Source organism: Pleurodeles waltl, chromosome 7 (assembly GCF_031143425.1).
Source record: "Pleurodeles waltl isolate 20211129_DDA chromosome 7, aPleWal1.hap1.20221129, whole genome shotgun sequence".
NCBI lineage: Eukaryota > Metazoa > Chordata > Amphibia > Caudata > Salamandridae > Pleurodeles > Pleurodeles waltl.
Genome location: NC_090446.1, coordinates 691375816 through 691664173, shown reverse-complemented (window position 1 = coordinate 691664173; position 288358 = coordinate 691375816). Strand labels below are relative to the sequence as shown.

General features: G+C 44.8%; 1 long non-coding RNA gene across 1 annotated transcript; it reads right to left on the bottom strand.

The window, feature by feature from the left end:
- Positions 1-94081: 94081 nt before the first annotated feature.
- Positions 94082-271059, bottom strand: LOC138247304 (uncharacterized). Its single transcript, XR_011194423.1, has 3 exons — positions 270904-271059; positions 105523-105601; positions 94082-94389 (listed from the first exon to the last, which is right to left on the bottom strand). It is a non-coding gene; the product is annotated as an uncharacterized lncRNA (long non-coding RNA).
- Positions 271060-288358: the final 17299 nt, after the last annotated feature.

Here is a 288358-nt window from a genome sequence, read left to right as displayed (position 1 = left end):
TAATAAACACTGGAAAGAATGCATACATTGGAAGGGTTGAATTTACTAGTTTAACTCAAGTCTAACAAACATTGGGGAAAGTGCATACACTGGACGATGGAAGAACAAACTAAATATTGTAACTCCGGCCTAACAAGAATTGGGGAAATTTAAATAATTGGCATGATCAGATTCACATTTCAAACTCCAGTGTAAAAAAGTATTGTGAAAAATGCACACTTTGGGGGCAGGGGGCAGAACTACTACTCTAGCTCCAGTATAACAAGCATTATGAAAAGTGTATACTTGAGGGTGAGGTCATAATTACTATTCTTACTGCAGTCTAACAACCATTTGACAAACTGCAAATATTAGGGGTATCATGTGTACTATGCAAGCTCTAATGTAACAAAAAATGTGATTTAAGAAAGCTCAAATATTAGGAAGTTAAATTTACTATTCTAACTACAATGGAACAAAAATAGCTAATATACATTCATTAGGAGGGTCAGATTTGTTACTGTAAATGCAGTCTAATAAACACTCTGTAAAGTCCATCCATTGAGGAAGTCAAATATACTATTCTAACTCACGTGTGGACACCCTCTTGGTTGATGAGTTCACTATACAAATCAAAATAATATAACAAAACATAGCAGCCTAACAATCATTGGGGAAAGTATGCACATTTGGGGGCAAATTCAGCTCTCAAAAATAAACTTATTTTGTGAACATAAATAAATATTTAAAAAACACTGCATATATTAAAGTCTAAGTAAAAAATTAAAAAGCAAAAAAGATTACAAACATAACAGAACTACACAAAAGCATTGCTTAGTTTTATAAATAATAATACTTGAACAGCATCCCTCAACCACCTCCTCCACATAATACAGTAACAAGTAATAAACTCTTATAAAAAAAGATATAATTTAACATTTTTTTTTATTTAAAGGACTTCCCACTCATTCCCCAGTATACTCCACATACTAAGAGAAACAAGTAACAATAATTCATATACACTTTAAAATAATTAACAGTATCCCCCACTTACCACCCTGACATAGACATAACACACAACCATAAAAATATAATAAAATATGTCATGTTTTCTTCAAATATGTATATAATTATAATTTAACTATGTTTAAAATAAAAAGCTAAGCCATCATGCTCCCATTGTACTGTATAAACTAAAAACAATTATACCTTATTAGAAGATATTTAAAAAAATCAAACATTAAACTTTCAAACCAGTAAGCACGTAATAATACACATTACACACTTTAACAACTAATAATTCACACAAAAATCCCAATGGAAAACACTATGGCGGTCATTCTGACCGCGGCGGGCGGCGGTCACCGCCCGCCATGCGGTTACCGCTGAATGACCGCCCCGCGGTCAAAAGACCGCGGCGGCCATTCCAACTTTCCCGCTGGGCTGGCGGGCGACCGCCAAAAGGCCGCCTGCCAGCCCAGCGGGAAAGCCCCTGCAACGAGGAAGCCGGCTCCGAATGGAGGCGGCGGAGTTGCAGGGGTGCGACGGGTGCAGTGGCACCCGTCGCGATTTTCACTGTCTGCTAAGCAGACAGTGAAAATCTGTATGGGGCCCTGTGAGGGGGCCCCTGCACTGCCCATGCCAGTGGCATGGGCAGTGCAGGGGCCCCCAGGGGCCCCACGACACCCGTTCCCGCCATCCTGGTTCTGGCGGTGAAGACCGCCAGAAACAGGCTGGCGGGAAGGGGGTCGGAATCCCCATGGCGGCTCTGCATGAAGGGTTCCCTGGGCCAGGGGAAAACCGGCGGGAAACCGCCGGTTCCCCTTTTCTGACCGTGGCTTTACCGCCGCGGTCAGAATAGCCCAGGAAGCACCGCCAGCCTGTTGGCGGTGCTTCCGCTGCCCTCCGCCCTGGCGGTCATGGACCGCCAGGGTCGGAATGACCCCCTATATCCATAGTGAATTACTTAAAATAATAGTTTCCAAAAATATATACAAATAATTTTTTCAAAGATATTAAGTATAATTAAACATGTAGCAAATTTTAAAATTAGCACCCATAACATATTATTGAATTATTATCAATAAAGCCCACAATCTGAAACTAAAATGTATTAATTAATTTTAACCCCTTCGCTGGCTTCATTTTCCTCCTCAGGTGCCAGGCCTTTTTTTGGCTATTTGGGGCAGTTTGCGCTTAGGCCCTCATGACTTTTTGTCCAAAAAAGCTACCAACGCCAAATTTGCGTCTTTTTTTCCCAAGATCCTAGGGATCCTAGAGGTACCCACAGTTTGTGTGTTCCCCTGAAGGAGACCAAACAATTTGCCAAAATACAGCAAAAATGTAGTTTTAAAAAAAAATAATTGGAAAAAAGGGCTGCAGAAGAAGGTGTGTGTTTTTTCCCCTGAAAATGACATCAACAAAGGGTTTGTGGTGCTAAAATCACCATCTTCCCAGCTTTTGGGAACAGGCAGAGTTGAATCAGAAACCCACATTTTGGCATTTTAATGGGACATACCCCATTTGTTCTATTTTTTGTGCTTTTAGCGTCCATCCAGTTAGTGACAGAAATGGGTGTGAAAAAAAATGCTAGCTCCTGGAAAGCTACATATTTCTCAAAAGTAAATACAATTTTGAATTCACCAAGGGGTAATTTGTGTACACCATACAAGGTTTTCCTACAGAAAATAACAGCTGAAATAAAAAATATTGAAATTAAGGTGAAAAAAACAGCAATTTTTCTCCACGTTTTACTCTGTAACTTTTTCCTGCGATGTTAGATTTTTGAAAGCAATATACTGTTATGTCTACTGGACTCTTCTGGTTGCGGGGATATATAAGGCTGGTAGGTTCATCAAGAACCCTAGGTACCCAGAGCCAATAAAAGAGCTACACCTTGCAAGAGGTTTTCATTGTATACCGGGTGTACAGCAATTAATTTCCTGAAATATAAAGAGTAAAAAATAGGTATAAAGAAAACCTTTGTATTTCCAAAATGGGCACAAGCTAAGGTGTTGAGAAGCAGTGGTTATTCGCACATCTCTGAATTCCGGGGTCCCCATATTAGCAGGTGAATTACAGTTTTTTTTTACACACTGCCTAACATTTGGAAGGAACAAATGTTGAGAAAGACAAGGGGAAATAACACTTATTCTTCTATTCTGTTTTCCCCCAAGTCTCCCGATAAAAATGGTACCTCACTTGTGTGGTTAGGCCTACTGCCTGTGGCAGGAAACGCAACATGGACACATCACATGTTTGCATTGAAATCTGACATGTTTTTTGCAAAGTGCCTACCTGTGGATTTTGGCCTCTAGCTCAGCCGGCACCTGGGGAAACCTACCAAACCCATGCATTTTTTAAAAGTAGATACCTAGGGGAATCCAGGATGGGTGGCTTGTGGGGCTCTCAACAGGTTCTGTTACCCAGAATCCTTTGCAAACCTCAGAAGTTGGCAAAAAAACACTTTTTTCCTCACATTTCAGTGCTGCAAAGTTCTGGAATCTGAGGGGAGCCACAAACTTTCTTCTACCCAGTGTTCCCCCAGGTCTCCCGATAAAAATGGTACCTCACTTGTGTGGGTAGGCCTACTGCACGCAACAAGAAATGCCCCAACACACTATGTGGACCCCTCAAAATTATCAAATACAAAACTACCTGTTTTTGGTGGGGGACATCTGAGTTTTTGGTCCTGGGCTCAGCAGCCATCTAGGGAAACCTACCAAACCCAAACATTTCTGAAAACTAGGCACCCAAGGGAATCCAGGAAGGTGTGACTTGTGGGGATCCCCTAGTGTTTTCTTACCCAGAATCCTCACCAAACCTCAAATTTAGCTAAGAAATGACATTTTCCCCACATTTCTGTGTGAAATCACTGCACCAGCACAAATTTCTTATCATCCAATGTTTCCCTCAGTCTCCCGGTAAAAATGATACCTCACTTGTGTAAGTGGGACAAGTGCCTGTGACAGGGAAGAGCCAAAAACATGTCAAAAATGAGGGGAAAACAAAGCGGGCCCAAAAAGGCAGTTTGGAAAAGAAAGTCGCTTTTTAGGCTGACAAGTGGGGCTGATTTTTTATCGGTATAGATGCGACAATGCTAAGTGGTAGGAATTTTGTGCATTCCTGCAGATTCCAGAAGATTCCAACACTAAAATGTGGGAATAAAGTGTGATTTCCAGCAAAGTTGGAGGTTTACAGGGCATTGTGGGTAAGAAAATGGTGTGGGGTGCATGTGAAGCACACCATCCTGGACTCACCCAGATGTTTAGTTTTCAGATGTGTCTAGGTTTTGTGGATTTTTCTACATGGCAGAGTCCCAAAGTCCAAAAAGTGCAGCCCTCACCTTTCCAAGTGGGATGATTTTGAGAGTTGGACAAGCTCTCATAGCCCAAATATAAAACCAAAACCCAAAATAATCAAATGCCCTCTTGCTTGCCGTGACATAAGATGTTTTAGTGTGTGGGGAAGAGCTGAAAGACTGTTACCCCATCAAGTTGGGGTGAGGGCATAACCATGCCCATACTGGTTGGTAGCCACCACCCCACTATTTTTCTTTTTATTCCCTGGCATCTAGTAGGCTTTCTGCGCTCCCGGGGAGTGGATCGGGGGCAACTACCCCATTTACCTACCGGTGGGCAGAACAACTTTGGCCCCATTTATTTGGGGGTGGGGGTATGGGCGTACCCCCACCCTCTTTTTTTTAATTTTTTATCTTCCTTGGTCTCTGGTGGGCTTTCTGCCCTCATTGGGGGCGGATAGGCCTTTCAAAAATAGGCGGCAGATATGGCCAACAATAATGTGCCCTCATGGGGAGTGACCCTTGCCCAAGGGGCTGCCCCCCCAAACAAAACACACACATACACACACACACCAATCCCTAGTGCCTAAGTGGTTTCTACCCCCCCGGGGGCAGATCAACCTAATAGAAATAGGCCCATCTGCCCCTAAGGTGGGCAGAAATGGCCTAAAATAAATTCCCCCCCCCCCCGGGAATGACCCTTGCCTGAGGGGTCGCTCCCCTTGCATGAAATTGGCTAGAAAAAAATCCCTGATGCCTAGTGGTTTCTGCCTCCTTGCAGAAATGACCTCAAATAAAGTTGTCCCCCAGGGGAATGACCCTTGCCTAAGGGGTCGCTCCCTTTCCGTGAAGTTGACACAAAAGAATGACAGTCCCTGGTGTCTAGTGCTTTCTGCCCCCCTTGGGGGCAGATTGGCCTAATAAAAATAGGCCTATCTGGCCCCAAGAGGGGCAGAAATGGCTTCACATTATTTGTCCCCCCAGTGAAATGACTGTTTCCTAAGGGGTTGCTCCCCACATCTAAAAAGAATAATGATCCATGGTGCCCAGAGGTTTCTGCCCCCTCTAGGGGCAGATTGGACTAAATACAATAGGCCGATCTGCCCCTAAGGGGTGAAGAAATGGCCTAAAACATATTTGTCCCCCCAGAGGAGCGACCCTTGCCTGAGGGGTCGCTCCCCTTGTGTGAAATTGACCAAAAACTAAATCCCTGGTGTCTCATGGTTTCTGCCCCCTTGGGGCAGATTGGCCTAATAAAAATAGGTTGATCTGCCCCCAGGGGGGGCAGAAATGCCTTAAAGTTAATTTTGCCCCCAGGGGAGCGACCCTTGCCTAAGGGGTCGCTTTCCACATCTAAAAAACATAAAAGAAACAAAATAATAATCCCTGGTGTCTAGCGGTTTCGGCCCCTCCTGGTGGCAGATTAATTAGAAAAGGCCGATCTGCCCCCGGGGGGGGCAAAAATGGCTGTAAAATAATTTGTCCCCCTGGGGAGCAGCCCTTGCCCAAAGCCGCTCCCCTTATTACAATAATTTAAAAAAAAACTCCCTGGTGTCTAGTGGGCATCTCTGCTGCCCGATCGCATCATGATCGGGTAGAAGAAATGCTGAGAGAGACATCAAAGGAAAGGAAAGGCCTTTCCTTTCTTTTGATGCCTCTCTTGCCCCCTCCGTGTGATCGGAGGAGAAATGCTAAAGCATTTCCTCTTCAATCCGTGCTGGAAGCTGAGTTTCCAACGCGGTGGGGGCAGCCTCTAATGAGGTCAGCACGCGAACTGGCGCTGATGTCATCAGACGCCATGACATTCCCCTTCCATCCTTGCCCAGGGGAGTTGGGCGCTTGGCCATGCTCCCCCGAGGGCCCATAGCAGGACATAACAGTTACGTCTTCGGCACTGAGGGGTTAGAATATAAAAAACATGTAATAGAGAAACATAATAACTTTATTTTAAACTATGATATTGTAAAAATTAGAAAAGTTATGTACTTACCTTCAATAATTTTGTCTATGATATTTTTGTAGTCCTGGGGCCTGATTCACAAAGGTAAACTTATACTTTTGGTCTAAGTTCAGACCAAAGGGCTAAGTTTACAACTTTTTGGTATTCACAAGGGTAAATCACTCGTAGGATCTTTACGTCCGCACTCGGGGTGGATCATCCGCATTCCGCATTGTAATTACATGCACCTGCACATTATTAATGCCACCTGTAACACTGCACCAAAAAACAGATAAAAGCAGTCCACAAGCAAGGTTCGGGTTTATCTACGACAACAATGTGCCTGCCTTCTCTGCATTTACAGAAGCCATGATACCTACAAGGAGGAAGAAGAACTACACAGAGGGGAGAGCACCATGATCGTCCAAAATATTATCAGGAATTACAAGAGACTGATTAGTCTCCCACACTAACGCAGCAGTTCCGCACAGAAGGCAACCCTATGGCAGCAGTTGGCCACGGCGGTCACTGCATTGGGGGAAGACATACAGACAGTGACTGACATCAAAAAAAGAAGTGGCAGGATGAGAAGAGGAGGGTGACAGGGAAGTACACCAGGGTAGAGGTGGCCAGAGCTCTTCCTGATGTATCAACTGGAGCTCGCCTCCAACTCGCCCCACTTAAAAGGGACGTCCTCTCCACCATAGAGCCCTACCTGCCCCATGGGCTGCCTGTGAGTGATCATGTCAATGTGGTGCCAGGTAAAATGTGATGATACTAACAATGACACCAAATGAGCAATATCAGTGATACTCCACAAATGTGACCATGAATGTTGTCCTAAGTATGTGTAATGTTCATGGTGAGTCAAACACTCATGTGTCTCAGCCGGTCCATTGCACTACAAGTCCCAGAATCCGTTGTGATGGCAATAGCAACTTCCAATTCCCCAGTCTCGAACAGTGGTCCATCACTGCTGCCTCATCCACGTAACACTAGAAAATGGGAATAGGTAATGTCCCTCATTCACTTACTACTGCTTTTGGCATGTAGATGCAATGGATTACAAATATAACAGGTTCCACCTCTTCAAATAACTTGGTTGTGTCTGATGACCTTTCCCTTTTGTTGCCACATACAGCCAGAGTACAGTCACACACTGGAGCAAAGGTCCCTGCACCATCAGGGAGGCAACGTCACGGAGAACATCAACCTATGCCATCAGCAGAAACTGGTACATAAATATGGCTAGGAGAGGGCAATAACTCCTACTTTGTGTCCATCCCTTTGCCCTTGTACCCAGTGGTGATAAGGCCCTCGGATCACCAGTCATGGTGTTGGCATTGCATTTCTACCTCCGAATGCACAAGTGAGACCCATTTCACTAGTAGTGTTCAGAACACTACAAGTCCCAGGGTGCACCCTGCTTTGTGCATCCAATAGGCTCCAATGAGACATTGGCCTTATGACTACTGCAGCAATTGTTCAGATTGTGCACATGGTTACATGAGACCCATGATGGCACAGCTCAGACACCACTCACATCATTCTGACAGACACATGATGCAGCCCATGTACCTAGCAGTTGTCTGCTGCTCCAACTCCTCCAGCTAGGCATGGAGGGTCGGCCAGGCTGTCCTCAGGAAGCTACTGTACAGTGGCATAACGCAGAGCTGGTGCACGTGGGGCTGGGAGGACTGGCCCAATAGTTCCTGGGCCCTCATTCGGGCACAGCATTTCAGGTCCTCCCAGCACTTGCAGAATGTCCTTGCCCAGGGGTGGTACCCGCTCACTGCAAAGCAGCTCTGGGTAGTGTTGGCCTAGAGTTGGGTACATATTGCATTGCTCAGCTGGTTCTCAGGAACCCCATATACCTGAGGGTAATTGTCCAGCACCTCCTCATCTAAAATGTTAAATTCTAATTCACTGATGGGAGGTGCCCTCTCATCAACTCCCTCAGCCATGATGGGGGCAGTTAGGATATACAGAGGAGCAGGTTGTCAGAGGATGCTATCTGTAGGTGGGGATGACTCAGAATGACAATAAAATAGCTGCCTGCAACTTCCTGTCATGAACTTCCTTCCTTGTATTTCTTCTGTGTCATTTCCTGTACAGATTTACTGGGTTCTGGCCTGTCTTCAGATTCTACGCCTCGAGTGCGGATTATCCACACTTGACACGTGCTCTCCGCACTCAATTGTACTCCATGTATTCAGAGCATAGTCTCCGCATGCAGGGCATGGAAGCCATACTCGGTGACGTGGGGTAGACAAGGTCAAACAAGTGTGACATATACAGACAGGTGTTAAAAGGGCAGGAAGTTAAATGGAGGAATGGAAGAGTATATAGATACATATTACACTACACTAATGGCGAGCACAGTTTGGCCCTTTGCATTATGGTACTTGTGGTCAACATATGGCACTTACATCAAGTGTATCACCAAAGTAGGTGCAAGTAGTGGTGTTCATCCCTGGACACATAGGGCTAGCTTCACACAGGGCCAGAGTGGGCATGGGCATCCAAAGTAGCACGATCAAGTATGTCAGATCAGCCCCGATACAGAGACAGGAAATGCACATGTGTGGCTCATGCAGGAGTGCTACCTTGCTACTGGAGGCACATATCATGACACCAGTTCAGACTCAACACACACTGACTGTAGGAAGTTGGCTCTGTACACTATCTCAAAGTGAGAGATAGTGTGCACAGAGTCCAAGGGTTCCCCTTAGAGGTAAGATAGTGGCAAAATTAGATAATTCTAATGCTCTATTTTGTGGTAGTGTGGTTGAGCAATAGGCTTATCAGAGGGTAGTGTTAAGCATTTGTTGTACACACACAGGCAATAAATGAGGAACACACAGTCAAAGACTTAACTCCAGGCCAATAGTAATTACATAGAAAAATATATTTTCTTAACTTATTTTAAAACCACAAGTTCAAGATTTGAAGTAAATACATAAAATGCAAGGTACTCCACACAGGAAAGTTAGGAACCTTGAATTAGAGCAATAGCATACACAGTTTTAGTAAAAATGGCAATACGCTATTTTGAAAGTGGACACAGTGCAAAAATCAACAGTTCCTGTGGAGGTAAGTAATGGTTAGTTTGTCAGGTAAGTAAGACACTTACAAGTCTAAGTTCCTGGGCGTAGGCAGCCCACTGTTTGGGGTTCAAAGCAACCCCAAAGTTACCACATCAGCAGCACAGGGCCGGTCAGTTGCAGAGGTCAAAGAGGTGCCCAATACACATAGGTGCCCGAACAGGGGTGCTCCGGTTCCAGTCTGCCAGCAGGTAAGTTCTCCTCGTCCTCAGAGGGCAGACCAGGGGGGTTTTGTAGAGCACTGGGGGGACACAAGTAGGCACACAAAACACACTCTCAGTGGCACAGGGGCGGCCGGGTGCAGTGTGCAAAGCAGGTGTCGGGTTTTGTATAGGATTCAATGGAGGGACCCGGGGTCACTCTGGTGGTGCAGGCAAGGCACAGGGGGGCTTCTCGGGCCAACCACCAACTGGGCTAGGCAGAGGGTTGCCTGATGGTCACTCCTGCACTGAGGTTTGGTTCCTTCTGGTCCTGGGGGCTGTGGGTGCCGTGCTTGGTCCAGGCGTTGGCTTTCTTGTTACAGGCAGTTGCGGTCAGGGGGGGTGCCTCTAGATTCTCTCTGAATTCATCGCTGTGTGGGCCCAGGGGGGTCGTCTCAGGCTACTCGCGAGGTTGCAGTCACCTGGGAGTGCTCCTGGTAGTGTTGGTTCTCTGGAGCTCAAGTCGGGGGCGTCGGGTGCAGAGGGTGAAGTCTCACACTTCCGGTGGGAAGAGTGAAGTCTTTAGAAGAAAGTTGCAATAGTTGTTTCTGTTGTTGAGCAGAGCTGCTTCTAACAGGAGTTTCTTGGTCCTTTGGTTCAGTGCAGCCCTCTGAGGCTTCAGAGGTCGCTGGTCCCTGTTGGATGCGTCGCTGTTGCAGTTTTCTTCGAGTCAGGAGACAGGCTGGTAGGGCTGGTGCCAAAGCAGTTGTCGTCTCCGTCGACTCTGCAGGGCTTTCAGGTCAGCAGTCCTTCTTCTTGTTTCAGGTTACAGGAATCTGATTTCCTGGGTTCTGGGGTGCCCCTAAATACTCAATTTTGGGGGGTGTTTAGGTCTGGGGGCAGTAGCCAATGGCTACTGTCCTGGAGGGTGGCTACACCCTCTTTGTGTCTCCTCCCTGAGGGGAGAGGGGCACATCCCTAATCCTATTGGGGGAATCCTCCAAACTTAAGAAGAGAGAAGAAACAATGCATGCCGACACGAGCGGAGGAGGAATGACGCACGGTCTCGCTTGCGAGTGAGAAAATAACGCATCGCTGGCCTTTTTTTAACACACATTCGCCTGTGCGCCTTTATTTTGACGCTACCCAGGTACTTTTGTACAAAAACAGCGTTCTCACTGTTTTCTATGGATTAAGGGCCAGATGTATCAACCTCCTGGTTTGCATTTCTTAAACAGCGAATTTTAAGAAATCGCTATGTTAGAAATGCAAAATGAGATGTATCAAAATTGCGAGTCGGTAATAGCGATTTCTTAAAATTTGCAAACACAATTTGCAATTAGCAAATACCGAATCACAAATAAATAGCGATTTGGTATCTGAAAATCGCAAATTGCGAAAACGGCAAACCGGAACAGCCTGATGACATCACAACCAGGAAGTGAGTCAGCCCATGCTGTTTCCAGGAGCCACACCCACAGGAGCAGGCAGAGAGACACAGCCCAACACCAGGGAGCCATCTTTTTGAGCCTGCCAGGACCAAACTGCAACATGCCCAATGATGGGAATGTGAAGGACAAAGGAGACAGGAAGTGCAAGCTCAAGTTCAGTGAGCAGGAATTGGAGGTGCTCACTGAGGAGGTGGTCAGGAACCATGACAAACTATTTGGGAAGAACTCACTCCAGGTACCTGAAAGTGAGAAGAGGAAACTGTGGTCCGAAATCAAGACCAAACTATGCGCAGTGGGTGTTGCGCAGCGCTCACTTGAGGAGATACGCAAGCGATGGTATGACTTGCGTTCCTGTGCCAAATAGAGGGTAGCCAGGAGGCTAAAGGAGGCAAGGAGCACGGAGGAGGACCACCCACCCAGACTCCGTCCACACCAATGGAAGGCATGGTGGAGTCCACACTGCTACCTGAAGCTGCCAGTGGTGTCACTGACATTGACACCTCAGGGACACCCAGCACCAGCAAAGGTAAGGCCAGCAATGATGTGTATCCCCATATGTGCATGTACAAATGCCCCTTAGAAGATGGCTTCTAGTTAGATGCATTGTGATAAGTATGCCATGCCACATCTTATGTACAACGCAATTATGCCTTATGGAAGTGGTAGTCCACAACCCTAAAGTCAAAATACCACATAAATAGTAAGTTACTGTTCAGCCACATAGAGAAACAACACACACAATTCACAGTGATACAATGTCAGTGTACAATTATTACTATTGTGCAACTTCTTGTGATATATTCATAAATGACATGCTGCACTTTGTCGTTGCAGATGTCCCGGGCCCTGCTGCAGCAGAATTCGGAAATGTGAGGGATGTCGAAACACAGCCACAGTCTGACTCAAACACCAGTGAATCTTTCAGTATTGCACCAACTATAAGCAGGGCAAAGGTGTTACCTCTCCCAGAGTATAACCTGGACTCAGATGAAATGCCAGATGAAGTCCCCACACCGCCCGAGAGGCTAGATCCACAGGAAGACAGCAGTCCCTGTCCCAGCATCAGTCAACTGCCCTCAGGAGGTGGCACGAAGCAGGCAGACAGTGCACAGATGAAGGAGAAGGCCCATCAATCTTTAGCAGCTTTGAAACTTCCATGCTGAATGTGCAGCGCCTGCAATGCAAACACATGAGGCCAATGCACAGGCAGTTGGTGTCAATTGATCAGAACATGGGCGCAATGCACAGGCAGTTTGAGTCTCACAATGACAATATGGGAGTATGGCACAAGCAGATGGATGCACTCAATGAAAACATTGGATCAACGCACAAGCAGTTGTAGTCTCTGAATGAAGGACAGGAAACAGCAGCAGAAAATACAAAGGAGTTGACAAATGCCATTAGGGACCTCTGCACTGAGATTCAGCAGGAGCGTATCAGGTACCGTAGGCGTCATCACCAATTTATGGGCAGGTTTGATGGGTTCTGCAGATCGGTCAATCGGCTTGCTACCTCAGTTGCCTTGATTTCACGACGTCCTGTGGGCATACAGGTGGAGATGGCACATTGCAGTCCGGATGTTGTGCAGGGATTGGTGCAAATAACACAGTGCTACAAATAGCGAACTGGGTAGTGGGGATAGTGAGGAATTCTCTAGCCTCAGCTGTGTTACAGCCCCTGTGATGGATCCTAGGCATCACAGTACCAGACACAGTACTGCCTGTGAACCTGCTACAAGAGGTGCCAGTGAGGCCACTGAGCACTCATGTGGAGTGTGTAGACGTAGGAAGTAATGTACAGGGGTACAGGGGACTACCGTAACATGTAGCTATACAGTTACACTATGATGCTAATACTGTGACACTGTTAATCGCACGTTTGCCTATAGTTCATGGCTATGTCCTATTGACACATATGCTACCTGAATTCAAGGTAATACCGTTGCTAACTACAGAAATACAGAATATTGAGGTGGTGTTGTCATTACTTAGATCAGAAATGGTTGTGCGTGAAGTCAGCACATCTTTGCCTGCCCTCTGCTGCATTGCTCATGTCTACTGGGTGATGGGTGGTAAGGGATCACCATCTTCATCTGAGTCCAGCTCCATTGGTTCAACTGGTATGCCCCTTTCCGTTGCAATGTTGTGCTACTATGCACATGTAGCCACAATTGTGCATGTCTTCTCTGGGCTGTACTGTTATGCACCTCCACTCTTATGAATGCACCTGGAGCGGCTCTTCAGCAGTCCGAAGGTCCTCTCCACTACACTGCGGGATGCCCTGTGTGCAGCATTGTACCTCCCCTCTGCTGGCATTGCAGGGCTCAGGTAGGGCATCAGAATATAGGTCCGCACTGCGTAGGCACTGTCTCCTGGAATGAATAGAGAGTAAAATGAGTACTGTTGATATCTGACGTCACAAAAACATCAATGCAACAATTACTTTACCCAGTAGGTATCCATCGCCAAATTCACCAGCTAGCAGTCTTGTGTGAATCCAGCTGTGGTCGAAAGATGTACGAGTCATGTGTGCTACCTGGGTATCTGGCCACAAGATCAGTTCTGATGTTGGAGGCATTGCTAGTCACCTGTATGTTCATGGAATGATGGTTCTTACGGTTACGATACACATACTCAGTGGCTGATGGTGGAGAGATTGCTACGTGAGTCCTATCGATGGCACCTATGACATATGGGAATTGTGCAATATGATAGAAATTTATTTTCGTCTGTTGTAATTCCTGTAGGGTGTTGGAGAATCTTACGTGCTCTTGTATTTTGCTCAGCATGGCATTGAGAAATGCATTGAAGAAGCGTGAGAGAGCACTCTGTGATACCCCTCTTGCTGCTGCTATGACCCCTTGATAGCTCCCTGAGGCTAATAGGTGCAGGGAGCATAATACCTGCACATGGATGGGTATACCATTGGTCCTGTGTGTGGTGCGCTGCAATATGGGTTGTAGATCTGCTATCAGGTCAAGTATCATGGCTGAGCTTAACCTGTACTTATCATAGATTTCCTTCTCTGTCTGGTCAAAAAGGGTTATGCGCACTCTAAAAATGTGCTCCTCTCTCCTCTTCCCTCTCCTCAAACGTGCCAAGATCCTTATTCTCCTCGCCAACACGTAGAGTGCAGCCATTGTGGAAAAGAGGCTGAGTCATTCTCGACCTCTTTATATAGGTTGCACCTGGTTACCACCTGATTTCAATCTGTGGTAAATTGCATGTGCAAAAGGCCATTCTGCGAATATTCGCAAATTGCGAATTTTTGATGCATCGCATTGTGACATGGTTTTGCTTGTCGCAAACAGCGCATCACAATTTGCATCAGGATTTTGTGGATCGCTATTTGCAATTCGCAAATTTTTGTCGCAGTTTGCATCACGCAAATAGCAATTTGGTAAATCATGTTGCTATTTGCGATACGCTGTTTGCGACACGCAAAACCATGTCATATTCACAAAAATTAGCAAAAATTAGCAAATTTAGCGATTCCTTATTTTCACACCGCGAATGCCTTTCATACATCGTGGAAGGCATTTTTGCATTCGCAAACGAGCGAATTTTGCGATTCGCACCATTTGCGAATGCAAAAAAGTTTGATACATTTGGCCCTTTGACTCTTATTCTTTTTAAAACTTATAACTTGACTTGTGTATGTCAGATTTTTATCGTCTTGGTCTTGTTTTGTTTGGATAAATATTACCTATTTTTCTAAAACTGTGTTGTGTCATTTTGTAGTGTTTTCACTGAGTTACTGTGTCTGTTGGTACAAATACTTTACACAAGTTAAGCTTGCCTGCTCGTGCCGAGCTACCAAGGAGGTGAACGGGAGTTAACTGAGGGTGATTCTCCTTTACCCTGACTAGAGTGTGGGTGCTTGCTTGGACAGGGGGGTAACCCAACTGCCAACCAAAGACCCCATTTGCAACAAGGGTGTGTTTTATAGTGTGCTTTTTCGGTGCCGCGGGTGGCAATGTGTGTCTGCTGTATTGTTTTCAAATCCATCCAATGTGGTATTGTGTTTTACTTTGTTAATTGCGAACCGCTGTGGTTCGGACCAACATTGGCAGACCGCCATGACTGACACCTGCTGCAACTTTGTACCTATAATAGGTTCGGAGGTTGGTTGACGGGATGTCAGTGATCGTGGTCAGACCACCTATTTCCTGCCCTCCAAAGTACAGGCAGTGTTGGATTTTTGGCTGACTTTTTTGGTCCTGTTTGTGAGACTCGTAATATGGAGGTCTGTATGACCGCCAATATGGCGGTCTTCTGGCTGCCGCTGATATGGCGTTCTGGTCCTCCGACCACCAAACTCATAATGAGACCATATATGTACACCAGCAATATCCGTATTGCAGGAAGGGCAGCTCGAGTGTCTGCTGCCCTTTCTGTAACGTGGGGGGCACAGAGCCGGTGTACATTCATGGTGTGTTCCTGGGGCTCTTTGTAGAATACAGCCAATGGAGTTAATTCATTGTGTGCTGCAGGGTAGTGAGTCTCTGTACCTGAGATATGCCTAGATGTACCTTCGGAGCAGGGTGTGTGTGTTAGGATAACATTTCCTGCCCAAATGGTGGCAGACACTCCATGTCATATGTCTTGCAAGGTACCTGTAGGGTTGACAAGAGACAGTGACATGTCATCATAAGGGTACATGAGACCGGCATATGTGATGCATTTTCCATTACACTGAGTACTAAATGGTTTCACATTATGAATGTGACTAAGACCATTTGTGATCATGGAGCCCTTCCAATTTCCCACATTCATTCTTGATCTGCTGATCCAGGCCAGATGATCATAATGTATTCTGGCTCTTGTAGTCTCTGTCATTCCATTAGCGAAACAGGAACAAAAGTCCCAGTCTCCACTATGATTAACAACATTACTGGAGTGGCACATCCCATGAGCAGCTGCCAAACATGTCAGCTATGAGCATGGACTATCCATGTCTCTACACTGGTCAACTTGTTCCATGGCATACAATTGTCAGACATATGGTCTTGTCGCGTAGGTTCTCATCATCCTAATGAGAATACTGGATTTGGACGGCAGAATCACTTGTACTGCGAGGGACTGAGTCTAATCCCACACCATGTGACACCTGTCGGCCTAATCTGAGTTTGTTCCGGCTAACTAGCAGTGCCTCATCTCCATCCAAGAGCAGGAATGATTGGGGCAACCGGGCGCATGACATACATGACTCCTCAGGGGAATCGTGGTCACTGAGATCTCATCCATTTCTCTCAGTTACATTAGTCTCACATATGCAAGGACAATCAGAGGCAGAGTAAAGTTCAATAAGGTTTTATTGAAGTAACTGTATCTTAGATAATAATGCATGTATTGCAATAACTAGGAGGATGAAGCACAATAAGATTAGAATTGTGACAAGGAGAGAGAAACACAAGAATAATGCTACCATACTGTCACTAAGGTTTGTAGGGATAGTTCCCACGTAAGCTATGTTAGAGCACAGCATGTTAAGCCCTAATTCTGCCTTTCAGTTTCCCCCTGGGAAGATATCATCCCTCATACCTGAGCAAGAGGCCTGTAGTCTACAAAAGCCACTGTAGCGAATCAATCATCATACAGTTGCGGTCATCTGGTTGGAATCTCCCTCTAACGTACATGGATCAAAGCAGTGTTTTTATAATTAAACATCTGATGTTCCAAGAAAGGAGCTCCACGTAAGAATGTGGCTGGGAATATTGGAGACAAAGGGGGTCATTCTGACCTCGGCGGTAAAAGGCGCTTACCGCCGGTCAGAAGGCCGCCACAATACCGCTGCGGTCGCGGTAAACCGCCACGGTCATTCTGACCCTCAAGAGGCAAACCGCCATCCACAAAAGTCCGCCACACCAACGGCCAGCGTTAAACTGGCGAAGCCCAAACCTCCACCGTCACGCCAACAGAAATACGCCCATGCCATTACGACCCACGAATCCACGCGGCAGTCTTTCAACCGCGGTATTCCATTGGCGGTACACACCGCCGCGCTCAAAATACACATACAGCTCCAAAACACAGCCACATTGGACAATTTGAAATACACACACCTGAGACACATACACACAACACTCCCACACCCAATTAACTATAAAACACACACCCACAAACCCCTACGACCACAAATCAGAGACGAAGCCCAGAGAGAGACAGCACAGAATAGAGAACACCATCACACAGAGGCACACTACACCATCACCCACACAACAACCACGCACAAAACACCACACACCACTATACTCACCACACTCATCACCGCAAACACCACCCCACACCTCATCCACACCACCCCATGGCACCCCCAAGACACCCCAGGTTCTCAGACGCAGAACTCAGGGTCATGGTGGAGGAAATAGTTTGGGTAGAGCCCCAGCTCTTCGGGACACAGGTGCAGCACACCACCATTGCCAGGAAGATGGAGCTATGGCAAAGAATAGTGGACAGGGTCAACGCTGTGGGACAGCATCCACGAAATCGGGATGACATAAGGAAGCGTTGGAACGACCTACGGGGGAAGGTGCGTTCCATGGTATCCAGGCACAACATCGCGGTGCAGAAGACTGGCGGCGGACCCCCACCTCAACCCCCAGAATTTACAACATGGGAGGAACAGGTCTTGAACATCCTGCATCCTGAGGGCCTCGCAGGAGTATCTGGAGGAATGGACTCTGGTAAGTCTAATCTCAACTACTTCATCCCACCCACCCACCAGCATGCCAACTCATACCCCCACCCTCCCCCCCACCCCTATCACACATCCTCCTTGCTAATGTCTCACCATCACAACCCACCCATCCCAACACCAAACCCTGCATGCCGCCACAAACCATCGACACCCATCACCTAAGCATGCCCACTGCACATACCCATCTCCCCCACAAACCGCCGTCACAACAGCCCCCACAAAGGAATGCCAGCACTGGGGTACACGGGCACCCACCCATTACACGCTATGGCACACACAGAAGCAATAACCATACTCTTATACCCCTGCAGGACCCGAACGCCACCACACCGCCCAGGAGGGTCCAGAAATGTCCATCCCACCCCCAGAAGAGGCCCCCAGTGATGACAGCAGCTCTGTCTCCCTGGACCCAGATGACCAGCCTGGCCCATCGGGGACCTCGAGACAGTCGGTTCCCCTCAGACAGCCACAGGCCACAGCAGACCTACCCCCCTCTGGGAACACCAGCACAGCACCCACCCAGCGGGCCCATGCCTCTGTCTCCAGGACACGTCAATCAGCGGTGTGTCCACCACTACAGGGCACCCAGGTTAGCCCACCACCCCAACAACAACAGTGACCTGGGGGCAGTGGTAGTGGGCACACGGTCCAGGGGACAGAGGCCCAGGGAAACAGGGGAACTGGGAGGGCTGCTGTGCGACAGGGGGGGGACAGGCCCAGGGAACCCACTCTCCACGAGGCCCTCACCTCCATCATGGGAGCATACCACCACTCCCCGGAGACGATGGCGACGGTCCTGGCCAGGTTCCAGGAGATCCAGGTACTGCAGGAGGAACAGTTTATGGGGTTCAGGGAAGAACTGAGAAACATTAGTTCCGCAATGGGCACCATCGTTGTGGCTCTCAACCAGATTGTCACCACATTGCGGGACCATGTGGCACCACAAAGGGCCCCTGTCACTAGCATGGACCAGGAACAGGCTACCACCTCCGCCGGCACTAGTGGACAGGAGGCCCCGACACAAGAACAACCGGCCACCAGAACCCCACCTCCTGCAGAAGAAGAACCACCCCGCAAGCGGGGCCTGAGATCTAGGAAGAAGACAGAGTAGGATGCCAAGACCCCCGCCAGGAAAGGATACCCCCTGATGTCATCCCACTGTCCCACATTGTCACCCTGTCCAACCTTAAACTGCCCCTGCTCCACCTTCCACAGGCATATGGACAATGCACCTGTGAGACTGAGAATCTGGACTCTGCCATGGACATTCCTCCACCATCACCCATCACCGATTTTCAACCATGTCCCAAAATTGAGCACTTTAATAAACACACTTATTGCACACAAATAATCTGGAGTCTGCCTGTATTTTTGAAAATTTGTATTAGACATAAACGTGCCAAAATGACCAGTTACATTGTGAAGACAACATATCACTGTCACACAGCTGTAGTCCATGGGCAAACAAAGCAGAGGTCATGCAGTGGGGCCCACATCTCTGAAATTGGAAGGGAAAGTCACAACTCTGTTAGCATACACTGGGTGAAAAGGACAGACAGTAGAGAGGCAGGAGACTGTAAGTAAATGTAAAATGCCGGTGTTGATTCTTACCTGTGTGTTATTGAAAATACTGCTGTATCACTGTGTCCCTGTTGTCTGTGTCGTCCTCTTCGTCTTCCTCCTCTTCACTCTCCGCAGGCTCCACAGCTGCTACAACACCACCATCTAGACCATCCTCCTGCAGAAAAGGCACCTGGCGTCGCAAAGCCAGGTTGTGAAGCATACAGCAGGCCACGATGATCTGGCACACCTTCTTTGGAGAGTACATTAGGGATCCACCTGTCATATGCAGGCACCTAAACCTGGCCTTCAGGAGGCCGAAGGTCTGCTCGATCACCCTCCTAGTACGCCCATGTGCCTCATTGTACCGTTCCTCTGCCCTTGTCATGGGATTCCTCACTGGGGTCAGTAACCACAACAGGTTGGGGTAACCTGAGTCACCAATTAGCCACACACGGTCTCTCTGTAGTTGTTCCATCACATAAGGGATGCTGCTATTTCGCATGATGTACGCGTCATGCACTGACCCAGGGAACTTGGCATTTACATGGGAGATGTACTGGTCAGCCAAACAGACCACCTGGACATTCATGGAATGATAACTTTTTCTGTTCCTGTACACCTGTTCACTTTCTCTGGGGGGTACCAAAGCCACATGTGTCCCATCAATGGCACCAATGATGTTGGGAATATGTCCAAGGGCATAGAAATCACCCTTCACTGTAGGCAAATCCCCCACCTCAGGGAAAACGATGTATCTCCGCATGTGTTTGACCAGGGCAGACAACACTCTGGACAACACCTTTGAAAACATAGGCTGAGACATCTCTGATGAAATGGCCACTGTTGTTTGAAATGAGCCACTTGCCACAAAATGGAGTACTGACAGCACCTGCACTAGAGGGGGGATCCCTGTGGGTTGGCGGATGGGTGACATCAGGTCTGGCTCCAGCTGGGCACACAGTTCCTGTATAGTGGCTCGGTCAAGCCTGTATGTCAGAATGACATGTCGTTCCTCCATTGTCGACAGGTCCACCAGCGGTCTGTACACGGGAACATTCCTCCATCTCCTTGCAAGTCCCAGCGGACGGTGCCTAGGAAGGACAACAGCGAGCACAGAGTCAATCAACCCACAGGTACGTTCCCACAGCTTGCACAGTACACGATTCTCGATGCATTGAATGGCTTGTATGAGTGTTGATGCAAGGCCTAGGCATGTGTGACGCAGTAGAAATTAAGCCATGTGGGCCCTTGAAATGGCGGCTGCCTGACCTGTGAAGTGCGACAATGGGATGTGAGGTCAATGCGCTGGCGTGGCACACCGTGGCAGTAGGTGGTCAAAGACCGCGGCGCAAAGCCGCATTGGTTAACATTGAACCCTATGGGCTTCAGGAGCCAATGACGAAGTGCGCCGGCGGTCGCGGTACGCACCGCCGCGGACGTGACCGCCATTTTCTATCTGCTTAATCACTCGAGACCTGATCATCCACAGGAGAGGACCTATACTGCAAGTGCTGCTGTGACCTCGGTCGGGAAGATACAATGGCTGCTGCGATTGGGGAAAGGGCCCCTGCCTTCACTTCTGAAGAATAGGAGAAACTCGTGGATGGGGTCCTCCCCCAGTATGCGCTACTCTACGGTCCTCCAGACCAACAGGTAAGTACACTGGGAGCATGCTTTGGGGGCAATGCCTGTGTTGAGTCGGGTGGATGAAAGATGGTGGGGAGGGGAGCGATTGAGGCATGCATCAAACGACGGATGAGAGCATGTGCCACATGGCAAGGGTGGGGATGGGGGGCCACTCACATCGAGCATGCAGATTATGCAAAATTATGACAATGTTATTTCTCCCCCTGTACATGTGACATAGGTCAGCGCCCATCAGAAAATCGACATTTGGCGTGCCATCGCCAAGGACGTCCGGACCCTGGGGGTCCACAACAGACGGGGGACCCACTGCCGCAAGAGGTGGGAGGACATCCGCAGCGGGAGCAGGAAGACCGTGGAGGCTCTGCTGGGGATGGCCTCCCAACGTAGGAGGGGTGGCTCCCGTCAATTGACCCCCCTGATGTCCCGGATCCTGGCGGTGGCCTACCCCGATTTGGATGGGCGCGTGAGGACATCACAGCAGACACAAGGGGGTGAGTACAAGCACATTCTGCTGATTTAGCGCACATTGGAGGTGTCTGGGTGGGGGAGGAGGGCTGTGGGTATCCCTAGGCCAGGGCGATTTCCATAGGCTAGGCCCCTCCGCTAGGCATGGCCCTGTGCCCCCACCCCCACCCCCTCTGTAGGTTGCCTAGTACAGCTAATCCTGGCCCTGTGTCACCTATGTGTGGATTTGTCGTCCATAGGCTTGTAGGCCATGTCCCACGGATTGAGTAGTGTACCCCAAGTGCGCGGCGTAGTGCAGGGGGCTTCTGTGTCTGTCCTCTCCGCCAACGGTGTCGCCAATGCATGCACTCAACATGTCTTTATTTCTCCCCCCCCCTTTTTTGTTGGTCTTCCTGTTCATGTGTGCATTAGCATCATCAGGCGGAGGAGAAGTGGCATCGGAGCACGAGGGAGCTGCATCTCACATGGCCCTGGAGGGCCATGCAACCGACTCAGAGTTCACCAGTGAGACGGAGGGCGAGGGGAGCTCCACAGCGGGGACACGTGGTGACACCAGCGACACAGACACGTCCTCGGAAGGGAGCTCCCTTGTGGTGGCGGCAACATCCGTGCCCACTGCAACAACAGGTACAGCCGCCACCCAGCGCACCAGCTCCGCCCTCCCAGCAGCCCCTCACCGTTTGCCCCGTGCCCGCTCACCCAGGAAGGTGGGCATCTCCTTCGCCCCAGGCACCTCAGGCCCTGCCCCAGTTACCCCTGCTGCCCTCAGTGAGGAGGTCATTGATCTCCTCAGGACGCTAATTGTTGGGCAGTCTACCCTTTTGAATGCCATCCAGGGTGTAGAAAGGGAGGTGCACCGGAGTAATGCATACCTGGAGGGCATTCATTCGGGTCAGGCTGCCCATCAGCGATCGTTCAACGCTCTGGCCTCAGCACTGACGGCAGCCATTGTCCCTGTCTCCTGCCTCCCTCCTCCAACTTCCTCAACCCAGTCCCACTCCCCTGTTCCTCTGCCTATCCCAGACACACCTACAGACCAGCCTGCACACACCTCAACACCCAAGGCAAGCTCATCCAGACATAAGCACCACACATCACACAAGCATTCACCCAAGCAACATCCACATGCAGACATGCCAACAGCCACTGCCTCCTCTGTGTCCCCCTCCTCCTCGTCTCCCTCCTCCCTCCCATCACCAGCACACCCACCAGGACACTCCGCACACGTGCAGTCACCACCCCCACTGCCATTTACACGTCCACTGTATCCTCTCCCAGTGTGTCTGTCACCCCTCTTCCAAACCACACAAACGCAGGCAGCCACCCACCCAACACCCATCCACCTCACGACAGCCTCCAGCACAAGCACCTGCACCCAAAGACACCAGACCTGACTCACCTACAACCACATCCTCTTCCTCCACTCCCATACCCACTGCACCTACCCTTCCCACTGCTCCTAAAAAAAAAATCCTGTCCAAAATTTACCTCTTTCCATCACCTGACCCACCCCCTCCATCTCTTAAGAGTCGAATCAGCACCTCAGCCACCACATCCCCTGGACCTACAAGGACAATAGTCCAGGGATTTTGGAGTCCACCACCTTCAAGGGCAGCTACTTCGGCTAGCAGTAAAGGGACAGCCAGCCCACCCCCTGGTAAAAAATCTAAGAAAGGCAAGGCCCGGCGCGAGAGGCCAGAGACAGCAGGCTCCAATGGCACTACCCTGGCACCGTCAGGAAGTGGGGTGCCACCTGTCACACCGACAAAGGGAGGAAAGGGCCACAGAGGAGCAGGGAAGGGTAGCAAGGGCAGCACGCCCGACAAGTCCGGCAGCAGGCGAGCTGCCCAGGAGGGCCCCACCAGCCCCATTCCAGGTGTGAAGGAGGACACCCACGGGCCCGGGACGGCAGCACAGGAGGGCCCCGCAAGCGAGAAGACAGATGTGCACGAAGGGCCCGGCAGCCACATGTCGGGTGGCGAGTGAACTCCATCTCATGGCCGGATCTGGTGCCCTGGAGACACATGTCAAGAACCGCTGAACAGGGCCCTTCAAGACAAGCACCGCTGAACAGGGCCCTTCAAGATAGGCACCGCTGAACAGGGCCCTTCAAGACAGGCACCGCTGAACAGGGCCCTTCAAGACAGGCACCGCTGAACAGGACACCGCCGTGTCAAGAACCGCTGAACAGGGCCCTTCAAGTCAAGCACCGCTGAACAGGGCACCGCCGTGTCAAGAACCGCTGAACAGGGCCCTTCAAGACAGGCACAGCTGAACAGGGCCCTTCATCTCAAGCACTGCTCCGCTGGGCCCTTCATCTCGAGCACCACTCCGCTGGGCCCTTCATCTCGAGCACCGCTCCGCTGGGCCCTTCATCTCAAGCACCGCTCCGCTGGGCCCTTCATCTCAAGCACCGCTCCGCTGGGCCCTTCATCTCAAGCACCGCTGGCCCATTGGCAGAAGGGGCAGGGCCGGATCTGTGTCGGGCAGGGCTGCACGAAGCACTCTGGGCACCATGCCTCCTCCAGAACCAGTGGAGTCTGTAATCCACTTGATAGACTGTGGCTTTGCACTACCCAGGATGGTACAGTGGGCAATCCACCCCTGTAGAGACTTGTGAGACTGTGGCTTTGCACTCCCCAGGATGGAACAGTAGCCATGGAGGCCCCTCGTGGATCTGGCGTCGTGGACTCATCTGGCTGAGGTGCCCCCCCTTCCCCTCCCCCTGAGGTGCCTGTAGTTTTGATATCTGATGCCCCTGCAGTGTTCTCTCCAATGGATTCGGGTCTCCTGTGTGGGCTTTGCCCATGTGTTTCGGCCCATTGGCCCACGTACAATGGCTGATACCCAATTTGGACAAGACAATTTACATATGTGTATATAGTTATAGTTGTTTGTTATATTTATTTACTTAGCCGTACAATATACTTCAATTTTCATGATCATTTTATTTTGTTTTTGCATTCTTCCGGGGGGTTTGGAGGGTGTCACTCTGAGTTGTTGCTCTGCATTGATGTGTTTGTAGTTGTGGGTGAGGGTGAGGGTGGGTGTGTTGCATATGTGTGTACCCGTAATCTTTTCTCCTCCCCCCTCCCCTGTGTCGTAGGTGCAGTACTCACCGTTGTCTCCTGCGGCGGCGTTCGTGCTCCTGGTAGAGGAGCAGGTAGACAATAGCTGGTAGGATGTGTAATTCGGGTTCCATGCTGTCCAGATTCCTCGTGGAGTGTGTAGAGGTGAGCGTTTTCCGTTCGTACTGTCTGTTTCCGCCGTGTTTTTATCGGCGGGGCTACCGCCCCGGAAAAGGTGGCGGATTGGTGGTGTTGTGATAGGGTGGGCGGTACATTGTCTCCCGCCTGTCTGTTGGCGGTGACCGCCGCGCTGTTTGTTTGTCCCGCAGTGGCGGTCGGAGTGTTAAAGTGGCGGTCTCTATTGGCGGTTCCCGCCAGGGTCAGAATTCCATTTTTTTTACCGCCTGCCTGTCGGCGGTTTGGCCGCCGCCTTAACACCGACCGCCAGGGTTGGAATGACCCCCAAAGAGTACCACTTTTTCTGACAACCTATCTTACTGCAGCCTTGGTGAAAAGAACAGTGTGAAAGAAATGTCTTGTTTAAGAACGCAGTGCTGACCTAGGTGAAGAACAGCTGGATAGAAAAAATAAACAAGACTGCAAATGTGGCTAATGTTAAAATAATAAACCTAGATATATTCTATTCTGCTTCGTTTTTAAGTGCACAGCAACAGGCCTAGTATGCTAAAATAATGTGTATAAAATCATAGCTAAAATGGCTACACAACAGCCTCGCTGCCACATGATTTGCCACACATACAAGGGGCTTGGGTCACAAAGGGCCTTTGCCCTCGAGACAGAGGCCACACAGTTGTGGGTGAGTCACAGCACTTGGGGCAGGAACACTAGGCTGTGAACACTCATGGCAGCAATTTCCCCTTGGGTACAATGACACACCCTCTGATGTGGCACCTTCACCTCTGAGGGGAGAGGCACTTTGTGAAGCAGACCCCTATTGTTACACTGTCCTGGGAGGTCTGACACACACACATTTATTCCCCAGAGTCAATGAAGTCCTGAGAGACGTTCTCCACAGTAATCCCTGAGCACATAACATATTGCATGGCTAATCTTTAGACTCTTGGCAACAGCTGTTGTTTACAGACATAGGGGCTCATTCTGAGCCCGGCGGGCGGCGGGAGCCGCCCGCCTGGAGGGAGCCGCCAAATGGCCGCTCCGCGGTCGAAAGACCGCGGAGGCCATTCTGGCTTTCCCGCTGGGCTGGCGGGCGACCGCCAGAGGGCCGCCCGCCAGCCCAGCATGAAACCCCTCCCCACGAGGAAGCCGGCTCCGAATGGAGCCGGCGGAGTGGGTATGTGCGACGGGTGCAGTGGCACCCGTCGCGTATTTCAGTGTCTGCAGAGCAGACACTGAAATACAAAGTGGGGCCCTCTTACAGGGGCCCCTGCAGTGCCCATGCCATTGGCATGCGCACTGCAGGGGCCCCCAGGTGCCCCACAACACCCCTCACCGCCATCCTGTTCCTGGCGGTCGGAGCCGCCAGGAACAGGATGGCGGTGAGGGGGTCGGAATCCCCCATGGCGGCGCAGCAAGCTGCGCCGCCATGGGGGATTCCCAGGGCAGTGGAAAACCGGCGGGAGACCGCCGGTTTTCCTTGTCTGACCGAGGCCAAACCGCCGCGGTCAGAATGCCCTGCGGGGCACTGCCAGCCTGTTGGCGGTGCTCCCGCATCCCCGGCCCCGGCGGTCCTTGACCGCCGGGGTCGGAATGACCCCCATAATGTATGGCTAACGAAGTAGTCTCAGGATGGAATATATGGACAGAGTGTCAAACGTCAAACTATCATCATTGACAATAGACTGCAAACCACATGAAGGCCATGACTCAACATGTTGCTCAGGTGAAGAAAGTGTCAACCAGCTGGTCACACACCTACAAACCCTGCCCTCTGTTTTGTACAGTGGCCCGGTTGCCCAGATTCAGACCTAGATGAGGGTCCAGAGTTATGTGTAAGCCATGATTTAAAGCCATGTTGTGCAAAACACAACAGGCTACTGTAATCTTGTGCACAACTTGAGGTGAGTACAGCAGCACATCCCCTGAATGGTACTGACATCTGAATCTTAACTTCAGGGGATCAAAAGTGCGCTCAATGATGCCTCTTGTACACATGTTTGCTCTATTGTACCTCTGCTGAGGTACAGTGGTTGCGCATCTGTATGGTGTGAGGAGATGAGGAGAGAGTGCATATGCAGCATCACCTGAGGAGGGAAATGGAGTGATATTTGTAAATGCCCCTCTTGCATCAGTGCAGTACATGATGTATGAAATGGTATATACTGTGTCTGCTGGGAGCATGTATGTGGCATGAGAATTAGTGCAATCTATTGGTTGTGCATCTTAAAAAACAACAATACATGTCATACTTGTGTGGTGTTTGGTACTTACCCAGTGGCTACATGTTGCCAAGTTCTCCTACTGCCATCTGCCGGGCAAGAGGTGATCTGCGGAATACATAGCTATCATGGGTACTGCCTGGCAACACTGCATGCACATCAAGCACGTTGATTGAGTGCCAGTGGTGTCTGTTGCAGAAGATGTGTGCATTGTTGCAAGGTGGCTGAAGAGCCACATGAGTGCATCAATACCACCCTGCACACATCAGAAGCGGAATATGAGGTAGAAATCCCTAGCTACCCTTCTGGCCAGTGTATTAGGCATTTTGTGTGGCGATGTGCTCTCCTATTGATGCAGATCAGTACCTGATGCAGGCATTGGGACTGGGTTGCCTGGGAGATGCCCACAAGGTAACCAGAGACCCTCTGGGACAACATTGTAGAACAAAATGAAGAGCTGCTAGGATCTTGACATAGGCTGGGATGGCGTGGGAACAGCAGGTCACAGAGTCAATATCCTGCTCCCACTCACAAACCATCTCCAAGATTATAGTAGGAGGAAAACTGTATCTGGCAATGACATCTTGGCTGGACATCCCAAAGAGGTTGATCCTTTTTCTGAAGATCCTCTCTATTTTTCTCCTGCTCCTTCTCCTCAAATCCTGCTGTCACATAGCAAGGGCCAAACCAACAAACACATTCAGCCACATGATGAAAGGTCTGAAAAGGTTTGATTGTTGCAGCTCTGCTTTTGTGTGTGCAGCCAGGCTGGGATAGTTTGTGGACTGAGGAGTTTCAGTTGGAGCTGGTTGGGGGGATGGTTGGCACTGAAACAGGTGTGTTGGCATGAAGAGTTACTATCCTCCAGCCCCGAGTGCAATGATCTGCCCAGAGTGAGGATGATCCAGATCCTATTCACTGAGTGTGGATGATCCACCCCGATTGTGGACGTATAGATACTACTAGTAACTTACCTTTGTGAATCGCAAAAAGTCTAACGCCCAGATTAAAGAGGGCCTAGCGCCATTCTAACAACACTATAGCGCCATTTTTTGTACGCTAATGAGGCACTGAATGGCCAAAAACGATGCACCATATTTCCAAAGTGGTGCAATGCATGCATTGCGCCACTTTGTAACCCTTTGCGCCACATTATGCCTGGGCCAGGGAGTATGCGGACCGAAAAAAAGGAGCAAAGAAATCTAAGAGACTTCTTTGCATCATCTATTTTGCCACTTTTAACACCTGCTCTGAGCAGGCATTAAAAGGAGGTTCCCATTGGTTACAATGGGCCTCTGTGTGCTTTTCAGGATTAGTGTCAACATTTTGGACACTAATCCTGCAAATCACCAAACTTGCGTCAAAAACTCTGTTGCTAGTTCCCTAACTACCACCATCGTGCCCCTTATATTAAATTCAGAGCACACATGGAGGCATTAGGTGGGTGCTAAGGGGTGCAAGATAAGTGGTGCTGCCCTAGGGTCAGCACTACTTTTTAAAAATATGCCCCTAAGATTACCTTTGTAATTCAGGCGCTGATATTTTACCCATGATATTATTGTCAAAATACGTTTTTGAGTTAATGCTTAGGGGTGACCCAGAAATGCGATATCCAAGCAGACCACCTGCATGTTACACCTCCCCCTCATATGCTCTATCCTAATGGACAACATATCTATCTTGCCATCTATGATATTCAAGCTCTTCGGTTTATCCAGGAACAATTCTTTCACATATATTGCTTGCATCTTCTGTTGCATCCTGTTTTGATCGCATTGGTCCATGTTCAGTGTCTTTATTGACTGAACATGTCAATTTTCTGGATTCAAATCAATATTTCGACTACTTAGTGTCTCATTTTCGAATCTTTCCTTTTTTAACTCCATTCTTGATAAACTACTCCTTTTGATATTTGTTGTTTACTCTCTGGGTGTCCCTGTGTCTACAGATGTTGCCAAGCAGGGCAACAGAACACCAGCAGTGAGGTCCATGAGATCCATCTCTTAGAGCCCTTGATAGTGCACAACAACATATATGTAAGGTTTGTAGTTCATTAAGGTTAAGCCAAAGTATATTATTTCCTCTTGCAGACTGAAGAGTAGTGTGGACCACCTACTTTATCAGTAAATGCCTCACACAGAGGATATTGCAGTAGATTGCTTTGACTCACCAGCCTCCACAGACGAACCTCCTTTTCATCCAGTGCAGATACATTGCTTTCTTTTGGCCTAGTCCACTTGGCAGCCTGTCTACTTGGCTCCATTTTTTCACAATTGCTGCTGTGGTTAGCCTCGCAGCTTTAAGTCAACTCTCTGACTTAGGTAAGCCATTCACTCTCTCAGGTGCACATTGACCACATCACCAAATGCGATGATGGTCAATCTGTCTCCCCTGGAGAACCGTCTCTTTGCAAATGATCCTGGAGGGTATTATGGAGTAAACAAAATGATACAAGAATATTGTGCCAAAAATATGGTTAACTCAAAAATAATGTGGGACAGAATATAGAAGGTAAGACTATCATTTTTTAGGTATAAGATATCATTTTAAAAAATATATCTGTGTATAATATTTTTGCATTAAATATAGCTGTATAAAATATTGTTTTTTAATTACCTTAATTTATATTAGTTATTGTATAACTATAAGGTATCAGAGTTATTATAATATTTGTATTTTATTTTTTAGTATAGTTTTTCATTTTTAATGTGAAATTTACATTTTCTTAAATATAATTAGTAAATTTTAATTTAGTAGCTGGTTATTGGCTTTGTGGAGGATTAGTATCAGGACAGGAATTTATTTATAATATAAATTATTAGTCTTAAATTTTTAAGTTTTTATGTAAATTAAATTATCTGATAACTAGTTATGTAAATTATTCAATTGATTATTTGTTATTTTAGGTACTTTCTGTCTTTTTCAGTAATTATTAATTGCTAATCAGTTTATTTAATTACATTTCACAGATTAATCTTATACCTATTCATTTTTGGGGCTTGCTGAGTGGCAGCAGTGGCACAATGGAGGATTGGTGGGTGCCTATGCACTGGTTCAAAGTGCGCATATCTCTTTGGCCAGCCATCTTGCAATGGGCAGCCAGACATGAGCACTTTAAACCTCTCTATCCCAGCTGTAGACAGCTAGGTTAGAGAACGCACAGTCCTCCAGTGCTCTTGAGAGCGTTGTGAGAGACCGCTCCCTCCAGTCCTGGGGCTGCTTTCCTGCTGGTTACCAACATAAAAGCAGCACCAGGACTGGTTAGGGGTATTTTGCTGGAGCCTGGAGGAGACAGGGCAGAACAGGGACTGGAGCGACTACGCTGTGCAGCAAGCAAGGTAAATGGCTATTTCTTTTTTTATTTACTGTTGCCACTCACCTTGCATGCATGCAAAGTTCCACTTACCTCCCATTTCCTGCCCCCGACCCCCAGCTCTAAGTACTTGCCAATTGCCGCTGGTTGAAGTACCAGTTAATTTTGTATTGCATTTCTATAAGTTGAATTCCCAGGTTTATCTTCTAGTGGGCTTATAAGGTTCATTGTCGCTGCCTGTTCCGAGCTTGGATCAGTTTGAATGTGGCTGATTATAGACTCGTCATATCTGCACCTATTGCAATACATTTTTCTGCCCGGATAAGATCACTGAGCTCTGCTTCCTTAGTCATAGGGTGCATTACCAAATGGCAAATGACTAATGTGTATCTTGCCCAGTCTGTCCATCTCTGTTAACCTGAAATCACTTTATGAAAAACCTTATCTTAAACGCTTGCCACAACTCTGTTTCACAATTGCTTTCCCTTCAGTTCTACACTATTTACTTGGGCGTAGCATGTGTAAAATCACAATTAAAATGAATGAGAGTGAGTGGTGAAGGGTAGGAGCAGAGTACCTTCCTGATTGCCAGAAAGTGCGATGGTTCCAACATTGCTATAATTCTGTTGCTGATGAATAAATAACATGACATCTAGGTTTTAGGGAGCCTTAAGAGATTCCACAGTGCTTTTCCTGCATTCCCCGATCCACATCGACCCACTTCTTTCCAGAATCCAAGCCCATGCAGTAGCTCAAAATGCACAATTGGTAGCGTAATAACCTATTTGCATATTTGGGCATACAAGCCCCCTATTTGGAGCCATGGGCTTCGTCGCCCTCTGCATCCTTTATAAAGTATACCATTTTATTGTGAAAAGTCATCAATTCTGGAGTGCTGTGGCTACTGGTACTGAGATAGCTAGTAGCCTCTCTATGATATTCAGGCCCATATTTATACTTTTTTAGCGCCGTAATTGAGTCATTTTCTGATGCAAAAGCGGCGCAAACTTGCAAAATACAATTGTATTTTGTAAGTTTGCGCCGTTTTTGCGTCAAAAAGCGGCGCATATGGGGCGCTAGAAAAGTATAAATATGGGCCATTTTCAAAACATTTATCCCTCCATGCCATGAAAGGAAGACGCTGTTCTGGGTAAATTGGCTGCCAAAATAATAGTATTCTAGTTCTTTAGCTATATGACCATGTATTTGACAGAATGGTTGTTTGGAATCACAAGTTCTTATCAGGATTGAATGCTGATTTCAGTAGTTTAGATTAATATCAATCAATCAATCAATCAGGGTTTATAAAGGTTGGTAAATCACCATCAGGGTCTCCAGACGCTGGAGTTGCTGGGTGCTTCACGGTGCTCTTTTAATTTGAGCAGCCATGTCTTGAGTCCTTTTCTGAATTCCCAGAGCAATGTGACGTTCCTGAGGTGCAGGGCATGGTCGTTCCAGGCTTTGGCCGCCAGATGAGGGAAGGGGCATCCTCCGCTGTTGGTTCAATGGATCCAGGTGGTGTCTGCAAGTAAATATTAGGTGAATCGCAGGTGTCTGGTCGATTGAGTACGGTCATTCATTTGTTGATGTATGCTGGCCCATCGTTGTGCAGGGCTTTGTATGCATTGGTCAGCATCTTGAACTAGCATCTCTTCTGGATCAGAGACAGTTTAGCTTCTCGAGGAGCGGGGTAATGTGAGTCTGTCTGGAGAGGTCAAGGATGAGTTTGCAGCTGAGTGCTGTATTGCCTGTAGTCTCTTCAGGAGGAGTGCAGTGATTCCTACATAAACAGTGTTACCGTAGTCCAGACTGCTGGGGATGAGGGCTTGAGTGATGGTTCTTCTGGTGTTGATTGCGAGCCACCTCAAGATCTTACAAAGCATACACAGGGTGTGAAAGCTGGCTGACAAGACTACGTTTACTGGTTTCTGCATGGATAACTTTCTGTCCAAGATGATGCTGAGGTTGCAGGCGTGGTCTGTTGGGGTGCGGGAAGGGCTGAGTTCAGCAGGTCATCCTGTGTTGTTTCATGGCGATGTGTTGTTCCCAAAGATGATGACTTCCGTCTTGTCCTTGTTGAGGGTGAGACAGTTGTCCTTCATCCAGTGGATGACATTCATCATACATCTGTGGAAGATGGTTCTAGTGGTGGAGGGGTATTCTGACAGTGAGAGGATGATCTGGGTGTCATCTGTGTAGGAGCTGATGTTGAGTTCTTGCGATCTGAAGGTGTTGGCCAGAGGAGGTCATGCATGTGTTGAAGATTGTGGGGCTGAGGGATGATCCTTGTGGGATGCCACACATTATCTTCTTGGATTCCAGGGAGAATGATGGGAGATAGATTCTTCTGGGTTCTTCTGGTTAGGTATGAGGTGATCCATTTGAGAGTGTCTCCCTGGATTCCGATTTGGTGGAATCTGTTGATCAATATGTGGTGGGAGACCGTGTCAAAGTCGGCTGGCAGGTCGAGGAGGATGAGGGCTGCTGTTTCGCTGTGGTATAGAAGGGCCCTGATGTTGTTGGTGGGTGCAATGTGGGCTTTCTTGGTGCTGTGGTTGGCTCAGAATCCAGACTGAGAGGGCTCCAGGAGGTTGTAGTGTTCCAAGTATTTGGTGAGTTGCTGGTTGATTGTCTTTTTAAAATGACCGGCAGGGAAATGTGCTGGTAGTTCTTTGGATCTGCTGGATCAGTGGATGGTTTCTTCAGGAGAGCCTCTTTTCAACATGTTTCTAGGCCTCAGGGAAGGAGGCTGTGGTGATGGAGGCATTCTGGACTTTCTTGAGCTTGTCACCAAATGTCTTGCTACTGAGGTTGAAGATGTGTTGGGTGCCTGGGTCCGTTGGAGTGTCCGAGTCTACCCAGTTCACGATGGAGATTGTGGCTTGAATTGTGAGAGAGTCCCAACGGGTGAGCAAGTGTTCGGGGTTTGTGTTCCTGGATGTGGGTAGTCTAAGGCTGTCGGTGACAGGGTGTTGAGGTTTGAAGTTCTAGTAAATGACTGAAATCTTGTTGTGGAAAAGTCTGCCTGGGTGTGTCACGTACACTCATTATTCTAATGAGACTAATGGATTTTGAGCAGCAGAATCGCCTGCAGTGTGGGAGACTGAGCCTAACCCACTGCGGGTGACACCTGTCGCTCTAATCCGGGTTTTTGCTCCAGCTAACTAGCAGTGCCTCATCCCTACCACAGGATAGTGATGATTGGGCAGCCAAGTGCATGACATCCTAGGCTTCCCAGGGAAGTCGTGGTCACTCAGGTCGCATCCGGTTCTCTCATTTACAATTCAGTCTCATATATAAATGACAAACAGAAGCAGTATATGTTTCAATGATGAGTTTAATAAAACAACTGCATCTTAGATAGCAAAGTTTGATCTGCAATAACCAGGACGACACAACATGACAATATTAGAATTGTGATGAGAAGAGTGAAGCATAAAAACAATGCTATCATATGGTCATATTTGAGCACAGCACGTTAAGCTCTAATTCTGCCTTTCAGGTTCTCCTGGGAAGACATCAACCCCCATACTTGAGCAGAGGCCTGTGGTCTGCGTTATCATCTGTAGCGAAGCATTCAGCCATCAGCATACAGTTGTGGTTCCCTGGCTGGAATCTCCCTCTAACGTGTAAGCAAAGAGGAAGTGTTTATTTAATAACACAGCTGATGTTCTGAGAAAAAGTCCCTACGTAAGGATTTGTATTTTCTCTGAATGTTGGAGACTAAACGTCTACCACGTTCACTGGCAATGTACCTAATTGTAGCCTTGAATGAAGCACAGAGTGACCAAGAATGTCTTGTTTGAGAACAGAGTGCTGGCCTAGGCAAAAATAGTTAGATAGATGAAAATACAAGAAGACCGTAAAAATGGTTATTGTAATAATAATAATGCGAAGCTGAATAAAATATGTCTAGGTTAAAGTGCACAGCAGCCTAGTGTGTTAAAATAACGTGCATGGAGCTATAAACTGGCTGTCGGTGGAAAGTGGTTCAAAGCCAAAGCTAACATTTTATTGCTAAAAAGCTCAACCTAAGATATATATAAAAGCAAAATCAATTTGGACAAGTTAAAGGGACACACAAGCATCCTACGTGACAATTTAAAACATGAGCATGTGGCATATAACCGAATTTGAAGGGCATGTCAATTTAGAAAAGTTCCAAACCTGGTACGAGTCATGGAGAATAGGAGATCTTCCACTTCGGCCGATGTTAAAATCGAAAAGTCCTCGCCAAGAAGGATCAAGGAGCAGGTGTGGTCCGTAGCCCCAGTGTCAACCAAGGCGGCATCCCGTGGTGTGCCCATTGATGAGTTGTGAACAACTTCCTCCAGGAAGGGTAACTCATAAGTAGCTTCACGCAGTAAACTCAACCTCAATGCGCATGTCCGGTAATGAACCCTCAGTGAGAACATCAACAGATCAGCGTCTACTGCAGACAAGCGCTGCTGTGAAAGACAGATTTCCAGTGCATGTTCCAAAGAACACCAGAGGCATCGAAACACAGGCTGCACACAATGCAAAACAGCTGCACTGACGGGAACGCCGTCATTTCTCCTCGTTGTGGCGGGACAGCCATTGCGCATAAACAACAGCAACAGCAGGATGCCAGCCAATAAAGCCAATGTTATTGGAAATCCCCCAAAAATACTAGAGGAAATTGAGTGGATAGCTGGAGGTATCAAAGCGAATACAGAGGAGAAGGTGTGAATGAAACCAGAACCAACAGCTTTGAAAAAATTTGCAATTCCAGTTGTACTGGACGCATTGAATATTCGTCCCACGAGTTCACCAAAGTGTCTCGGAAAGTTTGCATTTAACTGGGACTGTATTTCTGCCGATGACCTTGCCACTTAAAGTACGTAGGTCTCACGTGCAGATGTAATGGCCCCATGCTTTTGAAACAGTAAAGCCTTGAGTCTGCTTAACTTGTCAAAATTCACGCTTGAAGTAGCAATGTGAGGTCAATATCAGCTACCTTCTTAATTTTAGTGGGGGGAAGTGTACGTTACAGCAGCATGTAACGACCTTAGAGAGCGAAACAACGTAAACTATTCCGGCCTACATGTCACAACTGTCTTCACCATTGAGGAGGATGTCGCTGCCGTTTTGAAAGCACCTGGAACGTAGGTCTAATCAAGGGGACTGGAACTACCTTCAGATAACAAGCCAAGTTTGCAGCAGAAGCGTTACACGCCCCATGCAAGGAGAGCTGTTTACAAACCATTGAATGGTTGACTGAAGTCTTGCATTCTCTACCGCTAAGAAAGACTTCTTTCATGCCATTGAAGCATTTGTACGAGAAGGGAAGCTTCCACACCTCATGGATGTAACTATCTCCCAGCTTTTCATATCTGCCTACCGGAATGTGTTTTAAACAGGAGGTGAATTGAAGTATTGAAATAGGCAGATTAATGGCCCCATCCATTAACCATTCAGCAGATGGTATTTCGGCCACAGTAAAAGGCAACTTTTCTAATTTCTCGATGTTAAGCATGGCATAAGTCGCTTCCTTCTTAGCCATTAGTTGTTGTTGTCATGTTAGATTAAAGGGAAAAAAAATTCCCTTGCACTGACATACTGCCAGGGAACGCGACCCGCCTTCAATGTTTGAAGTGTCCAACCCAACTGCATAATGGACCTGATCTGACTCAGTCCATGGTGTAAAGAAGACATAACTGATTGTGTAATGTCTATAGCAGAAGAGACGATATTATTTATGGTATATATCCGGTCAGACAAGGTGTTAATCCCATTATCCACAACAGCTAATGCCTTTTTTTGATTTTTCTGATCTATTTGCCTTAACCGGGCAGCAGCATCTTGTTGGGAAAGCTACCAAATTTCATTATATGCTGCATATAAGAAACGCTTCCTATGTGGAGTTCTGGGGCCTAACAGTAAGTCTTGTAAATCCGTAGTGTTAGACAGGAGACCGAGGTGTTCTCTAACCGTATCTTAACCATTGTTGGCACAATTTTCCCACACTATATGTTGTGACTATAACCGCATGTTCGGATGATAGATAGCGAGGGTCTGGCCTACTTGTCCTAAAGCCCCCGAAGAGTTAATAAAATGTTGATGACACCCATTGGTATCTATTGGCCACAATAACCACCTGCCGAGACATGTCAGTGATGCATTAAACGTACCATTCTGGACCCATTCATCAAGCTGATTTTCAGTTGCATTTGTATATTTTTGCCATTTATAAAACTTTGCGGGGGCAGGTATACTGGGCATGTTTAATTCCTTAATTTTAGCTAAGCCTAAACAACTTGTCTGTTGTACTGTTTCATTTAAAAAGATAATTTGAACAGGAATAAGGCATGCTCTAAACAGAGCTTCCTTTCCCTTAATTTGCCTATTTCTTGTTCCCCACACACTTTTCAGATCAATCGTTTTCAGCCAATATTCATAGCCTTCTATCGATAACCGTGAAACATAGGATTCTGAATATGTAAATTTCTATTGGTCATTAATATATGTATGTCCTTAGTAGTGGTACTTTAAAATAATATGACTCAGGATTTTTCACATTGTGCCCAGAAAAATAAGCAAACTTTTCAGAGTATATTTTGGAACTCCCCTGTGGCGGAGTCGGGCAATGTTCCCATTGTGTATAATTAAAAACAGTTCTGGGGCTGCTCGCTCTAAGTATGAAATGGTGCCCATAATAATTATAGCAAAACATATCACCATAACTTTCTTTAAATTGGTAAACATCTTCGTTTTCAAAGACAGTATAATGTTGCAATTCAGTCATAATAGAAACAACAGTTTTCACATCCCAATCATCAGACACAATGCCTGGTATTACTATGTCATTCATTGATAGTTTGAACACATACGGTATTTGAATAACTTCTGTGGGACCATATATATCAAACATTACTCTGTCCCAAACAATCCCATCAGGAATTAGTACTGCGGAAATTATCACAAAGGATAAGGCTCTTTGGACTTTATGTGATGAAAAATGTGGCTTTAAATCCTCCTCCACCAGTACAACTGTTGATCTTTCAGGAAGAAAGTGACCATGTATTAATAAGAAAAATGTGATGACAAAACCAATCCAAAGTAGAAAGGCTAAGACAGTCAAAGAGAGCCTTAGATAGTTCCATGGAAAGATAAAGTAAGTTTCTTTAAGCCAGTTTTTTAGCTTACATGCACTTGACAAGTCAGCTGTTGAAGAGGCGAATGAGTCAGAAAAGTAATTTTTGAAGTCGGCAAAATATCCAGAGGCAGTTCGTGCAAATGGCGGAGCCGTTGTCAGTGGTGGAGTTGGTGTTCCCAGTGGTGGCACACTATAGATAGCACCACACGTCTGTGTTGGAGTTGAGTCGACTTGGTCAAATATTTCTAAATTATTTGATGTTAGTGGAACTAATGCAAGATCATATTCCACCCTCCCCAAGCTCGGAGAGGTGTCGGTGTTGGTATAAATGACTTGTAGAGGAACTTCTTCGCCAGTAGTGAGAGGGATTCGGGAACTACTGGATGTTCCTCTTGGTCGGCTGTGCAGGATCGGCCACATGGTGTAGTTTGACATTGTCGATGGAGACAAAGCGATTTTCTTAGGGAACCGGCCAAAGGAGGTAGAATTACAGTTTTGGTATCGTGTATCCCTAGTACTGGGACTGGTGCTCGATAAGAAGGGCCAAATTATTTTTTTACAGCGACTTTCTCACGTACAAGATCCCCAACTTTGGGAATCCAGCCGGTAGATGTTACAGGCACAACCTTGATTCCTGTGGAGGCAGCACTGATAGAAGAATTATCATCACAGAACTGTTAAAATTCCTGGAAGACAGTGACACGTTCATTTATGTCAAAGGGTGTTTCTGCTGCCTCCACGCCAGGACCATCAAGATCCAGAACATACATTTGAGTTCCAAATAGGCACTCATATGAAGTACGACCCCCCCAGGGACCTTCTTGGCAGATTATTTAGTGCTCTCTGGGCTCCATATAGGTGGTTAAGCCAATTACGAACCGTACCTAGGACTCTGGCTGTTAAGGATTGCTTTAAATCATGGTTTAATTGCTCCACGACACTATTTCCCTCTGGATGAAATGGAGACGAGTACTAGAGCTGGACTCACAATGAAGCCATTGCGTCCCTGAATGCCCTTGAGGCAAAATGAGGCCCCTGGTCTGAATGGAAAGCCGCAACCGCATATGTACCGATAAAGACTCGCAAATCTTTAATAACAGTCCGAGCGTCAGCCGAGCGTTGTGGCCACACCCATACAAATCTGGAGCATGAATCAACAGCAACTAAAATATACTTGTATGCACTATCCGGTGTTAGGGGACCACAGATGTCCAAGTACACACATTGTAACGGTTTGTTTGAAATTAAGAGGGGTGTCTGCGGCGGGCGCTTGGCAGTGGAAACTTTAATTTGTTGGCAGATGTCACAACAAAGGACATACTGCTTGGTCTCTTTGTAGAGACCTGCCCACCAATAACGGGCCTGCAAGATCGTAATTGTAGCTGCCACACCAGCATGGGCAGATGCAACCCCCTCATGTGCTGCTTTAATCAACCATGGTCTTGTGTCTTTGTTGGGAATGTCCCCTACGCCTACACCTGGTATTCTAACTTCATCGTTCAGGCGATCTCCCATTCGGTAGGAATATTTATTAGGAAATCCTTTAGGATAAGGCTTACCATCAGCCGTAGGTGTCACGGCAGCCCAAATGTCTGCATCTGGTTTTGAACTCAAATGAGTCACTGCAGCTACAGCGGCCACAGCCACTGCTGACTTTGCGGCTTCATCAGCCAATGTATTTCCAGCAACGTGTATCCCAACACGCTGGTGTCCAAGTGTATGTACAAAGTGGACATTTGATAGCGTCTCTTTCAGATCTGCTACTTTCCCCCCACAGAAGTCTGTGTTTGATGGTGTTGCCTTTGGAATCTCTGAACCCATTCTGCCGCCAATATTGCAGGTATTCATTAAAGGACTGGACACAATAAATTGAATCACAAACAATCAGTGTAGGCTGTGCAGGATCCATGTGTTCCAGTGCCATCAACAGAGCTTTTAGTTCTGTAAACTGTGCTGTGCAATCCCTCAGGGTTTGCGTAAAGGTATGTAGAGGACAAAATGTATCGCCCTCCATGTAGCCACTTACGACTGCGCAAGCAGCAGAATATTGGTGTTTAGTACCAATTGCAGGTTGTGCTGTGCCATTGGTGTACATGACTCTATGATATTGTTCAATGGGCAATGTATTTGCTGGAAATGGGTATTCTATTTAGAATTGTAAAAATACTTGAGTTTGTAACTTTGGGTCAAAAATGTAGTCTACATCAGTGGCTGTCAGAGACGTAGCCATTTGTATCCAACGTGGATGTAATGCTTTTGAGTTTGGAATGCTAGCTTTTGTAACAGCCTCTAGGGCTGGGATCGGAGAAATTACAATAATGCGTTTTCCTTGGGCAAGAGGTCTTTCTTTAATGACAGCCATCTGCACAGCAGTGAGAATTTTCTCAGTGGGAGCAAAGCGTTGTTCTGCCGCCGAATATAAGTGTGATTTGTATGCAATCTGGACTGTCTCACCTTCATTGAATGTCACATAGGTGAAACCGATGGCCCCAGCTATTACTCTGATGACCAATGTGTTTTGCTGTCCCTTGTGTGTAAGCGTTGTCCTGCAAGCATGTCTCTTTGCAACTCTCGAAGAATGTGTGTATGTTCAATCGTCCAGAATTTACTTGAAAAATCGGGACCTAGTAGATAGTATAAAGGTTTTATGCGTGTAGCAAAATCTGGGATGTAAGTTCTGCCAAAATTTCGGAAACCCAATAGAGATTGGAGTTTTTTAATCGTACTTGGTGGTTGTTACTGTGCGCATTTCTCTAAGAATTGTGGCGCTAGGCTCTTTCCTTTACTTGACAGCTCACATCCTAGGAACAGGAAGCTGAGGAAGGCGATTTTTGTTTTTTGAAGTTGAATTTGTAGCCAAATTCAGCAAATCCGACAATAATGTGGGCTACCCATCTTTAGTGTTGTAGTAATTCATCATCCGTAAGATAGGTATCATCTACATAGGACAATGCTTCAGGGTCAATCTTGTGCACAATTGCAGTAACACGAGCTGCGAACAGTCCTGGGCTGTTCTTATACCCCTGAGGTAAACAAGAGATATTTTTTCTGGGAGCCTAGTGCACTGAAACTTGTTAAGTCTCTACTCTCAGGCGCTATGTTCTGGCAGAAAAAAACATTGGAATTGTCCAGTTTTGCTTTGTATTTTTTACACACTATATTGTTCATTAGTGCTGTGCTATGTGAGTTTTGGATAGCATAAGTGCATGTATGACTGTTTAAATGTCTGTAGTCTAAGACTATTCTATATGAATGGTCTTGCTTAGCTGCTGGGAATAATGGATTATTCATTGGCAAGACACAGGGTTTAATTACGCCCTGGTACTCTAATTGTGTGATTATTTCTCTCACCGGTGCTTTTGATTTGTGTTTATAGGATACTGTGGTTGCGGTTGAGGTTCATTTTTAATTGGAATTACATGGTAGGGGGATTCTTTCTCCCATCCTATGTGGTTTCTGTATAATGCGGGTGCTTGTGCCAAAGCCCATTCAATGGAATAGGATTCGGTGAGTTCCTCTGGAACAAGGGGCAAGAGGGAAGGTATAATAACATCTTCTCCATATGGGCAGGTACGGACAAATTCAGGTGGCCAATCTTGTTCAGCCAACAAGACATCATATATGTTTACTACGCGATCCCAAAAGATTGTGTCTATTATGCGCTCAATGTCTCCTTCTAACTGTAGCGTTACTTTATACACCCTATCAGTTGTGGAGACACGCATGTCCGCAGTCTCTACTTGTATAAAGTCATCAGTTGCTTTCACCTCCAGATGCTCTAGAAGATTCCGGTGAACTATTGTGACCTCTGCCGCACTGTCTAGCAGTGCTAGAGCCCATTTCTTGTTCTGCAAGAGGCCCCTCTTCCTGAGTGGCATGTCGGACTGTGACTGCTGCCACTTTTTTCTTTTTGAATTGTGGTTTCTGTTGGGTGGGTTTCTGCTCCTTTTTAACAGAAACCTCCGAAGAGCGCTGTGAATCATGTCTTGGTTTCACATACTCTGTCCTGCGCTCTGATCGCCCACCTCTCTCATTTCGTTTTTCCGATGAGTCCTGAAAGGAACGAGATTGGCGTGTATCAGTATATTGATGTCTATCAGGTGTTTTTATATTGTCTATGTTTCTGAGATTATATCTATTCTGCGGGGTCTCTGTACGCAGAGATTCTCCCCTCTCTTCTTTAGGAGTTTGTTGCTTTTTATCCCAGCGTCTCTTATTACCCTCAGATGCTTGCTTAGGGGACTCTTTACTCAATTTACCCTGAAATTGTGTTTTTTGTGGTCTGGCCCCTAGACTATCTCGACCAATATTTGAATAGGTCTCTACGATTATTTTAGGCAGCTCTTGTTCCTGATCCTGTTGCGGAACGTCACGGAACCGCATGCGCACTGCAAGCGCCACGGCTTCCCCTTTAAGATTACTTAAAATGATTGAGGATACTGCGGCAAAATTGCCCATCAATTGCATCCCTAAATCTAGGGCCGGGGCAGCCCGTATTCATCTTGAATTTGTTTCAACACCTCCGGTAAATTGGCAAGTGTCGGTGTACCATGTGCGGTTGTATAGAGCACGGCAAACACCGTGCCCCAGGTATTACAGTTATCTACTGTAGGGACCATCCCAAAGGGCAAGCACATTGTTAATATTCTATGTTTATCCTGAGGTCCCGTATGGGGAAATACTGCTTCCAGCGCATTAATCTTTTGTGCTAACCAAAACAGAGTTTCCTCTCGTTTGGCAGGTACTTTACCCATAATCGAATGTACAGCCACAGGATTTATACCTGGTGTTGCTGCATGTGGATGTGCTGGAGCAGCACGTGCTGGGTTTGTATTTAATATCTGCATTACAAATTGTACTAGTCGTCTATATATCGCTGTTAGTTCAGTATATAAACGACGAACCTCAGCTACCGCTAAATTTGCAACCGCAGGATGTGGTGTAAATGTGGCGAATAAAGGCCAAGTAGGACCGTCATTACATAGAGGACCTAACCTTATTGGTAACATTGTGTGGGGTAGGGCGCCATCAAGCCAATTATTATGTTCTTGATAAGATAGAGGTATTTCTAAATATGTGTATGCTCTGTATTGTCCAGGCGCATTTGCAGGTGTATTTTGGTGAAATGTATTTGTGTTCTCATCAACTGCTGGAAATGTGACCCAAGAATAAAAAAGTTCTGTTCTATATGCTCCATGGGCATCCACCACAAATGTGACTGAACCCCCCTGGGCCGTTAGGCCATTCACTAATAAATGTGTAGTTAGAGGTTGTCTCATATTAACCCCTATTTGTACCTGCTGTGAATTCGCCATTGTAGTGACACCATAAGTTCAGAGAAGACACATCAAAAATAGGGCTTTCCTTTTAAAGTTCAAGCTTGAACAACCTCCAGGCTGCAAATAGGATAACCTACGCAGCTGGGATGGAAATCCTCAGTACCACGGAAGTCTCTGTATACGGTGTTGAGGCGTCATTATATATAATAATGAGACAGAGATACTCTGGAGGACCCGAAAATTACAGCCTTGCCAAACGTTGGCGGCACCATGTCGCGTAGGCTCTCATTATTCTAATGAGACTACTGGATTTTGAGCAGCAAAATCGCGGTGTGGGAGACTGAGTCTAACCTACTGCGGGTGACACCTGTCGCTCTAATCTGGATTTTTGCTCCAGCTAACTAGCAGTGCCTCATCCCTACCACAGGATAGTGGTGATTGGGCAGCCAAGCGCATGATATACTAGGCTTCTCAGGGAAGTCGTGGTCACTCAAATTGCATCCGGTTTTCTCATTTACAATTCAGTCTCACATATAAATGACAAACAGAAGCAGAATATGTTTCAATGAGGAGTTTAATAAAACAACTGCATCTTAGATAGCAAAACGTGAGCTGCAGTAACCAGGATGACACAACATGACAATATTAGAATTGTGACGAGAAGAGTGAAGCATAAAAACAGCGCTATCATATTGTCACTATAATCAATGGACTATTTCCTATCTAGGTATAATTTGAGCACAGCATGTTAAGCTCTAATCCTGCCTTTTAGGTTCCCCTGGGAAGACATCAACCCCCATACCTGAGCAAAGGCCTGTGGTGTGCGTTAGCCTCTGTAGCGAAGCATTCAGCAATCTGCATACAGTTGTGGTTCCCTGGCTGGAATCTCCCTCTAACATGTAAGGGACGAGGAAGTGTTTATATAATAACACAGCTGATGTTCTGAGAAAATGTCCCTATGTAAGGATGTGTATTTTCTACCAATGTTGGCAACCTTCCCCGGCAATGTAACAAACTGCAGCCTTGAATGAAGCACAGAGTGATCAAGAATATCTTGTTTGAGAACAGAGTGCTGGCCTAGGCAAAAACAGTTAGATAGATGAAAATAAAACAAGACCGTAAAAATGGTTATTGTAATAATAATAATGCGAAGCTGAATAAAATATATCTAGGTTAAAGTGCACAGCGGCCTAGTGTGTTAAAATAACTTGCATGGAGCTATAACCAAAATGGCTACACAACAGGTGTCATACAGTTGTTGGGAGGTGGTGATGTCTTTCCCCGTCACTGCGGGGTTGGATAACTCCTTCACAGTGGTGAAGATCTCCTTGCTGTGGTTTGTGCTGGCGTCCATGCTGTCTGCTAGAGTGTTCTTCTTTGTTTCTCTCAGGAGGCGATGGTACCGGTTGAGTGCTGTTTTGAAAGTGGTATGGTCTTCTGTCTTTTCTCTAGTTCGCCACTTCCTTTCTAGTTGCTGGCAGTTATGTATGGAGGATTTCAGCGTCTGGCTGGTACTTTAGGTTTGGCTGGGTTGGCAGGGCCGACTGTATTGGCGAATTCCGTGATAGACTGAGAGAAGTTCTTTGCAGCATGTACTAGGTTGGGCGATGTGTCTGAGTGTTGGGAGTTGAGAGCATTGTTCCACTGGTCTTCTGATACCTTTTTCCATTTTCTGCAGTGTTGGTGGATCCTGAGATGGTGAAGTGGGTGCTGTAGTGGTCAGCCCAGGTGAGCTGTAAGCATGTGTCCTGTGATGTGAGTGGGGTAGTTGACAAGCTGTTGGAGGCCGATGTTGCTCATGCTTTCCAGGAGGCCAGTTGTGTCTGTGTCGTCGGGGTCATGGAGGAGGAAGTCAAGGTATCCTAGGAAGATATAGTGCTTAGGGTCAATAGCGATCAGGACAATGAGGTCAGGGATGTCTTTGCAGAAGCTGGAGTGTGGTAGCAGTGGTCTGCATGCGAAGGTGCCTCTGATGGTGCTTTTCCATCTATGCAAAGTTTGAAATTTAGATGCCCCATTATTAGGGTCAAGTCGTGCAGCGGAAGGTGTCCTTGAAGATGATGGCAATTCCAAATCTGTGTTTGTTGATTTGTTTCCGGTGTGTTATCTTGTAGCCTTCGGGTGTGGCGACAGTGATGTCTGGTATGACATCCAGGGTGAGGATGAGATCATGTCCCAGTTCTCTGTGTCATGTTTGTTGAGCGATCGATCGTGCATTGAGTAGAATGCACTGGAGTTGTGTGATCTTACTCGGAATGGTGTGAGCAGTTGTGTTTCCGGTGTCTCTGCCATTGTTGGTGACTTTGTTGTTGCAGATGAAGTGGCAGTGTTGGCAGGAGAACAGTCCTCTAGTGGTGTGTGAGTTATGCGGCAGCAGTTTTTGGTGTCAATGCACCCGAGGTCCAAGGCTCAGAGGTCTGCAGTGGTGTAGCTGCGCGGGGTGAAAGAACCAGGCTGGCGCTGGATGCGGTCCAGCCATGGACAGGCACAGAGGGCTTGCCTTCAGCATGGATGGGCAAAGAGTACTTGCCTTTGGCATGCCATTGGCATGCCCGCTGTGTGGCCATACTGTGGCTTCCATTAAGTAGGTCCTGGGAAGAGGGAGGGGTTCTGCGAGACGGTGAGTGAGGCTAGGCCAGAAGCAGTGAAATGGATGACAGACAGAAGCAGGACTTGAGGAAAAAAACAAGGAGAAGCAGTGAAAGTGGGGGACAAGCTAGGAGCAAGCAGTGAAAAACAAGGACAAATCAGGAGAAAACACTCAGAATATCTCGTGAAAGCTAGGAGAAAGTAGTAAAACATTAGGGAAAAGCAGGAGAAAGCACTCAGAAAAATGGGGGGAAAGGAAGGAGAAATCTTTGAAAATTGAGGGAAAAGCACAATAAGCACTCAGAAGACGGGAAAGGATGAGAAAGCAAAACAAAACAAGGGAAAAGCAAGACAAACTACTCAAAAAAAGAGAAAAGGAAGGAGAAAACAGTGGAAAAACAAGGGAAAACAGGAGAAGCGCTCAGAAAAATGGAGAAAGGAAGGAGAAAGCAGTAGAAAATGATGGAAAAGCACTCAGAAAACATGGCAGAGCAGTGTAGCAGTATGGGAGAGCTGGGCCTACGACCTGCTCATTGGGGTTGTGCTGTGGTCTCCATTAAGTTGTTCCCAGGATGAGCCAGGGTCACTCAGAGGCGGTGGGCAAGGGCTAGGTGAGAGGTGGGAAAATGGCCAGGAGTGGCAAATGAGGAAAACCAAGGAGAAGCAGTGAATGCAGGGGAAAGCAATGAGCAAGTAATGAATAATTAGGGAAAAGCTGGAGAAAGCACTCAGAAAATGGGGGAAAGGAAGGAGAAAGCAGTAAAAAGGAGGGAAAGCATGAGACTGTTTTGAATTTCTCATTTGGATGTCTAGCTTTAGTTTGCAGTTTGTGAACCAGAGCTCACAAACTGTGAACCCAACAATTAGAGAAATAAATTGATCTCATTGGATGATGAAGCATTTTCTTCGGACATTTGGTAGATGTTTAGGTTCACAAACCAGTGCTATTTGGCAGCAACAGGAGGATTTCTCTTATGGCTGCTATTACAGGGTGCTAGGTTTGTTCAGCAACTATTAAAGAAATGTAAACAGGGGCATTTCAAAAACCTGAATTAAAGCCTCAGCTTGAGAGCACACCATATGCAGTAAAGCCATTCCCACCCACATGCAGATACTATGCAGTTTGCATCTATTAACCTCTGGTAGCTGTTAGAGTGTGATTGCAGCTACTGGGTGTGTTTCTCAGAGTCCAGTGTCGCATATTTTCATGCATTCCTTGATTCTTTCTTAATGCAAATCAGTAATTACATATATTTCCCTAGGAATTAACAATAATTAAATACATCTAAGCTCCAGTTTATGGTATGACTATCTTTCCAAATGTCATTTGATGTGTAGATGGTGCATATGTGTCCAATATGCCCACCCTGCACCATTAAGTAGCTGTTCCGCGACTGAAAAAGTACTCATTCGATGAACATACAAGTGATGTGTGATGTGAAACATAAGATTATAGGTATAGTAGTGGGTTTTCCTAGGAGCACCTTTGATTCATTCAGATTCTTACACAGTGCCATCCATGCAAGGTTAGAAAGCAGTGAGTTTGAGGACACATACATTTTGGGTAATACCCCTCTGTTATCTTTTGTTATCTTTTGATTACAATCAAACACAGCACAACTGTAACTGTGATGTGTGAAAATATTACCATTCCAGGTGATAGTTCATATGCCATACGCCAATGGATAATGACTCCATATATGAACCTATAGATACGCAGTGAGCGTTGGTACAATGTAGCACATATGAAAAGCAGAAGTGTGATTGAGCACACATTTGGAACACTGAAAAGTAGATTCACATGCCTGTACAAGAGTGGTGGTGCCCTACAGTACTCTTCAGAAATCTGTTGCAAGATTGTTTCAATACATGCAGTTCTTCAGAGTGTGTCAACTTGCAGAGGTTTAACAGTTACTGCATCAGACTCTGAAACTGACGAGGAAGAACAGCTACCACCATGTCTGCAACATGATGCATTGGGAGCAGCAGAGGATTAAAGGCGCTGTGTTACCATAACTAAGAATTATTTTCCCAGGGGAGTGAATTATTTACAAAATATTACTGAATGAAACTCGAAGGTATTTTGTGCAAGTAAATTAATATGAATATGACATGATATGACATTGCATCATGTCACAAATAGTCTTGAAACAAAGTTTGACATGTGCACAGAAAGGCAGAATAATCAACACAAGCACAAGGATATCAGGCCATTGATTTGAGTTTGGTACGGCCAGAAGTGCTGGCACGCATATTTCTACCTCCAGCAGTGCAGCGCCTCATTCCAGGCACACTCATGGTGTCACTGACAGACATGCCACTGACACTAGAGTGCTCCACACTCTCTGAATGTACTACCTGACTGACACCTACTATCTGAGGGGTTTGTAATGTCTCCACAGCAGTTGTGATCTGTACCAGTTCATGAGCCACATCCTCGCTGTAGTTCCCTATTTTAACCTGGAGGTTGACAGTACGCCTTGACAACACAGATGTCATATGTGAAAGTCTGTTTATTGCTCTTGTCAGTCCACCAATGAGGGCAGACTGTTGATGTTCCCTATGTCTTTGTTGACCATGGTTGGCATTGATATCTATACGTAGGGTCTTTACAGCTTCTCTAAGATTATCAATCGCTGCATTCATGTTCTCTTGAGTATCAACTAGGTTTGTTGCAATGTTGTCTAATCCTGTTGCCAAACTTTTTTCAATATTAGTAAATTTATTATTATTCGCTCTGTTGTAGGCTCTGAACTTTAAGCATCAAAGCCTCCAAGTCACCTAACACTTGCACATTTTGTGAGATGTCACTGCTTTAAATGTTTGCAGGGGATGGATTCGTGGACACACCGTGAGTGTGACGTCTACGTCTGCCCCACGGTTCTCTTGGCCTGATTACAGGTTCCTAGCTCAGACTCTGAGTGCTTCGTGCATCCAATACATTGGATGACTGCGACTGTACATGAACTGTGGAGCTAGTTGGTGGCAATTGGGAGTTGTATCTTGACACTCATTGAGAAGTGGATCATCCTGTAGCATTGGGATAGCCCAGGGTTCTGCAAAGTCGGTACTAGAGAGCCGGGTCCATGCCAGATTTTTAGTATATCCACATTTAAAAACAAGATGTTTCAGAGATCTACATTTTTCTAAATGTGGATATGCTAAAAATCTGCCATGGACCCAGCTCTCCGGGACCAGCTTTGCAGAACCCTGGGATAGCCTAAGGCCCTCACCTTCTGCAACATCACTGAAAATGGAATCATAAATATTTACTGCACTGTGGCTGTGTAATATGCATTTCATTTTAATGTGTTGAAATAATGAACTCACAACAGACTACTGTGAATGTACTACATCACCCATGATGCACTCTTCATGTGCAAGGTTAATTTACTCACACTGGCTGTGTAGCCCATGTCGGATATGATTTTAGTGTTTCACATAAATATATTTACACAATTAGTTGCTATATATCATGTGTTTAAGCCATGATTGATACGCATTTGGTGTGTTTATTGGAATCTTGCACTGCACTTACCGTGACAGGTACCTGGAATCTCAGCTATGTCAATTGTGATGAAGCCTTCCACTGACAGTGGTTCCAACGTTATCTCCTCAAGCGCAGGGGGATGGAGGCAGTGGGGGTACCTCCCCCCAGTTAATCTGGCCTCAGTTTTCTGCGTTGCCACCTTCTCCATTGTCATTGACCTGAGGTCATACCATCTCTTCTGAATCTCCTTGACGGACCTCTTTGTGGCTTTCACTTTTGAGAATCTGCCACTGCAAGGGATGTTTTTCTAAACAATTCATCACGGTGAGACACACACACCTCTGTCAGTATCTCCACTTCCTTTTTAGAAAGCTTTCGTTTTCTTTTTCTGGCCCCACTCACCTTGTCTGTCTTTTCGTGACATTTTCACGTAATGGTGGATGGCAACCTTTCAGGGAGATTGAGAATGGATTCTCACATTCTCACACTCACTTCCACAGCACTCCTCCAATTTTCATTGGTGGGCTACTTCTGGATGTGAGGTCATCAAAGTAGGGCATATGTATCGTTCTCTATTTTGGAGCAGATTTGCTATTTATGTAATCGCCATTTGCGATACCCTAAAAAGCAATCCAAATGAATTCTGACTTGCTAATGCAACCCCGAATATTTTCTTACATTCAAAATAATGATTACCAGTTTGCGAGTTGCAAAACATTGCAATTAGGTAATGGCTATTCTGACATTTTATACATACGGCCCTTGGTTTCACAAACCCAGTTTCAAAGTTCGTAAAATCTGGAAAAAAAATACGTTTAAAACTTATCAACTTAAAAACTATGATTATAGGGGCTATGCCATTTAGCCTTATGCAGCCAACTACATGTGGATTACCCGCAGTGGTAGGGCACACATGATAGTTTTTCGTAGAGTCTAGCTGCATGGTAGACTAGTGGCCAATCTCTGCTGGGATCTTTGGCAGCTGGGAGGCTGGGAGGGCAGCCACAGGATGTGTGATGTCATGACCAGTGTATTTGTTGGACATGTTATGGTTTTGATGTTAAAGGAGAATTATAGTTTGCATAGTTAACTGATGAATTTCCGGGGACTTTTGATTTTATTTCATAACTCTAACTGTGATTTTTAAGAGAATTTCAAAGGATTGTTCAAGTAAACGTTTATGTGTTACTGTGTTAAAAACTAAAGAAATCATAACCTATCTTGAAAGACATTTTCTCAGTGAATAATTATATAAACATACCTATATATTGTACTGTATTGTATTGCATTGTAATTGCATTTACTTAGCACTTACTAGACCTATGGTAGATTAATGTTATGTAGCGTGTATAGTAATGCGCCATGTGTTGCATGGTGGTTATTACCATTCCTGTGTGTGGGAAGTAAGTCATGACTTATCCATATAAAACAGACCCTCGAGGAGCCAGTCATGAGGCCCCTTTCCTTCCTCAATACTGTTAATAAATATATGAAGCCCGTAAATTACATTTTTCAGTTTGTACCAATAAAACCTATGTTGCATTGTTTAACAATAGATATTTTAAGCTCTCCCATTTAGTGACTATTCAATACATTTCCTTTTTCTCTCCACTTATCCTGAGGCACCTTGAGACAGTATTGTTCATGGTCAGGCTCTGGCCTCCCCTGTCACGGGTACTGTTCTTCCCAGTGACAGCAACCATTTTTTGAGAGCGAGTCTGGCAGGAACAGACTAAACTTAAGGGTCCCCGTCTTGCACCTTTTTGAAGACATGAAGAGTGACTGTCAGACTGAGTAAAGGTTAGCCTGACAGCTACTCTTTATGTTCAGGTCAGACAGCCAGGTGCTATAGATGTCTGGATGCCTGAGCTGAACTTTGCTAGTATGAAGATTTCACAGCCCTGTGAATGTGATGCCCTTAGCCCGGCAAAGCACTTTGAATTCCTCCTTCTCATGATGAGGAGACATGTCATAGATAGACTTGGTCTTGGGCACTTCAGGTTTAAGCTCTGAAATGAGCAGTACCATGTGCCACTCAGTTACCCCATCACTCTACCTTACTACCTGACCCCATTCCACTCTGTGATGAGTAAGGGACTTCTGCCTCCTCCCTGCAACCCGAGAGCACCACTGAGGCCAGGTAAGTTTAAAAAAAAAAAATTATGCATGCATGTGTGTGTGTCTGTATAAATTTATGTTTATTAGTTTGTGCATGGCATGCTGTGAATGGATGTGTACATGCACATGTGCTTGTGAATGGTGGGTGGGTGTGAGTGAGTAAGCATGTAGATGGGTGAATGTAGGTTTGTATGTGTGTGCATGTGTGGCCCGCCAGTCTCCCCTGCCTGTTCAAACTACTGGCTGCCACTGGAGTCTGGTAAGATTTTACAGGCTTAATAGAATAGTGCTCTTACGTTTTGTTGGGAGGTGGGCAGGGAAATATTTAAATGAAAATATATTGATATGTGTCCTACCCACAAGTCTCCCCAAACCAATGGCATTCTTTTTTGTTATAGGAACATATTTATTTTCTTTGGGTTGTTAGAGGCAGGCTAGCTAACTATGATGTATAATTCACAAAGTCTTTACTGTCGCTGTTTCACAGCATTCAAGGAATGTAAAAAAAAAATATACAGTGTTCCAAAAATCAGTTCTGCCTACAAACCAGGTGCGTAGCTGCAACACGCAGCTTTGTGGATGTGACCCTGCTTCGGGATTTGGAAAGCAGGGTGGATGGTCTGTACTTAATGTGAGGCTATGAACCCTGACGTGCGGCAGCATCCTCTACCCCTCTCGTTCGCCCAGGGACTGTTTATCTTATTAGGAGGGGAGGCCCTTATATATTCATCAGTTTCAATCTCTAGCATGCTTCCTTCCCCTGCCCAGGGGTCTTCTGTCAACTCATAGCTATCTTTGAGGCCATTAGGGCTTCACCTTAACCACTACTTAATTTATAAAAAATATATAAGTGTTGTGCCTAACGTAATGCTCAAAAGGTCACTGAATCTTCACCTTCAACTGTCGCTGCCAGTGCTGCCAATTTCTTGTACCAACACTGCTTATTAAATATCATAATTCTTTGTATGGAATAATTTGTACTATTCCATGTCATGCACAGCTGCAACAAGAGCCTCAGTGCTTTGGTATTATTATTTTTTAACGTTCACTTTCATTGTCAAACACTCTGCTGATGTGCGCCACCATGTGGTGGATTGTGATAATAATGTGCCCCTATTAAGAAATACGTGCCAGTGCTGAGCACTAGCAAATAATGGTGCTAAATAAGCACTGACCCTAACTACACAACAGCCTCGCCTTGGTCAACACAGGCCACATGCCATGTTGAGGATGGGTTGAGTCAGGTACAGTTGCAACAGTGGAATACTGCTGCAGCCTGTGTATTTCCCAATTGAAAAGGATCCAATTCCAATGAAGTGGGAGCCATGCTGTCAGTCAACCCTTTCATTTGAGTCTTCCTCATATGAAATGGTTGACAGCATTTTTGAGGCAATGCTTATCATTTCTATTTGAAACCTATCTTACATAAGCAACACGTCTGCATTATCCACACAAAGTCTGAACAGGCCACATTGGATAGAATACTGCACACACATTCAAGCAGTTGAGATCGCACTATAGCTGGCTACCATCATACTCACAGCAGCACACATTCCTAATCACTTGCAAAATGCTAAAAACTGAAAGATACGATATACAAGTAAATTGCACCTTCATTGAACACAGCACACATGACATATAGTTAGCATCAGTACACTCATAACAGTCTCTACATCCCACCACACAGTATGCCACCACAAAACACATTCAGATAGAATGCTTCACATGCTTCCAAAACATCCCAATTGTGCCATTAACTGCTAATATGAGACCCAATATTGCTCACTGCCACCAAAATGCCATAAAAACATAAATCTACCTTTCAATCGGGATGCCCACCAAGGTTGAAGATGCATATTCATTTTGATACCCATACCAAATTCCAAAACCTTTCATCCACAACTTACAAATACACCACTGATAAGACATCAGGAGTAGATAAATAAGTCTCTTGTCTTCATTGGAAACTACAGTACTATTTATAAACTCAGGCTTAGCCTATTGAAAACACCGCAATGCCATTCCAGTGGCACATTATGCAGAACGCCAATCATTTGTATTACTTGTGCATGGCCGTTAGTACCCTTTTATATCACGGAATGCACAGAGGCCGTATCAGCCAATATGAATTATTGGAAATGTTCCATCGTTTGCATGTGGGAGGGCATCCACTCTTGTCAGATATATGAACCCATTAAAGAACATTGTCGTAGTTGGACTCTTGCTCTAAGCAAGACTGCTGGTTTAAGGATGACAGTACTTAAGTTTGTAGGTGACTGTGCCAGTCCTACAGCAAATCACAACTGTTGTCCCAACCCTTCCCGGCTCACAAGCAGTGCCTCACCAAAAACCCAAAACAGTAAAAGGTGATTTGTGGCAGTCTTTATGCATGGACTCAAGAGTATGACTTCTTAGGGAGCGTCGTGATTAAACGGAGATTACCCCTTTCTCACATTAATGACATGTCTCAATCACACACAGGCAATGAAGAAGATGCAGTAAAGTTTCAATAGGTTTTATTTTAGTAAAACTGCAATCTGCGATAAGTTGCATGGGCTGCAATGATTAAGATAATGAACAGTGCAAGACATAGAATGGTAAAGACAAGCATAATTAATGCATATTGCAGTATCAAGGAATAACATGAAGTGTGTGATATGTCCTAATACCCTAGCATGATAGGCCTAACCTCTAACCTAAAAGAGAGCTAGGTATGTTATACCTAATCTGCCAATGCCACGTCCATGAGAAGAGCCCCCAACCCTCGTTACCATGGAATGAAGTCTCTAGCTCAAACTCTGTGGGAACACGAAGACTGGGTCAGCGTCACGGTGACGTGCAGCATCGATAGCAGCTATGGCATCTGGTCGGAATCCCTCTGACTATCTGTTAAAGCGACGAGTATTTATACAGATCTACTTGGACCCCTGACGTAGGTTTGTTCCCAAACAATAGATAACAAGGAGTGCTTGGGACAGTAATTAATATAAACAATTCCCTCAAAAGCATGAAGAGGGAAAGTACCTAAATTGAACACTTACAGTTTGTTTGTCTTTGTCGCTTGATCTTGACGCCTTAGCGGGGTGACACTGATAACGCAAACTAAAACATGGGCCTAACTCAAAACAAGGCAGCCATCTTGAAAGATTTAATTAAATAAATGCGCTAAAGCAGAACAAGCTAAGTAGGGTAAAAGTCACTGGGTGATGGGGGCACATGTCTGCAAGCCACAGGCTAAGCTAACTCCTGTATCCCATTAAAACAAACTAGGATTCACTACAACATGCACCAGATCAACAGACCTCCTGAATGCGACTCAGAATGTGCACTACCCCACAAGTGGTGTACATTTTGCATTCCCTGAAGGGCAGTTAGGAGAGTACAGAGGACCCGAATGACTATTCCTGCCACTGCACCTTCACAAGGAAATACATGAGGCTCTGTAATAAAGTGTATCCATGTTGGCCGTCTTTGAATGCCATTTGTTATGTTTTAATATGCGTGATCAATGATTTCCGTCAAGGAGGCATGAATAACCGCTACAGCTAAAGTTGATTGAGATAAGCCAAATAAAAGAAAACCCATTCATAGATGCTTGCTGAGCATGTATGCATAGGCAGCCATCTTGGAAAGATTTTGAGCTTGCCACTTGGCAATTTAATGGCAGGCAGCAAAAAAGAAAAAATAACAAAGGACTGGGAGGAAAAATGTGCTGGGAAGACAAGCAAGAAATGGGTACGGAGGAGGCAGCGGAGGAAGTAGGGAGACCAGGGAAAAAAGAGAGAGAGAGAGAAAATAATCTCTCTCATGCACTCCAAACAAGGAAACTGACATCAGCAGTAGAAGGATACACCATCTCATTATAAAACTGGGAGACCGCAATGCTCCTGGGTGGACAAGCACAAGAATAGAGAGGAACGCTATTAAATCAGTACAGGGGAGTGTGACCATTAACAAAGCTATCTAATCATGAGCAAGGGCCTGACCAAAATCCCACGTTAAGTGTGTGACATGTATTGGAGGCAGCAATTCTTGCCAACAGACAGCTAAATCTGTCTGTAGCTGATACCTAAAAAAGTACAATATTTCTCACCCAGTCTCCAAGAACTATTACAATCTCAAAGGATGGATGTGAAGCTGTGCTGTGGCTGCTGTACCCCCACCAGTGTTGGCTTTGAGAGGGTTTCTGGAGAGGGTATAGCATGAAGAAGATTTAGGGAGGGCCAACTCTATCTCAAGGTTTTGTGGTAAATGCACATGCTCAAAGTACAAATCTGTGTTATGTGAAGGTTACACTGTAGACATGATGTCTAGTTTTTTGTGTGTGATTTGAATCAATAGCAAGTTAGCTCCATATAAATATACAAATCTGTTTAAGATAATCCAGTCTAACATAATCCAATCCAAGGTCCTGGCCTTAAAGCCTAGCAGCTACTAGCATTTGTTACTTGCAGCCTTGGCAAACAATCCTTTTTGTGACTTGAGATATGGCCACCTTGCTTTGATATGTGCTGTACAAGACACTACTACATATTTGAGGTTTTTAGCATCAATCCTAATGTTCATTTTACATACAGTATCATGGGCATGTGTTAAAGTCTGGAAAATGCCAATGTGGAATGATCATGTTGACCAGAATAAATGCTGGCATTGCAGATATTGTGCCAGATGAAGCGGAAGACCATAGTTCTCTTACGTTTCAACTTTTACAACTACTGTGATGTCTATTATTCCCATATGATACTTTGGGAAAAAACACATTTAATATGAAATTATTAGATGTCTATGGGCCCTGCCCTGTCAGGTCTTCTTATAGCATTTATCGTTCTGCCAGCATGGTTTGCCTATACTAGTTTGGTATCTTATGTGTCAAGCAATACCAAGGAATTGAACTTAACTTGAACAATTCACTGCATTGGCAATAACCATTATCCATAGAAAAGCAGGGCATATGTAGAATAGCACAAGCAAATAGGAAGGCGAGTACAGGCGAGTACAGGACAGAAAGGAAAGAAAAACAAGTATTGGCAAAGGAAATAGGTCTGGGGTTGGCTGCCAGCCTTTTGGCAATTCTTTTGTCATGGCTTATGAAAAAACCCTTTATTGTTCAGGAAGCTGCCAGGCTCTCATTTTTTTGTAATTGTCCTTATTGTCACTTTACAGGAAAAGACAGAATAAATGAAATACAACAACAATTCAACAGTGCACCATGATCACCATTACGTATAGGCAATATACAGTCCATGAAATGCTGTGACCGGGGGATTCCTGGCAGTGCTGTCCTGCTGTCCAGTCAGTTATATTACTATCTGAAAAACTGACTTTGACCCAGTCTGGGCCCCACATCCAACTGACATATGCTACTCCAAGTTAAGCCTTTGGTGAGGAGGGAGGGGGTGCTGAGCCCCACCTACTGCACACTATTACTCAGCATTCCCATCTTCCCGAGGGGACCCCGATTCCTCAGCAGGTGTCTCCCACTGGGTGACCTTGCCCTCCCATCCACTCTCTCCGATTGCTCCACCATCTCCCCTATATGTCTGTTGAGAAATGTGTATATATATATATATATATATATATATATATATATGTGTGTGTGTGTGTGTGTGTGTGTGTGTGTATATATATATATATATATATATATATATATATATATATATATATATATATATATATATATATATATATATATATATCCATATGTATGTAATACATAATTAGTCCCAATCCTCACATACACTGTCTCAACTCAATCAGCTGCTGACCACTTCTCTCTGAAGGAGCTGATAGCCAGCTCCTCTGCAGTGCTCTGTTCCACTTCTCAGAGGGGCATCCCTCTCCTTCACAAATCTATTCAGCTTTGAACTTAGGCTCACACACTGACCTCTCTGACACCTCCAACAGCTGTACATACAAATCATTCCGAGAACCCAGACCTTCCAGTCTCTAACCTACAATCCACAAGCAAGGTCATAGCTTCTTTTAGCTGGGTACACTTTATACCTATTTATTATGTTTTGCTTGTACAACACTTTCTATATGTTATATTTTGCTCATTCTCACATTTGCTACATTTCTATTTCCTATATATTGCCCATATTTGGCACAGGGCTTCTTTTGGTTTCTGCTGATGCTACATTTTATGCAATATAAAGAAGTCACACCCTGGCAGCTTGAAGAGAAGGGGTCTGAGAGCACCGTTGTGCACGCTGCCTTCTGCCTTGCTGGCCAGCAAGCCTTGATACCTACAAAATCATTTCATCTGTTCCTGGACAACTGCTGTGACTGGTGGTTTTCTTTTATCGCTCTGGGGAGGGTTGCAAAGGTTTTCCCCATCAATGTCCAGGTTGCATTCTGTGTTCTCATCAGTCCTGACCCTTTTCGGACTACACTGGGCCCTCATTAGATCTAAAAAAAAAAAAAAGAACTTTTAAAAACTGTGGAAAGGTAAAAGTGTTTTTCTGGTTTCAAAAGAGCACAAATTACCGTGGTATACCTGGTACTGAGCTACCTTGTGTGTGGATGTGCTCCTTGCTAAAGGGCATCATGCCATAGCTTTTAGTGAAGTCAGCCAATGGTAGAAGTGGGCTAACATTGCCCCTTGATGCGTGCTGGAGTAGATGTAAGAAACGTGACATGAATGACACAGGCACAGACAAATGGATGAAAACTGACTGAAACCCCCTATATGTATCATAATACATACTTTTAGTAAAATTAAAAGGTCTTGACTAACACAAACCTAAAAAAAGTTATTGATCAGGATTTGGCTGTGAGCAACACCTTTGAGAAGGAAGGGAAGAAAGAATGGAAGCAAGTAAGGAAGGAAAAAAGAAAGGAAGGAAGGCAGACAAAAGAAAAGAGGACATGCAAAAAAGGAAGGAAAGAGGGCAAAAATGGAAGGAAAGAAGGAAAAAAGGTAGGAAGGCAAAAGGGAATATATGAAAGCAAAAGGGAAGAAAGGAGGGAAGAAGGCAAAAAAGATATAAAGGAAAAAAGAAAGGGAGAAAGAAGGCAAAAAGGAAGATAGGAATGAAAGAAAGAAGGCAAAACAAATAAAAGAAGGAAAGAGAGAAGGAAAGAGCAAAACAAATGAAGGAAAAGAAAGAAGGCAAGAATTGAAAATGCAAAAAGGAAAGAAAAAAGAAAAGGCAAAAAAGAGAGAAAGAAGGAAAGAATTAAAGGTAAACGGGAAAGAAAGAAAGAGGAATGGGTGAAAGAATAAAGAGTGAAGGCAAAGAATAAAGAGATAGAAAGAAGGAAATATTGATAGAGCAAAAAAGAAAGAGAGTAAGAGGGAAAGAGGGAATGACAAAAAGGAGAAGGAAAAAAGAAAGGAAGAAAGAAGGGAAGGCAATTAAGAATGAAGGAAAGAAGGATAAAAGGAAAAAAGATGACAACAAAACAAAGAGGCAAAAAGGAAGGCAACACCTAAAAGAGAAGGAAAGTAAAAAGGAAAGAAGGAAAGAAAAAATGGAAGAAAGAAAGCAATGAAAGGAAATGGAAAGATAGAAAAAAAGATTGTTCACAGTACAAAATATCGATGATAAAACTCAAATTATACCACACCTATGTTTAAATGGCGGAAACAGGAGTCATGGTCAGCATGATGGTGCTGAATTCAGTGCCACCATGGCTGACCACGAGTCCAACCGCCGTCAGCCAGTCGGAAACATTGTTCCCGGTGGAGATGGCGGTCCCCTGGTGGTCCGACAGCCAGGGCCGTAATGTGGTGGTTGGGCTGCCTGAAGTGCGGCCATCCGACCGTCACCGCAAGTCTGGTGGTCTTTGGATCGCTAGACTCATAAGGAGGTCCAAAGTTTGGTTTTATTCCATAGCAAAGTTTATTAAAGAATCAAGTCCAGGACAACAATATGGTATGCTGTGAAATAGCAGCAGTCCACTTCAAAAGGAATGTACAGCAGCATTGAAATGAGGCAGGAACTGATGAAGCTGGAATGTGCCCTGTGCTCACTTCAAATGAGTTCCTCTATCAAATAAGGCTACACTGGCACGAAAGTGAACTACATTATGTGTGAATGTCCACCATGAGAAAGAGCAAAATGTAGTCACTCAAAGTGACTTTCACCAGAGTGTTAAGTAGGCTGACTGCCCCACTGCCCCATACTGTGTGCTGTAGCGGGCAGAAGCAAAATGTGATTGACACAACATTGGATTAATACAGACGGCTGAAAAGCCTTTAGGTAAGTATATCATACATAATGTTTTAGTAAAATCAAAAGGTCTTGGCTAATGCCAGAGCTAAACAGCATTTCAAGAAATGCAGTGTCAGTAATTCTTTGTGCCCAAAGCTCATAGGTAGCTTCTGCACAATGCAGAATACACAACCCTTGTTGACACTGACGCATGGCCTCATGCAAATGAGGGAATGTCTTTGTCTGTGTACCATACTACCGAAGCACACAAATCTTCAAAAAGGCCCTCAAGGAACGTACTATTTGTGCTCCATCTACTGTGCCACCAGGAAGTCATTTCAGATAGGGCATGGAGCATTCTAGGGACTACCTAGGAATGCTCACATAAGATTGAAATATAATGGGTGGTTTCCTTAGCCCGCCACCAAAGATTGAAATATAATTGGTGGTGTCATTAGCCCTCCACCAAAGGTAGGCTGTGATATTTGTAATGCATATATTAACTAGCAAGTTAATGAATGTGGCCTCTGCATCTAGTCATGGATGTCATTTAGGGGTCGCCAGGGGACAGAGCTGCGACCACTGGCTTGCCTCCTGTAAAACCTGTCATTGCCTTTGTGACCCCTGGCCTCAGAAGTGCCAAAGACAATGTCAGGAAAAGAAGGTAAACAGTGATTTTATATACATTGTTTACTTTCTGCAGCTCTGTCTGGGAACCATAACACTCAGCTCTTAACACTATAAAATAACTAAATATATAAGAGTAATATCCAGTACAAAAAATCCAAATAAAGGAAATAAAAAAATACATATTTTTTACCCGTTGCGTGTGTCGGACAGCCATGAGCAGTCCAATGCTGCTCATGTGTGTCTGATGGCTCCTGTCCGTCCACACACATGGTACTGGAAATCCCTCTGGTGCAGTAACTAGAGAGATTTTCTGCACAGAGCAACAGCCTCGGGAGCTGTGGGAGAGCTTCCCAGCTCCTGAGGCTGTTTTTTGTTTTCAGCCGAATGACGATTAGAGTGGATGGCACACTGTCATCATTTCACTGATTGAACCAATTGCCCTATTTCACTTTCAGTGCCTCGGTGCACAAGGGCTATCTCCGCCCAGAGCACCAAGGCAGACAAGAGAGTTATCTTTGGAAAGGGGAGAATCTCCCCCATGCAATGATATCCCTTCCTAGTGAATCCCTGCTTGGGGATTGCTGTAGGAGGGTGATCCCCAAGCAGATGTCGTCCCACTAAACACCAGGGAGGGGGGCGGCCCCTTGGGCAAGGGCTTTTGCCCCCTGCTTTAATTGTTTGGCTATAATCATTCTTTCTGCCCAGTACAGAAGGCAGAATTCGCAACAGACCCCAAACTGCTCCCCAGGGGGGCAAAAAGCCCAGTAGGCACCAGTGCTTTTTTTCATTCAGTGCTTTTTTTCATTCATCTAAGGGTGGGGGCTGCTGCCCAAAATGGGCATGCCAATGCCCCCACACCTTCCCAAAAAATCAGCACAGTCTTTCTGCCCTCCAAGGGGGAGGCTTTATTGCTTTGCAGAGAGGGTAATGATTGGATGAATATGTAATCTGAACTCTATTTTGACCAACTGGCAAGCACTATGAGAAACTTGCACTGCCGCCAGCCTCAACTCCAATTGTGGCCATTAAAAACACATGGAAGCAACTCAGTTCAAAGTAAGCATTAAACAAGACTGATATGTTACACCAAGAAAATTACAATAACACAACAATCTGGAAATATCTAACACTCTTAGGGAATGCAAGATTAAGTAAACATTTAAAATATAAAAAGGAACTGAATTGCTAACATGCCTTATAGTTTTTACCATTTACTCTTCATTAGTGGTTTTACCAGTAAACCTATGGCAAGCAGTCTGTGTCCGTGCATCTCACAATGGAGGTGCTGTGAGGACCAATGAAGGGCAAAGGACAGGTAAAAGGATAGGAGGCTTATGGCTCAGGTTGCCACAATGTAACTGTACATGCATTGGCAAACAGCCCATGTTTAAGACCCAAACTCTCCTGAGGCTTTATAATGTGTTTTTTACACAGATCACACAGTCTGCAGTCCTGCGCGCACAACATAGTTGTCACACATTGAACGTTCACGCCTGTTGAATTGCAGCCACCACAAATCTGCTTATAATGCAGCACTGACTTGACAGAAGATCCAGTCGCACTTGACCCCCCTCACCCACCAGGTGCCTCTCTCCTTTCTGATGGCAGTGCCTCTCCCCAAAAAATAAACTTTCAAGAGATGTGGAGAGGGGTCTCTGAAGACCTTTTATGGGTTCGGAGTGGTACCCCAAGCCCTTTAAAAAAGTGATCAACCCATCCCCAAATAAAAAAATAAAAAAACTCAATTTGAAATGAGTGGATTAGCTACTAGTCTCACATTCACCGCTCCAACGCAGGAGCACCCTATAATGCCCTTGAAGGAGTTTTATTTTAAAATATTTTTTGATGCTGGTGGTGCCACTTTTTTCATTAAGTGTTGTGGGGGACTTGCAGGAAACACAGCAGCCCCCCATCAACATTTTTTTTTAATGCAGTAAGTCCCTGGGTTATTGAGTCCCTGACCTCAGGAGAGCTTACCTTTATTTTAACTGCACTTCGAGCTTTAGCTGGGGTGTAGGGACCCCTTGTGGTCGGTTCCATGTCTGCGTTTTGTGACCTGAAAATGTTAAATAAGACTCAAAGACGTAAAAAAAAAAATGCGTTATTGAAAATATTTTGTGACAATCACCATTATTATTAAACATTGCAATGTTTGAATTCATAAATTATATATTTGATTATAGTTACCAGTGATGTGTTTTACAAAAACAATAAGCCCACTTTATATTTCTGATGTGCTAACCCCTTGATAAAGCCAATAGGCCCATATGTTATATTTTGGTATTCTGACCCTCTGATAAGGTCAGTAGGTGTGTCTTACTTTAAATGACACCCTTTACATTTGTCATATGCTATAATCGGCCATGTGAAGTGGCAAGGGTTGGGCGTAAGGTCTGGCAGCATCCAGACCCAGCTCCCAACAACACAAGGCGCTCGGTGATGGACGATTACTTTATGTTAAAAAAACATTGAAAAAATGGAAAAACAACATAAAGGGGATGACTAGGGATACCCTGAACCCTAGGCCTAGTGGTGAAGTCCCAGAGGGACACCACTTGGGGCCAACAACGTGTTTAAAAAATTTGCTGTAAATTGATGGAGAATCCACAAATCTGCCATAAAATTCAGGAAAGAAATACCCCTTGAGGTGGGCCCGGTCATGTGTAATTTAGGGGAGGGGTGCATGGCAGAGGGAGGGGAGTGCATGGCCCCCTCCGAAACCTCTAAGAGGCTCCAGGGACCCAATTCCCTGGGGATGATATTTTAAAGAGTGGGGGGCTGCTCTGCTCCCTTCCATTAGTCTAAAAAGACTTAGGGATTCCATATTCAGGGCCAACATGTTTAGAAAGGGGTTGGGGACCACACAATCCTCCTCACCAAGTCTTAAATAGCCCGAACCCTATCCCTCAGGGCCAAACTTAAGGTAAAAGAGAGAGAGGCCATGCATCTCCCCTCCCTGAGCCAGGGAAGGGCCCAGGGACCCCCACCCCTGAGGTCAGCTCACAGACTGTGTCCCAGGCTGCGCACCGTCGAGACACAGTAGATTCCTTGCCTGCATTAGTGCATGCAAGTAAACATATTTTTAATAACACCTGGTGGGAGCATTTTTAACTCTTCCACTGTGTAGGAACAATTGTGTATTGTCTACCTGCAGCAGCATAGGCAGGAAGGCATGTCTATTCTCAGCTGGTGGGAGATTTAAAAATTCTCCCACTGGGCAGAAGCAGACTCTTGCGTGCAGGGAAACTGATATTGTTCCTGCCTAGAGAGATAACCCACTGCTTCATCCGCACTGCTGGCTCCTGTAGCATACAGGTAGCCAGAGGGGGAAGCGCGGGTGCTGGGGCCACTTTGCAGCCCCAAATTAGTGGTCTGTGGCAGCCTGGGTGGGCACCTTGGTGCACACCTCTGGCCCCAGGGATTTGGCCACCGGGGCCCAAGGAAGCTTGAGGAGGAGGACCACGTGCCTCCTCCCGGTTACAATAGTATTCAGCCCCAGAGGATGGTGTCTCCATGGCCTGATATGGCTCTGGTAGTGGTGCCACACACCCCCTCCCCTAAAATAACTGTTTTTGGTCCTGGGGATGGGGTCCACAGAGCCTCTTAAGGCTTGGGGTGGGGGGCCATGTGCCCCTGATTGCTATTATTAGTGGTTGCGCCTGGGGTATTTGGTTCCTTGGGCCTCTAAGACTCAGGGGGCACGTGCCCCTCTCCCCATTCCTCCTCTATCATCAGTGGTTGGCCACGAGGGATGGGGATCCTGGTGTTCATTTTGGCTTGGGCTGGGGGGCACACACTCCCCAAACATTACCGTTTTTGGCAGTGGGGGTGGGGTCCCCTGGACATCTTAAGGGTCAAGGAGGGAACCACGTGACCCCCTTTGCTGTTATTATTCTTTAGGCCTAGAAGATGGCCCATTTGAGCTCAGGAAAGGGGACCACATGTCCCGTCCCCTAAAATTATTGTTTTTAGTCCATAGCCACTTAAGGCTTGGGCAGGGAGCCACGTGCCCCCTTTCCTATAGTTAATAAATGACCCCAGGGTTGGGGGTCTCTGAGGCCCATTTGGGCTTTAGGAGGGTGGCCCTCTTCACTATTATAAATATGTTTGGCTCCAGGAGGCTTGGGGAGGGGGGCTGTCTGCCTCCTCCCCTTTATGGCATTCAGCCCAGATCAATAACGTCCTGGGGCCTATTGAGATCTATTAAGGCACGGGAAGGGGGGGCTCCACAGCCCTCTTCTCTTTTTTATGGAATTTGGCCCCAGAGGATAGGGCTCCCGGGTCCTAAGAAGACTGGGGAGGGGTGCTGCTCAGCCACCCTCCCCTTTATGGCACTCAGCACCAGGGCGACAAGGTCCCTGGGGCCTATTTAGGCTTGGGGAGGATGGCTGTGCGGTCCCCTCCCCTTTTTATTGAAACTTTAATATGGTGGGTAGCCAACTTTATATTTTCACCAAAAATTGTACTGCCCTGCCTATCTGCTATTTATGGGGTCTCTTTGGGTGGCTCCAATATGAGAAGTGTACTTTTAACATGGGGATTGGTGTTTACTATTCTTTGACTTCGAAGTGAAAGGGGTTTTTAAAGTGAATTGTGTGACAATCTTGCATGGAGTGTGGAAGAAAATGCCATTCAGTGCCTTTTTTGCAACACACAACAGAATGTAAATTACCTGTAAATGAACTGTATGCATGCAGCAGTTATAAAACCAAAATAAAGCACGTTTTGTAATCCTCAAGTGTGCTGGAAAAAAGATTTTAATAGGATTAAAACAAAGCAAGGAACTTTACTGGGTGATGCATAAATGATAAATATTCATAGACATCCAATTTACACACATTATCATTTGTGTGCTATGTAGTTTTATCAGTAAAACTGTATGTCTGTGCAAATTTAGTGGCCATTCAAGGGAAAATATGCTGTCTGTAAATGACAATGTTTTGCCACACAATGCGTTAGTTACATTAACAAATAACCCCAAAAATGAATTAAAGGTAGGTGGGTCACAAAATATTGTTGCTCTAAAAATTGGATTCTGGTTCTAAAACATTTGGGAAGCACCGCTCTAGAGAAATAATTCAAAATCATGTTCTATAGTTTATAATATCTAATTTAATAGTGAAATCATTTTTGATAACTTTAGGTGAAAAGTCATTTTATAAAAATTTACATTGGTGTACCTAAGTCAGACTGGTTTAAAACTAGTTCAGCCACTCATCAGACCTCCAGAGGCCACTGCATATTTCTGGCTGAGATTGATGACTCTGCCTGCCAGGGGACAGCAGTATGGCCTCTAGACGCAGGAAGGCAGAATGGTTGTCAACAACTGCCCAGTAAGCAGGGATTAGTCATTTGGAATAGGAACAGGACAGCTGGAAGAACAAAGGACAACCTTAACACTTCTTCTTTTTACTTGCTGGCTCCGACCCCAACAGCAGAAAGAACTATTTCTGACCACGACAGAGGGGAGCCGATCTTAACATGGTTGTGGTCAGTGTCCAGCATTAGGTTTTCCTGAGGGATGTAGGGTTCAAGCATCTTGAATTTAGGTCTTTTGTGAATTTTTACTCTAAAATGAAGAAGAAGTGCGGCTAAGGGAGGGTGGACAAAGGGTGAGAACATAGACAGAACTGTGTAGGGAAAATTATACATTCACTGACTAGTGCACAGGGAAGGACACCTCACAGCACTTCTCAGAACATTTCTACTCCTTAGAAGACTATACCTGAAGAAGAAGAACTCCTGCTGGAAGAAGAGTACTAACATTCTCCAGACTATTGCTGGCACCCCGCTTTCTAGTCTTCATGTGGTTTGCCTCATGTTTGCCTGCTCCATGGCCACAAAAAGCAGAAGGACTCCTGACACCAAAGGGGTGCAGCAGACCCCAGCACACTGCACCCTACAAGACACCTGACCTGACTTGAGTCTAGAAGCTCGCTCTAGGGAAGAACCAGAAATAATTTTTCCAGTGGATTGAGAAAAGTAGAGCTCCAGGCCTTATTTAAAGTTTGGTGGATGAGGTGGTCTGTCAAAAGTTACTACTGTGAGTGCCATAGGGTATAGTGAGCTTGTAATATGGCAAAGAGGACCTCCACCATGTGTGTGGTGGAGTATCCCATCTGCCAAACTCTAAATATGGCCTTTAGTTATGTTTTCCTCCTCTGGAGAATTAGGTGCTAAGGATTGTCCATGGAGGCTAAACCTAAGGCAGCAAATAAAACAAGGTTCTTTCTGCTTGGAAAGTTTTGCCATGTTGAACACAAATTTACTGGGACTTCGTGTTTAAGGTATCTTGCCTCATGGAGCCATGCTCATCTAGAGCTTCCAGCCTTGTCCTAGGTTATGATTCAGAGACCCAAAAAAGTTAGCAAGTCTAAAGATAAAACCTTAGACCCAGGTGAAGTGGGAAAGTCATCCCAGTGACAAACTGAACTCTGGGCTTTAAAATCCTGCTGTGTCCTACTCAGAGCTTTTGGCACCAAAGACTACAGCCGGAGCTTGATGTGATGACTATGTATCTGACATTCAGTTACCCTATCTGGCCTCAACCTTGGACCTTGCCTCACTGAAGGACTTTGACTTCCATTTCAGGCCCAGATTTGCATAGACTTTGATTCAACTTTGCAATACTTTTTTAATGGATAGCGGATGTAAAGTATTGGGTTGGTATTTATAATCCAGCGCTAATCATGATTTGTGTTGGATTGTAGCCCAAAATAGCATAAAGCAGCACAATGTGCTCCTTGCGCTACTTTGCTTCAAAGGAAATTCCATGGATCGTGCATGGCCAGGGGTTTGCACCAAAATTCCATGCCTCCCTGCAGTCTACAGCACACATACAAAGATGAATGTGCCTTAAATCATAGTTTTTCTACAGATAGGGACCCCTTCTTGTACAAAATCTATGAAGACCACAACACAGACACCCTTGCGCTATGGCTCAAGGGTGCCTGCATTGGTGCATGGTAGTGAACTGCCACAGGGAAACAGCAGTACTGCATAATTTCTTCATAGATATGGCGCAGTTCTGCTCTCTCCTGCTCACCCAATGCAGCACAGCAACTTTGCGTGATATGCTGCGATGTGTGAACACTTTGTAAATCTGGGCCTAGGCATGAAGGTAAAAACTTTGAGCAGGATGAGCCACTTGCTGTATCTTACCTCCGCTCCATTGCGCCTATCATGTAAACTGTGAAAGGTTGTTATTCAACGCATTTCACTTTTTCTAGGTGCTGTTTGCTGGTTCCACATACATAGTTTTATTGCTTTGGTGTCTTATTGCTGATTAAATTGTTCTTTATTTTTCTAAATTGATTTGGGAATTTTATTGTGTGCTGTTCTTTACTTCTACGTTGTTGATAGTGCTTGACCTTGATAATCGTTTCTCTGAGAAATTTCCTGCTGCTTGTACCATGGCTATGGGTAATTGCCTGTGCATTTTGCCAAAACCTCCAGGGGCAGAGTTTCTCTGACTCTTCGGGTAGGACTCAAATGAAGGGTCTCACTCTTTCCAATTAATAACTAAGTATTTGAAACTTATGCTTCAAATTATTTAGCAGATTTTTAAATCAGATGCCACCTGATGTTCCAAGCATCTTCTGTGTTCGGAGTCTGAAACAAGTCCCAGAACATGGCAGAGGTCCTAAAACTCGGAATATTTGATACATGATTTTACCTAACGCTTGTGTATAGAGACAGAACGATCTAATTGGTTATTACTGGAGAATATTTCTAGGTCTCCACAGTCTTATTCTCGTTGTCATAATTCTTTTTGATGTGTTTTATTTCCTTTTTGTTGCTGGTTTTTTTTTCGAGACCCATTTCAATGTAATGGTTAAGGGGGGGGGGGGTTAAATATCGAACTCATGCCTTCATAAAATTCTTCTCCACTTCACACTGCAGGGAGCACCTCAGAGAGTTGGTACTAGGTTGCCTTAACCACTACAATGTGATCGTAGTCGTCGTCATCCAAAGATCCTTTCAAGGGCTTAAACACGGAGTTCTGTTGTGGGGGGTTCATAAACGAAGGGCATGATTTGCTCTGAACTCAGATCTGAGAGCGAACGAAACTACTTGCTGTTCACAAAGGTTTGGAAGAAATGAGTTCTCTAATTTGCCTATAATTACAATTTCTACACAGCAAGATGGTGTTTCACCGATTTTTCTCTAACGAATCCTCCCAACATCCAAAGCTGACTCCCTTTTTAGAATCACTTTTAGTGCGTTGAATTAAACCCCAAGAAAAAAGTAGCATTAAAAAAATCCTAAAGTAAATAAATAAATGATCAAGTACATTACATTAACATAATCTTTATTTGCAAGATTAGTTAAGGTCTTGGCAAAAGGAGAGGGAGGGAAAAAGGAAAGGAAACAATAGTACATAGGGGGTCATTACGACCCCGGCGGTCGGCGTTAATTTAGCGGTAAGTACCGCCAACAGTCTGGCGATACTTCCGTCCATATTATGATATTGGCGGGTTGGCTAAAGCCAACCCGCCAATGTACCACTCCGACCTCCACAGCGGTAACAGCTGCCGGCCCCGCGCCGCCATTGTTCCGCCTGTGGGATTATGACCCCACCTACCGCCATGGTTTCCATGGCATTCGTAACGTCACGAAAACCATGGCAGTAGGCCATATCAGTGGCAGGGAATTCCTTCCCTGTCACTGATAGGGGTCCCCCCCTTCCTCTCCAGTAATCCCCCACCCTCTAGCAATCCAGAACCCCCCACACCCACCCTGCATTCACCCCCCCCTTCACACACATACATGCATACACACACTCATTTCCACAGGGTTTACACGCATGCATACATCCATTCACTCACACATCTGCACACACTTTCAAACAGACACGCAGACACGCATTCACATAACACAACATACACGCACTCACACATCCATACATGCACACACGCATTCAACACACATCACACACCTGCATCCACGCACACACAAACATTCACACCCCCCACACACACACCACCACCTACGACCCTCCCCTGTCGGAGACCTGAATTACCTGGATCCAGGGGGGTTCTCTGGCAGGGGACAGGACTGGCCGCTGCTACAGCTAGCAGTGCGCACCAGCAGAACACCACCAGGCCGTATTATTGATCATAATAAGGCTGGCGGTGGTCTACTGGCGTGGTGCTGCTGGTGGCAGCAGCGCCACCTTACCGCCATCCGCCAGCATGGCCACAGACGGATTTCCGCCATTCTTGTGGTGGAAATCCGGCTGTGGTCACAATATGGCGGACGGCTGGTGGCCGCGGCGACGGTCTTTTGGCGGCCGTCACCCCGGCGGTACGCGTTTTTTACCACTGATGTCCAAATGAGGGCCATAATCTCTTCAAAATACATAATTGAGATCAATCCCTGAATTTCAACACATATACTTAGCACTTTAGATAAATCCGTTAAAACTATTGGGAGTATAAAATCCCTCTAAAGTGCTGTAAAATGTTAATCCATTAAGATTTAAGTACAGATGAAAAGAAAGCAGGCAAGAATACATAAACTCTTCAGAATGCATTATTAAAGTCAACCCCGCTGAATTTCAGCACACATACTTGACGCTTTACACAAATCCATTAAAGCTGCTGTGCTTATAGAATCTCTATAAAATGCTATAAGATTCAAATCAGTTAAGATATAAAATACAAGTGACTTTACTAAAATAGTACAGTTTGTATAGAAGAAATGGTTAAATCCTCATAATATACTAAAATGCTTTAAAAATCAATGTTACTAAAATTATTGGAAACACAATCCTTACTGATCATCTTCAACAGACTGTACCTTCATCATCGAGCCTTGGATGAACCAGAGAGAACTTATTAGAAGGGTCAAAGATAATGCATTACAGACAATTTTCTATAAGGGAATAAATGGGATCATCATAAAGTGTCAATCTATGAACTATAAAAATTGATTGACACTGAAATTATACTTTAAGAAACGTTTACTAGACCTTCTTTGTTGGATCGTGCCTAAACTGTATCTGCAACATCTAGTCTTGGATAGGCCAGAGGGAACTGATTTGAAGGTTCAAAGACAATACATTGCAAACAATTTTCTATAGGAAAATAAATGAGATCACCATAAAGCGTCAATTTGTTATGATCTATAAAACTTGATTGACACTAAAGTTATGGTTTAAGAGAAGTTTGCTGCACCTTATTAGTTAGATCGTGCCTACACAGTCATACAGAACTTCTTTGACAGACCTTACCTTCACTATCAAACCTTAGTGTATCCAAAAAAAGGAGTTGTAGGAAAATCATAAGCAGCCTGTTAGATATTTAGCATGCAGGGTTAAAAATGTCACCAGTCTACAGTTTATTTTCAGATTCGGAGGGATCAAGCACTTTCATTACTGTCGGCCAACAAGAGCGGACCCCACTCATAACAAAAACAGGTTTCAACAGTTGACAATGAGCTTTTCTTAGGGACAGAGACCCTAAGAGACCTCCAAACAAAGAATAACATCACATTTACCAGCCCCACTGTGGGTAGTCAAACCACCATGCTAATGATAAACAACCTTGCCACATCAGCTGAATCTGCAACCAAATAGTTCACAGACCTCTGTAAGGAACAAATAACTGCCCTCAAACAATTCGGAGAAGGGAGGCTACATTTTCAAGACTCGCGTCAGCTAAACCCAGACTAATAGGTCTGCCTCGGGTATCTATTGGATGACTTACGCTGGGTGCTTTTTTCATACATACAATGCCAGTGATGAACTATCAAATACATGTGATGTTGGAATTACACTGCTCCCGAAATCAAGTTCAGCCATGCGCCTGGTAAAGGTATTACTTTATTGAAACACGTGCTCCAATTAGCCTTTTTTAAACTAATCTTGAGGGGTCGAGGGACCATTTTGTAGTTGTCATAAAAATAATTGGAACTGCAAGTTGGCTGCTCTCAGAATTGCGTTAGGGCATCTCCGGACGGTGGTACATGGCACACAGAGGCTAGTACTGACCGCTTTGTACTGGTTCTGAGCCATTTCAACCATGAGTCATGGCATGTGTGCTATGTTTGCAGAAGAGTCCACTGGTAGCATACACCCTGTGCCGTCTTCATGGGCACAGGCAAAACCCACATTCCGATCAATTTTTGTCAAATACGTATCTCAGGGTTCAGTACATTTATGTGCATTTCTTGATGTGTATAGGACAACTATTTACTAGTACAGTTGAACAAGTCTAAATTGTCTGCATTTGTGCAACTTTAGGCCACTTTACAGTGCATGTATCAAGCCTATTCTGCAACAGTCAACTTACCTAGTAAAATACAAGAACCTTTCCACCTCAAAGTGCAGTTGTCTCTCCACTCAGCTCTTATACGGCTTCTCTTTAAAAAAAAAAAAAAAAAAAAAAAAAAAAAAACACTACACTAACTAGGTAGTTGCAATTGCATTTGTACAGTGTTTCATACCCCTTGACAGGTGCTGAAGAGCATTGTCAGATGTGTGCCATGCTACACCATCAAGGAGAGCTTGATTAGAATGATGTTGTATATAGTGTGGTCTATGTGGTGGGAAGCTTTTTGGCGTCATGTTTGAGTGACCAGAGTGGTGCTTTTATCATGTCTTGCGTTACAAACTTAAAGTGTAAGAGCGGGTAGTTGTTGTGCAGCAGGTGCCTTAATGTTGAGGTGGACCGACACTTATTCAACCCTAACCTCAACTTCAATTAACCCATTTCTCACACACAGAGGGCCCTGCTTATCGACAGTTATGCTACCACAACAACGCAGGTCACATAACATCACATAAAATCAGAATTGACAGATGAATGAAGTCTTAGTTCAAAGAGGCCGTTGTTCCATCGCCTCTCAGTTGGAATCCGAAAGTTCCTAACCCCTCAAAAACAAAAGGCCTACCAAATAATTAGACAGGAAATGTTACAGTTTGTCGCTTTGCATCGGCGTTGCTTCTTGCACATAACGAGGTCCTATGTATGTAAAGCCGTATTTAGTGAATTCTCAAAGCTCATTAAAACTGGCAACGCGCAATGACCGCGTGTCTCCAGTCCCCATGCCTCCGCTGCCCCAAACCACACTCCACAGCCCAACATCAACCAGGCCGCGTTATGAGGCGGGAGGGAGTGAAAATGTACTTGAACAAAGAATGCAATTGTATAAAATAGTTTTTTCAGTATGAAAGAAGGGATCTCGTACAAAGCTTCAAAGCAACTGGAGGAAATATGCGACTACCTCATTACAAAGGAGGTATTCAGCGACTCCAACAATGAATTGAGAAAAAAAGGACTGAAATGACAGCTTTTATGTCATTTGTTGGCGTTCCCTGAGAAGAACCCCAGTGTAATGTTATTTTTCATCATCTATATTGGATGACAATTTAGTTCTTACTTTATTTAAAGCATTTAGTAAAGCGCTGGCACAGCCTATAGGCACCTAGAGAGCCGTGGAGTATGAGAGGGGAGCTGGGGACACAAAACTAAAGCACAATTTCACAATAAGCAGTATTATGATAGCAAGAAATATAGAAACAAAAATAAAATGCCAGGAGGCGAAAATGGTGGAAACAATCCCAATGCCCAGAATTCCCCCATTATTTTCACGGTCAAAGAAAAACTGCCTTTCTGTAGGTTTGATGATTGGGCAATACTCAAGATATGGATGAGTTTTCTTGTACAGTGCACTGGGAAAACTCAGTCACCGTTTGGTGCTTGGGAGAATTTCTTGCGCAGATTTATTGGGATCTCACAAAATGAGTTGAGTGAGAGCACGGAAGGTTGACCACTATCATGATGGTCAGAACGTTACACACTCTGCACTAGTTTGAAGCAGGTCTGCATGGTGCGAGTAAAGGAGTTGTGAGCCAATGCTTCGCCAGCTATCGACTTTGTCAGCCCAGCTGCCTGCAAGATCTATTCCTACCAATGCTTTAAAGTATACAAAGAGTCGGCTTTCGCTTAGCCCAAAGACGAATTTTAGTTAACAAATCAAACATGGCATTTTTAAACTTGATCACTATATAGAGTAAGATTGAAACATATCATGACACATAGTTTGCATTGAAAATGTACACGTGTAACTGATTACATCCACTCTCAGGAAGCAGGAATCGAAAGCCAACGAGTATATGCAAAGGGTTATACAATACTTAATATGACATGATGATACTGATGAATTACATATATACAAAACTAGCAACAGGGAACTGGCTGACACACCATCCATGCTCGGAACACAAATGACCAAACTGGTCACAATCCATTAAAACATAAATCCATGAGCAACCCAGGGGTGACGCTAGAACGTCTAGGCTACCAGTAGGTCAGCCTTCTGCCCATCCAATCCCAAAACCACCTGAAACAGAAAAACATGGGAACCCCCTGAGGTAAGGATAGACAAACTGAATCACCTCCATGTCAACCCTCAGTCTAACTAGCCCATACTCACCTGAAACTCTCATGGAGAGAGTTGAAATATGTGGCTCTAGTTGCTATAATTACAATTACTTGACATTATTACCTCTTACAGCTGATCAAATGTATAACCATTAGGGGGTGAGGGTGGGTGGTTTTTCTTTGTCCCTGTGTCCGCCATCCTTGGGGAATTATGAGACAAATAGGTTGTCCCTGTGAAGGCAAAGGCTTACTTTTTGGCTGCCTGCACCCTGTTGATAACCCCATCCGGGTCTTGTAGCACTTGCTGAGCGTGAAGGGAAAAGTGCCATAAGGAAATCTGTGGGATAGTGGGGATACAAAGAAAGCATCCATGCCAATGGTGCAGCGCAGAATTGACTGTCACCCTTGACAAGACAGTGTTAATCTATATGTGACCATAACGAAATCATAATGCGAGGACTAACAGAAAACTAATGTAAAGTGGTGTACTAGAAGTTAATAATAAAGTGCATTCACTGTAGTGCAGGGTAAAATATATTGTGTGGTATAACCATATTAATTGAAATGTAATCATTGATTTTGATTTTATAAATATCCTCATGTTATTGGAGAATGGGTACCCTTGAAACGATAATGATTTTTTACAATATGTGTATTAACATTGTTGATTAATGTTGCTCCCTATCATATTCACTTACATGTGTTAACAGTTCTTTTCTGTTTTATATTAACTGTATCACAAAGCTTAAATAAGAAAGTAATTGACATTTTATAATGTAAAGGTCAACATGCATAGAACAAAGTGAATTAAATGTGTAAGTGAAGTATTGCTTCAGCATGATTCCACTAGGATTGAATTGTCTGAACGTCAGAAACTGTTTTTTTATTTCTGCTAACATGTCATTTCATTGCAGGTGTTTTCACGTGAAATGTTAGTTTGGGAAGAGATGTGCTATTGTCTTACTTATAGAAAGTCTGAGAAAGCAACCTTCGAGAAGGGACATGGAGAGACCAAGAATGCAAAGACTGCCACTATTCATACTTGTTGCAAAACTTGTACAGGAGACCAAGGACCACAATCTTCCCAGGACTGTCTTAGGGATGCTCCGCAATGCTGCAAAGTTTCACTGTTAGAAGAGAGAAGACAAAATCTGAAGTTGTGTGATAGAGGGATTTCCTAACTGAATTTGCAGCTTTAACAAGGACTTTCACTAATCAATGGTAGAGCAGATTCACTTGTACTTTTGAGAGGTACAGACCTTGGATTCCCCTTCATTTTCCCCATGCTTTGCTGAGTATCGCTTAGGCTAACACTTGATCTAAGAAGTCTCTTGACTGGGCATCTGAAATGCTGACACCTTCCACTTATTTTCCATTTCCACATTCTATTTTTTAAACCAATTTTGTCCTGCTTTTGCTTTTTACCTTCTGCCCTTTAGTTAAAACCCTTTTTACATTGATCTAGGTATGATAGGAGAAATCTGGACTGCCCATAGCTAATTTAGTTAGATGCTTTTAATTTGCATTAATTGGTAAACGTTTTTACCAGTGCTTATTCTCAGAGCATCAAATTTCTCCGTTGATTTCTGTATTGCGATTAATGAATGTTTGGTTTGTCTTCTGCTAACCCAACTTAACTTTTTCCACTATTTTGGCTACCCCATGGTGAAATTGCATCTTTACAAAATATTCTTGGGAATTAGTTACATTAACCTGCCTATTAATGTGTAATAAAACCCCTTAAGTTTATTGCTGACTTGGGCTCTCATTGTGTGACCAAATAGGTTACACTGTTTAACTAATGTTGATGGATTTTGCCCTAATTCCCTAGGTGTGCCCAATACACTGATCATAAGGGTTTGTCAACCTCAAAATTGAGTATACAGGAATGCTCCAACAATTCTAGCAGGAGAGTTATAGTTTGGTTCTCAGAGAGATGGAGATAGAAAAACTAGGGTGTCCCATTATGAAATTGCCCCAATCCAGCCCAAATTTCTAAACCCATGGTTCTTTTGGACAATTAATGGAGTTCCACTGTCATGTGAATGCAGCAGATGTGTGAGTATTAATAGGGTAGCTCTTTGCATTACTTATGCTTAATATTGTGCTGAAGTGAGGTGATTGTGAAGTGTTTTGCAGAGATTTTGAAGAGTTTGTGTGTAATTATGGTGCTTATTTCTAATAAGTTGAGTTGGTTATCTGGTCCATCGTGTCCCAAGATCCCAGGATACCATACAAGGGTAGAAGACACTTGCAGTTGTTGTTTTGACTGCTGTGTAAGCAGTACTATTCGTGAGACATTGTCGACAGTCCCATTAGTAAGAGACTTTATTTTGTGTGATTGTGAGAGGTTGGGATTAGTGAATCTGGAGTGCACGCAGAGGAACCATATCAATCCAGGTGAAATCCGCTGGTCGAGTTTTTATTTGAGGAGTAAATGTGAGAGTAGGTCAGAAAGTGAAGCTTTGATCTGCGTTTGAAGTGATTGAGTACCCCAAACCTTTAGAGGAGCAGACAAAGTTGTTGTTGAAAATTTGTATGCATTATTTTGCGTTTAGGTTTGAGTGAAAAGAGGCATTGCGAAAGACATTGTAAAGGAGGATGAGCTGCTGCAAGGAGTGAGATTGATGTCACATTGTGCCACGCTGGTATAGGTCAGTCGGTATGAAGCTGCCCTATTTTGGCAGACTATATCACAGAGAGTCATGCTGGTATTGGTTATGAATGCTGAGCAGAGGATTGTGGGTGTAGAATTGCTTCTTGCTTTTGAACGAAAAGTCAATTGTGAACTTCTGTAATTTGATTGAAAAATGAAAGTATTGAAAAGTTTAATGAAAGGTGATGCATTTATTCTGGTTAGAGAGGGAGTGGAGACTAAACCTGAAGGTACGCCAGGTCATTATGTAATGTCTTTCTGAATGTCTTTGGCTGGAACAATGGCATAAAGTCATAGAGACAGAGGATGCATTAGCATTTTAACACCATGGAACACATAATTTGAAAATTACTGAGAATTTGAGGGAAATTTTATATGAGATGAAACTGCCTCCTAGAAGAATCGTTCCCTGAAAAAACAAGAATACTGGAGTGGGATAGGGACACCAACCAACAAAGAAAAAACAAACCTCCACTTCCAGAACAAAGGTTCTAGAAATAGAGTACACAATCCATTACTGAGAACAAATGATGTAAGAGAAGCTAATGCAGATAAATACACACTTTGATATATCCTTAGTTTGTTATGTATAACTCATAGTAATCACAATCAGAACATGTATTATAATACAATTAATAAATAATTATTTGAAAAGCAAGACCCCATTCCCTAACATAAAAAATGTATACCTCTCAGCAAAAACAAGCATACCATTCACACACACGCATCACTCCATAAACATTTTTAGTGCCACTCCACCACAAAGGAAAAACACAGCAGATCAACAAAAAGGATAAGCACTGTATCCAATGAACATTCATAGATAAAAAAAAATATTGGAGAGAGAAATTTTCTTTTCTAAGTTCATTCACTTAGAGCCCATCCATATAGGATACAATAATATAATTAATTATGGAACATTCAGTACCATTCCTTTACAACTGCATTTATGTCTTCTCAGAGCCGAGAGAAAATATCTGGTGTGCCCCTATTATGGGAATGCCTGATTACAACAAATGTTTTACTTTGTACTGCAGTGAGAGGGAGGGATGAGCTCTGTCAGTGAGTGCTGACTCAGTAACACAGAAACACAAAATACTGTTGTGTATTTTTCAGTCACACTGGACCCAATGGCTTCAGCATTGCCTGGCTGTCTTTAAGCTGTTGCAGCAGTTGCTGCCAGCATAGAACAGTGCAAAAGTATTATTAGGGGTCATCCTTTTTTGTTACCCACTCTGTAGAGATTTTGTTGACCCACACAAAAACACAACACTTGACAAACAACAGACTGGCAAGGAATGAGCAGGCCATCTTGGCTGCTACCAATGTTAATTTGAAGTGCTGCATGACGTTAAACCTTGCTTTGCTATTTCCTTTTCCTGTAAATGAGAATGATGTTGATGATGAAATTGAGCATGACTGTCTAGATGTCACTAACTATGCCGCAAGACGAGACCTGACATTCAAGATACACCACTTTCTGAATCAGAGCATGGAATATTTGTTGAAGGCTCCTGCTTGGGAGACCATGAAGGAAATCTGAGAGCTGCCTATGCAGTCTGTACTGTCTCAGGTGTGGTCTAAGCCTCCTGGCTTCAAGGAGTTTTTTCCACACAAGTGGCTGAATTGATTACCCTTACAAGAGCATATTGTGTTTCAGACCAGCTGAAAGTGACCATTTGCACAAAAAAACAGTATTGATTTGGTGTAGTTCATGATTTCGAACAGTTGTGGTCCCAGAGAGGGATTATGACCTCCTCTGGCTTGCCAATCAGGAGGACTGAGGAAGTATATACCTTGTTAAAAGCATTACAGTTTCCTGCCCAGATTGCGGTTGTCAAGTGCTCAGTACACCGCAAGGGAAATGACCTTGTCACAGCTGGCAATGATTATGTGGATGAAGTAGCCAGATACTGTGCTTTGAACTCATGTGCATTTAACAGAAAGTATCTGAATGGGGCCACAGATGACACAAATTACAATCTCTTGTTAACCACTTCAGATAATTGGAGGAAGTCAAGAGGTTACAGGAGGAAGTGTCAGAGGCAGAACAGCAGGGTTGGATCAGCGCAGGTTGTGTCAAAAGAGATGAGGATGATGTTTGGGTTACAAGTGATGGAAGAGTTGTGTTGCCTAATAGTTTGTTACCACCTATGGTGAGGAATTACCACGGTCCAGCTCATCTAAGATGTGATGCCCTGGTGAGGTTTTTTTGTCAGACATGGTTTAACCCTAGGTTTTCATTGGTGCAGAAACCCTGTGTTAAAGGTGTTTTACATGTCAACAGATAAACGTTGGCATGCGAACTATGCATGTGAACTATGAGTCACATAGGGAGATCAGGAGGACCTTTCAACAGGATGCAGCTAGATTTGCTAGAACTGCCTGTATGCAATGGACGGAGATATGTCTTGGATATTGTATGCATTTTCTATTGTTGGGCTGAAGCTTACCCGACCAGGAGAAATGACAGTCTCATTGTAGCAAAGCTGTTGTTAAGAGAACTTATACCACGTTTCAGATTCCTGATTTCCCTAGAGTCAGACCAAGGGACTCACTTCAATAGTGAGTCCCTGAAATTACTGTGTGCAGCATTGCAAGTTGAGCAGAGACTACATTGCAGTTACCAAGCAGAGACATTGTTGAGAAAGTAAACAGGATGCTGAAATCCAGACGGGCTAAAGTTTGTGCATCTACTTCATTGAAATGGCCTGATGCTTTACTTCTTATGTTGAGGAGTCTTCTCAGTACTCCAGACAGGAAGACAGGACTGTCACCCCATTAAATCATCATGGAATGTGCCATGAGATTACTAGCTGTGCCTGCAAATGGGCTTGTGAACATTACACATTACATAGCAATTGATTACTGCAAAGGACTGGGTGATGTAGTTCATTCTGTGTGTTATCAGGCTGGAGAAGCTGCAATAGAGCCACAACAGGAGCAGTGCCAAGATCTGTGTCCAGGCAGCTGGGTTATGGTGAAAAAGCACATTCGGAAGTGGTACTTGGAGCCTCGGTGGAAAGGCTTTTTTGAGATAATTCTAGTAATTAAGACGGCTCTGAAGTGTGGTGGTCTTCACAATTAGATACATGCAGCACATACTTGTAAAGTTCCAGGTTGCCATGATGAAACAGCACCTGTTCCTGAAGAGTCAGTTACAGTGAGACAGAGGAGCAGGTTAGTCAAGCTGTTGAGGATGGGCAAGTGACCGAAACATCACTTGTGTGGTCTGAGGGGGATACTTGCAAAGGATATACTGCTGTGGCAAAATGAGTTGTGCCTGGAGACTTGTGGCCAAGAGAACAGAAAGTAGCTAAAGTGAAAGTTCCACAAACTATTCCGAAAGAAACTGAAGAGTCTGCCCATTGTGCCAGTGATATTGAGGGGGCATTAGTCTGGAGATCAAGAAGCGCAAAGGTACCTTGTTGGAGGTACTCTGCACCTGAATGTACATACTTTACAGCAAATGACAGAGAGAGAGAGAATTTAGAATCTTTTGTTTTAACAATTTGTATCTAGTCGAACCTCCTTTGACTGATTCTTGTGGCTGAACTGAACTTCGGAATTGCACTGCCACTTGACAGACTGAAACATTATACTGGATTATATACTGGATATGATCATTAGTGAGTTTGAACTGCACATTTAGTAAAGACATTTGATAGGCTTTGTAGCAAATAAAATAAGAGTACCTAGGTCCGAGTTGCAGAACTAATTGCAGGGAAGGTATTTGGAGGAACATGGAGTAGTTAAGGAAGACTAACAAAGAAATTGCAACTAACATTTGAACTTTATTGAAAGAGAATTGCTTGCGTTGCACCAATCGAAAGACTAAAATAGCCTATTAGCATTGATGCTGCTGCATTTTATTAAACTGTCTGAAATTAAAGAACTGATGATATACAAAAATAGTAAAGTAGATACATATATTTGTAGGAGTGTTAGTTGTGACAGTTATAATGATGATAGCAAACAAACACAAATGATGGACGGAATGCGGAACCCATCTAAACATTCACCCCCAGTCACAGATCTGGGTTTACCATGCCACCCCAGTTCAGACCTAGCCATATGCAAATCAGTTTTGACACTGTTCCCTATGGGAACAGTCCAGCCCAAACTGCCAAGCCAGGTCCTTCCTGGACCAGAAACAAGCATCCTGGTACCAGTTTCATGGTATCACCCTTCATCAGCCAAGCTAGCTTGAATCCAGTGGCACAGTGAGCCCGGGACCCACGTCCGGGCATAACCGGCGCACTCATGGCAACAAAAGCAAGCAAACACGAATGATGGACGGAATGCGGAACCAATCAAACATTCGCCCCCAGTCACAGATCTGGGTTTAATCCATCAATTCTTTTGCTCACCATGCCAACCCAGGTCATACCTAGCCATATGCAAATCAGTCTTGACCCTGTTCCATATGGGAACAGTCCAGCTCGAACTGCCAAGCCAGTTCCTCCCTGGACTGGAAACAAGCATCCTGGGACCGGTTTCAGGATATCACCCTTTATCAGCCAGGCTCGCTTGAATCCAGTGGTACAGTGAGCACGGGACCCACGTCTGGGCATACCCGGCACACTTATGGCGACAAAAGCAAAGAAACACAAATGATGGATGGAATGCGGAACCGATCAAACATTCACCCACAGTCACAGATCTGGGTTTAATCCATCAATTATTTTGCTCACCATGCCACCCCAGTTCACACCTAGCCATATGCAAAAATAAAAACCCAAAAAACTGATGGATTAAACCCAGATCTGTGACTGGGGGTGAATGTTTGATTTGTTCATCATTATGACTGCATCTTTTTGCAGTTATAATGATTATGGCATTGCTTTTAGGGTTAAGCTTGCCCACACCTTCCAGAGTAGAAAATATAGATCCACAAATGCCTCTATTTCCTCAGTCCCTACTTACAATAAAATGCATTCACTGAGTAAGACAAAATTGCATGCAGATACTTCTAGAGAAGATCTTTGTTCAAATGTGCAATTGCTTAATAGGTATATTGACACAATGGATTCAAAGGGTTGCTATGTCTGTATGCAATCACCTGCTTCAGCTAGGGAGGGAATCACTTATCATAGTCTTTCCTTGACTTATAGTATCACGTGTAGTCTGTTAATGAGCCTTTTGTATGAACAAAACATTTCCAGTATTATTATTCAAATTATGATTTGGTCTTTTCAGAAGTTCCCATTATGGAACATTTGAACAGAGTTTCCAAGCAACAAACATAGAGACAGTAGGAGGATTGTTTGAACCCATTTGACATTTGGTACAGTCTATGCCCACAGAAACTATTTAACATGTGTCTTGACCAGAGATGAAAAGGAGTTTTTTTGGGTCAGGTTGAAGACAGAAGAAGAGGAATGAAGTGAAAAATAGAGAAGGACATATGTGTATGAGGGTGTGAACGTGAAGAGTTCGAAAATGTGGCTGCAGAAAATCAAGCTGCCTGACCTTAGATTGGCAACATGTATGGTAATTGTCTATTTACAGACCTAAATCGATGACTGACACTAGATTTGTGGGAAAGAGTGAATGTAAACACATATTTGAATTCAAGAGCAATTAGAGCTTTATGTTGGCTGGACAAAATACTGCTATACCTGGAGTATATTTCATTTGTGAGAATCGGGCATACTTTAGTCTTCCTAAGGATGGTATGGCATATGTTATTTAGGAATAGTTTTCCAAAATATTTATCATGTGGAACATTTTGATGATGCTGTGTGAGAAATAAAGGCAAACACCAGAAGTAAGGGTGTTGCTAGAACTTCAGAAATTGCGGGAGACATTTTAGTTGCATTGATTCTATCTGTAGGAGTGATTCTGAATGACCTCAAGATAAGAAACTTGTCAACTATTTTTGAGAAGTTGTCTGTTAGTACAGATGGAGGATTTCTACTTGTAGATACAGAAATGGTTGCCATGAGATCAATGGTTTTGCAGAATCTTCTTGCGTTAGACATTCTTCTCGTGAAGAAGGGTGGAGTCTTTCGGATGTTGAACGTTCAACACTGCTGCGCTTACATCCCTGAAAATAGTAAGGAGCTGAAATATATTAAGAACATCACTAAGTTGAAAGGAGTTTTAATAGAGCTAGAAGCAACAGGTGCATGGGAAGCTATAGGGTTTCAGCTGAAAGTGGTTTGGAAGTCTAGGTGGTGGAATTATAAGAAGGATCTTAAGCCCATTGCTCATAATTGTCTTGTGTGCCCTAGTCATATTTGTATCTTACAAACTAAACAAGAGATTTCACATGAGAAGAGGAGAAAAGTGGGGAAGACAAGAAGAAATAGAACTTGAAAATAGATTATACATCTATTTCAGTGACATTAAGCAGTTAGAGGAGTCCCGAAGAACTTTCTTGGATTGTCCTCTGAGATAATGATCTGCCTCACTAAGAAAGAGTACAGACTGATGTGATGGCTTGATTTGCCATCAAATGGGGATTGGTCCAGGGTGAATTGGCTGTCACGGTTTCACCCTTGACGTCACACTGTTGATCTATATGTCACCAAAACAAAAACAAAATGTGTGAACTAATAGAAAACTAATGTGAAGTAGTGTACCCAAAGTCAATAATGAAGTGCATTCACTGTAGTGTTAGGGGAAATGTATATTGTGTGGTATAAACATATTAATTGAAATGTAATCATTAATTTTGATTTTATCACTGCCCTCAGGTTTTTGAAGAATATTTACCTTTAAACAATAATTATTTTTATAACATGTGTAGTTTATATTGTTGATTAATGTTGAGATATGTAGTTCCCTATCATATTCATTTACTTTTGTAAAAGGGAGCTCTCTTGTCTGCATCATCATTGGTGAAGGCTTTGTACCAGAAGCAGAATCAGTATCTAAGAGCTTGGAAGCATGGGCTTCTCTGCAGCTCAGTGCAGTTCGGCATCTCCCGACCAGCAGAGAGTTGACAGAGACTGACTCTGTGGACCACGGCGGCTTGGCAGTCAGAAGCAGACACCATACCTCCAGGGACTGCGGTGGAGATCTGTGATCCCAGACGAAATACAAGATAAGCAGGGTATGCTCAACGAGTTCAGCAGCTGCAATCAGCGGCTGCTGAGAGTGTGCACTGGGTCGCCACAGAATAGGCCCAACCAGGACTGGGTGCGGCTTGTGAAGCTCCCAGTGAGCGCCGCTCATGGTGCAGAAGCCCCCAAAGCTCCCTGAAGCTACAGAGGCCCCTCTGAGGCCCACATAACAGCATTGGAGTTGCGGGGACAGTTCAGGGCTGTTTAACCATAGGTCCTTGGGTCCCTCAAAGCTCCCTGAAGCTCTGTGAAGCGCCTGTGACCCCTGAGGTGTTGAAGTTAGTATTAAAGTTGCTGATGGCCCGGGGATGTTTAGCCATAGGCAATAGGCCCAAGGAAGTTGGTAGCTGAATATAGTGCATGGGAGGAGCCGCAGCGTTGAATTGTTGGCCCACTGAACCACTGCTGATCCCTCACTGATCCATTGAATCACCGCTGAACTCCCACTCAATCCACTGAACCTGTGAAACAATACGGTGTGAGAAGGTACATGCACCATCAGGTTGCTGCAACTCGCTCCATTGCGGAGCCTGTTTCAGCACTCTCACCCCACTTTATTGCATGTGGTGCACTGCGCTTTGTGGAACAATGTCAAAATTTAGCAATCCATAGAATTCCATAACAACTCATTGTCAATAAGCAACGCAGAGGTACAGCCAGCGGACACAGGGCATAGTACACAGTATGCAGTAAGTCAGCGTGTACTGCATGAACATGAGCTCTGGAAAGACACGGCAAGATCTAGGCCAGAAAAAGGATAACTAGAGGAAACCCTCCAAGAAAGGTATCTAAACAACCCAAACTCAAACAACCTCACTACCCCTTCTCGATCTACCCCGATGATGGAGGCCTCTGTGTCCCACAGTGATCGACTGGCATCCTTTTTTCAGGACAAAGTCATCAGCATTTACTCGGGTTTTCCTCCATATATGAATCACTCCCCCATTGATAATTCTACAAACTCCTTACCTATAGGAGCTTCCCTTATCTCCTTCCCTCCCCTCACTGAGGAGATGACCACCAATCTTTTGTCCAAAATTAAATCTGGCTCTCCCTTAGACCCCGCTCCTCCCCCTGCTCTCGTGCAGGTAGCAGATGTTATTGTCCCTCCTCTCACCAAAATTCTTAACAACTCACTTTCCTTGGGATCGGTTCCCCTGTCATTTAAACACGCTATTGTTAAACCCCTTTTGAAAAAACCCAAACTGGACCCTACTTTACTAGAAAACTTTAGACCTGTTGCTCTTCTTCCTATTTCCTCGAAAATCCTTGAGAAACATGTCAACACTGAACTCACCAGTTATCTTGAAAGCAATGAACTTCTTCATCCTACACAAATGGGATTTAGAACCTTGCACAGCACCGAGTCAGCTCTTCTTACAGTAACTGAGTCAGCCCGCCAGCTCTTAGACCGAGGGTCACATGTAGCTATCATACTGCTTGATTTAAGCGCAGCATTCGATACTGTTGACCACGATCTCCTCGGTTCAAGATTATCAGATATAGGAGTAGGAGGCTCTGCGCTCTCCTGGCTCTCCTCCTTCCTCAAAGACAGATCATTTCAAGTTTTGGACCGTACTTGTTTTTCCGGTCTCTACCCGCTGGCATGCGGAGTTCCCCAGGGCTCATCTCTTAGCCCCACTCTTTTTAATGTCTATCTGTCACCTTTAGCGAGAGTAATTGCCCCTTACAATTTGACTCTGGTGACCTATGCAGATGACACCCAGCTAGTGGTGTCTCTTTCCAGTTCCGGGGACTCTCCAGTGACTAACTTCTCTTGCTGCATGAGTGATATTGCCAATTGGATGACCAAGTCCAAACTCAAGTTCAACGATGGGAAATCGGAAATTCTGATCCATGGTAATGGCCCCCTCGCTCTCCCTCTTCCATCTCTCTCAGATGCCTTTAAATCTCTTCCTCCTCCTAAACTCCAAGTTAAGACTTTAAGGCGGTCATTCTGACCCTGGCGGTCAAAGACCGCCAGGGCGGAGGACCGCGGGAGCACCGCCGACAGGCCGGCGGTGCTCCAATGGAGATTCCGACCGCGGCGGTAAAGCCGCGGTCGGACCGGCACCACTGGCGGGCTCCCGCCAGTGTACCGCCGCCCCATTGAATCCTCCACGGCGGCGCAGCTTGCTGCACCGCCGAGGGGATTCCGACCCCCCCTACCGCCATCCGCCGGGATCCGGATGGCGGTAGGGGGGGTCGCGGGGCCCCTGGGGGCCCCTGCAGTGCCCATGCCACTGGCATGGGCATTGCAGGGGCCCCCGTAAGAGGGCCCCTAAATGTATTTCACTGTCTGCTGTGCAGACAGTGAAATACGCGACGGGTGCAACTGCACCCGTCGCACAGCTTCCACTCCGCCGGCTCGATTCCGAGCCGGCTTCATCGTGGAAGCCTCTTTCCCGCTGGGCTGGCGGGCGGCCTGAAGCCGACCGCCCGCCAGCCCAGCGGGAAAGTCAGAATTACCGCCGCGGTCTTTCGACCGCGGAACGGTAAGCTGACGGCGGGACTTTGGCGGGCGGCCTCCGCCGCCCGCCATGGTCAGAATGAGGGCCTAAGTGTGATACTTGATCCCCGGCTTACCATGGATTCTCAAGCCAGTAAAATCTCTTCTACCTGTTTTGGCCTCTTGCGGATGTTTAGAAAGATCCTTACCCTTCTTCCTCCCACAGCCAGAAGAATCCTTATTCAATCCCTAATTCTCTCTCGCTTGGACTACGGAAACTCTCTGTTCCTTAGTTCCCCTCTCTATGTTTTAAAGAAGCTGCAAAAAATACAAAATGCAGCGGCCAGACTTCTTACCCACTCTTCAAAATTCGCCTCCGCTAAACTGGCTATCTCCACCCTCCACTGGCTTCCTGTCAGAGAAAGGATCCAGTTCAAATCTCTCTGCATTGTTCATCGGGCCTTACAGGACAAAGGTCCCATCTCTCTGAGGAAACATATTTTCCTGCACATCCCTTCCAGGAGCCTTCGCTCCTCTTCTCTTAGGTATGCACATGTCTCTCGCTTCAAGAGAGCCTGGGGTAATAACTCCTTCTCTACTAGAGCCTCCCACCTTTGGAACACCCTTCCTACGGAGCTCTGTTTGGAACCTTCCGAGCGCCTCTTTAGGAAAAAGCTTAAAACCTTTTTATTCTGTAACTAATACCGGCTCTCTCTCCTTCTTGTGTTTCGTTACTTTTAGCGCTGGGATGCCTCCGGGCCGCCATGCGCTTTACAAATTCTGAAAACTAAACTAAAGAGCTAGAGATAATAGCAGGGCCCAGATAGGGCAGGGTGAGTCCAATTTAGCTGTTTAATCTCTTCCTTGATAACTGTCTTTGGAAACCAGAACCCTATGCAAAGTTTAACATATTAAAAAACCCAGGAGCAGCAATATACACACTGCAAGGCAATTTAGTTGGTCTTCCTAGCCCACTGACCTCAGAACGAGTAACCTCAAAAATGACCCAGGATGTAGCTGAGTATAATTGTCAGGGAGACACTGCTTATCAAAGAGGAAATGTGATACATGAAATACTTTCTACAGGGGAGGTCCAGAATAGCTTACCAAAAGCAGTCTTTCCACCATCAGACATAATGACAACTCAATCACAGATACACTCTGGAGACATTGCAAATGACCCCTTGGAGCATAAACTCACAGGACAGCTCCCCTAATAGATTAAATGGCTCCATAAAAGATTCTTTATTGATTTACTATCAGGGTCCTGGGGTAGCTCAAGTCAAGGCTGCGGGAAAATAAGACCCACGGGGTAACTCAAGCGCATTCAAAACCCAGCTCCGACTAAGAACAAGTTTGCACCATTGTCAGGATCCAGAAAGTGACTTCCAGGCACCTCTGGATCACCAGAATAATTCCTGGTTTAGATCAATCTCACTATCAAGAAATGCTTATTTAATCCAGCCCAAAAACCATTAACTTAGTGAATGAATGTACTTCACTGGAAAACAATGTGGAGGCCAAACTAGTAGAAACTGCTCAGTGATTTACAGCAAATCTGTCAGTACACGAAGGCAGTCATGAGATTTCCAAATTACCCAAAAAAAAGTTACCCTTTTCTTTTCCTGTTAAGACCATCCCTATCAATATCACCAAAATCTAGGCTTCCCAAGACTCATTCAGTTCTGAGGAGTGCTCAAGGGAGAAGTCAATGTATTGAACAGTATAGGCCAACTCCACATAGTAGAAACATAGGCATAAAAGATTGGAGTTGGGTATCCGCCACCTTAAACACCCTGAAAAATGACTGACGGAATCATGGCGCAAAAGGAGATTGTGGGAACGAAAGACCAGATGTACATATACTATCATGGAGTATTGCAGGGGCTAAACCATTACTGCAAGAGGGCAAATTCCCTCCTGACTGGGACCAGTTTGACATCAAAGCACTTCAGCAAACATGTGCAATGGAGGAACTACTGCTAGACGGTTATGTTCATCACTTTGTCAAGGCAGAAAGAACAGAATACTTTGGTAGAGGAAAGGGTGGGTTGGCTGTCTGTGTAACTGCAGCATTAAATACTATCCTGGTGCAACTTGAATCTTTAGATCCAGGATTACACTAATTAAGCTGCTTCATTGGCATAGAAATAACTCAAACTCGTTTTTGTTGCTTAATCAGTATGCACATCCAAGCGCAAAGAAAAAGCAAGCCCTGAAAAATTGTGTAATCTCAACACTAATAGACATGAGGCTAGCAGATCCCATGTGTGACATCATAATAACCGGAGACTTTAATGCCAACCTCATACATACACCAGATGAAGATGAGAGCTTAACATCTGCAAATGCTAAGTGTCGCCACAGTACAATTTGCCATTTAAGCGAATGTATCACCACAGCCAATCTTTTCTTACAGCTCTAGAGTTTCTTGGTGTGAGGGTAATCAATGGGAGAACAATTGACAATGCTCCCCAAAATATACTTATTATGGACCTCACTAACGATCCACACTAGACTATACAATCATCTCCCTTATGGTGTTTTCCCTCAACTAGTGAACTACTCAATCAACTTAACAACAGCCAGCGATCACTGCCAACAATGGATAACACTATGGTTATGTCTGTTGCAAAATGCAACAGCCCAAAGAGAGCCTGGAATAATAACTTCTGTAAATTTAAAACACCTGAGATGGTCCTGAGCTTCATTACCAGGCCTATATGAAATGGCAAAACAATTATTGCAGGAAAGTAACCACACGTCAAATGATCAAATAGTGGCCTGGGTGGAATTAACAGTCGGCTGATTACTGATGACAGCTCGAATATGGGATGCAATCGAGTTACCAGCATCAGGAGAACAACAATCTCTGTAAAAGCCCACTTATTGAAAAGGGAATTAAAGCGGACTGTTAGGAACTTAAAAACACCAGATACTGATCATTCCTGCTAGCTGGCATGAGTCCATTATCAACCCAATCTTTAAGGGAGGAGATTGAACGAACCCCGGCACCAATAGGTTAATTGCTCTAATAGGTGCCAAAGCAAAGTATTCAGGGGCAGCTCCTCCGTTAGGGTGGAGCAACGTCACCCCCACGCCAGCAGCAGCAGGAGCTGCAACCTTCAGAAACAAAACAACAATAAAGGCTGTTTATTGTTCTTTTGTTTTTTTAAAAGGGTGGGCCATGGGGGTGACGAGCATGGTGGGGAGTGCACAGAGCATTCCCCTCAGTGTGTATGTATGTTTGGCCGGCCGTCTTAGGCCGGCCAAACACACATGCGCACAAGGGCTCTCTTCAAACCAGCACTGTGGTGGTGAGTTTGAGAGAGCCTGGACAGGCTCCCAGTCTGCACTGCAGCGCCCAGCCGATCACAACGCTGCTCTGTGCAGCCTCATGATTGGGGCTTGGCAGGCCGGGAGCCTGTGTCTGGAGTGCAACGGCGACGACGAGGGAGCAGCAAGGCTACAAGGTTAGAAGATATTTTAAAATGTTTTTTATATATGTATTTGTTTGGCCTGCCCCCGCCCCGCCACCATGCCGGGTCACCAGCCGCTTCTGGCGAAACTATCCTATCTACACCACATGAAAGGCACACAACAGTATCTCATGTGTAGTCACTAGTGCATTTACTTTTTTTGTGATGAGTGAGGGGCACCTGGGGTCATCTGGTTTATGACGAGGGTGATTCTATGCTTGTAGGATCTGTCCATAAGATCACCTTATGGGGCCCTGCTAAGCACAACATGGGTGACATGGTCCTAGAACAGCTCCAGAAAAAGGTGAGTAACCCTAGTGTTTGATATCTGCAGTAGGCTGCAACAGAAGATACTATGAATAAATGATGAGAACAGCACCCAGTCATCTTCTGAATGTGTTCCATTGACATATACGAGACAGGTGGTTTTCAGGACCTGCAATTCAGGATTGAGGCTCCCTGATGACAACTAATTCATTCAAGTCCCTATGGTATGTGAAGACATGGACGTGGTAGTGTTACGCTAACGTGTAGGGCGTGCCAAACAGTATTTATATCCAGATAGAAGAGAGTCAGTCAGGAGGTTGGAATAAAGCCTACAGGCAATAAATGCAAATTACAAGCTGCATGAAACTAGGAAAGATTTCGCGCATGGTAAATTCATGCGCAAATATACTGTTGTAGCGAGTAGGACCCAGTACTTTACAGTTACAAGTCATACACCATGGAATTGGGAATTATTGTGTGGTACTGATTGTTACGGTCCACAATACAACAAGAAATGTCCAAGGCATTCCCAAGGAATTTACAAACCTGTGTGGTTTAACACATACATTTACCACTTGTTATTTGCTGCAATATACAGGTGTTTGCAGTTATGCAGGGACCACTGGGTGGGGTGAAAGGTGAAGGAAGTTGGTCGAGGGTGTAGGGAAGGAGGTAAGGTAATTTCCGGCTGGAGAATTGTATACTCTCACCTGTCAGAAAAAAGTAGGTGACAAGTCTTGGCTGATGCTGAGCCAAAGCCGCTTGTGATTTTACTGTGAGGAATTAGAGCATGGTAAAATCGAGCCTGGTTGTCCTACACTCGGAAAAATCAGCTGTCAAAAAGCCTACCTACTAGGAATCAAGTAAAGAGAGAAATTCCAAGCTGTGAATCCACCAACTCTGCCAGCCCCATAGTTAGGGACCTAGTCGGGAAAAACATGTTTACATTAGTATAGTACCCCAAAATTTACTACTACCACTTGTAGATATTCACCCCGCACTGGAGATGAAAATTATCTGAGATTTTGTTTTCTACTACTCTTTCCCACCTGGGGGAATAGTACGAACGAAATCTGTAAAACCAATGGGCTAGAGAGTCAGTTAGGTGCAACCATTATGATGGGTCATTAAACCTTCCAAATAAGACTGGAAATTGAGCGAGAAATTGATAGATTCACGAATGTCTACAAAGGTGCCACCAAAGTTCCCTTTAGGAAATATATTTTCGATATGTATGAGTATCTCCAGAGACCTAATTAAGACATCTTACAATGACTTTACAGCAAGCAGCATCAGCTCGCCAGCTCCACAGGGTTTCTAAAAAATGCCGGCAACATTGTAAACCTCCCAAAACTTGGATGGCCAACATCTTTCTGAATAAAGAGCATTACTAAATGTTCTTTGATGTGTGGCATTCATGTGCCACACCCCCATGCCAGGTCACGCTGTTTACCTTGAACTCCAAATGAAAATGGGTGTAACCCCTCCCTTCTATGATCATGGCCTTCAGTGAACCTCTACACCCACTAATTTTCTTCACTGATTTTTCTGAACATACTAACACTGCCAAAATTAGTGTAAATGGACTGTCCTGACAACTTTCAAAGATGAGTACTTGAAAAACCATTGAGTCTGGTTTGCATACTGAGTATTAACCAGTGCATTAAAATAGTCGACGGCAGTAAAAAACAAAAAAAACAAAAAAAAAAACAAAGGTTGCTTGCTATATAATACATCTGTGAAAAAAAGTATTTAATGTGTGATGATTGTCTATTTCTCAAGAGGTTAAATAATCCCTCCTGCATGGTAAAGTAGCACTTCACAGAGGGTGGAATTACAAAAGCAACCCACAAATAGCGGGGGTGCTCGATTAGTCCCTTAAGCAAGAAGGGAGTTGACCACCTTTTAGTGTTGGAGCACATCTTTATTCTCTAATTTGAGATTGATGAAGCTTTTGATCCATACCTTGGGCATAATTGGGGAATTAGGGCAAAATCCATCAACATTAGTTAAACAGTGTAACTCATTTGGTCACACAAATAGGACCCATGTTGGAAATAAAGTTAAGGGTTTTATTACAAATTAATACTCAGGTTAATGTAAACACTTTTCAAGATTATGCTGTAAAAATACAATATCATCATGGGGCAGCCAAGCGGCAGAAAAAGTTAAGCTCACGTTTTTTACACATTAGTGCAAATTAAAAGCATGTAAATAATCTATGGACAATCCAGATTTCTCCTATCATACCTAAATCAATTAAAAAAGGGCTCTAACTAGGGTTCATAAGGGCAGAAGGTAAAAATGCAAAAACAGGACAAAATTAGTTTACAAAATAGAATGGGGAAATGGAAAAGAAATGGAAGGTGTCAGCATTTCAGAAGCCCAGTCAAGATTCTTCTTAGCAAATCAAGTGTAAGCCTAAACCACACTCAGCAAAGTATGCGCCACGCGCCATCAACCACCTCAAGTGCATCCTGGTCAACGCTCGTTCCGTCCACAAGCACGCCGTTGAACTTTGGGACCTCCTGGACTCCACAGCCCCGGACGTCGCCTTCATCACGGAGACATGGATGAACGCCTCCTCTGCTCCAGACATCGCTACCGCCATCCCCGAAGGCTACAAGATCTCCAGAAAAGACCGCACCAACCAAGTAGGAGGAGGTGTCGCCATCATCTTCAAAGACTCCATCAGCGTCACCACCTCCACCGAAGACCCCCCCCTCGCCACTGAACACCTGCATTTTCAGATTCGCACCGACCCAAGGACCACCCTCAGAGGATCCCTCGTCTACCGTCCTCCCGGACCTCGCGCCTCTTTCAGCGACGCCATCGCCGACTTCATCTCCCCGCACGCCCTCGCCTCACCGGACTACATCCTCCTAGGCGACCTCAACTTCCATCTGGAACAAAACAACGACCCCAACACCACCACCCTGCTCGCCAACCTCGCCAACCTCGGCCTCAAACAACTGGTGAACACCGCCACCCACATCGCCGGACACACGCTCGACCCTATCTTCTCCGCCAGCAAACACGTCTTCTTCAGCCACACCTCTGCCCTACACTGGACCGACCACAGCTGCGTCCACTTCACATTCCGACGCGAGACCTCCCACCTCCGCACTCAACCCATCCCTCGTCGACAGTGGAACAAGATCCCTGAAGAGCAACTCTTCTCCGCTCTCGCCGCCAACCAACCCACCCTCACCACCGACCCCAACGACGCAGCTCTCAACCTCACAAACTGGATCTCCAACTGCGCTGACAACCTTGCTCCCCTCAAACGCACGCATCGACAGACCAACACCAAAAAACCTCTCTGGTTCTCTGACACCCTCAAAGAATCAAAGAAAACTTGTCGTGCCCTTGAGAAGGCCTGGCGCAAGGACCACACCGCTGACAACATGACCGCCCTCAAGAACGCTACACGCGAACACCACCACCTGATCCGCACTGCCAAAAGGAACTTTTTCACCGACAGACTAGACAAAAACAGCCACAACAGCAGAGAACTCTTCAGCATCGTCAAAGAGTTCTCCAACCCCAGCGCCAGCGCCAACGCCGTCACGCCCTCACAGGATTTGTGCGAATCCCTCGCCACTTTCTTCCATCGCAAGATCAGCGACCTCCACGACAGCTTCGGACACCAGACCCAACCATACACCACTGAACCCGCTTCCCCGGACATCACCCTCAACAACTGGACCCACATCAACACGGAAGAAACCAAATCCATCATGAACTCTATCCACTCCGGCGCCCCTTCGGACCCCTGCCCGCACTTCATCTTTAACAAAGCCGACGACATCATCGCCCCGCACCTCCAGACCGTCATCAACTCTTCTTTTTCTTCTGCTACCTTCCCCGAATGCTGGAAGCACGCTGAAGTCAACGCCCTACTAAAGAAACCTACGGCTGACCCAAGCGACCTGAAAAACTTCCGCCCCATCTCTCTTCTACCTTTCCCAGCCAAGGTAATAGAAAAGACCGTCAACAAACAGCTGACCACCTTCCTGGAAGACAACAACCTGCTCGACCCTTCACAAACCGGATTCCGAACCAACCACAGCACGGAAACCGCCCTCATCTCAGTCACAGACGACATCAGAACCCTGATGGACAACGGTGAAACAGTCGCCCTCATTCTCCTCGACCTCTCGGCTGCCTTTGACACCGTCTGTCACCGCACCCTAATCACCCGCCTACGCTCCACCGGGATCCAAGGCCAGGCCCTGGACTGGATCGCCTCCTTCCTCGCTAACCGCTCCCAAAGAGTTTACCTCCCTCCGTTTCGCTCAGAACCCACCAAGATCATCTGCGGCGTACCTCAAGGCTCATCGCTCAGCCCGACACTCTTCAATGTCTACATGAGCCCCCTCGCCGACATCGTACGCAAGCACGACATCATCATCACCTCCTACGCCGACGACACCCAACTTGTACTCTCCCTCACCAAGGACCCCGCCAGCGCCAAGACCAACCTACAAGAGGGTATGAAGGACGTCGCAGATTGGATGAGGCTCAGCCGCCTAAAGCTGAACTCTGAAAAAACGGAAGTCCTCATCCTCGGCAACACCCCGTCCGCCTGGGACGACTCCTGGTGGCCCACGGCCCTCGGCACCGCACCGACCCCCGCAGACCACGCCCGCAACCTCGGCTTCATCTTGGACCCTCTTCTCACCATGACCAAGCAAGTCAACGCTGTGTCCTCCGCCTGCTTCCTCACTCTCCGCATGCTCCGCAAGATCTTCCGCTGGATCCCCGCCGACACCAGAAAAACCGTGACCCACGCCCTTGTCACGAGTCGCCTGGACTACGGCAACACCCTCTACGCCGGGACCACCGCCAAACTCCAAAACCGCCTGCAACGCATCCAAAATGCCTCGGCCCGCCTCATCCTCGACGTACCCCGCAACAGCCACATCTCCGCACACCTGAGACACCTGCATTGGCTCCCAGTCAGCAAAAGGATCACCTTCCGTCTTCTCACCCACGCACACAAAGCCCTCCACAACAAGGGACCGGAATACCTCAACAGACGCCTCAGCTTCTACGTCCCCACCCGCCCCCTCCGCTCCGCTGGCCTCGCACTTGCTGCCGTCCCTCGCACCCGCCGCTCCACGGCGGGTGGGAGATCTTTCTCCTTCCTGGCGGCCAAGACCTGGAACTCCCTCCCCACCAGCCTCAGGACCACCCAGGACCACTCCGCTTTCCGGAGACTCCTAAAGACTTGGCTGTTCGAGCAGCGATAACCCCCCCTTTCCCCCCTAGCGCCTTGAGACCCGCATGGGTGAGTAGCGCGCTTTATAAATGTTAATGATTTGATTTGATTTGATTTGATTTGGAGAATATGAAGGGGAATCAGAGGTCTGTACCTCTCAAAGTCCAAGTTAACCTACCATTGATTAGTGAAAGCCCTAGTTAAAACTGCAAATTCAGTTAGGAAAAGCCTCTTCTATCAGACCACTTCTGGTTTCATCTTCTGTCTTTTCACATTGGAAGTTTGCAACATTGTGGTGTGTTCCCATTGGTCTCCTGTACATCTTTTGCAACATGATGAATAGTGTCAGTCTTCACATTCTTGATATCTCTATGTACCTTCTCCAAGGTTGCTTTATCAGACTCTTTGTGAAGAAGACGATTGCACATCTCTTCCATTTCATGTGAAAGCAGCTGTAATGAAATGACTTGTTAGCAGAAATGAAAAACAGTTTCTGACATTAAGAAAATTCAGGCCTAGTAGAAGCATACTTAGGCAATACTTCAGTTACACATTTAATTGACTTTGTTCTATCCATGTTGACTTTTACATTATAAAATGTCAATTACATTCTCATTTATGCTTCATATTACAGTTGATATAAAATGAAAAAAAGAACTGTTACATGTAAATGAATATGTAGTAGTAAATCGTTACTGCTTAGGTAATAAAAACCAGAAAAATATACAAAATATTAAAAAATATATAATCATGTGAAATAAATTAGTATTAAAGGTCTGACCAGAACAATGTGTCTGAGGTTATAACTACAGGACTAAAATACATCATACAAGTTACTGACCTGTTCTAATTCTAAGCGCTGAGTGAGCAGGGTATTAACCAATTAATCACTCATTAAAATTCACAAATGAACAGCACCAAAGAAATATTAAAATATGAGGTACTAAAGTCAGCTGTTACGCTGGATCAGTATTAATCCCATAGTGTTCTACCCAACTGGACCAGGACAAATTGTGCAAATTGCAAGTACTGATACTGCTATCAAGGTGCCCGCACATAGGCAAAAGTGCTTACGTGTAATGGTCAGATTGATACTACAGTAGACCTACTGGATGTGACACATATGACCAGCAATATTGCCTGCCGTAATCCTGTTGTGATATCATTAGGCTACCTAACCAGGCTAAAGTGTGCAAAACAGAGAGTAGCTGCCCAACTATAAAGTGCATGTGCTTAAATTTGAAATTGCTTGCACATGTAGCTGGGTCGGGGATTCTTATAATTGCCCCCCTGCACATTCTAATACTACAGGCCCTGAAGCCATTTTTTAATAGCTTAACCCTAGGCATATACAAGTGAGGACAGATGCAGATCAGATGTACAAAATCCTCTTGCTTATAACCGCAAAGTCTGCATGAGACATCACCACTATATAGCCATTGTGGATGAACAGCCAGGTTGGGAAGACAACCAAACCGAATAGAGATCAATTTTCTTTTTATGTATGCCGGATAAGTCAGGGTCAAGGATCCCTCTGGTTTCAAGCTTTTGTAATATCTAAAAAACATACAGGCATGCAAAAGGTTACTAAACACGTTTCTGTCCACCACAAGAGAATGCTGTCTTGCGGTTTTGTTTAATAGTTTCCTGAAGGAAGCAAAAGGCAAATGCATGTCCCATAGCTCTGTAGTACCTGTATCCAGTAAGGCCTTTAGGAGATAGTGGTTATATGTCGACTTACGATCATCGATTAATGCCGACCATACTGCACTTCTTAATTGAGATTGATCTCTGTTTTATTTAACTATATAGCAGCTTTTTATGTATGCATACATTCTCCCCAGGTTTTCGTTGATCAGCTCGAATTCCAATTGCACCTGTGCGGGTGATGCATTTTGGGGAAGCAGAAACACCTTCTCATAGGCGGAGGCCTGTAGTATATCCAATAAGGCAGCTTCTTTTCCTTGTAGGGCCATGCTTGCATGGGACAGAGCAGGCAACATTTTTGCAGCCATTACAGTTAACAGTGGTTTAAATGACAGTCCTTCCAGATTATTTGTTAGTATACGAAAGGCCAAAACCAGGACATGACTCTTTTTTTAGTAGATATTGTTTCTGTCATGAAAATTGAATCTACTGTCAATATAGATGCCCAGGTATTTGTAGTATTTGACCTCCTCCAGTGGTTTACTATCTAAACAGATTTTAAGAGAGCCTGCCTTCCGACCCACTGACATGGTTGTTTTAATTGCATGTATTTCCATTTTATTTATTTTTACATAACTCCATAACTCGTTGAACAATCTTTAGCGGTCTACCTTTCTTAAACTCATTAAAACCACATCACCTGCTTAAGCGAGGTGCGTCAGTTAGAGGAACCCAGGCATGGGGATGTGAGTTGACTTGATCCAATTTCGGTGTTTAGTCTGCCATGAATAGGATGAAGAGCTGGGTAGCCAAAACGCAACCCTGCTTGTTAGACTTTTCATCCGTGGCTTGGTTTCCCCTAACTTTTTGTCTCTGTTTCCCAGGTTGTTGATGTGAGCTGGACTCTGTTATTGCTGTTTTTGTTACTTGGGGCACTTTACCACTGCTATCCAGTGCTAAAGTGCAAGTGCTCCTGTACAAAATGTGTATGTAATTGGCTTTCCATGTATGGCATATTTAATTTACTAGTAAGTCCCTAGTTCAGTGCACTAGAGGTGCCCAGGGCCTTTAAATCAAATGCTACTAGTGGGCCTGCAGCACTGGTTGTGCCACCCACATTAGTAGCCCTGTAATCATGACTCAGACCTGCCACTGCAGTGTCTGTGTGTGCAGTTTTAACTGCCAATTCGACTTGGCAAGTGTACCCACTTGCCAGGCCTAAACCTTCCCTTTTCTTACATGTAACACACCCCTAAGGTAGGCCCAAGGTAGCCCCATGGCCAGGGTGCAGTGTATGTTTAAGGTAGGGCATATACCAAAGTGTTTTATATGTCCGAACAGTGAAATTCTGCCAAATTCGGTTTTCACTATTGCCTATCTCTCTCATAGGTCAACATGGGGGCTACCTTTAAAAGTGATTAAAGCATAGATTCCCTTTGGGAGCAGATAGACATGTGGCGTTTGGGATCTCTGAGTTCACAATTTAAAAAATCATCTTTTAGTAAAGTTGGTTTTAGGATTGTGTGTTTGAAAATGCCACTTTTAGAAAGTGGGCATTTTCTTGCTTAAACCATTCTATGACTCTGCCTGTTTGTGAATTCCCTGTCTGGGTCAGTTTGACAGTTGGGCTGTTTGCACCTCTCTCTTGACAGTGACACAAAGGGAGCTAGGGTGTAGCCTGCATATCCTGATGAGCCATCTGTGCTAGGAGGGAGGGGAGGAGTGGTCACTTACACCTGAAAGGGCTGTGCCTGCTCTCACACAATGCAGTCTCCAACCCGCTAGTGTGTGTCTGGGGCCTGGCCGAGGCAAGGCAGGATTTCACAAACAAGAGAGACTTTTCTTTTAAGTAAGCCTACTTCAAAGCCCAAAATGGGTATACGAAGGGCACCCAAAACCACAGACTTTAGATCACTTCTGGACATCACGAGGAACCTCTGCCTGGAGAAGACCTGAAGAGCTGAGGATAAGTGCTGCTCTGCCTGTGACTGTGCTTTGTTGTGCTATCCTGTAGTTGCTGCTTCTGCCTGTGCAAGAGGACAAAGACTGGACTTTGTTGTGCATTCCTGCTTGTGAAGAAATCTCCAAGGGCTTGTCCTGAGCTTGCCTCCTGTTGTTAAAGTCTCAGGTCCAGCACCTGGACTCTCTGCTGAGACTCCTACCCTGCCAAGAAGTGCCCTATCCAGTTCCTGGTGCCTCAGAAGGTGAAGCTAGGAGCCCAAGACTTCAAATCCACGCACAGACAGCTGTGCGGGGAAAATATTGATGCACCTTCCGAGATGCGGCTGAAAAACGACGCGCTGCCTGCTTTGTGGCAGAAATCGACTCACCACCGGTAATGCAGCAGGAAAATCGATGCACGTAGCTGGAAGAATGACGCGTAACACCCGCATACTGAGGCGGATAATGTCTCAACCCACATTGCGTGGTTTTGCTGATACCGTGCGGCAGGATTTTCGATGCAAACCTTGCTTGGTGTGGAAAAACAGCCACCCGGATCAACGCATCGCTCCCCTGAGGGGAGGAACAACGACGCACGCCGACCTGACCGGAGAAGGAGAAACAACGCACGGTCTCGCTTGCGGCTGAGAAATCGATGCATCACTAACCTTTTTCGATGCACACTCGCCTGTGCGTGTTAGTTTGACGCTACCCAGGTACTTTTCAATGCTAATAGTGTTTTTACTATTTACTAAAGGATTTAAGACTCCTTTTGCTTTTTAATTAATAACTTGACTTGTGTATGTTGGATTTTTATCATTTTGGTCTTGTTTGGTTTAGATAAATATTTCCAATTTCCTAAACCTGTGTTGTGTCATTTTGTAGTGTTTTCCTTAAGTTACTGTGTGTGTTGGTACAAATACTTTACACCTATACTCTGAAGTTAAGCCTGCCTGCTCATGCCAAGCTACCAAGGAGGTGAGGGGGGTTAGCTGAGTCTGATTCTCCTTTACCATGACTAGAGTGAGGGTCCTTGCTTGGACAGGGGGTAACCTGACTGCCAACCAAAGACCCCATTTCTAACACTGCTTTAATACCTTTGTTGTTGGAATCTTCCTGGATATACGTGTCCCATTACCGAGTTCTGCGTGAACCCTGGTATCTGTGAAGAGTTTCTCTACTCCTCTCGGTACTCTGTCTGGAACAGTCAACCCATGCAGCTTATTCCAAAGGATGCCCCGGTCAACACAGTTGAATGCTGCTCTTAAATCCACAAAACATAGATTTAGTTCCTGATGTTTTCCCTTGCATTTATCTGCTGGTAATGAAATGGCAAGAACATTAGTGGTTGTACCCATGCCTTTTCTGCAAGCCAGTCTAATTCAGTGGAATAAGATGATTATTTTCTGACCTCTCTGTAAGATCTTCTAAAAGGAGTAAGGCGTAGTACTTTCAGTCACGGCTGGCGACTCAGCATGGTGGTGGTGCGGGGGGAGGCCAAACAAATACATATATATCAACAACAAAAAATTAATCTACTTACATTGTAGACGCGCTGCTCCAGGCACAGGCGCACAGCCTGCCCTGTGCCAATCATGAGGCTTCTTAGAGCAGTGTTATGATTGGCTGGAGCGCCCTGGCTCGGTGCTCCAGCGCAGACTCGGAGTCTGTGTAGGCTCTTTCCAACTCGCCACCGCAGGGCCGGGTTGGAGAGAGCCCTTGTGCTCATGTGTGTTTGGCAGGCTCGAGACGGCCGGCCAAACATACATGTGCACTGAGGAGAGTGCTCTGTGTACTCCCCTCCATGCTTGTCACCCCCATGGCCCCGCCCATTTTGAAACAAAACGACAATAAACAGCGTTTATTGTCATTTTGTTTATAAACATGCAGCTCCTGCTGCGGCTGGTGGGGGTGACGCTCCTCAGCACTAACGGAGAAGCCACCTCTGAGTTTAGCTAATTAGAATGTCTACTTTTTCACATCTTGGCCAGTCACACTTACCCAAGCATCCCTTGCCAGTCATGATATGCAGTACTCAAACAAGCATAACAGCGTACATTCTATTATAAAAGGGCGTGAGAAAGGAGAGAGCAAGTGAGAGAGACAATGAGAGGGAAAGGGATAGGGGAGAGGGGAGCAGAGCTTCCGAGGAATCCACCTGTGATTGGATGTTGAGTCCCGTCATACACTAAAGCTAATAGAACTTTAGGGCCTAGAGCTGATCCTCATGCTATAGAGCTAGGGGCAGGATAGTGAGGCTCAGAGATTCCAAGGCAACACCCTGTGAAGAAATAAAAAACAAACATTTGACATTTGGAATACTTACCTAATTGGATTTAAGGAGACACTCCGGGGTTGGAGTTGGATTAGTTTTTCACTTATCATGATGGAAACGGAGTTATGTCGTCACATTAGTTAGGCCAAGAATTTTGTGAGTTCCAAGGGGTTTACAAGGTTGAATGAGGTCCATTTGGATGCAATTAATGTTGTCTCTTTTCATTTATGTCCATTAATTTTTCTACTGAGTGTATGATGGATGACTACTTGAGAGATGACTCGGTGTTGGGCTGTTAATAGGTCTCATCTTTCATTATTTGTCTGGGTGATGTCTAGGTTTTGACTGTGACGAGGGAGATTTCTTTTTTCGTGTACCACAATGGGTGTCCATAAGAATGACGTCTCTGTATGGGTATGCTTTGAGACAAACAATTTAAAGTGAGCCTGTGCCTTTTTAATTTTATGCGGTTGTTCGGTTTATCATGACATTTTTTAGAATGGATGGCACCCGTGTGCAGCATGGCAATGAACACTGAGGTAGACAGTGAGATGCTGCTAGGCTGGCTAGATGTTGGTGGAGGGTTAAAGATATACGTTTTTGAATAATCTGGAGAGCAGGGGAAGACTAATTAACACTTTGTGCTGGACTTGCATTACTTTTGTAATGCAAATCTGATGAAAAATGTTTGCTGGGCTTTACAATCTAACTCAAATCAGAATTTGCATTGGTTACTTTCCCAAAGTAATGCAAAGTTGTGCTATACGCTGCCTCGCATTATTTTGTGTCAAGTGGGCATTCCATGGGTGATATGGGCTCTGATGCAAATCCCTATCTACAAACATTTGTAGACAGGGGTTTGCTCCAAAATCTTTCAGCTTCTCAAGGCAGGGGTAACGTGGAGAAATGCTTTGATTTCTCCTTGTCTTTCCTAGTCTGCCTGTGTGCTGCATGGTACAGCACACATACAAAGAAGGAAGAGTGTTAAAGAATAGTTTTAGTACTAGAAGGGTCCTCGTCCAGTACAAAAACGATTCCTTACAGAAAGCATAGACCCTTGCACTATGGCACAAGGGAGTGCACTTTGGCATAAAGCAGCCTAAGGTGCACCTGCTCACAGAAAAAGGAAAACAGCATCATCTCTTAGTAGATGTGGTACTGTTCTGCACTCTCCTATTCACGCAACACAGAAAATGTAGTTGCTGTGCTGTGTTTCATGAGGATTTGAGCTGGTTGGATCATAAAGCATTCTTTGATGAAATGGGAAGAAGTGTTGTGATCAGCATGCAGGAACTGGCAGTTGGTGGGAGGGAATGAAAAATGAAATCTAGATTGTTGCCTTTGGTATGGGATTAAGCAGTGACTGTCAAGATTGTGGTGGCACGCTTTCCAGGGCCTAGTCATGTCCGATTTCGCAGGTTGCTAATCCCTGCTGTGGGAAAAGACACATTATACCGCACGTTGGTGGTTGTAGTGTTCTACAACATAATCATGTTGTACAAATGTTGTGCCAGTGTTTTTTTGCATTCGTGCTTTCCCGCAGCATTTCTAGTCCCAGCTGCCGGATCCTGCTATGCGCTGGTTTCAGCGTCTTTTCTGAACTCTTTAGGTAGCGTTCTGCTGTCAGGCATAAATCACCTTATTCGACTGGTGATAATTTCAGAGCTGGTCGCGCTCTGCACAGTAAACGCTTCCCTGAGGCGACCCGCTTTTCTCTTCAATTTATCGAATGTACAGGAGTAGATAATTATAGCGTGAGTATTATAATGTGTTAAAAGTCCAGAGTTATTTTGTTGCAAGTTCTCTAATTACTCATAAGGTGAACTGCCCTTAGTTTTAAACAGCTGAATACCAAGGGGGGAGCCTGACCTTTTGATTTACGTTATGCACATCAGAATACTTCAATTATTAATCACATTACTTAAGCAGAACAAAGTCCCAAGATGCATTAAGAGTTATTTGAATTATCTGCTCAAAACCGAACCCTTAATTCAGAATCGGTCATGAGAGGGATCTTGCCTGAATCTGTGAACATGTAACCCTGATATACAAGTATACAGTTATTGTTTGTATGTTTAACTATTTTACTTTTAGGTCTCCTACCCCGGCGTCCCCTTCCCAAACCCTTCCCCTCGCCTGGCCACTATAATGTTCAGTGCTGCAAATGCAACCTGACTTGGAGCAGCCTGGAGATGGGCCCATAGTCTCATCGTGCAGACCCTGAGGAAGTTTTTGGCAACGGTTACAGAAATATTTCAAGTGAGATCAAGAGTTGTGAGATGTCAAGCAGAGATGATTTCATCTTCTTGGTGACGGATTCGCCTGGGGAAATGAAGGAGTATATTAGTAATGTAGGTTATTTGAAATGGTAGTTTCAGGTCGGAGAATTCATTATTTGAGAGTCTTCCTGTGCTGTTGGGGTGGCTTTGTAGATAAGATGGGAGGTGCCATACTTTTTTTTACAGAGAGGAAGGATAGCTGTCAAGAGAAGACTTTGAAGGGCCTGATGGCAAAACTATTCAGTTCTGATCAGGCCCGTATTAATTTACAGATGCCATAAAATCAAACCTCATTTTTCTACATTTGGCCCAGTAAGAGGACATGGTTACATAAGAACAATATGTTCTCAAATGTAATAAAAATTTAAAAAATATTCTTTCTTGTTCATTTTCCTCCATTAACCCTTTTTGTTTCTTCTTACTTAGCTCATCTTTTGATGATTTGTCAGTTCGAATTCCAGCAACTGAAGTCATCTGCTCAAGCCAAAGAAGATCGGAGTTCATTAAATTGTACATTCGATGGATTCTGTTTGCCATTTGTATAGCACATTGCTGCTGCTTTGTATGTTTGTATAGGTGTGGACATAGGGCAAACTTAGGAACCAACGGAGCAGTAAACAAAAGAGTGTGATCCCAAAAGGGTGAGAGTGCCACTAGTATGGTCATGTAGTGCTGTTCAGGTTTTGTGCATTTCGATGCAAGCTTGAACTTTGGCTAGTAGAATGTATATTTCTAATTTTGGGAGTGTTACATGTTACGTGTTGGGAACTGATAGGCGTTGTGGATGTGTGGCTGTGCTCTTGGCATTGGTGGTAAGTGTGGTTATATCTCAAGACAAAGTTGTTATTTTGCACTACATACATACCTCCACCAGTCGGTCCTTGGAGTTTAGACATTTCTCTGATATATCCTCACCTAGCTAATTGGCCTTCACAGGAGTCTGTGATGCTTCTTGGAACCTCTTTTCTATCATGGGGCTACCTGCCTATAATAATGGCATATTGTGTTTCATACAGGAGGGTGGGATGGCTGCTAAATTTTTATCGCACTTTGAATTCGAGGTAGTCTATGTGCCTTCTGAATCGAGTCAGAAGTGAGCTTAATGATCCTTATAAAAAATGCCACCCCCATGCGAGTCTTTTGGATTCTAGGGGCCAGATTTTCAAGAAAGTGGCGCATCAACTGAGATGCGCCACTTTACTTGTGCATCCTAACGACACCCTGTGTGTGCCGCATTTACACCATGGCGCACGTTACAACAATACCGTCAAAATGTATGTTGCTCTTGTGATACTTTGCAGGATTAGCACCATAAATTGTGGCTCTAATCTTGCAGGGTAATGGGAGGACCATTGAAAATAATGGGCATGTCATTTTAACACCTGCTCTGAGCAGACATTGAAAATGACAGTAAAAATGGTGCAGTAAAATGTTGTAAATTTAACTGCACATTTTTACGGGCCTCCCAATGGGGGAACACCCAACTTGCATACATTATGGCTGGCACAGGTATAATGTGGCGCAAGGGGGCATAATGCAAGCATTGCGCCACTTTGTATATATGGCGAAGGAGAATAGCCTCCTTAGCGCCCCATTAGCATAAAAAAATGACACTAGTGGTGCTAAGAGGCGCTAGGGCCTTGTAAACTCTAGCCCTAGAAATCTTATTCAGGGGTGCTGCCTTGGATCTCAGGTTACTCCTTGGCTGATGAATTTGAAGATTGGGTGCCTTCACCACGGATTACCCACAAAGGTCCAGATGTACTATTCTGCCATGCAGCGCAGCAAGGTAACTTTGTGTATTCTGTCAAATGAAGAGAGCGGAAGTGTGCTAAATCTAGTAAGGCAAGGTGCACTTCTTCGCTCTCCATGCACTGGTGCACTTGTGGCTGTCTAGTGCTAATGCAGGCACCCTTTACACCCCGATGCAAGGGGGCCTGTGTTGTGGTCAGGATTGTTTTTGTGCAGGAAAGATACACTACACATGCAAAGAGGAAGCAACAGGAAGAAATAAAGATATTTCTCCTCATTACCCCTCTTTCGAATAGGTGCACCATTTTGGGGCAAACCTAGATTTGCTAACTTTAATAAATCTAGGTTTGCGTCAAAATACATGGGTGGAGCCACGTAATACCTACCCGATGTAGGGTACCACAAGGCAGAGCAAGGCAATGTGTTGTGTTACGCTGCAGCTGGATAGTGATGCAAAGCTACACAAATCTTGAATTGTGTGGCTTTGTGAATGTCACCGCAGCACTCGTGTTGCCTGTGTCGAATTGAATGAGGCAAGGACGACATAAGTGCTTAGTTAATCTGGGTTAAATAATCTTAAAGAAATTGAAGGGCCGTAATGCTATAGACTGATGTTAGATGGTGCAAGAGGAGCCTGACAGTATATCTACTATGGAAGGTGAGGGGCAGATGAGTATATGTAGCTGGAGTAGTCTAGCTCGGAGAAAGCAAGTGTGATGGTGTCATGCATGCATTGGGCGAACCCCAGGAAGAAAAAGACGTTGTACCAAAGGGCCCTTTTAATTACTTGATGTACATGTGTTTTTAGTGTATAGAGAGGTCTTAAGCCATGATGAGTCTGGTTTCTGACCTTGCTGGCAGTGGTGGAGTTGCTCAAATTTCAGTGGGCCACAGGGCATATGCTGAGTGGTAGAAAACTTTCCAAACATTAGAATGCCAGTTTTCAAAAGGTTGAGTTTGTGTATGTAATAGGGTTGCGTGGTTGCCGGATACCACGCCACGAGCGGGGCCAACAGCAGAGTACCCTGGGGGCACTCTCGAGAGACGCGATCCCAGAAGTACTTACATGAACCCAAATATGAAGGGTTCACAAGCGGCGCCCAGGGGAAAAACCAGGAAGGAGGATGCCGACGAGGAGGAGACGGATGCGGAGAGTAGCGAGATGAGAGGGAAAAGCAAGGAGGAGTGAGAGGCGGACGCGGAGATACGCAAGATGGGAGGAAAAGTTCAAGAGGAGCGTGAGATGGATGGGAAGGACGCTGAGGAGCAAAGCACTGAGGGAAACGAAACAGCCAGCCACGTCCCAGGAGGGATGTGGCTAATGCAGGTACGTGCCTGCCTACTGAATCCCTCTAGTTATTTTGGAAAAGGGAGGGTGAAGGAGGGGAGGGAGGAGTGAGGAGGAAGGGACGGGGATAGGAAGAAGTACTGGTCAGAGACAGTAAAAACTAGAGGACCAAAAACTCAAAACTCACTACCATTTTTCTTTCTGTCACTACTGGGTGACACACCGACGCAAACACATTCTGCCACTATTTTGTGCCCTACTCAGGAGAATAGGTATACACAACTCGTCACTCTCCTTCACTGATCCCGGGTTTTTTCTCCCTTTTTCCCTACGCTCATCACTTTTTCTCCCCTCCCCTCCTACCAGGATTGTAAAAGAAAATACTAAAAACTATAACACTTACCTTTTGTCCCTCTGTTCCTTCTTTCCACTCCACACATTCTCTTCGGGTGGGAATGCTGATATTGAGTCTGAAAAGTCACCTAAGAAGAAAGAGAAAGCAAGATCATTAAGCAAGAGTCCCATGAAGAAATCGACTAGAAAGAGAGACAGAAGGAGAACAGAAGAAAGAGAAAGAGTGTTAAATTTCATTGAAAATAAGAACTACGTAAGAAGGGGAAGAAAAACTTAATAAAGGATACCCCAATCCCCATTTATATTATACATTGTCATTCCATTTATTTCCGAGTACAAAGAATTGACATACATACCCATGACAGTGTAGTTGTAGGTCAACCAATTTACTTCCAGGTTTTAAAAATCTCATTCTACAAGGACACCATACCGGTGTTTTGAATGCATACATACTTTAGCTGTATTAGGCAAATAAAATGTCTGTCGTCCACACATAAGGGAACACAGGTAATCTGTGCAAAGCACTGTGCAGTATGGTGGCCTCCAGTGATTAAACTGCAGGAGTGTTTAAAAACTGAACAAACATTGACAAAGCCAATTTGTGTGGCTTGCATTTTTTTTCTCACTAAAACATTGAAAAAGAGTGCAGCTGTGAAAAAACATGAAACAATTACTTTCAATACATCTGTGGGAGAAAGAATGTATTTCGTGATAATTCTGTGTCTTAGATTGAAAATAGCTCCTCATGCCATACAATTCAATATTTCCATTGTAAGAGGAATGATATACCGAATAGCCCGTAATATGAGGTGTGAGGGATATACTCCACTAAGTGGAGCCAACTCACTATGGGCCTTAATTATGAAAAGTTGGCACGGCCTTTGTGTCATTTTTTTACGCCAAAGCGGGGCAAACTTACAAAATATAATTATATAATAATTACAATTATACATACAGTATAATTATATTTTGTAAGTTTGCCCCGCTTTGGCATAAAAAAATGCCATAAAAACGGCGCTAACTTTTCATAAATCAGGCCCAATATTTACATTTAAAAGAATTGTTAATAATAGGTTTAGCAGAGAGTTGCACAGTCCTCAACATTACAAAGGCAGTGTAATTCTGTAAATGTTTATGTACTTGAAACTAAAATAACTTCAATGTGAGATGGAATAAGCGGTTCAACACCTGGAAAACTGTCACACATCTCTTGGTCACAAGCAAGCTGGACTACAGGAACACCCTCTATGCTGAGATCAACAAAAACTCACCAGAAGGCTGCAGACCATTCAAAACTCAGTGGTCAGGATCAGTCTTGTCCTCCTTCACTACACTCACATCACAATACATGTGAAGAGCCCCACTTGCTCCCCTAGCACAATTCAGACTTCTCACCCACATTTTCAAGGCATTACACAACACTAGCCCAGCATACTTCAAAAATTGCAGCTGACTCCACAAACATTCCAGACACCTCCACTTGTCCTGATGCCTACTTGCACAAATCCCATGTATATGGCAAATCAGATCCTGTGGTCAAGCCTTCTCCCACACGCTCCCGAAGCGTGGCAGTACATGCCACTACACATAAGAGCTTCCTCCTCACTTCTTGAATTTCACAAGAAGCTGAAAGCCTGCTTTTTGAGTAGTCCCACAAGGCCATAGGTGCGGCTCCACTCACACTTGCTCAGTGCCAGGAACCCTCCCGGGTGAGAGTAGGCTCCACAACTCTGCACAACATAAGATATTCTAAAATCGCAAGAGGAGGAAGAACACAAAATAATTGCGAAAACGCGCCTATCTGGCACACGCACCATTCGCCCTCTGTTTCAATCAAAAGGCAATAGAAATATATTCCAGCAGAATGTTGCAATGGCTGAGCTCACTGTAAAGATGCCAGATCCGTTTCATTAGCAGCGCGCTAGGAAGTTTCAGCAGGATGCTAACAAGCCGATATATTTAGCACCAGTTAGTCCATGTGACATAACTCAAAGGCTAATCTTAGTAATAAGATTTGGGATAAATAAATGATGGTAACAGCAGCGGGAGCTGTGAAACAAACACCGAAATGCACAGTCAGGCAGAAGGGAGGCTGCTTCGGATGGACTTGAAAGGAGACAAGATGCTTTCAATATTGCCTATTAAAAACAGAAATCAAAGTTTCGCGTCTTGCGAAGTCTCTGCACTTAGGGTAAATGGACAGCAATTCAAAAAGACCCGTGACTCCATTAGACTCCGTGCTGTGCGCTTCCAGTAATACCGGAGAACTGGTGGGAAAAACAAGCTTTGGCAACTCAAAGAGGTCTGCACTTTCAATTCTAAATAAATATCCCAAAAAGCTTGCTGTAGGGAACAACAGACGGGATGTACGACTGTCTTTTGTATACAGCGCATCTGTGAGATGAAGAATTCATTGTGTGTCGATCAGTTAACTTTTTAAATGCAGTATGGTTTCTCAGGCAGCAAAGACGGATTTTAAAACAAATAATCCGAGGATGTATTGCCCACAAAGCTTTGCATTGAAGTCGGGCGCCTTCTAGCAAGAGAAAGCTAAATTAAAGCCATTTTTGACTTTAAAAATCTGGAATCTTCCTCTTGAACCGGGTTTGTTGGCTTGTATGCCATAGAATGAGAAGAGAAATACTCCTGTGGAAGGAGTCAAAGCCTACTGTAAAAGTGTCATTTTCAAACTGACAATTTAAAAACCAACTTTACCAAAAGAAGTATTTTTAAATTGTGAGTCCAGAGACACCAAACCCCACATTTCTATCTGCTTCCAAAGGAAAACTACGCTTAAAAGATATTTAAAGGCAGCCCCCATGTTAACCTATGCGAGAGATAGGCCTTGCAGCAGTGAAAACCGAATTTGGCAGTATTTCACTGTTAGAACATGTAAAACACATCAGTACACGTTCCACCTGTAACATACATTGCACCCTGCCCATGGGGCTACCCAAGGCCTAGCTCAGGGGTGCCTTAAATGTATAAAAAGGGAAGGTTTGGGCCTGGCAAGTGGGTACACTTGCCAAGTCGAATTGCCAGTGCAAGACTGCACACACAGCCACTGCAATGGCAGGTCTGAGACATGTTTACAGGGCTACTCATGTGGGTGGAACAACCAGTGCTGCAGACTCAGTAGCAGATTTAGAGCTACATGCCCTGGGCACCTCTAGTGCACTTTACTAGGGACTTACTAGTAAATCAAATATGCCAGTCATGGATAAACCAATCACCAATACAATTTACACAGAGAGCACTTTAGCACTGGTTAGCACTGGTAAAGTTCCCAGAGTCCTAAAGACAACAAAAAGAGGTCAGAAAAAATAGGAGGAAGGAAGCAAAAAGTTTAGGGATGACCCTGCAAAAGGGCCTGGTTCAACACTTTTTAAACAGGCTCTCAGTAAAGTTACAGACGTGGATCGACGTTTAGGAAATTTTTACATTTAGATCCCCACTCACCACATCAGTGCTCCCTCGATGGTTGAGGTAAGAAGCACCCCTCAAAACAACATCTATGGAGGTGAATTTGATGATAAAGCATGTCACTCAAACACTAGTGGGTGAGAGTTCTTTTACAAAAAGACATTTTTCTCTTGGGTGAAACTGGAAGATTACCCTTTGAAATTAGTGTGTTGTCTTTCGACAACCTAGACTGAAAAGACCTACAATTCAGAGGGGAAGCTGAGATAGAGTGGGGGGATTACAGTCTACAGAGCGACATTTATAGATTAGAGTATAGGGCAACGTCGTAGGATACCAGTAGCCTGTAGCCGTTCAGGTTGTTGCCTGATCTAGTGGACGGACAAATTGTAAAAGGTAAGGGTGAAGGCACTGTGCCAGAAACATATGGATTTTGCTTCAATGTTTCACCTCTATTACATTTGATCTGCCCATGTTTTTTATTCAGTCGTATATGTCAATGCTTTCTAAATGCAGAAGTACAATTATTGTTTTATAAACCACATTTCCATTCATTTTAATTTAAGGTATCATGAGAGCAGCCGAACAAATTCTCTAATGGAGAACTTTGTCAGTAAAACTAGTGCGCTACAGCACAAGGGACGGATGGACAATTATGAGATGGTTTCTGTATTCTAATGTATACTAGAGAAAGGTAAACTTGAAACTCTGGTGGGTTCAATTTAAAAAAGTGATTCACTAAATCTCCAAAAGAACTCACCAGTTGAGCCAGTCTCCTTGAGTGAAGAATGGAAGGGGCAGCTGCTTTTAGGCCAGGCAGATCGTGCCCTCGGGGTCATCCACCCTACGGAACTTCTGGAATCCACAGAGACAGTGGTGCAGAAACACTGCATGAGGCACCGGAAGAAAACACAACCCCCCAAATGCAGCTCCCTTCCATTAATAGCTGTGATCATCCCACTGTGTAGGCCCAAGCAAGGGTGCAAGAAGACGGTGGCCTTGAGAGACCCAGTTCTCTGAGCCAAGGCATCATCAGGAACAGAAAGATGGCAGCCTTGGGAGACCAAAATCCTCAAGTGGAGGGGTGGAGAAGAGTTATACCCCAGGAGGTACCAGGGAGAAAAGGCAGCCCTCTGACTTGGGAGCATTCCACTGAACTGGGCCAAAGGAGGGTGCAAGAAGATAGCGGCATTGGTAGACCCATTCCTGTCTCTCACCACCAGGTTTGTCCTGACACTGACAGTAAAAAAAACATTACACTATCCACCCTACAAAAGGCAGGCAATGTAATATCCATCCTCTGATGGCCCCTACCCTGTTGAGTTAAATGAGGAAGTTTCCTGTTGAAGCAGTCAATGTGGGATCCGTCAACAGAAAATTTAAGGTCCACCTGCATCTAAAGGAGATGAGCAGACCAAGCCCTTGGCAGACAGGATACTCTAAATCCAACGCTAAATCAGGTGCTATATCCATTTTTGTAAGTTCAATACCAAAATACTTCTCTGAATATTGGAAGGTATTTAAGGCTTCCAAGTGTTGCACTATGGTTCTATCATTAAAAGAAAAAATCCAGCTGCAGCAACCAAGTCTTTTTATTGCCTAGCAAAGAACACACTGAAACATGAAGAACCTACATTTCACGAATCCAAAATGGCCAGAACCATTGCAAGTCTAGTGAGAGTCCCATGGTGCCCTAGAACTTGTGGTTAGTTCTGACTTCAGCTGATGTATTCATGTTTTGTGTGTTGCAGGCTCAAAGACTGACAAGTGGCACCCACACTGTGTGTCTACCGCTATCCTCTTCTGCCTCAAATGAATTGTGCACCAATGAGTTCGAAAGGTCATCTTTTTTCACCTTTTCTAAACTCACAGGTAATCCCAGTCTGCAGATCAAGGCATTGAAATTGCTTCCCAGGATTTTCCTACCACACTTGCCGACAAAGTGAATTTTGACCTTTATGCATGGGATGGTGGTCAGCTGTCAGAATTCAGACAAAGCATTGGGTACACAGGGGTGGAGGCCATTGGGAAGGTAAAACAGCTAGAATACTAGAACACTAAGGGCCTCGCTTACAAGGTCCTAGTGGCACATTGTGCCAGCAGAATGTAATTTTTGACACTCCTGTGGCGCGGTGTGCCAGACTATATTTACATGGCCACGCAACGCCGACTTGCTTGGCTTTTCATGACCTTGTAAATATGGACCCCTTTCACGCATAACATTGCATTAAAGGGGTGTTCCATGGTTGTTGCTGTGGGTCTTCCCACAGCAACACTTGTGGAATCCGACAGAATCTGACACATTCACAGGTTTACAAATCTGGGATGCTTAAGATTTTTTAAATTGGCACAACAGAGAGAACTAACATTATTTCTCCTTGTTTTTTCCTTTTTCTATGTGTACTGCATTCTACAGTGCACATAGAAAAAGAAAAAACACCAATAATGATTGTTTATGTGCAGGAAGCTGTTCCTTCCTGCACATACACAATCATCCCTGCATTGGCGCTAGGCAGCAATTTGTGCAGCAGCACAGTGACCAAGGACAGGAATATGACATATCTTATAGATATGGCGCTTTCCTGCCCTTTTGTTTTCACGCAGGAAAGTACAGAAAAAAAGGCGTGCGGCGCTGCCCTGCATCAAAACATAGTGAATCAGCCCCTAAGTTTGCTCTAGATATTCACCTACTTCTGGGATCATTTCCATGTGAAAAGAGGAGACCTTTATTTAAGACTACACTTGAAATCAAGGCTTTGCCTGGAAATGAGTTACTTAGAGGTATATCTATACTTGTTTTGCACTGAATTTGCATGATTTTTTGTAATGCAAATTTGGTGCAAAAATAACTCCATATTTATACTTTGGCTCTAGACCCGTCTAGTGCCAAATCTGTAGAGTTAAAGTAATTTTTCAGACATGGAAACCTACTTTGCATCAATGAGATACAAAGTAGGCGTTCCTGTGCAAAAAATGACTCTATGGCCTTAGTGCTATTTTTGTCCTCCAGTGCTAAAATCACGCACGGGGGAGAATGGGTCAAATAATGGTGCAAAGCTTGCTTTGCACCATTATTTAACACCTGGGTCATGGCAGGCGTTAGGGGACCTGTGGGCCTATTTCCATGGTGGAACACCATGGAATAAGACCACAGGTGCCCTCCCAGGCCCCAGGGACACTCCCACCCACACCAGAGGGACAGCAGAGGATGGGGGGCCCCATCCCAGGTCAGTATAGGTAAGTACATGTAAGTATTTCTTTTTTAAGTGCCATTGGGGGACCTGAAATGGGCCCCCTTACATGTCACTGGGTGCAATGGTCATGCCTAGGGGACCCTGGTCCCCTGTGCTGGCCATTGGGGTGGTGGGCATGACTCCTGTCTTTTTTAAGACAGGAGTCATGTGATATGGATGGTTTTGCATCAGAAAATGACACTAGGCTGGTTATGGTAATTTTTTTTACTCTAACCTGCTAGCATCAATTTTTCATGCAAAACATGCTTCTTTCATACCGCCAGCCCCACCCGGCTAACGTCATTTTTTTTTACGCAAGCCTACCCTTGCACCATTCCATAAATATGGCGCCCAGCTGGTGCTCAGAAACGGTGCAAGCCAGTGCTAAACATTTTGGTGCAAAACTGTGTTAGTGCAGTTTTGCACCAAAAAGTATAAATCAGGGCCCTAGTTCCATTGGCTCTCCGATTCCATATTAGTTCACACCAATTGTATTCATATTTGTTGCTTCCCCTGCATGATTGCCTCAGTTCCCTAGTTAGCCTTGGACTTATTTGTGCTGTTGTATTGCAGTCTCTCATCTTATTAACCCCTTAGATGCCAGGCCTTTTCCCCTCATGTGCCAGGCCTTTTTCTTTTTAGCTATTTAGTGTAGTTTGCGCTTAGGCCCTCATAACTTTTTGTCCACATAAGCTACCCATACCAAATTTGCACCCTTTTTTCCAACATCCTAGAGATTCTAGAGGTACCCAGAGTTTGTGGGTTCCCCTGGAGGAGACCAAGAAATAAGCTAAAATACAGCAACATTTAAAAAAAACAGGAAAAAGGGCTGCAGACGAAGGCTTGTGTTTTTTACCCCTGAAAATAGCATCACCAAATGGTTTGTGGTGCTAAAATAACTGTCTTCCCAGCTTTCAGGAACAGGCAAACCTGAATCAGAAAAACACATTTTTCAACACAATTTTTGCATTTTACTGGGACATTTCCCATTTTCATGATTTTTTGTGCTTTCAGCATCCTTCCAGTTAGTGTCAGAAATGGGCATGAACCCAATGCTGGATCCTGGACAGCTAAACGGTTCTGAAAAGTAGACATCATTCTGAATCCAGCAAGGGGTCATTTGTGTAGATCCTACAAGGTTTTCCTACAGAGAATAACAGCTCAAATAAAAACAAATATTGAAATTGAGGTGGTAAAAACAGCCATTTGTCTCCACATTTTACTCTGTAACATTTTTCTGCGATGTCACATTTTCAAAAGCAATATACAGTTACGTCTGCTGGACTCTGCTAATTGCAGGGATATGTAGAGCTTGTAGGTTCATCAAGACCCCTGGGTACCCAGAGCCAATAAAGGAGCTGCACCTTGCAATGGGTTTTCGATGTATACCTAGTATCCAGCAATTCATTTGGTGAAATATAAAGAGAGAAAAATAGGTATCAAAGAAACCTTTGTATTTCCAAAATGAGCACAAGATAAGGTGTTGAGAAGCAGTTGTTATTTTTACATCTCTGAATTCCGGGGTCCCATACTAGTATGTGAATTACAGGGTATTTCTCAAATAGATGTCTTTTTTACACACTGTCTTGCATTTGGAAGGAAAAAATGTAGAGAAAGACAATTGGCAATAACACTTGTTCTTCTATTCTGTGTTCCCCAAGTCTCCCGATAAAAGTGGTACCTCACTTGCGTGGGTAGGCCTAATGCCCGCGACAGGAAACGCAACAAGGACACATCACATTTTGACATTGAAATCTGACATGTTTTTATGGAAAGTGCCTACTTGGCCTCTAGCTCAGCCGGCTCCTATGGAAACCTACCAAACCTGTGCATTTTTTAATACTAGACACCCAGGGGAATTCAGGATGGAGTGGCTTGTGGAGCTCTCACCTGGTTCTGTTACCCAGAATCCTTTGCAAACCTCAAAATTTGGCAAAAATCACTTTTTCCTCACATTTCGGTAATAGAAAGTTTGGGAATCTGAGAGGAGCCACAAATTTCCTTCCACCCAGCATTTCCCCAAGTCTCCCAATAAAAATGGTACCTAACTTGTGTGGGTAGGCCTAATGCCCGCGACAGGAAACGCAACACGGACACATCACATTTTTACATTGAAATCTGACATGTTTTTATGGAAAGTGCCTACCTGGCCTCTAGCCCAGCCGGCACCTATGGAAACCTACCAAACCTGTGCATTTTTTTAAACTAGACACCTAGGGGAATTCAGGATGGAGTGACTTGTGGGGCTCTCACCTGGTTCTATTACCCAGAATCCTTTGCAAACCTCAAAATTTGGCAAAAAAACACTTTTTCCTCACATTTCGGTGATAGAAAGTTTGGGAATCTGAGAGGAGCCACAAATTTCCTTCCACCCAGCATTTCCCCAAGTCTCTCAATAAAAATGGTGCCTCACTTGTGTGGGTAGGCCTAGTGCCCGCCACAGGAAATGGCCCAAAATACAACGTGGACGCATCACATTTTCCCAAAGAAACTGACCTGTTTTTTCCAAAGTACCTACCTGTGGATTGTGGTCTCTAGCTCAGCCGGCACCTGGGGAAGCCTAGCAAACCTATACATTTTTTAAAACAATACACCTAGGGGAATTCAGAATAGGGTGACTTGTGGGCTTTCACCAGGTTCTGTTACCCAGAATCCTTTGAAAACCTCAAAATTTTACAAACAAAGCACTTTTCCATCAAATTTTGGTGATAGTTCTGGAATCTGAGAGGATCCACAATTTCGCTTCCACCCAGCATTCCCCCAAGTCCCCGGATAAAAATGGTACCTCACTTGTGTGGGTAGGCCTAGTGGCCGTGACAGGGAATGCCCCAAAACATAACATAGACACATCACAAATTCCCAAAGAAAACTGACCTGTTTTTTGTAAAGTGCCTAGCTGTGGATTTTGGCCTCTAAGTCATCCGACACCTAGGAAAACCTAGAAAACCTTGACATTTCTGAAAACTAGATACCTAGGGGAACCCAGGATGGGGTAACTTGTGGTGATCCCACCAGGATCTGTTACCCAGAATCCTTTGCAAACCTCAAAATTTGGCAAAAATCACTTTTTCCTCACATTTCGGTAATAGAAAGTTTGGGAATCTGAGAGGAGCCACAAATTTCCTTCCACCCAGCATTTCCCCAAGTCTCCCAATAAAAATGGTACCTAACTTGTGTGGGTAGGCCTAATGCCCGCGACAGGAAACGCAACACGGACACATCACATTTTTACATTGAAATCTGACATGTTTTTATGGAAAGTGCCTACCTGGCCTCTAGCCCAGCCGGCACCTATGGAAACCTACCAAACCTGTGCATTTTTTTAAACTAGACATCTAGGGGAATTCAGGATGGAGTGACTTGTGGGGCTCTCACCTGGTTCTATTACCCAGAATCCTTTGCAAACCTCAAAATTTGGCAAAAAAACACTTTTTCCTCACATTTCGGTGATAGAAAGTTTGGGAATCTGAGAGGAGCCACAAATTTCCTTCCACCCAGCTTTTCCCCAAGTCTCTCAATAAAAATGGTGCCTCACTTGTGTGGGTAGGCCTAGTGCCCGCCACAGGAAATGGCCCAAAATACAACGTGGACGCATCACATTTTCCCAAAGAAACTGACCTGTTTTTTCCAAAGTACCTAGCTGTGGATTGTGGTCTCTAGCTCAGCCGGCACCTGGGGAAGCCTAGCAAACCTATACATTTTTTAAAACAAGACACCTAGGGGAATTCAGAATAGGGTGACTTGTGGGCTTTCACCAGGTTCTGTTACCCAGAATCCTTTGAAAACCTCAAAATTTTACAAACAAAGCACTTTTCCATCAAATTTTGGTGATAGTTCTGGAATCTGAGAGGATCCACAATTTCGCTTCCACCCAGCATTCCCCCAAGTCCCCGGATAAAAATGGTACCTCACTTGTGTGGGTAGGCCTAGTGGCCGTGACAGGGAATGCCCCAAAACATAACATAGACACATCACAAATTCCCAAAGAAAACTGACCAGTTTTTTGTAAAGTGCCTAGCTGTGGATTTTGGCCTCTAAGTCATCCGGCACCTAGGAAAACCTAGAAAACCTTGACATTTCTGAAAACTAGATACCTAGGGGAACCCAGGATGGGGTAACTTGTGGTGATCCCACCAGGATCTGTTACCCAGAATCCTTTGCAAACCTCAAAATTTGGCAAAAATCACTTTTTCCTCACATTTCGGTAATAGAAAGTTTGGGAATCTGAGAGGAGCCACAAATTTCCTTCCACCCAGCATTTCCCCAAGTCTCCCAATAAAAATGGTACCTAACTTGTGTGGGTAGGCCTAATGCCCGCGACAGGAAACGCAACACGGACACATCACATTTTTACATTGAAATCTGACATGTTTTTATGGAAAGTGCCTACCTGGCCTCTAGCCCAGCCGGCACCTATGGAAACCTACCAAACCTGTGCATTTTTTTAAACTAGACACCTAGGGGAATTCAGGATGGAGTGACTTGTGGGGCTCTCACCTGGTTCTATTACCCAGAATCCTTTGCAAACCTCAAAATTTGGCAAAAAAACACTTTTTCCTCACATTTCGGTGATAGAAAGTTTGGGAATCTGAGAGGAGCCACAAATTTCCTTCCACCCAGCATTTCCCCAAGTCTCTCAATAAAAATGGTGCCTCACTTGTGTGGGTAGGCCTAGTGCCCGCCACAGGAAATGGCCCAAAATACAACGTGGACTCATCACATTTTCCCAAAGAAACTGACCTGTTTTTTCCAAAGTACCTAGCTGTGGATTGTGGTCTCTAGCTCAGCCGGCACCTGGGGAAGCCTAGCAAACCTATACATTTTTTAAAACAAGACACCTAGGGGAATTCAGAATAGGGTGACTTGTGGGCTTTCACCAGGTTCTGTTACCCAGAATCCTTTGCAAACCTCAAAATTTTACAAACAAAGCACTTTTCCATCAAATTTTGGTGATAGTTCTGGAATCTGAGAGGATCCACAATTTTGCTTCCACCCAGCATTCCCCCAAGTCCCCGGATAAAAATGGTACCTCACTTGTGTGGGTAGGCCTAGTGGCCGTGACAGGGAATGCCCCAAAACATAACATGGACACATCACAAATTCCCAAAGAAAACTGACCTGTTTTTTGTAAAGTGCCTAGCTGTGGATTTTGGCCTCTAAGTCATCCGGCACCTAGGAAAACCTAGAAAACCCTGACATTTCTGAAAACTAGATACCTAGGGGAACCCAGGATGGGGTAACTTGTGGTGATCCCACCAGGATCTGTTACCCAGAATCCTTTGCAAACCTTAAAATTTGGCAAAAAAACACCTTTTTCTTACATTTTGGTGATAGAAAGTTCTGGAATCTGAGGGGAGCCACAAACTTCCATCTACTCTGCATTCCACTAGGTCTCCCGACAAAAATGGTACCTCACTTGTGTGGGTAAGCCTAGTGCCGGTGATAGGAAATGCCCCAAAACACTATGTGGACACATCAAAACGATCAAACACAAAACTACCTATTTTTTTTGCGGGGGGCACTTGCATTTTTGGTCCAGGGCTCAGTACCCATCTTGGGAAACCTACCAAACCCAAACATTTCTGAAAACTAGACACCCAAGGGAGTCCAAGAAGGTGTGACTAGCGTGGATCCCCTAGTGTTTTCTTACCCAGAATCCTCTGCAAACCTCAAATTTAGCTAAAAGATCACATTTTCCCACATTTCTGTGTCGGATCTACCGCCCAACGTTCTTCTCAGTCTACTTGTAAAAATTATACCTCACTTGTGTAGGCGGGCTAAGTGCCTGTGACCGGGAAGAGCCAAAAACATGTTGAAAACTAGGGGGAACCAAAGCAGGTCCAAAAGGGCAGTTTGAAAAAAACATTTTTAGGCTGACAAGTGAGGCAGAATTTTTATCGGTATAGATGCAACAATGCTGGGTGGTAGTAATTTTGTGGATTCCTGCAGATTCCAGAAGGTTCCATCACAAAAATGTGGGAAAAATGTGTGATTTCAAGCAAAGTTGGAGGTTTACAGGGCATTGTGGGTAAGCACACCTCCCTGGATTTACCCAGATGTTTAGCCACCATCCCACAATTTTATTTTGTTTTTAATTCCCAGGCATCTAGTAGGCTTTCTGCCCCACCCGGGGAGTGGATCGGGAGTAATTGCCCCATCTGCCCACCAGTGAGCAGAACAACTTTGTCCCCATTTATTTGGGGTGGGGTATGTGGTATGGCCAACCTTTTTTTTTTTTAAATGAATCTTCCCTGGTCTCTGGTGGGCTTTCTGCCCCCCTTGGGGGCAGATGGGCCTTACAAAAATAGGCCGATCTGCCCCCAAGAGGGGCAAAAATGGCCAACAGTAATGTGCCCCCATTGGGAGCGACCCTGGCACAAGGGGCAGCCCCCCCAAACAAAACACACACATCAATCCCTGGTGCCTGAGTAGTTTCTGCCCCCCCCAACGGGGCAGATTGGCCTGGGAAAATTAGGCTGATCTGCTCCAAATGGGGGCAGAAATGGCCTAAAGACAATTTGCCCCCCAGGGGAGCGGCCCTTGCCTAGGGGGTTTTTCCTCATGTGTACACAACACAAAAGAAAAAATATCCTTGGTAAATTGCCTGCCAGGGGAGTGACCCCTGCCTAAGGGGTTGCTCCCCATCTGTAAAAAAATTAAAAATCCCTGGTGCATAGTGGCCTAATAAAATAGGTCGATCTGCTCCCGAGGGGGCAAAAATGGCCTAAAATAAACCCCCCCCCGGGGAGTGACCCTTGCCTAAGAGGTTGCTCCCCTTGATTGAAATTGACCTAAAATAAAAATCCCCTGTGTCTCGTGGTGTCTGCCCCCTTGGGGGCAGATTGGCCTAACAAAAATAGGTCGATCTGACTCCAAAGGGGGGAGAAATGGCCTAAAGACAATTTGCCCCTCCCAGGGGAGCGACCCTTGCCTAAGGGGTTGCTCCCCATGTGTAAACAATAAAAATAAAAAAAATGATCACTGGTAAATTGCCCGCCATCGGAGCGGCCCTTGCCAAAGGGGTCGCTCACCCTCATTATAAACATAAAAAAAAAAAACATCTCTGGTGTCTAGTGGGCATTTTTTGCAGTCCGATCGCATCACGATCGGGCTGCAGAAATGCTCAGAGGCATCAAAGGAAAGGAAAAGCCATTCTATTCCTTTGATGCCTCTCCTACCCCCAGCCTGTGATCGGAAGAGAAATGCAAAAGCATTTATCTTCCGATAAACACTGGAAGCTGAGCTTCCAGCACAGGGGTCGGCCTGATGAGGTCAGTGCACAATTGTGCACTGACGTCATCAGATTCCACTGAGGGTGTGTGGGAAGGGGGTGCGAGGCCCTAGGGGGGGCCCTAGTGCTTCCACCGAGGGCCTATACTTGGACGAGGTGGTTACATCCCTGGTGCCTGAGCACCACAGCAGAGGACGTAACCACCTCGACCTCGGCACCCAAGGGGTTAAACTTGTAGAGACTTGCTGGTGTGTTTGCTGCAGCAGCTCTGCTCACAGCTCATCAGAGCAACACCCGCTGCTGGAACTGGTAAGGACTGTCACACATTACTTATTATTGTTTATCTATCTGGCACCATATACTTACATCCTGTTTTCTATCAACTAACTGGCTCAGATCTACCAATGTTTGTACCATCCAGATAGGTGCAGTTCCCTTAAAAAAGAGGCATTACCAGGACTGAGCTCCAGTACAGTAATTCTCTTTGTGCCTCCCTTTTCCTGATTCTCGCCAGATTTCTAGATCTGGAGGCACATTCCATTCTATTCATCAGTGCACGTATTCAGGGATGGCAGAGATGGCACGATCTTTCAATGGGTCTACAAGTCAGATACCCAATAGTTTGCCAGGCCCAAAATGGACCTGTGGGAAAGTCCTATTCAAAAGATGACTCACACCATGATAGGATTCACAAGAACTTGTCAGAAGTAAGAAATATTGTTACATCAAGTGAACTAGTTGACACCTAGATTAGCTTAGGCTACTCCGACTTCTCCCCATATTGATAATCCTACAGGGAGTCCTACTAATACTGCTGAAATTATATGACAAATAAAACAACTCTCTGATTCAGTAAATCAGAGTATTTGCGAAAGGCAAAACCAGTTTTAAAATGCATTAAGGACATTGAATGATTCTGAAAAAGTTTTGGAATTGTTAAATGGGTTTAGAAAACCATACCAATAGGTATTAAAGTTTTTCAAACCAAAGTCCAGTCACAAAACCAGGGGACCCTTTCATTTATGTGAATGTTGACAAAATATTTTTTAAGATTAGGAAGTGGACCCAGGGACAACTGCTTAGTCTTATAAAACTTTCCTTTATTTTTTAATGTGTCCTGTTTTCCTTTAGGAAGACCAGGCTGCAGTTAAATAAAAATGCTTTATTTAACAGCAATCCCACACTTGGTAGTTTGTAATGACAGTGAAATATAGTGGGCCGCTATTCGCGATCTACCGCTTCAATTTTTATGAGGTATGCCAACTTGTGACCCACTGTGATTCAACATTTTGTGAACAGACCTATTAGTACGTATTAATATAATATAATACACTGTTCCAAAACTAACGGGAGGAAAAAGAAAAAGAAAAGGAGTCCTGATAGCCAGGAGCAAAAGTCCTCACACACCACATTTGGTGTCATGCTTCATCATCGGACAGCTCCTCGTCAGGCTGGCGCTACAATGCCTGACGGGCACCCCCCGAAGGGGGGCTCTTTGCCGGAGATCTTTTTGTTAACGATGATGCCGCGGAGCCAAGTATGGGTCCAAGAAAGAGGACTGAAAAACAAGAAGAAAAAGTAAAATTGGCTCAAGACCCTCACTAAATAATTTATTATTTGCTGTTGGGAAATGGTCAAGATTAAAAAAAAGTAACAGTGGAGTGACACAAGAGATAATGCTCAGACACTCACACAAAAATCAGAATAGAGGGAGACGGTAATTATCCGAAATCCCTCAATATATGGTTAATATGCGGTAGACATGTTTCGCGTCTCTCATGGTCCAACAGGATCCCCTGACGCTTCTTCAGGACCTACTTAATCATTGGAATTTTCCAAGTGAAAAAAAAAGTCAAAACAAAATTGCAGCTCCTATGATCTAGCGCTCACAGTCAGAACGTCATCAGTCACTTACTGGAGGTCAACCGGACTGGTTTTCCTTTCCTATCAGTCACCCATCTCCATTAGAAAAAGGGCTTCATGGGATCACGCAGGCCTGTTGCCCGGTTCACAGTGAATTTGCTTGACAGCCGGCGTTTGGAGCAGCACCTACCCCTGCGTCTGCATTCCCGGATGTGGTACGCATGTCTGGTTGAAAATACCAATGGATTTGGTAAAGGTTAGTGTGCAAATTGCAACCACTTTCACCAAATGCAGTGTTAGTACATGAAGTTCATCTTCTACAGCTGGGGCTGATTTTCTTTGTGGTCAACACAAATGGAGACTACAGACCTTATATTGATTACGGAGACCTAAATGCCATTACTATAAGAAACTGATTCATTCTCCCTCTCATTTCTGTCCTACTCCACCAAGTGAAATTGGTCAAGATTTTCTTTAAAATTAGGTCTCATAGGGGCATGTAATGTAGTATGGATATATGAAGGAGATGAATATAAAACAGTTTTTAACACCTGCTATAGACACTTTGCATACCTGGTTATGTTGCATGGTATATGTAATGACCTAGCTCCCTTTAAGCATTTTGTGAAAAACCTCCATCTGAATATCTTGAGTGTGTTTAAGTGGATTTTTCGGATAATATCTTAATCTATTTCACCACTCTAGAAAAACCACACTGCCAAGTACAGGAAGAACTTATAATATAGAGGAAACTCACTGTCATTAGGAGGTACGTATCATTTTTGGTTTCAACATTTTTGTCAAGGTATTAGCACAGAGCCTGAAAAATTCAAGGAAGTTTATAAAGTAAGTACAGAGATTCCTTTGCCAAACATGTTGACATTTTATACAGTATTTTTCAGCTTTCATAGGGTCCATTGTGCAATTGACCTAGAAGAGGGTGAAATTTGAATGAGGTGCACAACAGAAACAAATATTAAGCAGTCTTTGTCACAAAATTACTGTCTGAACAGTACATTACAACTCACTGTACCTAACTATGACAAAATATGCTAACATCTGCCATGCTAGGAGGACCCAGTTTTTTTTTTCTTTTTTCCCACATATTTTTATAAATCTTAACAAACACAACATCTTAATTCACTTGAATAGCATCAACCATGCAGCACAGCATATTTCCACCAGAGGTATATGAATGTTTCAGAACATTTGGCATTAACAGTACCTGAAATTGTACAAATTGTCAAAAGGCAGGGCATCCTGCAGTGAACTCAGGTCTAATCCTCACCTCCACATGGAACGTACGTGAAGTGCAACAGCTCTGTAGGATTAACAAAGTGGTGGGTTGATAGAAGGAACATGACAAGTGGCTTGGCATGAGCTTTCACAGTGAGAATGATTGAGAGTATTCTAATAAAGGGCTCCAAACCTTTTCAGGCAGCCCCTTTCTCTCTATACTTCTCTTTCCATAAGTGTACACTGGTTCATTCCATTCATCCATTCTTCTTGAGAAGGCATGTTTCAGAGCCACATCGATGAGAGATGTCTTATTTAGCAAGGATACAGTCTATCCTCAACAGGAGCCGATTGCCTCTTGTCCCCCCTTCCTCCTCAAGCAAACCCAAGAAAGTAGTCTTGGGGTAGATTTAAGTGATCTGCCCATTGTGGCCAATAGAGCCCTGTCGTTCAGGACCAGAAGAGCTATGTTTTCTTATTTTGATCATATGACAACCTACAGACAAAATGGAAAATACAACACTCTCTCTCAACAGAAGGATTACTCCCATGAAACTAAAACGAATGTCCCTCTTATTCAAGCCCTTTCCTCAACACGGTAGAAAGACATTTTCAAAATTGTTAGAAAAGCTCAAAAGGAAGTGTTACCTCAGAAATGGATAGATCCCAAAACCCAATTAAATCACTTTGAAAGGGTTTCTTGTATCGAGATGAAACCTTATTCTTTCTGTTTTCAACATAGTCAAAAGTTTCAAAGTGTTATCATGATTCATCTGCAGCAGGACATTCTGGTTAAAAGGGAATGATAGAATTAATCAGGAGAGATTTTTGGTTGCCTAGTGCGAAGTCCTCATTCTTACATTCATAGAAAGATGTACTACAGAAGCTAAGGCCAAAACATGACAAATGCTGGGGGCCGGGGACCTGCAACGTTTTCCAACCCCCCTTTCCGTATTAAACATGATATCTATGATGTTTATAGTCAACCTGCTTACACAACAGAGTTATACCACTATGTTATTTGTAATAGACTATTTAACAAAGATGAGACATTTTATTCCACTGAAAAAACATCCAAAATCAGTAGAATTGACTAGGATTTTGCAAACTCAAATATGGAATGTGTCACATGTGCAGATTGTTTTCCAAATGGGGCCCATTTGAGTAATCCCCAGTAATATGTCATTAGTGGTCACACTCTTTATTCAGGATTATAAATGGATAATCTTATTGCAATAAATAATAGTAAAGGCACATATTGTTGTTTGTATAAGGTTGCTAAAATCAAGACTGCAGAAGAAAAATATTGAGATGCAAACAGATTATGAATGAAATGAAAAACAGAACAGATGAGGGCTAGAAAAGCACAGTGGACATATAAGCTTCACACAATCACACTGAGAACTAGACTTTGATCAGCCAACAATTTAATTGATAATACTTCTAAATTCTTAAAGGCTAGTAAGATGGGTCAAATGGTTCCATAATCAGGTGAGAAATCTGTAACCAACAGGAACAAGGTGTGGTATGAGAAAATTGTTTGCAAGAAGACAGTCTGCCATAAATATTGTGTTCTAAAGATCGTCTATGAAAATTACGTCCCATTGTTGTTAATAATAGAAGATCTTTCTGGGCAAGGGCAAGATGGGTCCTGGTGGTACAGTTATGATTGTGATTTTCTTAGATATTTTGGCAGCCATTGATACCATTTGCCATCAGACCCCTCTATCCATACAGTAAGAACTAGGGATAAAGGATGCTGTTCTGTCATTGTTTAATTACTTTCTATCAAAGCAATCCTTTCAGATTCCTCTCCCCACTTGCACTTCATCTGTAGATCTTGTTTATGTAGTGTCCCCCAAGGCTGCAACATTTTCCCACTACTGTTTAAATTATAGTTATTCTTTTATGGACATGAAAGCCAGATCTTGTAAAGTTAATGGACGACCCTTGCATTCTGGTGGAGAAATTACTATAGCCTTTTAAATGTGCAACTCTGGATGAGGTTAAACCATCGAAAACTCAATAGCAACAAAACATAAATTCTCTGCTCTTTAAACCTTCCCCGTTATGGAAACTTCTTTTTGCCCCCAGACCTCAGGCAATGTGCTCTCACATGTGCTTGCAGTAAAAACAAACATTTGCAATGCAACTGGTCTGGAATTTCTCAGAGTTAGAGCGATTAGCAGTTGTAAACTCCCAACCGGACTTTTCTTGCCTCATTAAATGGAAAAAAACAAGCACGATCGTGCTGCTAAAAAATGGAAATGGAAATGGAAGCGGTCTCACGTTTCACTTGTAGTGAAACCTATCGGCAAAAGTGCAATTATCTACGTAACTGGCAAAAGTGCAATTAACTATGTAACAGAGTCGATGTCATGCAAAGTGCTCGACTTCTGCCAAACAAGTTCGCGCTGCGAAAAAAGAGAAAAAGTAGTCCACAAACCGGACGGAAAACAGCGTTCCTCGTATGTTTTTAGTACTTGGTGGTTGCGCTCGAGGAGGGTTAACCACCGGAAAAGGCATGACCTATGCATGCCTTCCACTAATGAAAGCAAGCAGATTTTAAAAGGCAAGCCCACGAACCAATGGAAGACACTGACGTGACATGGGCGGGGCTCCGAGCCCTTTTCTAAGTACTACAGGGTCTCGCAAGCGATACGCATGCGCTGGCGCATGATTACCATGCTTGACCCTAAAAATGGGAATAAAAATAGATTCCTCTTTCACCACGGCTGACCAGAGATCATGTTAATGAAAGTCCTGTTTATTTCAACTCCATTCTTTAAAACAGATTCTGCACTTTTTTCTTTATATTATATAGTACAGATTCATGAAGCATTTGTCTCTGCCCCTTAAACTATTGTAACTGCTTTTACCTTGATATTTCATCCTATTAGATTCAAAAGTTGCAACTAATTCAAAATTATGCAGCAAGACTGGTGGTGGGTTTGTGCCCATGAGATCATATTTATGCAGCCCTTGCATCACTTCATTAATGATCAGAAAAAATCATAATTTTTTAATGTTTATGCTTTGTCTATCAATGCTATTATTTCTCTCCAACTCTTTCACCTGTATTCTGCAGGTTAAATGGTACGAGCCAAGACAGTTATTAAGATCTAAAGGCAAACTTCTGGTGAGCTTTCCCAAATACAAATGCAAAACAATGTAAGGTAGTCCATTTTCTATCACTCCCACCTGAAATGGAACTCGTTGCCTCCCCACATTCTCTAAGAGTCCAACATATGGAAGTTTACTAAATCGCTAAAGATTTGGCTTTTCCCTTCTGGCTAATAGTTATGTTGTGGTATCTCCCTGTCTTTTCAAATCAATTACACTTTGCTATTTAGCTTTGGCTTAAGTTTGGTTTCTTCTAAATGCTGTGATACCCTTTCCACATGAAAGTTGCTCTGTACAAAAAACCTAACCTACAAGGCCAGTAATGATGGCGCAAGGAAGAGTTTCTGGAGCTCCATTGCCCAAGTAAACTTGCCTGTGAACTTTGCTTCCAAACAGCATAACTGCAGGAAACCTATGAATTACGAACAGTCTCATACAGATATTTAATCAACTTAATCTTGTGCAGATCTTCAGGTGGTCAGGGCAGCTACTGTTCTTACAGGATAGTTCAAGTCCTCATTGCTTTTTAGTCAATGCTGCAAGATATATCAGGAGTCCAAGCTTGACCTCTGCTTGAGGGAGAATAACCATCATCAATGATTCTGCTCCGTTCAATGCACCTGCCCACCCTTGATGTGAAGTGTCTCATCAATGTCCAGATGATGAACAAGCTTATTTATGCAGATGTCCATTATTTACATCAATTTGTTGGCATAGGCCTTTGTGATCTAGAGTGCTGCCATGGGGATTATGACCACCTGGCAGAAGCCTGGCAGTCAAGTGGAGTGACCGGCGGTATGGCCGTGGCTAATGCACCACAATCATAATACACTGCCGGTACACCGCCAGCCTGTTGGCAGTGTTACCGCCAGTGTACCACCGGCCACCAGGGCCGTAATGAGGCCCATAGTATTCTTTTGCATTCAATTCACTGTCACAATTTCCTTGGGGACATTTCACAGGCCATCTCATAATCAGCCATTTAGATGGAATTCTTTTTTTTTTAAGCACATTTTATTGGAATTTGCATAGCATCATTCATACTTTAAACAGGTCCCACCTCAATCTAGATGAAACAATCTATGTCCATATTCTTCATCAAAGCACAATATTTCAGTAGCATTTCTACAAATTAATAATATCTACATCTAGCATCAGTATCAGGGCTATGCCTCTCTACCTGCCTATCTTTGGGGTAGACCAACGGACCCTCCCTCCCTCCCCCCGCTGGTGTGATGCAATAGTAGGCCTAGTGTGATATTTGTGCCCATGTGGGTGAGCAGCGTAGCCATTGTATATCTGTTGTTTTTGTGCGATCTTCCAGTCATGCCCGAAGGTTTTTCATCTCTTTCTATTCCTCCTGAGGGTCCTTCAGGGCCATGATGAATACTTCCCAAGCTCTTGCATTTTTCAATGTTCCTAACCCCTGGTGTGCCTCTCTACACAGTAGGGTCCCCTCACTTTCTGCCCATTTTTCCAGCTCCTTTAATCAGGACGGCAAAGAAAGGTCTGTTGGGTTTTTCCATTTTCTCGTGATTTCCCTCTTAGCTAATAACAGCCCCGGGCCTCAAATCTTCTGGTGGTTTTGTTCTTAGCAGTGTGTGGATACCAGTGTAGCAAGCAATGGGCGGGCGTGGGTGAGATTGTTTTTTCGATAATATCGGCAAGTCGTTTTACAACCTGTGTCCAGTACAGCATGTGAATTAAGGATGCCTCCACCTTTCTACAGGGGTAAGAAGCTGCTTCTTGTGTGTTAAAATATTTATTAGTCCTTTCTGGGTACAAATATGCTCTGTGTAAGATACAGAAATTGATGAGCCTAAATCTGGCATTCATGGAGGTTCTGGGCATTCTATTCAGAATGCCCTCCCAGTGGGTCTCTTATATAGAGGTACCCAAGTATGCCTCCCACTTGGTCCATATCCCACCAATGGGTCTGAGAGTCTCCATTTGTAAATGTCGATATAGGCAAGTAACCGCTTTCACTGTCTCAGTTGCTAGTAGGACATAAGAGCAGCATGCATGTGTTTGCGGTTCTGCATCTCCCATTCTCCAGTGCCTACGTATGAATGTCAGTGCTGCCCCGTGACTCAAGAATTTACCTTCCGAAAGATTAAATTCTGTGCTGAACATCTCGAATGTGGTTAGGACACCAAGTCACCCAGTTTAGTTACACCTGCCGCTGTCCAGGTCCCCAGGCCATGCCAATTCCGTCCACCCCTCAATAACGACAAGACTGAGAGGGGGAGTTCCGGGGAGTATGGCAATTGAGTATCCGATTTTTTCATGACTGATCTCCAGCAGTTCTGCATGGTCCTAAAGGCCTGCAAGTCCATTCCAGCAGGCGCTTAAGCTCGCAGGATCAACCCAAGTAGCAACCGATATGTCAGAGTAAACCCATCCGTGGGCCCATCCTGTTGTCGCCTACTTGGTATCCATCTGGCAAGCCACAACAGCTGTGCTGCCGAATAGTATAATTGATGGTCCGGAGCTGCCAGTGCTCCCTGCCGTACCCGTTGCCAGAGCATAGTATATGCCACTTGCCGCCACCCCCGTCCCATATAAATGACGTGCTAAATGTGGTTAGCTCTTTAAAACAGTATTGGGACATCCACAGGGGGAGTGTTCTGAAGAGGTACAACAAGCGCAGTAGCGCCACCATTTTCAAGAGAGCAAATCTGCTTGTCGCTGAAATGGGCAGCGTCTGCCAAAAGGCAATAGAAGTCTTCAGGGTACGAAGGCCTAGCCCGTAATTACCCTCAAGCATGTCCTGAACAGTTCGATATATTTTGACCCCCAGGTACGATAAGCAATGGGGCTCCACCTCCAAATTCCTGGGTAAGTCAACCGGGTTCTCACTTTCCTCAATGAAGAACAATTTTGTTTTGGACCAATTTATTTTAAGTCCAGAGACCTCTGCAAAGTGGTCAAACAGGGATTGCTCCCTCCGCAGATCTCTTCTTGTGACCCGTAGGAATTATAACATCGTCAACGTACAATGCAATATGCTGTACGTCTTCCCCTACCATAATTCTCTCAAAGTGAGCTCCTGACCTGGCTAACACAACCAAGGGCTTAATGGAGATAGCGAAGAGCAAGGGGGATAGGGGGCACCCCTGTCTCGTACCTCGCTCTATCCCAAAGCCCTCTGAGATAGTCTTCCCCGTCCCCACCCTGGCTGTGGACCTAGTATATAAGAGCTTAGTCCAGGCCACAAATCTCTGTCCAAGTCCCATATAAGACATGACTTCGTAGAGGTAGTACCACTTGAGGCTATCGAACGCCTTTTCAATATCTATAGATAATATAGCAGAAGTTGTTCGGTCATATGAAGTATCAGCTAGGACAGCTGTAAGGCGTCTAATGTTAGCTGCCGTGTTGCGTTTGGGAATAAAACCTGATTGATCAGGGTGGATTAACTTGGGCATAAAGGGAATAAGTCGGGAGGCTAAAATACTGCTCAGGATCTTATAGTCGACATTCAGCATGGAAAGCGGATGGTACGCTCCTACTTCTGAAGTGTCTTTCCCTGGTTTAAGTAACAGGATAATCACTGCTTCTCTGCTAGTCGGCGGTAGGTGGCCTAGGGCATAAGCCTCATTAAACATCTTCATGAGTCTCTGAGCCAATTCTGTTGAGTTAGTGACATAAAATGCAATCAGTAGGCCATCCAATCCTGGAACTTTGCCTCAGGCCATTTTCTTAATGTCCCCCAGTACTTCGGGCACAGTTATTCCTTCCCCCAGTGCTATTGCATCTTCTCCGCCCAAGCAGGGAACAGTGATGTCTTGCAAAATTCTAGTCCGTAGAATAGGGTGAATTAAGGGTCTGCTATAGTATAAGGTGCGGTAAAAAGCAGCAAAATAGGCATTTATTTCTGCTTGGGTTTCCAGCGGTGTCCCAGAGCTCAAGTTTATTTTCATTATTGGGGAGCCCCTTCTTGCTGAGTTCGGAAGCCAAGCCAAAAGTTTACCTGACCGATCTCCTTAATTATGTTGCCGTGCAATAAGAAGCCTTCTAATTGAAGGAGCAGAGCTGTTCTGTGTGTTCCACTACTTGCCCCCTGACCTCCTGCAGTCGCGGTCCTAGTTCTGGAGGGCCTAGTCTATCCCACCCTAAAGAGCGCAGATTAATTTCTACTTCCCTAATGTCCTTTAGCAAGGTGGAGCGAACCCCAACCTTCTCCGAACTACAATGTCCTCTAGTCACCACCTTGAATGTTTCCCACTCTGTTTGAGAGTCTGAGGGTGTGCCTTAATTTTCGTCAAAATAATGCACTACTTGCTGTTGTGTCTTTTCCTGAAAGGGCGGATCCTCCAACATCTCTGGATTCACTCGCCAGCTCGGTATCGGCGCGAGCGGTTCCCCCAGGACAATCAAAGCAGCACTGGGTTATGATCTGATAGTGTGTGAGCAAGATATTCGACACCTGCTATCTTGATATGGATTCCTGGGGAGCATAGAAAAAAATCTAAGCGACATGAAGCTCATGCATGCTTGAAAAAAAGAAGTAGTCCCTTTCTGGGGGGTGAAGTATGAACCAGCTATCTTGGAGTCCCCAGTGTTCCTGCCATTCTGTCAGCGCCTTCGCCGCTCTACTCGCAGGTGAGTCCGGCAAGTGGGGATGAGACCGATCCATCTCAGGATCCAGTACGCAATTAAAATCTCCCCCCAAAACTAACCAGCTCATTAATATATGAGGTAAATGTGTAGACTGTAGAACTGATCAAAGAAGAGGGACTGGTGTATGTTGGGGCTGTAAATGTTAATCAGTGAGATGTCCTGTCCTTCTAGTCTACCCATCACTGCAACATATCTTCCCTCAGGGTCTACCTCTGCGCGCACTAGTGAAAAAGGCAGGCTTGCCCTGATCCATATTAGAACTCCCTGTGCATAAGGTGAGAATGTAGTGTAGTACAGTTACTCTCGCCAGCGTTTCTGAAGGCCATGCCCTCTTTGGCAGTCAGGTAAGTTTCTTGCAGAAATGCAATGTCCACCCCGGTCTCTGCAGGTATGTAAAAACCTTATTTCTTTTAGCCAACGTATGTATGTCCCTGACATTCCAGGAGATGATCTTATAACTTTTTTGCCGTTCTATGAGGGGTATGTAATTTGGGTCAGGTAGTGGACATTCTCCTCCACATTCCATAGTAGAGTAGGCAGAGCTCCCTTCCTCAGCCCAACATGTAATGTCAATCTTTTCCACACCAGTGGTAAATCCCAGTTTTGCCCAACTAAATCTGAGTAATGAACAACCCAACTTCCATTCCCCAGGACAGGAAGAAGCATTCCCCCCATCCAAATGTCAAATTAAGCAACAGTTCTATCTCAGTAGAAAACTTTTCGGGGAGGTATCCAGGCAGCGGTCGGCTCTCAGGGAATCCAGCCCCACCCGGCTTCTGCCATCATTTTGCTTGCAATATCTTGTAGCCCTCCATCCCGTGGACCAGTATGAGATATTAGATATTAGAAAAACCTGCGCTCATCTCTTTGGGGGAATGCTTGACAAATGTACGTCCCCCTAGCAGGCATTTCATTACCACTCTCATAATCAATACATCTTGTCATATCAGATCATCGGCTGAGCGAGGGGTCACCACAGGTAGGCCCTTGCTAGAAAGTAGTAATATATTTGAGTCATTGTCCGAGTCTGAACTTGTGTTGGTGCTTGGCGGTGGCAGGGCCCGTCCTCCAGGTGTCTTCCCGCTAATAGAGGCCACCTCTTTAACTGCTTTCAGTTTTTCTTGCTACACCTCCTCTGCTGTGGGGGAATCCCTTCACTACGGACCTCCCTCTCCTCCGGGATGGTGCACAGCATTTTCTCTTCCCAGCGTGTTGTTCCCCACTAAGGCCCAGTCCAGGCTGGCACTCCACCCAGGACGATGCCTCCTGTGGAGTGAGGAAGAACTGTACTCCTGTTGGGGTGATTAGTAGGAGCCGGGATGGGAACTGCATAGAATATTCCACTACTAGGTCTCGTAACTTCTTTTTCGCTGTGTTGAAGGCTGCCCGTTGTCATTATACTTCTTTAGAAAAGTCAGGGAATATGTGCACTTTATGTTATCAGTTAGCAGATGGTCGTTTTGGTAGGCATGCCGCAGGGTAAGATCACAATCCCTAAAATGGAACAGTTTTTCCACTATCGTGCGTGGTGGTGCTCTCGGAGGGTGCGCTCTGATGTGCTCTTTCAAAAGCAAAAAATGGGGAAAACCTCTCCGGGACTAACTTCCGAGTAATCCATGCCTCCAGGTAGCCCACCAAGCCCCTCCAGCACTAACTCCTGAGTAATCCATGCCTCCAGGTAGCCCATCAGATAATTTTTCTCTGCTTTCTCCGGGAGGCCCACTATTCGGATGTTGTTGCTGTTTGCTCTATTTTCAGCATCCTCTCCTCTAGCCTCCAGTACTTTCAGTCATCTTTTTGCTTTGTTTAGACCATTGCTGCCGACTGTTACCGCAGGAGTTGTCTCGGATAGTTCCCTTTCTGTCGCTGTCACTCGTTCCGTCCGGCGTCTATAATCATTGCGTAGAAGTCCCAGATCTGTGCTCATGGTGTCTATCTTCTGCTCCAGAGCTTCCCGAGATGCCGCAATTGCCTGCATCACATCTAAAAGTGTGGGGTGCATGTTCTCCAGATGTGGGTGGCCCCCTGCACCTCTAAATCCACCCCTGGAAGCGTCTGCTGCCACAACTCATTTTTTAGTAGCCTTCCCCATGGCTATGGAGTTCAATGGTGGCAAGTATGCGAGGAATGGGGTACTCCTCTGCCCTCTCCAGGTATCCTCGGCTAGCGTCACCAGTATTCCAACTGTTACTGCGTGGCCTCTGCTTCCCGCTTGGCTTGCGTTTATTATTTTGTCCTTGTGGGTCCCACATGCATTTCTAGCCTTATCTGCTGGCCTACTATCCAGTGTGCGCAGGCCGTCTTTAGCCAGAGGTCCCACCAGTGCTGCAGGTCATCCCGATGAATATAGGGTGTCACCCCAGGCATTCGCCTGTCAGGTCCTCAGAGGTGGCCCATATTGTCAGCAGTCTGAAGGGTCGAACAGTCAGCCGGGCCCCCTCGTCCTCCTTCTAGTTACTCCTATCTCCCTTTGAATACACCTGTCGTTTCTGGCTAGGGTGTGTGGGGGGAAGTGGGAAGGAGCCACCCTGACGTGCAGATTCTCCCCTCCCCTAATCTTCGGGCCCCTCCGCTATCTCGTAGCCATTTTTATAGTTTTTTATTATTGTTCCTTGTGGAAAGGGGGGGTAAGTACCTAGCCCCACGCAGGCAGTATTCAGTGAAAAGGAGGGGGGGAGAGGGCACTGTGCTTCGTCTGCCGTGGGCCCGCTCCTTGGAGTGCGAGAGCCCGCGTCTCCTCCATTGTGGGCCCCCTCCCGCAATGTCAGTGCCCGCTCCTCACCTTCGTGCGGACGGTCGGCGCCTCCAATGCTGCCGGCTCCTCCTTTTCCCCCTAGGCACCAGCTCCCGGGATTCCTTGCGGGTTCCACCAGTGCCCGCTACCTGCCTCTCGCCTCTCTGCAAGGCTGCAGAGCTGAGGCGGCCACCATCTTGGAGGCCCTTGCGATGGCCGGGGCCTTCTGCTTTCCGCTGTTCCGAGCCCGCAACGGTACGCTTTTCCCAGAGCTTTCACCTCCCGGGGGCATCCTAGCTCTTATTTGCCAGATGGGGTCCCTGTGGAGGGCTGTACGGCCGCCGGATGTGTTGGGTGAGGTCCGGTTTCCCAGAGCTCTGAAGTTCTGTGCCTCACTCCATTGACCGCCCGATAAATGGTAAATGATGAAGGTGAGGACATTTTACATACCACATACAACACTGAATAACTCAACATCACAAAAGCCTGAGGAATCCTCCCGCCATGGGGATTCCCACCCCCTTCCCGCCAGCCTGGTTCTGGCGGTTTTGACCGCCAGAACCTGGCTGGCGGGAATGGGTGTCGTGGGGCCCCTGGGGGCCCCTGCAGTGCCCATGCCAATGGCATGGGTACTGCAGGGGCCCCCTAACAGGGCCCCACAAAGATTTTCAGTGTCTGCATAGCAGACACTGAAAATCACGACGGGTGCAACTGCACCCGTCGCACCCTTTCCACTCCGCCGGCTCCATTCGGAGCCGGCATCCTCGTGGAAGGGGGTTTCCCGCCTGCCCAGCGGGAAACTCAGAATTACCACGGCGGTCTTTTGACCGCGCTGCGGTATTCTGTCGGGGGAACTTTGGCGGGCGGCCTCCGCTGCCCGCCGAAGTCAGAATGACCCCCTAAATGTCTACAGGTAAGACCCAAAAGAATGACAACCAGTAACACCACAAAGGGCGGTAATTAATCATGAGGGACTTAGGTATTTCCAGTACCACACTTAAGTAAACTTTATCAACTGATGGGGCTGACGTCTCATTAGGAACTGACTAGGACAGCAAACCACATTGGTGATAAGATTTATGAGGGCCACCTGGACAAGGCATTACAAAAACAGGTGGTGACAACTAGTTCACGCACATAGCACAAACAACCTGGCTACTGGAAAAAACCCAACATTCAACTATTCGAAAAGAATACAAGCCAGGTTCAAAATGTACCATCAAGAAATCTGGTAACACTGGCATACACACCATATCCGAAAACAGGCAATTGAAACTGCACTGTTTCCCCACCTCCTCATATTTGCACAGACTAATGGTAAGTGCCAAGATCAGCCCCTGAGATTTATGTACTCATGACGACAAACAAAAGATAGTATTCTGGGAGACTGATGAGACAAAGAGAGAGCAAACACAGAAAACACGATCTTAGCCTGGGGATCATTTCACCGAATCCCCGATTAGAAAGCTCTGCCTTTAGCTTAATATATCAGCAGCGCCGGACATTTCCTCCAAAATTTAAAGACACCGGGACCACTTAACTATATCAAAGAGGGGAAAGTGGATGTTACAGACCAAAGGCAGTAGGTGCTGGAATGGAAAATTTGACTCCCAACCCTGCTTCACTCTCTGTAGCAACTTGGTTGAACAGTCGGAGATTAGCTCTAGGGGATGACATAAAGTTTGAAACTTGATGTGTGATGGAATACAGCGATCACAGAAGCAATAAATATGTGGTGTCTTGCCAGGGTTGTTATTTTGCATCAAAAGAATAGCATTTTAGTAATCCCCGCGATAAATAAATAGATAAACATTAAAAGGTTAAACAATGACAATCACACAAATCAATAAAACAACAAAATATAAAAACAAAAATACTGATTGTGATCAGTAACCAATACCAAACACTGTACTTCTTTGCTTCCTGGTTTAAGATTGTGATTTTCTGCTGCATTGAAATTTGGTTATTTTGAGACCCAAAGGTTCTAGTGACACCGAATCAACAGCTCCATATCAAGGGGTACAAATATTTTTACAGAATGAGGCAAACAGGGGTCTGTCAATGGGGAAGCTGGTGTGTTGACCTAAAGGCAAAAAGGTACCAAAAATGTCATCCTATCCAATGCTAAGTTTGGCCCAAAATGGACATGAAAGGAATTGGTCACATACCCCGGGAGGTATTAGACTTCTAGGAGCCATACTATTGTAAAAGAATGGAGTACCATTCCGTGTTAATGATTCATGTGAGGAGACGTTACTTTAACTCACCAGTGTGTATAAACTTTATTTTCTTTGCATGTGGGCTCTGCAAGGGTTCGTCTATTTGGAAATGTTTCTCATCCCAAATGAAAATACATTTCAGGGACGTAATCGGCAGAAACAACTTGCCATTAGCCAAATTATATAAACTGCTTATTTCCTTGATATGTATAACCACAATACTGCAGATGATAGTGTTGCATATACTTGTGGTCAGTCCAAAATTCAGCCAAAGCCCAGTGTCATGTAATTTGGATGGCCTAATCAGGTGTTCTGAGTGGGCACACATGTTGGCCTTCTGATGTGATCTTGAATAGATATCAGAATGAGTATTGGCTTTTAAAAAAATGATTTTGCCACGCTATTATTGGACAAAAAAGAGGGATGCGTCTGAACGTGTGCAAGTTAAGCCATAGGCCATACTGACCTCGATAGTCCAGTAGGCACGAAAATCGGGATCACGTTTGCATAAATTCCACTAACTAGTTGATTATTAACGGTGTTGAGGTTTGCATTCGTGTTTAGTGCATTCCTCACTTAAAGTTTGTTCTATGGCAATGTTATTAATTCAGCTCCCCTTTTACACCAATCAACAAGCACTGGCAAAACCAGCATGTCTCAATTTTAACTGAAAGTGCCCCCTCCTTGTGTGGTGAGTTTGTTGTGTGTGGTTTTGTAGATGGACGAGTGAGTGAATAGGTCGATAAGGGAGTGCATGAGTGCATGCATGATCACTCACTAATCAGCAAAGAGGCGCTTTTAGTCTTGCTACATCATGCGGCAATCGCAGTTGGGTCCTGGCAGCAGTTTAGAGGAATGAGGCTGCTGCAACAGCAAATCTTTCTCCGTACTTTGAACCTGAGCATTACTGTAGCATTTGAACTGTGAGAGCTTTCCTTGCAGTATGCAGGAATAGAGAGATGAGCTGCTCCCTGTCACTGTTCCTCAAGGAACCCACATATGGTAGTAGGACACCGAAAGCCTCTCTAAAGTCCAGGGTTTCATGCCCCGAGATAGGAAGGAAACCACAAAGCACTCCACCAATAAAGCCTGCAAGAGGTCCAGGAAATTTGGCAGATCGTCAAACACGTACCTTGCTTCCCTCAAGGAAAACGGAGGCTATTCCAGCTCTATTCATCAGTTCCTCTGACAAACAGATGCTGCCACGATCTCTTGCTGTTACTCAGGTGAGGTCAAGCCCACCCATGAGCTGGTTGAGTCTCTCTTGCTTCAGGCACCTACCTCCTTTTTCTAAGGGACTATCAACATAGGACAGCATGGGCCATGACAGAGTTAAGATCTTACTGTGTGGGGCTGAGAGTTTTGATGTCTGCAAATTGTGTGTGCAAGATTCCTTGGCTGAATTCCATACGTTTGCTATTGGAAATATTGGGACTCCTAAACCTTTGGGTATTTCCTGATGAGCTATGTACAGTGCCCAAGCTCAAGTACATTTATTGGGAATATGTTACCTCACAAACAAATCATTCCAGCAGAGGTTCTCTGGTGAGGGGCTTTCTTGATGTTAAACCACTGCCTTGGTATGAACCAACCATAAATTAAATTACCCCATTGCACATAAACTGTACCCCCAGTTTAGGTACATATCTCTCCCAACTCAGCAATTTTGTAGTAAATGATTTAGGGGCACTATTGGAAATTATCTATGCAGCGTTTGCGGAGAGGCCTCAGAATCATTGGAGCTCGTGTTGTTTTATTTTGCCCTGAGTACCATAACCTAAGATCCAAGTGAATAGTCCCTATGTGTAAGAATTTGGGGACTAGCTGGCATTTGGAGGCATTTAAAATACTCTCCATAGACCTAAGAAGAGCGACAGTATTTTCAATGTCCAGATTCCCATTTGCTGTATGGCTTAGGCGCACAAAGTCTATCAAAGCAGGTGAGGGTATTGCAGATATCCGGCCATTCCCTGTACAGTGAGTGGCTGGATAATACAAGCTATACCATGTATGGCCCAGTTCTCTATTGTATATTTGTACATTCTGTGATCTAGCACTTTATTTCGAATTTGTATTTTGTGTATGGCCTAGTTTCCTATCTCCTGTTTGCATTCTGTGATCTAACACTTCATTCTGAATCTGTTAATGTACAGATAATTTTTTAGAAGTTTGTTGACATAAGCCTCACTGTGCGTGGCCAAGTTTCCTATTACAATATTGCACACCTTTGTGATTTAGCACTCTGGTCTGAGTTTTTTAATGCTGGTATGGAACTGTGGAATACCCCCGCTCGGTTTTAAAATGTATTAGTACATATATTGATTCTGACTATATTGATTTTATTGCTGCTTTTTATGCTTTTTGACTTGCAGAAGCTGATCTCCCGCCCAATATGAAATACATATTTTAATTGTTGTGATGTTTTGTTTGTCTCTGTGATGATAGTTTTTATGTGTATAGTTTACATTGTACTTTTATGATCCTGGAGATAGAAATAATGTTTTGCAAGCAGAGACTCTCTTGCCCCGAGGCACCTACCTCCTTTTCTAAGGGACTATCACCATGGACAGCACAGACAGCATCACAACCATCTTTGGAATTGAGACAGGACATAGTGGGAAATCATAAATTGGATGACAGTGAGAAGTCATAAATTGGATGACAGCGGGTCCACTGCACCAATGACAGAGATGGATCTACAGGGCATCCTCAGATGAGAAGGGCTTTGGTTAATGGTTCAGTGAGCCTGTTAGTTTCTAAATTACCTAGCAACCTTACTGGTCCTAGGCTTTTCCACTGACACTCCCTCTCTACCAGAGTACAGTTGCAGACTGGAGGACTCTGCAGTGACTTAGATGTAGCAGGCAAGAGACACAACCAGCCACCAGTGTCCCTAAGATTGACAAAGTGACAGGTACGACTGTTGCTGTCCTGCATGGACATCAGCTTGCCTGGGAATTCTCCTTTACCATTCATGCTGCCTCGCTTGCCCCATCTGATGCATTTCCCCTTTGCATGCAAGAGCTTCATCACATTTCAGTGCAGGAACCATTTTCGATGAGGGGAAACCCTTCTGAAGTCAATGTGATTATTGCAACACGATTGAAGAGCACAACACAGCACACTACGTGCTTTCGCATCAACTCTGCGCTGCTACCACATGTGGCATGATATGATGTTGCCTCTCTTTGTGCAGAGGGTGATTTGGCAGCAAAAAGGGTGGTTTTATAACAGGGCAGTGGGCGAGAGTGGTACATTACAACAATGCACCTCACTTGCAGTGCATTGATACTTCACCGTCCATGCACCGCAATGGAACTACCTCATATCCAAACTAAGAAACTGATGTCTATTGAAATGACCAAAAAAAAGGAATTTCAACAAAGAGTGGATTTAAAGCCCCCTATTTTGTTCTGCACGTTAACACACTTTTTGTGAGTATCTAAGCAAGGTAGCCAGAAAAATCTGTTATTTTGCCAGCAGCAGACACTTTTTGATAAAAAACGACACAGATCAACGACGACAGGGTGATCATCATATTTCAGATAACATCGCAGTTGTTAAATGAGTTTAAAAATGCCATTTATGAAGTTCACCTTGATGTGGACACACATTTTCTAAAAGTATATCTTATAAGTAGGTAATGGTTACTTATAGTCATTGAATCATAACATTTTCAAAAGGGCAGGGAAAAACATCCTTTGCTTACACGACTCAGAGGCTGATTTAGAGTTTGGCGAAGAGGGAACTTAATTACAAAGGCAACAGAGTACCCTCTCTGCCAAACTGATGGTCCACCCACCTCATTTACAAACAGGCAGTCTTTAAGTATGTCAGCGACAGAGACTACTGCATCTCGGTCGCTGACATACTCGTCCATTGGCCTGATGGAGTAAGAGCCATCGCAGGTTAGGCCATTTGATTGGCCACTCACCCAATTTACAGTGAGCACTCGAATGGCCGGTTATCACTGTCCATCACAGCCGGGCAAAACTTGTCAGTAAGGTACAGTGAAAACTACAAAATGATCCCCACACAATGGGAGGGTACTCCCATTGTGTGAAGGGTCATTAGTGTTTTGAATTTTCGAAAACAAAATCACAATTTGGGATTTTTTTTGTAAACACAAAAACATGTTAAAAGTTTGACGAATATGTTGGCTGAGCCATTCATCAAAATTTCAAAACATTGACAAAAACCACTGTGAAGACAGTTCCTGCAAGTGTTAAGAGGTCCACTGGGCCAGCACACATCTCTAAATTTGGCATGCAGTGGACCCTCAGTATGCAGGAGTAATTTACTCTCCCATACTACCGCTTAAGCCTCCACCAGCTAAACTCTAACTCAGGCCCTGAATTCTGTTTAAAAGAGATACCTGAATACTTTGGTTGTTTAAAAGACCTCACAAGTTCCGTAATTACACCAATCATTTGCTTAGACAATGTTACTTGCCTCTTTCAGCGAGAATGGTAGGCAGTCTGCACATTTCAGCAAATGGAAGGAGAGACCATTGAGTTGCTATCCTCAAATTATTTTGGGTGCTTGACTCCAGATTCTATAAAATTGCGGGATGCTTCCAATTCTTTTCATTTGATTCAAACCTCAGCTAAAGAGCAGAATTTGTAAAACCTTTCTTTCAGATGCAATGTTTGTTTTTAATATACCAATGCATGAGAGCGGAACGTGGAAGGATTCATAAATATTTATATGTATTAATGGACTTGTCAAGAATATTGGTGGCCTGGCTTACAAGAGATACCTATTTGGTCTCCGACTCATATTTAAAGCAGCACTTCACCGAAGATTCAATGTGACTAAGCTCCTTTAAGATGTTGTGCTAAAATCAGTTTAAGTTATACTTTCCTCTTTTGACTCGATTTAGCCTTTGACAGGAGTGAGATTTATCCCTTTTGCAGAGAGCTCCTTAATCTGCCTGCTATCCATTTAATGTAAAGGCGGGTAATGAGGAACATTTCAAAAGCTTATGATTTAGACCCTGCCTCCATACACCAGGAGGCTGTCATGTCAACATATGCATACCATGATATTTAGGAATAGAGTCAGTGGAACATGGTGGCTCAGCCTCACTGACAGGATCACCTACGGTGTCTCCAAACTAGCATCAGGAATTTGTGGAGGAGTGGAACCCCAAGGATCGGTACCAGGGGTGTTTTATTGCTAGAGGTGGCAGGAGAGCCCTAGGTACTGTATTGGGAACTCAGGTTTGACCCAAACCATAGATGTTCCCTTGAATTCTCCACATGCACTAGACCCAGAGACCCGCCTCCAATGCTGCCAACGATTCATGGCAGTTTGGTTTAAAGCCCTTGGATTCCACAAAACCACTTAGCGGGGAGTGGACAGAAGCAGCTGGCAGAACAAAGGACAGCTTTAACACTACCTCTTTTGACTTGGTGATGTCAAGGAGGGCATCTCCTATTTATTTCCAGGACCCTCCCAGATGCCATGTCTCCAGTCACATTTGGGAAGAGGACTAGCTTTGACCCTGTCACATAGGAGGAGAGATCATCTAAACTGAGGTGTCGGTAAAGAGCTGAAGACAGCCCTGCCTGGTGGCAGCTAGTTTTTACCATCTTGAAATATGGGCTACTGGGACATTTTACAGTAAGGCAAAGAGGAAGTGAGCCTGCAAATGAGGTGGAGGGGCTTTGAGAAATTGTTAGGATTTTGTGGTAGAATTTCTCACTCAATAGTATACAGGATAAATCCGATACCTCAACCACCACCTCCTCAGAACATTCCCAGACCTGGGAAGACGTCATCTGAAGAAGAATGTTCTGCTTTGAAAACAGAAGACTCCTGAACCCTGGCCCCTGGAAGAAGACCACCAAATATGAATGTTATTCCCTGTAAACTCATAATTGCTGCTATTTATTGCACAAAATAAATAACATACCTTGTGGTATTGTTATTTATGAGGTGCAATAAATAGCTTCTTGTTTGCCACCCACTCGGAATCACGCCCTTAGTGTATACCACCTCACTTACATCATGGTTGGCCTGAAATCACAGCCAGGTGCTGGCCAAACATGAAAAGGGACTATTGATTGGCACTCTTAGGCCTAAAAGTTAAAAATATCATATCACCCGTTTCCCTTCACCTGTCCAAATTATCTTGGTGTCTTTTTTGCTCATTAAATTTGCCCTATGTTTCTAAATTGATCTCGGAATTTGATTGTGTTGTGTTCTTCACTTTAAAATTCTTAGTATTGCATCAATTCAGAACACCCATCAAATTAATAGTCTCATTCTTGACATGTACATTTTATTCAGTCGTGGCTGGTTAATGGGCAAAGTGGTGGGGTGGGGCAGGTGGAATAAAACAAAAATACAAACTTTAAAAAAAAAATTATCTTATTCAACTGCTGCACTGCCACACCGTTGCTCTCCACCACACTCCAGGCAACGGCGGATTGCAGCCAATCATGACGCTGCTCAGAGTAGCGTTATGATTGGCTGGAGTACCCTGGCTGGGCACTCCACGGAACACTGGGAGCCTGGGCTTGCTTTCTCCCACCCGGCAACATAGTGCTGGGTTGGAGAGAGTCTTTGTGCGCATATGTGTTTGGCCGGCCCGAGACGGTCGGCCAAACACACATGCACACTTAGGGGAGTGCTCTGTGCACTCCTCTCAGTGCTCGTGATCCCCATGGCCCTGTCCCTTTAAAAATAAAACAATAATAAACATTGTTTATTATCTTTTTATTTTTCAAAGTTTGCAGCTGCTGCTAATACTGGCGTGGTGGGGGTGATGCTCCTCCGCCGTAGGAGAGGAGCCACCACTGCTTTTATTGTATCTTTTAAAGCAGTTTGCAAAATGGTTTCATCTTCCAGAATTGATTAAATCAGTACATATCAGTGACTTGTCAGCTGCACCACTTAAAACTTTAGCTGGCAGTGTGTAAAGGTAAAAACAGTGTAAAAACAGATCACAAATACCATGAAATAAATGACGGTGCCTACTTAGGCACAGCATAAGATTTGTGTAACAGATCTACAGCTTGTTTCCTAATGGAAGTATGACATTTGATTTACCAGAATACCAGACATTACTAGAGTGTAAGGTGCACAATCTGCAGGAAAATGTCTATAATGGTGTGAGTGGTCTCCACTGAGTTCTGCTTGAACATGCAGACATTGGACCGCATCTGATGGTTTAGCAATTAAAAAAAATAGTAACAAAAACAAGCCCTCAGATGCAACATCTCTCTGAGAAGGCCACTACCTCCACCATCACAACCCACTATCAGCTCCATCAAATGCCACTGACTGATCCAACAGCTCCTGCCAACGTTAGTACAAAAATGCATAGCAATGCATAGTCAAACATGGAAATACACCTCAAACCAGTCAAAAAGCCCTACACATTGTTAGTCAATAAGCAGTGAAAAACACATCACTAAACCTCAGATTTCATCCTTCACTGCCCAATAAGTAGTCCATGCTTGCAAATGTCAGGCCCACATGATGCCAACACATGGCATATCAGGAGGTTCAGTGCCCAGCGATCTGTCTTTGGCTTCTGCTATTTGTGAATCTGAAACAAAAACATCTCTTTCTTGTATGAAACACTTAACCTTACAAGCATTGGCAACGTCAGTAGGTCTGCTTATGAATGATAGTGCCTTTTGTCTCATTGATCTGTTTAGGCACAACGTAAATCATCATACATGCATTTTGTCACTCATATTTGCACTCATGCATCCATTCATCCATCCACCTTTTCAAACCTGCATTCACCTTCTGACACAACTGCAATAAAACACACTCAAACTCAATAACATATTCAAGATAAGTTAAAAGAACACAAATTGAAAAAAAAGAAAACATTCTGCGGTCTAAACACAGCAGAATATGCTTGCAATAATGAAACTAAACGTAGCAGTGGGTGTCTGTCTTGCAGAGGTAAAGTAACTAGCCAATTGTAGTTTTAAAGTTCCTGCATGGCCACCACATTTATAACCTACATGCTGGCCATCTTATAATGGCAAAATCATGGTAGACTATGGGCAACTACATTCCATAATGGCCTCCTAGTTTATAGGAACTGGCCACGTGGAATACATCACACTGCAGATGAGCGCCAAGCAGGCAACCTGTTAATACTGACTGGGGAGCTGTAATATCCTCTTATGAAACATTAAAATAAAAAGAAGAGAGAAAATAAATGGAAGGGGTGCTATAATACAAGAACATTGAAAACTAAAGGATGGCCACCTAACCCTAACACTGAAGCACAGTCATTTTCAGGAGGATATACACATATGATCAGAAAATGCAGACATTCCCAGGAGAAGAGAGCCAATGACTTTTGTGGACTGTACCATTACCTCATGTAGTTCACTGTCATGGATGGGAAGTAGGGTGTAAATAACATTCAGACAGACCAATAGTTGAATAGGGCTGACACCCAGGCTCCCTATGCATCTATATGAATATTATATGGATGTATGTCTTATTCACTTTTTTTTAATTACAAGATCCTGGCAGACAGCTAAGAAGAGATTTGAGATAGAATTATTGTAGTGCAAATGTTTTACCATTAGAGTTTGCAAGAGGCAATATGCAACACAAACTTTCTTTCCTACAAAGGTAATGTGTGACAGTTCATATAACAAATACCTATTTGTAGGCTTTAAGACAGAGAAATAACAATCCACCCTCAAATGCCCAATGACTTTAACATATGCTTTTCGCAATCGCTATGTCAGGCCTACAGGTAATTCATTAGAAGCAATTTTTTCCTAGTGGACCAATCAGGCCTCTAGCTGTTATCATTGGCTTGCCACGATAACCAACTGAGTCTAAGCTTACAAGGCAATCACCAGGCATACAGTCATAAGATTAAAGAGAAATAACACTACACTGTTGAGGACCTACGGGCTTTGCCATATGATTTTCATAACAAATAGTCCAGGCATACTGCCTTTGTGATAACTTTTCTCTGCACACCACCCTACAGTTGTCATCAGCTTGTCACTGTAACCAGCTCAGGACTACTGTACTGAGTGTTAAGCTTTCCCAAAAGGTTACCATAATGCATGCAGTAATGAGATTGCAGAATATATACAAATTTAAAGTTGGCAAATCAAACTACTGTCGCTCCTAAGCGAGCCCAACAAGGAGTATAACATTGGATATTTTTTATTGCAACGGTTTGTTAGGGTGGATCACAAATACCGAAACCTAATGTTAATCTGTGAGATTCCATGTAGCAGGATACCTACCTAGAGGCTTTAGTAAAGTGTAACAGCAATTCATACGTGAAAGCCTATTGTTGTTCTTTAATCCATGCTTTTTGCAATATGTAGGTCAGGCATACTGGCTTTGTCACAACATTTCATAACATTTCATAATAAAAAGATCTAACCTATGACTTTTCCCAATTAACCTATAAAGCCTATACCTTTAACCAGTTGGATTACACCTTACCCAACTTTGGTCTATTCAAGTGCACATAAACTTGCAACCACCAAGCATACAGTTATAGAATTACAAATGTATAGAAAAATACATCTTACACAACAATATACAGCCTTTCTCAACATCCAAGTTGCTGACTCACATTTTGCATCTCCTTCCACTGCCTTTAATGTGGATGATTGGTAGTGAAAACTCAGGGATCTAATTAAGTCCCACACAAAGCTCTAGGTACTTAAACCAGGGCCTAATAAGAATGATCACAGTGAAAACCTTGTGGTTTGTCAGAGTGAGTGGATAACACCACAACCCTTGCTTTCTACGTAATCTGTGATATGGCATATCCTACGACAACTCTGTAGCCTGTAATACAAAGTGACACCAACCAACTGTTAAAGTCTTACTGGCTTTAACAAATGCTTTTTGAATAAATATGCTAGCCCAACAGTATTTGTCATACCATTTCATAATAAACAGACCCGAGCAGACCAGATATAATGCTTCCCAGTGCATCAATTGTAAAATTACAATTTATTAAGCAAAATTATATAGTATTTCGAACTAAAGATTTATTATAAGGCTCGTAATTTGTCATTAAAAATGTCTTAGTTTAATTTCAACTGTGCCTTTCTTCCATTGATGTTATTTCACCTACATGAGTACATTTTCATGCTGGTACATGCACGGCGGAAAGGCATATTTAAATAATACTCATCACTACAGGTTACGTCTGACTGTATATTGGCTTTCATGTATAGATAGTGGCGTGTTTTTGTAGGCATACATAACGTTTTTTCATTCAATAATCAACAGCATATTAAAAATATAAATGAAAAGCCTTCCACTAGCTGCAGTGTCTGTACAATGGACATGCCTGCCATATAGTCGCACTATAGGTCCTGTAACGTTAAATTGCTGGAAGCATTAGTCCACTTTCCATTTCGTTGCCTACTTCTCACTTTAACCAGAGCTGCTTGATTAAGACCTTGAAACCATAATGTATCGTAGCTGTCCTTCTTTTTATCAAACAAATAAAGCCATTTTGTTCACTTTGCTGCGTCCTAAAATATTTCAAATGCCTGGAAACAATAAATAAGAATTAACTCTTAATGCTGACCTGGAGAAAATGTAGTGAAATCCACCAAATTCAGCATTTTGTTGATGTTGCACAATTCAGGGCTTAACGGATGCCCCGCAACCCCTCAGTGCGGGGGTCCCTCGTTCCTGCACTTTAGATGTCAGAGAAGGGCCCTAGAGATCAGCAGCCCAGCTGCTGAGAATCTATATTATTTAAAGCAGTGCGAGTATAAAAAAGCTGCATACTCATAGTGGCAGAGTTGAATGAAAACAAAAAAACACGAAGAGTGCCTCTCATTTGAAAGCGAGGGCCTCTTGGAAGGTGAAACTCTTTTCCTGCTGCACTTCCAAGGGCCTCAGAGCCCAGCCCTGGAGAGGAAACAGGAAGGCAGTTGCAGTGCCATCTTTAAGGCAGGTCAGACCACAGGGGAGACAAAAGGAGCAGCAAAGATCCTTGTGTGGCCCAAACTCTTCAAGGCACAATAATAACAGCAAGATAACTCTAGTGAATAATGTACTTGATGGCGAGCTGTTTTGTCAAATAATGGCTTTGACATATAAAGTAGTACAGAGGCTTAATGCGCCTGCTGCAAATGTGATTTCTATTTTATGGTGATAGCTCAGTAGGCTATTGCTTTTGTCAGAGAATATTTTGCTACTTGCAGTTTGTAAGCCACAATCCACGTGATTTAGCATGGTGAGCTATGAATCATTATCAAAGAGATGCATGCAAGATCCAAGGTATAGGCTTAGAACCTTATTTTTAGGGTCGAGCACACAAGCGTTCCGTCCCTGTTGTAATCTCTCTTTGGGCTTTTAACCATGCCCATGCCACGTCTGTCACTTTCATTGGTTTGTGGGCTTGCCTTTTAAAATCCACTTGATTTCATTAGTTAAAGGGATGCATCTGTCATGCCTTTTCCAGTGTTTAGCCCTCCTCGAGCGCACCGGCCAACTACTGAAAATATACAAAGTTTGTGTTTTCAGCCTGGTTTCCGGAATACTTTTTCTCTTTATTTCGCAGGCAGCGCAATTGCACTGGGTTTTACATAGCACAATCGTGCTCATTTTTTTCATTTTCAATTTCAGCGCGATCGCTGTGCGTTTTACATAGCGCAATTGCGTGCTTTTTCTCCTTTTAATTTGTGTGGTAAGAAAAGTCTGGTTAGGAGTTTACAACGCTAATAGTTCTAACTCAAGCAAATGAGAGACCTGTTGCATTGCAAATGCTTGTTTTCTCATACCTTTGTTATTCTAAGGTTGCTAGTAAGGATTCATTTCAGTTGTAAAATAGCTCATATTGATAGAGGCAACCCCAACCACTGTTATATTTTAAAATCTGAGTTTGTGCTTCTCCAGAGAAAGCACTCTTAACATAAAATGTCTATCAGTATAGATCACATGATTCTACACCTTACAGCTTCAATTGTCTTACGTAACATTTCTTAAGTTTGATTTACACATTTGTATGATTTATTGTCTCTGTGTGCTATGTGTGTATGACATAAAGAGGGCTCTGAAACGATTCTTTGGGTTTATGGAGAGATGAGGTGCACCAATGGAGGGAGGTAGCGAAGGAATCCATAAAGAAGGAGATCATGGGCGATGGGACCGGCATCAAGAAAGATTTCCGTACTGAGCACACTGCCCTGGGTGTTTGTATGATCTGCCCCAGACTCAGAATGTGAGACACAGTGGCAATGACCCATCCGCATATCATTTTCCATGGCGCAAAGTCCCCTGGCTCACCTTTTTACTCAGGTCACTAAGAATTCTCCAAACTAAGGGACATATTTATGGGATTGGTTTGCAATGCAGTGCAGCAAGTCACCTTGCTGCACTACAATGTGACACAGGGAAAAGACAGGAATGCGGTATAGTTAAGGCAGTGACACATTTCTGACTCCCCCCCGCACTGGTGTCCTTTTGACAGTCTAGCATCAATGCAGGCACCCTTGCACCATGGTGTAAGGGTGCCTGCACTGCATGCAGGATTGTTGTTGTGCAGGAAGGGGCAACTTCCTGCACAAAAGCAATCCTGGGAGACATAATACTATTTCTATGTGTAATACACAACACAGCACACAAGAAAGAGGGGGGAACTGGGAGAAATAAAGATGTTTCTCCTCATTACACCTCCCCTGGGAAGGTGAAAGGTTCTGGCGCATTCCCAGGTTTACAATAATGTGAATCAGAATCATTAATAAAATTAAAAAAAATTATCTTTAAAAAGCATGTTCAATCCTGTAGGTATCTCTAAAACATATATATTATGACTCTGAAAGCTACAAGATTAAAAACATGCTTCTTAAATGCGTAGCCCAAATGCACCTGATGGCACACTGAGGTTGTATATTTCATCACGTTTTACGATTGGTGACTGGCAAATTTGACCTAGTGGTGTGTACCTTTTTATTCACACCCACACTCTCCTACCAGCATAGTAGAAACCTCCAGCTGGTTCTGGCTTTTTATCCAAGATCCCTGTGCATTCTGGAACTTGTAATTTTGTGTTTAGCTTTTAAACATAGGATCAGAAATCCCTGTTTTCACTGTGCTTTTGGATAAAACACCAGGAATGGCTGAAGGTGTCACATGTGACATGTTGCCAGTTGGCACTTGTGCACATCTATCCCGTCATACCTCATCACGTGTTTTGTCACATAGGCTTGCTCTGCTGCTGTGGTACTCTACCTGTCTAATGAAGGTGATTGTCATTGCTTCTATTTTCCCATGGTGTATTGCTCTTGTGTGGGATGTTTTGCAGTACTCATATTTCCGGTGCTATATGTGATTCATGAAGGGAAACCTCCACTGCTGCTGCTCATATTTTTCATTATTAGTGGAAGAGAAGCTTGTACATCTGCTTCCCATGCTGGACCTGTTATACTCAGGAAGCTTGCACCGATGCTCATGGTAACACACTGATGTGACACCGATTTGAATGCTGATGTCCATCCTGTACCTTTACTGTGCAAGGAAAGTTTGCAGTGCTGTTGCTCCTGGCATGCCTGTTACTTGTGTAAAGGAAGCTTGCACAGAAGTTGTCTCTGCTATGCCTGTTTTGCATCAGGGAATCTTGCAGTGAAGCACTATGTGCTATTTCTCTTTTGTGTGAAAAACACTTACACCGGTGCTGCTTGTGCATAACCTGCATGAGGACATTTTACTCTCCTTTGCAATGCTGCTCCCTGCATAGTACCCACCATGGGTGTGTGAATGCAGGATACACTGCTGCTACCTATGAACAGCTTATTGCGAATGTGAGACACTTGAACTGCTCCTGTATATGCTGTACCTGTTTTCTGATTTGGAATTTTGATTTATGGCTGCTTTGGCTATTGCATTGATTTACAAGTTGAACTTAGCCGGAGGGTCATAAATGACCCAGTGAGGAGAAGTATGTGACAGAATTGAGTGTGAAGGATTTAGGACTTAAGCATGGTGACATGGAAATGCTGAGAAAATAAGAATTAAAAAAGAAGAGTTAAAAAAGAAGAGAGAGAATCAAAGTAACAGGGAAGGAAAAGAAACAATGATGTTGAGACCAAGGGAGCGACAACCAACAGGGAATGGAAACGTGAGAGGTAGAAGAAAAGAAAACATTGGAAAACACCTCTGTGGAAGAGAATGAAATGAACGTGGATAACAAGAGAAAGAAAGCATGTGATAGATAAAGGAAAAGCAAAAGAGATATGAGAAAAGGAGTATTAACAAAGTAATACAACGATGAGAAAGAACTAAGAAAAGAAAATGAAAGGGACAGAAAAAATACACATATAGAAATGAATTGACTTGAAAAGGAGAAAGTAGTAAACACGTGGAGGGAGGGGAGAATGGGCAATAGGGTGGCGTAAAACAGGGAGAGACAGAGGTGAGCACGAAAAGATAAGGAGTGAGTTTAGAGAATCAGAGTTGGAGGTAAGCAGCAAATTGGAAGAAACAAAGTGAAATAATAAGAGACTGAGGTGCAAAGAAACCCATGAGAAACAGGGAAGAGGGGTATATTGTCAGAACAAATAGGGAAAGTGTGAGTGATCATGACAGCAGCATGAGGTTGTGTTTGAAAAGGAAACTCAAGGAAATCAATGAAACTGGAAGATAGAAGTGGAATTATGAGAACTGGGAGAGAAGAGAACAGGAAGGGGGAGCAAGGAAACTGGGAACGATAGAAATACGAATCATAAAGGTAAATGACAGCAGTGTTAGTGAGAGGGAGGTCTAAATATCTTGGAAAGGGTAGAAGAGATTGGGTTAACTGTTCAAAGCTGAAAAGGTGGTGAAAGAATGAGAGCTAAAATGAGAGGCTGACTCGGAAAGATTGGTCAAGAAATGTGAGAGGTAAAAATGACTAGTAACATGGTGCAATGGTGCATTGCATTTCATTCACACAAAGGCACCACTTTTGCTCACGACGGTCTTTGATATTCTTGTAGTCCTATGACTGTGCCCTGGGATCCCTTAATGTCATCAAGCATTTTCCATTTTCCCAATAGCTCCATTTTGTAAATCAATAACACTAAAACACAGTTTTATACGCTCTAATGTCTGACTGACAGCAGAATTTGGTAATCTCCTTGAAGCTATTTGTATCAGTGAAAACTCTGCTGCTAGCTTTGAGGTTGGTTATGAGAGTGAGGTGCTTTAAAACAGCGAATGGTAGGATGACCAAATGAGGCGGCCCACTTGCGAACATCCTAGATGAGTTTTTAATATGTTTAGTATGCACTCATAGCACTTAAGTGTTTCAATCATAACTGGTTTTATTGGATTAACTATTTTAATCTTTTTAATGCATTAGAGAAATAATATTTAATAGCTTAATATGTTGATTACCACTGACTTTGTTAATGGCACTATTTCAACTTTGTCTACACTAGAGGCCTTGACACACAGGTGTATTATGTATTTTCCCACTCAATAAAGTCAGATTAGTTTCTATTGCCTGGTAAAGCTGCCATCACGTTTTCAATGCCCTACATTTCCTACTTATCTCAGGAAAGGTATCTGTAGTTTCTTAAAGAGCATAAGATCATCACAGAGTGAGAGCCAGGATTTCGACTGGATAAGGACATGAATACAGCACACCTTGATGCAATAGTGTGTCCAGCTTCTTTTTGCTTATTGATCTGTGTGAGAAATTGGGTAGTTGTTTGACCGGGGTGTTGTTAGCCATGGTCAAGTAGCAGTTGCAGTCCTTGTCAGGATAAGGCACAAGGAAACCCCAAATTAACCTGTGCTCAATCCCCTGGTAGCTTGGCACAAAGCGGTCTGGCTTAACATAGAGGCAATGTGTAAAGTATTTGTGCCACACTACAATCAGTAGCACAGTAACAATAAAAAACAAAAGGAACCTCAACACAGTTAGAAAAAAGAATAGATTTAGACAACAAAAATCCAATTAGTAGAACCAATGATATTGAATTTTTAAGTTTTATGTAAAAACAGCTCCAAAAAACACAAAATGCTATTGAGGATATCTGGTCATGCTGAACTGGGACAAAGTCACAAGTTCAGGCTGACCATGATGGGGGTGGGCCAGCTACAGGGACCCAGTTAGACCTGCTGAACAAAGTACCTTAAATCCTGGTTGCTTAGGAACGGTGAGGCTGCGATGTGAGGTCCTGTTGCGTCAACTTCGAGGATCCCGTCGACGGGGCTTGTGATATGAAGAATGGTGTCGGGGATGTGATGCACAGCCAAGGTGATGCATTGATTCTAAAGAGTGGTGAAGCTGTAATGTGTAGGTTTAGCTGCGCGATCGAGGTTTGCCTTCAATGTGAGCTTTGAAGATATGCCCTGGAGAAGTGTCGAGAAGCAGTGGTTCTGAAGGCGATGGGTCAGATCCAAGATGTGGGATGTAGTGATGATGTGATTCTTCTGCGATAGGTCCTATCCATACAGCCGTGGCGAAGCATCAGTTCTGCTTGAGGATGTGCCACTTAGCCGAGGAGATGCATTGGTTCTGCTCGGGGATACGTCAATCAGCAGAGAGGATGAGTCAGCTCAGCTGGCAAACACCGTAGGCCTACTTACAAGGGTCCAGGACTGGGGTATCACCACTTGGCAGGGTAAACTCACAAATGGCAGAGTCCAGGTGCAGAAGCAGGGTTTATGAAAGTCTGTTGTGTCCCTGAGACCTTGGATCAGGCCAGCCAACCAGCCCTTGGAATCACTTTGGGTTCTGGGTTAAAGAGATATTGGTGCAGTCCTTCTTACCCAAGTAAGAGGGCAGCATGCAGCAGGTCAGCAAGGCAGGAGTCCAGCAGAAAGACAGTCCTTGTAGCAGCACAGCAGTCCGTCTTCCTGGCAGAGTATCCACAGGCCCAGAAGTGTACTAAAGTGGTGGTGTCTGAGGTTCAGTATTCATACCTTGGTGCCCTTGTTCTGGAAGGTGGGTGAAACTTCTAGACAGTGGCTCTGAAATGCAAGGAATTCCCTGTCTCCCCCGCCTCCAAGCTGACTGGAGTGACAAAACAGGGTCGTTATGCTGTTTGTGTGCGGACAGAGCACAGCCTATTCAGATGGAAGTGAGAAGCGAGGCTGTGTTCAGCTCTTCCCTCCCATCCTGTCCCAAATGTCCCATCGAGTCACACCTAAACACTCATTTGGTGTGGCTGTCTAGGAGGAATACATAAAGCCCAACTGACAAATACACTGAGTCATGTGACCAGAGACTGGCAGCAGATATCAAATGGCTAAGAATTATCTCTTCCCATTTGGAAACTTACAAAATGTAATAAGGCAACACCAATGTTATCCTTTGAAAGAGACAGGCCTTGCAGTTGTGAAAAATTAATTTAGGAGTTTTTCACTACCAGGATATGTAAAACTAAAAAGTACATGTCTTACTTTTTAAATATATTGCACCCTGCCCTCTGGGCTGCCCAGGACTGACCTAAGGATTACTTATATATTAAAATGGAAGGTTTGGAACTGGCCAAATGTATATTTTGCCAGGTCAAAATGGCAGTCTAAAACTGTATACACAGGCTCTGCAATGACAGGTCTGAGACATGTTTAAAGAACTGCTTCAGTGTGTGGCACAATTAGTGCTGCAGGCCCAATGATAGAATTTAACTTATAGGTCCTGGACATATGCAGTGCACTTTACTAGGAACTTATAAGTAAATTAAATATGCCAACTGGAGATAAGCCAATATTGACATGTTTTAGGGGCGACAGCACAACCACTTTAGCACTTGGTAGCAGTGATAAAGTGTGCAGAGTCCTAACACCAGCAAAAAGGAGTTCAGAAAAAGTGCAAAAGGAAGGCAAAACAATGGGGGAGAAATGCCACCCTAAGGCTGACAGGTCTAAGCAATCAGGCAATCACTTTTGACACTGTACCATCCACCATCTCCATTTTATTGGTATGGCTTACCAAGTTGGTAATGCCATCATGTGTGGTAATGGAGTGAACTAGCTGGCCTGTTTCTTACAGGCATACTTTAATCAGAGTGAGTGACATAGATCCCCATTTCCTATCTGCTATACAAGGTCATGTCTATTCCTGCATTTCATCAATATTTATTTCTAATCCATACATGAATTAATTGATGCAATTAGTGCCATGTATTCTATTGCATATCCTGATTACACTCATCCCAGGTTGAGGCTCTCTGAGGTTCCTAAGAGTGAAATCAGAGTGGTGTAAATGTTGTTTGACAAAATTCTGAGTTGAATAATGTATCACTGAATGATCTGGAATGACTCCAAGACAATATTCCTCAGTCATGATACTAGTACTGCTAGCTACTTACTCCTTTTTCAATTGTGAATATTGATATTGCTGTATAACCTAAAATGGGGGTGCGTAGGGGAGCCAGTGTTAGGTTTTCAAGGAAAACACAGATTTATCAAGTGGTTAGTCTTCTAGCTAAAACTCAACAAGGACATACCCTTTTCATTCAGAGGGTAATTGTGTCATCTTCACAAGGGATATCGTTAGAGGAAAGATGGACTATGGCAATGGAATGTATTCATCTTGATGCTATGTTGAAGAATGAGCACAGAGGAATCAGAGAAAATGTGTAATGTCAAGGAGTGGCTAGGAAGTAGCAGTGAGCTTGAAAGGAAATTGATGGCTTTCGTGGGTACTTTGACAGAAGGAGCAGTAATGAGCCTATTGGAGTGAATGGGGTGCTTTAAGGAGTGGAGAGTCTGCCTGCAGCTGCCTTACAGAAGTAGTGAATGGAGTAAGATGCAATGTTATGTTTTTTAAAGGTTTTGGGAGTGTATGATGAGGCAGGATCACAATGGTGGTTGTGTCATGCTAGAAGGGTATTAGCCAACCATATATCAGAAGTGAGAGACAATGGGTTTGAGATGTTGAAATTGTATTGCATGTTGGTTTTGAATTAAGAAATATAATCTGACATAAATATTGTATTCTAAATGTTGCATTCAAAAACATTGTCCCATGGTGGTGTAGATTTTCCATTCTTCAGATTAAGATCATAATTAAGAGTTTGGCGGTTTGTGCACTGCCATGGCTGTCCAACCGCCATCTGCTCGGCCGTTGGACCACCTTATTACGATACTGGCTGTCCCATAGAGCAAAGACCGCCACAGTTCAGCCGGCACCGCCAGGCAGCACAGACTGCCATGGTGGCAAGGTAGGCCAAACAGGCCGACGGAGCGAGTGTTTCCTCTATAAAGTGACAAAGTCGCACACCACCAACATGACCGTGGCAGTCCAACCACCACGTCCCAGCCGGTAAAAATGGATAGCATAAAGGAAGCAACTCACCTGCAGGCAGCGTTACACATTCTGTGCCACCATGGAGCCCATCACACATGTCCTGATGTTGTTGCTGCTGCTCATCGATGGAGCCCAAAATCCATGCCGCTGTGGATGCAACAGATGGTAAGACAAATGACCTACCTGTGTCATTGGGCTCAAGAACAGATTGTTGTGCGGTCATCCACATGATATGGGGGTCACACTTTGGGCACCAAATGCACTTGTCATTGTGTTCACAGTCAGAGTCATTCACAAAGAATGAAACATTCACAGCTATCAAACGCCCCATTTGGGCAAGTCACTGACACTGCACTGCCACACTTCACAAAATCACATGTCTGCTCATCTCAGGCACAGTGAAGTATATAGAACATCTTGTCACACAACAGCAACACCACAGCAACATCAGATCTACCAATTCAGCTGACACCCTCACATTCATCACATGCCTGCCTGCCCTCAGATTGAAGACACATAGACATAGAACACAAACACACCTGTAATGGACCCACACATCACCACCCACATTACAACACAATGGAAGGTCAATGGGAATCAAAATAGTTTGTGAAACAAATATCTAAAGCTCCCAAAGCAAACAATACCTGCGCAATAGGGATGGGGGCATCAGTAGCACTCATAGAAGGATGCTACCCTGGGACACATTTCACTTTGCACATGCCCCTAAAACAACATTTGCACAGGAACTGCCCTTCATGTATCTCAGAGACAAACAATATTTGAGCCAAGTGACATGCCTATCTGCCAAATGTGTAAGTGCAAGTCAAGAAAACACATACAACAGCAGCAGCATGGGCTGTACATCTAAATGAAGTAGCTGCAAAGTACACGCATCAAAATGGACACCTGGTCAGTCAAAGGAGACCAGCACAAGTGAACACCTTTCATGTGTGGACAATCAAAACTCTAGCTACCACACATGAAACAAATGTACAGTCCATATCAGGGGGACAATTCTAACACCATACATTATGACATTGGCCAACACAAGATGAAATACCTACCATAGCAAACATAACACAATGCAATGACACCCCAATCGGATGAACAAACACATATCCGTACAATGAACATCTACCTTTGTCTTGGACCAGCACTGCCCCCAAAAGTTAGGTATTGCAAACAACAGCAAATTGATCAGCAATCAGGGTAAAACACACACAACTGCAGACATATAATACAAGTCATTCAGGAATAACATAAAGGTACAAAAGTAATGGCAGGACAAATGTGTACAAAACACCTTGGGTTCATTCAATTCAAATGCTGAAAATCAAAGGCCATTGGTCAGTCCACGTGAGTCCACGCACATTACTGTTTCCAACCTTGACTTCAATCACTGCCAGGTAACCTATACAGAAAGAGGCATCAAGTGGGCAGGCAGGCACCTCAGGGATCATCCTTGAGTGGGATGGGATCAGATGTGGGATGGCTGGGTTTGAATGGGGGCTTTTTCTTCAGAAGGCAGAAGTCCCAATGTCGTCACAGTGTGGGATGCGGTCAGTGAGACTGCAGAGCCCACCCCACTCTGTCACGAGATGTCACTGATTGATACTCACCCCTGGATGCCTAAGGGGTGCTCCCAGAGGTGGCACACAGGAGCTGAAGTGGTGGAGGTGTTGCTGGCAGTAGTATCAGGAGTCCTGATTTTGCACAATGCGGTGTACGCGTATGCCACGTATGCAGTCATCACCGCCGACGGACACAGCCATTTGGTGCGACTGCCACATGCATGTTAGCCTATGTCTGTGTCCCCTGCTATTGGAACTGCTTACCACAGAGACGACTTCCAAAGGAGGCTGTGGGCAATTCCTGAAGTCCAATGGAATAGGTCAGGCATCTGCCATTTAGGCAGCTATAAAAGACTGTGGGGGTCATCTTGACCCCGGCGGGCGGCGGTCGCCGCCCGCCTAGAGGGAACCGCCATATGGCCGCTCCGCGGTCGAAAGACCGCGGAGGCCATTCTGGCTTTCCCGCTGGGCTGGCGGGCGACCGCCAGAAGGCCGCCCGCCAGCCCAACGGGAAACCCCTCCCCACGAGGAAGCCGGCTCCGAATGGAGCCGGCGGAGTGGGCATGTGCGACGGGTGCAGTTTGCACCCATCGCGTATTTCAGTGTCTGCTAGGCAGACACTGAAATACACAGTGGGGCCCTCTTACGGGGGCCCCTGCCGTGCCCATGCCATTGGCATGGGCACGGCAGGGGCCCCCAGGGGCCCCGCGGCACCCCCTACCGCCATCCTGTTCCTGGCGGGCGAACCACCAGGAACAGGATGGCGTTAGGGGGTGTCAGAATCCCCCATGGCGGCGCAGCAAGCTGCGCCGCCATGGGGGATTCCAAGGGCAGCGGTAAACCGGCGGGAGACCGCCGGTTTACCCTTTCTGGCCGCGGCAGAACCGCCGCGGTCAGAATGCCCTTTGGAGCACCGCCGGTCTGTCGGCGGTGCTCCCGTGGCCGGTGACCCTGGCGGTCACCGGCCGCCAGGGTCTGAATCAGGCCCTGTATTTGGCCCTGTAATATGCGTCACAACAACAGTATAAGTTGAATATCATCACAAATATCCTCATTCTGTATTATTGTGTAGGTCTGACTACACAACCATCAGTGTAGTGTGTTGCAGGGCACAGATGGCATATGATAGCAGTGCACTGTCCACCATCTCTGATAGTATTTTTGGTAGTCAGAAAATACAGTCACATTTCGTGGGGTAATTGTGCAGAAAATAGTCATGTGTCACCCGATTCCATGTTTTGGACACATGCATTCACAATCATGGTGGTCACATTTGACCCTTGTGTAGTTGCCAGCTGTGATGTATAATGAGTGTCATGTATATCCAGTAAGATATGCTTTGTCACATGATATCTTTGGCATGGATCATGTATGTTGGTGTGGACACATTGACTAATGTTCCAAATCATGTCTTTTCACACATAGGTACCCCGGAAGAGGAAGATTGCAACAACTTCCTGTCTACTATTCATTGCCAGACCTTCAGACCAAGGAGGAATGCTACATCATCTAGATCTACTGTCTGAATAGGCAAACAATAGTGGATTTCTGCCATCAGTTGAAGCCAGATTTGATGCCAGCTAACAGTAATCCATACCGCATATCATCCATTGTAAAGTCATGCCAGTATTGCACTTCCTTGCCACAGGGTCCTTGCAACATACAGTGGCCCTTTCTAGTGGTATGTCCCAATCTATGTTCAGTCTGGTGTTGAAAGATTTCCCATTAAGCAATGTTGAAACACATTGACAGCTATGTAAGTTCCCCCGATGTGAGGATTTAGAAAATGTGAAGGCCGACTTCTATGGTTTTGCCCACCTCCCACATGTGGTGGGGACCATTGATGGCACACATGTTGGCTTGGTACCACCATAGGCTGCTGAACAAGTCCATTGCAATAGAAATAAATGTCCATTCTATGAACTTGCAAGTTGTCTGTTTGGCGGAGTGCTACATCTCAAAGGTGTGCGCTTGTTTTCCTGGATCAGCCCATGATTCCTTTATAATACAGAACAGCACCATACCTCATCTGATGTCACAACTGCAACCAGAGAGGGGCTGGCTGGTTGGTAAGTCACGTCTGTACTGATTGTGTGTATAATGTCAGGTGCTACAATCAAGAAGTGAGTGACTATTGTTGCACTTCTGCCCCATTCCAACAGGAGACTCGGCATATCCAAACCGTCCTTGGTTATTGATGCCACTGAGGAATCCAAATACGCCGGGGAAGTCTGCTGCAATGAGGCCCATAGAAGAACACGGCGGACTGTGGAGCAGGCTTTTGGACTCCTAAAGACCAGATTTTGCTGTCTGGACAGGACTGGTGGAGTCCTCTCTACTTACCTGGGAAAGTGTGACAGTTCACTGAGGTATGCTGCCTGCTCCACAACATCACCCTGGGAGGAATATCCCATACATCCCAGAGGAGGGGGGAACCTGCAGTGCCACCAGGTGAAAATCCCAAAATGCCAACTGAAAATGACAGTGATGAAGAGGAAGGAGCTGACTTGCGAGAAGATCTAATCCACAGCTACTTCTCATGAGTGTAAGTATGCCATGTGATGCCATGACTGTGACTGTACAATGAACTGTAGTTATGAGTATGTGTGGAGTTTAGTTTTTTCGAAACAGTGGGGAGCTGATACTCTGCAAAAATTTCCCAAATGCTGATTGATAAGATGGCTTTTTACACATCCCCACCTTGATGATGTTGTTTTATTTGTGTCAGAATTATTTCAATGTCCTTTGTTTTCCTAATACTTGTTATATAGCTCGTATCACATATATGGTTTCAAGCCTATACTCCTTGTTTTGTTCTTTGTACAGGTACCTTCACCATGACATCTTCATGTGGCCATTTCAGAGTTGTGAAAGGTGGCAGATATGTGATGCTGTAATGACAAATGAATTGGACATAGATTGTTCCAGTTAATGTAGGTCACATAGTTTGGGTGTATTAGACCTGTGCCAAGACACCGTGCACAGTGCCTGGATGGAATTTCAGAAGTTCTCATTGAACTTGTTCTGTGTCCTGTGGTGGGCCTGATGCATCATGTGTGTCATCTTGTGATCACAACCCGTCAGTTTCCATTCACAATGGCTATACACTCTTTTTGTATGACCTGTATATAGCTATAGATGTGTTTCATAATTATAGGCCACGGGTCCTTGCCAAAACACTGCCATATGTTTGTGTCAAACCACCAGATGCTTGAGCATTGGGTTATAAGGGCCCTGTGATCAGGAATGTTGTACTGCTACCTGTCTGAATCTTGGATTATGTAATGTTGGATTATTTTGGTGTGTTATGTGATAAGGTTCGAGTTGGTGACATCAACCCCTTATATGTTGGACTATTCTACTGGACAATGTCTGACTAATTTCCTTCCTTCCGTGGTCTCGAGGTCTGTATCTGTAAATATGTTCATTTACTCAGTATGAGTCAATCACTTATGAGTTCCAATAGTTCAGACATATTGACAGTCTCTGTGCTGAACACTGTAATATTTTTTTTAGATTGACCAGGCACTTGTATGTATGTGCTTATGTGGGATGGTTGTAAACCTGAGCTGGAAACTGTGTCCATGTAAAATATCCCCTCTCGAACAAGTACCTTGGATCCTCATCATATGGTTCGCATCTACCTGGCTAAATATGAAAGCAAAAAAAAGTCAGTGGTAGGTGATTTTATTGTGAATCTACGACTAACAGAAAACATACGTGACATGAATCAACCAAAAAAAAATGTGAATGGTGAATAAAATCATTGGAGTAGATCCCACACCACTCCTCTCATTAGAAATGGAAATTGGTTCAGGATCAGTCCACAAAGTGAATGGTTAACACACAAAGGAGGACCATAAGGCAGAGGGTTATTGTAGGCAGTGGTGGTTGTCTTGCCATCCGCACCGCCTGGATTTTTTGCTCGATGTCCCTACTTGCTGGGAGAGGGTGGATCCATTGCTACAGAGGCAGGGGTTTCTGTGGCTTCCTGTTCTTCTGACAGGACCTCCCTTCCTGTGGCTCCTGACGATATTAATAGGCCTGCTAGGTATCTTTGATTAACAAAATTGCTGGACTCTATGATCAAAAGTCTTGTTGTAATTGCATTGTGCCACATGTCTCTGCCCCTTCCTCTGATTTATTGATGGAAACTAAAAAACCTAGTCCTCCTACCGTAGGTGATAAACTGACATCCTCTTCTATACATAACATCGCTAGGGGAAGAGATGGTAGCTCCACAACGCACAGTAAGTCTGCTTGTCAGACTATGTTCTCCACCCATGAGCGAGTTCCCAAACTAAGTATAAATAAGTGTGGATCCATCTCTGGTCGGGGGGACAAAGGTACTCCTTGCCCAATAACCTCTCAGTTAAATCTAGGGGGATTGCCCCCTGCAGCAAGTTGTTGTGTTAGTTCCCATTCTGCCACTCACCCTGATCATTTGTCACTCTTGCAGACTTGTGACATCAAGGGAAGGTTAAGAAGGAGGAGGGAAGATGCCACCATATATTTGACTAGGGTGCCAAAGCTACCTCAGGGCAATAGAGAGTCGAGCGACTCTCTTACTAACAAAGTCATTTATTGGATTCGCTCCCAGAGGAACTGTCTTTCTGTTATCCGGTCTGATATATGTGAGGCACACAGACACAATCAGTTAGGGTCGGATTTTGATTATATTTCGATTCTTTTTAATGATAGCACTCTAGTTAATGATCTCCTGGCCTTCGATACACGGACAGGTACACTATGTAGAGATAGGGAACCAAAACTTAGACTCAGTAGTCAGCCGCCTGGGGCCCCGCTATGCAGAGGATGTTGTACATCTGGAACTATTGTAGCCGGGGTTATTCCCTCTTCAGATAATTCTGCAACATCTAATTCTGAGAACCCTTACCCCTTACTTTCTGAAACAGATTGACTGATTACCCCCTGTATAGTACTTCCTAAAAAAGCAAATGACAAGTGTCATCCTATAGGGACTCCATTTCCCGTCTCTTTAATGAGATCCAAATTAACAACTACGCCTCCTAAAATCAATATTATATCTTGGAACGTAGCAGGAATTAAGTCAAAGTTGGATGACACGGAATGGGTAAGCCTTATTAACAAACAAGATATCTGTCTTTTTCAAGAAACCTGGACTGCAGAACAGTTATCTATACAAGGCTTTACAACCTATTTTTCTGCTGCCCAACCTGCCTCTGGTGGCTCTGGAAGACAGATAGGAGGGTTAATGATTTTATTGAACAACAAGCTAGAATGTGACCACTCTATGATAAAGTTTAATTCTTATGATCTGCTGGGTGTGCAACTTATTTTCCGACCCGGATTCAGGCTGATAGTTCTGAATACCTATGCAAGATCCGTTCCTCGTGGGTCAGAATCAATGGTTCTCACCCAGTTGACGGACTACATAGAGCTTTTGGACCCTTCAGATCTCCTGATCATAGCAGGCGATTTCAATTGTTCCTTTGTGTTGGACAATACTATCAGCAATCTGACTACTGAAGAGGACGAACATTGGGGTATTCCCCAATCTAAGGAAATGGTGTTTTCTCCCGTTTCCTGTGTTGCATCTCAGTTGTCTTCCCTATGCCTGAAACATGGCCTGAGAGAATGTAACGGCCGCACTAAATCTGATTCAGAGCGAGCCATCACTTTCAAGCGAGGGCTTTCCTTTAGCACTATTGATTATATCCTGGTGGACATTAGGCTATGGTCAAGTTCACTGGACATGGAAATTTTATCTCGCTTGGATAGCGATCATAATCCTCTGTGCCTTGTACTGACCAACTATGCATTTTTAAGAGTCCAGCACACAACGATTACTAATGTCCCACTCCCTTACCTGAACCATAGACGTTCTCGGGTCTGTTGGCCAAAGGTTGAATCCAATCCGTACTTGATTGGGGAAATATATTCATTATTTTTAAAATTCTTTATAGATTACGAGGATCAAGAAGCCCATGATATTCCTATTATGGCTATCCACATTAATTTGGTGGATTCCCTACAGGGTATCTTCTATAAGGAAATCCCTTCCAAATCGAGACCAGCTGATACCCCCCGTAGGGATTGGTATAATCAAGATTGTGTGCGAGCAAGATCTAATCTAAACAAGGCTGTAAAAAACTCTACTCAAGTGGCTATTAAAGAGGCCCGACATAGGTATGCTAATGCCCAGAAACAAGCAAAAAAAGACTGGGATAATGAGATATGGCAGAAGCTGCTTGCAGCAGTTAAATACAAAGATGATAGTTCCTTTTGGCGGCTGCTGACCTCTAGTTCGAAAAGGGGCAATGACGATATCGGTATGTATATACAGCCCGAAAGATGGGTGTCCTATTTTTCTGGAATATACGCTCTGCCCGCATCGCAAGCCCCGGAGGATCCTGGATACGATGAGTGTTGGGCTGTTAACATGACCTCAACTGAGAGCATTGTTTTTACCTTAGCCGAAACAATAGCTGCAATCAATTCTATGAGGCCAGCAAAAGCCCCTGGTCCAGATAAGATCCCAGGGGACCTGTTTAAATCAGAACCAAAGATATGGGCATGGTACATCAACTTACTGTCTAATGCCATAGCAGCTGGTAGCCCTATTCCAGATTCCTGGCGTGGCGCAGAAATAATACCGATTTATAAAAAGGGTGATGTAGGTTCACCTGCAAACTACCGTCCAATCAGCCTTATTGATATCCTTCAGAAGACGTTTGCTAAGCAAGTCTTAGATAGGCTTATCGATTGGATCCAAGACAACCAAATTTTATCCCCCTTACAGGCCGGTTTTCGGCCTAAAACCAACACCATGGACCAAGTCTTCAGACTGTCATTATTATTTTGGAAGTATGTCACCCTATCTAAGCAAAAACTTTATGTTGCCTTTGTAGATCTGAGATCTGCATTTGATCTTGTCCCAAGAGAGAAACTTTGGGGAGTACTAAATAAATTCGGTACCCCAGGAAACTTAGTGCATTTAATTAAAAGATTACATGAAAAAACATTTGCACAAGTTAGATGGGGTAATCAGGGGGAACTCACCGATAAAATAGAGATTAGGAGAGGAGTGCGTCAGGGCTGTGTTCTTGCCCCAACGCTATTTACATTGTTTATCAATGAGGTGGTGCAAGTCGTTTCCAACTGCCAAAATGATGCTCCATCCTTGAATAACCACAAAATTCCAATTTTGCTATTTGCTGATGATTCCCTCCTGATCTCCAGAACTCCTATGGGTCTCCAGGCACTTGTTGATAAGTTTAGTTCATTCTGTGTTGACTATGGGCTTGAACTCAACCACAGTAAAACCAAACTTATGACCCTGGGCTGTGGCCCCACAAAGAGATACTCAATTTTTTATAATGGAACCCCCCTAGGTATGGTAAGCTCCATAGATTATTTGGGGGTGAGAATTAGTAACAACCTGCATTGGGGGCCCCAAATCGATAAAAGCTTAGCTCTTCTGGCACAGAGATCTGGGGCCATTTTACGCTTTCACAAGTCCACCTCTGAGAGAGTGATTACTCCAACTATTAAAATTTACCGAGCAAAGGCACAGAGCGCTGCGGTCTATGGGGCAGAAATTTGGGGGTCCTCGAACTCTAGCAAGCTAACAGTGGGGGAAAACAACTTTGTAAGGTCAATCTTGGCCTGTCCTCGTAGTACCCCACTGCTGCCAATGTTCTGGGACCTCGGCCTTCCACGCATTTCAGATGTAATTGCCCTACGACCATTGCTTTTCTGGGTCCGTGTATGGACCACCCCTGAGCTATCCACATACAAGGAGTCTATTCAAGACCTTTTAGTTAGACCAAATGTACTTAACATTTCTTGGTTTAACCACATCTCAAAATGGTTTCATAGATTGGGTCTTAGTGAGTTTTGGAGTCATCCAGAAAGTATAAGGAAGGATCAGAAGAATCATCTGAAAACTGTTTACTGGATACATGTCAGGGAAAACTATCTGCTGTGCTCAACACACGGCAGATTGACGTCACAATTCTTTGATTTTAAATGGTATCCATATTTGGAACCATTTATGGATACAATTCTTGATCCATTAAGTAAGAGTCTATATATTCAGTTCAGATATGGTTGTCTGCCTCTTAAGTCCTATGGCAGTACGCGGAGTGCGATCCCAAGTCCTGACACTTGCCCGAGTTGCAATCAAATTTCAGAATCTATTGTACATTTCATGTTTATATGCCCTGCCTATTTGATTGCGCGTCGGAAGTGGTTACGATCTGTGTGCAGTAATATGGGGATGAGACACTGTATTGTTGCCTTAAGGATCATGATGAGGGAAACTTCTCTCCCTCTATCTTGTGCGGTTAGCAAGTATATTGTAGCTGCTTGGCATATACGTACAAAACTTTTGGGGAAACAATGATGATGAGGACCAAATGTTTAAAAAAATAATAATAATAAAATAAAAAAAAGTGTGTCTTAGCTGCCAAATTTTAAATACACACCTAGACTGAAATAAAACCCCATGTTTAATTTAAATGTTAAGTATTAGGGGGTTTAGTGTCTTTTTTAAGGAAAATAATTTTATGTGTTTTAAGGCTGACATATATGTTCTTATCTCTTTCTTATCTTTTTTAACCTAATTCCTATCTGCTTTTTTCATTTAAATGTTGGTTGGTTTGCTTTTATGGTTGAAAGTAACCGAATAAAGCTATGTGTTGATGATGATGAATAGGCCTGCTGTTGATGAGCCAAAGTAAGGGATAGATTGGTTTTGAAAAGTCCTGCTCAGGGTTGTGTGTATGCCCCTCAACACAACTGTTAGGGAGGCAATGTAGGAATTGTGGGCCTCCATCTGTTCATGCATGTCCCTGTGCATGTCCTTCTGTAGCTGCTTGATTTCCCAGACTTAGGTCAGCACCTGGCCCATTACGCCTTGGGACTCCTGATAGACTCCCAAGACGTGGCTGATGGCTAAAAGCAGCTGCAGTGGCCTCACCTGCTGGCCCACAGCATCCCTCCCATGCACCCTACCTCCACAGGCCTGTGCTGTTGCCACAGGGTGCCCGTCTCCAACTTGTTCTTGGACCCTAATTTTACAAAGTGTTGTACTGCACCTTAGGATCCAGGACTGGGGGGCACAATATGATGGAAACTGTGCCAGGTACACAGGTTGGGGGGGGGGGTGAATGGTTTCCTATGATGTTAAAGGAACAGGGCTGGGAGGTGACGTTGTGGCCACAGTGAGACTCACTATTGCCATCTTACCAGGTTGCCCAGATGGGGCAGAACCATCCTCCACATCCGCAAGTTGAGGAGTGTTGTCATCACTGAGGGCTTCATACAGGTGGGTAGCGGTACTCTGTTCTCTGGCCTCTGTGTGCCCAGCGGCAGATTCATCTTCTGATGACAAATGTACATTGTTACTGGTTAAATTGGGAAATCTACCTCCAAAGGTTTTGTGTTACCATAAGCTGAGACCTTGGACAAAGTTGTAGGCTATCTAATTGTGCCAAATAACCATGACATTGGGTGATTTGACATGACATGTGTGAAGCATGCCAATCCAATTTGCCTCAAGCAGCTGATGAGATTTGCAAATCAGTTGCACTTTGGAAGATAGTATGAAAATGACATTTTACCACCAATGCAGCCAACACAGTGGGGAGATAAGACATAACTTTTACCATTTGGAGGCTAGTTGAGTGGGATGTAGGAAAACCCAGGACTTTGTTGTGTATGTGCCTGGAGTCTTCATGTACACAGTGCTGTGTCAATGTGCCTGCTGCTAATACCAGTCTGGTGATGCAGCTTCAGGCCATGGGAATACTTGTTGTATACACTGGGTAAGGTGTCATTCCTGCCCTGAATAGTTTCATCTTGGGTTAGCAAGTCAAGATGGAGCTAAGTAGACAGGCGTGTCACTGATTTGAGCACAATCTGTATCTTGATCACTCCCAGGTGAGCAAAGTTTAATTGAGAGTTCACATACAAGGTATTTGGACAAGTAACCACTGGGCTGGTGTTTGGAGTTACTGCAACAGGGCCTATTGTGCTCTGCAGTCAGATCACTCTCTACACTACACACACTATACAAATGGTACCCTCCCAGGTGCACACACTTCAACAGAGTTCAGAAACAAGGGTATTTGGACAAGTACACACTGTGCTGGTGGTTAGAGTAACTCCTGGGAGTTGCAGTCAGGTCACTTCCTCTACTACACACACTAAGGTGTACACTTCATATAGGAGTTCACTGACATATGTATTAGGCCAGTTGACCACTGAGCTGGTGTTTGGAGTTACAACAACAGAGCATGTTGGGCTTTGCAGTCAGGTCAGTCCCTCTGATTCCCAACATTTGGACAAATGGTATGGTCCTAGATGAGTACACTTCATGTGGATTTTCACAAACAGGTATATTTGGGCTAACGCACAATGTGCTGGTGTTTGGATTTAGAGAAATTGTGCCTCCTGGGAGCTGCTGTCAAGTCACTCCTTCTACCTCCCAACATTTGACAGATGTTGGGTATTACCTATCTGTATGCAAGCTGCATTTAGGTTTGTGCATACATTTACATTTTGGGACATACCATAAATCCTGGAATGTGTCTTTGGCATTGTGAGCTTCACAGGCAGCATTTGGACATATGGCATGTGATGGTCCTTGGTAGCTGTGATGTTGAATCCAATGATACACATTGACAGTGCTTAAACTCACAAACTCTTGGTATTAAATGTTGGTGAAGTACATGTACAAGACAGTGGCAAAAGGTGAACTGTGAGCATGCATGAAATTGCATTTTGATGACTTTTTGTGTTGTGTCTTACCAGTACTCCACTCTCCCAGGTATTCCTGTCAGGACTTCAAGATGCAGGATGGTCACGACCTTCTCCTCCCAGTTGCAATGGGACACTTAGAGGACCGTCGCCAGTCTTCTTGGCCTGCAGCGGGTGCCTGGAGTCCAGGGAAAAGACCTTGACCCTGAGGTCATTTCACCTCTTCCTAATGCCCTCCTTTGTGCGCACGGTGGTACCTACAGCATTCACTCTGTTGACTATCCTGTACCACATTTCCATTTTCCTATTGAGAGGAGTATGGTGGACCTAGGCTCCAAACAATTGTGGCTCTACTCTAATGATTTCATCCACCATGACTCTCAACTCACCCTCTGAAAATCGTGGGTTCTTGGACTGTGACATGACTGACTGGGAATTTAAAGGTGTGACAGTGACTAACTAAACAAGACAAGTGAATATGAGGAATAAAAAATAGACAATGTGTGTAAAGGGTGTAAAATGGGATTAGAGGGCAACTCCTGTTGTGCTGGAAGCAATACTTCCAGCGCGACCGAGGAGAAACAGATTAGTTTCTCCTCGGTACAGGGGGCAGGGGAGGCAGAGAGGCATGAAAAGGGAAGGGAATGCTTTTCCTTCCCTTTTTATGTCTCTCTGAGCATTCCTGCAGCACGACCGTATAGCGATCGTGCTGCAGGAATGTCCAATAGACACCAGGGAGTTTGTTTACTATAGCCCAAAGGGGAGCAGCCCCTTTGGGCGAGGGTTGCTCCCCAAGGGGGGCAATTTATTATAAGGCCATTTATGCTACCCCATGGGGGCAGATCAGCCTATATTAATTAGGCCGATCAGCCCCCGGGGGGGGCAGAAGCCATTAGGCACCAGGGATGTTTAAAAAAAATATATATTGATAAGGGGAGTGATCCCTTAGGCAAGGGTCGCTCCTAGGGGGGCAATTTTTTATCAGGCCTTTTCTGCCCCCAGGGGGGACAGAAGCCATTAGGCACCAGGAATGTTTTTGTTTAATTTATATTGATAAGGGGAGCGACCCCCTTAGGCAAGGGTCGCTCCCCGGGGGGGGGCAATCGTTTTTAGGCCTTTTCTGCCCCCTTGGGGGCAGATCGGCCTATTTCGATTAGGCCGATCTGCCCCCGGGGGGCAGAAACCAATTGGGCACCAGGGATTGGTGTGCGTGTATGTGTGTGTTTTGTTTGGGGGGCAGCCCCTTGGGCAAGAGTCACTCCCCATGGAAGCTCATTACTGTTGGCCATATCTGCCCCCCTTGAGGGCAGTTTGGCCTATTTTTGGAAGGCCCATCTGCCCCCAAGGGGGGGCAGAAAACTCACCAGAGACCAGGGAAGATTTGTTTTTCAAAATAAGAGGGTGGGGGGTATGGCCATACCACCACCCCAAATAAATGGGACCAAAGTTGTTCTGCCCACCAGTGGGAAGATGGGGCAATTACCCTCGATACACACCCCAAGGGGCAGTAAGTCTACTAGATGCCAGGGAATAATAAAAAAAAAATAGTGTGATGGTCGCTACCAACCAGTATGGGCATGGTTATGCCCCCATCCCAACTAAATGGGGTAACAGTCTCTCACCTCTCTCCCCACACACTACAACATCTTATCCAATGGCAAGCAAGAGGAGATTTGATTATTTTTGGTTTTGGTTTTACATTTGGGCCATGAGAGCTTGGCTAACTCTCAAAATCGTCCCACTTGGAATTGGAATTGGTGAGGGCTACACTTTTTGAACATTGGGACACTGCCATGTAGAAAAATCCACAAGACCTAGACACATCTGAAAACTAAACATCTTGGTGAGTCCAAGGTGGTGTGCTTCACATGTACCCTACACCATTTTCTTACCCACAATGCCCTGAACACCTCCAACTTTGCTGGAAATCACACATTATTTCCACATTTTTGTGATCGAACCTTCCAGAATCTGCAGGAATCCCCAAAATTCCTACCACCTAGCAGTGTCTCATATATACCAATAAAAATTCTGCCCCACTTCTCAGCCTAAAAATTATTTTTTCAAGCTTCCCTTTTGGACCCACTTTGATTCCCCCTCAATTTTGATGTTTTTGGCTTCTCCCTATCACAGGCACTTGGCCCCTCTACATAAGTGAGGTATCATTTTTACCGGGAGACTGAGGGGAATGTTGGGTGGTAGGAAATGTGTCCCGGTGTGGTGTTCCCACACAGAAATGTGGGAAAGATTTGATTTTTTAGCTTAATTTGAGGTTTGCTGAGGATTCTGGGTAAGAAAACAATAGGGGATCCACGCAAGTCACACCTCCCTGGATTCCCTCGGTGCCTAGTTTTCAGAAATGTCTGGGTTTGGTAGGTTTTCCTGTATGGCTGTTGAGCTCAGGACTAAAAATGCAGGTGCCCCCCCCAGCAAAAACAGGTAGTTTTGTATTTGATAATTTTGATGTGTCCAGATAGTGTTTTGGGGCATTTCCTTTCGCGGGGACTAGGCCTACCCCCACAAGTGAGGTACCATTTTTATTTTGAGACTTGGGGGAGCGCTGGGTGGAAGGAAATCTGTGGCTCCTCCCAGTTTCCAGAACTTTCTGTCACCAAAATATGCAGAAAAAGTGTGTTTTTTGGCCACATTTTGAGGTTTGCAAAGGATTCTGGGTAACAGAATCTGGTGAGAGCCCTACAAGTCACCCCATCCTGGATTCCCCTAAGTGTCTAGTTTTAAAAAATGCACAGGTTGGTAGGTTTCCCTAGGTGCCGGCTGAGCTAGAGGCCAAAATCCACAGCTTGCCACTTTGCAAACAACAGCTCTGTTTTCTTTGGGTAAATGTGATGTGTCCATGTTGTGTTTTGGGGCATTCCCTGTCGCAAGCACTAGGCCTACCCACACAAGTGGGGTACCATTTTTATCGGGAGACTTGGGGGAACGCTCAGTGAAGGAAATTTGTGGCTTCTCTCAGATTACAGAACTTTCTGTCACCAAAATGTGAGGAAAAAGTGTGGTTTTTTTGCCAAATTTTGAGGTTTACAAAGGATTCTGGGTAACGGATCTGGTGAGAGCCCCACAAGTCACCCCATCCTGGGTTCCCCTAGGTGACTAGTTTCCAAAAATGCACAGGTTTGGTAGGTTTCCCTAGGTGCCGGCTGAGCTAGAGGCCAAAATCTACAGCTAAGCACTTTGCAAAAAACATGTCAGATTTCAATGTAAAAATGTGAGGTGTATAAGGAGGGGAACGCCTGGCTAAGTCTAAGGGGCAACTTAGATGGGAGAGGGAGTTCTCTGACGAGGAATGGGACAATATAAACTATAGAGCACATCATACAGCTTATAATGCAGCGGGGACGGAGACGGCGTATAAAGTGGCTTCCTATAGGTATTACACCCCAGCCAGGATACATTCATGGGACCCCACTAAGTCCAGCTGTTGCTGAAGGGGGTGTGGTAATACATCTGCTCTGGCATTGCCCCAAACTTCAGAGATATTGGACGAGCATCTTAGACGATATTGATAAAGTGTTCCAGACCGAGCTCCCTAGGTTTCCATCGTATATACTTCTAGGCCTTCCCAACCCGCTCACCTTCCCGCTACGATCCCGAAAAGGGCGACAGATGGCGCTGGCACTTAATGCGGCTGTCCAGTCGATACTAGCCTTATGGGGGACGGACAGGGTACCGACGTATGCGACCTGGCTTCAGAAGCTGTGGTTTATTCTTGCAATGGAGAAGCTTACTTTGGTTTCTCAGCAGAGAGTGGGTGACATAGCTACGTTATGGAAGCCGTTTCTCAAGATCCTATCAACAGAGTTCACGGAGCTGACATGCCCGGCTTATTTGAGGGTTCTGGGGCTGGCAGATGCTTCTTAGAAGATGCTTGGTCTGTTGGATGGGGGTGACCTGGCATGATATTATCCTGTAAAGATGGGCAGAGTCCTGGGGGGAAGGGAGGAGTGACATATCGGACGGGGGAGGCACAGTTTTTCTGTTGTTAATTTGTTACATGTTTTGTTTGACTATGTACGAAGCTCTGAGGTCATTAGATCATTGTCTCTACCCACCTTGTTCTTCTAAATGTATGGAAGTGGGCGAAAAGGGAGATTTCTCTTGGCAATAAGACGGTAATCATGTGCATACTTTCCTGGATATTAGATGAAACGCTGTAACTAGGTGGTTGACTTGCTGGCGACTCAAACAATGTGCTTCGTACTTTTATATGTTAAAACCAATAAAAAGATTTGATCCATAAAAATGTGAGGTGTCCATGTTGCGTTTCATGTCGCGAGCATTAGGCCTACCCACGCAAGTGAGGTACCATTTCTATCGGGAGACTTAGGGGAACGCAGAATAGCAAAACAAGTTTTATTGCCCTTTGTCTGTCTCTACATTTTTCCTTCCAAATGTAAGACAGTGTGTAAAAAAGTCGTCTATTTGAGAAATGCCCTGTAATTCACATGCTAGTATGGGCACCCCGGAATTCAGAGATGTGCAAATAACCACTGCTTCTCAACACCTTATCTTGTGCCCATTTTGGAAATTCAAAGGTTTTCTTGATACTTATTTTTCACTCTTTATATTTCAGCAAATCAATTGCTGAATACCTGGTATAGAATGAAAATCCACTGCAAGGTGCAGCTCATTTATTGTCTCTGAGTACCTAGGGTTCTTGATGAACCTACAAGCCCTATATATCCCTGCAACCAGAAGAGTTCAGCAGACGAAACAGTATATTGCTTTCAAAAATCTGACATTGCAGGAAAAAGTTACAGAGTGAAACATGGATTAAAATGGCTGTTTTTTTACCTCAATTTCAATATCTTTTTATTTCAGCTGTTATTTTCTGCAAGGAAACCCTTGTAGGATCTACACAAATTACCACTTGCTGAATTCAGAATTTTGTCTACGTTTTAGAAATGTTTAGCTTTCTGGGATCCAGCATTGGTTTCACACCATTTCTGTCACTAACTGGAAGGAGGCTGAAAGCACAAAAATAGTAAAAATGGGGTATGTCCCCGTAAAATGCCAAAATTGTGTTGAAAAATTGGGTTTTCTTATTTGGGTCTGCTTGTTCCTAAAAACTGGGAAGATGGTGATTTTAGCACCACAAACCCTTTGTTGATGCCGTTTTCAGGGAAAAAAACACAAGCCTTCTTCTTCAGCCCTTTTGTCCCAGTGTTTTTTTTTTAAACCAACATTTTTGCTGTATTTTTGGCTAATTTCTTGGTCTCCCCCAGTGGGACCCACACGCTCTGGGTACCTCTAAAATCCCTAGGAATTTGGAAAAAAAGGACACACATTTGGTGTGGATGGTTTATGTGGACAAAGTTATGAGGCCCTAAGCGCGAACTGCCCCAGATTGCCAAAAAAAGGCTAGGCACAGGCGGGGGAAATGCCTGGCAGCAAAGGGGTTAATTGACCTAATAGTACACAAGTTGGCGTGCAAAATCAGATACTCGTCTCAAAAAGTTGGTACGCAATTTGCGACCACTTTTTACGACCAATATATTAGTACATCTAGCCCCTAGTTCTTATTGACTGGTGGAGCAGTATTACACTACTAGCTTCCGACGAATGGAAGGCAGCCCATTATTACGAGTTTGGGCATTCTTGTGAAAGCAAGCTGATCGACCTGCAAAGTTTCAAAATTCAATTGCATGTTCCAATATTTGTCAAGAGAGACTAGAGTCACTTACTACTACATGTGTGTTTTGCTTCTCTGCTAAGAACTTGACCCCAGCTCAAGAAGTGTGCATGAAAATATGTACTGTGCATCTGTAAGCCGTAGCAACTGGTACAAATAACTCGAAGCCTTTCAGTGCGTATGGAAAAGAAATCCACAATGCTATTTTATCCCTGAAGGGCAATAATGATTGGACTGAGGTCCTATTGCAATATATTAGATTGTGCAATAACTGTCGCATGGGGGTTCTCAAACAATGTATTCATTTCTGCAATAACTATTGCGCTGAGATTCTAAAAATATATATTCATTTATGCAGAAGAATTAATTGCTATATATCTAATTCGGAAGGGATCGACGATCTGCAACCTAATAAGCAAGCATTTTTATTTGATTTCCATAAGTGTGCTAAACCCTTTACTTCTGGAATGCCAAACACCAGATAAGCTGTAAAATGTAATAAGAGCATTAAGCGTCTGCCACAAATATGAATACAGTATCAAATGTTTGGATTTTAAGCTGTGAGGGCGTCGGTGGGAATAAGCATCTCATAAAGGCTAATGCAAAATTAAACCCAAAGAAAGTGGTAAGACGGCAAGCAATAACAAAGCAAGGAGCTACTCACTGATCTCGGTGTTTCCTTTGAGCCTGTGGTTACAGGTGGGGCCCACTGGCACTCATTTGTGGGCAACACTTATTTTTCCTCAGCATACTGATGCAGAGGAAGAGAGAGAAAACACAAAAGAGTGAAAGTAGGAGGAAGAAAAATAGGGACAAATATGTGACTAACGAGCAAGCAGAGATGAAAAAAACAAGAAAGAGAGACGGAGTGTCTAGGGGTGGATTAAAGTGGTGTGAGGTGCATCCACATCTTCGGCATTGAGCATACACCCTCGATAGCGCCGGCCACGGGCTTCTGAGCAAGATTTTGTGCCGCGCACTTTTTCGTTAGTAAATTGAGAAGTGCTTGTGAGCTAGACTTCGGAAATAATGCTGCTCTCTGGTATGTAGGGGTATAGCACTTCAAGCAGAGGCTTTCATGCCTGGAGTCACTGGTGTAACACAAGCCCTGCAACCACCGTGGTACGGGACCCTCGAGCTCCAGGGGGGCCTCCTCTGGCATTGGGCATGGGCGTCAGGCCCCTGGCTGAGTGTTCCTGACTGAGTCCGGAACATGGGGGACCCCCCTCCATGTATTTTTCAGGGGGGGGGGCTCTCAAGTTTCGATACACCACTGCCAAGATTTATTGGATCAAAACCCAATGACCAATATTGTGAAACCAAGTTTGTTGAATCACATACCTTAATTTACAAAAAAAACATGAAACTGCACACATTTGCACAATGGACCAATGCATCCTCAGCGGGAAACGCATAGTTAGATAGAGAATCCCAACATGTCTACTCAGCCTTTCACCCTGCACTGAGATGAGTAACAATAAAAAATGTTATTCAGCACAGAGAAACGTAAGGGTGAACGTGATCTCCAAATTCATACCTTATGCTATACTGAAAAGAAGGGTGGAAAAGTCCCACTGTAAGGAGTCTTTAATTTAAAATCCAAATATCATAAGTTCAATAGGTTCAGATGAACAGGATTACAGGAAACGTCATTATTAATCCAATTAAGCTTGTTTATTAAGTGTGGAGAAAAGCGAATGACTCCCAGATGAGATATATCAGCAATAAACCCGTAAAGGAAACATAAGAGTCAGCCAACACGTGTTTCGCCCCACCAGGCGCGTATGCCAGGGCTTTCTCAAGGCCTTTAAACAAGAAACAACTTAGATAAGACAGTCATTGTGTACATGTTCTGAGATGCGATGTCAGCGTCTCCGCGTCCGTCCCACTTTTAAATTACAGGAGACAGACGCGTTTCCTCACACTTTGGGCCTGACGTTCAGATTATGAAAATACTCTACCATGTACACAATGACTGTCTTATCTAAGTTGTTTCTTGTTTAAAGGCCTTGAGAAAGCCCTGGCGTACGCGCCTGGTGGGGCGAAACACGTGTTGGCTGACTCTTATGTTTCCTTTATGGATTTATTGCTGATATATCTCATCTGGGAGTCATTCGCTTTTCTCCACACTTAATAAACAAGCTTAATTGGATTAATAACGACGTTTCCTGTAATCCTGTTCATCTGAACCTATTGAATTTATGATATTTGGATTTTAAATTAAAGACTCCTTACAGTGGGACTTTTCCACCCTTCTTTTCAGTTTATCGTTTTCTTGGAGGTCTAGGGTCCATGACCTCCGCCAAAGTTCCCACATAAACGCTGTAAACCGGCATTTTATACAGGAAGCTTGTGCCTCTGGACCCTCTCCTTCTCTTGGAGTAAACTTTGTAAATACCTTATGCTATGCCTGGTTGAAATTTCAGGTGATAAACAACTAAGGTGTGCCATTCCGCTGCTCCACCGACACTATTCCGAGGTTAATGGAATCCTGAATAGTCAATGAGGGCATTCTTTATAGGACACACTGACTCGCACACAAAGTGAGTTCATCATGGGGTTGTGCTCTTCAATGGGTGGGTGCTGCAATACCTAGCGTGCCCATCTTGGGTGCTCTTTGTTGGAGATCTTCTGATCGCTTTGTCTGGTGTTAGCCAGACAATAGGGTGAAGCCCTTCGCTAAATTTTGGAGGGTGTGTGGTTGACAGGGAAAGCGCTTCAGCTAAAATTGGTGCGCAAACAAAATATCAGAAAAAAATATTGTATGAACAAACTGTGTCAAAAATATAGAAGTCAAACATATCATTAAATGTTCTATAGATAAGCAAAGTTTTACCATCTATAACTAGACCTTCATGTACCTTTATGTTATACATATGCTCAAGGTATGTAGAGGTAAAAATAGTAAATCTATACTTACCCATTTGTACTTACCTTCTCGATATTATGGTCCACGATATTTTTGACACAGTATTCTGTCCACACAATACTTGTGTTTCTAATATGCTAATAGCTGCGGATTGCCTAAATGCCAAACTTAATGTCAGAGGTAACTCGTGGCAAGTTTAAAATTATATGTGAACCAGTAGGGGGAATCCTGTTATAGATTTGAACTTGTAACTGGTCTCTATTGCAGTCTTGGCATGCTACTTCAACAGTAACATTTTTCTTGATTGTTCTGCTGGACATTTAGAGTTTCCAACTAGTTAACAACTATAGACCGAAGAGACTATTACAGCTGGCCATTTGAATTTTCTTCTAGAAAAACAAATATGTCGTATGTGTGCTGTTGCAATATATCTTGGTTGGCAGAATTTCGACAGTATACTTTTGCAAACGCCTCTGACTTCCCCTGTGTGTAGTACCACGTCAGTCATTAAATACAACAAACTGAAGAATTGAAAGCATGAGGCCACCAAGGGTAACAACTGCTGCCTCTGACTTACCCTTTTGTTATCCTGGATGACTCTTTCTGAATCCGGCACTATGGATCACATAGCGGTTCCATAAACAGGGTTTGGAGAACCCAGCTTCCATTCTCTACTGTTCCCAATAATTCCTTAACATTGGACCTTCGGCAGAGGACAGTAGTAAACTCCTAACCCATGCTGTATCTTAAAAACTGCATAAACCTGTATGCAAGAGTAGCATACCACCAATTTGAAATGTATCGGAACACCTGTGATACCTTTAATAGCACATTGTATCATTGTGGTAAAAATGGATGCAGTTGAAGGTAGCCTTACCTTGAGGTTCTCAGCCAAGCAATGTCTGGGAAAAAGAGTGCCAACTGATGCATTGTAAGAATGCAGTAACATAAACTTTAGTTAATAATGCATGAGCATTAAAGGCAACTTTACATGGAAATTTAGGGAGTCTACCTCATGGATTGTGTGGAGGAATTATTACAGCATGGTGGAGTTAGATCCATTTAACCTTTACTGGGGAGTTGTGATATGCCACAGGAGCATTTTTTTGAATTTGTGGCAAATGACGCATTATAATCTCCTTTTATGAAATAAGTTCATGAAAACTAGGTGGGGCATAACACTGTGTTTTAAGTTCCAGTCACAAAGATATTCCATCCCATACATTGGTGCACAGGTATAGACATAACATACTGTCCCATACTCAGTGGAAGGCTGCCTCATGGAGATCCTTCAAAGCAGGGTTTCTGTTGGACATCCAGCAGCAAGGCAAATGTATGTTGGAGACCCAGACCTGGTAGAGTGTGCTGGCAATGCCCAATAGAGGTTAAGTGGAGTCTTGCCCATTGCTCCTTTTCCAGCTCAGAAGAAGAAGCAGGCCAAGCATCAGTCCAGGAGGCTCTGGCAATGAGTGGTAGTACCACAGCTCTGTGCTGGTGCCTCTCTCTATGAGTGCTTACACAATGCTTCAGCTTTAACTTGACAGGCATCCTGAAGTCAATTTAAATAACAAGGGCTCAAAAGGAAGGACCTTTGCATGGGCCAGTGCCCCCTCGCATAATGGCACCCTGAAGGAAAGTACCATCTTGCCTGGCTTGTTACCCCCAATTTTACATGTATGTCAGTTTGTTTTGCCTATGTCACCGGGATCCTGCTAGCCAGGACCCCAGTGCTCATAGTTTGTGGCCTGAATGTGTGTACCTGTGTAGTGACTAACTGTGTCACTGAGGCTCTGCTAACAAGAACCTCAGTGCTTATGCTCTCTCTGCCTTTAAAATTTTCACTATAGGCTAGTGACCATTTTCACCAAATATACTTGGCACACTGGAACACACTTATAATTCCCTAGTATATGGTACCTAGGTATTGGGGTTCCAGGAGATCCCTATGGGCTGCAGCATTTCTTTTGCCACCCATAGGGAGCTCAGACAAATCTTACAAAGGACTGCCACTGCAGCCTGAGTGAAATAACGTCCACGTTATTTCACAGCTATTTTACACTGCACTTAAGTAACTTATAGGTCACCTATATGTCTAACCTTCACCTATTGAAGGCTAGGTGCAAAGTTACTAAGTGTGAGGGCACCCTGGCACTAGCAAAGGTGCTCCCACATAGTTCAGGGCAATTTCCCAGGACTTTGTGAGTGCGGGGACACCATTACACGTGTGCACTATGTATAGGTCAATACCTATATGTAGCTTCACAATGGTAACTCCGAATATGGCCATGTAACATGTCTAAGAATCATGGAATTGTCCCACCATGCCAAATCTGGTATTGGGGTGCCAATCCCATGCATCCCCGGGGCTACGGGTACTGCCAACCAGCTCTCTGGGGTTTTCTCTGCAGCTACCGCTGCTGCCAACCCACAGACAGGCTTCTGCCCTCTTGGGGTCTGGACAGCCCAGTCCCAGGAAGGCAGAACAAAGGATTTCTTCTGAGAGAGGGAAATAGGTGTTAAGGGCTGTGGAGGAGTAGCCTCTCCCAGCCTCTGGAAATGCTTTGAACGGCACAGATGGTGCCCTCCTTGCATAAACCAGTCTACACCAGTTCAGGGAACCCCCAGTCCCTGCTATGGCACGAAACAGGACAAAGGAAAGGGGAGTGACCACTCCCCTGTCCATCACCATCCCAGGGGTGGTGCCCAGAACTCCTCCAGTGTGTCCCAGACCTCTGCCATCTTGAATCCAGAGGTGTGAGGTCACAATGGAGGCCTCTGAGTGGCCAGTGCCAACAGGTGACGTCAGAAACCCCTCCTGATAGATGCTTACCTCACTAGGTGGCCAATTGTCCTCTGAGGGCTATTTAGGGTCTCTCCTGTGGGCTTTTCCTCAGATAACGACTTGCAAGAATTCACCAGAGTTCCTCTGCATCTCCCTCTTCGACTTCTGCCAAGGATCGACCGCTGACTGCTCCAGGACGCCTGTAAAACTGCAACAAAGTAGCAAGAAGACTACCAGTGACATTGTAGTGCCTAATCCTGCCGGCTTTCTTGACTGTTTCCTGGTGGTGCATGCTCTGAGGGCTGACTGCCTTCACTCTGCACTGGAAGCCACAAAGAAATCTCCTGTGGGTTGACAGAATCTTCCCCCTGCTCCAGCAGGCACCAAACTTCAGCATCACCAGTACTCTGGGACCACTCTAATCCTGATTAACGTGGCCCCTGGAACACAGATGGTGGACCCAAGTGACCCAGACTGTCCTGTGGTCCAACCGTCCAAATTTGGAGGAGGTAAGTCCTTGCCTCCCCTCTCCATACAGTAATCCCTTGCACTGCATGAACTGCAGTTGCTAGGGCTTCTGTGCACTTTTGCAAGGAATCCTTTGTGCACAGCCTAGCCCAGGTCCCCAGCACTCTATCCTGCATTGCTCAACTTTCTGAGTTGACTACCGGCTTCGTGGGGCCCCCTTTTGTAGTGTTGCGACAACCACCATGCTCAGTCTTCTTGAACCTGTGTTCAAGGACTTCTGCGGGAGCTGCCTTCTTGTGCATGGGCTCTCTGTGTTGCTGAGGGCCTCCTCTGTCGCCTCTCCCAAGTGGCGACATCCTGGTCCTTCCTGGGCCTGGGCAGCACCCTTTATCTTTAACTGCAACCTTTGCAGCTAGCAAGGCTTGTTTATGGTCTTTCCCCAAAGAAACAACTCTGTGTCCTCCAGCACTCTGTGGGACATCTTCTGCACAAGGGAAAAGTTCCTAGCACCTTTCGTAGTTGCATAATCATCAGCTTCTTCTATCCGGAGGCAGCCATTTTGCACCTTCATCAGGGGTTTATTGGGCTCCTGCCCCCCCGGACACTTTCACGACTCTTGGACTTGTCCCCTTCCTTTGCAGGTCCTCAGGTCCAGGAATCCATCATCAGTGCTTTGCAGTCTGTTGTGGTCTTTGCAGAATCCTCAATCACGAGTTTAGTGTGTTTCTGGGGAAGTAGTATCACTTTACTCCTACTTTTCAGGGTCTTGGGGTGGGGTATCTTGGACACCCTTAGTGTTTTCTTACTCTCCCACTGACCCTCTACACACCACACTAGCCTAGGGGTCATTCGTGGTTCGCATTCCACTTTCAGAGTATATGGTTTGTGTTGCCCCTAGGCCTATTGCATCATATTGTATTCTACAGTGTTTGCACTATTTTTCTAACTGTTTACTTACCTGATTTTGGTTTGAGTGTATATTTTGTGTATTTAACTTATCTCCTAAGGGAGTATATTCTCTGAGATATTTTTGGCACATTGTCACTAAAATAAAGTACCTTTATTTTTAGTAACTCTGCGTATTGTGTTTCTGATGATATAGTGCCTATATGATATAAGTGGTATAGTAGGAGCTTTGCATGTCTCCTAGTTCAGCGTAAGCTGCTCTGCTATAGCTACCTCTATCAGCCTAAGCTGCTAGAAGACTACTATTCTACTAATAAGGGATAACTGGACCTGGCATAAGGTGTAAGTACCATCAGGTACCCACTGTAAGCCAGGCCAGCCTCCTACATTGGTGGCAGCGGTGGGATAAGTACTTGGAACTTCTTTACCACTTTGTCATTGGTGCTTTTCATAAAAAAACATATTCAAAATATGTATAAATATACACAGTTAACCTTAACAGTGTAACTCTCTTTCTGAAAACTTTCTAAAAAGTTTCTAAAAGTTTTGAAACGTTTGAAAAAGTTTTTCTCTTTTCTCAAAAAAGTTTCTAGACTTTTTTCTCACTATCCTAAGCACTTTCTTGCAACTATGTCTGTAGTGGAGGCCACTCCCAAAATTGTCCGGACAACTTATGGCAATCTAAACTTTAAAAGTTTGAGGGGTGTCTGCACAAAAAGAGGTTTAAGCATTGGTAAGAACCATACCAAATATCTTCTCCTTAGCCTTCTCCTAGAAAGTGACCAGAACCAGTCTGGCCCATCCCAGGATCAGGAGGTAGAGGGGGAGGGCCTTGAGGACTTTGGGGAGGGTTCCTCCAAAGACCTGTCAGCTAACAGGCCATTTAGTGAAGCTGGTAGTTGGAGGGGGCCACACATCAGTAGGGCACCTTTCACTTCAAAAGGCCAGGTAACTAGAGTTCAGCCAGTTAGAGGCAGGTCCACTTCTGCCAATTCCCACATCACCTCTGTGTCAGAGCATTCCCAAGCCTCCCACCCTGAGGATTACACCCTAGACAGGGAACTCAGAAAGCTGAGGTTGGAAGAGGCTAGATTGAAGCTGAGACAGGAGCAGTTAGCCTTAGACAGGGAGTCTCTAGATGTAGAGAGGGAAAGACAGAAGTTGGTGTTAGTTCCCTGTGGTGGCAGCAGCAGTGTTCTTGATAGTAAGCCTGTAAGAGAACAAGATTCAAGAAACCTGCACAAGACTGTCCCCCCTTACATGGAGGGGGATGACGTAAACAAGTGGTTTGCTGCACTTGAGAGGGCCTGTATGGTACAGTTGGTCCCTCAAAGGCAATGGCTGCTATCTTGTGGCTATCTTTCACTGGTAAGGGTAGGGATGGTCTCCTTACTGTCTGAGAAAGTGATGCCAACAACTACAAGGTTTTGAAAGATGCACTCTTAGATGGATTTGGCTTAACCACTGAACAATACAGGATAAAGTTCAGAGATACCAGAATAGAGTCCTTTCAAGACTGGACAGACTTTGTAGACTGTTCAGTGAAGGCCTTGGAGGGATGGTTACATGGCAGTAAGGTGACTGACTATGAAAGCCTATATAATCTTATTCTGAGAGAGCATATTTTGAATAATTGTGTGGCTGACCTGTTACATCAGTACTTGGTAGACTCAGATCTGATCTCTCCCCAATAATTTAGAAGGCAGACAAATGGGTGAAGGCAGACAAATGGGTCAGAACAAGAGTGAGCAGAAAAACTCATACAGGTGGTGACAAGGATGGCAAGAAGAAGAATGGTAAGCCTTCTGACAAGGGTAGGGACAAAGATAAAAAGCATTCTGAGTCTTCATCAGGCCCACAAAAACCCTCTGGGGGAGGTGGGTCAAAATCCTCTTCTAACAATCAAAAGAAGCCATGGTGTTATTTATGTAAGAGTAAAGGCCATTGGGTAAGTGATTCCACTATCACAACCCCAACTGCGTCCTCTAGTGCCCCTAGTAATAGCAGTGGTGGTGGGAAGTCTACAACAAATAGCCAATCAAAGGGTGTAGCTGGGCTCAACATTTGTAATTTAGTTGGGGTTGGTCTTGTTAGGGAGACCACAGTGGCTGTTTTAGTCTCTGATGGTGGTATTGATTTTGCCACCTTGGTTGCTTGTCCCCTTAATGTGGGTAAGTGCAGGCAACTTCCCCTAATAAATGGTGTTTAGGTTGAGGCCTACAGGGATTCAGGAGCCAGTGTCACTATGGTGATTGAGAAACTGGTTCACCCTGATCAATACCTACTTGGTCAGCAGTTCCAAGTGACAGATGCTCATAACAACACTCTTAGCCAACCCATGGCTGTTGTGAATCTCAACTGGGGGGTGTTACTGATCCAAAGAAAGTTGTGGTAGCCACTGATTTACCTGTAGACTGCTTACTAGGCAATGATTTGGAGACATCAGCTTGGGCTGAAGTGGAGTTGGAGGCTCATGCAGCAATGCTTGGCATTCCAGGGCATATCTTTGCTCTCACAAGGGCTCAGGCCCAGAAGAAAAGAGGACAGGGAAGCTTGGATCCTGGAACAATGGACCAAGTGCTCCCAAAAGCTAGTGGTAGAAAGGGTAAATCCTTGCCCACTATCCCTCCCTCTCCAGAAGATACCCTTTTTGAGGAAGAGGAATCATCTCTCTGTGCAGAACCTACACCAGATGAGCTGGCAGCAGACAATGATGAGCTTTTGGGTGCAGGGGGGCCTGCTAGGGGAGAGCTGAGTGTGACACAGCAGACCTGTCCCACACTAGAGAGTTTAAAACAGCAAGCTGTCAAACAGCAGAATGGGGATATCACTGATAGCCATAAGGTCTATCGGGAAGATAACCTCCTCTATACTGAGTCAAGGGACCCTAAACCTGGAGCTGCCAGGAGATTGGTCATCCCTTTGCAGCATAGGGAGTTTCTTCTTACTTTGGCACATGGTATTCCTTTGGCTGGGCATTTGGGCCAGAGTAAAACGTGGGACAGACCTGTTCCATTGTTTCACTGGCCTCACATGTCAGAGGACACTGAGGAGCTTTGTCGCTCCTGTGTGGCCTGCCAAGCCAGTGGCAAGGCTGGTGGCACACCTAAGCCCCCCTTAATTCCTCTTCCAGTGGTTGGGATGCCCTTTGAAAGGGTAGGGGTTGACATAGTTGGCCCCCTTGACCCTCCAACAGCTTCAGGTAATAGGTTTATCCTTGTGGTAGTGGATAATGCCACTAGGTATCCTGAAGCTATACCCTGAAGGACCACTACAGCTCCTGCAGTGGTAAAAGCCCTTCTGGGAATCTTTTCCAGAGTGGGTTTCCCTAAGGAAGTGGTGTCAGACAGAGGTAGTAACTTCATGTCTGCATACCTCAAAGCTATGTGGAAGGAGCGTGGTGTAACTTACAAGTTCACTACTCCTTATCATCCACAGACAAATGGTTTGGTTGAGAGGTTTAATAAAACTCTCAAAGATATGATCATGGGACTCCCTGACAAACTCAGAAGGAGATGGGATGTCCTGTTGCCATGCCTCCTTTTTGCTTATAGGGAGGTACCCCAAAAGGGAGTGGGCTTCAGCCCCTTTGAACTCCTCTTTGGACACCCTTTAAGAGGTCCCCTTGCTCTTGTGAAAGAGGGTTGGGAACAACCTTTAAAAGCTCCTAATCAAGACATTGTGGACTATGTACTTGGCCTACCATCCAGAATGGCAGAGTACATGAAAAAGGCCAGTAAAAACCTTCAGGCCAGCCAAGAGCTCCAAAAGCAATGGCATGGCCAGAAGGCTGTCCTGACTCAGTACCACCCAGGACAGAAGGTGTGGGTATTGGAGCCTGTGGCCCCAAGAACACTCCAGGACAAAGGGAGTGGACCCCATCTCATTGTTGAAAAGAAAGGGGAGGCCACCTGTTTGGCAGACCTGGGCACTGCCAGGAGTCCCCTTAAGGTGCTCCATGCAAATCGCCCAAAGCCTTATTATGACAGGGCTGACTTAACCCTGCTCATGGCAACTGATGAGAGGCAGGAGGAAGAGAGTGACCCTCTCCCTGACCTCCTCTCCACCACTGAAGCTCATGGCTTGGTGGAGGGAGTTGTACTTGCAGATTGCCTTACTGCTGAGCAGAAGGACAGCTGCATAAATCTCCTAGGCCAATTCTCGGACCTCTTCTCACTGATCTCAGGTTCAACTACCCGGTGTGAGCTATACAATCGACACTGGAGACAGTTTACCTGTCAAAAGTAAGATTTATAGGCAGCCTGACCATGCCAGAGATTGCATAAAACAAGAGGTACAGAAAATGTTGGATCTGGGAGTGATTGAGCCTTCTGAAAGCCAATGGGCTAGCCCAGTGGTGCTTGTCCCCAAACCTCATAGTGAAGATGGTAAAAAGGAAATGAGGTTTTGTGTTGACTGTAGAGGTCTCAATCAAGTAACCAAAACTGATGCTCACCCTATACCCAGGGCAGATGAGCTGATAGATACATTGGCTGCTGCCAGGTATCTAAGCACTTTTGACTTAACTGCAGGGTATTGGCAGATTAAGTTGTCAAAGATGCTAAACCTAAAATAGCATTTTCCACCATTGGAGGGCACTATCAGTTCACTGTTATGCCCTTTGGTTTGAAAAATGCACCTGCCACTTTTCAGAGGTTGGTGAATACCGTCCTGCAAGGTTTGGAAGCTTTTAGTGCAGCATAGCTAGATGATATAGCTGTCTTCAGCTCCACCTGGGATGATCACCTGGTCCACCTATGGAAAGTTTTGGAGGCCCTGCAAAAGGCAGTCTCACCATCAAGTCTTCAAAGTGCCAGATAGAGCAGGGGAAAGTGTTTTATCTGGGCCACCTGGTAGGTGGGGAACAGATTGCACCACTCCAGGGGAAGATCCAGACCATTATGGAATGGGCTCCCCCTACAACTCAAACCCAGGTGAGAGCCTTCTTAGGCATCACATAGTACTCTACCAGGTTCATTAAGAACTATGGCTCCATTGCAGCTTCTCTTAATGACCTCACCAACAAGAAGATGCGTAAAAAGGTATTGTGGACAGCTAGCTGTCAAAAGGCTTTTGATGAGCTAAAACAGGCCATGTGCTCTGCACCTGTCCTAAAAAGCCCTTATTGCTCCAAGAAATTCATAGTCCAGACTGATGCTTCTGATTTGGAGGTACGGGCAGTTCTATCACAGCTTAACACTGAGGGCCAGGATCAACCTGTTGCTTTTATCAGCAGGAGGTTGACCCCTAGAGAAAAGCGTTGGTCTGCAATAGAGGGGGAGGCCGTTGCTGTGGTCTGGGCACTAAAAAAGTTGAGACCATACCTGTTTGGTACTCACTTTATTGTTCAGACAGACCACAAACCTCTGTTATGGCTTAAACTAATGAAAGGTGAAAACCCTAAATTGTTGAGGTGGTCTATCTCCCTACAGGGAATGGACTATACAGTGGAACATAGACTTGAGAGTACCCACTCCAATGCAGATAGACTCTCCAGATATTTCCACTTAGACAATGAAGACTCATCTGGGCAAGGTTAGCCTTTATTGTCCCTTGCTTGGGGGGGAGGTGTTGTGTGGGAAAGTACCATCTTGCCTGGCATGTTACCCCCAATTTTACATGTATGTCAGTTTGTTTTTGCCTATCTCACTGGGATCCTGCTAGCCATGACACCAGTGCTCATAGTTTGTGGCCTGAATGTGTGTACCTGTGTAGTGACTAACTGTGTCACTGAGGCTCTGCTAACCAGAACCTCAGTGCTTATGCTTTCTCTTCCTTTACAATTGTCACTACAGGCTAGTGACCATTTTCACCAATTCTAATTGGCACACTGGAACACCCTTATAATTCCCTAGTATATGGTACCTAGGTACCCAGGGTATTGGGTTTCCAGGAGATCCCTATGGGCTTCAGCATTTCATTTGACACCCATAGGGAGCTCAGACAAATCTTACAAAGGACTGCCACTGTAGCCTGAGTGAAATAACATCCACGTTATTTCACAGCCATTTTACACTGCACTTAAGTAAGTTATAAGTCACCTATATGTCTAACCTTCACTTAGTGAAGGTTAGGTGCAAAGTTACTAAGTGTGAGGGCACCCTGGCACTAGCCAAGGTGCCCCTACATAGTTCAGGGCAATTTCCCCAGACTTTGTGAGTGCGGGGACACCATTACACTCGTGCACTACATGTAGGTCAATAACTATATGTAGCTTCACAATGGTAACTCCGAATATGGTCATAGAACATGTCTAAGATCATGGAATTGTTCCCCCATTCCAAATCTGGTATTGGGGTGTCAATCCCATTCATCCCCGGGGCTTCTCTATGGACCCCGGGTACTGCCAAACCAGCTCTCTGGGGTTTTCTCTGCAGCTACCGCTGCTGCCAACCCACAGATCGGGTTCTGCCTTCCTGGGGTCTGGGCAGCCCAGTCCAAGAAAGGCAGAACAAAGGATTTCCTCTGAGAGAGGGTGTTACACCATCTCCCTTTGGAAATAGGTTTTAAGGGCTGGAGAGGAGTAGCCTCTCCCAGCCTCTGGAAATGCTTTGAAGGGCACAGATGGTGCCCTCCTTGCATAAACCAGTCTGCACCGGTTCAGGGAACCCCCAGTCCCTGCTCTGGCATGAAACAGGACAAAGGAAAGGGGAGTGACCACTCCCCTGTCCATCACCACCCCAGGGGTGGTGCCCAGAGCTCCTCCAGTGTGTCCCAGACCTCTGCCATCTTGAATCCAGAGGTGTGAGGGCACAATGGAGGCCTCTGAGTGGCCAGTGCCAACAGGTGACATCAGAGACCCCACCAAATATGTGCTTATCTCACTAGGTGGCCAATCCTCAGCTGAGGGCTATTTAAGGCCTCTCCTGTGGGCTTTCCCTCAGATAACGACTTGCAAGAATTCACCAGAGTTCCTCTGCATCTCCCTCTTTGACTTCTGCCAAGGATCGACCACTGACTGCTCCAGGACGCCTGCAAAACTGCAACAAATTCGCTAGAAGACTACCAGCGACATTGTAGCGCCTAATCCTGCCAGCTTTCTCGTCTGTTTCCTTGTGGTGCATGCTCTGGGGGCTGACTGCCTCCACCCTGCACTGGAAGCCATGAAGAAATCTCCCGTGGGTTGACTGAATCTTCCCCCTGCTCCAGAGGGCACCAAACTTCAGCGTCAGCAGTAGTCTGGGACCCCTCTCATCCTGACGAGCGTGGCCCCTGGAACACAGGTGGTGGACCCAAGTGACCCAGACTGTCCAGTGGTCCAACTGTCCAAATTTGGAGGAGGTAAGTACTTGCCTCCCCTCTCCAGACAGTAATCCTGTGCACCGTGTGAACTGCAGCTGCTAGGGCTTCTGTGCACTTTTGCAAGGAATCCTTAGTTCGCAGCCTAGACCAGGTTCCCAGCACTCCGTCCTGCATTGCTCAACTTGCTGAGTTGACCACCGGCTTTGTGGGACCATCTTTTGTAATGTTAAGATGACCACCATGCTCAGTCTTCTTGAACCCATGTTCAAGGACTTCTGCAGGTGCTGCCTTCTTGTGCATGGGCTCTCTGTGTTGCTGAGGGTCCCCTCTGTCTCCTCTCCTAAGTGGCAACATCCTGATCCTTCCTGGGCCCGGGCATCACCCTTTATCTTTAACTGCAACATTTGCAGCTAGCAAGGCTTGTATGCAGTCTTTCTCCAAGAAAACAACTCTTCTGCACAAAGGAGAAGTTCCTAGCACCTTTCGTAGTTGCAGAATCTTCAGCTTCTTCCATCCAGAGGCAGCCATTTTGCACCTTTTTCCGAGGTTTAATGGGCTCCTGCCCCCCCTGGACACTTTCACGACTCTTGGACTTGGTCCCCTTCCTTTGTAGGCCCTCAGGTCCAGGAATCCGTCTTCAGTGCTTTGCAGTCTATTGTGGTCTTTGCAGAATCCTCTATCACAAGTTTAGTGTGTTTCTGGGGAAGTACTATCACTTTACTCCTACTTTTCAGGGTCTTGGGGTGGGGTATCTTGGACACCCTTAGTGTTTTCTCACACTCCCTGCAACCTTCTACACACTACACTAGCCTAGGGGTCCACTTGTGGTTCACATTCCACTTTCAGAGTATATGGTTAGTGTTACCCCTAGGCCTATTGCATCCTATTGTATTCTACAGTGTTTGCACTATTTTCCTAACTGTTTACTTACCTGATTTTGGTTTGTGTGTATATTTTGTGTATTTTACTTACCTCCTAAGGGAGTATATCCTCTGAGATATTTGTGGCACATGTCACTAAAATAAAGTACCTTTATTTTTAGTAACTCTTAGTGTCGTGTTTCTTATGATATAGTGCCTATATGATGTAAGTGTTATAGTAGGAGCTTTGCATGTCTCCTAGTTCAGCCTAAGTTGCTCTGCTATAGCTACCTCTATCTGCCTAAGCTGCTAGAACACTACTAATCTACTAATAAGGGATAACTGGACCTGGCACAAGGTGTAAGTACCATCAGGTACCCACTATAAGCCAGGCCATCCTCCTACACACCCTCATTGACCATTTCCAAACCTTTACTGAACACATACGCATGCTGGGAGGCCTACTGGAAGCCTACTTTCTGCATTGTGAATACAATGTGGCCAGGAGCCACGAGCTTTCAGTCGGGTTTGGTGAGGTGTCTGTTGGATTTCACCTGGGTTTTTTGCATACACACAAAAAAAACACATAATAGTTCCTTCTATTGAGTTTTGAAAGACTCAAAATGGTAGTTATTTTATAAAATATTGTATTTTCTCTCACTTAGGCCATTATTTATACTTTTTTAGCGCCGCATTTATTTATTTTTTTACTCAAAAGAGGCGCAAACTTACAAAATACAATTGTATTTTGTAAGATTGTACCACTTTTGCATCAAAAACCAGCACAAATGCGGCGCTAAAAAAGTATAAATATAGGCCTTAGTCCTCCTACGAGTCTGCATTCCTTTCCCTTTCCACTGCTGCTTAAGTCCCGCTGACGCGCTCTGCTTGTCGTATAATGTTTTTTAACATTATATGCCAGCATGATTGTTGGTTAATCTAAATCTCACACCCCTAATCTTACTGACCAAGCTACTTACTCTGTGTGGACCATCACTTTTGCTGTAAAACAAAAAAATACACGCTCTGAAGTATCAGTTAAAGACTGTTAATTTTGATGGGGCTGAAACAGATGTTTTCACCCACACTGCTATTTTTTCTTTCCCCACTCACAATATGCCACGAAAAACATGGCAAAGTGTGGACAGGGAAACTGGCAAGAAGGGTGAAATGGCATGCAGGAATCAGTGCGGAAACACAGTTTTCCATAATTATTCTCCATTTTTGAGTTCAAAACTCACAATGAGGCTATAATTCCAGGGGAGGCCTTTCCGTTGTGGCAGAGGAGCGTCACCTCACTGCTGAATGGCAGCTGAGAAATAAAATAATGATAAAACTATCTTATTATCATTTTATTTTCTGCTTCCGCAGTCAGTCTGCAGAGTGTAGGGCAGAGCGGGGCCATCTTCTACGTCAGTAGGGGGAGGTGGAGTAGTCTGTGCATGCTAAGAGAGCATGCCGGTTTACCGGGCCGTCTTAGGCCGGCCAAACTGACATGCGCATTTAAAAATCTCCACCCGAGCTGAGTTGCACAGCCGGGTGGAGAACCACTGCAGGCTCCCAGTCTCTACATGAGAGGCATTGCAGCACACTCAGACCAATCCCAGCACTTCTCTCATGCTGGATAACAGCATGAGAGAAGTGTCTGGATTGGGTGGGGAGGGGTGCAAGCACAGAAGCACTGAAGTCATGGGAGTGGTGGGAGCAGAGGGAGCAAAGGAACCCCAATGTGACAGGTAAGTCTTTTTTTAATTTTTTTATTATTTCCCTCTTCCCTCCGTCTCCTCTGTTCCGCGTGCTTCCCCACCTAGCATTACTGGCATCAGCCGCTTCTGTATAATTTCTCTTTTTGAACTTCGTTTTTGATGTGGTATCGGTGATTTTAGGTGCAGAACTAATAATGTGGTTCCCAAGCACATTCAGCAGAGAGTGCCTTTGGGTTACTGGGTCATACACTTTAAAAATGACATCATGGATCAACAGTTGTCAGCCATGCTGTTGTAATTTTTAAGGGCTGTGCTTCTTAGTTGGTTACCTCCCGTCTGTATATTCCGTTGTTTTGGCACCATGTCCGTTATCCATGATGATCCCTATTAGAGATGCTTTTTGTCTGCCATTCTGGGGATTGCAGCAAGCTGTGCTGCTCCCCTGCAGAAATCTGTGAGTTCTGAAGAACTCCCTGTTGGGCTACTCTCACTCCTTCTCTCAGCACAAGAGCAGCCCCGCCCGACCTCACACTGGTGATTAACCTGACCATTGACATTCTGCCTGCTGACTGATTGTCACATACCGAATGACAATTGACCAGTCTCTGCAACTGGTGGGCCTCTTCCTGCCTCACCCTAGGGCAGGGCATTCCGTTTTTATCCGGGGACTCTAGTTTTGTACCAGGGACCAAGCTCTGGGAGAGTGGAAGGAAGGTGACTTGGGGGAGGGTCTTGCATTTTAAAATATCTTTCATATACTTCAGAATCTATACAGCGCAGCACAGAGTCTAGGTAGTTGTTAGAAATTGGGTCTCAAGTTGGCAGAGGTTTGCACTCTGTCCAAGGAGGGACCACAATTCTAGTCAGGGCAAGTAAAATACACACTAAAAGCTCACCTATGCTCGCCCTCTGGTAGTTTGCCACAGAGCAGTCAGGCGCACACATACACACCACCACCACGTCCACACACACACACACATCCAAATCAGTTAGGAAAACAAGCCAATATTTATCTGAGATCGGGATTGTTGTGTCATGCAGTCAGTGAGTGGTGTCTGCAGCTTTGGTGCAGGCAGCGGTAAAAAGGCATTTCTGCAGCGGGATGCATCCGTTCCAAGTGACACATCGATGTCGTTGCGTAGTCAGTGAGCGGTGTCTGCGGCTTCGGTGCAGGCAGCGGCAAAGAGGCATTTCTGCAGGGGGATGCATCGGTTCCAAGTAAAGCGTTGGTGTTGTTGCGTCAGTTGTTGTGTTCCATCACCACACTCACCTCCAAGGGTCCAGTATTGGATTTGGCACTACTTGCCACAGTAGAACTCACAGTCGAGGATCCCAAGTGCTGCTAGCAAGATGCAGGTGAATTCTTTGATATCCCTGAGACTTCAGAAACAGGAGGCAAGCTCAGTCAGGCCCTTGGAGAAACTTTACAATGCAAGATGTAGAGAGTTAGATCCAGTCGTCTCACTGCCAGGCAAAAAGTAGCAGGCAGCAGGCCAACACAGCAGAGAAAACAGCAAAGTGACAGTCCTTCCTGAAAACACCACAGTCCTTCTTCCTGTTAGAATGTCCTCAGTCCAGAAGTGTTCCGAGTGTATTGTGTCAGAGGCCCTGTACTTATACCCAAATGTTCCTTTGAAGTGGGGAGACTTCAAAGAGTGGTTTTGAAGTGATCTAGATCCCTTTCGGCCCAGTCCTGTCTGCCAGGAGGTCTGTGGGGGGTTATCAGTCCTTTGTGGGGGGTCATGCCACTACCCTTTGAAGAGTAAGTGAGAGCCCCTCCACCCTTTCTGCCCAGGAAGACCTATCAGTACGCAGCTGGAATGTAGAGGCAGTTGAGTGCCCTGTATTTATGATTGTCTGGATGGAACGCACACAAAGGTAGCTATCAACTAATCTTACAAAGACCACGTGTAGATTGGAGGCAGGCTAAGGCACAGGATGGGTAAAGTGAGAAAATGGCAATGTTCTAAAAGTGGCATTTTCAGACCTGAAATTTAAAAACCACCTTTACCAAAGAGTGTGTTTTTTCAATTGTCCAGAGACACCAAACTCAATTTTTCTATATTTTCCCAATTGGAAATTGCACTTGAAAGATGTTTTAATGCAATCACCAAACTAGCTAATGGGAGAGATAGTCCTTGCAATAATGAAATAAATTTAAGAGTTTTTAGACCACATGGACATGTTAAACTTGAAACTACATGTCAAACATTTTAAATACACTGCACCCTACCTTTGGGGCTAACCAGGGCCTACCTTAGGGGTGTCTTACATGTAATAAAAAGGAAGGTTTGAGCCTGGCAAGTGGATACAATTGCCAGGTCGAAATGGCAGATTAAACTGTACACACAGGCTCTGCAATAGCAGGCCTAAGACATGCTTGAAAGGCTTCTGTAGTGGGTGGCATGACCATTGCTGCCGGCCCACTAGTAGCATTTGACTTACAGGCCCTGGGTCCACTTAGTGCACTTTACTAGGGACGTAGTAGTAAATCAAAGATGCCAATCATGGAGAAGCCAAGGTTATCATGTTTTAAACACAGAGCACATGCATTTTAGCACTGGTCAGCAGTGAAAAAGTGCACAGAGTCCTAAAGCCAACAAAACAGGGTCAGAAAAGGAGGAAGAGGAAGGCAAAAAGTCTGGCGATGTCCCAGCAGAAAGATCCATTTCCAGCAATACTGCAGTGGTATGATGTACCTCCTGCAAAGCGCAAGATATAACATGCAGCTGAAACACATGTTTTTTATGTAGCTGGCTCAGTGGGGTTCTGCTGTTGTCACATAGGACCTCATTATGACATTGGCAGTCAGCTGACCGCCACACCAGTGATGGCAGTAGTACCATTGCCAGGCTGGTGGTGAAGACCGCCAAATAATGACCATGCAAGTGATCCCTCCCATAGACAGCCAATGTACCATCCGAACTGTCAGTGCGGTCTGTCCACTGACCACGGTGGTAGGCATCTTAAGGCTGGTAAAAGACAATGACCCGGCCACCATATTGTGACATAGCAGACCGTCAGGATTTCCAGGATGGGACCACTAGCAGCAAAAGCCTGGTGGAAACACATCCAGACACTCACCTCCAGGAACGCAGAGGAGTCAACAACCGCCATGGAACCCGAACTGGAAGTCCTGCCGATGCTGTACCACGCAATGGCAGTCTAGGAGCAGCAACACCAACGAAGACGACAACAGTGAGTACAGCCACCTAGCACACAAGGGAGGGAGGGGAGAGTGACACACCCACACGCACAACACACACCATGCCAACATAATCCAGGAGCAAAGAAAGCCAGGACACACACCTTTGGTCCAATTAGGTGGGAATTAGGTGGGAACAGCGACCTCAATTGAAATTATATATATATATATATATATATATATATATATATATATATATATGTATAAATATATATTTATACAGAAAGGGCCATTGGCTAGTCCATTGTCATTGAAAAGCCACAGTGCAACGTACAAGGCCCAACGTGACTCCTGACAGCCCATGTCACTCCACTGGGCAGGGGCATCATGCTGATGGTAGGCAGGCACCTCCAGGGGCAGGGTGGGGTGGGGTGTTTCTTGGGAAGGGTTCCTTGGACTTGGGTTTGGGAGGGGCGGGTCCTTGCTTCATTGTTTAGGGGGTGGAGGTGGTTGCTTGGGGCAGGTGGCCAGAGTGCCACTCTTGTGCCCCCTAGTGGCAGGAGAAGCTACAGGGGAGATACAGGAGTGGACTGGGAGCTGGAGGTACTGGGCTGTGGGAGAGGGATCTTTCTCTTACAGGCAGGATGGGGGAAGAGGTCAAGGCAGGAAAGGAAAAGTTTCTTAGGTCCAATGGGGCGGGTTGTGGGAGGAGGTTTGGGAAAGGAGGTAGAGAGAGTGGTTGTAGGAGAAGTAGGTGTGCTGGACTTGGGTGCAGGTGCATGGACAGAGTGCGTGTGTGAGGTGGATGGCTGTTAGGTGTCTGAGTGGGAACGTTAATGTGTCATTGGAGAGGGGGGCAGACAGGGAGGGAGAGGACAAACAGGATGTGTGTATGTATGTTGTTATGGTGTCTGCAAGTGAGGTGGGTGTGCTGCATGATGTTGTGATGGTGGTGGTGGTGACTGCACATGTGCTGAATAAGGTCCTAGTCTGCATGTCTGCTGTTGTGGTGACTGTGGGCAAGTGTGTACAGGTGGCAGGAACTGAGATGGTTGATGCAGTGCATGCAGGTGTGAGTGTTGATGTGATTGTGAGGGAGGAGTAGGGGGAGACAGTGGCGGCTGTGGCTGTTGTTGTATATGCTTCTGTGTGTTGGCTGTGTGTGTGCTTGTCGAGTGAAGTGTGGTGCCTGTGTTGTGTGTGCGAGTCCTGTCTGTTGTTTTGGGTGCATGCTTGTCAGATTGTGTACACGGGTTGGGTTGGGAAAGAGGGTTTTGGGACTGAGAATGATAGTTGGAGGGGGGACGGAAGAACCAGGGACACTGGCTGCTGCCAAATAGGATGCCAGAGCCTTAAACGATCTCTGTAGGGCAGCGAAGCCACTGTGAATGCCCTCCAGGTAGGCATTGCATTGCTGCATCTGAAATGCCAGCCCCTGGATGGCATTTACTATGGTTTACTGCCCTACAGAGATGGATCGAAAGAGGCCAATAGCCTCCTCAGTGAGGGCAGCAGGTCTGACTGGAGCAGGACCTGAGGTGCCTAGGGCAAAGGAGACGCCAACCTTCCTGGGTGCGAGGGCACGGGCAACTGGGTAGGGGGCTATTGGGAGGGCAGTGCTGGTACGGGGTGTGGCAGAAGATCTTGTAGCTGGGGTGGTTCCAGAAGGGTCCGCCACCACCAGATAGCTTCCATCAAAGGAGGAATCTTAGTCTGATGTCATTGCTCCATTTTCCCCTGTTGTGCTCCCATCGCCCTCCAACCCACTGGTCCCATAGGCATTGGTGGACTTTGCCTCCTGGGTCCCATGGGCTGCTGCTCCCCCACGCAGCGGTGCCCCTGCTCCTTCGCCAGATGATGGTAATGCACACAAGGACTGGATGAGAAAAGAAGAGAGGGTGGGGGAGAAAGAAAGGGAGCACAGGGTCAATCACAGCAATAACAGCACATATGGCATACACATCACAATCACTCACTGGGATTAACACTGTGCAGGATGGACCACAATGCCAAACCATTACCTGGGTATAACAGCAAAAAAGAACCCAAACACTACCATCTGCACACCTACTAAGAATCAATAAGCCATGTCTGCCATGGTATGATAGCTACTTACCAATACCAAATATACACACTACCCTACATTGCTAAGCAGGACCCCACAAGAATAGCTAAACCAGCATATTGCGGCATCCACTGACTAGAACCTTACACCGAAACGCCATGACAGGCAAAAATAAAAGAAAATACCACACAGTGTGTACTCACTTCCTTGTGGCTACTGTGCATGACCTTTGGTGGGGTACCCCCTGCAGCCGCTGGTTCTCCTGTATGATGGTCATCACCTGGCCCATCCTGTCCTGGGATTGTTGGTATGCCCTCAGGGCATGTGTGAGTGCCTCGTGGGCAGTCGATTCCCTGGGCCTGACCTCCCCCTGGTGCACAGCTGACCTCCCACTATCCCTGGCCCCCTAAGCCTGTTTCCCCTGACAGTGTGCCCACTGCCACTTACACCAGGACCTTCACCGTCTTGCCTCTGTGGTGTCGACTCAGGTCCCTGTACAGGTGGCACACTATTGATCAACGTGTCCTGGGGACAGAGGTTTGGGGATGTTGGCTGGCAGCTATGGTGTTGGAGTCGGAGGGGGAGGGCCCTGTTGTGGACTGGCTGTGGGATGTGGAAGCCGACTGACCAGTGGTCCTAGATGGGCCAGGAAGTACATGCATCTTGGGACATCCAGAGTTGCTGTCATCACTAAGGGCATCTTCTGATGGAGGACTATGTTGCTGTGGCACCTGCACAACACTGACATTAGCTGGGGCACCTGTGAAGATGTAAGTGATTTGTTAGGGTCATTGTCTGTCACAGATTCTGCATTTCTGGCTTACCCTATGGGTTTGGTGTTGTCCTCCCAACTTTGGTTAGTGTATGGTGATGGATTGTGGGATTGGTAGTGCTACATGCTGCCCATGCATTGCTGTTGTGTGTGCATGCAGAGCTGGGAAGGGTGTGTTTGCAGTGGGTAGGGCATGCAGGGGTACACAATTGAGGGTGGTTATTGGGGTGGGCACTGTTTGGGATGGAGTGGGCTGTATGGAGTCAGGGTGAGGGGGTGACATGCCATGCAGTTATCGGTGGAGGTAGGGTAGTAATCGTGACTTACCACTGTTCAGCCCCCCAGTGACTCCAGTGAGGCCCTCAGGATGCAGGATTGCTCCTCCCATGGTGTCAACTGTGAGGGAGGAGGTAGGGGTCCACCGCCAGTCCTCATGATGGCAACCTGGGGCCTTGATGCAATGGAACACATCTTCCCCCGTGGGTCATTCCACCTCTTTCGAATGTCGTCCCTTGTGCGTGGATACTGTCCCACGGAGTTCACCCTGTCCACAATCCTGCACCATAGCTCCATCTTCCTAGCAATGGAGATTTGCTGGACCTGTCCCCCAAACAGCTGTGGCTCTACCCTGATGATTTCTTCCACTATCACCCGCAACTCCTCATCAGTAAAACGGGGGTGCTTTTGTGGGGACATGCCTATTGCGTAGTGTGTGTGTCGTGCATATGGTGTTCTGTGTTAAGGTAGGGGGTGTGGTGTGTGATGCGTGATGGGTGTATAGGTAGATATGGGGTGTGAGCAGTGTAGCAGTCTTTTTGTGTTTGCAAAGGATTGTGGGTTATGTGGCGGGGTGTTTTATAGTGCTGTTGGTGGGTGTGCACGGTGTGTGTATATGTGTCAGGTGTGGGTTTTTTAATCTGGCCAATGTTGGGTTCTAGTGCTGTTGGGTGCCTGTAGTGGGTGAGTCTATTAAGCCCTCCCTTTTCTCTAATTCAGTCCATTCGCCAGGTTTAGATAATAAAGAGTGTGGATTACCGTATATCTGATGGCACGTTTCTTTATTAGTATTAGGTATTGGCTTACTGTCCTGTTAGTGCTCGATTAAAGAGTTCACAATGTCTTCTTTGTATCTCTGCTTTTTCCAGTCTCTCGCCTCTTTTGTTATTCGTTTTCTTCTTCTTCTCAGTTCCTTTATACTTTCTTCTATTGTGTACTCACTCTCTCTCTCTCTCTCTCCTTGTCTTTCAGTTTTGTTTTAACAGTCTTGTAGGAATTTCATCAGGATCCTGGAGATGTCACTCCGAAGCATGAGAGAAAAAAAAAGGATATAAAACAGGAGGTAAGTCCGGGGCTCTTAGGACTCATTTACATCTGATAGGGGTAGGGGCATGAGGGGAAGTGGAAAAATGTGCACCCTTGGTGGGATATCCGTTTTTCTATAGGTGGTTCTTCCCCAGTGAAGTGATGTATGTGTAGATAACCAGAAAAGGGAAAGAAAAAATAAATAAACATGCACTCTCCAATCTACAAGCACGGTAATACAGTTCCTTCCCTTGCTTTTCATGAAGGTAAATATTGTATTTTTTCCCTGCCCTCCTGTCTTTGTTTGTCTCTTCTCCTGTCTCAGCTGGACTCACTCAGAAACCACTCACAGCCAGTATACGGGCACGCACCTGCTTCAGCCACGTCCCTCCAGGTGTTATTGGATTCCGCCGGGGCACTTGATCGCTGCTGTCCTCCCTTGATTTTGCTGGTGGGTCGCTTTCTCCGGTCTCTTCACCATTTCTGCCCTCTGTCCTCCTTGTCACGTCCGACTCATTGTCTTCCCTTTTCTCTGCGCCACCTCTCTCTGCGCACACTTCCTCTTTCTCCTTCTGCGTGTCCACTTCCGGGTTGGTGTTTGCGTCGCGGCGCTGTGGCGCATTCCTCTACAAAGTGGCCCCGGGGCACCTTATTGCCGGCCCAACTTGCGCAGGAGTATCCGGGGTCCCGACAACCCTGTTATAGTGCCCCATTCTGCTGCAGTGGTGTGCACCGCCAATGGCTGACTGCTGTTGAATGTCCGCTGTGGTGATTCGTGGGTCATAATTTGGAGGGCGGTGTATTGCTGGGGTAGTGTGGAGGGTAGTGGGTCAGACAGTTTTTTGCCTCCATTGGCTCAGGCGGCATTGTGGTTGTGGCTGGTTTCTGTTGGTTTTGTGTTTGTGTGTCATTATCTGGTGGGCGGATTACCGCCTCTGCGGTGGTCTGCTGGTGGCCGTCACCATGGGGGTCTTTGGAAAAGACCGCCAATGTCATAATGAGGGACATAGTTCCTTCTGTTACTTGCAGTTGTTTTTTCACAATTGTTCATTATTCTAAGGTTTCCAAATAGGGTTCTTTAGGATAATAATGAATACGTATTTGCCTAGTAGGTTATGTTTTAAATCCTGAGTTTGTATTTCTCAAGATCAGGCACACTTAACATATAACGCCTACCAGTATGGATGACCTGTGACTCCTATATCTTGTAGTCATCGTTGTCTTAAGAAACATTTTGTATACATTGACTTACACACTCATGAGAGTCGTTGTCTCTGTATAAAATGTGTGCGATGTAACACACATCAACACCCTGTCCTATATACTTGTGATGAGTAGTGTTATAAAATAAATTAAATACATAGGACAGGGTCTATGTATAGATGAGGGACACCATTGGATGGTAGTGCTGAGGGAATCTGTGGAGACAGCGGTCTTTTGGGCATAGGTGTTGGTGCCAACAAAGATTGTCATCCTGGGTGCCACCAGTAGTAAAGCTGACCCTGTCAGGGACAAAGCTAGAGGTGGGTGAGCTGATGATAGTTTGAGCCAGATTTGAACTTGAGTCCTGGCTCTGGCACAGTTTGAGGTCCCATTCGAACTTCAAGCCCACAACAAACCAAGATTTCATTTTACGTCATGCACAACGAGGTATAAACAAATCATTAACATTTGAGGTAAAAAAAGAGAGACAAATGGATACCAATTTAGTGGCTAACTTGAACAAACTAAAACCACAAACCTTGATTAACTGCACCTTCCCCTTAATCAAATTGTGTTGTTGAATGCATATATTTCATACCTATGTGTTTAGTTTAATAGACTATAATTAGGGCCACTGTCATTATGCAGTAGGGGGTGCCAGATTATGCAGAAGGGTTGACAAAATTATGCGTCAAGAAAAGGCAAATTATGTGGCGTAATGTGGCACATTTCATGATAGTATTACTTCGTTATTTTGGGATTTTTGCACTTTAGCAATCTCTGGGCATAGGTCGTACCTCATTTGTACCTGTTTAACACCCAAATGTAGCAATAGACAACAGAATGGTCAGCAGTCAACTTTTGCAAAAGTCTTCCACTGTGTCACAACATGTGTCATGCAGTTTTAACTTTCCAACTGTTTGAGCTCAAAACAATATTTTGTTTATTAAAATCTGCAGATCACGCAGCAGATGATGGATTATGTAGAAAATGTGGCAACTGCATAATTCCAGTGGCACTGACGATAATGTTGCTTTCCATAACAATCTGGGCCACATAAGGGGTTCACTAATGGCACTGTCACCAGAGTGCGGCGGGAGCAGGAGTGGTTCTAAGATCATATTTACTACCACATTTAATAAGTACTTCCCAGTGCAGTCCTATAATAGGACATTTTCTTGTGAAAGCTTCCACTTGTTAAAGAAATACACTTTCTGGATTTATGATGAGACTTTATCATATTTTACGTGATGTTTGTTGTATGATTTCCATGGCAAACAATTCCAGGTCTTGGTGTTTGCACAGGTTCTGAGAGCCAAGCTGGCCCTTGTTGTGACTCTGGTTTGGCTCGCCTTGTTAATTTATTGGCTCGTCCACCTCTAGACACAGCTATCATTCCTGCACCCTGTGCAGGTCTCCAGACCCTGAGGCAAAAGCAATTCAAAATTGTTAGTCATCTCTCCCTCTCTCCCTCTCCATAAGCTTTCTCGCAGTTCCCTTTGCCTCCCCTTTTATATGTCCCCACCACCTTTTTATGCTGCCTCTACTTTTCTATGTTTCCAGCCTTCTCTCTGCCACACTCATCAGAACCTTTCTGTATCTGTTTTTGCTCATTTCTCTTCCCCATCTTCTTCTGTAATCCTCTTTTCTCTTTTTTCCATCTGTTCTTTTTTTTCTTTCAGTTGGCAGATCCTTTAATGCATTCCTCTTTCACTGTTCACTCTCATTTTTGTACACTGGATTCTCTCCATCTCTGTATGTAGCCCTCTCTCCTCTTTTCTCACTATCATTTCCCTCTGTTTTCACCCTCTAATAGTGCTACTTCCTGTGAGCTCAAAGACTGTGGCCCTCTTTACAACATTGGCGGTAAATGCCGCTTACCGCTGTGCAGAAGACCGCCAACACACCGCCGTGGAATTCCGCCATAGCTATTACGACCCACAGCTCAGAACACACCAAAATCTAGACACCCAGTCAAGTCTGCCACACCAAAGGTCAGTGATAAACTGGCGATAACAAAACCTCCACCGTCATGCCAACAGGAATACGCTCACACTATTACGATCCACGCACGGTCTTTCAACCGCGGTATTCCATTGGCGGTACACACCACTGCGCTCAAACTACACACACATTTACAAAACACTACCACATTGGACAAATCGAAATACACACACCTGATACACATACACACACCACTCCCACACACCCAATACAATATAAAACACACACTCACATTACCCACAAACCCTTACTACCCAAAAATTTGAAGAAGGCCAGAGAGACAGCAAAGCAAAGACAACACCAGCATACAGAGGCACACAACACCATCACACATACACGTCCACGCACAAAACACCACACACCCCTAAAAATCACCCCACACATCACAACACACACCACCTCACACATCACCCACACCACCCCATGGCACCGCAAAGACACCCCAGGTTTTCTGAGGAGGAGCTCAGGTTCATGGTGGAGGAAATCATCCGGGTAGAGCCACAGCTATTCGGATCACAGGTTCAGCACACCACCATACCTAGGAAGATGGAGCTATGGGGAAGAATCGTGGACAGGGTCAACGGAGTGGGACTGCACCCAAGAACACAGGATGACTTCAAGAAGAGGTGGGACGACCTACGGGGTAAGGTGCGTTCTGTGGTCTCAAGACACCACATTGCGATTCAGAGGACTGGTGGCGGACCCCCACCCGCTCCCCCACAACTAACAACACGGGAGGAGCAGGTCTTGGCTATACTGCATCCTGAGGGCCTCGCAGGAGTAGCTGGAGGAATGGACTCTGGTAAGTTAAATCTTTAACTACTTCATCCCCCACCCTACCTGCATGCTATCACATACCCCCACCCTCGCCCTCACCCCCATCACTCCAACTCCTCATATGTCCCACTATCACAAACCACACATCCCAACACCAAGCCCTGCATGCAAAAACAAAGCATGGACACCCATCACCAATGCATGTCCACTACACATACCCACACAGACCCCTAAACATTTATCACACAAGATCCTACACAGGAATGGAAGCACTGGGGTACAGGGTCACCCACCCATTGCACACCATGGCACACACAGATGCAATAATCATGCCTTTACACCCCTGCAGGACCCCTACCCAACATCACCGGACAGGAGGTTACAGACATGTCCACGCCACCCACAGAAGAGGCCCACAGCGATGACAGCAGCTCTGTCCAACTGGATCTAGATGACCAGCCCAGCCAATCTGGGACCCCAGGACAGTCGGTTCCCCTCACACAGTCACAGGCCACCACAGAGCCTCCCCCCTCAGGAAACACCAGCACAGCACCCACCCAGTGGGCCCATACCTCTGTCCCCAGGACACGTCAAGCAGCAGTGTGTCCACCACTACAGGGAACCCAGGCTAACCTACCACCCCAAGAACAGCAGGAATCCTCGGGGCAGTGGTAGTGGGCACACGGTTCAGGGGACAGAGGCCCAGGAAAACCGGGGAACTGGGAGGGCTGCTGTACGACAGGGGGAGGACAGGCCCAGGGAACCCACTCTCCACGAGCCCCTCTCCAACATCATGGGAGTCTACCATCATTCCCAGGAGACAATGCAACAGTACTGGCTAAGTTTCAGGATACCCAGCGGCTGCAGGAGGAACAGTATTTGGGGTTCAGGGAGGAACTCAAATCCATCAATACCACCCTGGGCACCACTGTAGGGGTGCTGAAGGACCTCGTGAACACCAGGAGGGACACTGTGGCACAACAAGGGGCCCCTGACACTAGCCTGGATGATAAACTGCCCACCACCTCCTCCGGCGCTAGTGGACAGGAGGCACCGCCACAGGACCATGACACCAGCACCCCACTCCCTGCAGGTGGAGAACCACCCCGCAAGTGGTCCCTGAGATCCAGGACAAAGACAGAGAACAATGCCAAGACCCCAGCCAAGAAATGAGACCACCCTGATTGTCATCCTTTTGTCCCACTTTGTCACCCTGTCCATCCTTAAACTGCCCTAGCTCCACTTCCTATGCCCCTTTAGACAATGCACCTGTGAGACAAATAGACTGGACTTTGCCATGGACATTCCTCCACCATCACCCCTGACCATTTTACAACCCCCTCCACTATTTATCGCTTAAATAAACATCCTTAAATCACAAAACAATCTGGAGTCAGTCTGTGCTTTCACAATTGTGTATTTGCAATAACTGAGGGAAATAGCAATGTCCATTGTACTGTCAACATACCTATGTCACACAGCTCTAGTCCATGAGGTAACATAGCAGAGGTCACACAGTGGGACCCACATCTGTGAAATCGAAAGGGAAAGTGACAAATCAGGGTCCATACACTGGGTGAAAGTGACAGACAGATGAGAGGTCGAACAATTTTATCAGATGTAGGAGGCAATGAGGTCTTCTTACCTGTGTCTCACTGGAAGTATTGATGGATCACGGTGTTTCTGTTGTCTATGTCCTCTTCTTCTTCCTCCTCTTCTTCACTGTCCACAGGCTCCACAGCTGCCACAACACCTCCTTCAGGACCATCCTCCTGCAGAAAAGGCACCTGTCGTCGCAAAGCCAAGTTGTGCAGCATACAGCAGGCCACGATGATCTGGCACACCTTCTTTGGTGAGTAATATAGGGAACCACCTGTCATATGGAGGCACCTGAACCTGGCCTTCAGGAGGCCAAAGGTCCTCTCTATAACCCTCCTAGTTTGCCCATGTGCCTCATTGTAGCATTCCTCTGTCCTTGTCCTGGGATTCCTCACTGGGGTCAGTAGCCATGACAGGTTGGGGTAGCCAGAGTCACCTGCAAATGTCGAGGGACAACTCTTAGACACACACTAACCCTTAGGGACAACCCCAGACAACTATTCACACTGTATAGGGTCCATGTCCTCACCTAATAGCCACACAGGTGCCTCTGGAGTTGCCCCATCACATAAGGGATGCTGCTATTCCTTAGAATGTAAGCATCATGCACTGAGCCAGGAAACTTGGCATTCACATGGGAGATGTACTGGTCGGCTTAACACACCATCTCCACATTCATTGAATGGTAACTCTTCCGGTTTCTATACACCTGTTCACTCCTGCAGGGGGGTACCAAGGCCACATGTGTCCCATCAATGGCACCTATGATGTTGGGGATATGTTCCAGGGCATAGAAGTCACCTTTTACTGTAGGCAAATCCTCCACCTGAGGGAACACGAGGTAGCTGTGCATGTGTTTCAGCAGGGCAGACAACACTCTGGACAACACGTTAGAGAACATTGGCTGGTACATGCCTGATGCAATGGCCACTGCTGTTTGAAAGGACCCACTTTCCAGAAAATGAAGTACTGACAGGACCTCCACTAGAGGGGGGATTCCTGTGGGATGGCAGATAGCTGACATCAGGTCTGGCTCCAATTGGGCACACAGATCCTGGATTGTGGCACAATCAAGTCTGTAGGTGACTATTACATGTCGCTCTTCCATTGTCGCCAGGTCCACCAGCGGTCTGTACACCGGAGGATGCCGCCATCTCCTCACCTGCCCCAGCGGACGTGCTCTATGGATGAGAACAGCGATCAAAGGGTCAGCCAACACTGAGGTACGAAATAAACAACTTTATTGCACACATTTGTCAATCCGCCATGTGCCTGTCTTAGTGTGTATGCAAGGCCTAGATATGTGTGACGCATTTAAAATTAATACCATGTGGCCCCCTGAAATGGTGGCTGCCTGACCTGTAATGTGGAACAAGGGGATATGAGGTAACTGTGCTGGCGTTGTACACCGTCGCAGTAGGCGGTGGAAGACCGTGGTGCAGCCCTGCATTGGTTAACATTGGACCCTATGGGTCCCAGGAGCCAATGACGATGTACGCTGGCGGTGACGTTACGCACCACCGCGGACGTGACCGCCATTTTCTCACTTGATACCTGATCTTCGACAGGAGAGGACCTACAATGCAAGTGCTGCTGTGACCTCAGTCTGGAAGCAACAATGGCTCAAGTGTCTGGGGAAAGGGCTCCTGCCTGCACATTGGAGGAGCGGGACAAACTAGTGGATGAGGTCCTCCCCCAGCACACGCTACTCTATGGTCCTCCAGACAAACAGGTGAGTACACTGTGAGCATGCTGTATGGGCAATGCCTGTTTGGAGTGGTGTAGATGGGAGATGGGGGGGAATGAGGCGTGCATGAAACGACGGTGAGTGGATGTGCATCAGTGCAAGGGTGGGAACGTGGGCCAATGACTGTGACGGTCCGGACGGTTATAGTTTTTCCTTTTCCCCTGTACTATTCCTGTAGGTCAGCACCCACCAGAAGAAGGATATTTGGCGTGCCATCGCCAAGGACATCCGGGCCCTGGGGGTCCACCACAGACGGAGCACCCACTGCCGTAAAAGATGGGAGGACATTCGGCACTGGAGCAAGAAGCCGGCGAAGGCCCAGCTGGGGATGGCCTCCCAACATGGGAGGGGAGCCCGTCGCACCATGACCCCCCTGATGTTCTGGATCCTGGCGGTGGCGTATCCCGAGTTAGATGGGCGCTTGAGGGCATCACAGCAGCCACAAGGGGGTGAGTACCGTCACATCCATCTGATTCAGCGCGCATTGGAGGTGTCTGGGTGGGGGAGGTGGGCTCTGGGTTCCCCTAGGCCAGACCGAGTTTTGTAGGCAAGGTCCCTTCGTGAGGCAGGCTATATGGCACCCCACCCCACCAGTGTTAAGAGCCATCTACCCCTTTTCAGGCTCCTGTGACTTCCATGTGTGCAGCAATCGGGCATAAGCCTTGTAACCCATGTCCCTGTGATTAATTAGGGAACTCTAAGTGCATGGTGTAGTGCAGAGGGCTGTTGTGTCTATAGTGTCCGCCAACGGTATCGGTATTGCATGCACTGAACATGTCTTTCTACTTTCTTCCCCCCCCCTTTTTGTGGTCTCCCTGTTCTTGTGTGCATTAGCATCATCAGGCAGAGGAGCTGTGCCACCGGAGCAGGAGGGAGCTGCATCCCACATAGCCCTTTAGGGCGAGACTACGGACTCAGAATTCACCAGTGGGACGGAGGGCGAGGGGAGCTCCACGACGGGGACAGGAGCTGACACCAGCGACACCGACTCCTTCTCTGGAGGGAGCTCCCTTGCGGTGGCGGGCCCTTCTGTGCCCACCGCATCGACAGGTACAGCCGCCACCCCCCCACCAGCACTGCCCTCCCAGCAGCCTCTCAGCGTGTGCCCCGTGGCCGCTCACCCAGGAGGGTGGGCATCTCCTTCGCCCCAGGCACCTCAGCCCCTGCCCCAGTCAGCCCTGCTGCCCTCAGTGAGGAGGCCATTGACCTCTTGAAATCCCTCACTGTTGGGCAGTCTACCATTCTGAATGCCATCCAGGGTGTAGAGAGGCAGTTGCAACAGACAAATGTATACCTGGAGGGCATTCATTCTGGTAAGGCAGCCCAACAGCGAGCATTTCAGACTCTGGCCTCAGCACTGATGGCAGCCATTGTCCCTGTGTCCAGCCTCCCCCCTCCAACTTCCTCCACCCAGACCCAATCCCCAGTACCTCAGCCTATCCCAAGCACACCATCAGACCAGCATGCACACACCTCAACACACAAGGGTAGCTCTGGCAAACATAAGCACCACACATCCCACAGTCACTCACACTAGCATCATACCCATGCAGACATACCAACAGCCACTGCCTCCACTGTGTCCCCCTCCTCCTCGTCTCCCTCCTCCCTCCCCGTCACGTCTCCACTCACACCTGCATGCACTACATCTTCAGCCACTACGTCCATCACCAGCAAGCCCATCACCACACACCGCTCAGGTGCAATCACCACCCCCACTACCATTCACACATCCCCTGTGTCCTCTCCCAGTGTGTCTGTGAGCCCTCCTCCCAAACTACACAAACGCAGTCACACACCCACCCAACAGCCATCCACCTCACAACAGCCTCCAGCCCATGCACCTTCACCCAAAGTCAGCAAACGAACACCTCCTGCAACCACTACCTCTTCCTCCACTCCCAAACCCCCTCCATCTACCCATCCCAGTGTGTCTAAAAAACTTTTCCTGTCAAACCTTGACCTCTTCCCTTCACCTCCCCCACCCCTTCCGTCCCCTAGGGCCCGCCTTTCCAGGTCCCAACCCAGCACCCCAGCCACCACATCACCGTTACAAAGGCATATTGGGGACATGCTGAAAGCTTCCCTAGGAATTAATACTTCCCATTGCTTACTGTTGTCTTTGTGTTTTGCTGCTCTTATTTTCTTGTTTTCTGTTTGCTGGCTAGGTTTGTTTTAGGCTGCCCAGCATGTCTTTGTCCCTCCTGTGTAGCATAGTCCGTTTACCACCTCTCTGACTGGCTCCTTCTATTCTTCCATGAGTGCTTGCTTGCACAAAAGTATGTGTTTTCATTTGCCTCCCTTGTATGCTAGTTCAGATTGCTGCCTCCCATCTTTCTTCATGACTGATTAATAGACTTAACTTTGCCACTGCCAATTTATCAATATCAAATTGCTGTGAGGCACAGTCTCCTGTCTACGAGCTTGTTAGTTTCGGTTAATGCTCATTACTAATAGCAGAACTTAAACAGTCCTCTTCCTTAATTTAATGCCGGTGCCATAAGCGCTGTTAATAGTGGAGTGGGGATGCTGAAGCACCCCAAAATAACCATGCTGGAGTTCATAAGTGAATGAGCAATAAACAGGGATTAAATTGTGTTTTTATCTTGTTACATTTGCTGTGCAGAGGTCAAATGGTAGGTACGATATTCTGAGAGAGGTCGGCGTTTGCTTTTGTTTCTGTGACTTCAAAGTGAGAAGATTTTTGTGACAATCTTGCAGGGTACTGGGGACATGAAAGGAAAGGCTATAGGTTAATTTGTTTTCTAGCATAAAACACAATTGAAATTCAAGTAAATGAACTGTAGAAAAATATCATAACATAGCAGAAATTAAGCAAATTTTTAAAATTCTGAGGTGTGGCAGAAACAAATATTTTAACACGATCAAAACAATTCAATACCATGAATGATGCTTAATTCCACACATTATCATTTGTACACTGTACAGTTTTATCAGTAAAACTGTATGCCTGTGCAAATCTTGTGATAATTTCAATTAAAAATTTGTTGTCTGTAATGTCCGTGTGCTACCACACCACGCATGCTCCAATCTGTGCCACTCCACTCTGTGTCGCTCTACGTCACTCCACTTCACAACACTTCACTATACCTTGCTCCACTCTACTTATCTCTATGCCTCTCTATGCCCCTCCACTCTGTGACACTGTACTCCACACTACACCACTCAATTCTATGCCACTTCACTCTACCCAACTTCACTCTATGCCACTCCGCTCTATGACACTCTACTCACTCTATGCCACTGTACGCCACTCAACTCTATGATGCTCAACTATATGACACTATACTCCACTCTACTCCATGCCACTCTACACCCCTCCACTCTATGACAGTCCACTGTAATCCATTCTACGTTACTCCACTCTTCAACATACTAATCCACTCTACTCCACTGTATGACACTCCACTTTACAACACTGTACTCCACTCTACACCACTCTGCACCCCTCTGTTATGCTCCACTCTTTGCCACTCCACTCTATTCTTCTCCATTCTTTGACACTACACTATTTGATACTATACTCCACTCCGCCTCTCAATGTGACTCCACACTATGACACTCCTCTCTATTACATTCCAGTATACTCAACTCTATGTCACTCCCCTCTTCAAGACATTACCCCTCTCTACTCCCTTCTGCACCACTCACTTTACAACACTGTATTTCATTTTATGCCTCTTCACTCTATGACACTCTGCACTGCCCACCTACTTTACAACTATGATACTCCATTCTATGACACTTTACTCCACTCTACTCTACACCACTCTATGCCTCTCCATACTACTGCTGTTCTCTCTATTCCACTCTACGCCACTCCACCAGTGCTTAATGTGAAAATAACAAGGTGCCGGTGCTCAAAGCTCTCCTCTTAAACATGTGGTTGCTGCAATTAAATGTGGGAACACGGAATATTGAGGTAGCATAATCCTGAAGCCATCTTGAGCCACTTCAATCCACTTAAAGCCACTACCTGCCCCTTCAGATCATTTTAGCAGCTTTCTGCTTTCTCCCATTGTGACGCTTCTTCTTTTTTCTCTTCCTCCGTCTTTCCCATATGTGTCTTTTGCTGACAGCAAATGCTTGGGGGTGAAGAATAAGCGCTGGCCCTCAAATATAAGTGCCGGTGCTCAGCACCGGGAACAACAAGCACAAATTAAGCACTCCAATTCACTCTACAAGACACTACTCCATTCTACGCCAGTCTACAACACTGTACTGCACTCTATGCCAGTCCATATTACGGCACTTCACTCTATTCCACTCTATGCCACTCCACTCTACAAGACACTACTCCACTCAATGCCAGTCTACAACACTTTAATGCACGCTATGCCACTCCACTTAATGTCACTTTACACTACTCTACTGTACTCCAGTCTACGCTACCCCACTTTATGACACTCCACTATATAACACTCTATGCCACTCCACTCCACTCTCCAACACTTTACTTCAGTCTACTTCACTCCACTCTATGCCATTCCACCCTACAACACTCTACTCCGCTCTACAAATCTCCACCCTACAAAACTACTTTATTCTATGCCACTCCACTCTACGCCAGGCTACTTCACTCTGCAGCACTCCATTTTATGACACTTTATGGTCTCCAATCCACTCTATGCCATTCTACTCCACTACATGCCACTCCACTCTACAACACTCTACTCTACGTGACTCTCCTCCACTCTATGCTACTCCACTCCACTACATGACACTCCACTCCACTCTATGCCACTCCACTCTACACTACTTTACTCCACTCTATTCCACTCCACTCTATTCCACTCTACTCCACTCCACTCCATGCTACTCCAATCTAAGACACTCTACTCCACTCTAATCCACTCCACTCCATGCTACTCCAATCTAAGACACTCCACTCCACTCTACAACACTCTACTCCACTTGACAACACTCTATGATACTTTATGCCACTCTATGACAATCCACTCTACGCTACACCACTCTATGATTCTCTGGTTCACTTTATGCAACTCTACATTACTTTACTCAAATCTATGCCACTCCAATTTACACCACTCTTATATGCACTCAACATATTATGGCACTCTCCTCCTCTCTACACCACTCCATGCTACTCTGCTGTATGCCACTCCACTTCACACCACTTCACTGTATGCCTCTCTGTGCCACTCAACTCTGTGCCACTCTACTCCATGACACTCTACTCCATTCCACGCCACTATACACTGCCCCACTCTACTCCATTCCACTTTATGACACTATACTCCATTCTGTACCACTCCACCTTATGACAGTGCACTACACTTCACTCAACTCTGAGTTATGCCACTCCACTCTAGGCCACTCCACGTCATTTTACTCCATGCTATGCCAACCAATCCATGACTCTCTAGTCCGCTCCACGCCACTTTACTCCACTCTATGCCACTCCACTCTACACAACTCTAATCTACACCACTCCACACACTACAACACTCTGCTCCACTTTGCAACACTCCATTCTATGACGCTCCACTGTATGCCACTCTACTTCCTGCCATTCCACTCTATCCCACTCTACGCCACTCAACTCTATGCCACTCTACATCATGACACTCTATTCACTGTAAGACTCAATACGCCTCTTCACTCTACTCCACTACACTCTACAACACTCTCCTCCATACAGCTCCACCCTATGACACTCTAATCTACAACACTCTACTCCACGTTAAGGCCCTCCACTCTAGGCCACTGCACTCCACTTTACTTCACTCTACATTACTGCAACGTATGCCACTCCACTCTTCAACACTCTACTGCACTTTACAACACTCCAATGTATGACACTCTGGTCATTCCACTCTGCGTCACTCCACTCTACACCACTCCTCTCTATGACACTCTACTCCACTTTACGTCATTCCATGCCACTTTACTACACTCTACTCCACTCCACTCTATGACACTCTACACCACTCCAATCTACAATACTCCACTCCATTCAAGTCTACGACACTCTACTCCAGTGTATGCTACTCTAATCAATGCTTCTCTCTGCCACTCCATTCTATAACAATCTATGCCACTCTGCTCTGCATCACTCACCTCCACTCTACACCAATCACTCACCTCCACTCCACGCCATTCCACTTTCTGACACTCCACTACATTCTACAACAATATTTGCCACTCCACTCTACAACATTCTACTCCACTCTAAAAAAACTGCACTGTATGCCCCTCCACTCTACGGCACTTTAATCCATTCCACTGTACAACACTTTTCTCAACTCTACGCCATTCCATTTTATTCCACTCCACTTTAAGCCACTCCACTTTTCAATACTTTACTCCATCCCACTCTACGACATGCTACTCAATGACACTCCACTCCACTCTATGCCACTCTACTCTATGACAATTCACCCCACTCCTTTTCACCCCACTCCACTCCACACCACTTCATTCCACACCTCTACATCTCTAACTTTTGGCCAAGATGGGCATCAGCCACACTGGTGAACAACATGGCTCAAACACTATGGCAAAATCAATAGCTCTCGCACATGCAAAACCTATTGGCTTTGCCATTGCTTTTTACTTCTACTTTGTGTCAAGATCAATTACATTGAGAAAAATACCTAGTTGCTTATCTACAAGTCCCTTGCGTCAGTGGTGCGTCACTTTTTTCCGTAGAAAAACTGACACACCTGCAGTGCAAGAGACTTGTAAATATTCACTTGTCAACCGTGCCTCTTTGAAGTTAAAGAAAGCCGCTAAAGGTCACTAGTGAAGGGTAAAAAGCGGCATCTTGTATTTCTCCTTCACTGCAGTAGAGCAGTGAACCTACAGCAGAAAATGTCCACCAGAAACTGACTAATGCCCAGGGCTGTAAGCAAGTGGATAAGGGGAAAGCAGTGATGGCAGTGCCTGTCCTTATGGAGAAAGATAATCCATACAAACATTGTGCATATGCAGCTTTATTATTGTTAACCTGCTCAGATCTGTTTAATCCTCAAACTGGTGATGCAAAGTTATCATTATTTATTAGTGCTTAATAATATGTTAACTTGCAACATGTTTAACCATTACTTGTATATGCACACAATATTTTACATTTATATGTAGTGAAACCAGTGATTACAATGTTTTCAATTTAGCAGTAGCTAGTATATATGCATCTTAACGTTGACATGAGTGGGCTTAGGTGCCCTCTTCCATTTTAAAGTAAACATTGTGTTTTGGCTTGGTGTGCATAACTTTCTTTTTGTTTCAGGCACCAGAGTCACTATGTTCTCAGAAGTTTATTTTTTGTTAGATTGCTCTGTGAATATCATTTTTGGTGAAATTAACTGTTTGGACCTTGATATAAGCTTCTGCACAAGATTGGTGGCAGAGAAAGTAGATACTCCTTTGCAAGATATCATGAAGGCTGTGATGAAGGAAGAAACAGGCATTGTACTATCAGTGAGAATGAGGATGAAGCCCAGTACCCCAGGAACACTGTTTTTATTGGTTTCTATTAAGGTGGGAACTTTGGGAAATATCGCTTCTCTTAAATTTGATGATTTTATTGTATTCTTTGGCTTTAATTAGAGACTAGATTTACTCCTGTTCACCTTTGCAGGTGGACAACCTCTCCCCCTCTCTTGATACCTAATGATCCTTATATTTCTACTCATCAACGTACTTTTTGGAGAAAGTTTTTTTTTTTTTTGAAAGATCATCCGAGGCCGCTGAAATGCTGCCCAGGTCCCCTCTCTTCCTTGGCTCTATTTTCACTGCTATATTTGATGACATCGCTATTTCAACATTTTCTGACTTGCCCAGAACTGCAGCTTACCATAAGGGAGTTTCCCTATATTGGAAAAGGAATTTATCTCACTTTGCATATGCTACTTTTAACATAGTGTACTTGCATTTGCTGATTTAATTGCCTGAATTTTTATTCATACATTCTGTATTCAGGTGATTACTGATTTATACTTAACTGATTTGATTTGAGATTGGAACTTTACTAATTTGTTAATAAACACCTTTCTCTGTCATTCCTGTGGGGCAAACTGGCTTCACTCTCATTGATATAATGCTGAATTTATGATTTTATCCTCAGTTTAAGATAAAAGTCCATTCCAGTGGACATTGCGAAGATTCGGGTTTTTGCAGTTTGCACGGTGCAAACACCATCTTTATCAATTTTGATAGGTGGATATCTGGAAACAGTTTTAATGACTCTCCAGTTGCCTTAGAAAGAAGGAAACATTTTGCACAAATAACCCTAGGGCTCAGTGCTTATTCGGTGGAACCTGTGGTTTCTTTAAAATTATATATCTTCTTTCTGCCAAGGCAGTTTATGGGCTCACACCACCAGGGCCTTACTATGCGTCTCCCGGTGCATCCTTAAATGCCTTTGTGGGACCTCAAGGAACAGGGAAGTGATGAGAGAGAACATTAACAAAATTAAGTGTAGGATAACTCTTTAAGTCTGTTTGAAGGGTGAGGTAAGGAGGAAACATCCAGAAAAATGTTTGTATCTCTGCAATTTTACCTTATTCCAGAAACTTCCCCTCTCTCTTTTCTTTAAGTCTTTGGTTCCATGGCAGCTTCTAAATTACAAATGCATGCACCTGAAGGACATTCTTTTAGTGTTCCCAAAAAGGTGGATCTATTGGACTGATCAATGTTCTGTAGTTTCAAAATATATAAGCCCCTTGAGACATTCCCCATGCACATGGCTGATGACAGTTACAAAACAGAGAGCTTTTAGCTATTTGTTGTAGAAGACCTATTACAGGCGTAACAAAATCTTACAGGAGGGTATGGATTAGGCCATTGCTTACTAATGGTTGCCTCTCTTGACACTCCTTCTTGACACAAGGAGGATTAGGAAATCAATTTTGGATTGCAGTATTTGTACTTGCAGTCTCAGGCCCATATTTATACTTTCTTAGCGCCACTTTTTGACGCAAAAGTGGCGCAAACTTACAAAATACAATTGTATTTAGTAAATTTGCGCCGCTTTCGCGTCAAAAAATGATGCAAATGTGGCGCTAACAAAGTATAAATATGGGCCATAGAGAGGATAACACTCCTAACTTTGAGATATCATGTACCACAAAAAGCCTTACTGCAGATATGTATGAGCTGGCAAGGCCAATACCATCTCACATCCACTTATGGAGTCCAACAACAATCAACCATTGCAACACACCAGCTCTTGCATCCTCTACAACACCACTATGTTCTACACCCATTTTTCTACTGCCTAGCACACCGTTTGAAGGATTAGACGTTCTTTATGGCCACTCATCCATGGCCTGGTTAAAGACCTTCTGTTGATATTACGTGCTGCCAAAAGGTTATTAAATAAAGCACGGCATAGGCCAGACCGATGCCAGATTTTCAAAATAATCACTAACTATTTAAATGAGTCCCATTTATATTGATTGGATGTTAATTTATCTTCTTTTTCTATGCTAAAAATCTGTTGTGGATTTGGCCCCTCTGGGCCCATGTTGGACATCACTGAAATAGCAAAATATGAGCTGCAGATGTTAAATCCATGCAACGATGAACAATCTTACTGGGCTGAGATGATTCTTGAATTAGGAATTATTCATTAGAATAGGCCATGATCTGTATTACTTACCCATGTGTAGCGATTTCGGGTAGAGTGGAATGTAGCTGTGTGAGCCAGCATTGCTCTACAGCAACCCTCCTGTCATTGCGCATGTGATGGCTGAGTAATATGAGGTTATGAGTGTAGGAGCTTGTTAAATCACATTGTTGTGTGCCCCTTTGTGATGTCAATCACATGTTTCTGAATCTGCAGAAGGATGGGCTCTCCACATTAGGAAGTTTGGCCTAGCTTCTCTGACTGGATATTAGGTTTTGACTTGGACTGGGACAGGTCGACTTTGCCACTCTGCCAATGGAAGGGTCCTGTTTACTCAGGGTGCCTATCAAAGCAAAGGCGTAACGGATGCCCCCGAAATCCCTGCAGTGCGGGAGGTCCCTGCACCTTAGAGGTCAGAGGGGGGGGGGGGGGGGCTCACAGATCCAGCAGCCCAGACGATGAGAATCTATATAATTGAAAACAATGCAACTCTACATAAAACTTCATAGACAGAGGCCGTTCAGATGCCTCTCAATAGTGGCAGAGGTGAATGAAAACAAAAATCACGACGAGAGCCTCTCATTTGAAAGTTGCCTCTTGGAGGGTTAAAAGGTGTTTCTCACTTTTCCTGCTGCACTTCTAATTTGCACATACAGGTTCCCAGAGACCAGCCCCGGAGAGGAAACAGGAAGGCAGTTTGCAGTGCCGTTTTGATGGCAGGTCAAAGGGCACGGGAGACAAAAGCAGCCTGCAGAGATCCCTGAGTCCCCGGAATTTTTCAAGGCACAATCATAACAGTAAGATAGCTCTGGTGAATAATGTACTTGCTGGCGAGCTGTTTTTTGTCAAATAATGGCTTTGACTTATAAAGTAGTATAGAGGGATAATGCGCCTGCTGCAAATGTGTAACAAGCAGATGACAGATTTCTATTTTATGGTGATAGCTCAGAGGGCTACTGCTTTTGTCACGGAGAATGTTTTGCCACTTGCAGTTTGTAAGCTACAATCCACGCAATATAGCAGAGTGAGCTATGAACCATTATCAAAGAGCTGCATGCAAAACTTTAAGGTCTAACTTTGGAACCTTATTTATTTCTCATACTTGTGTTATTCCAAGGGTGCTAAAAAGGGTTTATTTCAGTAGTTAAAAAATGTTATTAAAATAGACAACCCCAACTACTATAACATTTCATTTTAAATTCTGACTTCGTGCTTCTATAGAGAAAACACTCTACATATAATGCCTGTCAGTATGGATGACGTGATTACTACACCTTGCAACTCCAATTGTCTTATGTAACATTTTCTTCCTTTGATTTACACATTTGTATAATTCATTGTTACTGTGTGCTATGTTTGTGTGACATAAAGCGTGTTCTGACACGATTCAATGAGGTTATGAAGACATGAGGTGCACCCATGGATGCAGGTAGCGAGGGAATCCATAGAGAAGGAGTTCACTGGCAGTGAGACAGGGCGCCAACAGACTGCCATACTGGGTGCTCCTAACACAAATCCCAGCCCTGGGTGGTTGTGTGCTCTGCCTGGGACTAAAAAAAAGAGAAACAGTGCCAATGATCCATCCACATTGCATTTTCCATGGTGCAGAGTCTCCTGACGTACCTCTTTACTCAGATCACTATGAACTCTCCAAACCAAGTTTTTTGTTGTTCATTTAAATGTTCTGAATAGACGAAAAATAATTTACAGACACCAAAAAAACACATAGGGACATGGAGCCCAGGCACGCACCGTAATGTGAATCAGAACAAATATTAAAATTAAAATAAATGATCTTTATAAAAGTATATTTGATCCTAAAGGTATCTCTAAATTCTAAATATTATAACTCTGAGAGTTACAAGATTAGACTAAATGCTTCTTAAACGACACCTGATGGCACACTAAGGTTTTATATTTCATCACATTTCACAATTCCTGCCTGGCAAATTTGACCTAGTGGTGTGTACATTTTCACTCACACCCACACTCTCCTGCCATCATATGAGAAACCTCCTGCTGGTTCTAGCTTTTTATCCAAGATCTGTGTGCATTCTGGAACTTGTAGGTTTGTATTTAGCTTTTAAGCATGGGATCAGAAATCTATGCTTGCACCATTCTGTTGGATAAAACACCAGGAATGACTGAAGGTGTCATATGTTGCCAGTTGGCACCTGTGCACACCTATCCCTTCATACTTCATCACGTGTTTTGTCACATAGGCTTGCTCTGCTGCTGTGGTACTCTACCTGTTTGGGTGAGAGGTGCTTGCTCAACTTCTGAATGTGGCTGTCATTGCTCTTAGCTTCCCAAGGTGTATCGCCCTTGTGAGGGATGTTTGCAGTACTCATGTTTTTGATGCTGTATCTGTTTCATGAGAGGCACCTTGTAGTACACAGAGGCAGAAATAAAAGCAAGAGATTCCACTCACACTCTTGTGTAAGTTATTTCGCTCTAGTTTATTTGTTGAATCCACGACAGACATCGACACCCTCACAGGTCCAGAGCCAACCTCCAACTGCCTTCACACCAGGCTCCAGAACCCGAGGGCACCGATGTCACATGGAACTTAGAATGCATGAATATTACAGTTCTAAAGCAGAAAACAATGAAAAGCCATACAGAGAATGCATGTGTCATTGAACAAATCCCAGACCTAATAAATACACAGTTAAGCAATAAATACAAAGTAAACACATATTACATCATCTTCCCCCTTCACAACAAAAACAAAGTAAAAAAATAAAATTAAAATAAAAATTATTCCAAAACGAAGTCGTTAAATTTGGAAGGCATCTTAGTCATCCGTTTACTCCGTGTACTTTCCAACCCTGAAGAGGTAAGAACATCCCTGCTACAATTATCGTTGATAATTTGAGGAAACACCTCACTCTCACCAGAGACATTTGGAGCATTAACTTCTGATCTGTCTTCACTACCTGATTTGGTCACATTTGTATATGGGAGCTCATGGAAAATAGCATGACTAGAGATGTCTACCTCCCTATTAGCATAAACCTCTTTGAAGATGTCAGCTTGTGTAGCAGAAATAGGAATGACACTGTTTCTGTTCCACCACCCTCTGCCTTCCAATAGGACCGAAGCCTTGGTTACTTTCAGAATTCTAACAGGAAGAGAATATTTAGATTCTCCTTTAGAAACTTTCTGAGGCTTTTTAATTAACACCCAATCATGAATATTTAACTCAGTTTCTTTAACTTTGTTCCTGGAATCATAATTCTCCTTTTGCCTAATTTGTTTCTTCAATACTTGTTTTCTCAAATCATCCAATGTCACATCCGATTTGCCCAATTTGTTAGGTAAGTAGTCGGTCAACCATGCTGGCACAAGTTTAGACCTCGACTCCCTCCCTCTAAGAAGAGCAAAAGGGGAGACCCCTGTGGTGGAGTGAGGAGTATTGGAGTAAGCCCAAACCTTCTCTTTGAGAAAATCATGAACACTGTAATTATTGGCTAAAGCTGTTTGAATGCCTTCTTTTAGAATTCTATTGGCCCTTTCTACTAGGCCATTAGAAGCTGGACTATAAAGAGCTACCTGTAAATGATGAACATTGAATTTCTCCAAGAAAGTTCTCATTTTCTTTGAAGTGAAATGTACCCCATTATCAGTAACAATTACCGACGGGGCTCCCTCCAGCATAAACAAATTTAACAAAAATTGTATTGCAGTGTCCGTATCAGTATTTTCAACAAAGGCAAAATAAATCCACTTTGAAAAGTAGTCAATTACAACAATTAGATATCTCATATCCCTAGACAGCATGTTGAAAGGCCCAGAAAAATCCATGGCAATTTTTTCCCATGGTTTACATGGCAAAGGAACACTGTATAAAGGTTTCACATTGCTTTTCCAATGTTTATCTGACACTACACTTGTTGGGCATTTATCAATAAAGTCTGCTACTTGTTTATCAATGTTGGGCCACCAGTATTTTTCTTTTAAAGTCTTACAAGTGGCAGAAACACCCAAGTGACCCTCATGCGCAATTTTAATCAATTTCGATCTCAACACACTACGTGGAACACAGGCAGAACCTCTCATACAAAATCCATTTTCACAAGATAATTCCATGGCTATCTGTTTGTACGTGTTCATTTCACCACAGTATTATTTATTATTAGGCCAACCATGTCTAATGTAATGTAAAACCTGAGATAGTAAGGTGTCATTAGACATGGCCAATTTCCATTCTTCCTGTGTAAACAAACCATCAGATGCAGAGACAAGATCTAAAGCACCCACTACACATTCTGTGTCTTGGTCGTCATTAGAATCAGTAGAGTGTGTTAGTGGTAATCTGGATAAACAATCTGCTCTAATATTTTTCCCACCTTGTACATACTTCACCTCAAGATTATACTCTTGTAATTTGGATAATAATCTGACAAGTGGGGCAGAGGCTTTACCGAGACCATTACCACTCATTAAATACACTAGTGGTTTGTGATTGGTGTAAATCTCAAAATGGGTTCCCCATATGTATGTTCTAAACTTTTGGACAGCCCAGACACAAGCCAGAGCTTCCCTCTCAATAGTGTTGTAGTTACTTTCAGCATGAGAAAGTGTCCTGGAAGCGAATGCAACTGTGTGTTCTTGCCCATTAAGCCATTGACCAAACACCGCTCCTAGTCTTTTGAGACTAGCATCCACTGTGATAAATGACGTGGCAGTGGGGATGAAAGATTTCAATGTGGGTGCAGACAACACAACTTGTTTGATGTGCTCAAAGGAATCATTTACATGTTTATCCCAAACATATTTGCTACCCTTCTTTAACAGTGATCTGAGGGGTTGTACTAATAAGGCAAAACCAGACACAAACCTCGAATAATACTTGCAGAGACCAAAAAAGGAACGTAGTTCATCTTTGTTGGATGGAGAAGGAGCATTCTTTATGGCTTCCAAATTACACATTTTGGCTTTGATGCCTTCAGCTGAAATAGAATGGCCAAGATATTCCACACTGTCAACCAAGAATTAGCATTTCTCAGTTTTGATAGTCAGACCATAACTTTGAAGGATACTAAACACTTCATCTAAAACTTCTTCGTGCTTTTCAATGGTTTCAGTATGTATTAAAATATCATCCTGGAATGCACAAACATCTCTGATTTGACCAAGCAATGTATCCATCATTTTCTGAAATACGCTAGCAGCTGAAGCTAGACCAAAAGGTAATCTGAGGAACTTAAAAGCTCCATAAGGGGTAATGAACATAGTTAATTCTTGAGAATCTTCACTAAGGGGAATTTGATGGTAAGCTGAATGCAAATCTATGGTAGAAAAGAATTTAGAATTTCCAAAGTGGTTATAAGTTCTTGGATGTGGGGTAGTGGATGGCAATCTACCAGAATGTTCTTATTAAGTGATCTCAAATCAACACATAGCCTAAGGTCACCATTTTTTTTCTTCGTAACCACAATAGGAGAAACCCACTCAGAGGCATTAGTAGGGGCAATTATATTGTCAGAAACTAATTTATTAAGCAATGCTTTAAGTTGATCTCTGATAGATAAAGGAACAGGTCTAACTTTATGTGAAACAGGGATAGCTCCATCTTTGAGTCTAATGGTGTGTTCAAACCCTTTAACTGTACCCACTTTATTAGCAAAAATATCCGGAAATTTTAAAGTAAAGTGTTCAGGAACTTCTTTGTTGGGTGTGATATGTAAAACAGAATTACCATCACTGAGGAGAGGCATCTGACTTAAAACAATGGGATTCTCCTGACCAGGACATAATATAATTCCCAACAGTCCTAGGTCTTTCCACCCCACAATGTTTCTTCCTTTTACAGCTACATACATTTTTGTATACACCGTCCTTCCTAAAATCTCCAAAGAAGAATGGAAAAATCCTAACAAATCAATGTCTTGATCGCCAAACGCTTTAGGTGCAATGTCCGCAGTTTCCAACTTTTGTTTACCTTCCCACAAATGAAAGAAAGTTTTATCGCCTAAAATAGTAACTGGTGCTCCAGAATCAGCCATAACCAGGACTGCCTTGGAGTCTATTAAAGCTTCACAAAATGGGCCCTTAACATGTCCCTTGTCACAATTTTTAATATTATCGCTTGGAAAATTAACTGTGAGAATCATGTTGGATAGACTGCTAGAACAATGGATTAAATCGTCAGAGTCAGGCGTGTACACATTACTGATTCTCACCTTGTTCCCGGAATTAACATTGTGGGTCACCTGTCTACAGACAGCCTGAAAGTGACCTATTTTGTGACACTTCAAACATTTTTTCCCAGTCGCAGGACAGGTAGGATTGTTACCAATGTGATTGTGGGAACCACAAATGTAACAAAACTTAACTGTTTGAGAGAGAACTTTCTTTTGTTTAAACAATCTTTCTTTAACATAATTAACTCCTAGTTCTTCACTTATCTGTCCAACATTCATTTGTAAATCCACCACTTCTTCTAAAGATGGGTTGCGGCAAGCCAAAAGACGTTCTTGTATCTTCTTTGAATAGCAATGAAAAACAAATTGGTCTCTCAAATATGTATCTACTATGTTGCCAAAATCACACCTTGCTGCAAGCACCCGTAAATTAGCCAAATATTCATCAACCGACTGATCAGAAGATTGTCTGCACATAGCAAAATTAAACCTCTCAAGCAAAACATTTGAGTCATCTGAATATTGTTTTCTGAGTCTCTCTTTTCCTTCAATGTAGACGTCCCAAATAATGTCCTCGCCCACGGGTGGCGGAATAGTTGGCAAGTTGTCAAACACACGTTGACCAGCAGTTCCAACATGGTTAAAAAGAAGAGCTAGTTTTCTTACCGGTGGATATCTCATAGCATCTATTGCCGATAGATAATTAAAAAAAATTCTAAGCCACTCATTCCACTTTATTTCCGGCTTACCAGCTTTTTGCAGGAAAGGAGGCGGTTGCACTACTAGTTGGCTCATTGACATGTTATTTATTTTTTATTTTTTTAAGGACGCTTAATTTGCAGCAATAAATGTACGAACCTTCAAATGTATTTCATTCACATAAAATTGTACATAAAATATATATATATATTTTTTGAATTTTTATATCATTATATATAATGTTTCAATTTTTGTTGTAAATGTTCCACTTAAATATTCCACTCTCAATGTAAGTGACACTTCCTGGTGTTAATCTGTTTAATCTGCAACCAAATTTGCCAAAAAAAAAACATAACACAAAGTTGTCGGCCAAACGGACTTTTAAAGACAAGAGGTTGCTATGAAGTTGCTAATAACAAAGCGTCTCCGGAGAATAACGTGAGTCCAAGGTCGCTGGGCAACGCGATCGGCATAAACTGGGCGTGGCGCGCTCACACAGCTCGCACGCATCTCACATTAAGAGAGTGCGCACAAGTGCACGCCGTCATTGCTAAGCAACGCGCCTTTAACACGCTCGCGCACTTCCTGTTTCTGATTTCTCTTGAAGTGAGCTAATTTCGCGCACAGAATGTCGCGCGCGCCGAGAACGGAAAACGCTCGAGCGCTATGCCGTTACTTTCTTTCCCCAAAAAAGAGGCTCACCTTGTCAAAACATGAAACGGAAAAGAATAATAATACACAGTTGATGTCAACATTATTCTTTCTCTGAGTCAGGAACACAGGAAATCGCTGATGGGTCGCATCCGGTAGGTCGGTGGATCCAAACAAAGTCTACCCCACTCCTGGTACCAAAATTGTAGTACACAGAGGCAGAAATAAAAGCAAGAGATTCCACTCACACTCCTGTGTAAGTTATTTAGTTGTAGTTTATTTGTTGAATCCACGACAGACATCGACACCCTCACAGGTCCAGAGCCAACCTCCAACTGCCTTCACAACAGGCTCCAGAACCCGAGGGCACCGATGTCACATGGAACTTAGAATGCATGAATATTACAGTTCTAAAGCAGAAAACAATGAAAAGCCATACAGAGAATGCATGTGTCATGGAACAAATCCCAGACCTAATAAATACACAGTTAATCAATAAATACAAAGTAAACACATATTACACACCTCTAGAGCTGCTGCTCATATTTCTCATGTTTAGTAGGAGAGAAGCTTGCACATCTGCTGCCCATTCTGGACCTGTTTTGCTGGGCAAGCTTGCACTGATGCTCACAGTAACAGTGATGTGAGCGATTTGAATGCTGATGTCCATTCTGTCTCTTTTCTGTGCAAGGAAGGTTTGCAGTGCTGTTGCTCCTGGTATGCCTGGTATTGTTGTAAAGGTAGCTCGCAAAGAAGATGCCTCTGCTATGTCTGTTTTGCATTAGAGAAGCTTGCAGTGCAGCTCTGTTTGCTACTTTTATTTTGTGTGAAGAAAACTTACATTGGTGCTGTTTGAGCATAACCTGCATGAGACATTTTGCTCTCCTTTACAATGCTGCTCCCTGCATAGTACCCACTATGGGTGTGTGAATGAAGGTTGCACTGTTGCCAGCTATGAACAGCTTCTTATGAATGTGAGAAACTTGAACTGCTCCTGTATGTGCAGTGCCTACTGTTTTAGTGAGAATGCTGTTTTTTTTGCTGCTTTGGTTATTGCATTCTATTGCAAGTTTTGAAAATAATCCTATGCACTTATATGTGATAGAAGTGAGGGTGTAGGGGTTAGTACTCAAGTATGGTGACATATAAATGCTAAGAAAATAAGAGTTAAAAAATAGGAGTTAAGAAAAAGGAAGAGAGAAGCAAAGAAATAGTGACAACGAAGTGGAGGCAAAGGGAGAGACAATGAATAGGGAGAGGAAACGCGAGGAGCAGAAGAAAGAAAACGATTGGAAAACACCTTGGAAGAGAATGAAAGAAATGGGAATAACACACGAGAACGAAAGCATGTGATAGATAAAGGAAAAGCAAAAGAGATATAAGAAATACAACATTAAGGAATACAAGATGAGGAAGAAATAAAGGAAAACGAAAGGGCCAGAAAAATACACATATAGAAAGGAACTAACTAGAAAAGAACAAAGGAGTAAATATTAGGAGAGAGGGGGAGAATGAGTGATAGGGTGACAGTAAAACTGGGAGAGACAGAGGTGAGCACGAAAAGTTAGAGATATAGTTTAGGGAATGACAGTTTCAGAGTGGGAAGTAAGCAGCAAATTGGAAGGGACAGAGTGAACTGAGAGACTTAGGTGCAAAGAAACCCAGGGGAAACAGAGGAGAGATATTGTCAGAATAAGTAGGGAAGTGTGAGTGATCATGACACCCGCATGAGAATGAGAGACATAAACTAGTGTTTGAAGAGGAAACGCAAAGAAACCAATAAAATCGGAGCACAGAAGTGTAATTAAGCGACCTGGGAAAGGGAAGAGAACAGGAAGGGTGAGCAAGGAGACTGAGAACAATGGGAATATGAATGACAAAGGTAAATGACAGCAAGCAGTGATAGTGAGAGGAAGGCCTATATATGTTGGAGAAGGATAGCAGTGTTGGAAGAATAAGAGACTGGGTGAAATGTTCAAATCAGAAAAGGTGAGAATGTTTGCGAGCTAAAGTAAGAGCCTGACTGCGAAAGATTGAGAGATAAAAATGAAAAGTTACATAGTCAAATGGTGCATTGCAAATGCAATTTTCATTTGCACAAAGGCACCACTTTTGCTCACGACTGCCTTTGATATGCTTGTAGTCCTATGACTGTGTCCTGAGACCCCTTCATATTACCAAGCATTTTCCCTTTTTTCCCAATAGCTCCATTTTGTAAATCAATAGCACCAAAAAACAGTTTTTATATGCACTAATGTCTATCTGACAGCAGAACTTGTTGATCTCCTTGAAGCCATCTGTATCAGTGAAAACCCTGTTGCTAGCATTGAGGTTATGAAGGTGAGGTGCTTTAAAACAGCTGGTGGTAGGGTGACCGAACAAGGTGCGCCTTACAGTACATTGCAAAGGCTTTGTTATGCCACTGTATCAAAGATCTTATTCCCTGGAACTGCTCTCAGTATTGGCTATGGAGGGACTGGGTATGTCTTGGTACGCTCAGCAAGAACCATCATCACATCTATTATGTACCTCCATAATAAATGTTTTGAGATTTCTACCAATGTGGGACAGGATTGCCTTTGACATATCTCTGCTAGTTTTGTCCATTGTCCTTTACACCAAGAATCTCATTATGAGTTTGGTGGAGGGGATTACTCTGTCACAAGTGTGAAGCATACCCTATCCGCCGTGGAACTTGTAATACGGCGGGTGTGATATCCATCACAAATTGTGATGGAGTAATCCCCTCCGCCATACTCATAATGAGGCCCTAAGTGTCGCTGCCTGGTCGCCATTGTTCTTTCAAAGTTCTTTGTGAGGTATCTGTGAGGTAATGTGGCCAAGCGTGGTTTGGCAGTGACCAATACTGGATAACTTCAGATAAAGGGCAGTACAAGAATAAAAAAGCACTTACTAATACAGACTAAAAAGCACAAAAGTGACAAATAGAAATGCTTGACTTGATCTGAACAGGCATGATTCATCCTTATAAGGCCTCAACAGCAAGGTGCAGCTTATGTCCTATGGCACAGAGATCCTAGGACACATTAAGGGCAAGTGTAAGGATACTAATAACTTACTTTCATGTAGCACTTCATATCACATCTTTTCCATGTGTAAGCAGTTTAAAAGAGGTTGTTACTATCGCCCAATTTATGGTACCTGATGTACTAACCCTTTGAGGGTGAAAGGCTGACCTTGCATATACTCGAGCACATGACGTTTAGACAACCACATTTGTTAGCAGCTAGCATTCAACTCACTGAGCCACCTTGTCAGGCAGAAATGCTTTCCACAAACTAACCCACTAACACACACATTCCATGCCATTGTTTTACCTCATCTGTACCATCACAGACCAGGACCAGTCAAAACAAATTGTTCTAGGTCCAGTTCAAAAGGGACGATCTAGTCAACCTACACTTTTTCTCACAAACTCCAATTTCCAAATATTTGTTGCCCGTAACAGTCGTTTCGGATGTATAATGAAGATCACAAACAGGTTCACTGTTACTTTGCAAAACCTCAGCAGTATTCTGCATCACAAAACATTTCTTTACTTGAACAATCAGCAAAAATAGCCTGGGAACGCCATAAATTCACTCTAATCAAAGCGCGCTGCTGCCTGAATGTAAAACAGCAAAAACAAAGCTTGTCCGGAGAGCAGATCCCATTGATTTGTGACGGCATGCCTGCTGGTGTATTGCATTGTCACTCAAGTATTACAAGTGCTGTATTGGCATGGAAATAATGCGGGATGCTCGCAAGTGAGATCTGTCTCAGATTTCCTCGCCTACACTCGAGATTTGACAAGATAAAATGTAGACTAGGATTCAAAATATCTACACTGGTAAACTTCACTTTGAGTGACTGCATTTTGCTCTTTCACAATGAGCACATCCACACACAAGATAGCTTCCATCAGTGCCAGTGGTTTTGCTTTTATTTTTATAATTACTTTAGTGTTGCTTTTGTGTTTAGAGGCTGGTGGGAAAGCAGGTCCTTTCTACCAAAAGTGAACACAAACCACATTCCACATTTTATTTTATCAGTTCCTGTCTCCTGCCAATGCTGTTGTAAATTCCTTTTTGAAGTGTTCTTTATTTATCTAATATCAAAATGGAGCAGTAACATCCAACAGTTAGTTCATTGAATTGAAGGAATCTCAACTTCAGAGTCTCAAAACAACTTCTTTGTGATAAAAACCCATCCCTTCATTATTCTTCAATTATTTTTCTCCATGAAATACAACCATACAAACAACACATTTTGCTCATATACCACAAGCTTCCTCAGGGCTGTATTTTACAAGGTAAAAAAGTGGTCAAAAACATCACAATATTTACACATAAAGATTGGGGTAGGAAACCTTCCACAGTAATGAATACAAACACTAACAATTAGGTATGGGGCAGAATACCTAGGATAACAGAATTGACAAATTATTAATTTGATTTTTGAATTGTTAGTTTACATTTTTACAAAGAAGACAATTTACTCATGCGGTTGTGTCAATATCTTAAGTTCAAATCTGGCCAGCCATTCTCAAATGAAAATTGATGAGCAAACGAATTAGTATGTTTGTGTCCCAGAAAAAGTCTATATATTCGTAATACAGCATAACCTAGCATTTCAAAGTCACAGCTTTAACATTATTCCCCAGAAGACATTCTTTTTGGTGACAAAAACATAGGTTTAAGCCATTGTAATCATAATTTACACAATTATTATTCTCAGGGTTGATTTCAGCTAGCACAGACCGTGAAGTGTTTTTTGCTGAGCTAGTCACAAATTACCTTAAATTCTTATAAATGGTGACTGAACCATCGTTTGATCATCCTTTCATTAGTTATTGCGTTTCTATCGGCTTTACAACATTATTATGATCTTTTAGATGAGTAATCGCGCTAAAAACTGAACATAAAAAATAAGCATCTACATATACAAGCAAAAACAAGCATGTCTGTCCAAGCCTATTGTATTTTCGCGTAAACTAATCTCAGGGCAATCAAGGGAATACCAGGGGGAGGTACCTACGTGCCCTATTCCCTTTGGAGTGAGTGTGACTACAAGGGAAAACCCCTCCCCGGCACTAGCCAGACCAGAGGCAGATTGCCCCCTACCCCGGGGCCTACCCCACCGTGAACTACCCGTTCAGGTAGGCCTTACACATTTTTTCCATTTGAGCACCCCACTTAATGCGTGTGCTCCGACCCTGACGAATGCCCCTGACCTACCAGCACCTAGTGAGGGCAGAAACATGTTGGTTATCCATTTTTCTTTTTAGACTCCAAGAGACATTACTCTCCAACGAGCCTTTCCCCTTTGGTTTTAGTCTTACCAGCATGCACCTTTATTAAAACTAGCAGTAGCTACTGGCGACATGTTTGGTAATTTTATTATTCACTCCTTCTGGATCAATGTAACTATCCAGTCAGTTTAATTTCAGCACTCCCTCTGGTTCTTTTAACCAAGAGGTTGAGTCCGCCCAAGTAGTACTATCTTACTTGGGTGGGGCTAGGTGGTCATATGATGAAGCAAGACACTATTATGTGTGTGAGACCACCTAGTCCGTAAGGGAAATCCCCCTCCCCCCTGTAGGACAACACAGCACCCCTTAGTTTGGACATTTTCCAACTATGACTTCCCCACCTGAGGATCCAAAGTGACCTTACTAATACCACTGAAAAAAGACTGACCTAGCCTTACCTTCACTTCCTACTACCCCACACCATTAGTGATGATATGATTTCTTGAGGGAGGCGGTGTGGGCTAGCAACACTCCCAGTGCTCTCCTTTTGTGTACATACAGTAGCCTCTTGCCTTGGCAGTTTGGCTTTAACAACGCTTGACCCATACACTTTAGCCTATGCCAAAGAGCTTATGCCGTGAAGTGAAATGCCTTGACGGTTGAGGTAGCTCTACCTTGTATGTGAGAATGTTGGGCATCATGAAGTTGAAGAAGAATGAGGGACCTGCCCCTCTAATGAAAATAGATCTTCATTCCCATCTTGGTGATTTCTATAACAAGCTTGCCAATATGATAACTACACTTGCTCTGAAGTCTGATCTGGCTTCTGGGCTTGCTGATATCTCCAAGGAAATTCATGCCCCGGGCGAGAGAGAGGCACCAATGAAGAATGATATCATCACCATGAACCAAGATATTGAAAAGTTGCAGGAGAACGGAAGTTAGTTGGAAGATGAGATTGGCCATCTGTGGGAGAAATTCACAGATCTGTAAGGTAGGTCCAGACTTGACAACTTATGGATCCTTCATTTCCAGGAATCAAAAGGAGAGGATATTGTGTGCTTTTGTACAGCGTTGTTTCAGGCAATCCTCAAGGATGATTAATTGGATCAAATCCCTATCATCATGATGCACAGAGTTGGAGCTCCTTGTCCTGAGGCTGATTCCTGACCTTGGGATATTCTTGTCAAACTGGGATCCTCTCAATTGAAGGACCGGATTCTGAAGGCAGCATGGACGATGGATAGGATCCCAATGTTGGACCACCCAATCGAATTCTACCAAGACCTCTTCCAGGCGATGCAGAATAAATGCAGCAGAATGGCCCTGTCACTTATGAGTTACGTAAACTCCAGATATGCTACCTTTAGACGTCCCTGTTTGTTTTATGATTCTGGATGGACTCAAAGACATATACTATAGGCACACCAGAGGAGGCATAAGACATTCTAGACTCGCCACAGAAGAGTTTGTCCTCTCCATCTGCTAGTGATGTGGTACAGGGGCATAGTCCCAAGGAGAAGTGGGAGAAGCCCAAAGGGAGGAGCAGAGTATCTCGCAAATGAAAAGATGATGGAATGTCTGCTGCTGTAGTACTGTAAGCCTTGGACTGCAGGATATGAACTTTGTTTAGTGTATCATTCACCTTAGGGCCTATGGTCTGTGGGGGCACAGGGATCTTTGGTGCATCGAAGTGACTTTCACTTAGAGACTTCTGTGACATTGAATTTCCATGCAGACGTCCTCAACAGTCTGTAGTGTTTGAAAGCATTATGTTTAGCCAGATGATGTTGTATTTGGTATTATAGACCTCTGCTTGTGAGTTTTGAACAACTGCTATGTCTAATGTGCTTTGGGGATGGGAGAGCCTGGGGGGCTTCTATGACAACAGTGTGTCAGTTCAACAGTGCCTCTCCACCTTCTCCTGTGATAGTTTTGGGGTTTTGTTTGAGGGGGACACACCACAGGAGTGGGGATCTCTGTCATGCCCAATTTTATGACTGGTTGTACCCATATGGAACATGTGTTGCTGTTGTCCCACTTGCATGCATTTACTTGCTTGTCTTGGCCATCATATGGGAACTAATCCAAGCTCTCTTCTTAACCTATACACTGCACACTAGATGATGTGTGTAGTATTGTGGAATGTTAATGGCCTTAATGCTCCCCTCAAGTGACACAGAGAAATTAAGGATGCAGCCTGGGATGTATTCTGTCTCCAGGAAACACACCTTAAAGCATCCGATATTGGCACAACCTTTACCCTACCCAATTTATTGCCTCCGCATGTTCCAAGAAATGTGGAGTAAGGATTGTGGTCTATAAAGACTTTCCCCTTGAAATCGTGAAGTACACAGGGACAACTCCGAGGGTCGCTACATTTATTTGGAGGGTAGGTACCTAGGGAATCCATGTAGTTTTTTCAATATTTACATTCTTAATTAGGGTCAAGACTGATACTTAGCACAGCTCTTTCACCTGTTGATTTCCTGGGTGCTCACTTCATTGTTTTGGGTGGGTGATTATAATATACTGCCAAACTCTCAGATAGAACGTCATCCTGAGGATAAGTTTTTACAAGGTGCGACGTCCCCAGCTCTTCTGAAATCTCTTTGGGATTTTGGCCTAGTGGGTCTGTGGAGACACAGCCACGCTGACGTGTGGGAATTTACCTTTTTTCCCATGTACACAGATCATATTCTTCCATAGACTTGATGTTGTGGACTCTACCCACGTTGTTGTACATAAAGGGCTGTCAGTTTATGATCATGCTTTAATCCATTGGGAGGGGGTACATCTCACTGGGTGGTCTCTGGACCGTTATGGCATTATGATAAGTCTCCGCTCCATGACAGATTAGCTGGGCACACCCTGAAAGGCACAATTAGGCACAATTTCGAGGGGAAAACAGGGGAGGATATCCCTTCCAATGTGTCATATGATGCTTTTAAAGCAGTCCTACAGGGACAATGTATTGCTGAGTATGCCAGACAGAGTAAAATTCATGGGGACCATGAAGCTCATCTTGAAGCTTCATATCTGGCCACTACTGCCTATCACCGAGAAATGGGTTGCCTACTACACATGCATGAAACAGTTGCTGCAAGAGGGCAGTTAGATTTGCTGTCAGTGAAGAAATCCTAAAAGCTCTATTATGCCTCCATCAAATATTCCTTGAACAAGCTAACAAGATGGGTGCCTTGCTTGCTCATCATCTTAGAAGCCAAGCTTCAGCCAGGCACATCCCACCACATCACCGTCTGGACGCTATAGTACTTGGTAATCCACCAGAACAGCTGGTCTTTGATTTTTTTTTTTTATGGAGAACAGTATTGGGAAGACCCCATTGATCTTGGAGTGGTGCAGACTTTTATTGATGAAGCACGATTGCCCTGCCTCAATCGTAGCAACATAGATAATTTGGAGGAGCTCAGAACAGAAGATGAGGTATTGGCAGCCATTGCAGCTCTTTATTCCGATAAAGAGCCCGGTCCAGATGGCCTTACTAATTGGTTCTGTAACTCTTTTAAGGCAGATATGATCCCACACCTCACTGCGCTTTTTAACTCCTTTCTCGCCTCTCAACAGAGACTCCCTCTATGGCAGAGGTGCATCTAACTCTAATAAATAATCCAGATAAACCACCCGGGGAATGCAATTTTTACCGCCCGATGGCACTGCTAAATTCAGATACAAAAATCTTTACAAAGACCCTTGCAAATCAGTTGTTACCCTGTATGCCGTATCTCGTTGACCGAGACCAGTCAGGGTTTGTTCTCTACGCCAAGCAGCAGACAGCATTTGGCGGGTGCTTCACCTTATAGAGAAGGTCAATTTCCAGTCCATCTCTATTGTCATTCTCTCCCTCAATGCTGAAAATGCATGAGGCCGATTTAATTGGGATTTTCTCTTCAAGGTACTGGAGGCCATAAGGCTGGGAACCTGTATGCTAACTTAGATAGCGGCAAGTTATCGCTCTCCTTGTGCTCAAATATTAGAGAATAGGGAGAGATCGAGCAAGATCCCTTTGTGTCGGGACTCTAGATAGGGGTGTCCATTATCACAGCTCATGTTTATCCTTGAAGTTGAACCGCTGGCGGAGGCTGTACGGAACAGGAGGACATTCAGGGCAATATCTTTGGAGGGAATGCCTACCATACATGTTTGTGTGGATGACGTCCTCCTGATGGTAAGAAATCTCATACATCCAATCCTGAAGGTAATAGAGGTTCCACATGCCTATGCAGTGGTATCTGGGTTCCAAGTGAACCTTGGAAAAACCTGAAATGTTGGGTGTGAAACTGTCCTTGAGGTATGCGCTTAACTCACTGCCCTTCTTCCCTTACGCTGGACTGAGGGCAAAGGCCTTAAATATTTGGGGGTGTCCATCACCCAAAGTGTGTATCTGCTTTATGTCAGCAATTACCCTTCTTAGCACCATTGAAGCGGCCTGGGCCACCTGGAAATCCCTGTACCTTTCTTGGCTGGGAAGATTGGCTGTTATCAAGCAGAATGTGCTTCCTTGCTCTATCTCTTTCAGGTGCTCCTACTTAAAGTACCAGAGTGTGACTTAAATAGGTCACAGAATTCCTTAGACGTCTTTATATGGGGTGGAAAGAAAGCTACAACACCACAAATAGTTCTGCAAGCATCTAGGAACTGGGGGACAGGGGGAGGACTGAGAGTTCCGAATATTACAAAGTACTATTAAGTGGCCAAGATTCGGGTGTTCTTTGAGTGGTCCCTTTATGAAATGGAACAATAGTGGATGTAAGTGGAGACGACAGTGATGAATTGGGCCCTATGGGTAGTATCATGGTTGTTGAAGGCAGCTAGGCTAATGGTTTGTTATGTCTACTAGATGATGCAGACTACATTTGAGATGTGGGACACACTCACAAAAACCTCCCTCTCAACTTCTTTCCCCTCTCTCTTCACACAACTACATGGCACCAAAGACTTTACTCTGTGATTGAATTGGGGGGAGTTTCGATCAGGGGGTAAAGTGGGGCGCAGAATGCTTCAAAATCTGCACCATGCTGGTGAAGGTATGGAATTTTGACAGTGCAAGAAAGACTTTTCACCAGCTGAGACAGAGAGGAGGAGATATTGTCCACTAATACATTAGACTCTTTTTCCTCTCAATAAAATAGCAGCTAATGATCCCTTGACCCAATGTGAGCAAGCATGTGCAACCTATGCCAGTCCCAAGGGCCTTATATCCAAGATTTACTCCCTACTGACGGAAGGGAAGGGGCCACCAAAAATGATCTAAGTATTACCCTATAATGCATCATCCTAGGAGAGTTGACCTGTATTATATCACTCATACAGCCTTCAAATATATTCAAAGACAAGCATATATCAAGGGAAGCTATCCTTGAAGCATGTGTATTAAAAAACACAACACTTTGCACCAAACAAGATTTTATTATTTGAGAGATGAAAATTATAAAAACAAGGAGCAAAATAACCCATTATAGAAATGTTCATACCAAGAAAGTTCAAACAGCCTACATTTTACAATAACAAGAAATATTCAAAGAGACATAGGGCTTCATGGTGTGTTTGGCGGTCCGTGGACAGCCATGGCAGGATTGGCGGTCCGACCGCCTTCGGGATGGCGGTTGGACCACTGTATTACAAGTCAGTCAGGCCTATGGAGCAATGACCGCCGCTGTCCTGCCGGCACCCCAGGCAGAACAGACTGCGATAGTCACAAGGCTGCACAAACAGGCCGGTTGAAACAGTGTTTCTGCAGGACACATTGTGAGGTTGCACACCGCCAATGTGACCGTGGTGGTCCAACCAGAATGTCTCAGCAGGTGGAAACGGGGAGTATAAAGGGAGACACTTACCTGCAGACAGCCTTACACATCCGGTGCCACCATGGAACCCATCACACACGCCCTACCGCTGCTGCTGATCATCGAAGGTGCACAAAATCCACTCTGCCGTAATGAACTCCACCGACCATAAGTACACACACACCTACCTGCGTCATTACGCTCAATAGATTGTCGCACCGTGAGCCACATTACATTGGGTTCATGCTACGGGCATCAAGTACACTTCTCGTTGTGTCCTGGGTCGGAATCATTGGGCAGGTCACTCACACTGGACCCCATCAGGAAACAAAAACACACATTTACTAATCTGAGGCACAGGGACAGTATATTGCACACAACATTGTGTCACCACAACACCAACATCACATTTACAAATACAACTCACACACTCACATTGCACACATGCCACTGACTGTCGTCATATTCAACACATATATGGATGGATGTGGCATGGAACACAAACACCACTCCCATTTAACAGCCTTGCAGTGGACACACACATATCACCCACATTGCAACACAATGGAAGGACAATGGGATGCACAATAGACAGAAAGGCAAATATACAAAGCTCACTATACAAACAATGCCTGCACAATAGGGATGAGGCATGAGGAGCACTCGTGGAAGGAGGCTGCACTGGGAGCCATTACACTTTGCACATGCACCTTAAACAAATTTGCACAGGAACTGGCCCTACATGTATCTGTGTGATAAATAATAGTGGAGCCAAATGGCATGCCTATCTATACAATGTGGAAGTGCAAGTCAACAAAGCAACTCCAACTGCATAAGACATACATCTACACAAAAGTAGCTGTAAGGTACACTCAGCGAAATTGGCAAATGCACAGTCAAATGCAGAGGAAGAAAGCACAATTGAACACCCTCCATGTCTGCACAAACAAAATTCAAGTTGTCACACATTTGATGAACCTGTAATCCATATCATAAGGACAAGTCTAACCCCATACATGCTCGCATTGGACAACACAAGATGAAATACTTACCACACCAAACAGAACACAACGCTATGACACCACATATCAATACAGTCAACATATACCCTTGTCTTGGGGGACACCAGCACTGCCCACAAAGTCAGATACTGCGAACAGTAGCACATGGATCAGTAAGCAGGCGGAAACACATACAACTGTAGGCAGACAACACAAGTTTCTCATGAACAACATAAGGTAGAAAAGGAATTGCAGGATAAATGTATACCCCAACAAAAATTAATTGGGTTTCTTTTCAAACAAATTTGAAAAATTGAAGGCCATTGACTGGTCAATATGGCATTGTCCAGGCACATCATTGTGTTCTCACTTTACTCCTTTACTGTCAGGGAACCTCCACAGGAAAGGGCATCAAGTGGGCAGGCAGGCACCTCAGGGATCATCTTTGGGGGAACGGTGGATTTGGGATGGGTGGGTTTTGGGAGGGGTGGACTGCTTCTTAGGAAGTGAAGGAGAATTGGTGCTTGCAGGGGGGCAGGTGTGACAGAGGAGGATGTGGAGTTGGAAGGGATGGGTTGGGAGGTGGGTTGTGGACACTAGGGTTTGGGACAGGAAACGGAGGGGAATGGGCAAGCTCAAACATAAAATCAGATTTAGGAACACAGGGACAGTCATCAAATTGGGGTGGGGTTTTGGAGGTCGATGAGTGGTTGTCTGCTGTGTTAGTGTGGATGTCTTGGGTGTGTGAGGTATGCTTGTGTTTGGGTGGTGTCTGTTCTGTGTATGAGTGTGGGCCTTTGCATGTCTTGGGGGGATGGGAGGTTGAGGTGCTGGGTGATGTGGGAGTGGTGGATGTGTGTATCTGTTGGGATGGTATCTGCAGGTAAGCTGGTAGTGGTAGATGTCTGTATGTGTATTGGGGTGGTGTCTGCGCATAGGGTGGATGTGGTGGATGTCTGTGTGTCTGTTGGGATGGTGTCTGCGGGTATGGTGGATATCTGTGTGTCTGTTGTGGTGGTGTTTGCAGGTATGGTGGGTGTGGTGAGTGTGGTGGATGTGTCACTGACCGTTGTTATGGTACCAGTGGGTATGCTTGATGGTGTGTGTGTGGTATGGTGGGGGTGGTGTGGGTGTCTGGGGAAGTGGTGACTGATGTGTGTGGGTTTTTGTTGAGTGCTTGCATGCTGGTGTGTTTTGTGGTGTTTGTGTCTATGTGTCCTGCTTTTGTGTGTTGAGGTGGGTGCATGCGGATCAGTCTATGTGCTTGGGGCAGGTAAGGGAATGGGAGATCCGGATTGGGAAGAGGGAGGTGGAGCAGGGATAGAAGGTGGGGGTGTCTGGCTGCTGTCAGTGTGGAGGCCAGAGCCTGAAAAGATCTCTGTAGGCCAGACAGTGCACTATGAATGCCTTCCAGGAATGTATGTGTCTGCTGCAGTTGGCTTGTCAATCCTTGGATGGCATTCACAGTAACAGTAGCTATCTGACCCACAGAGATACTCCTCAGTAACTCAACAGCCTCCTTACTGAGGGCATCAGGGGCACCAGGGGCTGGGGCGGAAGTGCCTGTGGCAAAGGAGACGCCCACCCTTTTGGGTGAGCAGGTATGGCCAACTGGGTGGGGACCCACAGGGAGGGTGGTGATAGAACTGTGGGTGGTGGCCAAAGATGGTACCGGGGTATGTCCCGATGGGTCTACGGAGTGGCTACTGGAGAAAGAATCCAATGATGATAAGGCTCTTGATTCGGTCTCGTCCGTGGCTCTCCCCTCACCATCTGAGCCACTGGGTCCCTCTGTGTCAGTGGTGTCTTGACCTGAGGTACTGTAGCTAGATGCTTCCCCACTCAGCTGTGCCCTGTCTCCTTTATTTCCCTTGGCTGATGCTGTAACTACAAAAAGAAATAGGGTCATCACATGTCCATGGTCACACTTAAGCAACAACTGCAATTAGCAAACATTACCATGATGTCAGGTAGGCCCCAGCTACAAACTCCACCTAAGTGTCCCCTTCATGTGACATACCATATGCATGCATACCAACAGTTGCCCACAGGAAAATCAGGATCTCAGAAAACTACAATTGCATGGCTGAAGTTACAGTAACCATTGAACAAGTAGGAGACCTCATCACCCTAAATGCTTTGCCCCAGGGAGCATACCTCAGTTACCTGTTGTCATATAATAGTAGGCCAATGCCAAGTCCATTCCCACAGATTTCACAAAAGATCATGCACACATCTATTTGTCACATACATAATGACCCAAACTCCTACCATGCTGCTAACAGCAGTACAATAGCCTGGAGAAGGTGACACATATGTCACCGCAGACAGACACAGCAATTGGCCCGCGACAGCCACTGACAACAACGTTAGCCTATGGTTGTGTCCGCCGTGGTTGCAACCACCTACCACCATGATGAGTTCTGCCGGCGGTCGTGGGTGGATCCTAGTGTCCAGTGGAGTAGGTCAGGCATCCGTCATTTTGGTAACCTGAAATGCTGCATTGGGCTTTATAAACTGCATCACAATTACAAAAAATGGTTTTTTTTACCTCACAAACATCCTTATTCTGTCTTGTCATGCAGGTCTTACTACTCAACCACCATGGCAGTATGTTGCAGGGCACAGATGGCATTTAACAGGAGGGCACAGTCCACCACCGCTGATGATCATTTTGGCGGTCGAGATATACAGTCACATTTGGTGGGGTAATTGAATGGCACATCTTTGATTTTTGTCCAAATCCATGTTGTGGCCACATATGTAGAAAACCATGGGGGTCACATGTGACCCTTGTGTAGTTGGCAGATGTGGTGTGTACTGGGTGCCATGTCTACACAGTCAGAAATTATTTGTCACATGATATCACTGACATGCATCATGTATGTTGCTGTGGACATACTGACTATTGTCAGAAATCATGTCTTTCCATACATAGGTATTCAGGGAAAGGGGGAATGTGACAACCTCCTGTCTACCATCCACTGCCAGACCTTCACACTATTGAGCAATGCCACACATTAATGTATTACTGCCTGGTTAGGCACACAATAGTGGACATATGTTGACAGCTGGAGCCAGATCTGATGCCAGCTATTAGTTATCCAACCAGCATACCACCCATTGTACAAGTCTTGTCAGTATTGCACTTCCTAGCCACAGGGTCCTTCCAACATACAGTTCCCTATCTGCTGGTATGTCCCAACCCATGTTCAGTCTGGTGTTAAGGGATGCCCTCTCAGCTATGTTGAAACACCTTGACAACTATATCCAGTTACCCCAATGTGAGGATTTAGCCTATGTGATGGCTGACGTTTATGTTTTTGCACTCATCCCACATGTGGTGGGGGCCATTGATGGCACACATGTTGGCTAGGTGCCACCGCAGGCCAATGAACAAGTTTATCTACCACAGAAAGAACTTCCATTTCATCAACATGCGTGTCTATTTGGCGGATCTCTACATTTCACATGTCTGTGCCCATTATACGGGTTCATCCCATGATTCCTTCATAATGCAGAATAGCACCATAACCCAGCTGATGTCACAGTTGTACCCAGAGAAGGCCTGGCTGGTTGGTAAGTCACATCTGCCCTGATTGCGTGTGTGCAATGTCAGGTGATACAATCATGAACAGAGTGACTCATTGTTGCACATATGTCCCATTCCTTAACAGGAGCCCTTGCATATCCGAACCATCATTGGTTGTTGACGTCACTAAGGAATCCAACTACGCCAGGGGAAATCCCCTTCAATGAGGCCGATGCAAGAACACAGCAGGTAGTGTAGTGGGCTTTTTGGCTCCTGAAAGCCAGGTTTAGGTGTCTGGACCGGACTGGTGGAGCCCTCCTCTACACACCAGGAAACGTGTGACAGATCACTGTGGCATGCTGAATGCTCCACAACATTGCCCTGCAGACACCTTTAGATACCTAGGCATACAGGTATATCACGCAGAATCTGATCAGTTTGATGGGAACCTGACGTGTGCTGTGTCAAGGCCTGCGTCATCAGATGGCATTCTGGAAAACATTGCCACTGACAGTCAAGGGCAAGGTGGCCCTTGTTAAAATAATAGTGCTACCTCAACTATTATATTATTTTGTGAATCTGCCCCTGTACATCCCGGCTTCCTTCTGGTCCATAGAGCGGGATACGTGTAATTTAATTTGGAATACCTCCCGCTGCAGAGTGGCCCTCTCTAAACTTTATCGCCCACTGAATCTGAGAGATTTGTTACTGCCGAATTTGGAGCAGTACTATCTGGCTGTGCAGCTTCAGTGGGTGGCCCGCTGGCTCTCTTTGAGGCAGTTGGCAGACATGGCCACTGACCTTCCAGCGTCACGTTGTAAACTGCTTCATTTATTTCACCCCTGTGCAAAATCCACAGCGCCAGCGCCCATATTGCTGAACATAGCATATCACTACTTCCCTAGATGCTGCCTCTCACAAAGGGCACAGCACCCAATGCACCGGCCATACAGCTGTTGGGGACACCACGTGGCGCATGTGTCACATCTGCTGCAGAACTAGCAGCTTGACATGCAGTGGAAATATATACCCTGTGGGATCTTTGCACGGATGGCACTCTCCATACTCATGACACACTGATGGAGGCCACCGGGCTGCATCCACGTACCTTTCTTTTATATGGCTTCCTCAAGCATACCTTACATCGTGCATAGGGTGACCTCACAGAGAAACCCCGTGTACACCACACACTGTAGTACTTACATGTATTTAGAGAAGGGAGGCATTTAATTCACTGGATAGTGGACTCTCTGCATCTCCATACATCTGTCCCACTTGCGGTCCTCCGAGGCGATGGGAGAGAGACTGGGGGAAACCTTTCACGGACAGGGAGTGGGCGACTCTAAAGGAAACCCCCATATATGTCCCACGCAATATGCGATTTCAACTAATTCAGTACTATGTCAAAGAGCCTACCTTACACCTGACAAAATCAACAGATATTTTAGCCGTGCAGATGCGCTTGTCTGCGCTGTCAGAGCTTAGAAGAGGACTTTCAGCACATGATGTGGTCATGCCCCACTCTGAGTCACTACTGGTCTTTGATCCTTACGCCCTTAATACACTGTGTAGAGTGGCCCTTACTACTGACATCTGAGACATGCATTCTGGGATTGTTTCCTAGGGGTAAAACGTTGAAGGCTAAGTCCCGCTTTTTGGATCTGGGGTTCTTAGTGGCCAAACTCCTTACAACCCATAAATGGCGGTCTTCCGAGCCGCTGGTATATGAAGCATGGGTACGTTCATTGTCTGTCTGGGCGACAGCGGAGTGCACAACTCTCCAGCGTGAGGACGTGTTGGGACTACGCAAGTATCCCCTCGTGACATAATGGGAGCTAATGTTAACGTACCTCTGCACTCCGCTGGTGCCTGCGCCTGCTCCACTTTGATTCCCCTGTTGTAAGCAATGGATGTTTGAGACATTATGGCCCTCATTATGACATTGGCTGTAAATCCCACTTACCGCCATGCCGATTGGCGCCAACATACCACCGCCGCGGATATTTGCCAATTATATTATGACACACACATACCAATCCGTCACTATACAGCCACACACACAAGTCCGCCAACCCAAAGGTCAGTGATAAACTGGCGGTTTCCAAACCCACACCGTTACGCCAACAGAACAAAGCCCACTCACTACATTATGACCCATGAATCACCGCTGTGGGCATTCAATGGTGGTACATACCACTGCGCTCAAAATACACACACACATACAAAACAACATTACATTGGTCAATTTAAATAACACACACCTGACACTCATATACACACCACACCCACACACCCACTCCACTATAAAACACACGCCCACATTACCCACATATTACCGCCACTTTATCACCGACTGCCAGGGTTGTAATGAGGGCCTATGTATCTAATTCAGCATGTTGCATACCTGTATACATGAATAGAGCAGATAGGCACTTTATTCAGGTTTCGGGTTTCTGCGCCAGTTGAAGGCCATGTAGAATGGATGTGTAGGGACAATTTGCTGAACTCTTGTGAGCTGTATCATTGTATCACAATTTTCCTAACTTCGCAATGTAAGTAGATGGTTCTGTTTTGCCGGTGTCTTCCTCCCCATATGTGTGTTGATGTGAATTGAAATTAATTGCAAACATGTGGGTCACATGTACCATTATTCTGCAATATGTCATGTTGAAATATAAATTTAATAAAGAAATATTTAAAAAAAAAAAAAAACTTTGCCCTGCAGAGGAATATCCCGGACATCCCAGAGGAGGGGGACCATGTGAGAATCCTGAAATGCCAAGTAAGGATGACAGTGGTGAAGAGGAAGCAGCTGACTTGTGGAAATATCTAATCCACAGCTACTTTTCATGAGTGTAAGCATGTCATGAGATGTCATGACTGTGACTGGACAATGAACTGTAGTTGTGAAAATGTGTGGAGTTGACTGTTTTAGAAACAACTAGAGAGCTGATGCTCTGCAATATTAAGCCAAAGGCTCCTTGAAGTGTTGGCATTTGACATATCCCCACCTTGATGCTATCACTTTGTTTGTGTCCGTTACCTTGCAATGTAATTACATTTCCAAATGATTGCTATGTGATTTGTGTCATAGGTATGGTTTCAAGCCTATATTCCTTGCTTTGTCTTCGTACAGGTACCTTCACCATGGCATCCTAATGTGGGCATTTCAGAGTTGTGACATTGGCAGGTATCTGATGCTGTTCTGACATACAAGGTGGACATGGATCATTCCGGGTAATGTAGGTCACACATTTTGGATGAACGAGACCTGTGCCAATACAGCTTGACAGTGTTTGGGTGTAAGGTCAGAAGTGCACAATGGACTTGTTTTGAGTGCTGTGGTGGGCTGATTGCAACATGTGTGTCATCCTGTGGGCATGAAATATTTAGTCATAAATTGTGACCAAGCCATTTTTCCTTCACATTGGCCAAACACTCTTCTTGTATGACCTGTATATAGCTGTAGATGTGTTTTATCATTGCACACCTCTGTGCCCGTGTCACAACACTGACGTATGTTTGTGTCATACCACCAGATGCATGGGAATTGGATTTTGATGGACCTGTGATCAGGGACTGTTGTGCTGCCATCTGTCTGTATCTTGGATTATTTGATGTTTGATTACTTTGGTGTGGTACATGAGAAGGCTCAGACTGGTAACATCATCCACTTAAATATTTGCCTTTTCTACAGGGCAAGCTATGGTCTGGGGGGCTGTATCTTGGAAAATATACTTTGACTCAGTATGAGACAAACATTCTTGTTTCAAAAAGCCCAGACATAGGGACAGCCTCTGTGCTGTACAGTGGAATAAAATGTTTGGTATTACCAGACACCTATACATATGTGTTTTATTGTTGTGGTTGCAATTCTGAGCAGAACATTGTGTACCTGTAACATATCCTTCCTTGCACAAGTATCCTGTGTCTTCATCATATTGTTCACATGGTCCAACTTCTCTACATACCAAATAAATTGTGACCAAGCCATTTTTCCTTCACTTTGGCCAAACACTCTTCTTGTATGACCTGTATATAGCTGTAGATGTGTTTTATCATTGCACACCTCTGTGCCCGTGTCACAACACTGACATATGTTTGTGTCATACCACCAGATGCATGGGAATTGGATTTTGATGGACCTGTGATCAGGGACTGTTGTGCTGCCATCTGTCTGTATCTTGGATTATTTGATGTTTGATTACTTTGGTGTGGTACATGAGAAGGCTCGGACTGGTAACATCATCCACTTAAATATTTGCCTTTTCTACAGGGCAAGCTATGGTCTGGGGGGCTGTATCTTGGAAAATGTACTTTGACTCAGTATGAGTCAAACATTCTTGTTTCAAAAAGCCCAGACATAGGGACAGCCTCTGTGCTGTACAGTGGAATAAAATGTTTGGTATTACCAGACACCTATACATATGTGTTTTATTGTTGTGGTTGCAATTCTGAGCAGAACACTGTATACCTGTAACATATCCTTCCTTGCACAAGTATCCTGTGTCTTCATCATATTGTTCACATGGTCCAACTTCTCTACATACAAAAATGTTGAAATTAAGCAAGCAGATAATGAGTTTGTGATGGGTGAATTTATTAAAATGCTGATGCAGAAAATTACATTTGGTCAGAAAAGAAACAAAAAGTAAAGTGTCAGTCACAGTGAATGAAATCATTGGAGTAGATACCACACCACTGGGAGTCCAAAGTCCAGAGTACTCCTCCCATTGGAACTAGAGGTCCTTTAGGAAGAGGTCATTTGCTGGCAGTGGTGGGTGTCTCATCATCTGCACCTCCTGGATTGTTTGCTGGATGTTCCCTCTTGAGGGGGGTCTGCTGCTATAGGGGTATGCGTTTCTGGGGCTCGTTCTTCCTCTGGCAGGGCCTCCCTTCCAGTGGCTGGCACCAATATAGAGGTGTTTGGTGTTGATGAGCCAAAGTAAGGGGAAGGTTGGTTTAGAAAAGCACTGCTCAAGACTGTGTGTATGTCCCACATCACCCCTGTTAGGGAGGCCATGTTGGGATTGTGGGTATCTGTTCTCCCATGTCCCTGTGCATGTCCCTCGGTAGCTGCTTGATTTCCTGGAGTTCGGTCAAGACCTGGCCCATCATGCCCTGGGACTCATGATAAACCCCAAAAGCATGGCTGGTGGTGTCCTAGCCAGAAGCAGTCCCAGTGGCCTCCCCTTGTTGGCCCACAAAATCCCTCCCACACACTCTGTGCCCTGGTTACAGGGAGCCCTCTCCCACTGGGTCCTGGAACCTCTTTGTCCAAAGTGTTGCACTGCAACTTGGGATCCAGGACTGGGGGCACAAGATGGTAGACACTATGCTTGGTATACAGGTTGGGGGGTGAACGGTTGCCTGTGATGTTGAGGCAACAGGGCTGGGAGGTGTTGATGTGGCCACAGTGAGACTCACTGTTGGTGTCTGACCAGGTTGCCCAGATGGATCAGAACCGTGCTCTATGTCCAGACTTCCGGGAGTGTTGATGTGAAAGATACAATGTTACTGATTGTATTGTGACATCTACCTACAACAGTTTGTGTTACCTTAAGCATAGACCTTGTGCAATGTTAATTTGCAGTTAATCCTATTGTTGCAAGTGTCCATGGTATTGGTTGTATTGACATGACATCTGTGAAGCATGCCAATTCATTTAAAGCCAAGCTGCTGCTGAAAGTACAGATCATTAGCACTTCAGAGGATAGCCTGAGAATGCCATCTTGCCACCAGTGCAGGCAAAACAGTGGCTAGGCCAGATATGTCTTTAGCCATTTTAAAGCCTAGTTGATTATGATGCAGGCAGACCCAGGTGTTTGTTGTATATGTGACTGGAGTCATCATATGGTCAGTGTAGTATGAATGTGCCTGCTGCCAATACCATATTGTTATGCATCTTGAGGCCTTTAGAATCAATGGTGTTCACACTGGGTAAGGTGTCCTTCCTGTCCTCAATAGTTTCATCTCAGGGTAGCAGGTCAAGATGGAACTAGGTAGCCAGACACATCTCAGAGTTGAACTTGATCTGTAGCTTGGTCACTCACAGGTGAATAAACTTCAATTGATAATTGGAAAGCAAGGGTATTTGGACATTGTGACCACTGGTCTGGTGTTTGGAGTTAGGGAAAGTCATGTCACTCTCCATACTACACACACCTGACAAATGTTATCCTGCCAGGTGAGAACACTTCATTTGAGAGTTTACAAATAGATGAAATTAGGCAACTAAACACTGGTTTTGTGGTTGGAGTTAGAGAAACAGGGCCTATTTGAGTTTCCATTCCAGACACTCCCTCTAATTCCCACCACCATACAAATGGTATCCTCCTCCCAGGTGAGTAAACTTCAAATGAGAGTTAACATACAGGGGTATTAGCGCATGCAAACACTGGGCTTGTGTTTGGAGTTAGGGAGACAGAACCTCCTGGCCTTAGCAGCCATGTCACTCCCTCTACTTCATACACTTGACGAATCTCATCCCCCTGGTTAGTACACTTCATTTGAGAGTTTGAAAACAGATGTATTGGGGCATGTGACCATAGTGCTGGTGTTTGTAGTAACAGAAACAGGGCCTGCTGGGAGTTGCAGCCATGTCAGTACCTGTACTACACACACTATACAGATGTTATCCCCCAAGGTGAGTACACTTCATGTGAGAGTTCTCAAAGAAGGATATGTTGAGAAGTGAACTCTAATCTAGTGGTTGTAACAGAGCCTCCTGGGAGTTGCAGTCATGTAACTTCCTGTACTACAGACACTATACAAATATTATCCCCCCAGGTGAGAATACAGCATTTGTGAGTTCTCAAAGAAGGGTATTTTGAGAAGTGAACACTGGACTTTATTGACTACACTTCATTTGTGAGTTGACATACAGGAGTATATGGGCAAGTAACCACTGTGCTGGTGTTTGGAGTGAAAGATACAGGGCCTGCTGAGAGTTGCAGTCGTCACTCTCTCTACTACTATACATTATACAAATGTTATCATCCCAGGTGAGTACACTTTCAATTGAGAGTTATCAAACAATGGTGTTTGGACAAGCAAACACTGGACTGGTGGTTGGTTTTACAGACACAGGGCCTTCCAATCCTTAGCAGTCATGTCACTCCCTCTACTTCCCAAATTTGACAAATGGTATCCTCCCGGTTGACTAAATTTACATTGTGAGTTGTCAGACAAAGGTCTTTAGACAAGTAAACACTGTTTTCGTGTGTGGAGTCGGAAAAACAGTGGCTCCTGCGAGTTGCAGTCAAGTCACTCTCTCTATTACACACACACTTGGCCAATGTTCTCCACTCAGGTGAGTCCACTTCAATTGAGAGTTCACTAACAGATGTATTGTAACATGTGACCACTGTGCTAGTGTTTTTAGTTACAGGAATAGTGCCTGCTGGGAGTAGTAGTCATGTCAATGCCTGTAGTACTCACACTTGACAAATGCTATCTCCCTAGGTGTGTGCACTTAAATTGATAGGTAACAAACAGGGGTATTTGCACACGTGACCACTGGTCTGGTGTTTGGAGCTAAGGAAACAGTGCCTGCTGGGAGCTGGGCTACACACTATACAAATGTACACTTCAAATATGAGTTGCCAAATAGAGGTCTTTGGACAGGTGAGCACTGGGCTGGTGAGTGGAATGACGGTAAAAGTGGCAAAAGGTGAGCTGTGAGTATGCATGACATTGCATTTTGGCGACATTTTTATGTTGTGGCTTACCAGACTCCACTCCCTCAGGTATTCCTGTCAAGCCTTCAGGATGCAGGATGGCCAAGACCTTCTCTTCCCAGAGAAAGAGGTGTGATGGGACACTGGGAGGGCCACCATCAGTCTTCTTGGTCTGCAGCTGGTGCCTGGATACCAGGGAACACACCTTGCCCCTGAGGTCGTTCCACCTCTTCCTGATGTCCTCCTTTGTGCCCAGGGTGGTGCCTACAGCATTCACTCTGTTATCTATGCTGTGCGACATTTCCATTTTCCTACTGAGAAGAGTGTGCTGGACTTGTGCTTCAAACAATTGTGGCTCTATTCTTATGATTTCATCTAACATGACTATTAACTCATCTTCAGAAAAACTGGAATTTTTGGAACGTGACCTGGTGGAAGAAAACTAAATGGGTGACAGTGACTTACTAAACAGGGGAAGTGCAATAGGGTGTTGAATGTACAAAAGTGTGTGTGGGGTGTTCAACGGGATGGTGAAAAAAGGGATGCCTAATTTATGTACTGTAAAAAAAGGTGCTTGTGCTTTGTTGTCTTGCAGTGTAAGTGCAAAGGATTGTGGTGTATAAAGGGGTATGTTTTATTGTGTCCATTGCAGGTGTGTCCAGTGTGACCGTGGTTCGGACTGCCATGGGAGTCTGCCACAGCAACTGTGTGCTTGTTATAAGGTCAGTAGTTGGTCACTGTGCTGTCGGCGTTGAGGTCAGACCGCCTATTTCCAGGCTTCACTTGTGGTCTGCTGTTTTTGGTTGGCAGTCGCCAGTCCTGGCTGTATAACTATTTATGGGGCGGTCTGAAAGACTGCCAATATGGTAGTCTTTTCAGGACTGCCATCATGGTCGTCTGGCGGTCCGACTGCCAAACTTGTAATGGTGCCCATAGTCTCTGACACCAAACTTAAAAAATTCTGAGTTAGTCCATCCATCACACAGTGGACGGAAATGTCCTGTATCCTGTTTCATGAGAAATGAACAGACATCCTAAAAATAACTCATACTCATCTTCATGCCAAATTATGCTTTATTAAAGAAATAGTGGGATTCCTTAACTACTCAAACCTAATTCTACTGTTCTACATTTACATATCCACCATACCTCAGCTTACCTTTGGCAAAGGCATCTGTTCCTACCTCCTGGATCACTTTTCAATAGATCAATGCCATGAAATGTGACATGATCTCCAGTGGCCTCTGGTGTGCACGTATGCGTTACCATGGGATCAGTAGAATCCTCATTTAGACAAGCCCTTTGATATTCCTGTATATAGACTCCTAACTGTTGTGTAGTACTACCCACATCTATTTTTTCACAGATTCAACAAGTGACATACTCCACAAAAGTGCTCTGGCAAATAGTGGAGTGTCTTACCTCATACCTTTTAGAGATTTTGCAACTAAAATGCTTCATTATATTGATGCTAAAAGAGCAGACTAAGCATCCCTCGAAAATAAAGAAACCGTGGGGCTTTGTCAACCAGCCATCATTTGATACTGCTATTGATTATTCATTTTAATATTTTTAACCCCTTTCCTTTCTCTCTCTATGGGCCAGATGTATCAATCGTGTTTGCATTTGCAAACGGTGCGAATGGCCATTTGCGAATGCAAAAAGGCCTTTCATTATGTATGAAAGGCATTTGCTATGCAATTTTAAAGAAACGCTAAAATAGCGATTCCTTAAAATTGCGACCCCATTTAGAGAATCGCAATTTGCGATTCTCTAAAGAAGAAATCGCAAATAAGGAATCCTTATTTGTGATTTCTTATGCACACGTATCAAGCTTTTCCTTAATGCAAATTGGGCATTAAGGAATCGCAATTACCACCAAGTAAAACTTGGTGGTAACAATATGCAAATTTTAAAAATGCATTAAAAATGCATCTTTAAAATTGACATGAAACGCACACATGCCATTTTGGCATGTGTGCGCCTTACATGTCCTGAAATATTTTTTTGGGGTGCAGCAGAGGGGGCCTTAGGCCCCCATCACCCTGGGGTTTTGCATTTCCTAAATTGCGAATTCCAGTTAGGAATTTGCAATTTGGGAAATGCAAAAAAATTCGCAAATATGGACCAGGCCCATAGGTGCGAACAGGCTCAGAATCGCTATTTGCGATTCGGTAATAGCATTTGCGATTTTTAAGAAATCACTATTACCGAATGGCAAATATGATACGTGCCATTTTGCGAATCAGAAAAAGCGATTTCTTAAAAATCGCTATTAGAGAATCGCAAAGTGGATTCTTCATACATCTGGCTCTATGTTCCTTTTCTGTTCTCTCCTTTTTTCTCTTTTTTTAAAAATAAAAAATATATGATGGTTTAGTATTCTAAGGCCTTTTCATCTACATGCCCTGATGATGATCTCGGTATTCCTAGGTGGATCAAAAAGTCTTTGACATTTGACACCCTGACCCTGTTTTCACATTATTGTATATGAGGGCCATGTGGTGTTTGCGTTGCATCATGACTAATGTAATGGATTGATTACTGTCACTTATATGCCTGAGCTTCTTATGCTTAAGTTTCTACTGTTTAACTTGTTGATTTCCCCACTGTCACATTTAAAAAAAAAATTCAACATTAAAGCATATTTGTTGAAGAAGGGGCTCTTCTGTGAATGTGTTGGGCATCTAAGGAAGGTGTCTGATGAGAGAATGTTTGTTTATGTAAGCTGGGAGAGATACCACATATAGATGCTTGTGAAAAATGTGGTGGAGAGACGCGGACCGATTGGATTCCACCATTCATGGTCCTGAGATTAGCTCATCTGATAATAAAATAATCAAGTTTAGATAGGCATGTTTTTTTGTTTGCACATGTAGTTTTATATTTGGTAGTTTTTTTTTTTGTGTTAATACTCAACTAAATGAAGCACATTCCTAATAACATGTGAAGCCAATAGAAAAGCAATGACTAATGAAAGGATGATTGAACGATGGCGCAGACAACATTTATAAGAATTTGAAGTAGTTTATGCCTAAATTGGATTAAGAAAACAATTTTTAGGGGGGGGAAGACATCTGAAATAATCCCTGAGAATATTAATTGTGTAAATTATAATTTTAGTGACTTAAATGTATGTTTGTGTCATCAACAGGTATGCCACCTGGTGGACAACTTTAACGTTGTGATTTTGAAATATTAGGTTATGTTGCATTCTAATGATATGTATATCTTTTTCTGCAATGCAAGTGAACTAATTTGTTTACTTTTAAGTTTAATCTTAAAATAGTGACATGACTGTATGAGTACATTTTCTGTTTTAAAATACCTCAACAAAATTCAAATGGACTGTTTTTGTCTTCTCTGTTCTGCTATCTGTTTTGTCCCATACCTGATCGGTTGTTTTTTTTATTGCTTTCTGTAGTAGGTTTCGTACTCTAACTATTATGTGTAAATATTGAGATGTTTTTAACTGTTTGTATTTTTAGGTGTTTGTAATTCTGTTTTTCTTTGTAAATTACAGTCCTGAAGAAGCTTATGGTATATGAGTGAAACACGTTGGCTGCATGGTTGTATTGCACAAAGAAAAATAATTGTTTGAAGACTAATAAAGGAATTAACGTTTTTCACAAAGAATTTGTTTTGAGGCATCTGAAGTCATAATTCATTGAATTCAATCAACTATCTATTGGATGTTGCCTCTTCATTTTAATATTGTTTCTGTATTTTTGGGGTAACACAAGGAGGCGGGCAATTTAACTAGTTTGTGTCAGTTTTCTTAATTATTTGACTGCTGGTATTTCACAGCATAACAGAGCAAGTCCATTTGAAAGTGTTTGGTATTAAGTTATCCCCTTTATACCATGCATGCAGCTCACAAACCAAAAGCTTCAGTATTACACACATGAATTCACAAGTGGACCATTCTTCAGAACATGTTTGTTTTGGACTCACTTTCACCGATGCTTCTTTAAGAAACTTTGCCCAGGATGAAAATCAGCCTTTATTGTGTTCAATTTGCAGCACTTGTGTCATTTTTTCCTTCCTTTGGTCTTTCTTTCTATTTTTCTTTCCTTTGTATTTTCTTTCTATCTCACCTCCTTGCCTTCTTTCTTAATGTTTTTCTTTCCTTTGTTCCTGTTTTTTGTCCTCATCCTGTATTTTTATTCTTTCTTTCTTTCACAAAGGCAAGAGTCTGGCAGCCACGTACAGAACAATTGTCTTTTTTAGGTCTGTGTTGGCCAAGAGCTTTTATTTTACTACAGTTATGTAAATGACATAGGCCCTTATTACAACCCTGGCGGTAAATCCCGCTTTCTGCCGTGCTGAAGACCTCCAACATACCGTTGCGGCGGCGGAATTCCACTACAGGTATTACGACACACATATCGGAATGTGACACAACACAGACACCCACACAATTCCGCCACACCAAAGGTCAGTGATAAACGAGCAATACCAAAACCTCAACCGTCACGCCAACAAAAATACGCCCATACTATCACGACCCACGAATCAATGCGGCGGTCTTACAACTGCGGTAATCCATTGGGGGTACACACCGCCGCGCTCAAAATACACACACATTTAGAAAGCACAACCACATTGGACAAGTTGAAATACACACACCTGATACACATACACACACCACACCCACACACTCACAGCACTAGAAAACACACACCCACATTATCCACAAACCCTTACAACCACATTTTATTTTCAAAAAGCTGAGAGATAGAAAATAGCAAACACAACACCAGCATCTACAGGCACACAACACCATCACTCATACAACATCCACGCATCTCAAACAACACACACCAACACAACACATCACACAGCACAATAAACAGCACCTCACACATCACCCACACAACATCATGGCACCTCAAAGACACCCTAGGTTTTCTGAGGAGGAGCTCAGGGTCATGGTAGAGGAAATCATCCGGGTAGAGCCACAGCTTTTCGGATCACAGGAGCAGCACAACACCATTGCTAGGAAGATGGAGCTATTGTGGAGAATCTTCGACAGGGTCAACGCACTGGGACAGCATCCAAGAACACAGGATGACATCAGGAAGAGATGGAACAACCTATTGGGGAAGGTGCATTCACTGGTTTCCAGACACCAGAATGCTGTACAGAGGACTGGCAGTGGACCCCCGGCTCCTCCCCCACAACTAACAACCTGGGAGGAGCGAGTCTTTGCAATACTGCATCCTAAGGGCCTTGCAGGAGTAGCAGGAGGACTGGACTCTGGTAAGTCATATCTTATTTTCCAAATCCCCCCTGCATCACATACCCCCACCCTCACCCCATCACTCAAACACCTCACATATGTACCACTATCATAACCCACACATCCCAATACCAAGGCCCTGAATGCAACACCTATGCGTGGACCACCATCACCAAAACACGTCCAGTACAGATACCCACACGGACCCCAAACCAACTATCACAAAAGGGCAAACACAAATATGCAAGCACATGAGTAGAGGGTACCTTACACAATGCACAAGATGGCACACACACATACTAAAACTATGCATTTACACCCCAACAGGACCCATACCCAACGTCACCGGACAGGAGGTGCCAGACATATCCAGTCCCCCCACAGAAGAGGCCCACAGTGACGCCAGCAGCTCTGCACGCCTGGATCAAGATGACCTGCCCGGCCCATCCATGGCCTCTGGACAGTTGGTTCCCCTGCCACTTTCACAAGCCACCATAAAACCTCCCCCTCAGGAAACACCAGCACAGCACCCACCCAGCGGGCTCATCCCTCTGTCCCCAGGACACGTCAATCAGCAGTGTGTCCACCACTACAGGGAACCCAGGCAAACCCACCAACCCAAGAAAATCAGGGACCTGGGGTCAGTGGAAGTGGGCACATGGTTCAGGGGACAGGGTCAGTCTCTGCTTTCACAAATGCAACCTCTCTGAAATATAGCAATGTCAATGTACTTGTTCACATACAAATGATACACAGTCGTAGGCCAGCAGTAAACATAGCAGAGGACACAAAGCGGGACCCAGATCTGTGAAATGGAAAGCCAAAGTGACAAGTCAGGGTCCATACACAGAGGTAAAAAGGCAGATTTATGCTAAGTCCTACAATAGTAGGAGATGTGGGAAGCAGTTCCATCCTCTTCCCTGTGTCTCACTGGAAGTATTGCATGATGATGTTGTTACGGTTGTCTACATCTTCATCTTCTGCCTCCTCTTCTTCATTGTCCACAGGCTCCACAGCTTCCACAAGACCACCATCAGGCCCATCCTTCTGCAGAAAAGGCACCTGGCGTTGCAAAGCCAGGTTGTGCAACATACAGCATGCCTCGATGATCTGGCACACCTTCTTCGGTGAGTAGTATAGGGAACCACCTGTCAGATGGAGGCACCGGAATCTGGCCTTCAGGAGGCCGAAGGTGCGCTCTATTATCCTCCTAATTCGCCCATGTGCCTCATTGTAGCGCTCCTCTGCCCTTGTCCTGGGATTCCTTACTGGGGTCAGTAGCCATGACAAGTTGGGGTAACCAGAGACACCTGCAAATATCGAGGGACAACTGTTAGACATCCTCCAAACATTAGGGAATCTCCCATACCCAGACAGCAAATTAAACTGTGTGGGGACTTTAGGCTCACCTATTAGCCACACACAGTGCCTCTGGAGTTGCCCCATCACATAAGGGATGCTGCTATTCCTCAAAATGTAAGCGTCATGCACTGAGCCAGGATACTTGGCATTCACATGGGAGATGTACTGGTCCACCAAACACACCATCTGCACATTCATCGAATGGTAGCTTTTCCGGTTTCTGTACACCTGTTCATTCCTGCAGGGGGGGGACAAATGCCACATGTGTACCATCAATGGCACCAATTATGTTGGGGATATGTCCCAGGGCATAAAAATCACCTTTCACTGTGGACAGATCCTCCAACTGAGGGAAAACGATGTAGCTGCGCATGTGTTTCAGCAGGGCAGAGAACACTCTGGACAACACGTTAGAGAACATTGGCTGTGACATCCCTGTTGCCATGGCTACTGTTGTTTGAAAAGACCCACTTGCCAGGAAATGGAGCACGGACAGGACCTGCACTAGAGGGGGGATTACTGTGGGATGGCGGATAGCTGACATCAGGTCTGGATCGAACTGGGCACACAGTTCCTGGATTGCTGCACGATCAAGTCTGTAAGTGATTTTGATGGGTCTGTCTTCCATTGTCGACAGGTCCACCAGGGGTCTGTAGACCAGAGGATGCCGCCATCTCATCACCTGCCCCAGCGGACGTGCCCTATGGAGGAGAACGGTGAGCAGAGGGTCATACACCACATAGGTTTCACAAGGCTGTTTAGCACAATCGTAAAATTTATTCTATGTGCCTTTGTCTGTCCATATTCCTGGCCTAAATAGGTGTGATGCAGTTAGTTGGCCTGCCATGTGGCCCCCTGAAATGGTGGCTACCTGATCTGTAAGGTGGGACAAGGGGAAATGAGGTAACTGCGCTGGCGTTGTGCAGCGTTGCAGTAGGCGGTCGAAGACCGCTGCACAATCAATTCAGCATTGGTTATCATTGGGTCCTGTGGGTTCCACGAGCCAATGACGATGAGCACGGCGGTGACGGTATGCACCGCCGCGGACGTGACCACCATTTTCTTTCCATTCACTCACTTGATACCTGACCTTCAACAGGAAAGGATCTACACTGCAAGTGCTGGGGTGACCTGCCTCTGGAAGTGACAATGGCTATAGTGTCTGGGGAAAGGGCCCCTGCCATCACTGCGGAGGAGTTGGAGAAACTGGTGGATGGGGTCCTCCCCCAGTACACGCAACTGTACGCTCCTCCAGACAAACAGGTGAGTAAACTGTGTGCATGGTGGTTGGCACATGACTGTGTGGAGTGTTGTGGATGGAAGAGACAGGGGTGGGTGACAGGCCAGCATGTGAGGATGGTGTGTGTATGTATTTCTGGGCCAGGGATTGAGGTTTGTGGCAATGTGTGAGAAGAAATGTACGGGAGGTAACATCCATTCTTACTTCACTTTTCCTCTAGGTCAGCGCCCACCAGAAGAAAGGGATTTGGCGTGACATCGCCAAGGAAGTGCGGACCCTGGGGGTCTACCATAGACAGAGCACCCACTGCCGGAAAACATGGGAGGAGCTGCGCCGCTGGAGCAAGAAGACGGCGGAGGCCCAGCTGGGGATGGCCTCCCAACGTGGAAGGGGTGCCCGTTGCACCATGACCCCCCTGTTCTACCAGATCCTGGCGGTGGCATATCCTGAGTTGGATGGGCGCTTGAGGGCATCACAGCAGCCACAAGGGGGTGAGTACACTCTCATTCAGCTGACTCTGCGCACTTGACGAGGTGTCTGGGTGGGGGAGGTGGGCTGTGGGTTCCCCTAGGCCAGGGCAGACGCGCAAAGGTAGATCCATTGATTTTCAGCCTCATTCCCAGTCCAACCCCAAAGGTGGAATTTGCCCTCTACACCTAGTCAGGCCCCTATGGGTTCCAGCTGTGCATGAAATGGTTCTCAACAGAGTCCCCCATGGGCATGTGCTTTTCCCCTGCCCTATTAGTGCATGGCTTAGTGCATAGGGCTGCTCCCTGTGTGTTGTGTCCGCCAATGGTAGTGGTGTTGCAGGCAATGACCATGTGTCTCTTGTGTCTTCCCCCCCTTTTTGTTTTGTCACCCTGTCCTTGTGTGCATTAGCATCATCTGGCAGAGGAGCAGTGGCACCAGAGCAGGAGGGAGCTGCATCCCACATGGCCCTGGAGGGTGAAGTAACCGAGTCCGAAGGCACCAGTGGGATCGAGGGCAAGGGGAGCTCCACGACAGGAACAGGAGCAGACACCAGCGACAGCGACTCTTCCTCTGATGGGAGCTCCCTTGTGGTGGCGGGCACCTCTGTGCCCACCACATCAACAGGTACAGCCGCCACCCCCCCCTACCAGCACCGCCCTCCCAGCAGCCCCTCATCGTGTTTCCCATGCCCGCTCACCCAGGAGGGTGGGCATCTCCTTCGCCCCAGGCACCTCAGGCCCTGCCCCAGTCAGCCCTGGTGCTCTCAGTGAGGAGGCTATTGACCTCCTGAGATCCCTCACTGTTGGGCAATCAACTATTTTGAATGCCATCCAAGGTGTTGAGAGGCATTTGCAGCAAACAAATGCATACCTGGAGGGCATTCATTCTGGCGTGGCGGCACTGATGGCAGCCATTGTCCCTGTGTCCAGCCTCCCCCCTCCAACTTCCTCTAACCAGACCAAATCCCCTGTACCTCAGCCTATCCCAAGCACACCATCAGACTAGCAGACACACTCATTAACACAGAAGAGTGGACATGGCAAACATAAGCACCACACATCCCACAGTCACTCACACAAGCACCAACCCCATGCAGACACACCAACATGCACTGCCTCCACTGTGTCCCCCTCCTCCACGTCCTCCTCCTCCCTCCCTGTCTCATCTCCACTGACACCTGCATCACTACATCTTCATCCACTACCTCCATCACCAGCACACCCATCACCACACACCGTTCACGTGCAATCACCACCCCCACTACCATTCACACATCCCCTGTGTCCTCTCCCATTGTGTCTGTGAGCCCTCCTCCCAAAGTACACAAACGCAGGCACACACCCACCCAACAGCCATCCACCTCACAACAGCCTCCGGCCCTTGCACCTTCACCCATATTCAGCAGACGTACACCTCCTACAACCACTACCTCCACTCCCAAACCCTCTCCATCTTCCCGTCCCAGTGTGTGTCTAAGAAACTCTTCCTGGCTAACATTGACCTCTTTCCTACTCCTCCCCCATCCTTCCCCTAGGGCCAGGCTGTCCAGGTCCCAGCCCAGCACCTCAGCCACCAAATCATCCAGCACAGTGGTCTCAGCAAGTCCGGTCACATCGCGGGAGGCACCCATCAGGGCTGCCAGTGTGCCACCTAGTGAGGCCAAGGAGCAGGCCATTCCACCACCTGCTAAGGTGAAGAAGGTGCCCACATGCCAGAGGGAGAAGCTGTACCTACCACCAAGCAAGGGCTCCTCCAAGCCAAAAGGGGACAGTGGCAAGGGACCAGCAGCGACATCAAAGGTGGGGAAGGGACACAATGCAAAGAGCAGGTCAGGACAGGACACGGAGGCTCGGGCTGAGGGACCAGAGTCACCCCCTCTGTCAACCAGAACATCAACCTGTACGGTGGTGGATACCACCACCTGCACGGTTACATGCACTGCCACCTGCACGTCTGCTGCCTCAGCAACAGTCCACAGCATCATCCCCAGTGGGCAGCCGTCCGAGGCTGCAGGAGAAGTACTGCTGTGCAGACACATGCACCACCGCCAGCACCTCCGCCACAGACACCGCCGCAACCTCCGCCACCAGCCCCGCGACGTGCTCAGACAGTGCCACCACAGCTGACATGGCAATCATCCCCAGTGGCCAGCCGTCTGAGGCTGCAGGAGACGTCCTGGACCCTGCACAGCGTACATGAGGCACGACACCCAGCACTGTTTGTACCTGCAGGTGGCAGACGAAGTCGCAGCAGGGTGGAGTGTGTCTCTGCCTTCATGGAGTATCATGCTACCTGTTCCCAGCCAATCTCATGGCACACACACCCAGGTGAGGGAATGGGACCTGCCACACTGCATGTGAAGCACTCTGGGCACAAAGCCCCCTCCAGAACCAGTGGAGATTGACATCCACTACCTCAGTAATTGGCAGGATGAAGCACTCTGGGCACAAAGCCCCCTCCAGAACCAGTGGAGATTCACATCCACTACCTCAGTCCTTGGCAGGATGAAGCACTCTGGGCACAAAGCCCCCTCCAGAACCAGTGGAGATTCACATCCACTACCTTAGCCCTTGGCAGGATGAAGCACTCTGTGCACCAAGCCCCCTCCAGAACCAGTGAAGATTCACATCCACTATCTCAGTCCTTGGCAGGATGAAGCACTCTGGGCACCAAGCCCCCTCCAGAACCAGTGGCGAAAGGCATCCACTACCTCAGTCCTTGGCAGGATGAAGCACTCTGGCCACAAAGCCCCCTTCAGAACCAGTGGAGTATCACATACAATACCTCACACCTTAACAGGATGATGCACTCTGGGCACCAAGCCCCCTCCAGAACCAGTGGAGAAAGGCATACACTTCCTCAGTCCTTGGCAGGATGAAGCACTCTGGGCACAAAGCCCCCTCCAGAACCAGTGGAGTATCACATTCACTTGAGAGACTGTGGCTTTGTACTCCCCAGGATAAAGCAGTGGGCAAACCACCCACTGGAGAGACTTGTGAGACTGTGGCTTTGCACTCCCCAGGACCAATCAGTGGGCATGGAGCCCCCTCGTGGAGCAGTGGTGTTGTCCGTTGATCCGGCTGAGGTGCCCCCCCTTTCCTTCCCCCTGAAGTGCCTGTTTATTTTCGATCTGATGCCCCAGCAGTGTTCTCTCCGTTTCGAGTCAGGTATCATCTGTGGGCTTCACCCATGCATTTTGGGACCACTGGTCCACGGACAATGATTTCATTCATATACGGACTTGTGTAGTTGGTGTACATATTTGTATATACTTATATTTGAATATGGCCTATCTGATATTTCAATTATTACACTTGTTACAATCATTTACTTTTGTCATTGCGTTCTTCCAGGGGTTGATGGGGTGTAAATGTAAGGTTGATGCATGTATTTGTGTGTATGGTGTTGTGGGTCGAGGTGGGGGTGTTGCGTGTGTGTGTCACTCTCTTTTCCCTCCCCCCTCCCCTGTGTGCTAGGTGCAGTACTCACTGTGGTCATCACCGGCGTCTTTGCTGCTCCTGATACAAGAGGAGGTAGACCAGCATCGGCAGGACCTGTAACTCGGGCTCCATGGCGTCCTGGTTGTCCTTAAAGTGTCCAAAGGGGAGTGGTTTCCGTTCCAAGTCCTGTTTCCGCCGTGCTTTTGATTGCATTGGTACCGGCCCGAAAAGGTGGCGGATAGGCGTGTTGTAATACAGTGGGCGGAATCTTGTCTTCCGCCTGTCTGTTGGCGGTGACCGCCGCAGTGTTTGTTTCTACCGCCGTGGCTGTCGGAGTGTTAAAGTGGCTGTCTATGTTGGCAGTTTCCGCTATGGTCGTGATTCCATTTTTGTTACCGCCGGCCTGTTGGCAGTATTACCGCCGCTTTCACACCAACCGCCAGGGTTGTAATGAGGGCCATAGTTACTTGCAAAGCTTTTCAGGCACACTTAATCCATTTGTCTGTGTTGTGTCATTCACATCATTCTCCAACACACTCAAGCATGCCTTAAAGACTACTGTATTTGTCAGCACACTTCAGCCATTAGCTGACTTCACTGTGAGCTGCGGTATGCTGCCCTTTCACAATGAGCAAATCTACACACAAAGAAGTTCCCTTCAGTGCCAGTGAGTACTACTGTAATATGTGTTTTTTGGAGAACAAAAACCACTTTTGCCTTTAGTAAATGTTTTTTTAACACCAGGAAGATTCCTGAACAGAAATATTGTGCAAAAACCATGATAAAACAAAACAAGAATTGCCAAAATGCTTCTGGACAATGCCAGCCTATTGGCTTTGCCAACGCTTGTTTTTAGATGAGACTATGCCCATACTTTCTGTTTAATGGGTACCTACCAGTCTGGAAATAAACAATAGGGAAGTGGAGTATAAGAAAAACTGAAATGCTCCGAATGAGCAAAGAAAATACCTGTTGCCTTTTCTATCTGTGGGTGCCTACTTGACATGCTAAGTTCCATGCACAGTTGGTGATTGTTTTCTTCTTCTAATCTTCATTGATTGCAGGAGCAGCTCATGGGGCTTTGTTGGGGGTGGGTCGGCATGGGAGGTTTCGGGGGACACAAAGGGCACCGGGGGGTGAATTATCATTATTTTTTTAAATCTAATCTCTTACCTGCAAATGCAATCTTGTCTTTTAGTTTACACCATGAAAGACATTTTTGGCAAGAGATTTGATTGCAGAATGAATGGGTGATATCCATCCACCCACAGCAGTTCACCCGTCTCCCACTCTATCCATTTGCATGCCCACTCACACATACCTTTCTGCCCCTGGCTTTATAGTGTACACTATTTCATGCAATGGAACGTTTGCTTTCGGTGTTAGTAGTACAAGTATTCGATCAAACAGTCGTATATGAAAAGTGTTGTATGGTGACAAATCGGGACTGGCTGCAAATGTCACACATAACAAGTGCCCCATTGGAAGCCATGCCTGCAACACTCCACCACAAACTGTAACTAGACACACGTTTGAAATGATTTTCACCATTTGTAATGCAACAACCTCCTACCATCCATCTCAATTAACTTGAATTAAATACTGTATTGGCCTTGAGCTGTCTCAGATTATGCCTGAGTAGGTCATCCAGTTTGGGCGTACTCTTTTCAATCTGGTCTATCTAGTCCTGCATTTATAATGTGAAAACAAACAAGCATGTTATTGAGAAGTACAAAATAGGACATACTCATTCCTGTCATTCATCAAGTGAGAACTGTCATCTGAAAAAGTGCTGCTATGGCATTTCATCTGGCACTTGTTGCTTATGTGGGTTCTCATATTTCAAGGGTATGTTATGTTATCTATCTGGCCCTTTTATGGCGCACGACTGGCACCAGTGTGGCATCATGGCACTGTAACTGTCAGGAACGATCTGAGGTGAACCTAAATGTTTTGTTAGAGAAGTGTGTAATTGTCGAATATCCGATGTGCAAAGTGTTGCTGTTCATGTGGGTGTTCATGTTTCAAGGGTATTTGAGAAATCAGTCACACTTCATTCAGCTTTATTTTATATGAAAGTTGTTGCGTTTTTGTCTAGAAGATATAGCACCCTTTTTTGTATTGTGGTTAGTGAGAGTTTTTTGGAGGTTTAATGGGTATCCTTTAGGGCAAGGAAAATTGAACAGCCACATTTTTATGGCCTTTCAAAAATCAAGGTTATTATTAAGTTTCTTTATCTAGCTGGGGAAGGAGTCCCACAGCTTGTTGGCTGGGCAAGACAAAGTGCACATTATCAGACAGGTTTTCCTAAACGTGGCACTTTCAGTTGTAGGAGTATGATGGAAAGGAGAAAGTGCTCAAGGAATTTTTGTTGTCGGAATATTGGTTTTATACCAAACAGTGCAAGGTGCTTAGAATACAATATAGCAAGACACAGGAAGTCAGTGCAAGATTAAAAGGGCAGAGTGCTCTGGCCTTAGGGTTGCAAGTACAGGCATAGTCTGACTGCGAAGAGGCAAATCCATTAGAATGTATGAATGAGAGATTCCTCCAAGGCTAAGTTGATGTGCATAGTACAGTCATAAGAGCTCAAACCAGGTTGTGTATTTAACTCTGTGGGGGAAGTCTGGTAGGGGGAAATTTGACTTCAGAGTTGGAGCATATTTTTGATAATGTGATGAGAGCAGCTATTTGTAGCTCCAGAGTACAAGTTGCATGAAGCATGCCTCTCAGGCTTTTGTTGAGTTTATATAGGGGAAAAAAACACATAATGGGTGGATTGCTTGAATTATTGTCAGACACTGGTAATTACCCTGCACGGCAATCCAGTCCATCAATTGCAGTCCAGAGTAATTACCAGTGACTATGATTAATTCAATCAATCCACCCTCACTTTTTTATTTCCTCAATGTGACACTCCAGGTGTGAAAGGTAGTCCCAGATATTGGCCCTTTCTCACTGTGCAATATGACTCATCTTGAGCCCTACTGATGAGGCCCAAATAGGTCGAAACTGGTGTGGGGTTACCTGTGTTCGCATTTAGAGATGATTTCTCCTGGCACTTGGGATTGGCCTGTTCCTACTGAAGAAGGACAAATTCTGATTTGAACATGGCAGGTTCCTGTCTGGGGTGGCATAGTAGGCAAAGAAATCATGGCCTGGATTGTAGCCCAGAGTAATTACCGGTGGCTAATATTGATTCAAGAACTGCACCTTAACTTTTTTGTTTCCCTCAGTGTTCATTAAGGCAGCACTTCTCATACGTCTGCATGACAGGCTGGGATCAGGGCAGGTCAGGATCAGAGCAGGTCAGTATCTCTTGTACCACTGGCCAGTTTCCACATTTAATGATTTGGGTGTTTTTTGGGTTGAGCTTAAGGTAGCTGATGGTTAACCGTTTTCTCCACCGCAATCAGCCATAGAGACAAGTCATAGATTCACTGAGGTTGTTGAATTTGAGGATGATCAGTGTGTCATCAGCATAGATGTGACAGGACAAAGCAAAGGATTAAATCAGTCCAGGCAAAAGGCTGGGATAGAAGTTAGTAAAGAAGGGAATGATTAATAGATGAGCCCTGGGGAATGTTGGAGATTTTAGTGAGATGATGTGGCTATGAATGGAAAGGAAAGACATAATCTAATTAATGCCTTTTCCTTGGATGCCTACATTCTCCTATCAGGTCAGAAATGTTGGGTAATGGACGTGTCAAAAGCAGTGGAGAGGTCTGTTAGGAGAAAAGTGGTTTGGTCTATTAGCATCTGCCTGTGTTCTTAATTCATCCACTGAAGAAATTGTGATAGACTGGAAGCTGGCATGTGCATCTATAGTGGTGTAAATTTCAACTGTGTATTCTCACATTTGGATGTTGGCTGTATTTTCAAATATGTTTGCCAAGTATCATCTGTCTGTAGTTCACATGGCTATTTGCACCCAGGCCAGGTTTCTATAGAGGTGGTCTCTTATATAAGAATTTTAGCTCTTTTTACATGATACCTGTAGTATACAAGTGATTGGTAATCATTTGTATGGCTTCTGCAATAAGTTTGATAGATAGAATTTTCTTGACAATAGCCTAGGGTCATGGCTTATCTGGTGATCCATGTTTTTGCTTTCTCGTAACATCAATATCTTACTTACAATGTTTCTTTCTTTTGTTTGGGATGTGCTTCTGGTTTGGTGTATTTGTTGTTTGTTGGTACCCTAGGGATTAGGATGGTGCACATATATTTGTTATTTTTCTTTGAAATGAGTCGCCACCAGAGTGTGTGATGGAATTGATTCAATGGACTGAGCTGTTTAGTCTTTCAATTCAAAGAAACTTCCAGAGACCCCTTTTGAAGGGAGCAATGCAAAGGTGGGGTCAGAGGAGTGATATTTTTCATTTTTGCTGTTGCTCTGTAAATGTGGAGTTGGGGTATGTATCCGTTCTGCTTTCTAGATATAGGTTTTTCTTACTTTACATCAGAGAGCTCTGTTTGTGGCATGGAGTGTTCCATGCACCTTATTGAAACTTTTTAACTGACCTGGTTGAAATCAGGTGTGATGCTGTTTGACTGCCATTCTCTGAAATTTGGAAATGCTATTGTCGTGCAATTCAACGATTTGGGGTCTCATTTATGTTTCTGTAAATATGTTTATGTATTGGTTTGTTCTATTTTAATATATTTTTCTCCTGTTAGGCATATAGTATGTGCTCTTGTAATGTTCTGAACCAGAATGTTTATTTTCAAAGGAAACAATGACCAGTCATTGTGGAGGTGTGCTGTACATTGGCTGGAGTTTCTTCTAATCCTCCATTAAACTTCTATTTTGGATAAATCTGCAATCTTCCTGGTATTCCTTTGAATTTAATTTCATGTGAGTTTAGAGAATAATTTTCAGAGTTGTCGTCAGAATTTCCAAGGTGTCCAATGTCAGCATTTTCCCACATATTTAAGTGTTCTTGGAAGAAGTTGCCTTTTGTAATCGCGCTCTTCTGGGCTCATAATACTGGAAAGAAAGGCATGATGGGCATGCCACGTTAGGGCTAGAGGATTAGTGGTGGTCGGGCTGCTGGTGTTTTTGAAAATGTGTCCAAGGGTTTGTACTGCAGAGCGCTTTGCGTCAGTAATAAACTTTTCCAGTTCGAAACATGTAAATTTGGATAGTCGTCCTTTTGAAGGACGCTCCTCTGATTCCTCGACTCGAGCCATGTATTACAATCATCCTGGACACCGATGTCTACGTGGATTAACCTGAGGTTCTAAATGGAACCTCTGAAATTTTTTACAAAATATGGTTCTTCGAGGTGTTTGGTGGTGGTTTAGGGCTTTTTTATGCAACACTTCCTACCCAGCTAAGCATGCATTTTTTCTTGTTAATCTTATATCCGCAGTGTATGGGGCTGTGTCATCTGCTAGCCATGTTTTGGTTAAAAAAATCCAGTTTCCTTGCATGTCTGTGATTAGGTTATACATATTGTTTTTTGCATTACATAGATGTTGAACTGATAAGCTTACATTTGTGTTTTTTTCAGAATTGTTGGGTTTGGGCAATTGGACGTTGGCTGGTCAGTATGTGCTGCTTATTTATTAAAAGATGTGATATTAATTAGCAGATCAAGTACTTTAATTCAGTTGCAGTCCTGGGTCGCACAGGGACACCAGACACACTGTGGTTGAGGCATACAAGTTACGGCTTTATTTTACTTGACACCTTGATGGATTGGCGCCTGTGCTGTGTATGCAAGGTAGCAGCCATATTTCTGTTGACTGCATTCATATGTTAATTTTGGCCATGTCTTTATCAAGAGAAATTGGGCATTGGATATTGGGCTTTCGGATGGTGGAATTGTCTGTTTGCATAGCTTGGGGGAGGGGTCTAGTGTCTTGGGTGGTGCATAATTTGGGGAGGGAAGGGCAATAGGTTTTGTGATTGGATTGTGGGCTAGGCAAGTGTAAGAGAGCGCCGGAGGAATTCCAATCATGGCGCTCTTCGAACGCCTCGCCGGATCAACAACCCCGTCGTCATGGAGACGCATCGGGAAGGAGACGGAAGTCGGCCCCGGAGTTCCGGGTGGCCGAGAGTGAAGAAGGACACAGCGGGACCAGACGAGACGCCTCCTCAGGACGTATCACAGACCCCGAGGGAGAGACGAGCGAGCAACGAGCGAGGGAGAGAAACGCCGAGCCAGAACCCCGAGAAGAGACGGAGGAAAGGACGGAAGAACCACCCCGAGAGGAGACGAAGGACGCGACAGCCTGCCACGGCCCAGGAGGGTCGTGGCTGGACAAGGAAACCTGCCGCCAAGATACCGGAACGCGCCACCTGGAAAGAAAAAGGAAAGGAAAGAAATAAGCAACCCACCTGAGACGGATAGAGACCCGAGAGGGAGAGAAGGAAAGAAAAAGAGAACCCAGAACCACCGGTTACTCACAGACCATTCTAAGTTATTCTTCCCCTTTTCTGCCGCTAAGAACAATAAAGAGCCCGTAAACCCCTGGAAAGGGGTAGTTAAGCTCAGTGTTTGTGTCCTCTATCACCCCTACACCGCACCCATCGCCTACAGTGGTGTCAGAAGTGGGATTGGACGGATACGGGATAATGGAGGACAGGTCCAGTATGGAAGAAATGATTAAACAGTTGGCCGAAGGGCAGCGCCATCTCCAGCTAGTCTGGGAAGCCCAGCAACGAGAGGCCAAGGAGGATAGAGAGGCCCTACAGTCGGCCTTGAAAAGTCAGGCCACCATTATGGCCAATAATCAGCTAGTCCATGAGACTGCCATACAAAAGCTGACCGACACTATAGCCGCAAGTAAGGTGCATCCCAATGTGCCAAGTTCCGTCCTACAAAAATACCATGAAGGAGAAGACCCTGACTCGTTTTTTATAAACTTTGAGAGAGTCGCTTCCAGTGCTCAATGGCCGGCAGAAAGGTGGGGTCAGTATATAGCTCCCCTCCTGACAGGAACCCTCCAATCCGCATATCAGGCCGCAAACCCAGGAGGTGTCACCCCGTATGCCGAGATAAAAAAGAGTATTTTGGAACGAGTCGGACATGATGTCGAATACTATAGAACTAGATTCCGGAAAGTAAGATGGGGACCCCAGGAAGACCCTCGGACATACTATTACCGGGTGAAGGATCTAGGGTTGAAGTGGCTGGGACCACTAGGAGCGGAACATGAGGACATAATTAAGACGATTATTCTGGAACAGTATCTAGATTCTCTACCGCCCCATACCCGACACTGGATCCGACAACACCCCAATATTGATACTGAGACAGCGGTTGATCTAGCTTGTGCTTATCACCGATCGGGAGAGGGTAAACCACAACCCGTTCGCCCCATGGGGAAACCACCAATAACTCCTACTCAATTCCACACACGACAAGCAACCGAAGAGACCGGCCTACCTAGGAACCCGGAGAGAAGCCCGATGCAGCAACCCCAATGTTTTAACTGTGGGGAGTGGGGCCATATCGCTTGTGGATGTCCCAGAAAGCGGGAGGGTATAGAGCCAATGGAGATAGGCATGACTAGAGGCAGAGTCTTATGCCTAGGAAAGAGCGGCGGGTCCTTTAAATACCCCCTGATGATCAACGGAAAACTTGTTATGTCCTTAATAGACTCCGGGTGTAGCCAGTCAGTAGTCCGACGTAGTCTGGTTCAACAGATACCACCCCCTGAGGACCAATGGGTTACGATATGCTGTGTCCATGGAGATCGAGCCCAGTATCCGCTTCTCAACGTAGACATAGGCTGGGACGGACATATAGACAGTCTGCCTGTGGGGCTCATGGACAACCTAATAGAGGAGTGTGTAATAGGAACGGACTATCAAAGGTTCGACGACCTTTTAGACAAGACCAGACAGAAAAACCCAGTGGACAACTGGTGGGGTGACGCACCATTCCGAGATGATACTATACCTAGCCATCCCACTAGACGGAAGTTAACACGAAAGGAGAGGCGAATGGAGAAACAGAGACACGTCTGGCGACAAGACCAACAAAACAAAGAAGGGGTCATGGCCCTCCTAGACACAGCCCCCACATCGTTTAGGATGAGTCAACACGAGGATCCCACCTTAAAACATGCTTGGAAAAATGCTAAAACCGCCTCGACTGGAGAGGTAGGTCCTTACTTCTTGACCTCAAAAGATCTGCTATATAGGGTCACCACCAAAACAAATGAGGAGAAAAGACAGCTCGTCGTTCCCGAATCCTACCGAACCCAGGTACTCTTCCTAGCCCACAACCAACCAGGGGGAGGACATTGTGGCAGGGAGAAAACGGAAGAATACTTACTCAGGCGGTTTTACTGGCCGGGAGTATATGCCCATATCAGAAGGTACTGCGCTCAATGTCCTAAGTGCCAACTTGTGGAACCAGGAACCCTCCGTAAAGCACCATTGCAACCCCTACCTCTGATTGATATACCATTCAAACGGGTCGGTATGGACATAGTAGGTCCTCTTTTACCATCTAGTAAAGGGCATACCCACATTCTCGTGCTCGTAGACTACGCAAGTAGGTACCCCGAGGCCATTCCCCTTTCCAGCACCACTACGAAAAACGTAGCACAAGCTATGATATCTTTCTTTTCCCGGGTAGGATTTCCCGAAGAAGTCCTTACGGACCAGGGAACCCCATTCATCTCAGGACTAATGAAACAAATCTGTACATCCCTAGGGGTTCAACAGATAAAAACGTCTGTCTACCATCCCCAAACGGATGGATTGGTCGAACGGTATAATCGCACCATAAAAACCCTCTTAAGAAAAGTGGTGAATGAGACAGGTAAGGACTGGGACCAGAAGCTTCCCCTAGTATTGTACGCGATAAGGACACATGAACAATCCTCTACGGGGCATAGCCCGTTTAAATTGGTATTTGGGAGACAGCCAAGAAACCTTCTAGATATGGCCGTGGAACTCTGGGAGGAGGAAGAGAACGAAGAACGTCCTATCCTAGACTATGTCCATAAACTAAAAACCCAACTCCAATCAGTATGGGAGGACGTAAGGCAGCATCTAACAGAAGCCCAAAATAACCAAAAGACTTACTATGACCAGGGTACCAAACTCAGGATCTTACAACCCAATGACAAAGTGTTAATCCTCAGGCCCACCTCAGAGCACAAATTAATTGCCAAATGGCAGGGACCATACAAAATCTTAAAAAGAGTTACCCCCGTTACCTATTTATTAGAATTAAGAAATAATCCGAGGCGAACCCAGATTTACCACATTAACCTATTAAAGAAATGGGAAGAACCCGCAGGCGATAACTTAGCATTAGCGAGGGGATGTCTGATCACGCCGACTCAACCTTTAGGGTTGGAATTGTGCCCCACCTCACTGTATGACCCTCAACAGCTCCCCAAAATCAGTGAGTCCCTTTCCGAGATAGAGACCCGACAAATGACGGAGTTAGTCCACCGTCATGCCTATTTTTTTTCTGAACTACCGGGGAAAACAGCACTAGTCCAGCATCACATTAGAACCCCGGAAGGAAGAGTAGTACGACAACGACCTTATCGAATTCCCGAGGCACGGAAAACCCTCATAGAAGAGGAAGTCGATAAAATGTTGCGTTTAGGAGTTATTGAAACGTCTACCAGCCCGTGGTGTTCTCCGATTGTCATAGTGCCGAAGCCGGATGGCTCTATCCGCTTCTGCATTGACTTCCGGAAGCTCAATGAGATATCCCTTTTTGATACATACCCCATTCCTCGGGTAGACGAAGTCTTGGAGAAGATAGGGCAAGCCCGATATATGACTACGATTGATCTGACAAAGGGGTATTGGCAGATCCCCTTAGCACCCTCTGACAAAGAAAAAACGGCGTTCGTATCCCCTTCAGGCCTGTATCAATTCACGGTGCTCCCTTTCGGGCTTCATGGTGCCCCAGCAACGTTCCAACGACTAATGGATCAACTGCTAAGACCCTATCATGATTTTACAGCCGCCTATCTTGATGATATTGTTATTTTTAGTTCTACCTGGTCTACCCACCTCCTTCACCTGGACAAAGTGTTCTCCGCACTATCCGCAGCCGGGCTTACCGCCAGCCCAAAAAAATGTGTACTAGGTCAGACCCAGATAGCCTACCTAGGTTACGTTATTGGGAATGGGCTCTTGAGTCCCCAAAAGGATAAAGTAGCCACCATTCGACAGATCCCCCTACCTACCACAAAGAAGGAACTTCGCTCCTTTCTGGGGCTAGTTGGATACTATCGAAGGTTCATCCCTCAATACTCTACTATCACAGCCCCCCTTACGGACCTCCTAAAAAAACAATATCCGACGGTCCTACCTCCTTTTTCCCCCTCCCAACTTCAGGGATTCCAGTGGCTCAAGGAAGCCCTTACAACCGAACCAGTATTGCGTTGTCCCGATTTTGCCAGGCCCTTCCATCTTTTTACGGACGCATCCAATGTCGGGTTAGGGGCCGTGTTGGCACAACCTGACCGCCAGGGTCATGAACACCCGATAGTCTACATCAGTAGGAAGCTATTACCTAGGGAAACGAACTACCCCACTATAGAAAAAGAATGTTTAGCCATTAAATGGGCAATCGAATGTTTACAGTATTACCTCCTGGGACGCCCATTCATCCTCTTCACCGATCATGCGCCTTTGACATGGTTGGCTTCCCATAAGGACACCAATTCCAGAGTCCTCCGCTGGTTCCTTGAACTGCAACCCTTTACTTTTCAGATCCGCCATATCCCTGGGGCTCGCCAATGTCCCGCAGACTTCCTCTCCCGCTGCCCTGACTCCTCGGGCCTATACCAGTCCCGATCGTGGGAAGGGGTGTGTAAGAGAGCGCCGGAGGAATTCCAATCATGGCGCTCTTCGAACGCCTCGCCGGATCAACAACCCCGTCGTCATGGAGACGCATCGGGAAGGAGACTGAAGTCGGCCCCGGAGTTCCGGGTGGCCGAGAGTGAAGAAGGACACAGCGGGACCAGACGAGACGCCTCCTCAGGACGTATCACGGACCCCGAGGGAGAGACGAGCGAGCAACGAGCGAGGGAGAGAAACGCCGAGCCAGAACCCCGAGAAGAGACGGAGGAAAGGACGGAAGAACCACCCCGAGAGGAGACGAAGGACGCGACAGCCTGCCACGGCCCAGGAGGGTCGTGGCTGGACAAGGAAACCTGCCGCCAAGATACCGGAACGCGCCACCTGGAAAGAAAAAGGAAAGGAAAGAAATAAGCAACCCACCTGAGACGGATAGAGACCCGAGAGGGAGAGAAGGAAAGAAAAAGAGAACCCAGAACCACCGGTTACTCACAGACCATTCTAAGTTATTCTTCCCCTTTTCTGCCGCTAAGAACAATAAAGAGCCCGTAAACCCCTGGAAAGGGGTAGTTAAGCTCAGTGTTTGTGTCCTCTATCACCCCTACACCGCACCCATCGCCTACAGCAAGATGATGCTTTTTCATGTGCCTTAGCAGTGTGTATGAGGGGGGATGGGGCCAAGGTGCAGCAGTGTGTTGACAAGGGTCTTTCTCCAGCTTCACATTACAAAGATGCATTAATTATCTGACAAAGAGCTGCTAAATCTTTAATCTGCAGAAGGTATAAAGAAAATGCCTATAGATTAATGTCATGCTGGATCCTTACGCCTGTAAGACAGAAGACAATATTTAGTAGCTCAAACCAAGCCACAGGAGATGTAAAGAGATTGAGTCATACCTACACAAATGGGGGCAGATTTATGGAAAGGGGTGCTGCACCGAGTGCAGCGCCACTTTCCCTGCGCCCCTTAGCAGCCCCCTACTGCCATCATGTTTGTGCCGTATTTAAAATACGGCACACCATGGCGCAGGGTAGGGGGCAAGAGAGTAATTTCTAATGACTCTATTGATGTACTCTGCAGGAGTAGTATGAAACTGTTGGCGTAATAAATGGCGCAAGGAAATCCTGTAGATTTCCTTGCACCATTTTACCAGCTCACCTAACGGGGGAACACCCCCTTTGCATATATTATGCCTGGCACAGGTATAATGTAGCACAAAGGATTACAGGGGGGTGCAATGCAGGCATTACCCCACCCTGTAAATAAGGCATGGGATTTTGGCCTTTTTGGGCCACATTAACATCAAAATAACTGACGTTAATGTGGCACATGGTGGGGTAGGGGCCTATAAATATGCCCCATTGTGTCATTTTCACTGGAGTCCCAGGTTTATGTTTTTACTTCCTCATCATGTGTTCCTGGCCCGAAAAACTTAAAATCAAGGTGCTAAAATAGAATAAACAACTTGGCACTCAGAGGATACATTAAGTCATTGCACTGATCAACCGCATCAGCATATGTTGATGATTTTGTTGCAGCAAATGTGCACTCAGGGTATTGCCACACTAATTTTTAAAAATATGGAAATTTTTTAAAATATGCAAAACCTCTCCTAAAGTATGCTCTTTCAAATCTATTACCTTGTCTGTAATATGTGGAGTCCCTCATCACTTTATTATTTTGCCTTCACTATTCAGTCTCTGCATGGAAGAAATTGGTCAGGCCCTCCCAGAAAAAGAAATCAAGGCACACCTTTGTGCTGACAACACTTAAAACTTTTTCAAAGTATCTAATGCATGTGGCACAAAAAAATGAACCTTTCCTTGAAAAACTGACAAACTGGATGAAATTGTTTTCCTTAAGACTGAATCCACCAAAGAAGTGGGTTCCTCCTCCTCCTCTACATCATGGAAACCCCAAAATTACTCTCTCAACATTAACACCATATCATCACTGCCAGCCTGGCACCCTCTGCTAAATTGTTGAGCTGCACTAAGGACCATAATCTCGCTATATTACCCCACATCACCAACCTTCAAAGAACTAAATTATTCTAACCATTTCTACTAAAAGTAAAACGGAATATTAACACAATGGCTTTGTAGCAGCAGTGACTCTAGTCCTTTCGCACCTTCACCAGGGCAATGCCTTACAGGGTGCACAAAATCCATCCTGCCTCCCTTCAAAGCCCTTCTCAGCAAACCAGTCTTCCTCACAAAGATGCAAAAAACAATGAGACCACAATACTGAAAGAACTTTGGGCTAGATGTACTGAGTATTGTAATGGTAACATATGCTATGATTCGGCCTTTGTTATTGATAAAATGCTTTTCATATTTACTAACTCCATTTTATGATTTGAAAATGTTTTTCAGACCCCTAAAATGTGATTTGGAATGGATACAGATTCAAGAACTGGCAGTGGCATGTTATAGATGCCTCTTCCAAAATTGGATCAATATCTGCTGTACCAGTTTTTGTGACCAAAAACATTGGGGCAAATTTAAGAGCCCCTAGCGCCTCCTTGCACCACATTAGCATCATTTTTTTGGACGCTAGTGTGGCCCAATGAGGCCAAAATCGCTGCACCAAACATATAAATGTATACAAAGGGGGCGTTCCCCCCATTAGAGGGGCCAAGAAATGGTGCAATCTGAGAGATTTCTTTGCGTCTTTTTTTTTGGCACTTTTAATGCCTGCACAGACAAGGCGTTACAAGGAAGCACACCATTGTTTACAAAGGGCCTCAACGGGTTTTGCAGGATTAGCGTCAACATTTTTTACTCTAATCCTGCAAAGCTCTGAACTAGCATCAAAAATTCTGAAGCTAGTTCCCTAACTACTGCCATGGTGGGCCGTATCGTAGATACGGTGCACGCATGGTGGCTTTAGGGGGTACGCTAAGGAGCACAAGAAAATTGGCGCTGAACTGGGTGCAGCACCACTTTTCTTAAATCTGGCCTACTGATTTTTAGAAACATCTCAAAGGATATCGAATGACATCTATAGAGCATCTCAATGAAGGTGGTAGCTAATTCACAAAAGGAAAAGCTTCCCCTGTAAAAAAAACATTTGCTTAACAGGACACAGTGGTCCTGGGGATCACTGCCTCTTCTTAAACAAACTTTTTTTTAAATATACTTTTCTCTTTAAATGCAGACCCATTTCCCTAACGGAAAATGGGCTGCATTTAAAAAAATTGTTTGCTTTATTAAAATGCAGTCACAGAAATGATGGTCTGCTGTCCCCAGCAGGCCACCATCTCTGTGATGGCTTCAATTGTAATAAGTCATAATTTACCACCTACCTCATTAAAATGCATGCGGTAGAACGGACCCTGACCCACTATGATTCATAATTATAAGAACTGACATACTAATATACATATATTGGTTTCCTAAAATTCATCAGTGGTCGTAAACTGCGTCCAGTAAATAGTACAAATGGCCTTCTATTGGCTCCCACTTTAACCAGAACTGACTTCAAATGGCCTGAAGCACCTGTAAGGCGCTACACCTTGGCCTCTTCGGGTACCTCTGCAACAAAATACGCACCCCAGGAGTTAAGAAAAGCGCCAGATGTTAATCCTGCCTCCTATTGGAGTACCAAAACACAAAAGAAATAACACGCTGAAACAGTCATTCTCCTGCAAAAATTCATGAATATGGTATCCATTCATAAAGAGAAATTATGAATGATTCCTGACTTGATAACATGTCAAAAAGATATAAAAGTTAACCTTTTAGATATAACCCGGAATTCTTGACTCTGCTATAAATTAAGTTATTGTTTTGGAACACTGCCCATGAATGCTACTAGTTTAGTTGTTACTTGTAAAGCACACCACTGATCTTGTGGTTAGACCCACACTAAACAAATAACTTTAATAAACAACTAAAACATATGATTACAACATACTTTTTTTCCCAAAAGTCACAAAAACAAGAAACAAATGCAGATAAACATATTATTACCGAAGATAACAATATAAGTAATTCAGCATACAGTCTCCTGTGCGTAAAGCAAAAAAATCTCAGCAAAGAATCACACGAGGACCCTGTAACGAAACGTATTATGAATCAAACAAGGTTTGCAGTGTACCCCTTTTGTGAAATCAGATAGATTTTGACAGTTTGGGGGCCAGGAGACCTGCAAGATGTGAACAAAATGTATCTTTACCTGAGGGAAGCAGGAAATGAAAAGCGATGAAATAACAAAACTGACAAAACAAGCATCGGTCGTCGGTTCCAAGGCGGTTGGGTGGGTAGTCTCGGAGGGGTGTGCTGTGTCTTGCCTTCCTGCCTGGGGCCTAGGACACAGGGCACAATAAGCCGCTTTACACCACCTGCACTCTATCTGAATGTGTCAGTTTCAGAAGACGTCCCCGCTGCTATTATTAGTGGGGTAGGCTGCGGCCCCAAGGCGCGCTGACACGCATCAGAAATATCCAAGTGCCAAGGGAGACAAACGCGCAAATATTTGAATCGAGAGGGCTGCAATACATTCTTTCCTATTCATTTTTTTCTCTAACTTAAATGTTATTCTTAAACTGGAGAGACGGTCAGGGCGTCGAGCGTTTCTTGCTACAAAACAACTATGTGCTTTTAATCATAACCAACACAGTGATTATGGTCTGGCTTGACAACGCAGCTGTCACCAGACATCTGAGAACCTCTAAGAGAGGGGCTTTCGCTCCGCTCACATGTTGGGAGCTAGGAGTACATTATAGCTGGGCAGATGTGTGCTTCCACAAAAAAGTGCTTGCCCTCCACACAGCTGTGATCATTTCATTTTTTTATCCAGCAGGCTGTGATTGAATTTTCAGGGACACATACATGTCATTGTAATGCTATTAACGTGTTTTAGATAACTGGATAATTTATGATTTCTTCTCTGGCAGCAACACATATGGGAGGAGGCAGTGATTAAAGTATATGGATTTTTGACCTGACGGCAGTGCATTCATAACTCAGGCCTGTTGGCATTGCCAATGCTTGTTTACAGGATGTTGTTATTGCTTCCGTGCTGACTGTTAGGGAACAAATCTGCAGGTGTCAGCTGTGGCATCAAATATAAGTGGAAGTGCTGAGACAGGCCACTGGAGAGTAATAAGTACATTCAATCAGAAGTGTGGCACAGTTAAAATGGAGGGGCCCATTTTATTTGTAGATTGAAAACTGTGCTTAATTTGAGCCGATGGTTGCCGATTATAATTGGGGCCCCACACTTATTTCCCACATCAGACATTTCCCGAGAGCCAGTGAGGGGAAAACAAACACAGCATGGAGAGGAGGAAGAGAAAGAAGCAAAACCTGTCACAAAGGGAGAAAGCAGGAAGCTTCAAGAGGGAGATAAGCGGGCAGGGATTGTAGTGAATTAAAGAGGCATGAGGAGGATTTAAGGCTACCACACTTGGTATTTTGGTGTGCCTACATTCAATAGCGCTGACTGCAGGCTTCTAAACAGATATTTCAGCACCAGCACGTATTCTTTTACAAATTAAGCACTGAGCAGAAATATAAAAATGAGTACACGGAGGTGGAAAGGAATATAGAAGAAGATGTCTGGCTATGCATTGGATGTATGTAGTTGTTTCAGATTTGTCCTGCAATAAACATCGAATTGCTCAATATAAGTTGAATAGGATTTGAGGCACACATGCATGGTTGGGTGTACTGTAGGTGCATGAGTTCTAATGTAGAGTCAAACGATTATGGGGGGGAGCAGTCAGCAGAGTCAGTACCTTTGCTTAGAGAGCACCCAGGGAGAAACCTAATTTGGCATTCCCTCCCAAGCATCCTCTTTAACTGTGTGTGTTGAAAAAATGGGACAGGTAGTGAGAGGGTGAATGTTAGAAACTGAGTTGTTGATTAACTAGGGTATTGAGCCCTGGTTAAGCAGCAACCACAGTTCTAATCTGGGAAAGGTACAGGCAAACTCTAAATTAACCCTTGCTCACCCTCTGCTAGCTTGGTACAGAACAGCCAGGCTAAACTTAGAGGCAGTGTGTAAAGTATTTGTGCAACACTTTAAAAAGTAAAACAGTGAAAACACCACAAACAAATTGCACACCAGGTTAGAAAAATAGATCAAGATTTAATATATAAAAGAAGACCAAAACAACAAACATCCAATTAGTAGAACCAGAGATATTGAATTTCAAAGTTTTAGGTACAAAAAGCAGCAAGAAGCACAAAGTGCTAATGGGGATGTCTAGTTGCACTGGACCAGGACAAAGTCACAATTTCAGGCCGACTGCAATGGAGCATGAGTCAGCTATGGATTAGGCCAGATGAACAAAGTTCCTTAAGTCCTGGTTGCGTGGTATTGCATGGATCTGTGTTAAAGACACGTGGCACAGCAAAGATGATGTGTCAGATCGAGATGAAACAAAATTGCAGTGCGCGGTCCTGTTGCATTAAATTGAGTGTCCTGCTGATGGGGCTTACGGAGCGAAGCCTGGTGTAGAGGATGCGTTGTGCAATCAAGGCAATGTATCAGTCCTGATGAGCGATGAAGCAGTAATGAGGAGTTTATGTGTTGTCGAGGCTGCCGTCAACAGGAGATGCAAGTGCTTGCAACAGGAAAAGTGTCATATGCGGCAGTTCGGAAGGCGATGCACTGAATCCAATATGCAGGATGCGGCAGCAATGCAAGCCTTTTGCAATGGGTCCAATCCATGAAGCAGTGGAAATGCATCAGTTCTGCTCAAGGATGCACCAATTTAGAAAGGAGATGCATTGACTCTGCTTGAGGAAGCACTGTTTAGCGGAGGTGATGTGTCTGTTCCACTAATAAGTACATTGGGGCGCACTTACAAGGGTCCAAGACTTCGGCGACACCACTTGGCAGGATTGACTCACAAATGGCAGAGTCTGGGTGCAGAAGCAGGGTGGTTAGAAGCCTGTTATGTCCCTGAGACTTCAGATCAGGAGCCCTGTCAACTAGCCTTTGGAGTCACCCTAGGTTCTGGGTTCAAGTGATGAAGGTCCAATCCTTCTCTCCCAGGAAAAGGTCAGCAGGTCAGCAGAGCAAAGCGGCAGTCCGGCATATTGGCAGGTCTTCAGCAGCACAGCAGTCCTTCTCTCTGGCAGAGTATACACAGGTCCAGAAGTGTACTGAAGTGGTGGTAGCTGAGCTCCAGTACTTATACCCAATAGGGCCTTTGATGTGAGGAGACTTCAAAGGCAGGCCTTTGAAGTGCACAAAGCTCCTGCCTTTTTGCCCTGGCTCCAGACCCACTACAGGGGGCAGGACACAGCCTATTCAGTTGTAAGGGAGGATTGGTCCAGCTCTTCCCTCCCTTCCTTCCAGGATGGCCCATCAAGTTACCTCTAGGCTGCCATTGTTTGTGGCTGTCTGGAGGGAATATACAAAGCTCAGCTGTCATCCCCCCAGACATGTGTGATACAAGTTGGTGTTCGTCCCCGATGATGAAATGGTTTGCATGATTAACTCTGTAATAGGAAGATAATTTATTTGGGATGTGAAGAGGAATATCAACATCGGGGATAATTGAATATTGATATTTCAAAATATAAGTGAACATGCCTTTGGTTTTGGGGGGACACACTTACTGCAAGTAGGATGCAGTGGAAAGGAAGCCATATTTAAGTCAAAACATCTCGTGTTTATAGGGTACTACCTGAAAATATAATTTCTGTCCTGATGATGACCCCTTTATGATTGGTTCTTCTTGTGGGGTCGAAACGTTGACAACTTACTGTGGGTTAATGTATGATGAAATAGGTGACTGCAGGACACCTCGATTGAAGGGGTCCTTTTTGAAGATCGCTTTAATTTTTAAGCACAATTCTGTACATATTGCATATATCACCTGGCACAAATTTGTCACGTTATTCACATTCACGACGCCGTTACTATAAGAGCACCTGAATAGACTGACTAATGAATGTATTGTGAGAAATGTTATTTAAATAAAAGGAAAATGTATTAGATCAACTTTGTTGATAAAGGTAATACATTCTTGCCGTGGAGGTTAAGGGTTATACTTCCCCTTTGGGGCCTTGAAATCTCTTGCTATATCCCCCCAGACGTAATCAGAGACAGGCAGCAGGCACCAAATGGTTGAAGGAAGAAAATGGCAACTTTCTAAAAGTGGCATTTTCAGAATTGCAATTTAAAACCTAACTGCATCATAAGTTAGGATTTTAAATTGTGATTCCATAGACACCATACTTAGAAGAATGATCTCTTCCTGTTTGGAAATAACACATATAAAATGTAATAATGCAAATGTAATGTTATCCTTTGGAAGAGATAGTCCTTGCAGTAGTGAAAAGCAAATTTGAGAATTTTTCACTACTAGGACATGTAAAACCTAAAGGTACATGTCCTGCCTTTTACATACATTGCACCCTTCCCTCTTGATTAACCAGGACCTATGTTAGAGGTGACTCATGTATAAAAAGGGAAGGGTTTCACCGGCCAAAAGGATTATTTTGCCAAGTCGACTTGGCAGGGCAAAACTGTATAAACAGGCTCTGCAATGGCAGGTCTGATTCATGGTTAAAGTGCTACTTATTTGGGCAGTACAATCAGTGCTGCAGGCCTACAAGTAGCATCTAATTTACAGGCTCTGGGTACCTGTAGTGCAGTGGTAAAGTGCACCGAGTCCCAATACCAGCAGAAAAAAGTGTAGGGGGCAGGCAAAATGTTGGGGGGGTAGACCACCCTAAGACTGTCAGGTCTAACAGTGAAGGTGCAATTGAAAGGAAATACTTGAAAGGAAAAGCAGCCAAAATGCAGACTCTGGCACCCACTACCTCCAGAAACAATGTTTAAATGTGCTATTTTGTGCAGGCACATTGGAAGGCAGGTCCTATGACCCTATGAAAGTATGCACACTGGTGATGGGCCCAGCTGGCCCTAGTCATCAGTTATACAGCGGACAATAGCCAGGATATGCAGATATTCTGTAGAAGAAGGGTGCAGTTGCTCCTCTCAAGTAGAGAAATGTACGCCCAGTTACAGTGATGAAGCATGAAATGCATACAACCAGATGTTCTGTGCATTAAAGGAGACTGTGGACCTTTTCATGAGTGTGCTCGAATGGGGTGAGGTATTTGCTACATTATAATATTGATTACCAGGATGGGGTATTTTCTGGGTGTTGTAAATACCTTTATTCCAATTTCTGTATTCGGAAATGAGGCACATGTTTAATCTGTATTTCCCACACTAGAAGTAAATACCTTCTATTCAAATAATAGTACATTGGAATAAGCCACAATTTAAGAGATTGGTACTTCCTGCACTAAATTTTGCATGGTGTGCCTTTTTTCTGCACATTGTACTCTGATATATTCTGGGCCTGCCGAAATCTGTCTGGAACAAAATTGCACAGAGACATGGCATTTACCATGTACTCAAAATTCTCATCTCTCCTCTTGTATGAGCAAGAACTGAAATTTACACTGCTTAATTCATAAAATAATAAGACCTGGGGCCTAAAGTCCTGCCTCCAGTGCTACAAATATCGGGGGTGCTGAATCCCAAGGCTGTGCAGTTTCGATTCAGCTTCATGCCTCTTTTATTCACCACCAGCCACTCTCTGTAATGTAATCTCACTCTTGTTGGTTCTTTCTCATCTCTGCTTTGTCCCAATATCACAATTTTTCCATCTTTTTATTTTTCTTACATTCTGTTTTTTGTTTTTTTTCGCTCTCTTGCTCTGGATGAAAGTCTAATGGGAAAACATAATGGCTGATCCCCAAAAATAAGTGCCAGTGACTCCCACCAGCAACCACCAGATCAAATAAAGCACTAGACAATTACTACCATGCACATGGTCAGGAAAATTATCATCCTTGACACCGGATCTCTGAGAGGTTATCTAGCATTTAATACTGTGATTCTGGAGTGTTCATTTATTGCACCTCTAATCTGAGTACAGCTTTGGTAGAACAGAAGTAACACGGGGTTCGCAACATTTCAAACTTCCCACTGAAAGTCGGACACAGTTGTGGTGCTGCCCTTGTTGGAGTTTCATGATTTTACCTGACTTTGCCAAAGATAACATTTAATTTTGCCCAGGCATAGTGTCCATCTGGAATTACAGATGATTTTCTTAACTGTTAGTGAAGGGAAGTCCTGAAGACATTGTGGTGAATGCTGAGCAGTGTTTTTTCTTGTTTTAATTTTTAGGTCGAGCCTAAAAGACCTGTTGTATTGAATAAAGGACTTTGCTCCCACCTGCTGCTTGCCATTGGTTTAGTCTAGTGTTGCTCTTCTTTGCAGCCTGCTAAATGGTCCACACAGCGAGAGGTCACTTATGTTTTTCTGCATAGGAGCACAGGTCAACTACAGTTTCCTTCCACTTGCACTCTTCATCTGGTGTTGGGGAGAGCTATATTTTTTTAATTGTTGCAGTGCACCGCAACTTTATTGTTGCTCTTGTCGTGTGTGCCTAAACCCAGCTTTCAAGTCATCAGCGCTGACTTTGCCAATGATTGAATTTGCATGTGCTAACTCACCCATACCCCATGACAAGTGCACTCTGTGAGCTTCCTCTGCACTACAAAATATCAATCCTTTTTCTTTGTATTTGTCTCGATTTCAGGTCCGTAGTAAGTGGGGGTGGATTATATAATTATCTATACATTTCAGCAGCAATGTACTACTATACATTGTGACAAACACACCCTATATGTGCTAAAATTGCAGCATTTTACAATCAAAGCAGCATGACTGTTGGCCTGGTTCCTCGAGTTTGCTTGAGGTTATGAGAGGGATGGCTTTTGCACTGCAAGCTTCCACTGGAAATAAAACCAAGGGAAGGGAGAGGAAGGGGGAAAAAGAAAATATCATGTCCTTTACAAAAGAAGTTAGCGTGAATGCACTCTCTGCTCACCCCTCCACTTTTATGTGCTCTCATTTTTTTCATTTTGCACATTCAGTGACACTCCAACCTTCACAGATATTCAAATGATAATGATCTCGTATCACTGAAGGTATTTGTGAGTGCGCCCTGGCAAGCATTCACTAAATTTAAGTTTTACACGAAATTTATAAAAGTTAAATGTCACTGGCACCTTACTGAAAAGTCTCGAGGTTTACCTCACAGATTGCTCTGTGAGTTCACACGAAGTAAAGGAGAATTGATGGTGATGTCAGCCTGTCCCCAATCTGCCTGAACTTGTCGCCAGTGTTATGCCCATACATTTCTCAGTCACAGGACCTTGCTGTACAGATGGTTTATTGGGTAGTGCAGCACATATGTCTGTCACCAGTTCCATGCCTGACTTAGCTGCTTCTGCTTGTGCTTGTTTGTATATCCTGCATCAACCGCTCATATAATATAATTAATAGTGCTCTCATGTTCATTTAACACACTATTTACTTAACTCATTTTTAACACAAATTGGATCAATCTTGTCTAAATGGAAATGCTTTCATCCGAGCATTTTAAACCACTAACATTATCACAAATGCTCCGATTTCATGGCCGCCAAGTGATTTCATGTAATATGTGCCATCTTCATCCATCCTGATTTTTTAGTGAACCCAAGCTTACAATGTTAAAAGTTGTAGATGTACAAGAAAATGTCTAGTGCGCTAATTACAATGCTTAATTTGTACAATTTGTAAAATAGAAGTGCGAGGTCCCTCGTCAGGAGGCCACTGCAGCTTGCACCATCAGTGGTGTGACAAAAGCCCTGCAGCCCCATGGTTCGTGGGGATCCTGAGCTCCAGGTAACCCCATCAGCTCAGTACCCTAGCATGAGAGCTCCTGAGTGAGTTCAAAGGGGGTCCCCTCCATGTATTTTGCAGAAGCCCCCTTCTAGTTTGATTACACCACTGTGCATCACCCATTGCTCCTGCCAGCGCTGCCAATAACCATACCAACACAACTACTAATCATAACAATTCTACAAGTGTGACAATTCATATTATTCCAGGCTGCCTAAAGCTATAAGAATGACTTGGGCAGCTGGTGTTAGTCATTTTTAATGTACAGAGAATTATTAAACACCCGTTTTGGGCTCATTACAAAATTAGACAGCCACCATGTGGGGACTGTCATTTGTGCTGGTTCTGGAAATTAAGGGGGTGATTCTGACCCCGGCGGTCACGGACCGCCGGGGCCAGGGTCGGCGGGAGCACCGCCAACAGGCTGGCGGTGCCCCGCAGGGCATTCTGACCGCGGCGGTTTGGCCGCAGTCAGATGCGCAAAACCGGCGGTCTCCTGCCGGTTTTCCACTGCCCTTAAGAACCCTCCATGGCGGCACAGCTCGCTGCGCCGCCATGGGGATTCAGACACCCCATACCGCCATCCTGTTCCTGGCGGTTCGCCTGCCAGGAACAGGATGGCGGTATGGGGTGTCGTGGGGCCCCCACTTTGAATTTCACTGTCTGCATTGAAGACAGTGAAATTCGCGACGGGTGCAACTGCACCCGTCGCACCTTCCCACTCCGCCGGCTCAATTCTGAGCCGGCGTCCTCGTGGGAAGGGTTTTTGCACTGGGCTGGCGGGCGGCCTTTTGGCGGTCGCCCGCCAGCCCAGTGCAAAAGCCAAAATACCCTCAGCGGTCTTGCGACCGCGGAGCGGTATTTTGGAGGGGGGAAGTCTGGCGGGCGGCCTCCGCCGCCCGCCAGACTTAGAATGACCCCCTAAGTGCCGGTGCCAAGCACTGGAAACCACCAGTTCAAATTAAGCACTGGCTAAAGGCACTCCTGTGGATTTTAGACTGCCTGTTATATTGCCCTGCATGAAGCATGGTTAAATATGCATTTGCATACTAAACTCTTTTTTTTATTACAGAGAGCATTTCCTAATACTTCCAAATACTTTCTTTTGCACTTAAATAAAATATGGAAGCCATCAGTGCTTTGCGTTAAAGTGCTATCTAAGTTTCACAGCATTAATGTAAACATGCATTAATATAACATGAATACTAATACACTTCAGCAGTTATAGGCCATACTCAAAGTAAATTTTGCAAGTTGATTTGGGGTAATAGTTTAGCTGTAACAGTACTGCAGGGAGGTCCTATGCTCCTACTACGTACAAACAGTGAAATAGATGCTGATTGTGATTATTTCAAAGACAATTAGCTGAGTAATGCCTGCGGACTGCTGCTTTTCATGTAAATTCTTCAATTGTTGTTAAGACTGGAATTGCTGGACTTAATTCCCTAGTTCATCATTAACACAGATGTGGGTCAGCATAGGGCAATGCCTGGTTGGTTTCAAGTGCTCTTGGCAGCCACTTTATGCCAAGGGAGATCCTACTGTCTTAGCAATGCATTGTAAGGTGCAGCACCCTAACACATACTAATGGTATATGCCAAAACATACACCCATGCACTCCAAGCCACATACATTCACTCCAAATGAAAACACATGGGTAAAAGACATGGGGCCTGATTACGATCTTGGCGGATGGGATACTCCATCACAAATGTGACGAATATCCCGTTGGCTCTATTACAAGCTCCCTTATATCCTATGGAACTTGTACAACAGTGGGCGGGATACCCGTGACATTTGTGATGAATGATCCCATCCGCCAAGGTTGTCATCAGGCCCATTGTCATTTACTATGCCAATAGCTCTAGCTTCCCCAAATGCGAGACCGATTGCATTGCAAATGCTTGTTTAGCAGACAATGTGTTGAGGTGAAACTACAACACCCATAATTCTGATCTCTTGGGCAGAAACCAGAAACTCAAAGAAAAAGTTATCATAGTCCATAAATAGAGGCTTCAACAAGCGGCCTGCCACTTTTGTTGATGCTCAAATCATAGTCTGTGCATAGCTCGGAAAAGTCTAAATCATAAGAGACAATGCACCAAGAACAGAAAAACTTAATTTGTCTTCTATGAATACGAGGTTCACCTCTTGGACAACATAATGCAGTTCTTCCAGGGAGTTCTCCATCAGCACCCCAGGGCACAGCTGGGGCAGACAGATCCAGCACTAGGGGCAGATGAGACATTCACTAACAAAAGAATATTTTTTAAATTCCATCCTTAGATGATTCCCAGTCAAATGTCTTATTATAATTATAATTATAAAAAAGTCTTATTATAATTAAGGCTCCCAGTTTTCCAGTTTTCCATTTTTACTGATTTTTACAGATAAAAACAGATCGAAAATCATCTCTTTTCCTGTCTGTATTTAATTTTAAATACAGATAGCTATGAAAAATAGGCTTTATTTTGGATGATTCTCAAAACTGTTAATCATGAGTGCTAGGCCCATAACTGTGCATATTGACAGGCAGGGGAGTTTAAAAAACTAAAACCTTTTCTAAATGAAGCTAAAATAACTGCAGCAGTCCAGTGGTTTAAGATGTTGTACAATGCTAATGGTTTCAACTGTCTGTAGAATACTGTAACTGTCTTAAACCGATTGGGCATTCAAACAAAAGCAAACGTTTGTAGTTTAAATAATTGTGGAAATATCACCACTGCAGCTTCATTTTTTTTACACTAAGTGCAAAATATATATGGCTAAATACAGATAAAATTAGGAAAATATAATTATGGATGAACACAGACGGAAATATCAAAAAAGTAAATACCAGAAAACAAGGAGCCCTAATTGTAATTTATTTAAAACTTGCACCTTCTCCATGCACTGTGTTATGACAAATTATGTCATAAGAGTAGTCGTGAGTGTTGTTATGAATGCTATGATTTCACCTCATATAAGTGATGTAATGTGGAAGGGTGTAACTTTTGCATGGAAAAGGTGTAATTTATAGATAGTTAAGGTAGTGTGGCAAGTGAGGTGACAACACTGGATCTTTAGGTGTGGGAGATACAGTAATATAAAGGTGCTGCATAAATTCTAAATTTAAGTTATAAATATAACTTTAAAAGTTCTAATGTTTGTGTAGTAGAAGTTGGGTTTGTATAGAAAGAATAAATAACATTTTCCTAACTGTACTTTAACCCTAACATTTTGTTTTTTCATTGAAGGTCAATAGTTTTTTTATTTTTACATGTTTTGAAATCGTACAGTTTACCGTCATTCAGTCGAGTGTCATTGGGTAAGTGTGGGACTGTAGAATGGAGGAGAGTTTTGTAAAGTGTGCTGTTGTAGAGAATAGTGTTGTAGAGTGGAGTGGAATAGATTGGAGTAGAGTGGAATGAGGTACAGTATAGTGTTGTACAGTGAAATAGGGTATGGTAGAGTGGAGTAGAGTGGATGGTGTAGAGTGTTGTTGAGTGGATGTGGTACAGTGAAGAGGCGTATAGTGGAGTGTTGTAGAGTGGAGTACTGTAAAGCTGAGTGTTCTAGCGTGGCGTACAGTGGTGTGGGGAAGACAGGTGTGGTGTAGAATGTAGTCTGGTAGAGTGTAATAGCATACAGTGGAGTAGAGTAGAGTGTAGTGTTGTAGACTGGAGTTCCATACAGTGGAATAATTTACAGTGGAGTAGCATACAGTGGAGGGGCATAGAGTAAAATGGTGAACACTGGAGTGTCACAGAATAGAGCAGAGTATAATAGCGTAGAGTAGAGTGGTTTAAAGTGGACCGGCATAGAGTGGAGTAGAGTACAGTGGACTGGCAAATAATTTAGTGGTATATACTGGAGTGACATAGAGTGCAGTGGCCTACTTATAAATATTTTCCCTACCTATTCCACTTTACTAAAATGGTAATCGAGGAAAAATACCAAACCTAACATGTACCTAAATACAGTATGAACGCATAACACAGCCAAACTGCATCTAAAAACATCATGGCTGCCTTTCACTTTTGCAAAGGCAGTCATTAGCCTATCACCGAATGACTTGGCATTGCTATATACCACAGTACTTCTGTGAAATACCACAGCAATAGACATCACTAAGTTAAATTACCTTACTTACCTATAGTATCAAAAAGAATCATCTGTGCACCATAATGTCTAATTCTGTCAAATTTCATGTGAATACATTCAGCTGTTTTGCCGTTATGTCTAATACAAAAGTCTGTGTAAAGAGCATTGAGGTCAAAACCTGTTTTGGGACCCCCTCCTTTCTCTTTGCACCCCCTTGACCAATTGGCGTGAAACTTTCTAGCATCCGCCAATGTAGAAGGAAGAATATGTCTGGAAAGGTTCCTAGAGACTCATTAAACAGTGCAAACTTATTAAGGGTAACCCTAACTATAACTACAGAGTGGCTACAAAAGCATGAGTGTGTTGAGTTAGGAATAGAAAATCTATACAATCTCACCTTTTGATATTTTGTCCCACAATATTCTGGTAAGGATATTATGCCCCTTTTCCCTTTGATATTTTGCCATTGCTATTCTCGATCTACAGTGTCATAGGCTGATGTATGAGCTTAACTGTATTTAGTGCCCAGGATGCTCTGAGGTTAGAAGCTGTAGGGTATGAATGTGCTGTTCTTGTCCCATGCCCTGGTGCACAAATTACTGCCATGCGCCAATGCAGGCACCCTTGCACAATGGTGCAAGGGTGCCTGCGCACCATGGATGATTGTTTATGCATAGGAAGGGACACCTTCCTGCACATAAACAATCATTAATGGTGTTTTCCTCTTTTTATGTGTGCTGTAGAATGTAGCAGACATAGAAAGACGAACAAAAGCAGTGAGAAATAATGTTATTTCTCCCTGTTGTGCCACTTTTACACCACTCCTGAGGTGGCATAGGAATCTGATGCATTCCCAGACTTGTACATCTGGGTATGCGTCAGAATCCATCAGATTCCATGGATGCTGCATGGGAACACCCACAGTAACACCCATGGAACACCCCTTTCACACAGAGTTATGCGTGAAAGAGTCCATATTTGCAAGGCCATGAAAAGCTGTGCAGGGTGGCTTTCTGTGGCCTTGTAAATATTGGCTGGCACACTGCACCGCTGGAGAGTTAAAAAAAATGACGTTCTGGTGGAGCAGTGTGCCGCTAGGGCCTTGTAAATGAGGCCCTGAGTGTCTTACAATGGAAAAGCAACCAAAAAACCTCTTGTAAGCTTGGGTAACAGAATCAACTGAAGCCATGGCCAATTAGGGGGTCATTCATGAAACAGTATGTTTAGTCCAAATATTTAGGTGTACATGATATATGACACATTGAATTGAATCAAAAGAATTAAAGGCATTCAAGTGTTTAACTGTATTAAAGCAAGTACACATAATCAACTTAACTGGATAAACAAAATCATTCATGGGTCAGAAAATGAATGAAAAAAATATTTAAAAACAGGTCTACAAAAATAAAGCTGTTGCATTAACTTTATGTGTATCACAGAATAACATACAGTGTAGGAATACAGAAAAAAGTCAGACACACATATGGTGGAATATGACAGCTTCAAAGTTCCCTACTCCCACTTTGAGGAAGGAGAGCTGTTGTGTTTGATTCATGACTGGTTACTGGTACGAGTTTTTCCATATTAGAGCAGATGGCCAACCAAAACACAATTTAGGACTCAGAGTTTTGGGCATTTTAAACCTGTGTTAATTAATCAAGTCTAGTGCATTTCTCTCATGGGGAATGACACCCAAGGTGTCACAAATGTAATTAAACCTGAAGGTTTATGGCATCAGCATAATATGTATAATCCATATCAAAATACAAACAATCCGAATCCTAATCAAATACATCAGTCATTTATCAGATTACCTTTTATTCACTCCAGGTGCTATCTTCAGGATAGAGGATCGAGAATGAGACCTCATATCATCATCAAAGTTTGGATTTAAATTGCTACAATCGGAATCAACTTTTACAGACATATCCAAGAATAACAAATGTTTAGTATTGATACTTTTCTTTCCAAGTTGGTTCTGCACTCTACTATGTTTTGTGTCAGGGCAATTTCAAGATGGTGAAAGTGTTTGACCACACTAAACTTGGGCTCTTAGGCTGAGGATGTGACTGACGAGTGAACTATGTTAATCCTGGTGCCTTCCCACATCTAAAATCAAGTTCGAAGAAACCACTGTTTCCACAATAAACCCAGTGACAGAAGACTGGTAGGACAAAAGCAGAGCCCTTCAGCAACTGGACACGAAATGCACAAGAATTGGAATACAGTTCTCGCCCTTTCAAGTGCACCCCAACTGTTCCTTGCGCCTCAACAGATCTGTCAAGCAGGTTTGACAGTGTGGTGTCATAGGATGCTCAAAGCCCCCTCTCTAAATATTCTGGAGTTAAGGACAGTGGCAGATGGTAATTTTAAGAGGGAGGGGTCAGATGAGGCTGTAGGTTACACACGCACACCCATTCATTCACACTATTCACTCACCCATTCACAACACTCATTAAAAAATACACATACATTCACACACCACACAAACATTAAAAAAAACTTACTTCAGCAGCTCCGACAGGGAAGCCTCTGAAGACCCAGGAGGTTTGGGACTGCTGCCTTCCCCCATTGGTTCCTTCTCCTAAAAAGGTTAGCTAAAGAGGGAAGGCAGCAGTCCCAAGCATTGGATGTCCCAGGAGGGTTGGGAAGGCTGCCTTCCCTCATTGACTGGCCTAAGGTCAGCCAAATGTGATGAGGTGTCACTGATTGACACTCGGCCCTTGGCGCTTCAGGGCTTAAAGCTGAAGTGCCTAGGTCCAAAGCAATCAGTGACAATTCCTCTCGTCATGACGGGGAGGGCCTCAAGACACCTTTGCCAGGCTGAAGAGGTAATGCCCACAGGGCTGTGACTTCTTCAGTTTAACAAAGTTCAGCTCAGGCAGCCAGGAGTCTGCACATTTAGCCCATATCCAACTCCTGGCTGCCTGACCTGAATCAGAAAGAGTATCTGTCAGGTTGAATTTTGTTCACCCTGACAGATACTTTTCAGTTCAGGAAAAAGAAAGAGGACATGACCCCTGAGCAGATGCAATGGGCTGCTGCTGGTTCAGGGAAGCCATCTCTGCCCATGCAGGTCAGCTTATTGTTTGTTTCCCGGACTACGTATGGGTTGCAAGTTGCTGAAGAGTTAATTTTTTTTAAGTCACACCCTAAATGGTGGACACTTACAAATATTTAAAACACATGTTTTAAGCTGTCAAAAAGCATTATTTTAACAGGGCGCATTATAGGTTTTACACCGTAGAAGTCATATTACAATCATGTACCTGAAGCCATGTTTTAATTTGTTGGATTAGTGGATGGCACTATCAGTACTGCAGTCCACAGGTGACAGTTAACTTTTCATGCAATGGGTGTAATTCCTCACCATATACAATGGCCTTAAAGAAATGTTAAATGCAGATTAGCCAAATTCTGTGTTTTAGGAGTCAGAGCACATATATTGGGATCTGAACATTAGTGCCCCAGTGTCCAGCGTCTAACAACCAGAAATAAAATAGGATCCAGCAACAGGAAAGCAATTTGGGCAGGTACACTATTAGGCACAGCTGCAATCCTTCCAGGGCATTAAGATACATGTGGGCCTTATTATTAGTAAAACATACTGTGCAAGCAGCTGAGTAAGGAGGTTCAATAATTGTTGTAGAGACAAAGCTGCATAAACAATGCTGGAAATTCAATCTGTGCACAAATTTGCAGATCATAAGAAAGAATATTTCACATTGTTTTCATTGTTGTCGGTCCTTGGACCTAGGTCCTAGTATATTGATCCAGACCTGTGACTTTTTTAAACAATGTTCTTAATGCACAGAAAGGGTAGAGAGCACACTTGATGTGGATGGGAAAGGAGTGAGACCTTGTTTTCATAGAAAGCCTGCATAACTAAAGCTGTGTCCAAAGAGATGAGGTAGGATTGGGGATGGCGCACAGCCTGATTGTTGGCCAAGTCCTGCTCTTAGAGGTTGCCACACAGAACGAAAGGCTGGAAGGAACAGGCTGGCCCAAGGCTTGGAGTCTGTCATGAATGTCTGAAGTTTGTGTTCCGCTCACGATGAAGTGCCACATGTTGCAAAGTCTTCCGCTTGTTCACTGAGACCTATTCATTCACATAATGTGTTATTATTAATGCATCTTGTTCTATTTGAGCTTCTTCGGATGATATTAATATAGAGGGTTTTAAATAATTATTCACATCGTGGGTTGTGCTTAGCTGTTAAGGTAGTGTGACCTTTATTTTTCATGGTCTCTGATTTGCTGAAGAACTTATACACAGTCTCACACCAGTCTCACACCATGATGAATGTGCAGAAATTCCTCTTTAATATGCAGGGATTCTGTATAAAACCCCTCAATTTACGGTGTAAGTGAGAAGACCTTCCTGTTCTTCTATGCATGCTGACTGATTGTACTGTGATTTTGCTGCCCGTTAACACCCTTAAAAAATGTCATTATTTCTGCATACTTTGTATAACTCTGCACGTTAAAGCTTCATGGCATTGGTTTTGTACAGCATTTTTTTTTATAATTTTGTAATAAAACCCTGTTACTTTTTATTGATCTAGTACTCATTTTTTGAACAGGCCCAATAAATGAATGGATTGTCTGGGAGGTGCCTTAAAGCAGAGACACATAGGGGGTTATTCTAACTTTGGAGGAGGTGTTAATCCGTCCCAAAAGTGACGGAAAAGTGACGGATTTACCACCAGCCGTATTACGAGTCCATTATATCCTATGGAACTCGTAATACGGCTGGTGGTATATCCGTCACTTTACCGTCACTTTTGGGATGGATTAACACTCCTCCAAAGTTAGAATAACCCCCATAGCCTCCTGAACACTGAGGTTTGACACAAATCCCACAAATGTTGGAAAATTTGATTTAAGCAAATTTTGAGGTGTCTCAATTTTGGGGTACCCTTTGCTTCCAAGAGGATGTACTTCTTTCATGATAAGGATCACACACAAAAGTACTTTGTGCACACACAATATAGGGAGATGGCCAAAATGACGAGGAGGTATTTGAAATTAATCTTTAAAACTTACCTGACAAGGACACCATTCAAGTATTGTTCCAAGGATAATAAAATGAAAGGTGGTCTTCAGAGACTGGACAGATAAATTGTTTTTTTACCTTTCCCACCACTAAGCCAGGAATAGTGCTTGAGTTAAACTGAGCTTACGTTTCATAGACATTACATAGTGAGTATAGTATTCACTGGGAGCTAGAAATGTCTTTAACTACTGTGAAGTCAAGGTGCCATTGAAAGGTACAAGGTGTGGCTTAAGCATATACCTACTTGGTCTTCGAAGTCTTCCAATCAGTCCAAGACACTCTTGAAAGTTTGAAAAAGATGGCCACAGCACACAGAGTATATAGTCCAATGGTGTGACAGGGATAAATATCCCTGATAGTATATTGATGAAGTGAAAGGTAGACTGGAGTCCAAGGTCTTGTTTTGCAGATGTTGTCTTTAATTGTAGATGCTAGAGATCATAGTGTCATCAACGAGATACAGCCAGTATACAGGCTTCTTCAGTATACTTCGAAGGTGCGGCATCTGTGCCTGCATTGTAGGTTGCGATCATTGCACTTAGCGGGCCCACAGCTCTGGTGCAGCAACAGGTGCGGGGTCGGGGAGTGGCATTGGTTCCAAAGTCGTGCTGGAATTTGATGTATCAGTTTCTTCCTGGTTGCACCAAAACACATTCCAAAGGGCCCTGGAACCGGATTTGGCACCACTTGCCAAATCAAAACTCTCAGCAAGCGAGCCCAGGTGCTGGCAGATTAAGCCATTGATGGCCGTGAGACTTCTTAACAGGAGGCAAGTTCAGTTCA